The 247330-nt window shown below is 43.2% G+C and overlaps 1 protein-coding gene across 3 annotated transcripts; it reads left to right on the top strand.

Moving 5' to 3' along the window:
* Positions 1 to 12569: 12569 nt before the first annotated feature.
* jmjd1c.S (jumonji domain containing 1C S homeolog) lies at positions 12570 to 241334 on the top strand. 3 transcript variants are annotated; one of them, XM_018227327.2, is made up of 26 exons: positions 12570 to 12964; positions 97782 to 97946; positions 163483 to 163596; positions 194760 to 194865; positions 199710 to 199834; positions 200965 to 201108; positions 201630 to 201801; positions 207419 to 209070; positions 212401 to 212570; positions 213959 to 216117; positions 221026 to 221227; positions 222055 to 222269; positions 223160 to 223312; positions 226672 to 226761; positions 227924 to 228051; positions 229333 to 229546; positions 229627 to 229841; positions 230895 to 231164; positions 233659 to 233827; positions 234738 to 234828; positions 234915 to 235045; positions 235972 to 236094; positions 236219 to 236358; positions 236756 to 236932; positions 238324 to 238455; positions 240364 to 241334. In XM_018227327.2, exons 1-26 carry the CDS (start codon positions 12791 to 12793, stop codon positions 240451 to 240453), a joined length of 7521 nt encoding a protein of 2506 aa, XP_018082816.1. In that variant the 5' UTR covers positions 12570 to 12790; the 3' UTR covers positions 240454 to 241334. The 3 variants fall into 3 exon arrangements, with proteins under 3 accessions (XP_018082816.1, XP_018082815.1, XP_018082818.1); XM_018227326.2 differs by having other exon boundaries at positions 201630 to 201810; XM_018227329.2 differs by lacking the exons at positions 12570 to 12964; positions 97782 to 97946 and adding an exon at positions 156386 to 156791 and having other exon boundaries at positions 201630 to 201810.
* Positions 241335 to 247330: the final 5996 nt, after the last annotated feature.

The raw sequence follows: 247330 nt of genomic DNA, 5'->3' as shown, positions 1-247330 counted from the left end.
AAGCAAAGAGTTTTGGGGAAGATTCCCCTAAGACCCTTGGCCAGAAGTTTCTGCTCTCTACTGGGAATCTAACACCAAAACGCTATTCCCTGCCAGCTCCTCATGAATACAGTACTGCAGAATGCAGGCAGCACTGTATTCATCAGGGAAACACAGGTCACTGCACTCCATTTTGGAGATGTCATGTGATTACAGTCAAGGTCGGACTGGAGGGCTTCTGCATAGGGGGTCCAATGAGGCCCAAATAAAGAGCAATTTTAACATATATATTAGTAAAACACGGCAACCTCTGGATATGTTGGGGGCCCTAAATTTAATTTGCTGTGGGGTCCAGTAACAAAATTAGAAGGCAATAAAACCGATACCTTTCATGTCCATTGTACAAACATCAGAAACAATATTTAACCATTGCAGAAGAATTATTTGTGAGCTATTTAAATAAAAGCAAAGGGCAACAAAGACAAAGTGAAGTGATAATTAAAAAAATAAATATTAATACAATTGTAGAACCCCGAGAATTTTTTTTTCTTAACCGTAAAACGGATGAATTTGTTCTGAAATCTCAGTGTCTTACAATTGAAGATATCAGTGTGACTTCTTTTTAGCTGTTCAATAGAATAAAAAACTGTTGCCAGGCAATGAAGGAAGATTCTCCCCACAAAACTGACCTTTAAAGAGAAGCTCTGAGTTCATTGTTTTAGCTGCAAACGTGCCCATTGGGAAATTTCTACTTAGTGCCCGGATCTCCGTCATACAGTCGTCAGTTACAGAGAAGGACACGACAGCAGCCCCTAGCCTAGATTGTCCCGGCATGGCAGAGAGTTCTGAACACACCTACCCAGCACTTTAAATTGACATTAGTACTTTCCCAGCAGAGCTCACAATCTAAAGTCCCTAAATCATCCACTCACAGTAAAAAATTTTAGCCAATTAACCTGCTTGTATGTTTTTTAGAATGCAGGAGGAAACTGGAGCAGACAGAGGAACACACACAGGGAGAATATACAAATTCCTTGTAGATAATGCCCCTGGCTGGAATCAAACTCAGGACACCAGGGCTCTAAGAAAGAAGGGCTACCTACAGAGCAACCATTGTATACAATGCAAAAAATACAAAATGGAGGCCAGATTGACAACAAATTTGTCTGTCAAGAGGTCAAATTGGATCATGGCTGGCCTCTTTATGGATTAATTTCCAAAAACATTAGAATTTGTGCCAAGAGCAGAGGAGAGCCTAGAGGCTGTTGGGCTGCCCTCTGGGTCTGAAACTAATTTTCAAAACTGGACACACTGCTGAAACATCTATGGGTTTGTGCGTCTAGCTTGATACTCTCACAACATGTTCTAGGGTTCATTCATTTTTGCCAATGTGTGGAGGCCAGATTGACAATGAATTTGTCTGTCAAGAGGTCAAATTGGATCATGGCTGCCCTCTTTATGGATTCATTTCCAAAAACATTAGAATCTGTGCTAAGAGCAGAGGGGAACTTAGAGGCTGTTGGACTACCCTCTTGGTCTAAAACTCAGTCATTATCAAAACTGGACACACTGCTTGAACATCTCTGGGTTCATACATCTAGCTTGATGCTCTCACAACATGGTCTAGGGTTCATTCATTTTTGCCCATGTGTGAAGGCCAGATTGACAACTAATTTGTATGTCAAGAGGTCAAATTTTATCATGGCTGGCCTTTTTGTGGATTAATATCCAAAAACATTAGAATCTGTGCCAAAAGCAGAGGGGAACCTAGAGCCTGCTGGACTTCCCTCTGGGTCTAATACTCAGTCATTGCCAAAACTGGACACATTGTTTAAACATCACTGGGTTTGTTCATCTAGCTTTCTGCTCTCACAACATGGTCTAGGGTTCATTTATTTTTGCCTTTGTGTGAAGGCCAGATTGACAACAAATTTGTATGTCAAGGGTCAAGAGGCCAAATTAGATCTCTATGGATAATTTCCAAGAACATTAGAATCTGAGCCAAGAGCAGGAAAGAACATACATATTGGTCGGACAGTGTATGCAGGGGTGCTTCGCCAATGAGGCGAGTTGAAGCTGTCGCCTCAGGCAGCAGTGCCCCACTAGGTACCAGGGGCAGCAAAAATGCTGCTCCTGGTACTTTAAGAGTGAATTTCCAGGGGAGGGGGGGCAGCAGCAACTGCTGCTGCCTCAGGCAGCGGAGGGGCCAGGATCGCCCCTGAGTGTAAGCAGTATCTCCATTTTATTTGAGCAATCTAAGAAGAACTGGAGTCACGTACATCTGTACATGTAATACCCAGTGCTCCGGCATGTGCGCTCGGGAGAGGGGGTGGGCTCACTTGAGACGGCTTTAGGTGTTAGGACATTGGTCCTGTATTTGAGCCTTGCAGTGACCCACCCTAGGGGTATATTTATCAAAAAGTGTAGTTAGATATCACCACAGTCCACTAGAGTGAAATACCACCTCTCTCCATTCATTTCTATGGGATTTTTAAAGCCGAATTCATCAAAGGATGAACTTTCACTTTTACCCTTTGATAAATAAGCCTTTAAAAATCCCATAGAAATGAATGAAGAGAGGCGGTATTTCACTCTAGCAGAATGTCTTTATCTCTAACTTCACTCTTTGAAAAGTTTACCCCTAGAGTGAAGGGTATAACCCCAGCACAGGGTGGGGGCAAGGAGGCAATATTTAAAAAAACACAGGGCTGGTTCTCTTATATGAACATAGAAAAGCTTCTCTCAATTTATACAGAAACATAAATTCTGACAGCAGAAAGGAGCCGTTTGATACATCGTAACCCAATAAATATTTCATTTTAAATAAACCTCATTGTTTTCATACAACTTCCTATTCCACACAACACATCACTAAAGGGTATAAAAAAAAACAAAAAAACTTTCTGAAACAAAAGAAAACCACCATTATAAGCGACATTGATTCACTCGGTTGCCATAGAAACATTCTGACCCTTCATAGCAAAGATTGGAACTTAAAAAGAGATGTACTGTGTATGTAAATATAAAAGCTTTTTACATTTTTTTACAAGCTTTTTTGCATATAATGCACTGTTGCCCTGCATTAGTAAAAAAGATTTGCTGTGCAAAGCGTGGTGAATTTTTCTGGCCATGCCCATTTTATGGCCACACCCCCTAATTACCATATCCATTTTACAAGATTCAGAAGGTTATGGAAAGTTTGAACACGTTTCTGGAGGTTTTACAGTCAGGTATTATGTGTTATTACAGTTTTGCTAATGAAGGTCAATTGCCAAGTCTCGGTTTTCCCAAGAAATTGCTTATCTTAAATAGTTACAATTGTTTCTTTGCTTATCCTACATTTTTACAAATGTATTTAAGTGCAACTGCCATATATTCTGGGCTCTCTGATAAAAGCCAATTAAGTTTTAGAAACGTTGTATCTTTTTCTGTCTGTTCAGTGCAGGAGTTTAAGGGCAGAGACACACGGTCAGATTCGGGGAGAAGTCACCCGGCGACAAATCTCCTCTTCTTCGAGGCAACTAATCTCCCTGAACTGCCTTTCCCTGCCTTCCCGCAAGCTAGAATGAAAATCGCCAGCAGGATGGCAATTGGAGTGCTTCATTTTCCGAAGTTTCCTCGCCGGGCGAAAGTCAGGACATTTCAGTAACAATCCAGGACTTTTTAGTTTAGGTAGCCACTTGTTCTGGACACCTCTGGAACTATAGCGGGGATATTGTTATGACATAGCATTTCAATCACTCATTCAGTAGAGTGGGTCAGAAGGTGTTCTAGATAAAATTAGGTCATTGCTGCCTCTTTCGGGGTTCACGTACAACATTATTAGATCTAGTGATTTATACTTGACTTGGAAATCTTAGCACTAGGTTGACATAAATCAGATCTGCACCTTCTGCGTAATCTGCCTTTTTTGGAGAATTTATTTCCCATCTGAATTTCTTAGAAAATAACAAGAGAATATAGAAATGTCTATCCAATATGCGAAACCTTCTAAAGCCTCTTCAAATGCTTCATTGACAGCGTGTGAATCATCTCGTGCCTTGACTTGATATTACCCACGAGCTATTGGCAGTTTCCATAGAAACACATGTAGGAGAATGGAATATTGTATGTTGGGTGATGGAGGATTAGGCCAATTAGTGAACTTGCAGAGGTCACTCACTGACTGCAAAGAACCTGCCCGTACCCTGCCTGTCAATCCCAATTCTCTAGTGGGTTCGTATGGCACAGAATGTCAATAAGTACAGATTGAGGACAGAAAATATTTGGGTCTTATAAAAACAGATCTAGCATCAGCTGGTATACATAAAAAAATATATTATAATTCAGTTCTAGGTTCAAAGAGAAAATATTCAATATATATTCTATTATATATTCTATATGTAATTACTCTATATTTGACTGCAGTGGGATAATGTTGACTACATGTGGCGTAATTTATAGGATTGATTGAGAACTGGGCAACAAGTGGCTTATGCAGATACAGTTGATTGACCTATTCCAGAACAGAAGCCTCCAAGGAAAAACCAATATGGCTAAAAGGTGAATGTCTACCTCCAAAAAAATAACATTGTAATTATTCTTTATGTTAGCAAATGTCAATCTATGGGTCAACAACTCCCAGCGTTTGAAGGTCATTATAGACATGGGGAGTTCAACAGTATCTGGATGTCTTGATTTTTGGCAAGGATAGTTATAGGTAGGCTAGAGAGTGTATTTGCTCAAGGTTGCCACAAGTCCCAGCTGATAGCCTTGGCAAAAATACTACACTGTAATAGTGTAATTTTATTATTCAGAAGAGGAATGTATATTCAGGGCTGTAATAAAGGAAGAAGGAGCCCTAGAAAGCACAGATAATCTGAGGTCCCAAAAGAAGAAAGTCAGAAATATTGGATGCTCAATGTCCTGCCTTCAGGTTCCAGCTGCTGGCAATCCCAACTACAGGTAACTAACCACATGGAAACATTCTCCATCGTATGCCAGAAGGACTAAGGCTAAAGCAGCCTTACAATGGAGTACAATTTTAGGCTTTTCCAAACTGCGCCCTGTGTAACCGTCAAGTATTGCAAACCCACACCCAAGGGGAGTGTATGGATTCCAGTCTAAGAGAGATCTTCTGCCTATAATAGACACCTTTGGCTTTGGACATGACCCTCAGCTACTTGGGTCCTGCCAGGTGTCACGTACGGCTTCCTAAATTCAGAACAAGTGCTAAGCTCCCTGGTCACGGCTCAATCTTCTGCATGTAGCAGCCGTCTTTGGCCTTGGAAGGAGCCCTTAGCTACTCAGGTGCCGCCTGGTCTTACCTTGAGAGGAGCAAAGCAGATGTTCTTAACGAGCAAAGGGGCACATGCGTTTCCAAGGTTTTGGACGGAAGGCAACAGTTCAGGGAATAGACGAAAAGCATAGGCAGGCAGGCAAGGGTCGGTACCGTCGGAGTTCAAGCAAGATCAATTAGGCCAGGTCAGAGATCGGGTGGGTCTGGGTCCAGGCCCCATGCCACCCAACAGTCCCTGTCCAAGCCGTTATCCCCCTCTGCCCCCATCCACCACCACTCACCCCGCCAGCGTATATCTACCTGTTTCTTTGGGTCCCTCAAGTGGCCATGGGGATCGGGTCTGGGCCGTTGGGGCCAACAAGGGCCAGGGCCCACCAAGTATACATGACAGAATACAGTTCTATAGGTCTGTTTCCATCTGCTTCCAAAGCTATACTATAATGTATATGTATATATATATATTATTTTTACTGTGACAGAATATGCCTGGGTGGCCTTGGAGTTGTTAATGTCCCAGGGAGGGTAGTTTGCGAATCTGTCAGTTACCACCCAGCATAACCTTGGCTACATATGTAAAGTCAAATGTTGAAATTTCCCTTTACCCAGCAGATGTTAGAATCCAGGCAGCAGATGCACGGCTGTTCTGCTGTGCGGTCACAGTCTCCTGCTGAGCCCACAATGGTTTTCATTAAAATGTTTACCTTTTTTTTTTTTTTAAATTGTATTCTAAAATGCAGATATTAATGCAAGTGATAGGGGTTGATTTAATTTCATCAAAAATCTTAAATTAATAGTAAGAAAATGACAAGCCAGAATACTTCCAGCGGTCAAAGCCAGCCATCTGCAGCCTGCCTGTGCCTGTGATAGTCTCGTATACAGATCCAAAACTGCCAACAGCTGCCACAGGAATGTGCAAGGGGATCCAGATGCCAGTTTTGGCATTCTCTTGGCATATATGAGTTGCTGCAGCTCAGACAAAAAAAAAAGGCCAGAAAGAATTATTGGGATTTGTAGGAAATTATTTATTGTAGTGGCATTTTGCAAAGTGGACCAGAGGAACAACAAATGAGGGGGTGCAACCTGGGAAAATCAGACATCTTGGGGCCCTATGCGACTAATTAGTTGGGGCCTCCCAATTTTATATGGCTGCATGGTTCAGAGTTTGCCATTTTTGCCTGAAAGCAGATGGGCCTGAGGGTCCCCTGCTGTCTTTAGGTGGGCCCCTAGTCAGATCTAGTTGCTGCTATATGAAAATAGGTTCCTGTCTTGGACTTCCAAGTCCTAAAACTCAGCACACCCTATATCGCCTTAAATGATGATCTTGGCTGCCGCTTGCACATTTCTGATGTATATACTGGAGCTGTCTAACAATAGTTACATGCCCTTACTTTCACCTATGCTCCCTCTATGGGACCCTCTTATTCTAGGGGCCCAGGTCAAATGCACTCAGTCTCTACCCTTCCCTAAACTGTGTCCCAACAGGGCTGATCAACCTTGAATATGCTGGTTTCCTATGCAGTAGCAAAAGGGAAAACTGCATAAATATAAAGCCCAGATAGCCCAAGCTTTTCTATTCTTTTTCATTGCTAGGTCTGACTCAAACAAAGTAGCAGAAGCCAGCTGATTAACAGACCTGTAAAATAGGCACGCAAGGACTGTGTCGGACTGGGCCGGCGGAACACCGGGAAAAAACCTGGTGGGCCCAGGCTCTCATTGGTCCTGCCAGTCCAAATCCGCTCCCTGCCCTTACTGTCCCCCTGTGGGGGCAGGCTGAAGGGGAGGATTGCGGCAGGGGTCCCAAGGGGGCTTTGCAGTAGGGGCGGGAGGCAACTGAGTCAGCAGCCCTGATGGGCCCTGGGCCCCCCAGTCCACCCCTGCACAAGGAACATGGGTGGAGGGCAGCTTTTGCTAGATTTTTTTAAAAATCAGAAGGAGCAATTGCATATACAAAAAGCTTTAAAACCATAGACAATTTTTAATTGATATTAAATGATATTTATATGTATATATAAAAATATAAAGCAAAATGTGGCACTCACAGGGACTTCATGCAAAAACAAAAAATCTTTATTGGAGTCAACATTTCGATCCCCCGCAAGTATCTTCGTCAGGAGGGTACTTCTGATGAACATCCCTGTGGGGGATCGAAACGTTGAGTCTAATAAAGATTTTTTGTTTTTTGCATCAAGTCTGCTTTATATTCTATATATCTTCTGTGCTGGCACCCGGGCAGTAACATTGTCAACGGTGTGCACCTTGGAGCTAGGAATATATATATATATATATGTGTAATTATGCTTAAAATTATATTTTCTTTAGTAATGCAAAAAAAAAAAAACCCTAGGAATTAAGAAAGTATTCTAATAATGATTTAAACGAATATAATCTTTCTCTTATAGTCATATATACAGATATGTCTGTGCAGATATTTACAGAGTGCTGTTCTCCTGTATCATGTCTGGAAACACAAGAGAGTTTTCTCTATTCAGACACAATGCTGTGGTGCAAACAATGGTCTGTGTTGCTAATGCACCTGTACTATATGCTGTAACCATAGCAGTGTCATTTGTGCTGCAGAACATCAGTCTGTGAGATGCACCAGCCCTTCTCTGTCTTTGTCTCTGGAAAGAGCTGTCAGGACTATTTAGCTCTGTATGGCCATAAGAAATTGTGTGTCAGTAAGGTGAGCAAGGGTGCCCATATGTTCTGCATGGTTGTTATTGTATGTATAAAGCACCAACAGATTCTGCAACCCTGTACAATAAAAGGGTGTATGTATCAAACATACAAACACAGATCAATACAGGCGCTAAAGAGGGCCCTGTTCAATAGAGCTTACAATCATTAGCATCTTTATTGTTAAGTATGGGGGAAGGGATGCTTTAATAAACGAGTTGTAGCAGTGGGATAATAGTCTCTGGGAAGGGAGTGTGACTGTGGGATAGCAGGTATAGTAGGGAGAGATGGTGCCTATAGTAACAGTGGGATAATAGTCTCTGGGAAGGGAGTGTGACTGTGGGATAGCAGGTATAGTAGGGAGAGATGGTGTCTATAGTAACAGTGGATAATAGTCTCTGGGAAGGGAGTGTGACTGTGGGATAGCAGGTATAGTAGGGAGAGATGGTGTCTATAGTAACAGTGGATAATAGTCTCTGGGAAGGGAGTGTGACTGTGGGATAGCAGGTATAGTAGGGAGAGATGGTGCCTATAGTAACAGTGGATAATAGTCTCTGGGAAGGGAGTGTGACTGTGGGATAGCAGGTATAGTAGGGAGAGATGGTGTCTATAGTAACAGTGGATAATAGTCTCTGGGAAGGGAGTGTGACTGTGGGATAGCAGGTATAGTAGGGAGAGATGGTGCCTATAGTAACAGTGGGATAATAGTCTCTGGGAAGGGAGTGTGACTGTGGGATAGCAGGTATAGTAGGGAGAGATGGTGTCTATAGTAACAGTGGGATAATAGTCTCTGGGAAGGGAGTGTGACTGTGGGATAGCAGGTATAGTAGGGAGAGATGGTGTCTATAGTAACAGTGGATAATAGTCTCTGGGAAGGGAGTGTGACTGTGGGATAGCAGGTATAGTAGGGAGAGATGGTGTCTATAGTAACAGTGGGATAATAGTCTCTGGGAAGGGAGTGTGACTGTGGGATAGCAGGTATAGTAGGGAGAGATCGTGCCTATAGTAACAGTGGATAATAGTCTCTGGGAAGGGAGTGTGACTGTGGGATAGCAGGTATAGTAGGGAGAGATGGTGCCTATAGTAACAGTGGGATAATAGTCTCTGGGAAGGGAGTGTGACTGTGGGATAGCAGGTATAGTAGGGAGAGATGGTGCCTATATTAACAGTGGGATAATAGTCTCTGGGAAGGGAGTGTGACTGTGGGATAGCAGGTATAGTAGGGAGAGATGGTGCCTATAGTAACAGTGGGATAATAGTCTCTGGGAAGGGAGTGTGACTAAGGGATAGCAGGTATAGTAGGGAGAGATGGTGCCTATAGTAACAGTGGATAATAGTCTCTGGGAAGGGAGTGTGACTGTGGGATAGCAGGTATAGTAGGGAGAGATGGTGCCTATAGTAACAGTGGATAATAGTCTCTGGGAAGGGAGTGTGACTGTGGGATAGCAGGTATAGTAGGGAGAGATGGTGGCTATAGTAACAGTGGGGTAATAGTTTCTGGGAAGGGAGTGTGACTGTGGGATAGCAGGTATAGTAGGGAGAGATCGTGCCTATAGTAACAGTGGGATAATAGTCTCTGGGAAGGGAGTGTGACTGTGGGATAGCAGGTATAGTAGGGAGAGATGGTGCCTATAGTAACAGTGGATAATAGTCTCTGGGAAGGGAGTGTGACTGTGGGATAGCAGGTCCATCTATCTTGTTTCTATCTATCTATCTGTCTGTCTGTCTATCAAGCTGTCTATCTTAAATTAAACCAGGTTTAGAAGTACACAACCAGCTCTGCCTTTATATGTAAAGATTGATTCTAATTCTGATCAGAATATCCATGAATACAAAGGATAAGAGTGTATCCATATTTCCTAATCATACCATATGGTCCCCCTTTGGGGTTTTTAGTTCTGTTATATGATTATATTAAGCCTGACAGGTTTATCACTGTACATACACCATTCAGGCCACTCTTTCTGGTTTATAAGGGAACCGTCTGGATGAAACAGAACCATCCCTTCCATGTACACTTTGACATGTCACCTGCATGTAGAGCCCAGAGGATAATGGAATATGTGTCCCCAGTAGGGTTGCCACCTGGCTGATAAAAATGATGGTTGACCCCAATGTTATTAATGGGAAAAAAAGATAAATATATAGGAAGGCCGGTAGTTTTTACCAGAGTCCCCAGGTCCCCAGGTCTGACCCTCCAGAAAGAAGTGAAAGGCAGTTCAGAGTAAAAGGAGCACATACCATATTCATCCAGCAGGTGGCGCAGTATTGCTGTTCCATTTACTGCACTCAGTCAGCCAGTTAGGTTGAAGCTACATAAATGTTTTGGGGGGGGCATTGGTGTTGGGAGTCAGTGGTCAGTAATTGCTTTAAATACAGAGTGAATGGCCCTGACTATAGATAAAGATGTGTGCATCTTTATATATCATATTTAATATCATGTTATTTTCATACTGGTTATGGAGCCCTGAAAAGCAGTAGGACCAAGTACATATACTTTTGGGAGTCAGAAGCCTCTGGGATTTGTACTTCATGGGGGGCAGGGACTCATATGAGTGGTATAAATGAATAAAGGATAACAGCAACTGCAGCTAATTATTTAAAGGGGTATTTAAATGGTTCAACTTTAAATGAACGTTTAGTATGATGTAGAGAGTGATATTCTGAGACAATTTACAATTGGTTTTCATTTTTTATTATTTGTGGTTTTTGAGTTATTTAGCTTTTTATTCAGCAGCTCAGCAGTTTGACATTTCAGCAATCTGGTTGCTAGGGTCCAATTTACCCTAGTGACAATGCAATGATTTGGATAAGAGACTGGAATATGAATAGAAAGATGAGTAATAAAAAGTAGCAATAAGTGTAGCCTTGCAGAGCATCTGTTGTTTAGATGGGGTCAGTGACCCCCATTTGAAAACTAGAAAGATTTAGAAGAAGAAATAATTCCAAAACTACAAAAAAAGAAACAAAATAATGAAAGCCAATTGAAAAATTGCTAAAAATTAGTCTTTCTATAACATGCTAAAAGTTGACTTTAAGGCAGGTCCGGACTGGCAATCTGTGGGTTCTGGCAAATGCCAGAGGGGCTGCTATTAGGTGTCATAGAAAGTCACTATTTAGTGGGCTGCTGGGACCTGTGTGTCTTTGTACTTGAAATGCCAGGGCCTATTTTGACTCCCAGTCCAGACCTGCTTAAAGGTGAACCACCCCTTTAAATATATTTTATTCTGAAAACATTATTATATGTGCAGTAATATTAATAGCAAATAATACTAATAGTTCAGACTACTAATAGTTGTTATTAATATTATTAATACAAATAATAAATATTATTAAAAATAGTATATAATTGTAGAGAATAATAATAATAATAATATTATTAAGAACAGCATATACGTGTAGATAATAATAAATATTACAAGACTTTTTACTAAGCAAAGTTCCCAATAGTAATACCAGGCCAGAGAGTCAGGGTGTCCACCAAATCAATAGACATATATCTTCACCTGAAAAAGGGACTTAACCCCTGTTTAAACAGAGGCATGGTTGTGAATAAATATTGCCTTTTTAACAATACTTTTTGATCACTTAATTAATTCATATTACTTATGGGCCCACAGTCAGGAGTTAAGTCCCTTTTTTAGGTGAAAATAATAAATATTATTAAGAACTGCAACTGATGCCTATGATAAAGGGAAGGTGTTCCCGAAACGCGTAAGGCCTATGTATCCTTGCAGTTCTCTACAATAAAAACCTGCTTTTTACCGGAGTGCCGTCCTCCTGTTCGTAAATAACAACAACAACACTAATAATAATAATAATAAATAATATTAACAACAGTATGTAATTGTAGATAATAATAATAATAATAATAATAATAATAATAAATATTATTAACAGCAGTATATAATTATAGATAATAATAATAATAATGATAAATATTATTAACAACAGTATATAATTGTAGTTAATAATAATAATACTAATAATAATAATGATAATAATAATAATAACAACAACACCACTAATAATAATAATAAATAATATTAACAACAGTATATAAGTGTAGATAATAATAATAATAATAATAATAATAATAATAATAATAATAATAATAATAATAATAAATATTATTAACAGCAGTATATAATTGTAGATAATAATAATGATAAATATTATTAACAACAGTATATAATTGTAGATAAAAATAATAATAATGATAATAATAATAACAAAAACAACACTAATAATAATAATAAAACGACAGTATATAATTGTAGCTAATAATAATAATAATAATGATAAATATTATTAACAGTATATAATTGTATTTAATAATAATAATAATAATACTACTACTACTACTACTACTAATAATAATAATAATAATTATAATAATAATAACAAACATAGGCAACTCATCTGTTATGAGAATATTATGATATTTTTATACATTAATGTGACTCTTGCAGTAATTTACCAGCTAGAGTGAATTGCTAGTAGGAGTGAGTTGCTGCTACAGTAGCTGTTGCTAATATGAATTGTTAGCTCTACAGTCACATAATGTGTTTCCTCAGGTTCAGGGTACTCTTTTGAGCCCAGTCTGGCGGAAGGACACCGTCTGCTTCCGCCACTAGTCGGCCTCGTTGCATCTGACAGGGGCGGCGGAGCGGTTCGCTGTGCTGTGTCTCAGCTCTGAGTGTCTGAGGCTGCGAGGGGGACGCGGCGGCTGGAGGAGCCGCCACACACAGTTCTCTGGAAGGAGCCGGGGACTCTCAGCATGTGCCGCAGCCGCTTCTCATAACGGAGAGAGAGAGAGAGAAAAAGGGGCTCTGACTGGGGCTCTGTGTTATTGTCATGGCGCTGGGAGCGCGACCGGAGCTCGTAGGGAAGCGCTTCGTCTGTTCGGTCCTCGGAGGAGGAGAGGAGCCGCCGGAACTCGGGGAGATCGGACAGATCGGTCGCTGGGGCTGGAGAGCCGGAGTTATCCGAGCGGTGTCTCACAGGGACAACGACAACCCAGAACTGACGGTAAGTTCTACGGACACAGCGGCGTCTGGTCCCTCGGCTGCGCCTCACTCGTGTTTGATTGTCAGCTCTGCGGGCCAGGGACAGAGAAATGCCTTATATCAGTTCGAGTCCCTGCTGGGGAGACTCATTGTGCAGCTTGTTGTTAACGTCACACTACAACTTCCAGCTGAGGGGTCGCAGGGGGTCGCAGGTAGGATTTCTCTGCCCTACAGCTCAACTGAATCTGGGACAGAGACTCCTACAGTAGGGAATGTGGCTTCAGGCTGATCCTCTCTGTGCCTGGCTCTGCTGGGACCCACTGGGGCTGCTACATCTACTACAACTCCCACAATCCTCTAGCAGCCTCACACAGACACACAGGGATAGTCATTATTTCTCACTGTGAATCTTGTGCCCCCCATTCTCCCTGTATTATCAAGAGGGGCTAGTGACGACCCCGTGTCGGTGATTGAGGGGCTAGTGATGACCCCGTGTCGGTGATTGAGGGGCTAGTGACGACCCTTTGTCGGTGATTGAGGGGCTAGTGATGACCCTTGTCGGTGATTTGGGGGGTCGGTGATTACAACTTGTGTGCCAGATAGTGATCAGTTTGCCAATGACAGTTGGGTGTGAGTTGCACCTCTTGAGTATTTCACTGCAGGAGACTAATTATAAGCCTCCCATTGTGGCACTTAGTTGCACTACTGCTAAACTGTCAGATAGTGGGATGTACCACCTGTCTCTGTGCTGCCTACTTTCTCAACCTGTGGCACGGAGTGGTATGGACCACCGGCCCCCGTGGCCTCGTATAGGGCCGCAATTGCCAGTTCTCCCCTCTGTTACTGATTGGTGGCACTTGTACTAATTTACTACTCTTGTGTTCTGGGTGGGGGGTTGTAGTTATCACCCACCCAGTGTCATTCGTTTGAATTATTAGTACAGGCACCAGAAAACCCCCATGATCCAGAAAACTCTGAATTACGGGAAGGGCATCTCCCATCACATTATAATCAAATAATTCCTCTGTAATAATAAAAACAATAGCTTGATCCCAGCCAAAATATAATGAGGCCAAACATCTAAGGTTTTTTTATTTATTTTTAGCTGACTTAAAGGTATAGAGATCCAAATTACAGAAAGATCCCTTATCAGGAAAATCTCAACTCCTGAGCATTCTGGATAGCAGGTCCCATACCTGTAGTGGCCACTGTTGGTATCTCTGCCTTTGTCCCTGTGTGGGGTCAATTCTAGGGATCATTGTTGAGTGGGCCAATGGCCATTTTGCTTTGTGATTATAATTTTTTGGCTACAGTGACTTGTGTGTGGGCAGTGATTTTGTTGTTGGGGGCCCTGCTTCCCATGTTAGTGTGTTTGCCCAAAGGGCATGTGATAATTATTTTGGGGCGGGAGGAGGGGGTTAGTTCCGGCTGTCACTTGGCTGCACTTTGTTGGCTTCTCTCTCTCAGCGTTTCTTCCCTTTCTGTACATTTAGCGTGTGGGGAACATGTGGAATAGTCCATTGTAGAGTTAAATAGGGTAATCCATCTGATCGAGTATCTGCACATGTGGGGACTGTTACTATATTGATGTATATGTGAGACAGGACACCAGGGGGGGGGGGTACAGACAATGGTACAGACAATGGAATCTTGATGCTTGTTTTGGCTTCCATACCATATAATATTGTGGGGCAGCAGGACGGCTGGCAGTTTAGTACATAGCAGCACGCAGGAGGGTCGCTGAAAGTGGGCCTGATGACAGTCCGATACATAGCAGTGTAAGTGCTGTATATAGTAATGTGCAGTTGGACATCTAACAATAGTGAACATAGCTGAATGGCACAGGGCAGCTGTCAGTGGGCTACACATCAGCAGGCAGTAGGACAGCTGTCAGTTTGGTACATAGTAGCGTGCAAAAGAACAGCTGTCAGTGGAGTACATAGTAGCAGACAGTAGAGTACATAGTAGCATGTAGTAGGACAGCTGTCAGCGGGGTAAATAGTAACAGGCAGTAGGGCAGTTGACAGTGGGGTATATCGTAACAGCGGTAGGGTAACTGACAGTGGGGTACATAGTAGCATGTAGTAGGACAGCTGTCAGTTTGGTACATAGTAGCAGACAGTGGGATACATAGTAGCATGTAGTAGGACAGCTGTCAGTGGTGTACATAGCAGTAGGGCAGTTGACAGTTGGGTATATAGTAACAGACGGTAGGGTAACTGACAGTGGGGTGCCTAGTAGCAGACAGTGGGGTACATAGTACCATGTAGTAGGACAGCTGTCAGTGGGGTAAATAGTAACAGGCAGTAGGGCAGTTGAAAGTTGGGTACATAGTAACAGACGGTAGGGTAACTGACAGTGGGGTGCCTAGTAGCAGACAGTGGGGTACATAGTAGCATGTAGTAGGACAGCTGTCAGTGGGGTAAATAGTAACAGGCAGTAGGGCAGTTGACAGTGGGGTATAGAGTAACAGCGGTAGGGTGACTGACAGTGGTGTACATAGTAGCATGTAGTAGGACAGCTGTCAGTGGTGTACATAGCAGCAGACAGTAGGGCAGTCGACAGTTGGGTATATAGTAACAGACGGTAGGGTAGCTGACAGTGGGGTACATAGTAGTAGGCAGTAAGCAGCTGTCAGTGGGGTACCTAAGGCATTGGCAGTGGGGTACATAGAGGTGAGGTGTGGAGAACAGCTAGTGGTGTACATAAACAGGTTCAGTAGGACAGTTGACAGTGAGGTACATGGCAGTTGCAGCAGGGCATTAGACGGGGGGTACATAGTAACATACAGTAGGGAAGCTGACAGCTGTTCAGGAGAGTTGACAGTTAGATACACAGTATTGACATGTCTGTATTGCTATATTGATGGGTACAGACTATTTGTTTTGGCTTCTTTGCTGCACAGTATCTTCATCTGGAGAAAGTGTTGCCATTGGGACACACATAATAAAATTTCCAGGGTTGGAATTTGTATATTTGGGCCCAACAGCAGGAGATTGGGAGTGTGGGAGAAGCGTCTCTATTGCAGGATATTGTGGTGGGGGGTTGATGGACAATAAGGTACAGGCGCAGGGATATGGGGGTGCATTCAATGCAATGGTACATTCCGAGCCAGAGGAGCTGAGCACAAAGCCGTACGACTAGTGGCTGGCAGCCGATTGCATGCAGCGAGCACAGTCTTAAATCAAAGTACATGATTAATGCCTGCGATTATTCAACTTTCTCTGCTGTACCGAGGGAAGTTCTCTATTACACATCAGCAATAAGGACATTTCTTTAACCCCTTCCACTGCACCTTTAATTCCCCAGCCAGAGTCCTGTGTAATTCTACCCTGTCCAACACACGGCTCTCTCCCTTCCCCCCCCCCACTGTATAAGGGAGAGCTGTCAGCACCAATACCCACCCCCTTCCTCTCCATAAGGGCCACTTTATGCTCGGCCCTGTGATATATTATTCTTCCCTGCCCTCCCCCCAACTTAATAGAAACAATGTGAGTAGTTGGTGGTTGTGATGCAGATGTGCCTCTCGCTCTAATCACTTCTCCCAGTCATCATGTTGTGGTGTTGTCAGCCCCCCCATCTACTTCTCCTGTGATTTACTGTACTTTTGTGCCTGTCTCATGCCAGACCCTGTCATTTCTTATTGGGCATGTGGGGGGGCGATTAGGTCATGGAATGGTGGTGGGGGGGCAGCTGGAGGGAAAAAAAAAAAAAAAGCAATTTCGCAAAATAGGGAAAAAGAAGGCGAATTGCTCCAGGGACGGCCAGTTTGGCCATTGCTGTGTAGCTGGAGGTTTCTGTCTGTGTGCTTTTGTAAAGGGTGTAATAAAAAACTGTAAGTGGTGTAATAAAAAACTCTAAGGGGTGTAATTAAAAAAAAAACTCTAAGGGGAGTAATTAAAAAAAAAACTCTAAGGGGTGTAATAAAAAAAACTGTAAGGGGTGGAATAGAAAACTGTAAGGGGTGGAATAGAAAACTGTAAGGGGTGGAATAGAAAACTGTAAGGGGTGGAATAGAAAACTGTAAGGGGTGGAATAGAAAACTGTAAGGGGTGGAATAGAAAACTGTAAGGGGTGTAATAATAACCTGTAAGGGGTGTAATAATAACCTGCAAGGGGTGTAATAATAACCTGTAAGGGGTGTAATAATAACCTGTAAGGGGTGTAATAAAAAAAACTGTAAGGGGTGTAATAGAAAACTGTAAAGGGTGTAATAAAAAAACCTTTAAGGGGTGTAATAGAAAACGGTAAGGGGTGTAATAGAATACGGTAAGGGGTGAAATGAAAAACTGTAAGGGGTGTAATAGAAAACTGTAAGGGGTGTAATATAAAAGCTGTAAGGGTTGTTATAGAAAACTGTAAGGGGTGTAATAGAAAAACTGTAAGGGGTGTAATAGAAAACTGTAAGGGGTGTAATAGAAAACTGTAAGGGGTGTAATAGAAAACTGTAAGGGGTGTAATAGAAATCTGTAAGGGGTATAATAGAAATCTGTAAGGGGTGTAATAGAAAACTGTAAGGGGTGTAATAAAAAACTGTAAGGGGTGTAATAGAAAACTGTAAGGGGTCAAATGAAAAACTTTAAGGGTTGTAATAGAAAACTGTAAGGGGTGAAATGAAAAACGGTAAGGGGTGAAATGAAAAACTGTAAGGGGTGTAATAGAAAACGGTAAGGGGTGTAATAGAAAACGGTAAGGGGTGTAATAGAAAACGGTAAGGGGTGTAATAGAAAACGGTAAGGGGTGTAATAGAAAACGGTAAGGGGTGTAATAGAAAACGGTAAGGGGTGTAATAGAAAACGGTAAGGGGTGAAATGAAAAACTGTAAGGGGTGAAATGAAAAACTGTAAGGGGTGTAATAGAAAACTGTAAGGGGTGTAATAGAAAACTGTAAGGGGTGTAATAGAAAACTGTAAGGGGTGTAATAGAAAACTGTAAGGGGTGTAATAGAAAACTGTAAGGGGTGTAATAGAAAACTGTAAGGGGTGTAGGAATGCAGATCGGGAGCCAGAGCCGACTCTGTTTTGTTCAGACACATTCTCAATAGGGAAGCAGTGAGGGATGTGGATCATTTAGCAGCATATGGATTTTCTCTTTTCTTTCTTTGCAGCGTTTTTTTTTACTAATAATATCTTAATCTTTTTTTAACTGTTTAATAATTTTGTATGAGAGCAGAAAAAATGTAACCCAAAGGTGAAGTGGCAGCAACCAGCAAGCAATGCTGTATTCCCATCAAGTTGCTCCTATCATTTCATCTTTACGTTCTAGAAACAGCGCACGTTGGAAGCTCTTGTTTCAAACTCGGGTCCCCATTGGTTTATAAGGTTTACAAATAACGGAAAACATGGGTATACAAGTACAGGAATCCACTCTCCAGAAACCTATGACCTAGAAAGCCCCGAATTACGAGAAGGCCGTGTCCCACAGACTCTGTTCTGATCAAATAATTCACGTTTTTTCTTTTCCAGGAAAGATCGTAATTGCCACCTATAGGGATAAGACTCAGGGAACCCAAGGCTTTGAGACCACTGCAGTAACTGTCAATTCCATTCCAGACCTGGACTCACTTTGCATGCAAATGAAAAAGAATGTCTGGTGCTGCCAGATGGAGATTATTAGGAAACACCAGCAATTTTTTAAAAATAAATAAATAAACATACATCAGTTAATAGTGCTACTCCAGCAGAATTCTGCACTGAAATCCATTTCTCAAAAGAGCAAACAGATTTTTTTATATTCAATTTTGAAATCTGACATGGGGCTAGACATATTGTCAATTTCCCAGCTGCACCCAGTCATGTGAATTGTGTCTGCACTTTAGGAGAGAAATGCTTTCTGGCAGGCTGCAGTTTTTCCTTCTCAATGTAACTGAATGTGTCTCAGTGAGACATGGGTTTTTACTATTGAGTGTTGTTCTTAGATCTACCAGGCAGCTGTTATCTTGTGTTAGGGAGCTGCTATCTGGTTATCTTCCCATTGTTCTTTGGTTTGGCTGCTGGGGGGGAAAAGGGAGGGGTTGATATCACTCTAAAGGTGGCCATACACGGGCCGATAAAAGCTGCCGTCAGACCGAGTCGGCAGCTTATTGGCCCGTGTATGGGGGCCCCCGACGGGCTTCGGATGGGGTTAAAAATCCCGTCAGATTGCAGCCGCTTCTGTTCGTTGATGCGGTCCCGCGATCTGACCGCCCGCTTGTGAACGCTAGGATCCGATCGTTGGGCCCTAGGGCCCACGATCGGATCAGCCCAATATTGCCCACCTCAAGGTGGGCATATCGGAGGAAAATCCGCTCGCTTGGAGACATCGCCAAACGAGCGGATCTATCCATGTATGGCCACCTTTACTTGCAATACAGCAGTAAAGAGTGATTGAAGTTTATCAGACCACAATTCACATGACTTGGGGCAGCTGAGAAATTGACAATATGTCTAGCCCCATGTCGGATTTCAAAATTGAATGTAAAAAAATCTGTTTGCTCTTTTGAGAAATGGATTTCAGTGCAGAATTCTGCTGGAGCAGCACTATTAACTGATTCATTTTGAAATTTTTTTTTCCCATGACAGTATCCATTTAAGGCCAAATACAGGCAACAAGGGAACTTAATGTGACCATAAATGCAGTGATAATATCGTATGAAATGAAATACAATATTCGGTGCGTGTATGGCGGGAGACGAGCCGACCGATATCGGCAGAAGACTTGGATATTGGTCGACTCGTTGATCAGGTTGGCTAGAAAACTTTCATCAGGCATCATTAAAGGCACCTGAACATCGGCCATTGTTAGTGCTGAATCATCAGATACAGGTAGAGTTCTCTACACGTGTGTATTGAAACAACAATCTTTCCTGGAAAGATCTTTTCCAGGAAAGATCATAATTGAAACGTCTATGGCCTCCTTTAGTGCTGAATCATCAGATACAGGTAGAATTCTATTGTTTCTCTCTGTATATCTGACCATTCAGCTCTACGCGTGTGTATTGAAACGAATGATCTTTCTTGGGTATATCTTTTCCAGGAAAGATCGTAATTGTTACCTCGGTGGCCACTTTTAGGGTCAGGGCAGATTCGGGGAGATTAGTGACCCGGCGACCAAATCTTTACTTTTTAGCCGGCGGGGAGGCAGTTCAGGGAGATTAGTCGCCCCGAAGAAGAGGAGATTTGTCGCCGGGCGACTAATCTCCCTGAATCTGCCTGTGTGCCCTGACCCTTAATGTGTATTAGGTGTTGCCATGTAATCCAGTGTTACTGGCCCTTTAAACAGGAGCTCCCTGATGGCACCCGGCAGGCTGGGACTGTAAGGATATCCCGGCTTAATTACATCGGATTGTACAAACTGCGGCACAGAAACCTGTAAATCCCCCGCCCGGGAGAATCTGCTTGTGGCCGTTATTTATGAAGATCTTTCTTTCCCTTTGTGCAGAGCGGGGATGGGAGAATGCAGAGCATCAGGCTGTGATGGCAGCAGCAGAGCTGGGAGAGATTAATAGAACATTCCCTTTCCTACCAAGGCAACAGTCGGAGCAGGGAATCTGCTCCCCTCCCCCCCCAGCCCTTGCACAGAGGTTCATTGAGGTCAGCAGACTTCCTTCATATTGTGTAGCATTGTGTTCCTCTGAGCTCTAAATCACCCAGACCTCCTTGGCTTTTATTAGGCTCTCGGAATCATTAGCAAACCCTCCCTTACCTGGAAAGGACCGCTTAACCCCTTCACTGCCAGCACCATCGATTATTTGCCATATTCCTAATGGGAATTCCAGTGCAGTAATAATTCAATAAAAGTGTCATATCTCTTTTTGCTTTTCATAGAATGGGTCCAAGGCAGAAACACAATAGAAATGATTACCCTTACATGGAGGCACATTGCTGTCATACTGAATGTTGTTGCACTGTGATTTAAAGGGGATGCTCACCTTTATATCGGTGTGTTCTAAGCTTCTTTTCAGCTGGTCTTCATTATTTATTTAGTATGGTTTTCAATTATTAGTGTGGCTATTCTGCCTCTTTTCAGCCTGCAACTGGTTCTTCGTGTTTAGTGCCTTCGGCGCCAGCAGGGCTTACAATCTAATTTGCCTTTGGTACACAACGTGAATTTTTTTTTTTAGAATCCATCATATCTGCTTGTCGTTTTTTTAGACGATGGAGGGAAGCCCCTCAAACACACAGGATATGCAGATAGTCCCCTGGTCAGAGTTGAACTCAAGACTTTAGCTCTAAAAGTAATGGTGCAACTAGATCTTACTGGGCCCCACAAGAAATTATTTTTCAGGCCCCGAAAATGTCTAGAGATGGATCGTTTTATCAATATTTATTATAATTGTATATGAATTTGGGTCCCTACACCTGTTGGGCCCTCCTGCAGCCGCAGGGTCTGCTTCCTCTATAGTTACGCCCCTTTCTAAAAGGCAATAAAACCGTTGGGGTCATTTTCTTACTGCACTCGAGTATGCATTGTGCAATTCTGTCCGCAATCTCGCATTTTAATCCCACTATACAGCCCGATTGTCTCATAATTCCAGAGTCATTGCGGAGTTGCAGCTGACACCATTGCACCCAATGTGATTTGACGCGAATCTGATGCAATCGAGCTGGCGACTCTGGCATTCAGCACCTATTTTGCGGCAATTGACCCTCCACATCCGACCGGACCGTAGCACAAGGGTTTTCACATCAGCGTGTGAGATGGAAGATGATTAAATGTTTCTAGAGAGGAATGAAACTTCATTTTTTTTGCATTTCTGTCTGTTTCTCCCTCATCCTTGATACAGGAGAAGGCCAAACAGCTGGGAGGAATTTATGTGCAGCTGGCATCTCTTAGCTTAGTGCCCCCATTCCACTCAAGCCCCGAGGCTATTGCCAAATTTAATGTCTCGGCTTTAGATTATGTATTGCAGTTGCATGCACTGGGCTGCCTTGTTATCTCTGACATACATTTTGTCTTCTGGCATGGGAATTAGCAGGATTCCTCTGCAAGAGAAAATAAAATTCCGGTTCAGGCATTTCAGCTTTATATATTTGACTGATTGACCCATGGACATTTTCCAGGGGCGTAACTACAGAGGAAGCAGACCCTGCGGCTGCAGGGGGGCCCAGGAGGTACAGGGGGCCCCACGAGGCTCTCATTGATGAGCAATTTGAACATATATTGGTAAAACAGGACAAATACTGGATATGTTGGGGGCCCTAAAATTTATTTGCTGTGGGGCCCAGCAACATCTAGTTACGCCACTGACCTTTTCTATTCTTCCCTTCCTTTGGAAGCAACATTCAAACCTTGTTCTCTGATGTACTATGCATCCAGGGTCGGCCTGGGCTGGCGGGACACCGGGAAAAAAACCCGGTGGACCCAGGCCTGCTGCCACATAAGGATGGCCAAATGAGCGGATCTCTCCCCGATATGCCCACGTTTAGATGGGAGATATTGGACTGATCGGATCGTGGGCCCTAGGGCCCAATGATTGGATCATAACGGGCGGTTGGATCGCAGGACCGCATCCACAAACAGATGCAGTCCACGATCCGGCAAGATTTTTACCCCTGCCCGATCGACATCTGCCTTACTCTCGGCCAGATATCGTTCGGGGAAGCCCATCGGAGGGCCCCATACATGGTCCAATAAGCTGCCGACTTGGTCTGTCAGCTCGAGTCCGGCCCTGCATTTATCACAAATAAAATCTGTAAAATCAATGAACCGTCCAATATCCATAGCACAAAGATATCGGCCATTTATCTCAAATTCACTCCATAGAAATGAACAGAGTGATCATCACGCTCAGCCCGCTCGGTTTGAAGAAAACTAGATTTCTGGGTGACATCTTTAAAATCAACTCTCACCGTCATCACACTTGATTAGAAGACAGAGACAATGTGCTAGAAATGAAGTCGGTGTTCTCTGTCTTCATGGCTGCCTCCGCTACCAACCTTCTGCATTTGGCAGTTGCCATGGTGATGTTAGCGGCAGTCGCTTTGAGGCCTGTGCTTCGGCTTTTACGTGCTCAGACGCTGAATTAGTTCCTAGAAGATACGAAAAGGTAACTTTGAGCGAGTGCTTCTGTTCCTAATGTCCTTGGTAATGTAATCATGTCTAGAAGGACATCGACTTCCCCAAACATCCAATCAGTGGAGTGATTCCTCGCGGTATTGTCTGTACCGGTGCTGTTAGCTCATTAATCAGTGTTTCTTGGCTGCCGAAATAGGGCGAATCAGTCTGTGGGCGATTGAGGAAAGCTTGAACCTGATCATTTTCTTTGAAATTGAAAAATAATGTGATTTATCCTCTGTTGCCGTTTTGGCCAGTTTAAAGGGGATTTAAACCCAAAAAATAAAATTGCGCCCGATGAAAGGAATTGTTATTTTTAGCAAGTTTCCAATACACATTTGTTTGGCATTTTCAACGGTTTAAAAGTTATTTATAAATGTAACCGCTGCTGAAAGCAATATCAGCCTCTCCCTGTTTATTCGCAGTAACAGAAGCCAGCCAATCAAGAGAGCCGTGAAGAAGCTTAGCCGACTCCTGCTACATTGTTTCAGGAACCTGCAGAAGGATATTGCTTTCGACAGGGATTACAATCACAAAATAACTTTGAAGCCATTCATCTTTTTAAATAAATGTTCATTAGGACGACATGTTCTTACATTAGGCAAAATGTTATTTTCGAGTTTAAATCCCTGTTTAGGCAGCAAGAAGGGCCTGTAATATGATTTAATACCTATGAAGATAGTAATGAAAGCTCAGTCAGATCATATAATTCAGTGCTAAAAGAAAAGAACAAGAGGTCATACTCCGAGGCTGGAGAGCGGAGATCTTAGGAGCATTATAAGGAAGCATTACATTTCCAAACGGTTGCTGTTAGTTAAAAAAATACGGTAAAAAGAGTTAAATCACGTGAGGCAAGCAGGAAATTGGTGTATTTTTATTAACTTTGTAAATGGTGTATAATGACCCTTTTCCTTCTCAAACCTTAGAACAAGGCTTTTTAGCAGGGGGCCCACAGGCAGTATGTGGCTCCCCAAGAGATTTTTATAGCCCTTGGTTTGCCCAAGATTTCCATCAACCTCTTTGTGTGGCATTACTGTTTTATAATGTTCTGACCCTGGTTCCAGCTAAATATTGGGAAGGGGTTTGTTACAGTGAGAGCTGTGAAGATGTGGAATTGTCTCCCTGAATCAGTGGTACAGGCTGATACATTAGATAGGTATAAGAAGGGGTTGGATGGTGTTTAGCAAGTGAGGGAATACAGGGATATGGGAGATAACTCATAGTACAAGTTGACTTAGGGACTGGTCCCATTGCATCTTGGAGTCAGGAAGGAATTTTTCCCCCTCTGAGGCAAATTGGAGAGGCTTCAGATGGGGTTTTTGCCTTCCTCTGGATCAACTGGCAGTTAGGCAGGTTATATATAGACTTAAAAGGTTGAACTTGATGGGCGTGTGTCTTTTTTTCAACCTAACTTACTATGTGCTATGTACTATGACCCTCCCAAATATGTGGAATATAGGCTCATGGCATGGAAAATGTTGGACAGCATTGTCCCACCACTACTAAAAGGCATCAGTTAATAGTGCTGCTCCAGCAGAATTCTGCACTGAAATCCATATTATTATATGTTATATTTAATTTTGAAATCTGACATGGGGCTAGACATATTGTCAGTTTCCCAGCTGCCCCCAGTCATGTGACTTGTGCTCTGATAAACAGCTCTTTACTGCTGTACTGCAAGTTGATATCACCCCCCCCCAGCAGTCTTAACAACAATGGAAGTGTAACCAGATAGCAGCTCCCTAACACAAGAAAACAGCTGCCTGGTAGATCTAAGAACAGCACTCAATAGTAAAATCCAGGTCCCACTGAGACACATTAGGTTTTATTGAGTAGGAGAAACATCAGCCTGCCAGAAAGCAGTTCCATCCTAAAGTGCGGGCTCTTTCTGAAAGCACATGACCAGGCAAAATGACCTGAGTTTCAGACATTCCAGTCAATGAATGGACATTTTTCTTTATTTCTTTCAATATGTTTACATCCACTGGCTTAGTTAATTTTAGTTAGTTGTTGTCAGTCTCATTAAATGGTATTTAGTTTTTAATAATTTTATGCCATTGTATCGATTATAACTTGTCTTTCATCAGCATAAAATTTGCTGTCATACTGTTATTATTTGTTTATCATAAAAATCAAATAAAATATTTTCAAAATAAATAAAATGACCTGAGATGCACCTACACACCAATATTACAACTAAATACACTTGTTGGTTCAGGAATGAAATTTTTTATTGTAGAGTGAATTATTTGCAGTGTAAACAGTGTCATTTAGAAATAAAAATGTCAGCATAAAAATCATGACAGAATCCCTTTAAGTCAGTGGTTTCCAAACTGACCCCCTTTGGTTACCGTGAACCTTTGTTGAGGGGCCATGCTAAAGGCTGCAACCCAAGGACCAACACATGCTACACCTGAACACCTCAGACCAATGCTGCAACTTAATGGCCTGTTTATTGGGCTCTCCTGATGAGTCTCCCTAGGCTTCCATTGTTTATGTATAACATTACTAACTAAGGGGAGGTGGGGAGAAAATACTGGGCCTGAAAAACACTGGATTTAAATTTATTTGGGGTGTTTTGATGCCATGCTTTGAAGTTAATACTTTTGTCATTAGCCAAGCTCGAGTGAAGGATTCGAATGAAAAAAACTTCGAATGGCTACTTCGACCATCGAATTGGCTACTTCGATCTTCGACTTCAAATTGAACGATTCAAACTAAAAATTGTTCGACTATTCGATAGTCTAAGTACTGTCTCTTTAAAACAACTTCGACAAACCAAAGCCAACTAAAACCTACCGAGCACCAATGTTAGCCTATTGGGACCTATAAAATTTCTTAGCAATTTGTGATCGAAGGTATATCGTTCGATCGATGGATTAAAATCCTTTGAATCGTTCGATCGAGCGATTTTTCCTTCGATCGAACTAAATGCGGTAAATCCTTCGACGTCGATGGACGAATATCGAGGGGTTAATTAACCCTCGATATTCGACCCTTAGTAAATGTGCCCCCAAGTGTCCTCAGTTTTACTGGAGTTTACAGATATATTGTATTAGAGCTGACTGTTATATTTTATTGGCGTTTACTAATACAGGTGTAATTTATAATAAATATTATTGGAGTTGACTAATAAATATTCATGATCACTTGAAGTAGTATGGCATCTCCCTCATATAAGATATAAATTAATTTAAATTAAAAAAAAGAATACGACCCTCTGGGCAGATTAACCTCTGTCTTTATATCCATAGGGAAGCATTGCGACAATAATCCTTATTATAAAGAAAGACAAATGTCCAAAATCATTTCTCACATTCTGGACAGTGGCACCAATAGGGGCATTTTATCTGCTGAGCTATATAATTTGGTGGGTGCAGAGATACAATGGTTTTCTAATGAATTACTGAAATCCAGAGAAGGTGGTGAGTGTGATAATCCCTGGACAGCCTTCTTGTGATTGGCTATTGAGATGACAGTCTCCCAGGCAACCGCTCAGCAATTGGCTGTTGTGATGACACAATAACGATCCATCCTGAGCTGCATCAGCTTTATGATTTGTTGGGAAATGTCAACATAAAGTGAGTTGTTGGGGAGATGCACAATCCTTTCCATTTACAGACACTTTGCCTTAAGCGGTTGTAAACCCAAAAATAAAATAAAGATAGAAAATGTAATTGACTTTCCAATCTGCAGGAATTACACAGTTTCAGTTATTATGAAGTGATTTGTAAATGTTAGTTCCTTGCTATTGACTGCACTCATTAAATTATTCATTAATGTATATTTTTTTCATTAGGTAAAATTTTATTTTTGTGATTCCAACCCATTGAATGGTACAGGCTTGTAATGTTTTTCATGGCAGCAGTTAAGCCAGTGCTAATACTTTACATTGTATACTATACCTGCTATCCCACAGTCACACTCCCTTCCCAGAGACTATTATCCCACTGTTACTATAGGCACCATCTCTCCCTACTATACCTGCTATCCCACAGTCACACTCCCTTCCCAGAGACTATTATCCACTGTTACTATAGACACCATCTCTCCCTACTATACCTGCTATCCCACAGTCACACTCCCTTCCCAGAGACTATTATCCACTGTTACTATAGACACCATCTCTCCCTACTATACCTGCTATCCCACAGTCACACTCCCTTCCCAGAGACTATTATCCCACTGTTACTATAGGCACCATCTCTCCCTACTATACCTGCTATCCCACAGTCACACTCCCTTCCCAGAGACTATTATCCACTGTTACTATAGACACCATCTCTCCCTACTATACCTGCTATCCCACAGTCACACTCCCTTCCCAGAGACTATTATCCACTGTTACTATAGACACCATCTCTCCCTACTATACCTGCTATCCCACAGTCACACTCCCTTCCCAGAGACTATTATCCCACTGTTACTATAGACACCATCTCTCCCTACTATACCTGCTATCCCACAGTCACACTCCCTTCCCAGAGACTATTATCCACTGTTACTATAGACACCATCTCTCCCTACTATACCTGCTATCCCACAGTCACACTCCCTTCCCAGAGACTATTATCCCACTGTTACTATAGACACCATCTCTCCCTACTATACCTGCTATCCCACAGTCACACTCCCTTCCCAGAGACTATTATCCACTGTTACTATAGACACCATCTCTCCCTACTATACCTGCTATCCCACAGTCACACTCCCTTCCCAGAGACTATTATCCACTGTTACTATAGACACCATCTCTCCCTACTATACCTGATATCCCACAGTCACACTCCCTTCCCAGAGACTATTATCCACTGTTACTATAGGCACCATCTCTCCCTACTATACCTGCTATCCCACAGTCACACTCCCTTCCCAGAGACTATTATCCACTGTTACTATAGACACCATCTCTCCCTACTATACCTGCTATCCCACAGTCACACTCCCTTCCCAGAGACTATTATCCACTGTTACTATAGACACCATCTCTCCCTACTATACCTGCTATCCCACAGTCACACTCCCTTCCCAGAGACTATTATCCCACTGTTACCAGAGACTAGGAAGTAGAGTGGGCAACGACCGTGAGGCAACAAGGGTTGGGACTAGGGTTAATCAGTGGAAGAGGTAAGTGTCTAGTGCCCACCTTTGCTCCCTACACACATGCCTCTTCTGCCTACCCCTAGTTCTGGCCCTGACTATAAACCACTATCCCCTGCAAACAAAGCTTTCTGTCTTTGCACCCGGCCCCGCAGGTCCCCTGGGTATCTCGGAATGGGTGCTGTCTGATCGCCCTGTTTCCCCCTTCCTTGGTGGGCAGTTGCAGTGAGTGAGACAAGTTGTACCCCCCATTGATTAACAAAACCATAATTTTTCCCGTCAGTTTCACTGTCGGCTATTCAGAGAGATTGGTGTGAGTATTCTGAACATATGCCTGTATCTTTATTATCAGATTAGTTCCATTCCATAGGAGACCGATTGGCATGCAGACCATGTATTCTGTTCTTTGTGTCTTCAGCTCTTTAACTGCCGTGTTGTACGAGGATGTTCCACTAGTAACAGGGCTTCACTTCCCCACATCTGCCTCTCATTTTCTAATTCCTTGCCCTGTTTATTTTGTTCCCTGCTCACTGGAAACCCCTGTGTCTTGGGGCCGGATGTAGCTCCCCCCACCGTCCCTTCCTGCATTTCTTCTTGGCAGCCTTTGCCTCATCAAAAAAACACTAACAGTCCTGGCATGGTTTTAATGGGAGCGAACCACTAGATCACTGCTATGGGGGGGGGGGGGGACATGCAATCAATGGCCCCTGTGGAAGGATAGGATTAAGGGTTGGCATGTCTAGAAGAGAATTCCTTATCCATTTTTACCCCCATTACCAAAACTGACCTTCTTGCACTGCGTGCTGATCGAAAAAGGGAAAGCGCATGTTGCTCTCATTACGATTAGCCTGGGAGAGGAGGCGCACATTCCTCGTGTACAGTCATCACTGTTTACCTAGGAAATGTTTTCCTAGATTACCCTGGTGGCGGTTCTCATACTTTCCTTAAAGGAATTGTCAGTATAAAAACAAAAACTGGGTAAATAGTGGCTGTGCAGAATTAAAAATGTATCTAATATAGTTAGTTAGCCAAAAATGTAATGTGTAAAGACTGGAGTGACTGGATGTGTAACATAATAGCCAGAACACTACTTCCTGCTTTTCAGCTCTCTTGGTTTACACTTATTGGTTACCAGGCAGTAACCAATCAGAGACTTGAGGGGGGCACATGGGTCATAACTGTTGCTTTTGAATCTGAGCTGAATGCTGAGGATCAATTACAAACTCACTGAACAGTTATGTCCCATGTGGCCCCCCTTATAGTCATTGACTAACTCAGAGTTAGAGAGCTGAAAAGCAGGAAGTAGTGTTCTGGCTATTATGTTACACATCCAGTCACTCCAGCCTTTATACATTACATTTTTAGGCTAACTATATTAGAAACATTTTTAATTCTGCACAGCCTATCTATACTGAACTGTTCCTTTATTAACATGTGTTTGTTACCCAGAATGTTAGGGACTTGGGCTATTCCAAATAAGCAATAAGGAAAATTTCCGTAATTTGATGATTACTATTGTTTTGCCTCCAATAAGGATTAATCTGCTATACATGGGCATATTTAATCTTAACATACTGGTTCTTTAGACCTCCTCGGCAGTGTTTTCTGTGGCCTTCCAACAGGCCTTCCCACTTACCCCATACTACAAAAGAATATAATAAGTTGCCATAGAGTTTCAGTATAGATTTGGGATCCATTATCCGGAAACCCGTTCTCCAGAAAGTTCTGAATTACGTAAATGCCATCTCCAATAGACTTAAATTTATCCAAATAATCCAAATTTATAAAAATTATTTCCTTTTTTTCTATAATATTGAAACAGTACCTGTACGTGTCCCTAATCCTTACTAAGATATAATTAATCCTTATTAAAAACAAAACCAGCCTATTGGGTTTATTTAATATTTATATGATTTTCTAGTAGAATTAAGGTATTGAAATCCAAATTACAGAAACCTCTGTTATCCAGAAAAACATGGTCTCCAGATTTCTGGATTACAGGTTCCATACTTGTACAGGTATGGGATCCGTTAACCTGGAAACCCCTGCAGGGATCCCCAACCTTTTGAACCCGTGAGCAACATTCAGAAGTAAAAGGAGTTGGAGAGCAACAGTAGTATGAAAAATGTTCTTGGGGTGCCAAATAAGGGCTGTGATTGGCCATTTGGTAGCCCCTATGTGGATTGTCAACCTACATTGAGCCTCTGTTTGGCAGTTCCTCTGGGTTTTATACAACCAAAACTTGCCTCCAAGCCTGGAATTGAAAAATAACATCTACATCTAATAACATCTAAGGGGTTGGAGAGCAACATGTTACTCACGAGCTACTGGTTGGGGATCACTGATTATCCAGAAAGATCCGTATTACGGAACGGCTGTCCATAGACTCCATTTTATCCAGTAGTGTTCGTTAAGGGGGGCGGGCCCTGGTGCGTGACGCCCAGCCGGGCCCGCCCCCTCCATACGGCCGCATTTGGTCGAGTTTCCAATGGCGAACGGACTGCCGGGGGGCCCTGAGGGGGTGCGGGCCCTGGCCCGCTCGCACCCCCTGCTCCCCCGGTAGTTCCGCCACTGATTTTATCCAAATAATCCAAATTTTTAAAAAATGTTTTCTTTTTCTCTTTAATAAGAAAACAGTAGCTTGTACTTGATCCCGACTATGATATAGCAAATCCTTGTTGAAAGCAGAACCAGCCTATTGGGTTTAATTATATATATTTTATATTTATATATAGGTTGCTGTATGGCAACCTATGGCCTTGTGCCGATGGTCATGGGAGTAATATTTTTTTTAAAATCTTTAACATCTGTATATTTATTTTTTTTTATTTACAATAGGGATTTATTCCATATATCCTCAGGGATTATCGCTATGATTATAAAGAGGATGTGGGTGAGCTTGCTGCCATATGCTTTGTTTACTTTTACACCATTCATCTAAAATTAAGGCCGTGCCGTTTGAAAATTCCCCATTCGCACGTCTGACCTAGATATGACCATAATCCTGCTGTCATTGCATGAAGTTTTCAATACATGGTCTGTTACTATGGCTTTTCCTCTCTCTTGCTTGATTCCTTTTATCACTGCAAAGAATACTGAACATGGTTCATGCTATCAAGTCATGTTTCTTGCTTGGCTTCTTGAAAAATGCTCTTTAAAGGGCTTGTTCACCTTTAAATATGTATGATGTAGAGAGTAATATTCCGACAATTTGAATTTTGTTTAATTATTATTTGCGTTATTTACCTTTTTTTACAGCAGCTCTCCAGTTTGCAATTTCAGCAGTCTGGTAGCTAGGGTCCAAATGACCCTAGCAACCATGCATTGCTTTGAATAAGAGACTAGGATATGAATAGGAGAGGCCTGAATAGAAGGATCGGTAATAAAAAGTAACAACAGCAATACATTTGTAGCCTTAGGGCAGAGACACACGTTCAGATTCAGGGAGATTTAGCCGCCCATCGATAAATCGCCTCTTCTTCAGGGCGACTAATTTCCCCGAACTGCCTCCCGTTGGCTAGAATCTAAATCGCTGTTGGGATGGCACCTGGAGCAACTTTGGTAAACGAAGCGCACCGCTTTTTTTTATTTAGATGGGGTCAGTGACCCCCATTTGAAAGCTGGAAAGAGTCAGAAGAAGAAAGCAAATACTTTAAAAACTATAAAAAAAAAAATGAAGATCAATTGAAAAAATGCTTAGCATTAGCCAACATACCAAACAAAACTAAGAGTTAATGCAAAGGTGAACCACCCATTTGATTTGAAATTCTGAAACATTTTTTTTTAGCAATATGAACCAGTATACCTTATTTGCAGAGGAGCATTTCTCCCTTTTAGAGGTTTCTGCAGAACTGTGATTAGTACAGGGGAATACCTATACTGGGATAGTTTCATGCTACAAGACAACATATGGGCTGTTCCTGCTGAATTGTTCTAAGTACAGGAGAATAACTGTGTTGGCTTAGTTTAATAGTACCTCTCTGTTCAAACTACAAGACAACATAAGTGCTGTTCCTGCTGAATTGTTCATAGTACAGGAGAATATCTATGCTGCTATAGCTTCATAGTACCTCTCTGTTCAGGCTACAAGACAACATATGGGGTGTTCCTGCTGAATTGTTCTAAGTACAGGAGAATACCTATGCTGCTATAGCTTCATAGTACCTCTCTGTTCAGGCTACACAACACCATATGGGCTGTTCCTGCTGAATTGTTCTAAGTACAGGAGAATAACTGTGTTGGCTTAGTTTAATAGTACCTCTCTGTTCAAACTACAAGACAACATAAGTCCTGTTCCTGCTGAATTGTTCATAGTACAGGAGAATAACTATGCTGGTATAGTTTCATAGTACCTCTCTGTTCAGGCTACAAGACAACATATGGGCTGTTCCTGTTGAATTGTTCATAGTACAGGGGAATAACTATGCTGCTATAGTTTCATAGTACCTCTCTGTTCAGGCTATAAGATAACCTATGGGCTGTTCCTGCTGAATTGTTCTAAGTACAGGAGAATAACTATGTTGGCTTAGTTTCATAATGGGCTGTTGTTGCTGAATTATTTCAGGTTATCTTGCTTTGCTGCCAGCTTTACCCACAAGTGTCCATGGCAGAGGTTTTTATATACTGTAATATACATCTGAAGGCTGCTGCCCCAGGCATGGGCCCTCTGGTGCCTTTATATAAATTTCAACCCTGACCAGGTGTAGCCCAGCAGGATAAATTCATCTAGTATACAGTTGCCGGGCAAGCAGTTTATTTTCTCCTACAGAATACATAACCCAGAAGACCTGTAGCCTGCGGAACTTTTTAGCTGGTTCTTTCCTCATCTGAGCTCTGGCATCTTTCTTTAACAGTCTGCCGCATATCTGTTCAGAGATTGCCTAGAGATAACCAGAACCCTGTTCTTTATTCTATCCCTTGACAGGTACAAATTGATAGATTTTGACTTGCAGACCAGGAATAGAAAACAACTGAATTTCTTCTCTTGGAACATCTGTATCACTTTAAGGAAACTCTATATTCCAGTCGAACATATTTCTTGTGGGAACTCGGGTCCCGACTGTTCCCACTTCATTGCACCGCTGTAGATAAGTGCCCTGAGATATTGCTTTCCCGCGGATACCCAGTGGGACACTGTGGCTGTGATATATACGCTCGATTGTAAGCTCTCTTGTCAAGCTTTGTTAATGTTATGAATCGTTTTGTGTTATTACAAATTTTGATGCAAAAGTACTTTAATCTCTATATTAAAAAGTACTTTTAGTACTTTCTATATAATCAGTATGAGGTCATCAACATCTGGGTGACATCAGAAGACAATAAGTAACGAGTGACAGTTGCATTTTAGCGAATAGGTGACTGATCTGACAGGAACACACAAAAAGAGCTTGAGAGAACATGTGCTCCCAATCTCCAGCAAGCTTTTCTGGTGTGTTTGGGTTTTTTTTGGTTGCCTTGAGGCAGCGGCCAAAAGAGACGCCCATTTCTAAAAGTGGAGGGGGAGGGAGACTTGGCCGAACAAAAAGACTATTAAAAATGCTAAAAAGATGGAGTTTAAAAGGAATTTAAGATCAGGTTATCCACTTCTTTTGAAAAAAAAGAGCAGCATTACTTTGAGGGTTTACTGGTGTATTTATATAGACCTGATAAAGCTTACTTAATTTTAGCCTTTCCTTCTCCTTTAAATGATTCCTTAGTAAACTGAAGGTGTGGAGATCCAAATTACTGAAAGATCCCTTTTCCGGAAAACCCCATGGATAACAGGTCCCATACCTGTAGTTATAAGGCTGAGAATGCGCCACATAATCACACATGGGCCCATTGATAGCTTTTGGCCTCATCCCCCATCTCAGGGCTAAGTCACTAAACAGTGGCGTAACTATAGAGGAAGCAGACCCCGCAGGGGGGCCCGGGAAACATGGACGCCCGAACTGTGGGGTCTGCTTTCTCAATAGCTAATAAAAACAGCTGCTCTCTTACCTGGGACGCAAGTCGGGTGTGAGTGGGCGGAGTTTGGGTAAGAGTGAGCGGAGTTGGGGTAGGAATGGGTGGAGTTGGGGTAGGAATGGGTGGAGTTGGGGTAGGAGTGGGTGGAGTTGAGGTAGGAGTGGGTGGAGTTGAGGTAGGAGTGGGCAGAGTTGAGGTAGGAGTGAGCGGAGTTGGGTAGGAGTGAGTGGTGTTGGGGTATGAGGGAGCGAAGTCGGGGTAGGAGTGGGCGGAGTTGAGGTAGGAGTGAGCGAAGTAGGAGTGGGTGGAGTTGGGGTATGAGTGGGTGGAGTTGGGGTAGCAGTGGGCGGAGTTGAGGTAGGAGTGAGAGGAGTTGGGGTAGGAGTGGGATGTGGGTGGAGCTGGAGCAGGACATGGTCAGGAAGTGGGCAGGAGGATGGGGATGGGAGTGCGCCAGGCTCTTCTGAAGATTTTTTTGCAGGGGGGGCCCAGCACACTCTAGTTACACCCTGTCACTCAAATAAAAGTCCATAAATGGTTTTGCAAATCTCCAAGACGGCACATTCAGGAGGTAAATTTCCCTTCGATGCGCCACGAGCGGAACATTTTTTCTGCACATTTCAGCCCATGGTCATGTGTCACAGGTACAAAATGCCAGATAACAGCCTTGGATAAATTAGCCTTTACACTCCATTCTGTGCTGATATAACCTTGTTTTAATGTTGCACACTTTCTTTTTACATTAAATTGTGTGAGCCTGTACCGTGCAGATTATCTGTGGTGAGGGAAATGAGAATACAATAGCACAGATGAACTGGAGGGACCTCATCAGTTGGGTGTAGCAATTCTTGGCCCGAAGCATGGAAAATGCTTAAACATTCTTTCAGCCAAGTGCAAACTCCTCAGCAATCATTCGTGTGGGCTGCCAGCATACAGAAACACACAATCCCAAGCAAACAATCCATGAACTTCTCAGTTTTGTCTTGAAGCTCTAGTTTTCACTTTTTGAAGATCTCTTATTTTTATTAAAGGGGCAGCAAAGTTGCTAATACATAGAAAAGCGCACTCAAGCAGTATATCCCTCAGCCTTTGCCTGCCTTGAAGATGCTGGGAGTTTTACTGGGAGTTCTATTAGTGCTGGAATATCCAGCCCAGGGCCAACTACCTCTGAGCAAAGATCTAGGTTTTAGCACACCAGCCTGTAATGGGAAATAAATTTATGTGTATTTGTCTGAATACAGTCGTACTGCAGCATAGAGTTCTGCAGCGAGTCGGGTACCCGCGGGTTGCGGGTAGAAGTTCCAGGTGTGGGTATAGACACGGGTCGGCGGTTCTGTGGGTCGCGGGTCGGGCCATGGGTCTTCTCAATAGCGATTTTTATTCCTTTTTTCTGATCACGTCTACTTCCAATGATGTCACTTCCTGTTTACAATGACAGAATTTCCTGTTTTACTCCTTTTTTTCTGATCACACCTACTTCGGAGGCTCTTACTTCCGGTTTACAATGACAGCACTTCCTGATTCTTGATGGTCAGTGGGTCGCGGGTCTGGGTTGCGGATAAGGTACTTGCAGGTCGGGTAGCGGGTCCAATCGGGTAAGAAAGCAGGTGGCGGATTGCAGGTTGCAGCAACGGGTTCCAAAAAATGGCACTATTTTGGTTCAAGCCCCCCAGTGTTTGGTCAGAGCTCCCCTTATCTATTAACAAGGTTGTAGATGTTTGAAAACATTGTTTTATGAGCCACGAGTGACAGTTCCAGGGATTTCACCCCAAACCACATCTAAACAGACTTTCAAACTGGTTCAGAATATAGGCCTTACTTTGAAGTTGGGTGTCAATAAAAATCCAGGGTTTGGGTTCTAAAATAACATCATTGAAGACATATTAAACATTGATCCTTGTGATGTCACCTTTGATTTATCACCATATTTGTATCTACTGACAAGTGTAGTTACTCTACGGTGAGATGTAGGTCATGTTTTAAAATAAAGGGAAACGTGGCGGAATGATTTGTGTGGGCGGCTGTGAGCATGTTGGCATGGGCATAAACAATAGAGGATGTTACGGATTAAATTGAAGCAGTCATCAAAATAAACTTTTCTCATCTATGTCCATAGAAATATCAAATAATGCGGTGAAAGCATAAAATAGTTTTTGCTTTTTTGTGGTATTCAGATGGAGTGTTGAAACCTCATTGTGGTTATGAAGCTTGTGACAGTCTTCTATATACTCCATTGGGCCGTATTGTTGTGAAATGTTCTTATATATACCATGTCATTTCGTGTTGTCAAATTTTTTGTAATTTCGTTTGGCCAAATTAGTACCTCAAGTCACCTCCGGTTTCACGTGTCCCCAGGTACGGAAGGTTAGTTGGCCTATTGTGGGTCGTGTAGCAAGAACATGCGGGTCTTATTGAGGGTTCATGTTGCTGGTAGGGGCCGGGTACGGGTTTCAAAGGATGGAGCCACGCAGGACCTGGCAAAAAGTCCCCGATTCCTTGGCCGTGCAGGCAGGTTTGATCCCTCCCAAAAACCCTTGTGGTTCTTCCAGTTTTTAATTTTTTTTGGGAAGATTCGGCACCGGAGTGAAGTCACTTCCAGTTTCACGTGTCCCCCGGGTCGGAAGGTTAGTTGGCCTATTGCGGGTTATGTAGCGAGAACATGCGGGTCTAATTGCGGGTTCATGTTGCGGGTACGGGTCGGGTATGGGTTTCAAAGAATGGAGCCGTGCAGGACTCAACACTGTGGAACATGATTTTTTTACTGCATCACTTTAATGTTTGCTAAAAATGAAAAAGTGAGAAGTGATATATTTTTGTAATGGGCCCTGACCTTTTTGAGAAGATGGTTTGCTGCTTTCTTCCTCCCCCCCAAGTAACATTTTAGACTATGTAATGGTACAATAAACGGTTTCACACAACCTAAATCATCTCAATATTAGACCATGCTAACGTCGTGATAACAAACAGCTTTGGGTCATTTTCAGCAGATTTGGTTATGATATTAATTTCAGAAATCGTGGAAATCAGTAGTTGGTCGGTTTCCAACTCCGTCCAACTTCAGTCAGAATCCTCTAGATTTATTTCTTGAGCTTGAATTGTGCAGAGCGAATTCTTGGTAATTGTCTCGTAGTGTATGTTTTCTGCCAAATATTTCCCTAATAATAGGCTGTAGGAGTAGAGTCAAATAGTCTGTTGAGTTTATTGCTGGAAACCTATTTCTTTAGAAGCCTTGAAACCACTTTTCTTTGTAGGATTTTACTTTTTAGGAAGGGTGTTCTTAAGTTGGGCATGTTCAAGCCGGCAGCTATAAAAAAAAGTTATTCCCAGGAAGGCAAATGATGGAGGAAATTTGCATGCATTTAGCCTAAAGGTGGCCATACACGGGCCGATAAAAGCTGCCGACAGACCGAGTCGGCAGCTTATTGGCCCGTGTATGGGGGCCCCCGACGGGCTTCCCCAATCGAGATCTGGCCGAAAGTCGGCCAGATCTCGATCGGATGGGGTTAAAAATCTCGTCGGATCGCGGCCGCATCTGTTCGTTGATGCGGTCCCGCTATCCGACCGCCCGTTTGCGAACGCTAGGATCCAATCGTTGGGCCCTAGGGCCCACGATCGGATCTGCCCGATATTGCCCATCTCAAGGTGGGCATATCGGAGGGAGATCCGCTCGTTTGGCAACATCGCCAAACGAGCGGATCTATCCATGTATGGCCACCTTAAGAACCATGCGTCTTGTTATATCTCAACTTTAATCATTTTATTATTCCGTTTGCCCAGGCCAAGAAATTTCATTCAGTATAACTGATTAAAAAAACAAAAGAAAAGTAAGCACTAATCAGGTCCAATAGTTAATGTTTTTACCCCATAGCGCAAACTCCTAAACTGGGGGCCCAAAACAGTTGGTGAGAGTGCCCAGCCTGAAGGATCATTGGGGTAGGATTTGAGCTAATGCGTGAGGACTTAATTTTAATGTTAGATTTGATGTTCTTAAAGGATGAGATACGTAAATATATTAACAGTATATGTCTGGAACCTTGTTTAAGGCGAAGTGGACTCTGACCAAATATTTGGGCTTAATAACAAAAAAAATTGTAAAAGTTTATCTATGGAGTCTCCCAGACCCAAGCTGTCAATTGAATCTACATACCAGGTAAGTTAAGTTAGGGTTAGGGACACATTATGTCCCTATATTAAACCTGCCTAATTGCTAGTTTATCCAGAGCAGTGACCATTAACCAGTGGTTTGTGAGCAACGTGTTGCTGTCCCGCACCTTGGATGTTGCTCCCAGTGGCCTCGAACCAGGTGCTTATTTTTTAATTTCTGGTGTAGGGGCAAGTTTTGGTTGCATAAAAAAACAGGTGTACTGCCAAACAGACTGCCTGTTCACATAGGGGCTACCAAATTGACAATTACAGCACTAATTTTGCACCACCAAGACATGTTCTATGCTTGTGTTGCTCCCCAACACCTTTTTACATCTAAATGTGACTCATGGGTATAAAAGGTTGGGGACCCCTGATCAAGAGGTATGCACAAACCCCTTCTAAAGCCTGGCTAAGCTTCTCTAACCCCTTCTGAAGCCTCTCTAACCCCTTCTGAAGTCTCACTATAGGGGGGGGGAATCCTTTCTGACTCAAAGAGATGGCAATTTGACCAGTCCCTGGATCAACTTAGAGAGCTATTTTCAATAACCCTGTATTTGGTCACTCGCTTAAAGTCTTCTTGAAGCTATCTAATGAGTCTGCAGGTCTGTTAGGACTTGAACCATTGTCTAATTCTCTAAAGCAGTGGTTGTTCCCTCTCCTTAGTTCAAAGCAAGAGATTTAGAAAAACTTTGATGTAGTTCCAAGCCATGGTTCCAAGAGCATCTCAGACAGGAAATAACTGTTTCCTGCATATTTCACCGCAACTGACCTATGAACTGAGCTTTTGTGTGTATCTGGGAGGACAAATATAAATTCTCCTCAAATCTAACCATACCTGACCTTCAGGCGGGGCTTACAAGTGTATCAGGGAGAGCAAATAGACATTCTCCCCAAATCTGACCTCAGCTGACCTTCAGATAGGGCTTGCAGGTATATCTGAGAAAGTAAAGAGACGTTCTCCCTATATCCCACCCTAACTGGCCTTCAGGCAGAACTTCCAAGTGTATCTGGAACAGTAAATACACACTCTTCCTCAATCCCGCCCTAACTGGCCTTCAGGCAGAACTTCCAAGTGTATCTGGAACAGTAAAGACACACTCTCCCTCAATTCCACCCTAATTGGCCTTAGGGCAGAACTTCCAAGTGTATCTGGAATAGTAAAGACACATTGTCACTCAATTCCACCCTAATTGGCCTTCAGGCAAAACTTCTAAATGTATCTAGAACAATAAAGAAATTTTCTCCCTCAATTCCACCCTAATTGGCTTTCAGGCAGAACTTCCAAATGTATCTGGTACAGTAAAGACACATTCACCCTCAATTCCACCCATATTGTATCTGGGACAGTAAAGACGCATTCTCCCTCAATTCCACCCTAATTGGCCTTCAGGCAGAACTTCCAAATGTATCTCATACAGTAAAGACATTCTCCCTCAATTCAACGCTAATTGGCCCTCAAGCAGAACTTCCAGGTGTACTTGGGAGACTAAAGGGACATTCTCCACTAAACCCACCCTAACTGGACATCAAGCTGAGCCTTTCCTGGGGGTTCACCCCATTCCACTGCTGTAATGTGAACTCATTATGATTACATATTGACTTAAAGATGTTGTTGCCAGCTAAAAAGGCAAGAAAAATTATTTCTACTGCAGCCCTGAATACAGCTATGGTTGTCTTACACTGCTTGAGACCCTGGAATAGGTTTCTTATTGTTTTGGGGTTCAGCCTTGCTTTGATTCTTTTTAAATGCATCATCACTTCGGAGTATGTTACCCGTGTTTAGGACCAATTAGCTGGGAATTTATTAGGAATTTGGTTCACCTCTTTATCAGACATGGTTTGTCCAGTCAGTCCTAAAACATGTAATTCTTGTTCACTGGATTCACAGTGTAGCTGTATCTGATTGAGCGTCTGGGGGGGGGGTTATGTGTAGGTGCACTTTGGATTTGGCGATGGCCAGGTTCTACCCAGAACAACTTCTGCACTTCTGCTGTGGTCTAAAAACAAGATACAGAATCACTCTGTGCCATTCTAGCTGTTGCAACACCATATAAGGTTATGCTTATTTAAGGAAAAATAAATCTGCTTGTGATGATACATGAGCTGCAGGAACAGCAATTACTTTAATATATTTACATGTTTCTGCAAAGGTACGCCAGACAGTGACTGTTGGGGGCACTGCCTGATTTAAAGCTGGTTTACAGTGGTGCGTTGGCCAATTCCTTGTTTGAAAGCAAAATGTGCCGTTTTTCTCATTGGTACATTGCAGGAAGACCCTACTGTTGCTGAGCTCAGTCATTTCACACATATGGTTTTGCTTTATATAGTTCAGTGGAAACTTCCTGGCCGGGCTCCAAACTAGATGAAACGTAGGAATGAAGCGCTTACATGACAATTCCAGCTCAGCCATGGAAAATTCACCCACCTCCTCTCAGAAGCAAAACACTTTTCAAATGATTATTAGTATTCATAATTCTTTGATAGATGGAGCTGTTATGCCTTTCGGAAGTGCGTGGCTCCATATAAAAGTTATCACACACAACATATAAAGCATATGCGGGTCTACGGACGCTAAGGGGCATTAACATTGCTACTATGTGGTTCCATTCTGACAAAGGCACTAATTATGTCAAGTTTTATTTTCAACTGTTTGAGTGGTCTTACTTGGGGTGCTCTGGTGGTCTTTCTTTGGAGTGATCTGGAGTTATTTTGAGTGCTCTGGTGGTCTTACTTTGGAGTGCTCTGGTGGTCTTACTTTGGAGTGTTCTGGTGGTCTTACTTTTGGCTGCTCTGGTGGTCTTATGTTGGGGTGCTCTGCTAGTCTTACTTTGCTGTGCTCTGGTGGTCTTACTTTGGGCTGCTCTGGTGGTCTTACTTTGAGGTGCTCTGGTGGTCTTACTTTGGGGTGCTCTGCTAGTCTTACTTTGGGGTGCTCTGCTAGTCTTACTTTGGGGTGGTCTCGTGGGCAGGCCAGATGATGTTGGGGGCGAGGGCAGGACCAGTGACGTCGGGTTGGGGTCTGGACTGATGACGCGGCGATCAGCAGTTGGCTGATTGCCATGTCATTTTTTTCAATGTCCAGTCTGGATTTTCTTACAAATACTGGGTTGTCCGGGCGAAATCCTAGTCCAGGTGGCAACCCTAGTGTGGTATAGTAGAGCCATGTGCAGCAGAGGTAAGCTACTAAATGGGCAAGTATGACTGTGAGATTTCTGCATTGTGCTAAACCCATTTGATTGTGTGGTCAGTGCATTTTCCAGTAATGAATAACAACATCATGTGATATCTCCAAGGATGAAATGTTAGGGGATGTACACGTGCCGACTTTTCCATCCTAGTAGGAGATTAGAGACTGCAGCCCGTGGACACTTCTCACTTTTAATTTCATAAAACCGTGGACGGAGCGCAAGTGAGGCACATGCCGCATTGAGCCGTAGGGAGATTTAAATCCTGACCACTCAATATATTATTTTATTGAGGCAAAGTGGAAAGAATATACATGGAAGGCTTGCCTTTTGTGGTTTTTGGAACATAGAAGACTTGTGTTCCAGCCATGTTGGGAAGGGAGAGAATAGTGGTAGGTCATGGGATCAAGGTCATGGCAACCAAAGTATCATTCATTTGTGGGGCCGTCTCCAGTCTAGGTCCTTCCAGCCACTTACTCTATCTATAATGGGTTTGGTCTGGCCAAGCATCTCACACATTCTACAGTTAACCACTTGCACCCCTTAATTTGGTATAGAATGTATAGTTCAAGAAATATAAATGAGTTAAAGGTTTTAAACCTTCTTAAAGAAACAGAAGTTTCTTGAAATAAGAATTTACACGTTGATCAGAAACAGTTTTTTTTATAAAACTTTCTCTGGGAGTGGGGATTCCCATAATCCCCTCAGGCCTTGGTTTTGCCTTCAGACCTTTTACACCCAGAAGGACCATTCAATTATTTGAGGCTGATATCAGCTGTATTAGCTATTAGACTTAATTATGGGATATGCTCGATGCCATTGGTTCGTCCTCTCTTCCTCTCTCAGCATTTGTTTCTATTAATTTTGCCTTCGTGGCATGCGGCAGTTGGGTGTCAGATAGTCATTGACAGTTAGATCCAATATATCTTATAGGGGGGCTCCTTTCCTAGCAGATGAATTAGAGCTCACTTAAATAACTGACTCCAGTACAAACAAAATCTAACAAAATAACTGCCTTTTGCACAAATTCTGCATGTAGAGAGACATGATGTCTGGTGATCGAATGAAGAGAAACAGATGCTGAGAGAGGAATAGTGAAGATAAACTTGATTATTTCACAGTGATACAGAATCTGGCCACTATATTGATTGTAAATAGAAAGTTTCTTATTTCAGTATGATGAAGCTTATTATTGTGAGCATTAACCTAGCTGCTACATGTACGTTTCCCTTGGGTAGAAGCTGTGCAAGAGCTTAGGGCGGCCACACTAGTGATACACTATCCTTCAGTGCTCCATCTGAGTCACGTGATCCTCCTACAAAATATATAAGGAAGCCAAGTGACCTAGATCTTCAACCCCTGAGGCTTGAGGTTATATTTGTTTCAAAGCCCTGGGGGATGAAGGCCTTAGCACCAGTTGAAATCAGGGAATCTGTGAGTACCAAGATAGAAGATTATAGGATTAGGTGTTGAGGTGGTTTCCCTCAGTGTCTCCAGATAGTAAAGCTGGCCATACACAAAGAGATCCGCTCGTCTGAAGACATTGCCAAAAGAGCGGATCTTTCCCCGAAATGCCCACCAATGGCAGGGCTACATTGTGGTAATCCGAACATTTGGCCCTAGGGGCAATGGGCTCCGACAGGTCGGTCGTGGCCAGATATCAATGGGAAAGACATACAGAGGCAGATAAACTGCCGAATGGGTCAAAAGGACCGATATCGGCAGCTTTATCTGCTCGTGTATGGCCACCTTAAGACATCCTACCAGTAGTTCTACTAATAGTCATGAGCTGCATTGATACAAGCTTGCACTGCCTCTTTCATACATCAGTTAAGCATAGTGAATATAAACTTGACTATTGCAGAAATGACGCAGAATATTTCATTGATTGTATTTAGAAAGTTTCTTACTCCAGTATGATTTTCACGATAGTTCCCCTTTAAATAAAAAGTGTGGCATCTTTCACTTACCAATAATCAAATATATGCAGATATATAAAGCTCCATATATATCTTGTGGATCAGTTATAGAAAGTCTAAGTAGTACTTACAAATATCGTGTATTTTTCCTTTGGTTACATGAGGTGCTCCTGCCGGTTTTCCAGCCCTGGTTTAAATATGCTCAACCTAGCATTCCGATTAAACAGTGTGTTTTATATTCAGGTATGGGATCCGTTATTCCGGAAACCTGTTATACAGAAAGATCCAAATTACGAAAAGCCTGTCTCCCATAGACTCCATTTTATCCAAAAAATTTAATTTTTAAAAATGATTTCCTTTTTCTCTGTAATAATAAAACAGTAGCTTGATCCCAACATAGATAGAATTATTCTATCTATTTTGGAGGCAAAACCAGCCTATTGGGTTTATTTAATGTTTACATGATTTTCTAGTAGACGTAAGGTATGAAGATCCAAATTATTGAAAGATCCATTACCTGGAAAGGCCCATGTACCGAGCATTCTGGATAACAGGCCCCATACCTGTATAATTAAAACAATGCAATTCAGTGTTAATCCTGAGTTGAAAGTAGGGATGCACTGAATACACTATTTTGGATTCGGCCGAACCCCCGAATCCTTTGCAAAAGATTCGGCCGAATACCGAACCGAATCCAAACCCTAATTTGCATATGCTAATAAGGGGTGGAAGGGGAAAACATTTTTTACTTCCTTGTTTTCTGACAAAAAGTCACGCGATTTCCCTCCCGGCCCCTAATTTACATATGTAAATTCGGATTCGGTTCGGCCAAGCAGAAGGATTCGGCCGAATCCGAATCCTGCTGAAAAAGGCCGAATCCCGAACCGAATCCTTCGGTGCATCCCTAGTGGAACGGAACATAACATAGTTCAGTGTTAATCCTTAATGACTGAGACCTCTCACTCTTTTAAAAAATATTCTGGATTTGGGCTCGTACAGAATTGTTGAAATGAGTTTAAAACCCCCTGGATTTTCTAAACCTCCTACCCACCCCCCCCCCTTTTTAATATTTTAAGGGCGAGAGGTAGTGGGAAAAGGATGTTGTGTTGAACTTTTTTTGTCCAAATTCCTTCTTCATGTGAAACAGTGGTCTTTGTTTAAGGCTTGTCTTGGTTCTTGTAGACTTGTATAGCTCTATTGATTGGTTCCATGCAGTGGAAATCTGACCTTTAACAGATGTTTGAGAAGTTGCCAGTACGCAGCGAGATCAGCAGACCAGACAGATTTTTCCTTATTATGTTCTCATAGAGACATGTAGATTTGGTAGCTTCAGTACTTGCCTTTATAGGCACAGCCAGTGCTTTCCAAATTCATTTAAATATTTATCTTAAATAAAACGGTGCCTTTCCTATATTCATTAGCCTTGTGTTTTTTTAAGGAGCATTGAAAAACACGACTTTATATACATTGGGTGAAAACCATATTTTTATGCAATAATTGTGTGTTTTTTTATAGGAAATAATATCTCATCAAGCTGAAACATTCTGGTAGTCATTGTTTCTTGGCAGTGTTGGGGTCTTTGGCTTGGCAGACACTATCTGGGTTTATATTATTCCTGTTTCTTCATTAGCTTCTTATAAAATTGTAGTGGGCTTTCTACTTTCACTTGCAACTAAAAATGCTACCTGGTCGTTGGGGTCAGTGACTCAGAAAAAAAAAAAAAGATTGACAGGCTTCAATTTAAGCCTTGTGCCAACATTTAATTTCTTATATTTATGTTTAGGTTTTACTATATATATTACTGTCACGATCACAGTGTCGGACTGGCCCACCAGGACACCAGGAAAACTCCCGGTGGGCCCAGGTGTCAGTGGCCCTCACGCTGCTTATTTCATTTCAATTCCTTATTTCTATGAGAACAAAGAGGCTAAATAGATGGAATAATAGATTATAGTATGTAAAGAAAAGAGACTAGGAGAATAGAGGTTGAGTGAGGAGAAGAAGAAAATAGTATTCAGTGTGGGGACCTGGTCTAAAAATTTTTAGTGGGTCCCTGGTCTAAGTTTTTTGGTGGGCTCTTGGTGTCCCAGTCCGACACTGCACAATTGTTTCCCTAAATCCAGAACAGGTGCTAGGCTCCCTGGTCTCGTCTTTCACTTCGGGAGGAGCCCTCCGCTAATCGGATGCCACCAGGTCTTAATAGGAGAGGAGCCAAGCAAGAGTTCTGGATGAGCAAAGGGGCACGATTGTTTACCAAGGATTTAGGATGGAAGACAACAAAACTCAGAAGGATCAACCAGCATAGCGTAATCAGGCAGGCCGGGTCGGTACAGGCTAGGGTTGCCACCCGGCCGGTATTTTACCGGCCTAGCCGGTAAAATACCTGCCAAGGCCGGGTCCGGTATTACAAATTTGCCGGCAATGTAGCTGCCGGTAAATTTGAAATATGATCAAAAGGAGCCCTCGGCCTGCCCCCAATCCCCTGCAACTTACCTTTTCTTTTGCCTCTTCTAGCGTCCGCGGGTGTCCGTTGGGTGGCCTGTCCCTTTTGACGTCACGCCACGTCCCTTTTGCAGTCACGTCACGCCCCTTTTGAGGCCCCGCCTCGAGCAGACGGTAACAATTTTTCTAAAAGGTGGCAACCCTAGTACAGGCAGAGTTCACAGGATAGTCAGACAGGCAAGGATCAGGATTGGAGAGTTTGGAATAATCAGGCAGACAGGTAAACCAGGATTCACAAAAGAATTCACGTAGAATAAGCAAACAGGAACTAAACAAGTTAGACCTAACAACGGGCAACTAATAAAAATGCAAAGTCCCTTTAAATACGTTTGAATTTTGCGCCAAAGTATGGTGACGTCATCACGCCGGCACATAAAACCCGGAAGCCGCACACACCATAGAGAAACCGGCGCTAGAGGAGACAACAACCACGCAGCGGGTGTCCCCGCCGGCCACTAGACCACCAGCGTCCCAAGCAGGGGCGTAACTACAGAGGAAGCAGACCCTGCGGCTGCAGGGGGGCCCAGGAGGTATAGGGGCCCCATGAGGCCCTAATTAATGAGCAATTTCAATATATATTGGTAAAAAAGGGCAACATGTGGTTATGTTGGGGGCCATAAAATGAATTTGCTGTGGGGCCCAGTAACATCTATTTACGCCACTGGTACCAAGCGTACCTTACAATTACGTTCAGAACCCTAGGGTTCATTAAGGAACCATTCATGCCTGTGTTTGGGGATTTAGAGTGAAAAAACTTGGCCAAACGTGGTCCAATAACAACTGCAGATTTGGCAGTTTATTGGCCCATGGATGGAGCATTCGGGACTGCATGACTGATATATGGCTAAATATTGACCAGATAACTGTTGGCAGGTTTGAAAACCCTTTCAGGATGAGTTGGGCCCCTACTCAGAAGGCCAAATTGGGTAAAGATTTTGTCTTTCGGCACGCTTCAAATATATGGTTTTTACCTCCATTGGGGCAGGGATTAAAGGTTGTGACGCACATTGAGTTTCTCCACCAGTGGAAAAACGTTCAATACTCCCTGTACCTTTTGTCATTTCACTTGGATGGAAACTTTCTGATGATGCCCCTAAAAGACGTTCAAACTTGCGTCTACAGGCCTATACGGGTGATTCCATTCATATCGATGGCAGGAGGTATAGGGGGGCTCCGATTGAATTATGCCATCTGAGAAATGCTATTAAAATCATAATTCAGAATAATTCCGTTTCTTAATCTTATTTACTGATATAGTTGTCTACTGTTGGAAGAAGCTTCACATCAATACAGGGGATCACTGGGACCCTTTGTAGACACAAACTTTCCGGAATAATGAAACATTGGCGGAATAAAGCTGTGTATCACTGGCTCAGTATAAATGTAGACCAAACATAATGTATATCTGTATGTATATACCTCGTAGGGAAGTGCTAATTATGTGTGCGCCCTGCTTGTATTGTCCGTGTATCCTTACAACAAAGATGCCAAGCCTGTGAAATGGGGACTGGCACAAGTACGGGAAGAAAATTCTTGGCAACTTGAAAGCTTGTGTAGAGTAAATTAGCACATTAAATGCTCCTGATTATGAATATCCCCCGGCTTCTCCCTTGTGCTCTTGAGGTTGTATTGTGTTAATCGTGTGACTTGCAGCACATTCTGGCAGAGTTCTCCCCTTGGAGACGTTCTTCTTGCTGGGGAATGAGATCTCTGTAGTGGAGAGACACATTATTGCCGACTTATATTGGGGAGAGCTCCGTGTTACTGCTGGAACCTTTTGCATCTATATAATTGCTTGGGGGAAAAGTGAATTCAAGTGAAGAGAATATAGAATTTCTCATGATACATGATAGGAAAATACAGGTATGGAACCTGGTATCCAGAACGCTTGGGACCTTGGATTTTCCGGATGTAATTTGGATCTTCATACCTTAAGTCTACTAGAAAATCAATTTAACGTTAAGGGGGTTATTTATCAGAGTCCGAATTTATCTCAATATTTTCTTCTACAAACTCCGATCAAATCCGCTCGGGTTTTTAACGCTTATTTATTATTAAATTTTCCCGAAAATTTGCTTTGCGGGAAATAATCCAATTTCAAGGTTTTCGTGATTTTTTTCAGATTTTTTTCATAATTTTCCCCCGAAACTCAGAATACTTCGGGGTATTGCACATCAAAAAATTACAGCTTGGATATGACACCCAACTGCTGCATGAAGACAGAATGAAGAGAAACAGATGATGAGAGAGGAATAGTGAACATAAACTTAATTATTTCAGAATGCAGAATATTTAATTGATTGTATTTAGAAAGTTTCTCATTTCAGTATGCTGAAGCTTATATTTAATTTTAATTTACGCGATAGTTCCCCTTTAACGTAGCTCAGCGCCGCTGCACGAGTGCGTCTTAATGCACAGGGATTTGCTGGGAATAAGGAAGCAGCAGATTCCGCCGCCTGATCATTGGGGTTCGACGGGAACACTGAGAGCTCTGTTTTCCCAGGTCCGACCCGTGAGGCTGCAGGAAGGGGGCAGGGAGAGCGCTGGGAGAATTCTAGGAGCAATAAGATGACAATTCTCACAGTTTGCCAGACTGAATCTTGTTCCTGCAGGTGCTGAGTTTCCTAGGGGGATTTTTAATTGCTTTCCAGCATGTTCTGCAGCGTAGGGAAGGGAGAAAAGCAATTATGTTTGTTAATTCAGCTAAATCATAAAAAAGTACGAGAGCAGGGACAGCAGTGCCGTTTGCACGTGTGTAAGCCTTTCCTGCAGAACATGTGGAGCTCCGCAGTGCTCTGCTGGGAGACATCATCATGGCTTTCATAGCTGCACTTCATTTCCTGTGCCTCTAATGCCCGCCTTTAGTGGTCTAAGCAGAAGAGAATGGACCCCCGCACCGTAGCATTATGGGAAATGTCTTTAGTGCATGGCATTCACCTTTTCACTCCGTATCCATAGCAGCAGTAATGTGGAACAGAAACAATAGTAAACATGACCACACACATAAAGAGACAATTACTTGGTTTACTTGCTACAATAGGGTATCTTGTTACTGTAGATTGTTAGCTCCACGGGACAGGGTAGAGTCCTGCAGGGTTGCAGGTAGAAGTTTCAGGAGCGGGTATATACACGGGTAGGCGGTTCTCCAGGTTTTCGGGTCGCGGGTCTTCTCAATACCGAGTTTTACTCCTTTTCTTCTGATCAAGCCAACTTCTAATGATGTCCCTTCCTGTTTACAATGACAGCACTTCCTGTTTCTTGATGGTCAGCAGGTTGCGGATAAGGTACTTGCGGGTCTGGTCGGGTAGCGGGTCCAAGCGGATAAGTATGCGGTTTATGGGTCCGGTTCGGTTTAACAAATTGGTTCCGCGCAGGACTCTAGGACAGGGACCTCCATCCTCTTTCTCCTTGACACTTATGTTCCTTATTTTAATTGTAACTGTACTTTGCATTTATTTGCATTGTATGCTGTACAGGTATGGGACCCGTTATCTGGAAACCCGTTATCCAGAAAGCTCTGAATTACGGATTGTATCCAAATAATCCACATTTTTAAAAATGATTTCCTTTTTGTCTGTAATAATAAAACATTACATTGTTCTTGATCCCAACTGAAATACAAATAATCCTTATTGAAAACAAAACCAGCCTATTGGGTTTATTTAATGTTTACGTGATTTTCTAGTAGACTTAAGGGTAGGACTACACGGACGTTTTCGTTACAATCCGATGCGCTGCAACAAAATGCCGGCAACAAATCACATGCGACGGAAATAAGGTACGGTAAGTGAATGCATTGTCGGATGAAGTCGCAGCGCTGATCTGCACTGTCGGATGCAGACGCTGCACACTTATTTTCATCATATGTGATTTCTCACCAGCGTCGGATTGTGCCAAAAACCTCCGTGTAGTCCTACCCTTAAGGTATAAAGATCCAAATTACGGAAAGGCCCGTAATCCGGAAAACCTAAGGTCCCGAGCATTCTGGATAACAGATCCTATACCTGTACTTGGTTGTATTTATTATTGAAATGACCCCCTGTTTGTTCTATTATTTATTTTCCTGTTATACGGTGCTTCAAGAATCAAGAATCGCTATATAAATAAAATATACATACTATACGTGGCAGAACTCCCTGTATGAGGTTACCCTAATAACAGTCAGACTTTTCTCCTCCTTCATTGCAATGCTGAGGTTTAAAGGGCGTGGGCCCCTAATATGGCAGCTCCAGTGGGCCTGGACCCTCCTAGTCCGACACTGTCAATAGCAGTTACATTTACAAACAGCTTTAAAGGAAAAGGAAAGCTACCGAGGCAGTTTATTGCCAATAGATCATCCACAAAAGTGCAAGCTATAACACTATATTTACTCTGCAGAATGCTTTGCCATACCTGAGTAAACCGCTGTAGAAGCTCTATCTGTTTATTTAGGATAGCAGCTGCCATATTAGCTTGGTGTGACATCACTTCCTGCCTGAGCCTCTTCCTGCTCACTTATAGTTCTGGGCTCAGATTACAGCAGGGAGGGGAGGAGGGAGAGTGGAGCAAACTGAGCATGCTCAAGCCCTAGCCCTGGAGGTTTATGCTGAAAACAGGAAGTCTGATACAGAAGCCCATGAGTACACAATAGAAGGAAAGAAATGTGGTGTTTCTTTTGACAGAGGACTCAGAGCAGCATTACTTTGAGGGTTTACTGGTATATTTATATAGACCTTTCTGATAAAGCTTACTTACTTTTAGCCTTTCCTTCTCCTTTAAAACATTTGACTGTATATTGGAAAGTTGCTTAGAAAGACATTTCCTTTCATTATCCAAAAAGTTGTTTTGGGGTGAGTTGAGTACTGATTTTAAAGTGAGTACACAAAATAATCCTTCATTTTAATTCTCACAAGGGCACCCCCCCAGCCATCTGTTCCATGCATGGTCTGTGTATACAGTGTTTATGGCCCTGGAGGAAACGCTGGCACTTTCTGGGTGATGCAAGGGAAAGGAATGTGTTTGTTTTGCATGTGCAGCACATGAGAAAGCTGGAAGACAAAGCGGGATTGCATGAGACCGTCTCTGCCGTGTGCGTGAGTCGGATCTCCGGCTGATTATTGTGGTTTCCCTTAAACGTGGGGAATTGTTACCAACATCTGAATGAAATGTTCCATCCCTCCACCCCTTCTGCTGTTGGTATGTGCCAGATGCCCACCATGCACGGTATCTTCAGATGGGCAGAAGGTGTTGAACTATAACTATAGTCTTTTTTCCATTGCAAGGGTATAATTCATGGATAGAGTTTTATACAGTTAGAGGCCCATTTGTCAAAGGTCAGATTTCGAATTCATGTGAGTTTTTCTAAACTCCCTAAAAGGAACAGTTCAGCGTGAAAATAAAAACAGGGTAAATAGGCTGTGCAAAATAAAAATGTTTCTAATATAGTTGGTTAGCCAAATATGTAATGTATAAAAGCTGGAGTGATTGGATGTGTAACATAATAGCCAGAACACTACTTCCTGCTTTTCAGCTCTCTAACTCTGAGTTAGTCAGTGACTATAAGGGGGGCCACATGGGACATAACTGTTCAGTGAGTTTGCAATTGATCCTCAGCATTCAGCTCAGATTCAGAAGCAACAGTTATGATCCATGTGGCCCCCCCTCAAGTCACTGATTGGTTACTGCCTGGTAACCAGTCAGTGTCAACCAAGAGAGCTGAAAAACAGGAAGTAGTGTTCTGGCTATTATGTTACACACCCAGTCACTCCAGCCTTTATACATTACATTATACAATTCCTTTAAAGAAGAAAGAACGCTACAGAGGAAGTTTATTGCCAATATATTAGCCATAATAGCCATAAGCTATAACACTATATTTGATCTGAAGAATGCATCACCATACCCGAGTAAACAGCTCTAGACATTGTCTCTGTTCGTTTAGGATAGCAGTTGCCGTATTAGCTTATTGTGATATCACTTCCTGCCTGAGTCTCTCCCTGCTTGCTCATAGCTCTGAGCTCAGATTACAGCAGGCAGGGGAGGAGGGGGAGAGGAGCAAACTGAGTATGCTCAAGCCCTAGCCCTTGAGGTTTAAGCTGAAAACAGTCTGATAGCCGGGCGACTAATCTCCCCGAATCTGAGCTTGTGTCCTTCAGCAACTAATCTCACCAACCTTCGGCAACTAATCTCCCGAATCTGATTTTGTGCCCTGACCCTTATGTAGGGTTACCACCCGGCTGGTGTTTTACCAACCTGGTAAAACACCTGCCAAGGCCAGGCCAGTATTGCAAATTTACCTCCAATGTAGTTGCAGGTAATTTGTAATACCCTTAACAAAAAACCCTTGGCCCACCTCCAATTCGCTCAGAACTTTTTTTTTTTTCAGGCTTCTGGCCATTGTGTGTGTTGCTCCGCCCCTTTTGCATCACGGTGTGTGACTCCACCCCCTTTTGCATCACAGACCACCCCTTTTTGTTCCCGCCCCCCCACCGGGCTTTAAAATTTTTTAGAAAGGTGGCAACCCTACCCTTCTGGTGAATAATTCGGCCAGGCACGGTAATTATAGTGAAACTGGGCGCAATTGGGAGTGTGAAGGTATTCGCTGATGTATCAATACCATCCTTTAACGTGTGTCTGGATTTAAAGGGGATGTTAACCCAACACTTCATATTTTTGGTATGATGTAGACGTTCAGTTGGACAGATAATAATGACGTTTTCCAATTTGTAGATTCTTCTACTTTTGAACTGCTTTTATTTATGTTCAGCTTTCCTATACCACTGCCATAAGTGCAGAGCATGTTTACACTATCCAGTCACATGACCACGGGTGAATTACTTTAGCACATGTGTTAGGGTTTGGGGGCGGGTTACCCGTCCCTGTTAGTATAACTAAAATTAGTGCATCCAGCCTGCAGTATCGTGTGTCTTTATCTATCTGTGTTACAACTTGCTCTTTCATGTTTAAACAACTTTGGTTTCAGCTGTACTCAGAGTATCTTCACTTACTAAGCAGGCGTGCAAAAATAACAGAGCTGCCAGTATGAACCCCAGCGACCCATAGATAAATAAGTAATAAACTGCCACATAAAGATTTGCCCCACAGAGCGATACAGGACGCAAAGTACATCTACATTTATACACCTCGGCCAGGGACTCTTTACCTTTCAGTCCAGTGATATTTAAATTACAGACCCACAGGAAGATGTGACCTGCCAAGGAGAAGGGAATCTCATTTGGGTGACAAAATATTTTACACGGCACTTTAAGTTTCAGGGCCAGTGGTGTAACTATAGAGGAAGCAGAGTGGGCGGGGATGGAGGTTGGACATGGGTGGGGCTGAGGCAGGATGCTAAGTGGGCGGGAGGATGGGGATCAGAGTGCGCCGGGCCCCTCTTGACGTTTTTTTGCAGGGGGGCCAAACGCACTCTATGCCCCTGTCCAGGGCACCAGTATATATTGTACAGCCCATGGAACCCTAAGCCTTTAGTTGCCCTTTATACCCTATGTCATACCTGTATGCCTGTGCATGTAAGAGTTAATATGTGGAACCCATATATATTAGGGATGCACCGAATCCACTATTCTGGATTCGGCCGAACCCCCGAATCATTCGCGAACGATTCGGCCAAATACCGAACCCGAATCCTAATTTGCATATCAAAATTAGAGTTGGGAAGGTGGAAACATTTTTACTTCCTTGTTATGAGACAAAAAGTCATGCGATTTCCCTCCCCGCATATGCAAATTAGTATTCGGATTCGGTTCAGCTGTGCAGAAGGATTCAGCCGAATCCGAATTCTGCTGAAAAAGGCCGAATCCCGAACTGAATCCTGGATTTGGTGCATCCCATATATATATACATATATATTAGTGATGTGTAGGCCGGCCCGATATCCTCGGGTCGGGCGGGTTCGGGCCGATCTTGCACCCCTCTTTCCAGGACGAGGGCGGGTGCTGGTTCGAGCCTTTAGTGCGCCCGCCACTTTTGTGACGTCATTGGCGGCGCGGCACGTGTCTATAAAGGGAATTCGGGCGTGGGTGGAGGGAGGGCGGGTGCAGGTCGGAAAAATCCATATAAAAATTGTTCTTAAACGTTGTTTCCCCTTTAAGTAAACTTTTAGTATGTTATAGAAAGGCTAATTCGACTCTTCCAAATGGGGGTCACTGACCCCCACAAAAACAAATGTAAGACTACAAATGTGTTATTATTGCTACTTTTTATTACTCCTCTTTCTATTCAGGCCTCTCCTATTCATATTCCAGTCTCTTATTCAAATCAGTGCATGGTTGCTAGGGGAATTTGGACACTAGCAACCACATTGCTGAATATGTCTGGAGAACTGCTGAATAAAAAGATAAATAACTCAAAAACCACAAATAATAAAAACGAAATGCAATTTGTCTCAGAATGTCACCCTCTACATCATACCAAAAGTTTATTTAAAGGTGAAGAACCAGTTTAAGGCGGCTATCGATGGGCTTGCATTATCTGCCAGCTCGGCCACTGCAGACAGACTTATTAGCCTGTGTATGGGGCTAAAATGGAAAAACATCTGCTTATAGACTTATTGCTTGGATTATGAACATAATAAGAGCCCTGTGGGATGTAGTAAAGAAGATTGCACTTCCATTCTCCAAACCCTTGGAGAGAAATAAAAGTATGCTGACCCTTTAAAATAAAGCAAAGCGAGCTGCTTTCTCTCCGAAGCCTTTGCAGCAGTGCCATTTTTAGTGGCGTTATTGTCTGCAGTTAATTTTCACTGGCTGCTCCACCTAGTGGCAGAATATAGTATTATTAAAATGTGTCCGTTATCAGTAAAAAAATAATGATACCTCTAAATACTTAAAGAAAGAAACATCATTGGTGAGCGCATATATTTATATTTTAATTTGTTTAATTTAAAGGGCAAATATACCCTATCAATAGAGTTTACCTTCACTATATTTTGCTGTAATAAATCTGCATTATTTACATGTATATTTGTATACATTTTAAGTATATCATTGCTCCGATGAGGAGACCTGATCTCCAGGTTCCTACTATCACAGAGCCCCCTGGTGGCCGAATTCTCATGTAAAATAATTTTCTTGATTTATTGATATCCTGCACGATGATTTTTATTCGGCTTACGGGCTTGCCGAGTAATATCTTTTGAACAGCCTGAGTAGCATTCTCTGTATGAGTCAGAACCAGCAGTGCAAAGAAAACAGATACAGATGCAGCTTTCAGTTGTAATTCCTTTTACAGATCTATAAGTTCGGGAAGGTATCAGAGTCGTGTTGTTTACGTCAGTAGCTTCAGCTGCAACGCAGGGACAGTACTGGGCGCCGGTGCCCTGATTTGTACTTTCTGAACCTCGAAGTGGAGCAGCTGCCTGTAAACTGACCTGAACTCTTCAAGTACATTCTGTTTTGTGAAAAGAGAGAAAGGAACAATAGCACTTCCAGCTGACATATGATTCATCTGTTTACATTCCAGCGAAGGACAGTCCCACACCCTGAGGCCTGGGTGTTTAATTGCAATTCAGCACCCGGCTACAGGCAGCACCCGCTTGTTATACATTGACAGCAGTTGTACTCCGGTGTTAAAATTAAAAGTGGACTTGTCCTTTAAAAGAAGGAATTGGACAGGGACTGAAGTTTTGCCTGTTGTGAACCACAAGAATATTGCTAATAATAATGACATAGGGTCCAAAGAATGGTCTGTGATCTGTTGCAGTTGGTCTGCATAAAGGTGGCCATAGACGAAAAAATCCGCTCGTTTGGCGACATCGCCAAACGAGCGGATCTTTCACCGATATGCCATTAACGAGCATGGCTATATCGGGGGTAAACTAAATGTTAGGCCGAACAACATGTTAGGCGATTAAACTAAATGTTAGGCGATTACGATGTGCAATGGGCTCCGGCGGGATCGGTCAGGTCAAAATCAAACCTGTCCGATCCACCAAACGACCGATCTCCGCCGGACGAAAGATGTCGGCACTCTCCACAGACGATCCGAAAATCGTACGAATCCTCAATTCGTACAATAGGATCTGTGCGTCTATGGCCAGCTTAAAGCAGATAAAGTGGATGCATTCATACTATCAAAAGCCAAATTCTGATTTGAGGTCTGTGTGTTATAGTAAAGTGTAAGGAGACTTGGTTAGAAGTAGGGATGCACCGAATCCAGGATTCAGCCTTTTTCAGCAGGATTCTGCCAAACCGCTGCTTTTATACAGGTCATGGAACTCTAAGGTTACTTTTAATATCTTCATATTTTCTAACAAGGGGTATTTTATTTATTATAATAATCGATGCACCGAATCCACTATTTTGGATTCGGCTGAACCCCCGAATCCATCACAAAATATTTGGCCGATTACCAAACCAAATCCTAATTTGCATATGCATAAGGGAAAATTATTTTACAAAAAGCCGTGCAATTTCCCTCCCCGCCCCTTATCTGCATATGCGGGCGGGAACAAAAGGGGTGGTTGTGACATCAAAGGGGTGGGCCGTGATGTCAAAGGGGGTGGAGCCACAGCACAAGATGGACAGAAGGCGGCAAAAACAGTACATTTTGATCGGGTTGGGCCTTTTTTTTGGGGGGTTATACAAATTTACCGGCAGCTAGTCCCATTGCTGAATCTGAGCACAGGACCCAGCGCTATGGGCCACTAGTTCTAACTACTGAGTCACCGAGTCATTTAATCCCCCCTCTAATTTTTCTAAACTGCTGTCAGCAGCCGGTGCCCAAGTTGGCACAACCCACCTATTACATAGGATGCTGTAAAGAGGCGCCCGCTGGAAGTTACATAATGGTTTGGTAAGCCGGCCTTATCCCCAAAGGATTGTTTCCAAGAACCCCCTGATTGGGAATAACTGCTCTTGGGTTTCCTGAGTTCCAGAGGCCCCATGCTGCGCAATTCCAGCCATAAACAAACAAAAACGAGCTCACAGTGCCAGACAACATCATTTCAAAATCTCAACAGGCGTTACTTCAATTCTGAGAAATTTCAAGCTGGGGAAAAAAAAATAATAAAATAAGCAGAAACAGCTGTATCCTACATCATCGCAGCTTCGACCTGGCTCAGTGCAGGGTAACATGCGAGGGGGAGATATAAAGCTCTCATAAAGAACAGAGGTAAGCAGTTCCAGAATAACAAAACTTCTACCCTTCAGATGTGGCTGAACCACAACTCTAAGCATGCCATTGGCAGCCAATAGGATGCTGCTTGGAGCTGCAGTGCAGCAATAGCAGGAGGGCTACAAGTTGCAATATAAAGAGATATGTGGGTTAAGTTTACCTTTTAGTATGTTCTAAAAAGTCTTATTCTTAGCAACTTTTTTACTGATCTTCATTTTATATAACTTTTAAAAGGGGGTCACTGACCCTTGCTGCCAAAAAACCCCATCATTACGGCAAGGGATCTGTTATTTGGAAACCCGTAATCCAGAAAACTCCAAATTGTAGAATGGCCACCTCCCGTTGACTTCATATTGATAATTTAAATTTATAAAAATGATTTCCTTTTTCTCTGTAATAATAAAACAGTAGCTTGTACTTGATCCCAATTGAGATATCATTAGTCCTTATTGGAAGCAGAACCAGCCTATTGGGTTTTATGCATAAAAGATTTTTTTTTGTAGACTTAAGGCAGTGATCCCCAACCAGTAGCTTGTGAGCAACATGTTTCTCTCCAACCCCTTGGATGTTGCTCCCAGTGGCCTCAAAGCAGGAGCTTGTTTTTGAATTCCAGGCTTGGAGGCAAGTTTTGGTTGTATAATAACCAGGTGTACTGCCAACCAGAGTCTCCTGTAGGCTGCCAGTCCACATAGGGGCTACCAAAAAGGCAATTGCAGTCCTTAATTGGCACCACCCAGGAACATTTTTCATGCTTGTGTTGCTCCCCAACTCTTTTTACATCTAAATGTTGCTCACAGGTGAAAAAGGTTGGGGACCCCTGACCTAAGGTATGGAGATCCGAATTGTCCCTTATCCAGAAAACCCCAAGTCCCGAGAATGTTTGATAACAGGTCCCATACCACTATCATAAAAAATGAAAACCAGATGCAGATATTCTCAGAATAGGTCTAAGTCATACTAATATTTAATTTAAAGGAGAACCACTCCTTTAAAGTGGACCTCCAGACCACTATTTAATCCTGTGCTGACTCAGGTTATGATGACCAAAGACTACCATATCAATGAATTTGTCTAGTTCATATTAGTGGATCTGGGCCAAATCCAGCTGCTCTAATGCTTGGCTCTCTGGCCTACGAAGACCTGTTTGATGCAAGAATCGTTCAACGGGATTTTCATATCTGCCTGATATTGGGCAGTGGTTTTGGTGGACCTTTGTATGGGTAGATAACCTGTCAACTTGGTATGAAGGGGCTGACAATTTGCCCCTTCAGACCAATTCGGCAGGTTTTCTGCCTATATCGGCCCTCCCCACCAGTCTGGCTAAATATATTCCAGATATCTATTAGGCGGATTTAAAAATCAAGTTGAGTGGGTGCAAAATAGGAGCATTGATGCAATCCTCTTTATGGGCCTTCATTTAGGAGCTTATAGTTTACCCAAGGGCCAAACTGTTGGATCAGCGTGATTAAAATCAGGCAAAGATCAACTCATTTGGTGACCGTATTGTGTATGGTCGGCTTTCCTCATGCTCACTTGCTTTGCCCTATAGGGGCTAACTAATATTTGGATAGCTGTTCAGTGACGTTACCTGAAGGCTTCAGCAAACAAATGTTTGGAGACTAGCAGAACTGTAACAGACATGCAAATGTGCTTTCAGATCAAGGCAATTGCCATTGTTGACTGTCTGGAGTTTCATAGAAAAGTCCCCAGTGCAATAGGGACGTAGTCTGAAGGTCATGAGCAAGGCAAAAATCCAGTGCAAGGTGTTGGGGTAGACTCACTGAGCTGCTGTACACATGGAAATGCACACAACACCTTTAATTTGAAATCTAGTATTTACTTGCCCTTTAAAACGAATGATTTGTTTTTCTACGGGACGTGTTTTTGTTTAGGCACATTCCATGGTTATGGGTGTGACATGCGCACAAGTCCTAACAGCTGAAAGAACATACATTTATTAAAAGTCGTAGACACGTTGCTGCCCTGCTACACGTCCCTGTACTATCTCTGCAATGCTAGAATAGAAACAGGGTGCCCTTATTGGTTCTACTGTAAATAAATGCAAATTAGCGAGCGTTAGGGGCACGACCCACAGTTCCCTTGGTGTGGGAATTATAAATTCGACAGCTGCTTGCTTTGTACAGAATCCCTTTATTAAATATGCAGATAACACTTGGTTTCCAGATATGTATGTGCAACTTCTAACACCATTTAAGTTTAAAGGGTAACTAAAGCCTCAGATTGACTTACTGGGGAAGTATTTTGTGAGCTGTAAATGGGTAAATTCCGCAGCTTTAATGTGCTGAAGGTGATCATTGATGCAGAGGATTTTGATGCATGTTGACATTCCGTAAGTGCATTATGGTAGTCACAAGGTCTGGCTATCCTTCCCAAGAAGGGCCCAAACTAGAACTTTTACCATCAGTCCATCTTCCCCCCCCTTGTAGGCCATGCTTTTTGACACTATTTTAAATTGCAGTGAGCTTCTCTGGTGGGTACCCAGTTTGACACTGGACAGATGACCTAAGGATAGGCTTTTCTTTGTAACCCGTCTTTCTTCTTATTCTGTCATTCCCTGCCTATGTCTTCCTTTCCTTCTCCCTCTTTTGACCCTTTTCAGTTGACTCCTGCCCAACCTTGCCCTCCTCTACCCTACCCTGGCTCCCATTGTTTTTGGTAATTTTGGACAGCACCTCCACCCCAAAACATCTGCACAGCCCCTTTTCTTACCTGGTGGTCTTGATCCCACATAACACAACTCCTTCTGTTCCACCACCTACACAAACACCTCCAGTCCTCCTAATTCCTCCAAACACCTGTCCATCATCCTCTCGTTTCTTACACCTACAGCACTTCTTTGTATTATTGTCACATATACCATGGGTTCCCCAACCCTTTGGTCCGCATTCAAATGTAAAAAAGTGTTGGGGAGCATCACCAGCAAGAGAAACGACGTGGGTGGTGCCAAATAAGCACCTGAGGACACCTGAGTTTTATAAAACCAAACCTAGCCTCCAAGCCTGGAATATTAAAAATATTGGATGGGGCCACTGGGAGCATCATCCAAGGGGTTGGTGAGCAACATATTCCTAACAAGCTACTTCTTGGAGGTCACTGCCTTATACTCTTCACTCTCAGTAAGAGCCCTATGGGTTCCCTCTGCTTTTCCAACCACAACTGACAGCTCGGTGCCTGACCCCTAAAACATCCTGTACGGCCTTAAAATGCTAAGGAATTGGTGACATTGTTTGCCAGTTGCTGTGGATGTTTGACTCGGCCACAAGGATGGAGTCATTGTTCTCATTGTGTTCTGCCAAATGCTCAGTTTGTTCCTACTTTTCTAGTTTATCATTCTACAGAGAGTTCCATTTTTTTTTTAATTAGGCGGATGATTGTATGTCCCAGTGAGTTACTGGGAGCTGTCAGGCTTTTGGCGGATGGAAAAGCAATTCGTTAGAGATTGTTAAATTGGAAATCTAATTCCGACGACGCTCACAACTGTGAACATATTGTAGAGCAGAACCAGATGACTTTGCTGATGAGTTGGGAGAAATAAAACAAGGCCTCCTTTTAATATAACATGTAGATATATAAGGTTATTTTTTTTCCTCTTGCTGTTTGGTGGGTGTTGGGAGTTCAATTGGTGGTTTTGCATATTTCATTTGTGCATATGATGATAATGAATTTTGATATTGAGTTGATGATGCGTCGCATGCAGTTAATAGATGACAAATTGATGTTTAATAAACATTTGGGGTATCCAGCCCCATATCATGAGTTTAGAGCACAGAGCAGTGTTATAAGGGTGCTCCTTTAAGGAATTCTGTCTTGATTTTTATGATGGACTTTTTATTTCTAAATTACACTGTTTACACTGCAAATAATTCACTTTACCATATAAAATTGCATTCCTGAACCAGCAAGTATATATATTTTTTTAGTTGTAATATTGGTGTGTAGGTGCATCTCAGGTCATTTTGCCTGGTCATGTGCTTTCAGAAAGAGCCAGCACTTTAGGATGGAACTGCTTTCAGATAAGATATTGTTTCTCCTACTCAATGTAACTGAATGTGTCTCAGTGGGACCTGGATTTTACTATTGAGTGCTGTTTATAGTTCTGCCAAGCAGCTGTTATCTTGGTTTAGGGAGCTGTTATCTTGTGTTAGGGAGCTGCTATCTGGTTACCTTCCCATTGTTCTGTTGTTAGACTGCTGGGGGGGGGGGGGAAGGGAGGGGGGTGATATCACTCCAACTTGCAGTACAGCAGTAAAGAGTGACTGAAGTTTATCAGAGCACAAGTCACATGACTGGGGGCAGCTGGGAAACTGACAATATGTCTAGCCCCATGTCAGATTTCAGGGATCCTGTCATCGGAAAACATGTTTTTTTCAAAACACATCAGTTAATAGTGCTACTCCAGCAGAATTCTGCACTGAAATCCATTTCTCAAAAGAACAAACAGATTTTTTTATATTCAATTTTGAAATCTGACATGGGGCTAGACATTTTGTCAATTTCCCAGCTGCCCCAGTCATGTGACTTGTGCCTGCACTTTAGGAGAGAAATGCTTTCTGGCAGGCTGCTGTTTTTCCTTCTCAATGTAACTGAATGTGTCTCAGTGAGACATGGGTTTTTACTATTGAGTGTTGTTCTTAGATCTACCAGGCAGCTGTTATCTTGTGTTAGGGAGCTGCTATCTGGTTATCTTCCCATTGTTCTTTTGTTTGGCTGCTAGGAGGGAAAAGGGAGGGGGTTGATATCACTCTAACTTGCAGTACAGTAAAAAAGAGTGACTGAAGTTTATCAGAGCACAAGTCACATGACTGGGGCAGCTGGAAAATTGACAATATGTCTAGCCCCATGTCAGATTTCAGACTTAAATATAAAAAAATCAGTTTGCTCTTTTGAGAAACGGATTTCATTGCAGAATTCTGCTGGAGCAGCACTATTAACTAATATGTTTTGAAAAAAAAAACATTTTTCCCATGACAGTATCCCTTTAAATGATTATGGCATAGCATACAACTGTTAAACATTGTATTAAAAGTTAATTTAAATGGGAACTAATCAAGGCCTAAATACTGGATCCAAAACCCATTGCCCTTTGATATACAGTTGACAGGGAGGGTAGAAAACCTCCAGTAGAGGTGAAAATACCAAATAATCTCACTAACAAGTGAAAGTTTCTCTTTAAAGCAAGGCTTTCAGAGAGACGAAGCCAAGTCATGTATGTGAAATCGAGATGGTTCTTGTCTTCAGCCCTGACTCAAAGTGAACTGCTTTAGTCTGCCCTGGTTCAGAGCGCTCTGCTCCGGAATGTTTTAGGTTCATGGGAAAAGAGCGGTGAGAATAAGTTGGCCTCAGTAAAGGCACAATGGAGTGCACGTTACCTTTTCAGACTTGACAGCTCCGTAGGTGTGTGCTGATCGATGAGTGAAAAGCATTTACTTAGTGCCGGTGGCCATATACCCTTATTTTTCATCGGCCTTCAGCCCACCTCCTCCCACAGAATAAATAGCCGACTCCTACAGGTTTCTGTTATTCTTCAAGGTAAAACCGGCAACTTTTTTTTATTTATTCTTGCAAATACACAATCTGCTGCGTAGGATTTAATCCCCCAACTGTTGCGTTTAGTCCATTATCTAGACGTTCAAGTTGGATGCAAATCCTTAATGGCAGTTTAAATACACAGAAAGCCGCGGCGGGCAGGCATGAAGGGATAATGCTAAGAATACAGTAGTAGGATTTTGGTTTGTGTGTGACATTGTGTTTGCCATTAGCATTCTGTATTGCATTGTACTTGTCCATGGCATTGTGCACTTGGTAATTTGGTAGGCGCGGAAGGTTTCTGGGAGCTTAGTAGGTATTGTAAGGCTACTCTTCTGCCTGCACACCTCTTATTTCTGTTTTGGCCCAAGTTTTGTAGATGGTGGGGCTCGTTGTGAGCACCATAGGCTTTGAAGTAGAGATCCCCAACCTATTTTACCCCTGAACCACATTCAATTGTAAAAAGACTTACATTGGCTATTGTCGGTGATTTTGTAGCCCCTATGTGGACTGATAGCCTACAGGAGGCTCTGTTTGGCAGTACACCTTTTTTCTATGCACCCAAATCTTACCTCCAAGCCTGGAATTCAAAAATAAAACACTTGCCTTGAGGTCATTGGGAGCAACATCCAAGAGGTTGGTTAGGAACATGTTACTCATGAGCCACTGGTTGGGAATCACTACTTTCGAGCAATTGCACTCAGGTCGAAAGTCTTTCAGCTCGGTGGGTTGGTGTCATAAAGCTCAGAATTGCCCTCCATTCTCTTCTCTTCTCTTAGTGTGGTCCATATACTGTATTAAGTGGGCCATACAGGGCCAGATTTGATCTTTCCAACTCACCCCCTTCAGACAGTAAGGAGCCCTTACACTGGCTTGCCCATTGGCAGGATCAGTTGGGCAGGTTTGAAAATCATGTTGGACGAGGATCGCATCAGTGGTTCTTGTTTGGCTCTCTGTCATCCCAGATCCAATTGTTTGGCAACCTTTCCAAACTAGTGTTGGTGTATGGCCACCTTTGGTCTGGACCTTCTTCCCACAGGTTTCTCGCTACCAGAACTTGGTGGCCCTATAGCTAAACTCACCACTTATCACTACAGTCCAGCTATCTCTTTAAACACGACTTTCCAACTGGACATAGAATTCCCCAAAACATAAAGGAGCCTGTTCTCATGTAAGAGAGTCATCCCCAGGTTGCATTAGTGACCGTTTACACCTAATTCATTTATTTTCAGCAAGTGGCTAAAGATGTATATTACTATAAAAAGCCAAGAGTCCCACAGAGCTGGCACAGACCCTATTGGCCGGGTTACATGTGCTGTCCTGCTCATGGCCACCAGCCACAGACAAAAGTAAACACATATAAAAATAGCTAGATGGGAAAGTGATTTCATCCTGTGTGTTAGCTGGAAATGTTTTCCAAGGAGCAACATTTAATTCAGCTTCTTTCCCTTTTTTTTTTATCCTCTGTACAACATCACATTAATGTTGTTAGGTTTTGGTGGACTGATACACCTTTGTTGCTATATACACATTGTTTGGGCTTGTATTCACCCAGCAACTCAAAGGGCAGCTTTGTATAATGTGGTTTCAAATACCCAAAATGACCCCTTAACACGTAGCATGGAGTACATGCCGTACTGATGCACATTGCTGTTTTGGTGAGATTCTTTTGGCCAGTAATCAGATGCAGTAGGAGGTGGTTTTGGGCATTTTGGTTCCATGTTTTTTAGAGAAGACCGTTTATATCAACAAAGAGGTACCCAGCCTTAGCCCCATGCACCCATATCCTAAATCGACCTTGTGCTGAAAATATACGTTTTGCCTTGTCAAGGAATGCCTGTGTTTTTGCCCCAAATTGACATGGGAGCTTTGTGGTGATTCTGTGTTCATGATGTGATGCCGAGTCCTGAGTCAACCAATCAGGTTTTTACTTTCTATAGTCTTAAGGCGTCCATAGATGTAACAATTAAGATCTTCACTGGAAAAGATGTTTCCAAGAAAGATCGTTCATTTCAATGCACACGTGTAGAGCTGAATCGTCAGGTATACAGATAGAAACAATAGAATTCTACCTGTATCTGACGATTCAGCTCTAACAGTGGCCCGTGTTTGGGTGCCTTTAAAGGTGCTCAATCATAATTTTCTGCCTGGGCTGATGGATGAGCTGGCCGATCTCCGATATCCAATATCCAAATCTTCCGCTGATATCAATCGGCTTGTCTCCCGCCATACACACGGTGAATATTGTACGAAAATGTTTTTGTATGGCCGTGCAGTACACAGTTTCATATGAGGTGCATGTATGGCCACCTTTACTGCTATTTGTTAGTACTGAGGAGTATAAGTGCTTTTACCATTCTTGGTTTCCATCAGGGCTCTGCTACATGGGGGTTAAACACTCACCTATGTAGAATCTCTTTCTCATCATTGCTTGGTTGGTTGTCTAGCTCAGTGATCCCCAACCAGTAGCTCATGAGTAACATGTTGCTCTCCAACCCCTTTGGATGTTGCTCTCAGTGGCCTCAAACCAGGTGCTTATTTTTGAATTCCAGACTTGGAAACAAGTTTCAATTGCATAAAAACTAAGTATAGTGCCAAGCAGAACCTCTTGTAGGCTGCCAATCCTCATAGGGGCTACTAAAAAGTCAATCACAGTCCTTATTTGACACCTCAAGGGACTTTTTCATGCTTGTGTTGCTCCCCAAATCTTTTTACATTTGAATGTGGCTCGTGGGTAAAAAAAGGTTGGGGATCCCTGGTCTAGCTCAATGGATATCATTTGCTATAGCAGTGCATGGTAAGCACCACTTTTTCACCCAGCAGATTTGTAGTTTAAAAAATGTTACCCTCTTCTGCCACCTACTGAAGATATATTCAGAAGCATAGTGGATTGCTTGAAGTCTGGTTATGCCCATACAGAAGAGACCTTCTCACCCCAAGCTAATGAGAAGTAACCTCCATCCATGGTTCTTTTAATAGTGATTGTCAGATTTTTTGAGTTGAAGCCCCCTTTGAAGGTCCAACCTTCGATGCATAAACCAAACCATTCAGCCATAGCTCTAAGAATATCTAGGAGAGCCAACTCAGCCCCTTCAGACAGTTTTGGCAGCTGATCTGCCTTTGCATGGAGCCTCCAACATGTGTCTGGCTGGAAATTGGCAAAATAAGTTGGACAGGTTTGAAAATCATGTTGGACGTTGGGTCACATTAGTGGTTCTTGTCTGGGCCTCCCAGATCCAATTGTTTGGCAACCTTTAGTCTGGACCATTCTCCCACAGTTTTCTCACTACCAGAACTTGGTGGGTCTATGGCTAAACTCGCCACTTATCACTTCAGTCCGGCTTTCTCTTTTAACACAACTTTCCAACTGGACATGGAATTCCCCAAAACACAAAGGAGCCCGTTCTCATGAAAGAAGGTCATCCCCAGTTTGTATTAGTGACCGTTTACACCTAATTCATTTATTTTGAAGGTCCAGCCTTGGGTGCATAAACCAAACCATTCAGCCATAGCTCTAGAAATATCTAGAAGAACAAATGCATTGTGACCCTGAATCTCACTCTGGTTACCCTTCAATCCGGCCATTCAAGTGTATCTAGAAGAGCAAATAGAGATTCACCTTGACATTCAAGTTGAACGTCCCCTACTACTGCCCCAGGACCACCCCCCAGGATCCTGGCCACAGTTTGTTGAGCATGTTCCTTAAAGCTTTCGTATAAAAATCTGAATGTTGAGTTCTTAAATGACAAGAGGAAGACCAGTCCCATCTGCAGGAGGCAAATCTTTCACAAGAGACCACAACACAAGGTCCGCATATCCTTCTGTAAAACACTACTAATACATTACTCGGCTCTAGTAACAACTTCATTGCCTGGCCGATCCCTCCAGCTTGTGCTGTAATCGCAGTTTTTACGGCCGCGTTACAGTAAGAAGTTTTGAAAACACTGACGCTTTTGTGGCTTTAGCCGAGTATTTCGAAATGCCTATTTTGCAATGAGAACTTTGTTGGCAGGGTATGCCCCGTACAAGGATCATTTGTGAACGCTGGGAAAATAGATTACATATTTGTGTTTACTGGTTTTTTTTTATTTTTTTATATAAACACAAGTCTTGTGCAAGTTGATTGAGGTCTTTAAACTTGCATTAGCCTGGCAGGTCAAAATTGCCCATTTAAGTAACACTTTCCCTCCTCTTATAATGCATCAAGTCTCCTGGTACTATATAAATATCATTCTTTATTTATGTAGTACCAACTTATTCCAAAGCACTTTATAGAGATTATACATCATTAAAGGGGTTGCTCACACTGTTAGTATGATGTAGAGAGTGATATTTTGCAGTTAGTTTTCATTTTTTTTATTATTTGTGGTTTTTGAGTTATTTAGCTTTTTATTCAGAAGCTCTCCACCTTGCAATTTCAGTCAGGTTGCTATGGTCCAAACCCTAGCAACTATACACTGGTTTGAATAAGAGACTGGAATATGAATAGGAGAGGCCTGAATAGAAAGATGAGTGATAAAAAATAGCAATAATAAGAAATGCGTAGCCTTACATGTATCATGTGTATCCAGCCTGTGGTCCTCCAGCTGTTCAAATGGAATTCCCAGCATTCTTCTGACTACAAAAGGCTCTAGGCTAGAGTTCTGGAGATCTGCCCATTCCAGAAATCCATCTTACCTAGGTCTGTCCCTATGCTTACTGTATAAGTGTTTGTGTATTAATATTTGTTGTTAAATTGTGCTGTTGCATTTGCTTAAAATAGGCCTGAGTTGTTTCTTGGAGGTAGGCCTAGGAATGTGTTGTATCAGTCGCAGCTGCACTCCATCATCCCTCCTTGCACTCCATGTGCCGGACACCCATCCAGCATTGCTAAGAGGAATATTTATAGACTCCTAATGAAACACATTTTATCTCAGCTCTTGTCTCCAACTCCATGTGCAGCTCTGCTCCCTATTGCCAAGCTTTAGTAGGGGGATGTGAGTAGCAGCATTGGCGCATCCAAAGCTACAATACTTTTCCTTCCACTCTTATATGGGGACAACATTATTAACCGTATAATGTAAACTCCCTGCTAGCCCCGGCACCATGATAGAGATGGATACATAGATAATTTCTTGTGTGAGTTCAGGACTGGATTTCTCTTTGGAAAGTATCAAGCTACACTAGAAACACTGTGTCATTAGTAACATAATAGGGGGTTGTAAGTGGAGCTGCTGCTCCTTGGCTGCTCAGGTGCCATATAAAGGTGGCCATGCACTGGCCAACGCATCCACATATTTGACAAAAGTACATCAGCAGAGGAAAGTTTTTGTTTGGATAGACCAACGGCAAGCTGCAGGATAGTCTGTCAAAACTGATCCCATGAGCTGACATACATTCTAAATGTTTTAACAGCATGGCCAGATCTAGGCATCTATGCCCAAACTTGAAGGAGGTCATACTTGCTGGCAGTGGTTGGATGGCAGGGTATTAAGGATGAAAGTGGGTGGATGGCAGGGTATTAAGGCTGAAAGTGGTTGGGTGGCAGGGTATTAAGGCTGGTAGTGGTTGGATGGCAGGGTTTTAAGGCTGGCAGTGGTTGGGTGGCAGGGTTTTAAGGCTGGCAGTGGTTGAGTGAAAGGTAATTAAGGCTGGCAGTGGTTGGGTGGCAGGGTATTAAGGCTGGCAGTGGTTGGATGGCAGGGTTTTAAGGCTGGCAGTAGTTGGGTGGCAGGGTATTAAGGCTGGCAGTGATTGAGTGAAAGGGTATTAAGGCTGGCAGTGGATGGGTGGCAGGGTATTAAGGCTGGTAGTGGTTGGATGGCAGGGTATTAAGGCTGGCAGCGGTTGGATGGCAGGGTATTAAGGCTGGCAGTGGTTGGGTGGCAGGGTATTAAGGCTGGCAGCGGTTGGATGGCAGGGTATTAAGGCTGGGTGGCAGGGTATTAATGCTGGCAGTGGTTGAGTGAAAGGTAATTAAGGCTGGCAGGGGTTTGGTGGCAGGGTATTGAGACTGGCAGTGGTTGAGTGGAAGGGTATTAATGCTGGCAGTGGTTGGGTGGCAGGGTATTAAGGCTGGCAGTGGTTGGGTGGCAGGGTATTGAGGCTGGCAGTGGTTGGATGGCAGGGTATTATGGGTGGCAGGGTATTAAGGCTGGTAGTGGTTGGGCGACAGGGTATTAAGGCTTACAGTGTTTGAGTGGAAGGGTATTAATGCTGGCAGTGGTTGGATGGCAGGGTAGTAAGGCTGGCAGTGGTTGGGTGGCAGGGTATTGAGGCTGATGGTTGGGTGGCAGGTTATTGAGGCTGGCACTGGCTGAGTGGAAGGGTATTAATGCTGGCAATGGTTGGGGGCCTCACACCAATATGGTTTTTTATTTTCTGCAGAACATTGCTCTCTGGATGATCTGGCCTTGAAAGAGCTTTGACACTGTGACCCTTTCAACTTCAGGATTATAAATTTATTCTGTCTGGAAACCCGATCTCTTTCCAAGAATGTCCCAGCAGTGCTTCTCATGGCAGATCCACCATACTGGTTTTACATAAAGTCCAAAGAAGATGTGAAGCATAGACGGCCAAAAGTTATGGGTTTATTCAAGAGCTGTTTGTACCTTAGTGGTACTTTCTCTTTAAAAGGACCAAGTTGAATTCAGGAACACACCTGCTCTGTGTTTATTCTTCATCAATCTTTGGTGTCTGCCGGTAAATACACAAAATGGTTGCCAGGGGCAACAAGGTTCTGCCTTGCCTTCCAGCCTTGCAGCATTTTCGCCGCTCCTTTTCTCCTAATTCCTTTCTCATAGCAGAGATATAAGCTGTGAATGTGTGTCACTGTCTGATGCGTGGGTCTATAAGTGGAATGCTGGTTGTCCCCTATCTCAGGTGCTTACATAAACATTTAGGCTACTGAGAAGAGATCCATCATGGAGAGCAAACTCGCTGTTAGACCAGATCTTCCTGTTGGTCGGGAGCGTAACAAAAACATTCGGTGATATTATTAAGTAACAAGTGGCTGGGATTTAAGGTTTCGACATGCCACGTTTATAACCATTAATATTAAATTATCTTTATTCTTTTATAACACTACTAATTATATGCTGTGCCTTGTACACTGAGATACGTCATTGGCACACCAGGGAATTACCAGCATTTTGCCACCCGTGTGATTTCGACTGGCGGCAACACACTCAGAATTGCCCCCTTCTTTGACTTGGTAATTGCCCGGACCCTGCGGGGACGCTTGTGGGTCTGGGTCCATAAGCAATTCCAAGAAACAAATTCCCGAGTGCACCGGAAGCAGATCATTTTATATACAGTAATGCCTTTTATTAAAGAATACCTGTTTTTTCAATATAACTTCAATGAATGGGGTTTGTATTGTAGTGCAGAGTCACTGTTTACAGAGGAGAAGGTAGTAAAAAAAAAAAGTCCAAGTTCTCTCTATAAGAATAACAAAAGCAGCAACTTAGAGTTTGTTTATACTTTTATATAACTTCGACCTACTGCAGAAACTCTTTCTCTCTCTTAAACTACACTGCAGATGCACCCCAATATGATTCCTGCGGCCTCGTGCTTTTATATGGTCACATAACTCCGCGGTGACTTATAATATCTTTATAAATTACAGTAGGGTGTACATTATCCACTATATAAATTACAGTAGGGTGTACATTATCCACTATATAAATTACAGTAGGGTGTACATTATCCACTATATAAATTACAGTAGGGTGTACATTATCCACTATATAAATTACAGTAGGGTGTACATTATCCACTATATAAACGGCTCGTAGTGATGTCATCCATTATAAACGGAGAAAGTATACCCCCATTTCAATATAACTTCAATGAATGGGGCTTGTATTGTAGTTAGTTTTGCCACCTTTTCTTCCTTTGGAAATCCGGGCGGGGCTGATGACACAAAGGCCATTAACAAGAAGGGCAGGTCAGAGCTGTAAAGGGGCGGGTCAGTGGCGCGGAGGGGCGGGCAAGTGATGCAAAGGGGCGGGCCAGTGGCGAGAAGGGCAGGGCCAGTGACGAGAAGGGCAGGGCCAGTGATGTGAAGGGGCAGACCAGTGACATGGCAGCCTGTGATTGGCCAAAATGCTCAGGAAGCAGGGAACAGGCTTGCCCAGTTTTCAGACTTCTGAAAACTAGGTAAGTATTTTCACACCGGACAGCAGGTGTAAAAACCTGACTGTCCAGCTCAAAACCGAACAGGTGGCAACCCTAATTGTAGTGCCGAGTAACTGTTTCCAGAGGAGAAGGTAGTAAAGAAAAGGTCCAATTTCTCTCTATAATAAGCCACTCCTTAGCTCAAAGCCTGACAGCAGCTTAGGGTTTATTTATACAGGGCTCATATATGCTTATGATTAGGTGAACTTAAAGAGAGCTAAGACACAAAGTGCAGTATATCTCTTTTGTCTCTAGGATATTTTCTTCTGCATGTCATCAGCTAATTAACTGCCCAACACAAGCAAATACAAACCAATAGTATCCCTTTAATGGAACACAAAAGAGCACCCCCTCCCCAATCCCTGGTGTTGGGCACAATTGCAGCGTATCTATTTTTTACAACTGTCATGTGACGCAGGGTGTGAATCTAATGTATTACCCATGGATTATTCAGGATTCTGCTGAAACTTTCATGGCTTGAGCATCTGCACACTTTGTTGTCTCGGGTTGAATTTGCGTGCGTGCACGTGTGTGCTTTTTCGTGGAGGACAGACAAGTGGCACCAAAATATGAAGGGCTGAACTGTCATTCATGACTCTCTACACGCCTGTAGGAAGAGAACCGTTCTCATATAAAGTAGGACTGCAACTGCCGAGAAATGTATATGGACACCAAGGTGTACACCAAGGATATCTTCTCAGGTAGTTTGCCAGTATTTAAAGGAAAACAAAACCCTTTCATATAACTTTGACCTACTGCAGAAGCCCTGCCCTCTCTCGAACTACACTGCAGATGCACCCCAAATGATTCCTCTTGAGAACAGGCAGAGCAACACCAGTGGGGTTGGTGACGACCATCTATAGCTACAGAACTAGATAGCAGCCCCCAACCATATATAATACACAAAAGCCAAGAATATCCTTTAAATTATATCCTTATAAACGGCTCTTAGTGATGTCATTTTTGGCACATGACTCACTAAAACTTGTATATTATAATAAATAAAGTATCCCTTGTTAAAAAATAGGATATTAGAAGTAAAAGTAACCTCGGAGTTCCATGACCTGTATAAAAGCACTCGGCCTTTGGCCTTGTGCTTTTTTATGGTCATACAACTTTTCGGTGACTTATAATACAGGGAAGGGATCATTATCTGGAAACTCATTATCCAGAAAGTTCTTATTTTCTAGTAGACTTTAGGTATTAAAGATCCAAATTGCAGAAAGATCCATTATCCGGAAAACCCCAGGTCCCGAGCATACTGGATAACCAGTCCCATACCTGTATCCTTATTTTACAATAGGGGGTTCTTTATTCACTATATATCTACCCTTTCAATCAATATAATCATCCATCTAAAGCAAAAGGCCACCTCACACCGATATAAACATACACTTGAGATGAAGTCGATGGATAATATTTATCTTTCACAAATAGTTTTTAATGTTTTTTCTTCTTGCTGATTAGCTATAAATGGTTTATCAGTGTGCTTCCATCGCCTACCATTATTTTCCAGCTGCAAACAACCGGTGAATTGCAAACTGCTGACTCAAGCTGGAATCGGCCAGTTAGAGCTGTTGAAACCTGTCGGTGACTCACAGCATGATTGTGTTGTCTGCAGCTGGAAAAAAAATGTTAGGTTGAGAAACTCACAAATAACTTGTTTCATATATAACCAAATGTGTACATTTATAAATGTATGAAATGTTAGTGTTGCTGATATTGTATGGTTGGGTTGGGGCTGGGGCGGAATGTCCTTGTAACAACTTTTGGGAAGAAAGTTTGTACTGTACCTGTTCTGAATAAGGCCGTTAAGTAAAGGGCGGGAGAACAAGAACATCTTCTGTTTCAGGAGCTGTTGAGCATGATAGATGATATCGTCAGCTGTTTAGTTTACATCCTTTTTAGTGTAATGGCAATGAGCCACAAACAAGATCAGGTTACGCTGCTAAAATTAGCCATCTAAATAGTAGTAGGTGTATGGACAGGAGCAATGCAAGGCTTGTACAATCAACACATTCCAGCTCACAGGGTGGAATTCATTGCTGCTGTATTGCTCAGCCAAAGCATAGCCATTCCTCTGGATGTTGTTGAAATACAGCTCTATTAGGGGTACTTGGAGTTGTAGGATCGGCATAGGTTGCCCTTCACTGGGTGATCCTTCCGCCCACCTGATAAATATGATTACATAACTTCCCATCTACAGGCAGTATGTCAGCAGGGTAGGGTAGGCTGTAGATTTGTTTTCATCATTTATTTACAGAGATTATAATCAGTCCCTGCTCAGTTGGAGCAAATAGTGCCCTGCATGGAATTGAACCTAGGACCTTTGGTCCTAGGTTCGAATCCATCCAGGACACTATCTGTAATAATTTTATATATTCTCCTTGTGCCTGGTTGAGCTTCATCCGGGTACAGCATTCCATCTTTTCCATACCTGTGTTGCTCTCTTGGTTAATTAAAGTGAGATAACGCTTCTCAGGCAGGTTACATGCCTCCTAACTTTATGTGTCACTAACAATCACAGCAGTAGCTGGCTTATTCTGAGAGTATATTTATGAGCTGCCTTATCACTCCAAATAGGGCGGTTGAAGGAGGATGCCTCAACTGAAGCCATCATAGAAGCTATTACAAATATAGCATACACATAAGACATGCCCCAATATTGTACTGTCCAAATGAAAGACTATGGCCGTCCCTACTTATATATATATCCATATAGATAAGCAGGAATAGCCTATTCTGTAGTCAGAGGGCTGTGGGAGGAAATCACACCCTACACCAAAACAGTGCTATGGTCTGTACAGAACCCTAGTATATTGGGTTTTGTACAGTATTTTATACAGTATGTGGCTCTCCTATATAGATGCCTCCACCCTGTGACTGTACAGTAATGTTATTCGTTCGCATGTAAAGCTCTCTCTGTTGGACTAGATAGCAGCACATTGTTCTGCAACTTTCTGCAAGTCCCTCTGGGTCTCGGGCTGTTTATATATCTAATGATAGAGCGTGCCAAAGCAAATACATCCCCGCCCCCGCTTCTCAGCTTGACCCCTTGTCTCAGCACATGTTCCCTTTTCCTTTAGGTGCATTACTGCTATGCTCACCCGTTTGCTCTCATCATGACTAATATAGCTGACGCTCTTTTCCAGTTGCCGCATACTTTTTAGCGATGTTTAGTGAAACTGCCCTGATTTGATTTCCTCTATATTCCTGCCCATGTGATTGGCCGTGCAAGAGGTTTTCCCTGGCTTGGTTCCTATGCAAGCAACTGCGCCTGCTGTGAGAGCTGCTTAGGAAACCCGGGAGGAACCGTCAGTGCCGGGAGCTGGAGCGGCAGAGAATTAGACATTGAAGACAAATGTAAATTTAAAGGGTCATTACCAGGAATTTACATGGGATGCCCTGTTTAAAAAATTGCTACCATAGTAGTTTTTTTTTTACTGTTCAAGTCAGTTATTATTATTATTATCCATTATATAGCACTGACATATTCTTCAGCACTGTACAGTGATTATACATCATTCCAATCGGTCCGTGCCCCAGTGAAGCTTAAGGTGGCCATAGACGCACAGATAATATCGTACGAAACAAATTAACATGCTCTATTCGGTGTGTGTATGGTGGGAAAAGAGCAGAAGACTTGGATATCGGTCGGCTCGTCGATCGGGCTGGATGGAAAATTTGGATCAAACATCGGCCATTGTTAGTGCTCAATAATCAGATACAGGTCCCTATCACATTCCCATCAGCCCCTGCCCTAGTGGAGTTTTCAGTCTAAGCCCCTATTACATTCCCATCAGTCCCTGCCCCAATGAAGCTTACAATCTAATGTCCCCTTCACATTCCCATCAGCCCCTGCCCCAGAGGAGCTTACAATCTAGCGTCATCGTCACATTCCCATCAGCTCCTGCCCCAGTGGAGCTTTCAGTCTACGCTCCTATTTCATTGACATCTGCCCCTTCCAGTGTCGGAGTGGCCCGGCAGGACACCGGAAAAAACCCGGTGGGCCCCCGCCGGGCCAGATTTCCCTCTCCCGATATTCGGGATTGTACAAAAAAAATCTTCGGCTCCACACAGCGCCGTCAGCGTATGCGCACAAAACGGCACAGCTAGCGCATGCACGCTCGTTCCAGAATGCGCAATGAACGCAGTAGGGGGGCAGGTGAGCCGGAGGGGGGCCCTGGACAGCAGTCCCAGTGGGCCCCGGGCCCCCCAGTCCAACCCTGGCCCCTGCCCCAGTGAAGCTTACAGTCTAATGCCCATAATACATTCACTTTGGGTCATTTAATTAAAAACCAATTAACTTACCCTTATTTTTTTGGAATGTGAGAGGAAAGCGGAGGAAACCCACACACACAAGAGGAAGAACATACAAACGTCTTGCAGTGTCCTGTCTGGAATAGAATCCAAGGCCCAGGCAAGGCAGAAATTCCAAAGCTGACCGTACCCTGGCTGATATTGCTTGCCAACTCGGTTCTGACATTGTCATCTGCTTATTGGCTGTTGATCAGTATCATTAAAGGAGAAGGAAAGGTTAAAACTAAGTTAGTCTTATCAGAAAGGTCCATCTAAATATACCAGTAAACCCCCAAAGTAATTCTGCTCTGAGTCCCCTGTCAAAAGAAACACTGCATTTCTTTCCTTCTATTGTGTACACATGGGCTTCTGTATCAGACTTCCTGCCTTCAGCTTAAACCTCATTGCCCTGGGCAAGAACATGCTCAGTTTGCTCCTCTTCCCCACCCCCCTCCCTTCTCTACTGTAATCTGAGCCCAGAGCAGGGAGAGACTCAGGCAGGAAGTGATGTCACCCCACGTTAATACTGCAGCTCCTATACTAAACAAACAAAGAGTTTCTAGAGCTTTTTACTCAGGTATGGTAAAACATTATACAGAATAAATATAGCATTCTAGCTTGCACTATTGCAGCTAATCTATTGGCAATAAAATGCCTCCGTAGCTTTCCTTCTCCTTTAAAGGGCACCTTTGACTGGCCATGAATAGCAGGGCACTCGCTTATTATGTGTATTCATGTGCCCCCCTAATATGGCTGCCCGGAGCAAGGGTTACAGTGTTCACAAGGGGCAATGTCTTACTGAAATGATGTCCCTCAATGTGCCACAGACCCAGGGGCGCAGATAGGTTAAAGTGGACCGGCCGGCGGCTGTATCTAGCAAGGGTTTTGGGGGAAATTTTGACCAAAGCAATATGAGGTGGAACTTTTAAAGGCACAGGTGTTTTACGCAACAGCAAAGACACATTTTTGCCTCTTCCCATTTATAGAATCTCTCTGGCTGGGGCGAGAGAACGAAGGGAGCAGCCCCTGTTGAATTTCTGGCCTGTTTCTGGAACAAGTTCTGGCTTGAGCTCCGTTTCCTTTACCTGTCATGAGTCTGATTCCCTTGATAGCCCAGAGGGATTCTAGGTGTGTTTGTTTTGCCAGACTCCATGCTTCACATGCTTCAACTGCTCCTTTCCTCTGCCTTGATTGGCAACACTGTAGCTCTGCGTGTTCAGGAACTGCGTATGGGCGGATTTATTTTTCTAATGCGCATTGAAAAGAAAAAACAGGATGAAATTTAAAAAAAAATATATATATAATAATTCTGATTCTATAATGTCAAAGGGCCCTTATACCTTCATTTTCTATTTGTATTTGCTTAATAGCAAATTATGTTATAATAAGGCTAATTCTAAGCAACTTTTCAACTGGCCTTCTTTTTTTATAGTAATTCAGTTATTCACCACCTTCTAACTTCCCAGCTTCCAAATGGGGGTCACTGACCCCATCTAAAAAACGAATGCTCTGTAAGGCTAGACGTTTATTTTTATTGCTACTTTTTATTACTCAACTCAGGCCTCTCCTGTTCCAGTCTCTTATTCAAATCAATGCATGGTTGCTAGGGTAATGTGGACCCTGGCAACTAGACTGCCGCAATCGCAAACTGGAGAGCTGCTGAAGAAGTCAAAAACCACAAATAATAAAAAATGAAAACCAATTGCAAACTGCCTCAGAATATCCCTCTCTACGTCATAGTTAATTTTAAAGGGGAACAACCCTTTTAAAGGGAATGTTAAGCATTAGGGAAACTATAGGGTGATGTTTGGAGTATAATATTCTAAAGGTGGCCATACATGGGCAGACAAAAGCCCCCGACTCATTTGGACCTTCCAGGCCTTTGTATGGGGCCTGCCCGACCAAATTGTCCAGTTGTCTATATGGCAGGTTTAAATATTCCACCGTGGGAGGACCGTGTTGACTTGTTTATGTGGTACTAACCAGTTGGCCTTCATTTACTATTGTTTTGATCCTTTTGGACCAGCCCAATATCACCATACTCAGTGTGGACCTCGCCAAACAAGTAGATCTTTAGGTATATGGCCATCTTAAGGAAATCTGCAACTGATCTTGATATTTATTTCTTTGTTTCCTGTTGCTATGGCCACACTTGTCCTAGCAACCAGTCAGTGGTTGGAATAAAAGTTCAGAAGATAGAGTGAAGATTGTCAGTAGGTCAAGTTATGGAATGAAAACTACTGATATATCTGCTCCGTGGTTGCCGGGAGTTGCTGACCTGCTCAACTTGATTGAAAGGGCAGGACAGAAAGGCATTTTCCTTTTCTATTTTTGTTCAGTGCTTGGCCCAATACAGTAGTCAGGATGTAGAATAGCGGTTAATTTTGCTTCTTCCCAGTCCTGGGTGCGTGGGTTCATTTCTGACCAGATCACAGCACGCCTGGAGCTTGTATGCTCTCCTCTTGTTTTTATGGGTTTCTGCCCACTGTCCAAAAATGTTCATTGGCCAACTCTGTTTTCGTGTCAGTGGGTTTCAGTTTAAGGTTTCAAGGACCGAAAAATACAGGTAAATGGGTAAATAGGCTGTGCAAAATAAAAAATGTATCTAATATAGTTAGTTAGCCAAAAATGTAATGTATAAAGGCTGGAGTGACTGGATGTCTAACATAATTGCCAGAACACTACTTCCTGCTTTTCAGCTCTCTAACTCTGAGTTAATCAGTGACTTTAAGGAGGGCCACATGGGACATAACTGTTCAGTGAGTTTGTAATTGATCCTCAGCATTCAGCTCAGATTCAAAAGCAACAGTTATGACCCATGTGGCCCCCCCTCAAGTCACTGATTGGTTACTGCCTGGTAGCCAATCAGTGGCAACCAAGCGAGCTGCAAAGCAGGAAGTAGTGTTCTGGCTATTAGGTTACACATCCAGTCACTCAAGCCTTTATACATTACATTTTTGGCTAATTAACTATATTAGAAACATTTTTTATTTTGCACAGCCTCTTTATTTACCAAGTTTTTATTTTATGTTGAACTCAACTGTTCCTTTTAGAAAATATAATCCGTAGCATCATTCCAATATCCACAATTTCATATTGTGGTTTTATTTGTCAATGTAATTGCTGTTGAAAGCATTATCAGGCAAAATAAAAAAAAAATTCTAATATAGTTAGTTAGCCAAAAATATGTATAAAGGCTGGAGTGAGTGGATGTGTAACATAATAGCCAGAACACTACTTCCTGCTTTTCAGCTCTCTAACTCTGAGTTAGTCAGTGACTATAAGGGGGGCCACATGGGACATAACTGTTCAGTGAGTTTGCAATTGATCCTCAGCATTCAGCTCTTGATTTAAAAGCGACAGTTATGTCCCATGTGGTCCCCCCTCAAGTCACTGATTGGTTACTGCCTGGTAACTAAACAGTGTAAAGCAAGAGAGCTGAAAAGCAGGAAGTAGTGTTCTGGCTATTATGTTACACATCCAGTCACTCCAGCCTTTATACATTACATTTTTGCCTAACTAACTATATTAGAAACATGTTTTATTTTGCACATCTATTTTCCCAGTTTTTATTTTATTCTGAACAATTCCTTTAACATTATTGCTGAGGAATATGGCATAGTTATATGAATAAAGGATGCCGATGATTATTATCGTGTTCCAGTGGCCCCAGTAGGTTAAAGGCCGCAGTGGTGCTGGCGCTAGGCATAGAAATTCTCATACAAGCGGCAGTGTTATGGCTCAGTGGAAATGTAGGGCAGCTCGAGACCTGTGATTATGTAGCCGACACCAATCATTTTGCTGCAAATACGCAGAGCGGCTGATTGCTGAGTAACCGGCATGTGAAAGAAAATAACCTATTTTCCCATCACTCTGCGCCTCTGTTTGCTCTGACTGCCTCGCTCTAATGGCACCACGCTGGCAGCCGCTATTCATTGGGCATTTACTTGCGGAAGCGGCACGTACACATTAAAGCTTAACCGATGCAGTGCTTGGATTCAGAGGCCTGTTCCTATACCTGGCCATGTTGTTATTAGGGTGAGTAAAAAAGGCTACTTTCCCTTTAATAATTGCATTTATTTAACAGCGATGTTCTTCATCCCATTAAACATGCCCTTATGTTTATTAAAATGTCATTGGTTTGTTTGTTCTGCTCCGTGTGCTTATCTCTGCCATACATTACTATACAGCCAAAAATCACGTACTCCCATTAACTTGAATACGGCAGCACCAGTACTGACACTTATCAGCCTAAAAAATTATTTTTATTCCCTGCTATAGAGTTAAAAAGGGTTATTTTTATTGGCTACATACCCATTAAACCCTACATGAGGTCTTATACTAAATTTTGAGCTGAAGTTTCATACTGTTAATTTATATTGCTGAAAAATGTTGAGAACTTGTTCTCATTATTATCACTATGTACGAAACTGCCTAATGGAAACATACTTTATTATGTGATAAAAAAAATTCAATAAAAACAAGTAATAGATATGGCCTTTAGAGGAGCTGGAAACTGCCACCCAAGCAAGCATAAAGTGTTTTTTAAATAAACTACAGGTATGGGACCTGTTATCCAGAATGTTCAAGACCTGGGGCTTTCCAGATAGCAGATCTTTCCGTAATCTTCATACCTTAAGCCTACTAGAAAATCATGTAAACATGAAATAAACCCAATAGGCTGGTTTTGCCTCCAATAAGGATTAATTATATCTTAGTTGGGATCAAGTACAAGCGACTGTTTTATTATTACAGAGAAAAAGGAAATCATTTTTTAAAATTTGGATTATTTGGATAAAATGGAGTCTATGGGAGACTGCCTTTCCGTAATACGGAGTTCTTTCCGGATAACGGATCCCATACTTTAATACAAGATGTTAGTGAAAATATTTTGACCACATGATTAAAGGACAAGTGTAGCCTATAAAATATTCTGGCTGGAAAGGCTGTATTTTATATAGCGAACTTACTGTACCAACTCAGCGGCACTGCACATGCTCAGTGTGCTCTGGGCGGCTGCTGAGAAGCTAAGGGGCCATCAGAAATGATGTGCCCATGCGGTTCGGGCTGGTTGGGGCCGACCTTCGCACTCTTCTCTGCGGGTGGCAATCAGGTGCGGGTTGAGCTCTTCTCCTGCTCTCCCTGCCCGCCACCGTCAAATGGCAGCTTCTGACTTCTGGGTTCTTCTTTTATAGACGCTGCACCTGCTAACCCCGCCCCTTTTGTGACATCATCGGCCGTGCGGGTCTATAAAAGGAACTCAGAAGTTAGTCTCGGGCGGGCACGGGTGGTGGGAGGTCGGGTGGCCAGCCACATATTGGTAGCACATTATATTCATCTGACAGCTGATTAATTCTGATGCAGAATGCACTGGTTTCTATGCTGCCATGCAGTGTAAGTATGGTTTAATTACCAAATAGACTTTGCATTGTTACTTTTTATATTTTATATATACAAAATGATAGGGAGCTACTGGGGGCATCTTTGGGGCACAGGTCTTCGCTGCTAAAGGGCTGTGGTGGTCTTGGAATGATACAGAACCCTAAAGTATAATGTGCAGTATTGTTCTTTTAGCCTATCATAGTAATTGTAACTCCAAGAGCCCCGGTTGGATGGTTATAGCTATGCAGACGGTTGTATCATGCCAGTTCTGACTGTGTATAACTGGTAGCTTTGCACTGAATATCACAGATGCATTGGTTAATAACAAGTACAGCACAATGCTCACTGCATGTACATTTATTCAGGAAAGTTACAGGGAAAACGTTCCGGATACAATTACTGCTGTGTATTTTCGGCTGTTAATGGCCTTAGCCGCATTTGTTTTGTTGCCATGGTTTTTCTGTTGCATATTTGGATGAGATGGCCGCTGCAGGGACCACTCCAATACTGTTAATGCATTATAACGATTAAAAGCCTACGTCTAAAAGACTGTTGCCAAAGCGCAGAAATGCCGGCGAGATTTATGAGCTAATGGCCATTCCGTTTGGCAGCTTCATTTTCAGTGCAAACCCGGGGAAAAATAAAACATATTTACAACGACAGCGATAAATCACACAGCACTTCATGGAGCGGTTCTGCCTAAGTGCTATAGGGAGACCTCTCATCAGATAAACAGCCTTAAATTGCATTATAGGGAGGCTGGAAGCACCGTGTGTGTTTGTTGTTTATTAGGTAAAACACAGGTATGATCCAATTAGTTCCGAATTATGGAAAGGCAGTCTCTCATAGATTCCATTAAAATAAAATAATCCATATTTTTAAAAATGATTCCCTTTTTCCGTGTAATGATAAAACAGTAGCTTGTACTTGATCCCAACTAAGATATAATTAATCCTTATTGGAGGCAAAACCAGCCTATTGGGTTTATTTAATATTTACATGAATTTCTAGTAGACTTAAGGTATGAAGATCCAAATTACAGAAAGATCTGTTATCTGGAGAAGCCCCAGGTCCGGAGTTCTGGATAACTGAAAGGCTATGGATTGGGCAACTATGTTGCCTAATTATAATATAGTCATTGCCAACTAGGGATGCACCGCATCCACTATTTTGGATTCGGCCGAATCCTTCGCAAAAGATTCGACCGAATACAGAACCGAATCTGAATTTGCATATGCAAATTAGGAGTGGAAAGGGGAAAACAGTTTTTATTTCCATGTTTTGTGACAAAAAGTCATGCGATTTCCCTCCCTGCCCCTAATTTGCTTATGCAAATTAGGAATCGGTTCAGCCAAATCCTGGATTCGGTGCATCATTATTGACAACTGCCTTCTGCCCTTTGGTACCCCACTTTGAGCAGGGCCGCTACAAGCACTTCTGTCTTTGTATCAACAATTAAATAGTAGATTTATTCAGTGCAGAAACTAGATATTTGTAGGGATGCCCCGAATCCAGGATACTGCCTTTTTCTGCAGGATTCGGATTTGGCTGAACGAACCGCATCCAAATCCTAATTTGCATATGTAAATTAGGTGTGGGAAGGCTTTTTGTCTCAAACAAGGAAGTAAAGTATTCTTTTCCCACTTTTTCCTTTCCTGCCTCTAATTTGCATATGCAAATTAAGATTTGGTTCGGTATTCGGCTGAATCTTCCACAAAGGATTCGGGGATTCGGCTGAATCCCAAATAGCGGATTCGGTGCATCCCTATCGGCAGTAGCCAAGGGTGATTGGCTGTTTTATGCGCATGGCCTCACCCTCCCGCCCAATCACGTGCCACCAGAGGGTCAGGGAGGCAGATCTGTTGCCACAGGAACAAACAAGCCATTGTTGTGGGTCGGGCGTTACACAAAGGCTAGAGAATAGCGTGACTTGGCTAAAGTGCATGGACATCTCTCACTATACGTCATATACTGTACTTAACAAGTGAAAGGGCTTTTCTGAGGACGGGGGGGGGGGCATGGGTGTAGCACCCGGCGTCTGTTTAACTGCAATTGACAACAGCAGCTGAGAGGGAGATCACGGATTGTTGTCTGCCCTATTTCCACAATGCAAATGTGTCTTTCGACAAGTTCCCTTCCTGCGCCTGCTGTTCAACACTTACAGAATCAGGCCTATTATTATTATTATTCTCCTCCATTGCCGACATCTGTTGTGGGGCTACAAATGGAGAACTGACAGGGTGTCTGTTGCTTAGCAACCACATCTAAGAATTCCCCCAGTTTTAATCGCTCCCAAGCCAGAAATTCATAACGTAACTATCCCACATGTGAGGCTCCAAATGTCATCTAAAAGTCCTTTCTCTTTTTGCTTCCCTTAGAATCCTTCTACAATGGCCCCAGGAACATTTATATTTAATTCAGCTTTGATATGGAAGTCTAGTCCTGGCCATTTGCTGGGCGCCGGCTCGGTCACTTGTGGTCAGCAGCTTATTGGCTTGTGTATGGGGCCTCAAGAATGTCAATGTCTGGTAGTCATTCACCAAGATATTGACTTGGCTTGCAAGCCATCTGGAGAAATCCAACCACCTGCACAAGCCTGGAGTAGCGGTGGCCTCAAGAGGAGGTACATGGTGGGTTTGTGACTGATTAGTGGTGGAACCTTGATTGATGTCCCTTGGTGGACCCCAAACAGCCTAGTCCAGTAATGTGGAAAGATGAAGACCGCAAATGTCCATCTATGTGGTCCTCTCCATATAATGGTGCAGGATTGTGGTCAGAAAAAAAAAAAAGTCTGGTTTGGCTTTATAAGGTGGCCATAGACGTAACAATTACGATCTTTCTTGAAAAAGATATTTCCAAGGAAGATTGTTCGTTTCAATACACACGTGTAGAGCTGAATCGTCAGATATACATTCTACCTGTATCTGACGATTCAGCACTAACAATGGCCGATGTTTGGGTCCCTTCAAAGGCACCAGATCAAAATTTTCCCCCCCACCGATCAATGAGCCGACTGATATTCAAGTCTTCTGCCGATATCGATCGACAATTTTCCCACCATGCACACACTGAATATCGTACGAAAATTAGTTTCATACAATATTATCTGTGCATCTATGGCCACCTTTAGACCTGCCATTTTGCCAAATGAGTGGTCCATGTCCAACAGGGCTGCTTTCAGTGGGTTATTGGTGGTACTGCAGGAGGTCTTAAGAGGTATAAAAGTGATTTGTGGGCCCAAAGGAAGGGTGGGCATGCGTGGCCGTGCATGGGTAGATCATTAGAGAGGTTTCAGTATGATTGGGTGTGGATCGGTGACTTGGTTGTTCTAGTTGGCATGGTCCTTTGACCAGGGGACCAAGTGACCAACAGGTCAATAACTGGAGGACCTAATTAACTTAGTAGTATGGAGCCTGTGATTCCTGGTGACCAGTTTAACAAAGTCGTGAGAGAGGGTCATCCATAAATCTCTGCATAAAGCAATTGAAGTAATGGCAGATACAGAGGATGGTTTTAGGCAAGAGAGGTGCCTTCTTGTACAAGATTCCTGGCACGTGCACCCAGTAATACCTCAATTTTACATCCCCTGGTTTTAGGTTTTCCTTCATTTTACATTGTTGTTTTGTGGTCCCAAAATAATAGATTTCCCTGATTTGACATTTTCCTGGATTTTTTTTCTGGTCCCCTGAAAAACTTAAAATGGGGGTTCTACTGTATGTGAGTCTGGAGCAAATTCATGATAATGTGGCCCCGGGCCCTGAACATGTTAGTTGTTGCACACAGATTTTTGACAGATGCCTTTTTTAAAATTGGGGGACCTTGTCCAACCCCCCTCTTGTCCCTCTCTCTCTCTGACTGCCCGGAAGGAATTATTTCTGCTCTTTCCTTGTTTCTACACAACACCGTATTTCCAGCACAGTTAATCCCATCTCCCCGCTGTGCCATTTCAATACGACTGCAGCATTACGGGTCTCCAGTTGCTTAGCAACCGCAGAGCCCAGGCCCGATGTTGCAGGCTCGGGTCGGTTGCCAGGCAAAAGTGGCATCAGTGACCCGAGAGCAGGAAATGGAACTGAATGTACACGGAACATGCGTGTGTTTGTTTTTGCCGTGCAGAAGGGGGGACAGAGTTCCACAGTCACCGGAATGTTCAGCGCACTCTGTACCTCGTATTGTACAGTCTATGTGCTCATATTGTGCTGTAAAGGGAAACATGGCCGCTCCCATGTGCACTGATACATTTATAGACTGTGCTGTGTTTAAAGCATCTATATGTATGTATATATATATATATATATATATATATATATATGTGTGTCTGTTATCCATTTAAAGGAACAGTAACACCAAAAAATTAAAGTGTTTTAAAGTAATGAAAATATAATCTACTGTTGCCCTGCACTGGTAAAACTGCTGTTTGCTTTAGAAACACTACTATAGTTTATATAAACAAGCTGCTGTGTAGCCATGGGGGCAGCTATTCAAGCACAAGATACACAGTGGATAACAGATAAACTATAGTAGTACTTATCTGTTATCTACTGTGTATCCTGTGCTTGAATGGCTGCCCCCATGGCTACACAGCAGCTTGTTTATATAAACTATAGTAGTACTTATCTGTTATCTACTGTGTATCCTGTGCTTGAATGGCTGCCCCCATGGCTACACAGCAGCTTGTTTATATAAACTATAGTAGTACTTATCTGTTATCTACTGTGTATCCTGTGCTTGAATGGCTGCCCCCATGGCTACACAGCAGCTTGTTTATATAAACTATAGTAGTACTTATCTGTTATCTACTGTGTATCCTGTGCTTGAATGGCTGCCCCCATGGCTACACAGCAGCATGTTTATATAAACTATAGTAGTACTTATCTGTTATCTACTGTGTATCCTGTGCTTGAATGGCTGCCCCCATGGCTACACAGCAGCTTGTTTATATAAACTATAGTATTACTTATCTGTTATCTACTGTGTATCCTGTGCTTGAATGGCTGCCCCCATGGCTACACAGCAGCTTGTTTATATAAACTATAGTATTACTTATCTGTTATCTACTGTGTATCCTGTGCTTGAATGGCTGCCCCCACGGCTACACAGCAGCTTGTTTATATAAACTATAGTAGGGTTTCTGAAGCAAATACAGCAGTTTTACCAGTGCAGGGCAACACTGCATTATATTTATATTACTTTAAATAATTTTTTGATGTTACTGTACCTTTAAATTGATGGTATACACAAAGGCTGACCATGCTTGGGCCAAGAGTAGGATATATACAGCAAGTTATTTAGATTTTCCTATAAACATGCTTATCTTACAAATATATCTAAGTGCACCTGCCACATATTCTGTGGCTGTTCAGTGTAGAAGATCAAAGTGAAAGTCGGGACATTTCAGTATGAATCCGGGACTGCGGGTTGAGCTGTCAAATTTGGGACTGTCCCTCAAAGAACAGAACAGTTGGGAGATATGAAGTAATACATTATATAATATTATATATGTGGGCTTATGATTAGCCTTAGTTTTCTCTGTTGAGGGGGTTGCTGGGAATTATAGTTCAATACCAGACGGGAGGCTACTAACTAGGGATGCCCCAAAGGCCGAATCCCAAACTGAATCCTGGATTCCGTGCATCCCTACTAATAACTGTAACAGGGTCCTACAAAGCCCGCCCTGTGCTTGTGCAACATTTACAGTTTATTCCCATCCCCTTGTTTGGAGACAAGGCACACATGAATTTCGGCAGTATCAAAAGGGAAGTCTCAGAGGGTAAATAGGAAGTGCCAGTAGGAAACCAAGTGTTTCTCAATTTCCCGCGAAGGCTGTGCCACCGTCTAGTAGAGTATATAGTGCATAATGGTGCCCGCGGGCAGCCTGTGAATAGAGGCGCTTGTTATGTATCACCCCTGCTGCCAGGTATAGAAGGTAACGTAGTAAAGCTCAGAGCACTCCCGCTAGACAGAGCCGGCTTTGTTCATATATTATCCTAACGTGATCCTACATGATCCCAGGGAACAGATTAGCACTGTTTGCCTCGTTTCTACCACTTTATTTTGGTGTCGCTATCAGGAATTATGCTTATTAACCCCCGAGATGCCTGGATATTTCCTCTTAAAGGAGACACATAGGATAAATTAAAAAAACAACTAATTTTGTAGGCAATTATGAGTAATATACTGTATGGTGTTACATTTACATGGAGCTAAAAATTAATATTATCTTTAAAAAGAGCCCCTTTATTAGAGCTCCCTATAGATGTCACTGGTTCCTGTTTCAAATGAGGGGTGGGCGTGTCTTAACGGTCCCTGCCAGAAGCACAGTGGGAAGGGGACAGCCAATCACAGCCCTGCAGTCACACAAGCAAAGACAGGCTTCAGTTCCCTATCAGGTCCTGCTAGCTGCTGAATGGATCTACAGAGCTGAGTGCTGCCGGCTCCCCTGCACAGCCTGGGAATTCAGGGAGCAGGAAGGGAAAAGAGGGATTATTAGGGTTTTTGCAGAAATATTCAATAAATCAGACAAACACTATTCTTCTATATCTAAATGAGTATAACGCACTGGTATGTTCTTATTTTTTTTAGGGATGCACCGAATCCCCCGTCTTGTATTCGGCCGAACGGAACCCCCGAATCCTTTGCGGAAGATTCTGTTGAATACCGAAACGAATCCTAATTTGTATATGCAAATTAGGGGTGGGAAGGGTTAAATATTTTTTACTTCCTTGTTTTGTGACAAAAACTCACGCTATTTCCCTCCCCACCCCCAATTTGCTTATGCAAATTCGAATCCTGGATTCAGGGCATCCCTAATTTTTTTTACACAAAATGTCTCCTTTAAATTCACATCGTCTCCATTCTTATCTTAGCTTCATACTCCTAGTAGGAAAAACAGCACCTGGAACCTTCCGTCCGTGTATCCTGTAGATATTGTATTCCGTTGCTCATACGTTTAACAACAGGGTATATGTTCCATTGTGTGCATGGAAGAGTCCGTGGAAGCCTATTTGCTTTTATATGTATGAGTGGGTGGTGCCATATTGCTTGTCTCCATTGGGCAGCCTTCACAGACAGCTGCAGAACAGCAACAACTAATTATATGAAATGTTCTGTAGTTGTCTCTGATGCCTCTCCAGGGGGAAAAAAAATCAGACGGTTTCATGGCAAATAAAGGGAAAGGAATGCTCTGTACAAACAGCACTCTCATTAGATAATATGTAAATCTTGTGGGATTCGTGTGATGCTTATACACAGATACGGCCTTAATGAACATACCTCCATCTGCTTGTTTCGGTCCTTGGCAGTCAGATGCAAGGGGTGTAATTAGGGAGGAAGCAGACCCTGCGGTTGCAGGGAGGACCAGGAGTGTAAATATCCCATTAAAGGAAAACTTTAGTCCCAAAATAAATTTTTAAAGGGCATGTAAAGGCAAAAAAACAAAATCCCATTTTTACTTTGTTTAATGAAAAGAAACCTATCTCCAATATATTTTAATTAAAAAATGTGTACCGTTTTTATAAGAAACCTGAAATACTCCCTTTATTTACTGCTGTGGATAGGAATTGTCAGACGGTCCCTAACTGCTGAGCAGGGAAACAATCATACTTATGAACAGCAGGGGGAGCCCCCGCCTTACTTCCCAGCCATGCAGAACTCAAGCAGCTTTGTTTGTTTCCCTGCAGAGCAGTCGGCGACTGTGTAGAGATTTGTTTTGGATTTTATTTTTGCCTTTACACCCCCTACTGTTTCCAACTCCAGCGGCAGGGACAAAGATCATGGAGCCAGATTTAAACGGATAAACTGGGATTCTATTTGGAGGATTATTTTGTTTCAGCCACTGGTTCTGCAGAGTTGGAGAAAGTTTGTATTAAACAATACAAAAACTATAAAATCCACATTAGATTACATGACAACACAGGACCCAGTACAGTCTGTATATTCTGATTATTAATCAGTCTTACTGTATCTGCTTCTGGCAGATATTATTTGACTTGTGCTGTTTTGGTAATTTATGACAATCCCTAAGCAGCCCAGACCACACTGAGCATGTGCACAGTCTTGGTCTTGCAAAGATGTATAACAAAGTTACAAGATGTTGACCCCCTTTGGCCAACTTTGAAAGAATAAATCATTTGTTTGATTAGGCTTGTGGTGCAGTAAGTTCATGTTTAGTATACAAAATACAGCATTTCTAGCCTTATTCTATTTTTAGACTTTACTTCCCCTTTAAGTCAGCAGATAATTTGATATAAACTAAGTGACATATTAAAGAATCTTATCAAACTGGAATATAAATGCACCCCTGTGCACCACTGGGCACGGTAATGGGAACCACAGGTCCACAGCAGAACCTCCCACTCTGTATGAGAAGGACCGTGGGGCCCTTTCACTGATTGCAGAATGGTCTGTACCAAAATAAATATATTTTAATTAAAAAATGTGTACCGTTTTTATAAGAAACCTGAAATACTCCCTTTATTTACTGCTGTGGATAGGAATTGTCAGACGGTCCCTAACTGCTGAGCAGGGAAACAATCATACTTATGAACAGCAGGGGGAGCCCCCGCCTTACTTCCCAGCCATGCAGAACTCAAGCAGCTTTGTTTGTTTCCCTGCAGAGCAGTCGGCGACTGTGTAGAGATTTGTTTTGGATTTTATTTTTGCCTTTACACCCCCTACTGTTTCCAACTCCAGCGGCAGGGACAAAGATCATGGAGCCAGATTTAAACGGATAAACTGGGATTCTATTTGGAGGATTATTTTGTTTCAGCCACTGGTTCTGCAGAGTTGGAGAAAGTTTGTATTAAACAATTCAAAAACTATAAAATCCACATTAGATTACATGACAACACAGGACCCAGTACAGTCTGTATATTCTGATTATTAATCAGTCTTACTGTATCTGCTTCTGGCAGATATTATTTGACTTGTGCTGTTTTGGTAATTTATGACAATCCCTAAGCAGCCCAGACCACACTGAGCATGTGCACAGTCTTGGTCTTGCAAAGATGTATAACAAAGTTACAAGATGTTGACCCCCTTTGGCCAACTTTGAAAGAATAAATCATTTGTTTGATTAGGCTTGTGGTGCAGTAAGTTCATGTTTAGTATACAAAATACAGCATTTCTAGCCTTATTCTATTTTTAGACTTTACTTCCCCTTTAAGTCAGCAGATAATTTGATATAAACTAAGTGACATATTAAAGAATCTTATCAAACTGGAATATAAATGCACCCCTGTGCACCACTGGGCACGGTAATGGGAACCACAGGTCCACAGCAGAACCTCCCACTCTGTATGAGAAGGACCGTGGGGCCCTTTCACTGATTGCAGAATGGTCTGTACCATTCCAACAGCATGGGGGATCATCAATGAATTGCTAGCTCTGTGCCCCTCAACCTGTTAGGAACCCCATACCCCAGTCTGCCCCACTTGTACCCCCTACAGATAAATCTAATTCTTGATCCCTTCATTTTAACATTGGCCGTGAGAAGGCTCTTATATGTTGAAACCCGATGTATAATTTCTGAAGTCCCAAGAATCAGAAATCGCCCATCTAAGCTGAAATTGCTTCAGTATTAATATTCATGAGCGTCTCGCTGTCTGCGGCTCGGATAAGACCTGCAATAGATGGGGAGGTCACCGGGTCTCTGAATTTCCATAGTGATCAATACATGAGAATATAAATCCAGAAACAGATGTATGGAAGCCTTCCGTGCAGGCAAGTTATTAATTATGAAATAGGGCCATAATCTTTTAAATGAGATTGAAATAAGTAAGATTTATATTTTCTGTTTGATGCAGAATAGAGCGTTAGAGGCTCTTTCATTTTCCCAAGATTTTGTTTTTGATTGATTAATAGTTGACGACTATCAGAGGGGTCAGGGTGGCCCCATATTGTCAAATAAGATGTCAGCTTGGTCAAAGAGTGGGGTTGGTGGCAGATTTTCTCGGTGAAAGTTGCCAGATCGTGACTGCCGGACCAAAAGTAACCTCTCCATGGAAACAGTTCCAGTTCCGACATTGCCACACTGTCAATAACACACATAGGGGCATATTTATCAAGGGTTGAATTCCAAATTTGAAAAAGTTCGAAATTCTAATTCAAAAAGACTAGGAGGGGGTCAGGGAGGGGTCGGTGTCCAATCTGGGCACGCCGGCGTCCGATTCGGCGTTCCTCGTTAATTGTTCGGCGGCCCAGTAGAGGACTGTCGTGTTGGGGAGCTGCTATCTGGTTACCTTCCCATTAGGCTCCTGGGGGGAAAGGGAGGGGGTGATATCACTTCAACTTGCAGTACAGCAGTAAAGAGTGACTGAAGTTTATCAGAGCACAAGTCACATGACTGGGGGCAGCTGGGAAACTGACAATATGTCTAGCCCCATGTCAGATTTCAAAATTAAATAGAAAAAAATCGGTTTGCTCTTTTGAAAAATGGATTTCAGTGCAGAATTCTGCTGGACCGGCACTAATAACTGATGAATTTTGAGAAAAACACGCTTTTCCGGGACAGTATCCCTTTAACTATCCGAATTTCTCATTGAATCTATTTGCACAAGTGCTATGAGCTCTTTTTGTAGCTGCCTGAAGCTCACATCTCTGCTTAGAGGTCGAGGGGACATGAACAGTAACGCTGGGTAGTTAATTAGCAGATGGGATTGGGTTTAAAGCAGAGATGCTGAGTCATCAGTAGGGAAGTGAGTGCAGCTTCAATAACAAATTGTAAATTATATATATATATATATATATATATATATGTGTATATATATATATATATGTATATATATATGTGTGTGTATATATATATATATATATATATTTTTTTTTTTTTATTTGTGTTTATTAAGATTGTTTTCATGGATATATATGCAAAAAAGCATATACAGCTATGGGATCTGTTATCTGTAAACCTATTATCCAGAAAGCTCCAAATTACAGACGTCCATCTCCCATAGACTCCATTTTGTCCAAATAATCAAATAAATCAATACTTTTTCAAAATGATTTTCTTTTTCTGTGTAATAATAAAACAGTAGCTTGTACTTGATCCCAACTAAGATATAATTAATCCTTATTGGAAGCAAAACCGTTCTTTTGGGTTTATTTAATGTTTAATTTTCTAGTAGACTTAAGGTGGCCATAGACTCAAAGATCCGCTCGTTTGGCGACATCGCCAGACGAGCGGATCTTTCCCCGATATGCCACTAACGGCACGGCTATATCGGGGGTAATTCGATCGTTCGGCTGGCCGAACAATCGAATTACGATGCGCCAAGGGGCTCCGACGGGTCGGTTAAAAATCAAACCTTCACGATCGATATCGTGGCCAGATATCGATCGGGAAGACCCGTCGAAAGCCCCCATACACGGGCAGATAAGCTGTCAAATTGGTCCAAACGACCGATATCAGCAGCTTTATCTGCCCGTGTATGGCCACCTTTAAGGTATGAAGATTCAAATTACGGAAAGATCTGTGATCTGGAAAACCCCAGGCTCAGGAGCATTTTGGATAACAAGTCCTATACCTGTAAGTGTAATATATTGGACTAAATGGCCTTGTGTTACTTCCTGATGTTTTTTAGGTCTTGAACTATTTTTGCCTTCCGGCAGGCAGTGGGGTAACAATATTGTAGAATCAAACATCCTACCCTCTTATTGAGCTTTTAGAATCCGCATGCCTACAGTGAGTTCTAATTTAGAGCGACGGAACAGATTTATGGACAAGAGAAGAATTGAGTTCATTGGAAAGTAGTTTGAGTTGGCCAATGTCTGGCTGTAACTGGGCATGGATTGATGGCGTCTCCCACAATTTCCTAATTTTCCAGTTGCCAGTGTTGGGAAATATGCAGAAGCAATCACTCAAGAGAACTAGACTAACAGGTATTTCTACCCCGTGTCATTGTCAGGAGTTGGAAAAGAGAGTAATGTGACAGTGTAAATATCAACAAGGAAGAGTTTTCATGAAGCGCAATGTTGCCCATGTGTTAACAAGCTCAACAGACAGGTTTGTTGTCTCAAATCAGAGCTTCTAATCCAGTGTCCTTAAATAACCTCAACAATGTATGTCTGAGACTAACCCCAAGAGCAGGTGATCTAGTCTCCTTGGGTGAAACTGCCAAATAACACCTCCATGTCAGGTGTCAAGGCTCGGAAAAAGTGGTTTTGTGAAAGCGTAAACATCTCTGCAGATGGATTCCTCTGGTCTAAAGAAAATACTAGAGAACCAAAGGATCTTAGATAATTATATTAAAAGCCCATTTTTGCTGACTGAATTCTAATGGAAGGGATATGCTCAGCAAACCCTTAGAAGTGCTGAGTTGACTGTATGGCCTCAGTTGAACAGGCGTGTTCTTAACAGCTAAACTGAAGGGCAGTCTTTGAACAAGCCATCACATAACACTCACATTTGATTGATGGAGCTCGGGGTAATCTGCTGGAACAGACATTATTTAACTCCTCTGACAGCAGGTTTAAGGGACAGTGCATGAATGACCTTGAATTGTTAAGCAGGCTTCTTCTTCTTCCATATTGTGACCTGACTTGATGAGAATTGCATCATGCCTTAAAGCAGTCATTTTGTCTGGCTTCTTCTGTTAGAGCCTCTTTTGGAGGTAGAACCCCAAGGTTAGAGATAAAGAAGAACATCAGACTTTCTGATAGCAGTGATCTCCAAACCAATGGCTCGTGAGCAACATGTTGCTCCCCAACCCCTTAGATGTTGCTCCCCAACCCCTTAGATGTTGCTCCCCAACCCCTTAGATGTTGCTCCCCAAACCAACCCCATAGATGTTGCTCCCCAACTCCTTAGATGTTTCTCCCCAACCCCTTAGATGTTGCGCCCCAAACCCTTAGATGTTGCTCCCCAACCCCTTAGATGTTTCTCCCCAACCGCTTAGATGTAAGATGTTGCTCCCCAACCCTTAAAATGTTGCTCCCCAACCCTTAAGATGTTGCTCCCCAACCCTTAAGATGTTGCTCCCCAACCCTTAAGATGTTGCTCCCCAACCCTTAAGATGTTGCTCCCCAACCCTTAAGATGTTGCTCCCCAACCCTTAAGATGTTGCTCCCCAACCCTTAAGATGTTGCTCCCCAACCCTTAAGATGTTGCTCCCCAACCCTTAAGATGTTGCTCCCCAACCCCTTAGATGTTGCTCCTCAACCCCTTAGATGTTGCTCCTCAACCCCTTAGATGTTGCTCCTCAACCCCTTAGATGTTGCTCCTCAACCCCTTAGATGTTGCTCCTCAACCCCTTAGATGTTGCTCCTCAACCCCTTAGATGTTGCTCGCCAACCCTCCTTAGCTGTTGCTCCCCAACCCCTTAGCTGTTGCTCCCCAACTCGTTTTCCTCAAATGGCCAATCCCAGCTCTTATTTGCCATCACCTAGGAGCATCATCTATGCTTATGTGCTCCCCAACTCTTTTTACATCTGAATGTTGCTCATGGGGAAATAAAAAAAAAAAGTTTGGTGACCCCAAGTTATAGTTTAATGAACATCTAGGAGAGCAAATACACATAAACCCCAAATCTCACCCTAACTAGACTTCAAACTGGGCTCTCAGGTTCACCAAGGAGAACAAATAGAAATTCTCCCCAGTTTTCACCCTCACTGGCCTTCAAGATGACTCTCTATCTGCCATTAAATCAGGCTCCTCCACATCGGATATCACTACAGTGTGGGAACCACCTCCTTGGGGCAACCCATCATCAAGATTGTATAACGTAACTAGCAATTAGAGATTATGGCACGTGATCGGGTATTGCTGGAGTTTTCTTTTCATGGCATAGCTCTTCCTAAATCCCATAAATACCGCTGTGTCATCTCCATAATTTGATTGCTTTTAATTTGGTAATATTACCATAATTTGTTATAGGCGTAAATCCCACCACAAATATTTTTGAAGGTTATCCAAAAAATAACCCAATCCCCTCTGCACACTTCTCATTTAGGTGTGAGATAAATTGCCATTTGGTCCTGCTGGGGGGGGGGGGGGGCTTCTTCGGAGCACAGCTGGGCCACCGGCCAAATAGCCGAGCCGTATCTTTGTGGATTAAATGTTCACTTCCAATGCCATTTAGAGTATGCGAGTGACAGTTGTCATTTTGTTTGTTGACAGGCAGACAGATGGTCATAAAAATAGAAATTCAGACAAGGAAAAAAAAAAATAGCTGCCACACTGAAGGGAATGCGACACTAAAGTGTCTGTGTTTTTATTGCATTGTTTTGTTTAAATCAGAATAGTTTTTTGTATTTATTTTTTACCACGTCAGACTGATGTAGCAAACCAGACATGAACGTGCTCGGGCAATGATGGTGTATCGGTGCTGCTGTTAGTATTTTTAGAGCCGTTTAAATGTATTGTTAAAGGGGCTGTTCACCTTTAAAGTACAAGGAAAGCCTAACTAAAGAAGCAGCTAGAAAAGTTGTACACTATGTTTTGTGCTTCTGTACCAGCCCAAGGCAACCACAGCCCTTTAGCAGTAAAGATCTGTGTCTCCAAAGATGCCCCAGTAGCTCCCCATCTTCTTTTCTGCTGATTCACTGCACATGCTCTGTGCTGCTGTCACTTACTGAGCTTAGGGACCCACTCACAATATACAGTACACATAGAATAGAAATGTCACAATATAAGGCTGATTAGTAATTAATACAGATAATTACTACATGGCAGCACAGAAACCAGTGCAATTAGCATCAGAATTTAATAATCAGCAAACCTGTAGCATCAGCTTATATTACAGCCAGGGAAGCTCATTTTCTGCTGGATAATTAGTGACGAGCCCTAAGCTTAGCTTCTCAACAGCCAATCAGAGCCCACTGAGCATGTGAGTGTCACAGACACTTTCCAAGATGGTGACCCTCTGTGACAAGTTTGAAGTCCTGGATCATTGCTGCTATTGACAAGCTGAAACTTTAGCCTCGTCCAATAAGTTCAGTATATAAAATATGGCATTTTTAGCCCTATTAATTTTTAGGGTTTAGTTATCCTTTAAATTAACTTTTAATATGATGTAGAGAGCGATATTCTGAGACCATTTTCAATTGTTTTTTTTTTTTTAATTTATTGTGTTTTTTGAGTTATTTCTCTTTTTATTCAGCAGCTCTCCAGTTTGCAATGTTTGCCATCTGGTTGGTAGGGTCCTAATTACCCTAGCAACCATGCATTGATTTAAATAAGAGACTGTAATATGATTAGTAGAGGCCTGACTAGAAAACAAAGTATTAGAAAGTAGCAATTACAATTTCAGAACATTTGTTTTATTAGATGGGGTCAGTGGTCCCCATTTGATAGCTGGAAAGTCAGAAGAGGAGACAAATAATTCAAAAACGATGAAGAAGAAAAAAACGAAGGCCAATTGAAAAGTTGCTTAGCATTGGCCATTCTATAATATATTAAGGGCAGAGACACGCTCAGATTCAGGGAGATTAGTCGCCTGGAGACAAATCTCCTCTTCTTTCGGGGCGACTAATCTCCCTAAACTGCGTTCCCGCCGGCTAGAATGTGAGTCGCCGGCAGGATGGCAGTTGGAGCACTTAATTTTCCGAAGTTGCGTCATGAGGAAACTTCGGGCGACTTCGGAAAAGACAGGGGAAGGCAGTTCGGGGAGATTAGTCGCCCTAAACAAGAGGAGATTTGTCATATATCAGTTTTAGAATGTTTATTATATATGGGTGCAACCAATGGCTTCCTAGACACCAGTTCAGATTTTGTGGGGGGCGGTGGGGTTCACCTAGAATAAAGACGGCTCTTAATACTTATGGACCAATCAAATCCCAACACTGGCATTTGTGATAGACATTATCAGTAGTAGCTGCACCTTCCATTGCCCAAACAATTTAATGACTGTTTGTGGGTGACCAAAGTGGACGTATATAGGGGTTGTAGACAATGTAGATTGGTCTGTTGCTGTTTTTACCACCATATTTCTGTTCTTCTATAATCCTAAAGCAGTAAATCTCCTTTATACCCACTGCTGCATCTGCCCAACTTTTGGTACCTTTAGCGCTGTGCAAATGTGCTTGTTTGTCTTTGTAACACTACAGTGATAATTGAGGTTCAGTGCTTGTATTTCATTCTGCTGCAGAGCTTCACAGCTGAGATTTGCAAACACTGTATATTTAGAGCAGCTATTCTGAGTGCCAGTGCCCAGAGGGACATTTGGCCTGTCTCTTCGACTCTAGCGAATGTGTTCAGTCTCCTTGCTATAGACAAATGATACCAAAGGAAACCTACTTCTAATGCTGTAGATTTCTCTCGGCCATTCCCTGTTGTTTTTTCTTTACTACTTTAATATTATCTCATGAAATAAATGATTTACCCTTTAAATGGGTTGTTCACCTTTAAATAAATTTTTCTTATGATGTAGAGCAGTGGTCTCCAACCAGTAGCTCGTGACCATCATGTTGCTCCTAAACCCCTTGGATGTTGCTCCCAGTGGCCTCAAAGCAGGTGATTTCCGTATATATACCCGAGTATAAGCCGTCCCAAGTATAAGCCGAGGTAGAGTTTTTCAGCATATTTTGGGGGCTGAAAAACTCGGCTTATACTCAAGTATATACAGTTTTTTTGAATTCCAGGCTTGGAGGCAAGTTTTCGTTGCATAAAAACCAGGTGCATTGCCGAACAGAGCCTCAATGTAGGTTGACAATCCACATAGGGGCTACCAAACAGCCAATCAGTGCCCTTATTTGGCACCCCAAGAACATTTTTTATGCTAGCGTTGCTCCCCAACTCCTTCTGAATGTTGCTCACGGGTACAAAAGGTGGGAGATCCCTGATGTAGAGAGTGATATTCCGAAACACTTTGCAATTGGTTTTCATTTTTTATCATTTATGGTTTTTGAGTTATTTAGCAGCTCTCCATTTATTAATTTTTGCAGTCTGGTTGTTAGGGTCTAATTCCCCCTAGCAACCGTGCATTGATTTAAATAAGAGGCCGGAATATGAATAGGAGAGGCCTGAACAGAAAGACGAGTAATAAAATGTAGCGATAGCAATAAGAGGCAGATTTATTAAGGGTCGAATTGAAAATTCTAATTTGAAATTTTTTATGGTCAAAGCTATCAAATTCGACTAGGGAATCATCCAAACTCGATTCAATTTTTTTTAAAAGAAATTAGATGTTCGAGATTTATCATACTCTGGTCCTTTAAGAATTTGATTTAGACTATTTGCCACCAAAAACCTGCCGAATTGATGTATAAGTCAATGGGAGACGTCAAGTGACCAATTTGAAGATGTTTGTAGCCTTCCTGAAAATCGAGTTTTTTTCAGAGTCGATTTTCATTGCACTGTATGAGGCTACAGGGATGTAACTCAAAAGGAAGAAGGGATCTTGGGGATATGAAAACGCCCAATAGAACCCACAGAGAAAAAACTCGAATCGAGTGTTGGCCGAATTCAAATCGAATTCGAGTTTTCAGGTCGATAAAATTAGTCCAAGTTTTCTGATCATACTATGTACCTAAATCCCTTGTATTAATGCCTGTGTATTCTTCCTTTCTTTATCAGGTGTATGTGGAATTTGATGACCTGGAATGGGATAAACGAGAGTGGATGAAAGTATATGAAGATTTTACAGCCTTTTTTGTGGAGTACCAGCTGGTCTGGGCTAAGCGAAAAGACCCCGGCCAGTCTCAGGGATCAAAGGGCAAGCACATCCAGTGGCCTGCATTGGTAAGAAGCTTACAGGTTTTTTATATACAGGTATGGGATCTGTTATCTGGAAACCCGTTATCTAGAAAGCTCAGAATTATGGAAAGGCCTTCCCCCATAGACTCCATTTTATCCAAATAATCCAAATTTTTGTAATAATAAACCAGTAGCTTGTACTTGATCCCAACTAAGATATAATTAATCCTTATTGGTTGCTAATAACCATATTGGGTTTATTTAATGTTTACATGATTTTCTAGTAGACTGAAGAGCCAAATTACAGAAAGATCCGTTATCCAGAAAGCCCCTGGTCCCGAGCATTCTGAATAAGAGGTCCCATACCTGAATATTTTTTTTTATATTGAACCATTTATTTTGTTCCCTGCTTACAACATGAGTTTTAAAGGAGAAGAAAGGGCATTTTTACTTGGGGGTGCCAAAAGTTAGGCACCCCTAAGTGATTGTATCTACTTACCTGACACCCGGGCCAGTGCTCCTATCAGGAGAAAACGGCACCGGAATAACCCCGTGCTGGTGCAGTTTTTTGCTGATAGGAGCACCAGCCCTGGGTGTCGGGTCAGTAGAAATAATCACTTGGGCAATAGAAAGAGGGGCAAAAAGACTTGCCCCTCAGAGCGCGCCCATTTTTTGTGGCCACACCCCCTAATTACCATGTTCGTTACAAAATGTGGCGATTTTTGAAAGTTTGAACATATTTCTGTGGTTTTTATGTTATTACTGTTTTGCTAATGAAGGTGAATTGCCCTTTAAGTTGCAACTCACAGTTTCCCCAAGAGACCTGCTTATCTTAAATTGTTACAATTGTTTCTTTGCTGATCTTAAATTGTTTCAAAAGTATCTAAGTGCACCTGCCGTGTATTCTGGGCTCTCTGCCAAAAGCCAATTACATTTTAGAAACGTTGTATCTTTTTTCTGGCTGTTCAGTGCAGGAGATCAAAGAGAAAGTCGGGACATTTCAGTAACAATCCGGGACTGTGGGTTGAGCTGTCAAAATCAGAACTGTCCCGCAAAAAACAGGACAGTTTGGAGTATGATTGGGATAGCCTAACTTAGTAGAAAATGCCTTTCCTTCTCCTTTAATAAAGAACACTGCTCATGAAAGCTTGCGTTAAGCAGTGCCAGTCAAAATGCTGCTTATGAAATCTCGCAATCAAGAGAGCATTGCACATGAAATCTGGATTCAGTATTTGAATATCTGTATTTTTATTGTTAATTTGCACCTACCTTGCTGCATTTTTATTCCCTGCCTTAAAGAAGAAGGAAAGGCTTGGTGCACTTGGGGGTGCCAAATGTTTTTGCTTTATCGTTTGGTGTTCTACTTGGTGTGGCACTGGCGCATTCATTGTAGGAATAACCATATCTCTATACCTTTGCTTGATAGATCATCCCCTTTCTGTGCCTTGAGGGTCCTGGATGATGTAGAATATCAGCATATGGCTGTGGGATAGTTTGCCTTCCAGATATTGTTTTTGACTTTTTGTTGGTATCAGGACTAACATTGTGGGGCCTATTGGTGCAACAATTTTGACTTGAGAACTGTTCCCTATAATAGTCTGTAAATCTCTTATTGGTTATTGTTTTTCCTTTGCTAAGGATGGTGGGAATGCTGAAGCTCCCTTCTCGCCTCTTAGCAGACAGCCGGGCATTCTCTAGCTGCGAGACCCACCTACCCCTTCCCCATGTGTCATGACAAATCTACCACATTTACTGCCAAACAATAAGCCCAAAGGAGCACATTTTGCTTTTAGATCTCCTCTATTCCAGTAATGAACAGTCTACAAGTCTCCTTTCCCATCACTAATTGGGCGCAGGAAGAAAGCGATACTCTGCTAATGCTGCCAGTTATTTAACTCTGTGGGCGCTGGCAGAACATTCTGTATGCCGCCGGGCAGCTTTGGGAATAAGTTTAACTCTACGTTGATCTCTGTCACATAGCAGAGGGCAGCAGTTTTCTGTTGGATCCCTAATTATATGCTTAAAGGGATTCTGTCATGATTTTTATTATGTCGTTTTTATTCCTTAATTACACTGCAAATAATTCACTCTGCAATATAACATTTAATGCCTTACAAAACAAGTGTATTTTTTTCTTTTCTTGTAATATTGGCGCCATCTCAGGTAATTTTGCCTGGTCATGTGCTTTCAGAAAGAGCCAGCACTTTAAGATGGAACTGCTTTCTGATAGGCTGTTGTTTCTCCTACTCATTGTAACTGAATATGTCTCAGTGGGACCTGGATTTTACTATTGAGTGCTGTTCTTAGATCTACCAGGCAACTGTTATCTTGTGTTAAGCTGGCCATAGACTCAAAGATCCGCTCGTTTGGCGACCAGAATAACGGATCTTTCCATAATTTGTGTCTTCATGCCTTAAGTCTAATAGAAATTCATTTAAGAATTAAATAAACCCAATAGGCTGGTTTTGCTCCCAATAAGGATTAATTATATCTTAGTTGGGATCAAGGACAAGCTACTGTTTTATTATTACACAGAAAAAGGAAATCATTTTTAAAAATTTGGATCATTTGGATAAAATGGAGTCTATGGGAGATCCGTAATTCGGAGCTTTCTGGATATCGGGTTTCCGGATAAGGGAATCCTATACCTGTACCAAGAGCAAGGAACTGGCACGTGTGCTCCCTACATACGGTTTATATGTATATACAGTGCTACGCAATATGTTGGCGCTATATAAATACATGTTAATAAAATAATAATAATATGTAGTAGAGGGAGTAGGTGATTAGAATTGGGGAGATAAGAAGGGATAAGGGAGAGTGATAAATGTAGTTGAAGGGGAGGATTTCATCCCCTCTATTCTATATTTAACCTCCCCCTCCTGTGTTTCCATATTAGTTTTCCCCTTTTCTGACTCCCCGCAGCAAAAAAAAACATCTGCTCTTCTTACAGTCGTCTGCATCGGCCGAAGTTTGAGATCTAATTATCTTTAATTGTCAGTAATGTCTGCTATGAATGTTGTGCCACGGGCCCACTCGTTTAACTGCGCTGTGGGTTAAAACGAACTGCCGGTTGGTTGCTATGGTTACTAGACAGGCAGTTCCAGCTTTGGTTTCTGTTCAGCCCCTTTAGTGTGTATGGGTGGAAAATGTAATCAAGGAAAGCTGTCCATGCAGGTATCAGTAATGTTATATAAATCAGTTGGAGAGAGCCCGTACCCCATCAGCCTATGTACGTTTATTTTTTAAAGGGACAGGCGGGGCTGTATTTCGGTCGCTTGCCCAGGGCTGTATATAGATCCTCTAGTTACCTCCTCCCTAACCATAAGATTGAGCTCCAATTATCAGGTGGTTTGATATCCCCCTCCACAAATTGTATTTACCATACCATCCCCCTAAAGCTGCCCCCCTAAGCATGGGCCCTCGGGTGCCTGTATGATAAATAGGGCCCTGGGTACAGGAAACAATAGATAATAGGTCTATAAGGAAAATAAACTCAATACCCACCTCCTAATCTTTGTCTACACGAGTATGGGACCTATTATCCAGAATGCTTGGGACCTGGGGTTTTCTGGATGACAGATCTTTCCGTAATTTGGAGCTTCATACCTTAAAGGGATGGTTCGCCTTCGATTAAACTTTTAGTATGTAATAGAACATCCAATTCTAAGCAAAATTTCCTTTGATTTTCATTGTTTATTTTGTATGGTTTGATAATAATTAGGGATGCACAGAATGCACTATTTTGGATTCAGCCGAACCCCCAAATCCTTTGCGAAAGATTCAGCCGAATACCGAACCAAATCCGAATTTGCATATGCAAATTAGGGGTGGGAAGGGGAAAACATTTTTTACTTCATTGGTTTGTGACAAAAAGTCACAAGATATTCCTCCCGCCCCTAATTTGCATATGCAAATTAGTATTCGGTATGGCCGGGCAGAAGAATTCGGTCGAATCCGAATCCTCCTGAAAAAGGCCGAATCCTGGATTCGGTGCATCCCTAATAATAATTTGCGTTTTTTTTTCCTGAATTTTTCCAGCTTTCAAATGGGCGTCGCTGACCCCATCTAAGAAGTGAATTCTCTTTAAAGCTACATAGTTATTGTTGTTGCTAATTATTATTGCTCATCTTTCTAGTAAGTTCCTCTCCTAATCGTATTCCAGTCTCTTATTCAAAACAATGCATGGTTGCTGAGGTAACTTGGCCAGTAGCAACCAGATTGTTTATAATGCAAATTGAGGAGCTGCTGAATAAAAAGCTAAATAACTCAAATCACTCTCTGTATGTGAACAACCCCTTTAAGTCTACTAGAAAATCATGTAAACATTAAGGGGCCGATTCACTAACTTCGAGTGAAGGATTCGAAGGTAAAAAACTTCGAATTTCAAAGCTTTTTTTGGGCTACTTCGACCTTCGACTACGACTTTGAATCGAAGGATTCGTAGTAAAAATCGTTCGACCATTCGATAGTCGAAGTACTGTCTCTTTAAAAAAAACTTCGACCCCTTAGTTCGCCATCTAAAAGCTACCGAAGTCAATGTTAGCCTATGGGGAAGGTCCCCATAGGCTTGGCTAACTTTTTTTGATCGAAGGATATTCCTTCGATCGTTGAATTAAAATCCTTCGAATCGTTCGATTCGAAGGATTTTATAGTTCGATCGAAGGAATTATCCTTCGATCGTTCGATCGAACTAGCTGCGCTAAATCCTTCGACTACGATATTTTTAATTCCTAGGCGAATATCGAGGGTTAATTAACCCTCGATATTCGACCCTTAGTGAATTGGCCCCTACATAAACCCAATAGGCTGGTTTTGCTTCCAATAAAGATTAATTATATCTTAGTTGGGATTAGGGATGTAGCGAACTGCCGATTTGGTGTTCGCGAACTTCGAACACCCGCTAAAATCGTTCGATTCGAACGATCGAAGGATTTTAATCGTTCGATCGAACGATTTTCATTCGAATCGAACGATCGAAGCATTCGATCGAATGCTTTTCATTCGATCGAATGCTTACAATCGTTCGAACGAATGGAAATCGTTCGATTTTTAGCGGTCGAAGGAATTCGAATGGTCGAACGATTTGTATTCGAATCGAACGCGAACTCAAAATGCGAACGTCGCGCGACGTTCGCGAACATTCGGTGGACGCGAACGGTCGAAGTTCGCGCGAACAAGTTCGCCGGCGAACAGTTCGCTACATCCCTAGTTGGGATCAGGTACAAGCTACTGTTTTATTATTACAGAGAAAAAGGAAATTATTTAAAAAAAAAAAAATGGATTATTTGATTATAAGGGCATCCATGGGAGACAGCCTTTCCCTAATTCTGAGCTTTGTGGATAACGGGTTTCCGGATAGTGGATCCCATACCTGTATATGCAGTCTGGGTTTCTGGCATTACTCCGGGAAATGGCATTTGTGTTTTTCCCCTCTATATTCGATATGGCTAATGCTCGGTTACGTTGGGTTGGATAATATGCGCCTGTCTGCTAACGCGCAATGAAACTATGAATTTGATGAATGCAGATGGCCTTCTAGAGCGAGGTTGAGGTTAGCCCAGCTAACTCGTCTCTCTGACTCGCATTCATTTGCTAGCTGCTCAGTATTCGCCAGCAAGCGCCGCTCGCAATATAAAAATTCCCCCGAGGACCGAGTTTAATGGCTCTTTCATAAAATATCGGCTAAGAACAGGCTGTACATTTTCACCCCCACAAGAGCCCGGGATAATGGAAAAGAGCAAGATGCGGTGCGACTTGACAAGGAAGGCAAAGAGCGAATGGAAATGAGCAACGGGGACAAAATACTAATTGCCGCTTTCTTATTGAGCCCCTTAGTACATTTGTTCATTAGGAAGCAGCCGCTTGGCAGCTCAATTACCGAGATCCCTGTTTGGAGCCTGTAGATTTGTTTGCAGAGATAAGAAAGCGGCAGATGTGAATTTCTCATGAGACGCGTTTCACGCCGCCCTTCTCTATTGGGAAGCATGATATAACAAGTGCATTTTCAGCTCATAATTTCTCAAACGCAATTCTGTTCTTTTCGTGCTGCAGTTCCATTGTGTTGCGATACTTCAAGGCCTTCATATGAATGCACAGTATGGTTCCCATAGGTTCTGTATGTATTTAGAACCTTGTCCTCCAGCCGCCATCTTTGACATGCCCTTAATATTATACCCTGTTTGCATTACCCCTCCTAAGAAAATTAAAGAACAGTAGCGTTGGAGGTGTCTACTGCAGGACTAGACTGGGAGTCAAAATAGGGATTTCAAGTACACAGTAGCCCAAATAATCCTCCACCAGCCCACTAAATAGAGTCTTTTGGACCTTACAGCAGCCCCTTTGGCACTTGCCAGAACCCAAAGATTGCCAGTCGTGGTCCTGTTAATATTCCCAATCCACCTAAAACAGTTTGACCCTGCCCTGCTTTGTCAGTAGCCCCACCCACTTTCCAATACCCCCTTTATTCACTTTATTATAAGGCTTTGATCTGGACAGTGTCGGACTGTGACACCAGGGGCCCACCCAAAAACCTTTGAGCAGGGGCCCACCAATTAATTTTAGAGAAGGGGCCCACTTTCAGTATTATTATTCTTCATCTCCTCACTCAACCTCTATTCTCCTAGTCTCTTCTTTACATACTATAATCTATTATTTCATCTATTTAGCCTCTTTGTTCTTATAGAAATAGGGAATGACCATGTAATAGGCCAAATGTTTAGCAGCATGAGGTCCCACTGACACCTGGGCCCACCGGGACTTTTCCTGGTATCCCAGTAGGCCAGTCCGACACTGGATCTGGATAAAAAGGACAGTTGTCAAACACATTTAGTATATATGTCTATGTCTTATTTATGGTACCTTTTTGACCACCAGCCTTGAACTTTAGCTCTACAGTCCTGAACTTCATACACTTGCAAAGGCTTATATGTAGCACAGGCACCTGCCTGCCCTCTAGGCTTGTATGTCAACTCAGAAATTGGGTTCCACAAACTGTCCTGTAATCAGATTGTAGTGTATCTGAAAATATTGAAAATGGCATCTCTTGATGTACCTTGTAAATGCGTACATGGCATAGAGAAGCCTCAGCTGTTCTTGACCTCCTGTAGTTGTGATCATTTGGGCTGTGAATAAACAGATAAGGACTTGGCCATCCAAGTGCATGGCTGGTGATACAGTAGCCATCTGCTTTACCTGCAGGCGGAACTGTGGGATATCCTAGCCTAAAGCATTGGTCTGCCTTTGGAAGATATTCCTTTAGAATGTTGTTTAAGGTTCTTTCATGGTCTGCCTTTGGAAGACATTCCTTTAGAATGTTTAAGGTTTTTTTCGTTGGTCTGCTTTTGGAAGACATTGCTTTAGAATGTTTAAGGTTTTTTCGTTGGTCTGCTTTTGGAAGACATTGCTTTAAAATGTTTAAGGTTCTTTCACTGTTAAGAGTAGTAAGCGTTTTACTCAAAGTAGCGTACCCTGTATCCCCACAGAAGTGTCTGACCAGACCTCCTAGAGCCAAAAAGAGTAGCTGATATCCAGGTTCCCCTCTAGTAAAAATTAAAGATGTTATAGGCTTTATACCTCCTGGGAATTGTCTCCACTTGGGTTTGGGCCCACCGCGAGATCCTCTAGTACTCTTACATGCCAGTTTTATCTTTCCTCAGAATGTGTCATGGGGAAGGCCAATAGCTTTTGGAGACTGAAGTCAGTTATGAGGAGCTTCATGGGATCTCACAAAAATTTAAATGTTATAGGCCCCCTGAGAATTGTCCCCAATATGGTTTGGGCCCACCGGGAGATCCTCTAGCACTCTTGTTTGCCAGGTCAAGCCTTCCCAAAATTATATTATAGGAAAGGACAATAGCTGTTGGATACTGAAGAAGCCAGTCTTCTTGGGGTAGGTCTACTTGGAGCCATTCCCATAGCTTTCCAGTAAGTTATTAATTTGATCCCTGATGCTCTGCCTGAAAAATCAAGTCTTGGGTGTCATGACCTATCAAGGTCCCCCTTTTTCTTCAAATTATTCCAAAGTCTAATTTTCTCTTTATACCAGTGGAACCCTGGTAGTTTTAGAGTGAAATGAAAAGCCATAGATCTGAGCCACAGCATGACCTGCCACTGCTCCATCTCTGTTTAACCTTCCAAATTACCGGTTAGAGAAATTAGTCCGTCGCAATCGTGTATTTTATACACTGAACTGTAATAAAAAGTTTATGAACATGTAACGAACAGTCGGAGGGAAGGCCTGTAATTTGGAATGCTGCTGGCATGTGATTATATGAGGTAGTGCTTATTGTTTAATGGGATGTCCCAGTGTTTATACTAATGGCCGACCTGGCTATCAGTTGTGGCTAGCTGCTCTCCCTCCTCCACCCGAGCAGCAGCTGTGTTTGTGCAATTGAACTCCTCCAATAACACTCATGTAGAGTATTTGACATAAGTCAGCACAGTCTCATCATGTCAGTGCGACATACTGCTCCCACTCTCCTACAGTATATTTGGTTTTAGACCTCACAGACGTGTCCAAATAGCTAAAGGGGAGGGAATATCCAACTATAAGATAAATAAACAGAATGTACGTTTTCACTGAATTCAACGCAGAGTACAAAAAGGCTTCTATTTTATACTGTAGGCTGGTTGCATAGGTACCATTCCAGCCCTAGGGGCCGATTCAAGCCAGGACACTATCTGTATCTGAGTTGTATGTTCTCCCATTTACTAATTGTGAAATAAGTACAAAATGCTTTGCCAAGCTGGAATACTGTAATTGGAATTAACCCACAAAGGTATGAGATGTAAATGCAAACTGCTTGCAGAAAGTGCCCTGGCTGGAATCAAACCTAGGACTGAAGGTCTTAGGTTCGATTCCAGCCAGGAGGTTTCATGGATTTCTTCCAGGTACTTCTGTTTCCTCCCACACTCCAAAAACAAGTGTGTGTGTGTGTTGTTGGCTACATTATCCCATCACCATGGCTTAAACAGCTGAATTGGCCACAGGAAAGAGTAACTGTGCCATATATATACTGTATGGTACAATATTTGGAAAATGTAATAGTACATAGAACAGATATTATGAATATCTGTCACAAGTGTTATTAGTAATAAAGAACTAAATCCATCATGTCCTGGCAGGCCTAGCAAGGGTTTCCCATTGCCAGCACAAGGTGTTCTGGCACAAATCCCCTTTCTGAATCTGTAATAAGTATTTCCCTCCCTATTCTGTGCTTTTACTGGCAGCCCTTCTTATTAGAATGTGAAATGAGTCAATGCCAGTCTTGACTGTGAGCCCTTAGGAACCAGAGGCAGGGGAGGCAATGGGCAACACCAATGCAGTCCAGGTGAGACCGGGAGATTCCTATTGCTGCCAATTCCTGGCTGATGGGGGTAGAGTCCTGCAGCAGGTCGGGTACCCGCGGGTTACCCGCAAAAACCTGCGGTACCTTGGGGTTGCAGGTAGAAGTTTTGGGAGCGGGTATAGATGCGGGTCGGCAGTTCTCCGGTCGCGGGTCGGTTTGCGGGTCTTCTCAATAGCGAGTTTTACTCCTTTTTTTCTGATCACGCCTACTTCTAATGATGTCACTTCCGGTTTACAATGACAGCACTTCTGTTTCTTGATGGTCAGCGGATCGCGAATCAGGTTGCGAATAAAGTACTTGTGGTTCGGGTAGCGGGTCCAAGCGAGTTTATAGGTCAGCGTCATGTTGAAGGCTGCAGGCTAATGGGGTGGGTAAAAAAAAGAACTTTTACAATAAGCAGAGAGGGTATTAACCAGATCCCCCTGGCACTTAGGGATATATGTGGCCATGACATTACAGGTATTGTCATTATTCGGAAACCCATTATCCAAAAATCTCTGAATTACAGGAAGGCCGTCTCCCATAGACTCCATTTTATCCAAATAATCGTCGTTTTTAAAAAGGAATTTCTTTTTTTTCTCTGTAATAATAAAACAGTACCTTGTCTAAGATCTAATTAATCCTTAATGGTGGCAAAACAATCCTATTGGATTTATTTAATGTTTATATGATTTTCTAGTAGACGTAAGGCATGAAGATCCAAATCCAGAAAACCCCAGGTCCCGAGCATTCAAGATAACAGGTTGCCATACATGTATTAAATTGTGCCATAATTATTAAATGTATTCTTTAATTATAGAAAGAAAATTCTTTTTTTTTTTTTGGTACATTTTTGTGTAGACGTGTGGAATACATTATTCGGAAAACCCATTATACAGAAAAGGCTGGAAAGGCTGTCTCCCATAGACTCCATTTTATCCAAATAACCTAAATTTACAAAAATGATTTCCTTTTTCTCTATAATAATAAATCAGTAGCTTGTACTTGATCCAAACTAAGATATAATTAATCCTTATTGGAAGCAAAACCAGCCTATTGGGTTTATTTCATGTTTATATGATTTTCTAGTAGACTTAAGGTATGAAGATCCAAATTACAGAAAGATCCGTTATCCAGAAAGCCCCAGCTCTTGAGCATCCTGGATAACAGGTTCCTATACATGTATGAAATTGTGCCATGAATATTAAATATTTTCTTTCATTTTAGAAAGAAAGTAATTTTTTTTTTTGTACATTATTTTTGTACCTAGCGCAGATGTGACATCCGGTTACCATGGAAAAGGGGTCTGTTTACCATTTCAGCAAGTGAATCATTAACAGCGAGTGACATCTCCCCGGCATTGCCATTAGCATCTCACTGTATATGAGACTTCTCACCTCTTCCCCCTACATGACTGACGTATAATGCAGACCCATTACCTGGAAGCTGAGGCTGAGAAAAGGGGTTTTAACCTAATGGTAAACAATGGCGCTGCCCAATTTGCTTCAGTTTCATCTGCCCGTCACTGCCAACATGAGGGGCAGGTTTTGGCCCCTAATATCAAAGATCTGCAGGAAAAAAAAAAAAAAAAGAAACCTGAACGGCCCTTAGGCAGAGACAGACGAGAAGATTGGGGGAATTTAGTCGTCCGTGACTTTGGAAAACGAAGCGCTCCGAATGCTATCTCACCGGCAATTTACATTCTAGCCGGCAGGAGGCAATTTGGGCAGATTAGTCGCCCAAGGAAGAGGAGATTTGTAGACGGGCGATTAATCTCCCCGAATCTGAGCGTGTGCCCTGACCCTTAGTCGTCTGGTGACAAATCGCCTCTTCTTCAGAAAAATGAAGTGCTCCGAGTGCCATCCTGCCGGCGATTTAGATTATAGCCGGCAGAGAGGCAGTTCGGGGAGATTAGTTGCCCGAAGAAGAGGCGGTTTGTTGCCAGGCCACTAAGGGTCAGGGCACACACTCAGATTTGGGGAGATTAATTGCCCGGCGACAAATCTCCCTGAATTGCCTCCCACCATCTAGAATGTAACTCGCCGATGGGATGGCGCTCGGAGTGCTTAGTTTTCCGAAGTTGCCTCACGAGGAAACTTTGGTGCCATCCTGTCGGCGATTTACATTCTAGCCGGTGGAAGGCAATCCGGGCAAATTAGTCGCCCAAAGAAGAAGAGATTTGTCACCGGGCAACTAATCTCCCCGATTCTGAGTGTGTGCCCTGACCCTTAGTCGCCAGGCGACAAATCGCCTCTTCTAGCCGGCGGGGAGGCAATTCGGGGAGATTAGTCGCCCCATAGAAGAGGCGATTTGTCGCTGGGCGACTAAGTGTCAGGGCTCACGCTCAGATTCGGGGAGATTAGTCACCCGGCAATAAATCTCCTCTTCTTTGGGGCGGCTAATCTCCCCGAATTGCCTCCCGCTGGCTAGAATATAAATTGCCGGCAGGATGACACTCGGAGCGCTTCGTTTTCCGAAGTTGCCTCACGATGAAACTTTGGTGCCATCCCGCCGGCGATTTACATTCTAGCCGGCGGGAGGCAATTAGGGGAGATTAGTCGCCCACAGGAAGAGGAGATTTGTCGCCGGGCGACTAATCTCCCTGAATCTGATCGTGTGCCCTGACCCTAAATCTCCCCGAATCTTCTCGTCTGTCTCTGCCCTTAGTGGTTCTGTCCCTTTTATTCGTGTAGGTAATCAGCCTGTATTGTTTGCTTTGGCTGTTAATGATTAAAGGCACCATCTGTTACAAAGTGTATTCAGAGCAGTGATGTTCATTGGGGCTGAGCATTTAGTGATATTTAGATGACTTTGTTTGGATAGCGATTTTCTTCTGCCTGTGTTATGGCAGGATAAATACAGATTTATTGTGCGAAGGTTACAGATTATCCCAGCATGCCCAGCGCTCTGCTATTTACCCACCTTATTCCCAAATAGGGTTGTCACCTCAGCCCTTTAAAACCGAACACATATAGAATAAACAGCCATATCAACTACCCAACCAAAATCTTAGCAGCAACACCCAAACCTTCCCCACCCGTGGGATGACCCACAAGTATCCGATATACCTGCACATCACAAGTGCGTACCTCCCAACTGTCCCGTTTTCTACTGGACAGTCCCGATTTTGACAGCTCAGCCCACAGTCCCAGGTTACTTACTGAAATGTTTTGCATTTCTCTTTGATCTCCAGCACTGAAGCCATACAAAAAAATTCAAGATACTTTTTTGCAGAGTGCCCAGAACACCCTTGTACTTCGATACATTTGTAACAATTTAAGATAAGCAAAGATACAATTTAAGTCTCTCCGCAATGCCTTCCCGTCGGCTAGAATGTAGTCAGGCATTGCGCTGAGATTAGTCGCCCAAAGAAGAGGCAATTTGTTGCTGTGCGACTGATCTCCCCAAATAGCAGGGTGTGCCACCACTAGGGATGGGCGAATTTTTTCGCCTTGTTTTGCCGAAAAAATGACACCCATAGACTTGTATGGTGTTGTGCGTCAAAATAAAAGGACACGCGTCAAAAAGATTTTGACAAAACTTTTTTGACGCCCATGGGCGTCTGCGACATTTTGCTGGTGGCGAATTTTTTTCCGAAACGAAATGGGTCCAATTCGCCCATCCCTAGCCACCACCGTTAAGGTGCAAGTCACAGTTTCCCCAAGAGACTTGCTTATCTTAAATTGTTGCAATTGCTTCTTTGCTTATCTTAAGTTATTACAAAAGTATCAAAGGGCACCTGCTGAGTGTTCTGGACTCTCTGCCAAAAGCCAATTAGGTTTTAGAAACGTTGTATCTTTTTCTGGCTGTTCAGTGCAGGAGATCAAAGAGAAAGTTGGGAAATTTCAGTAAGAATCCGGGACTGCAGGTTGGGCTATCAAAATCGGGACTGTCCCGCAAAAAAACGGGACAGTTGTGAGGTATGCCATATCAGTCCTGGAAAGTCAAGAGATTTTTTTTCAAGAGGAATCCGGTCAGGTTAAACATGTCCCTTGTGCAACAGGCTGCACAGATATTCCTCCGACCGTGCTAATTATGGAAGGGCGGGAATGGGAACATTAGTGTTTCATGTTTAACAGATCAAAGGGTTTCCAGTTTTCTAGTTCAGATGCTCCGTCCCATGGAACCTGTTGCACACAAGCCCATTGCACTCTTTTACACGTCTATTTTCTGCGTTGTTTAGTTTTTCAGCCCTCTCATGCCTCGTATCTTTCCCAGTAATCTCCCCCAATCAATATTCATCTCGCCGCGCAGGTGAATGACAATTGTGCTGGTGATGGAAATGCAATAAGCGTGGCAGGCGCCATTTATCAGCAAAGATTGTTTGATTGTCAACGGCTCACCCTATTTTTTTTAAATTTTTTAAACCCCTGTTTGTGCATGAACCCATACCATTTAGGACTCTTACACACGGGCTGTTTTTCCTGCGCTCCCATGCATTGCACTTTCTTCCGTTCAGCTGCAGGGGAGCGCAGGAGTAGACGCATTCATTTATTGTGAAGGGGGCTGCACTCACACAGACGCATTTATGCGACGAACGCAGGTGAAATGCAACATGCTGCGTACCACCTGTGTTTGTCGCTTACATGCGTCTGTTTAAGTACAACCCCCCTGCGGCTGAACTTTAAGAAAGCGCAACGTAGGGGAGCGCAGGAAAAAACGCCCATGTGTAAGAGCCCTTAGGAACAGTCCATGCTTCCCACCATCGCTCCACAGATATAATTGCAACATGCTGCATCTCCTTTATGTGCCCGCTGCAGCCGCCGGATTAATATTCCTCGTGCATTTTCTAACCTTTATGTGGATAATTCATTTGAGGGATGAACCAGCCTAATGAAAATCTATGATTAGCACAATCAACATGTGATGAATGGGACGTTGCTTATGTTAATCTTCCCCTCCTGATTGATTGTGTTTTGCCCTTACGCTTGCACAGAAACCTGCGACGCTTGGGTGTCGTGTAAAATATTTGGGTGTGGGGAGGGGGGGGGGTCTTGTATTAATTGCTGATATTTAATTATTTTGCTCCCTTTATTATGTCCAAAAACCCTATTTAATTCATTGGCAGTGGTGCAACTTCATACTCCTGGGCCCCAGAGATGCCAATCTGCATCTGAATTAATCCGGGGGAATATTGGATGCACCTGTCGTGCACCTGGTCCTTCTCCCTTGTTCCCTGCTCCACTGCTTCACGCTGTATCATCAGATTTTGGGTGACGATGCTATGCATTTCAGTTGAGCAGGTAAATTAGGTTTTGGGCAGATTACATCGGCAGAGACTGCATCTGGGAGGCCAGATTGTGATTAAAAAACAGTCTTGGCAGTTCAAGTACATAGAGGCCCCACAGGCTCAATAAATAGTGTTTGTTTGTGCTTGGGGCCCCTCGGTGTGTCACATTACTGCAACCCCCTCCCTCCGGGGGAAGGATCTGACAGCAGAAGGGTGTCAGGGGTTTCTGGGAGTCACCCCCCACCCCGGTCCTTTGCGGCCTGCTGATATGCAGTAACACCACCCTTTATTGGCAATGGGGTAAAAGTGTCATCCCTGGAAATTTTAAGGCAACGATGCTGAATCAGCACCAATAGATCTTTTCTGGTGACTGTCGTGGGAAACCTGGCAATTGTACCTGATAGTGTGAAGTTCAAAACACCCAGAGGTGAGTGGCGCTATAAGTGGCACTTTTCATGCCAAGGACAATCCTAGTGTTTTCTTATTTTAGGACTAAGCCCAATTCTGCTGGGTGATATGGTGACTTGCCAGTTAGCACTGCTGCCTTTTATTATTATTATTATTATTATTATTTATTTATTTATATAGCACCACCATATTCTCTCCCTGAATCAGTGGTACAGGCTGATACATTAGATAGGTATAAGAAGGGGTTGGATGGTGTTTAGCAAGTGAGGGAATACAGGGTTATGGAAGATGGCTTTTTCCAGCTCTGAGACAAATTGGAGAGGCTTCAAATTGAGTTTTTTGCCTTCCTCTGGATCAACTGGCAGTTAGGCAGAGGAAGGCAACCCAGCCAGCCGTGGCGCCCCTTCCACCGCGCACAGGAAGTACGCATGCGCGCTGACCGACCCGTCACCTCCTTCCGGTATGCTCTCCTCCTCCCCTCCAATACGCGCACGAACAGTACGCAGGACTGAAGAGTAGAGGAGCGCACTCAGCCGGACTAGCGGTAGGAAGCAGAGAAAGGTACGTGCCTGGCGCCCTCCAAGCTTTGCGCCCTAGGCACGTGCCTACTCTGCCTACCCCTAGTTCCGGCCCTGCTGTAAGGTCATTTGACAGTCCAACCTAGGACCCCAGCATTGCAAAAGTGGCTTCCAGGGCTGGGATTAGGGGTAGACACCTGCTTAGGGCGCAATTATAGGGGCCGCCCGGCAGGTACCTGTTAAAGTGTCTTCTGCCTACCCCTAATGTGTATTTGCTCCTCTCAGTCACTCTCCTCTCCTTCATTCTCCCCTCCATCCCCTGTCCTCCCTTCTGTTGCAGCGTGCCTGTACACTGAGGGGGGCAGCGTGGTGGCTTCAAACCACCATTCTGATGAATTTGAGTCCAAGCAGGACCCTACTGGGGGAGGCACAGATATACAGTAAATGAATAACGGTATTGTGTCACATATGTGTCATATAGAAATAAAGGCTAACAGTATGCCGCAGAATGCGTTGGCCATTTAAATATCCGTTAAAAAGGATATTGGAAAGTTGGACGTTTTAGTTAACCTTTGAATGAGAAAAGCAAAAACACTACTCACTTGTGTCCGCTAGGAGCGCTGTTATATATGGAGCCTGATAATACACAAGCACTGTATCCTTCCACTTCACGGCCTGTTTCAGGGGAAATACACAGACGATGAATGAAGCTGCAAGTGAACTGCAATAAAAATGTCCTTTCAGAGAACAGCAGAAGCCCAACCTCATGTCCGTCATGTGAAGTTCAGCCGGGAGCGGTGTGAACAGGGGAAATAATTACTTGTATTTTTGTTGTGGTTAGGGATCTTTTAAATAAAAGTATAAATGTTGTTGTAAGACTGGTGATTATGGAGAAGAGCATGCATCTTAGGAATTCTCCTGCTCTATAATTGCTTAGTGATTTACGAGCAGGAATTACAAGTATATTGTTTATACTTGCCTGTCTAGGCAAAGCAACTGCCTTTAATTGCTGCAGACAGTTTTCCTTCATTAACCCTTAGTGGGAGCCTTCTTGTAGTCAAGGGGCAATTTACTTTATTCTTATTTGTGCTTGTGCCAAAATGATCATTTTTTTCCCCCTTTGTTCAGACCATAATATAAGGTTGATTCTAAGGACTCTGTGCTACTTACAATCATTTCATATACCACTGTCAACACTTGGCAGTAGATGTTTCCCTTGCTGTAAATGGGAACCCCCAAAAATGTGATGTTGGCTTTAGTCCTATGGAAGGTGCAGGGAAGGTAAAGAAAATTCATAAAATAGATGTTGGCTGTAGAACCGATTGCATTTTTTGCTTTTTTTTCACATTCTCTATAAGATCTTCTTTGGCAAGGTCCCCAAATGAACAGATTTTGGTCACCAGCATGCTGGGATGAACTTATAGTTTATCCACTGGTCCAATGATCAGGTCACAATGGGGGCCTAAGGGGATCTGCTGTATCAACACACCAGTTCAGTCCCCGTCCTACACTCTTTTCAGATCTGTCAGTTGAGCAGGTCAAGCTGTTGGCTTTTATCAGCCCTTGTATGACCAACCAAGGTCTAGGTAGACTTGACCAATAAGAATGATTTGAATGGTTGGGTTATAACCTCATATTTGATCATTGTTATAAAGAGACCAATCATAATGACTTTCATTCTCTTGACCAGAGAGAGAAGGTCCTATAGATACAAACCAGATTCTTCATCACCTTCCTTCTCAGTATCTCCTTTGGAGATTTGTGTTTCAATTATCCCATTGAACCCTGACCCTTTATAATTAATTCTCTGAGGGCTTTTCACCTACTGAAATATGTGAAAGACTAGAGAGAATGTTACCTGGAGCATATGGAATATCTTTATCTGCTTCTGCAACATATCTGCTTTATTCAAGAGACCTAGTTAAAGAACCAGGAAATTACTGTTTTTAATGCATTTATATACAATGTACTCACAAACGTATGAAGGTCTAATAAGCTTCTATCAATAAGCTGCAGTGTTCCCAGGGGGCTGCCAATCAACTTGTCATAGGGTTGTAGGGATCAACACTTGGCAGTAGATGTTTCCCTTGCTGTAAATGGGAACCCCCAAAAATGTGATGTTGGCTTTAGTCCTATGGAAGGTGCAGGGAAGATAAAGACAATTCATAAAATAGATGATTTTTTTTCACATTCGCTATAAGATCTTCTTTGGCAAGGTCCCCAAATGAACAGATTTTGGTCACCAGCATGCTGGGATGAACTTATAATTTATCCACTGGTCCAATGATCAGGTCACAATGGGGGCCTAAGGGGATCTGCTCTATCAACACACCAGTTCAGTCCCCGTCCTACACTCTTTTCAGATCTGTCAGTTGAGCAGGTCAAGCTGTTGGCTTTTATCAGCCCTTGTATGACCAACCAAGGTCTTGGTAGACTTGACCAATAAGAATGATTTGAATGGTTGGGTTATAACCTCATATTTGATCTGTTTTCCAGCAATTCAGCTCATTGTTATAAAGAGACCAATCATAATGACTTTCATTCTCTTGACCAGAGAGAGAAGGTCCTATAGATACAAACCAGATTCTTCATCACCTTCCTTCTCGGTATCTCCTTTGGAGATTTGTGTTTCAATTATCCCATTGAACCCTGACCCTTTATAATTAATTCTCTGAGGGCTTCTCACCTACTGAAATATGTGAAAGACTAGAGAGAGTTTTACCTGGAGCATATGGAATATCTTTATCTGCTTCTGCAACATTCAAGAGACCTAGTTAAAGAACCAGGAAATTACTGTTTTTAATGCATTTATATACAATGTACTCACAAACGTATGAAGGTCTAATAAGCTTCTATCAATAAGCTGCAGTGTTCCCAGGGGGCTGCCAATCAACTTGTCATAGGGTTGTAGGGATCAAATTTGCATACAAACGTTTGTGTTTTCATAAAAAAACATATTTCATTCGTAGCTGCCAACACACCTTAGAGTAATGGTGCTGGAACTGTTTCCACCTATAAAACATGACATTTAAGGCGGCAGCTGCAGTGGAGCTCTATTTTATGGACATTGTAATGTAGCGTCATGTTTTGGTTCACGTTATGCTTGTTCTGGCCCTTTAAAGATCTAACTGTCATGGTAAACCTGACCCAATATGTCTCCTGGGGGGTTTACCCTAATTTCATTCCATATTGTAATAGCCCATGGGTCATGGCTTACTAACTGTCGCATTGTTTAAAGGTTAACTGATTGTAGTTGAGGGTCTGTGCTGCAGCAAGTGTCACATGTTGCCCCCCTAACAAGACCCCACTGTATGGCAGTTACAGAATTGTCAGTAGAAGAGAATTAATAAGCGCCCGAAGGCAGCCAGTAGCCCATGTCTGTACTGCATCCAGGCATCAGCCACAGATATATTACAGGTCAGAATTAGATTAGACAATGTAATGTAATGGAAGAAATGATTGCCAGCCTTACACATAAAACAAGTTATTTCCAGAACTCTCGGTTCAAGCGCTGGTGACCCGAGGCCATGATTAATCATAGATCAATTCTGTGGAATACAATTGGCGCGTTCCCTTGCCTTGCGGGTACTGAGCAGTGATCTGATGAATATCTTCTCACTCAGGGCAGCTTTGACTTGTGAGCTTGTCTTGTTGTTCTCTTCTTCGATCTCCTCTGATATATCACTTTTGATTTATCCTGGAACAAACATGGCCACAAAACAGGCAGTTTGGGGCAACAACAGTATCCTATTCCTCTGTGTATGAACTCTTTAGCCTTCATCTTACATGGTAATCCCTGTGTAGATTGGCAGCCTACAGGAGGATCTGTTTGTCAGTACAACTAAAACTTGCCTCCAAGCCTGGAATTAAAAAATAATCACCTGCCTTGAGGCCACTGGGAGCAACATCCAAGGGGTTGGTGAGTAACATGTTGCTCATGAGCCGCTGGTTGGGGATCACTGCTGTACCCCAGCCACGCCTTCATATTCTTTTATACTATGGGGTTCTGGGACTGGGGGGACAGTGAACAGAAATGTGGGCCATAAAAGTACTGGCCAGCGGGTACAGCAAAAAATAAAACAGTCCAGCTCTTCTTGAATGATGCCATACAAGGGACAGTCCTTTACAATGTTGGCCCATGGATACATACGAGGGGCTATACATGTTATGGCCACATTTCTGTTTGACCAGACATCGGTGGTCTCCAACTTTTTTTTTTTTTCTACCCGTGAGCCTCATTCAAATATAAAAACAGTCGAGGGGGCAACCCAAGTATGAAAATCGATCATGGGGGTGCCAAATAAGGGCTGTGATTGGCTATTTAGTAGCCTCTATGTGGACTGGCAGCCAACAGAAGGCTCTGTTTGGCAGTGCGCCTGCTTTTTATGTGATTAAAACTTGCTTCCAAGCCTGGAATTCATAAATAAGCACCTGCTTTGAGGCCACTGGGAGCAACATCCAAGGGGTTGATGAGCAACATGTTACTTACGAGCCTCTGGTTGGGGAAATGCTGGTCTGCAACTCCTCTTGACTTCTTTATCTTTCAATGCTCTATGTGTTTCCCAGTGCATTAGCATTTAGTACAATCTTATTGGTACATGTATGGCCAATAAAGGCAGCCATAAACGTAACAATTATCTTTCCCAGAATCTATCCAAGAAAGATTGTTTGTTTCAATACACACGTGTAGAGTTGAATCGTCGGATAAACAGGTAGAAACTATAGAAGTAAATTTGTATCTGACATTCAGCACTAACAATGGCCGATGTTCGGGTGCCTTCAAAGGTGCCCAATCCAAATTTTCCGTCCAGCCTGATTGACCGGCTGAACCGATATCCAAATTTTCTGCCGATAGTTGGCTCATCTCCCACCATACACCACCGAATATCGTACGTAAAATTTAGTATGGTACGATATTATCGGTGTGTCTATTGTCACCTTAAATCTCATACCTTCTTGATCTATAAGTGCTGCGTCCCCCCCCCATGCATCTTTCCAGGTTCTCCAATGGAGCCATGATACCACCGTTCGATAACCACTGAATTCAATAGTAATAACAACTTTCAGCAAGAAGAAACTGGGCTGTACATGAGCAAAAATTACGAAAAACAAATATTATTCTCTTTGTGCACCCAACCCTGAAGCACTGAGCAGAGGAAAATTATTTTCGGTCAGAATGTGCCAAGGACTTTGGCCTCACAGGCTGAATGGAGAAAGCTACAGCAGCTTGTTTATTCGGAATTTAAACAGCTGCTCACACAACACTTTCATATATATATATAAAACCCTCCACTGACTTGAGATGTTGTAACTGGAGAGCCTTGGCCTCAGAGACTTGAGCTTCAACAAATCTTGGCTCAGGGAAGGGGTATGATTCAGACAAGGGCAGAGCTGTCTGGGCTGAATTTCTTCCTTCACAAGATGACCTCAGAGCTAGAGAGAAGCCACATCATCTATAATATGTCAAACGGGTTTGTTGATTCAGAACTTTTGCTGATTACTTTGCAGCATGTGCCCTGGAAAACCTTTTAAAGCAAACCTCTACTAAAATGACATATGTAAGGTTAAAAACCTGAATCCCTTATTTATCTTACATCTCATGTAGGGCTGTGCTTAGCCCTGACCTGTTGGACACAAGTGGGGAACAACAACTACATGAGAACTGGGGGTAGTTGAACCTACAGATCAGACACTATTAACTAAAGACTCCCAGCAGCGTAGTTTTCACACTTACCCTTAACATTAAAGTGATACCGACATGTTCCTGTGAATGATTCACTAGTTACAGACCAGGCAGGAGACCATCCTACTGATATCACTATAGTGGTGCATGTTAATAAAGGCATGAGGGATACGAGCCAACATGGTGAGACTTAATACAGAAAGAGAGGTGTTGGGACATACCAAGAGGACAAGTCAAAACACTGGAAGAGACATAAAGAGAATGAATGTGGGTACAGCAGATGACAGAAAGCAGGGAGTAGAGAGTAGATAAATCAGAACAGACCATAGAAGGAAGAGAAGTAAGAGAAATGAGAGAAGAATTAACGTACACGGAGGGGAATCCATACCAACCAGCTTCGGTTGTCCATTTTGGAATTAAACAGTTTTTAAAAATCCCCCTTGAGGTGCAGTATTTGTTTTTGCTCCTATTAACTTAAAGGGGTGGTTCACCGTTACAATAACTTTTAGTGTGTATAGTATAGAATGGTGATTTTTAAGCAATTTTTAAATTGATCTTCATTATTTGTTTATAGTTTTTGGATTATTTCCTCCTTCTTCTGGCTCTTTCCTGCTTTACATTTGGGGGGCGGGGTGTCAACCCTATATTAAAAATGCACATTTATTGTTATTGCAACTTTTTATTATTAATTTTTCTATTCGGGCTTCTCCTATTCATATTCCAGTCTCTTATTCACATCAAGGGTAATTTGGACCATAAAAACCAAATTGCTGAAATTGCAAACTGGAGAGCTGTGGAGTTAATAGCCACATTACTCAAAATCCACAAACAATAGAAAATGGAAACCAAATGCAAAATGTCTCAGAATATCCCTCTCTTCTACATCATACTAAAAGTTTATTTAAAGATGAACAACTCCTTTATATAACTAGTTTACAGATATATGACATCATTGTGTTGGTCACCCTTAGTCTCACCATAACTGACCTTTAGGCTTGGCCACCGCAACTACTTACACCTTAAATGTGGTGCAAGCTTCAAAATATACAGATAACATGTAAACGCAGACCAAAACAAGAGGCAAAGAAGACTCAGCTCACAGTCTAAAGACCTAGGTTGCTCTTTGTGACTGCACTTCTATCACCGAAATCTAATTTTAGAAGCAGAGGGTTACAAGGAGGAGATAGAGTCCATTCCAAGCCTCACTGAGGACAGTATGGCAGTCCATTGGCCATGAATTTTCTAGCTCTTCTGTGTTAATAATTAACGTTATTATCTTGCAATATTGATGTAGGCAATGAGTTGTAGGGTGCACTCCTAAAGTAATGTATTGTTGTTCCTGTGGGGAATGCTTTTCCAGTGCCAAGCTATATTTTATTTATGTATATGTAGCAACGTAATTCCTTTGGGTCTATAAGACCTGCCTGGTTTGCCCCTGTAAACCATTTGCTTTGGTGTAACCCCCCAGGCTGCATCTCCTGACTCCATATTGAGTGGGGAAGCCTGGGTTTGGGCATTCAGAGTAGCCGTGCAAGAGTGCACTGGTGCAGAACTCAATTACATAGAGACCGGGAGATCTTTCCTCAAAGAATAACATGGTTTATTAAACATTTACATAAGCCTGCCACCTCCCAACCAATGGCTTATATATATATAACAATTGGAATGAACTCTGGTGGCCCATACTAGAGGGTGTAGGTGCGTTCATTCTCTCCTCCAAACCCGTTCTCTTTGTATTCATATTAATGCCCTGTAATTACTGAAGAGCAAAACCGAAGCTGTGTTGATTGCTAAGCTCTTTGCTGACCTCACTAATCCTATGTGTCATTGAGTCACTGGGCTCATACACTTTAGCCCTCTCTGTAACACACTTTGGGGCATATTTAGCTTACAACAAAAATATGAGCAATAAACCCCATAAAGAACTTCTCATAGGGAGGCCCCAACTAGCTCCTAAAATAACGATGCTTGCTTAGTAAAGAGAACATGCACGTCTTTTTATAGCAATAAGGCCCTCTTTACTCAGTGCTACCAGTGCAAGTCGATATCTTGTGATGCAATACACAGCAGCGCCTGGTTTATTAATACCCAAGGCTATTCTCAGCCTCGTACTGTTTCTTTTCTTGGGAGTCTAAAATTAATTGGAAAAACAAGAAGCTGTTAAATGATTTAGAAGTCTTGTAGGGTTTTCCCCTTTTATATATAGTCCTGGGTTAAGTTAAGGGGAAAAGTAAAAATGAAGGAGGGAAAAATAAGTTCAGAATGAGTTGACCCTAAAGCTATGGAACTTGCTTTTCTTCCCACATACTCATTTTATGCATGTTGGATCATATCTACTGTATATATGGAACCAGAAACCCAAAGAGAATAACATTCAAGAACCTTGTTTGAGAATCAAGCTGGTAGTAGTTACCCAGTTAGGCAGTGATCCCCAACCAGTAGCTCATGTTGCTCACCAACCCCTTGAATGTTGCTCCCAGTGGCCTCAAAGCAGGTGCTTATTCTTGATTTGCAGGCTTGAGGCAGGTTTATAGGCACCCCCCAAGGATCATAATGACTTACCTGATATCCGGGCCAGGAGAGGGGTTCCTCTTCCTCCCTTCTTCTTTCTTCAGAATACAGCGGCCCATGCATGTGCAGTAGAGCAAAATAGTCTGGCTTTTAACTTTAATCCACATACGCACTTGTACAAAGAAAGATGGATGGAAGAGGATCCAGGGCCAGATTTGCTATCCAGGCGTTCCTAGGCCAGCTCCGCTCGCCCCCTCTCCTTCTCCTCTTCCACCCATCTCCTCTCCATCCCCTTCCCTGTTTCATTCTCCTCCACGTCCCCTTCTCCATCTCCTTTTCCTCCCCGTCCCCTCCCCTTCTCGGTTTCCTTCTCCTCCCCTTCCTGGTCTCCTTCTCCTCCCCGTCCCCTCCTCTTCCCGGTCTCTTTCTCCTCCCCGTCTCCACTCCTTCTCGTTCTCCTCCCCATCCTCTCCCCTTCCCAGTCTCCTTCTATTCCGTCCCCTCCTCTTCCCGTCTCCTTCTCCTCCCCATCCCCTCCCCTTTCCGGTCTCCTTCTCCTCCCCATCCCCTCTTATTCCTGGTCTCCTTCTCCTCCCTGTCCCCTCCCTGTCTCCTCCTCCCTGTCCCCTCCTCTTCCAGGTCTTTTTCTCCTCCCCTTCCTCTCCCCGTCTCCTCCCCTTTTAAGTCTCCTACCGCTTCCTTTATATGCGCACATGCACGGGTAGAACTGCATTGGAGAAACGCAGGATATTTTCAAATTTCAAAGTACACATGTTTAGAAGCAGCTGGGCGGCATGCCACCCCTGAAATTCTGCCCCCCTAAGCCCAGGCCTTGCCACAAATCTGAGTCTGAGAGGATCGCCCCTGCTAATGCCCCAGGCTGGTGCAGTATTATACTAATAGCAGCACTGACCTGGGGTATCATGTAAGTCATTACAATACTTGGGGGATGCCCTAACATTTGGCACCCCCTCCACCAGCAATTGAAGCTTTCCTTCTCTTTTAATTGTATTGAAACATCTATGTTTGATTTGTGGCCTTCAAAGCCAATAATCAAAAGTGAAAGGCACCTTGGGATTCAGTTTGCTCTCTGGAACGCATTTGGGCCTTCTGTAACCTCATGAATAATGGCGAGGAACCATTGAGCAGCAGTTTGCATTAAATACTGTGACACGACCTTTGGCATGCGATCAGACGAGTGCTCACCATCACCAATGTGCCCTTCTTCATCTTCATCTGAAAACCAAGGCATTCTGTTGGAGTCATTAGAGTGTGTCACACGTCTCTGGAAAGTGCTTTGGCAATAGAGCCAGAATATCACATTCTTCTATAGACTTTGCTTGGAAACAATGCCAGCTGATTGATTGATTCTTTCAATTGAAAGGCCAGGCGTTCTATTATTTACAACACAGCAGAGAATCTTTATGCTTCGCCACATGGAGAGAATTTTTCTTCCGGACTTCTCAAGAAAGTGTTTTGGGCATCCAAACCCAAAAATATAAACCGAACTTCATGAAAGAAAATGCCGTCCTAAGAAATCTTATAATTATACATTCATTTAAAAGTTTAGTGGTTTTAAAGATGTTGCTGAATGCAATTGTCATTCAAAGCCGTCGTTTTTTGAAACTGTCGGTTGTCTCTGGATCCAAGGTATCAGGTCGGCCTTGTGTGGATCTTTACTGGTCTTCTGTTACATTGTTTCAAAAGGCAGAATAGGAAACAACAGATGGTTAGATCTCCAAATCATTTTAAAACAATGGAAACTTTCTTATAAATGTATATGGGAAAGTTGCTTTAGATTAGATTTTATTTCAGTAGGCTGGAAATGTTTTTTTATTTTTTTATTGGAGGAACCCTTTAACGCTTGTGTTAGAGATGAACTGTGTAGGGCTGGGTATTGGGAGACAGTAAAGGTTAATCAAGATGCTGTTGCTCAGTCAGGGCACATAACACGGTCATTTATTGACTGTCTCTGCTGCATTCTCAGCTGTATGAGGAGAATACCAATCACAATGGGCTGCTGGAAGTGACTCACACTGACTGATTTCCATTTCAAATACTTGCGGCCTTCATAAAGATGCCTTTAAAGCTGCAGCGTCTAGCTGTGCTCTAAATCTGGGGAAAAAATAATCTAGCGTGCGAGTTCACTTGTACACTCACACGTTTCCAAATTCCTCGGCTCGTGGGCTTACATTCACAGTATTAAATACAATTTTACTGCTGTGCCTCTATGATCAGTTGATTTGTTTTCTTGATAAAATATTTGAGATTCTATGTAGTGTCACAAGTTTAATTGCATGGTGAGGGAATCCCTGCCATGGCATGTGGAAGGAAAATATTGAATGTAGTATAACCCAGGGGTCCCCAACCGTCGGGCCGCAGAACCAGGCCGCTGACAGTCCTGAAGTGGGCCGCCAAACAACACGGCGTGCCGAATTGGACGCCGGCGCGCCCAAATTGGACGCCAGTGCGCCGAATTGAACATCGACCCCTCCAACTCCCTTTCCAACCCCCTTTCCAACCCCCTTCCCGACCCCAACCGGTCCTTCAAAAAAATTTGAGTCTTCCTTGCTCCCTGGGCCAAAAAAGGTTGGGGACCCCTGCTATAACACTATTTAAATGGAAAGGACACCTTCCACTGTAGGACGGGCTTAAGGTGGTCTTAGATGTAACAATTATGATCTTTATCAAAGGAAACATTGTTTGTTTTCATCACAGACATGTTTGAGCTGAATCGTCAGAAATACAGGTCGAAACAATAGAATTCTACCTCTATCTGATGATTCAGCACCAACAATGGGCGATGTTGAGGGCACCTAATCAATGAGCCTACAGGAGCCAAGACTCATCTTCAGTTCTTGTTGATCTGATCTTTCAGGTGGTCGGGTCAATGAACGTAACATTGGATAGTGTCCTAAACTACATAATTAGTGGCTGAAATGTTCAGTTAAATAGGAATCAGGCTGGGAGGGGCCTAAAAACACCTTGGAGAGCCCTTAAGGTGGCCATAGACGTAGAGATCCGCTCCCAAACGAGCAGATCTTTCCCCGATATGCACACATTGAGGTGGGCGATATTGGGCTGATCCGATCTTCGGCCCTAGGGCAGCACAAGCATGGAAAAGTTCCTGGGGGTGCTAAATAAGTGCTGTGATTGGCTATTTGGTAGCTCCTATGTGGACTGCCAGACTACAGGAGGGTGTATATGGCATTACTTCTGGTTTATATACAACAAAAACTGCCTCCAAGCCTGGAATTCATAGATAAGCACCTGCTTTGAGGCCACTGAGATCAACATCCAAGGGGTTGGAGAGCAACATGTTGATAGTGAGCCACTGGTTGGGGATCACTGATGTAGACAGGGATATTATCATCTGCCTGTAACTGGTCTCTCTTGCAACCAAGCATTTGTTTATAGAATAAACTGAACAACCTTGCAATCTATTTGGTCTCCTAAGCCACTCATTTGCTGCCATCAATGGAGACAGACAGGAGTCATGTCAGGGTCTCAGTGAAATTGTGGGGATCAGACAGGAGGTCAAGGCCAGACTTCCCATGAAAGGGGAAACGTGTGGGCAGATCAAGGCAGGGGGTGGATGGACCAATAGGCAGTTGAAGGCGTATGAACCTAGTTTTTTTGCCTGAATAAATCCATTTTTGCCCTTGTTTGGTTTTCCAGACCCACTCCCTTGGCTTTTAGACTGTGGCTCCTTTTTGCTCTTGTAAGGAAAACAAAACAAATCATTTCACGGTCACTTACTATTTCCATTATGCAAAGGGGAAAAAAAAGGTATCATTATCCTAAAAAGTTTAGCCACCCCTGAAAAATGAATATTTGTTTCCCTTCCATAAAACAAGAATGCTCCGAGGTGTTGGGTTTCCGTAAAGAACACTTGCGATTCTGTGCCTGGAAATCTCTCCATTTCTCCTTCTTTCTGCGAGTTCCAATGAGAAGTGAAATAAAGGCCCACGGGACCTTCTCAGGGAACAAAGAATATAATCTCCTTTATGAATCACACTTGTAATTATCTGGGCTGTTGTTCAGAAGTGCAATACACTGAGCAGCACTGGAAATGCAGTGAAAATTGCCTTTTGTTTTCCCATCAATGGCCTCATTAAAATATAAATGAGTAATAGTTCTGGCTGTGCTTATTAACCTTTTAGGGCAGAGACACGCGAAGATTTGGGGAGATTTAGTCGCCCGGCGACAAACCGCCTCTTTTCCGGGTGACTAATCTCCCTGAAAAGCCTTTCCAGTGGCTAGAATCGAAATCGCCGGCAGGTTGGTACTCGGATCGCTTCGTTTTCGGAAGTCGCCTGAAATTTCCTTGTGAGGCAACTTCGGAAAACGAAGCGTTGCGTGTGCTTTAGCGCAGGCGACTTTTCATTATAGCAGACGGGAAGACATGCGAAGGCAGTTCGGGGAGATTCTCGCCCAGAAGAAGAAGCGAGTTAGTCGCCAGGCGACTAAATCTCCCCGAATCTGCTCGTGTGGACTGACCCTTAAGCCTATAGCCATGCTGCACATTTCAGTTGTTTGGAAAGGACCATAAAAGTAGGGGCTGATGGGTAAACCGGATAGCATGCTGGGTAAATAATATTTCTCCTGCTGCTTCCTCTGCAGCCCCATAGGCCAAAGCACATTATTATTGTTCAAGGAAGTTCTTTAGCATTGAGTAAAAATGATGCCACTCCAAAATTACACTCATTATGGCAGCCATTAAAAATCCCTTATAATATTAATTCTGGAGCATTTAACCCTGTAACCTCTGTAACGATTCTCAGCTTTGCTTGCATTGTCAGCATTCCATATACACGCCACGCTTACATGAAAGCAAATCCAAAGCGATTGGACTGGAAGGTTAGAACAGGGGCCCCCATAGGCCGCACTAAGAGCGACGACCTTATTACTGTTTTGTATTGTAAGCCGGGGAGGCAGGGGATAATGCAGTCTGTCTGCTCTTTTCATTCTGGCAGTGTAGTGCTCATGAATCACATTTAATGGTACAGAGAGAATACTGCAGGCTGAGCGGAATTGGAATATGTGCCGCGCACACACACAGATGCACAGAGTCAGCAGCCGGCGTACTATACTGCAGCACTCTCACAACACTCTCTCAAGGTTACTTAAGGGTGCAGGGAGTCAGGCCGAGCTGCTCTTTTTAAAGGGATACTGTCTTGGGAATTTTTTTTTTCTTTTTTCAAATCACATCAGTTAATAGCACTGCTCCAGCAGAATTCTGCACTGAAATCCGTTTCTCAAAAGAGCAAACAGATTTTTTTATATTTTAATTTTGAAATCTGACATGGGGCTATTGTTAGTTTCCCAGCTGCCCCCAGTCATGTGACTTGTGCTCTGATAAACTTCAGTCACTCTTTACTGCTGTACTGCAAGTTGGAGTGATATCACCCCCTCCCTTTCCCCCCAGCAGCCTAACAACAGAACAATGGGAAGGTAACCAGATAGCAGCTCCCTAACACAAGATAACAGCTGCCTGGTAGATCTAAGAACAGCACTCAATAGTAAAATCCAAAGCAGGGTGCAGAGCCACAGCTCTGCAAAAATCATCAGCCCTGGTTGTCTAAACAGAATGTAACAAAGCTGTTAATTATATATAAATTGGAATCCTGCACAAAACCAATTTATAAGACCCGAACCCGCAGCCCGCGACCTGAACCGCAGCCTGCATATTTTCCCACTTTGATCTGCTACCCGACCCGGACCCGCAACTGCCTTATCCGCAACCCGCGACCACTATCAAACAGGAAGTGATGGTGCTGTAAACTGGAAGTGACATCATCAAATGTGGGTGGGTACAGAAACAAGTTTTGAAAAACTTTAAAAGGAGTAAAATATAGACAATATTACATAAGATAAGAAATTTAGATGAGACCCGCAACCCGACCCGCTGCAGGACACACGTGGAGATTCTGAGAGATTAGTCGCCTGGCGACAAATCGCCTCTTCTTCGGGCGACTTATCTAAATCTAAATCGCTGGCGGGATGGCACTCGGAGAGCTTCATTTTCCGAAGTTGCGTCACGAGGAAAACTAATCGATCCGTGTGCCATCCCGCTGGTGACTTCGTTTCTAGCCGACGGCAAGGCAGTTCAGGGAGATTAGTCGTCCGAAGACTACTCGTTGTCCTCGCCCTTACTGGTTGCCTGTATCTCTCCAGCACTGACTTATGAAACCCAGTACATCCCAAACTCCTCTTGGGTCACCCCTATTCGGTATTTAATGCCAGTCTTTTACACGTGGGTATCTGCACCCCCACCTACTTCCCTCAATACTCTTTGTATTTTCTGAACTTCTGGTTCTGACTCCTGAATCAGGAATGGCCGGGAACCGGCATTGTTTTTAAGAGTCAATTGCTTATAATGAAATATTGTTTAATTAGGCAAAAACAGGTTTTGGGTAAAGGCCTCCTGTACTATCCAATCATGATGAACTGCACAATACAAATCTCAAATCATCGCCAGAGCCTTCCTCGCTGTCGCCCCCACTGTCTAGCAGAATAGCCCCCGCCACTGGGGTTTGGTTTAGTCTCATATCTCTGTATATTTCAACTTGCTCTGCTTTCTCTGCTTCCTTCCTCTTTTTGGTTACTCTAATGAGACTCTGACATTTATGTGCTTAAATAAATTGCATCAATGATCGGCGGAAGTTTAATGTGATTTTAATCCATTATATTAAGTGCCAGCATTTTCCTTAGAGCCGCTCAGTATAGGAAGGGATAAGAGAGGAGCAGTGTAGATGACCGAGATACCTGGAGATCTAACTGTCACTGGGGTGAGAAACAAGGGGAGGCAAACTGTTGGCAGTTGGAGTTAAACTGGATCACCATGATTTAGATAATGGTTAAGCATTGAACCTGGAAGAAATCAAGAGATGTTGGACTGGAAAAAAATAGAGCTAATTATTAGTTTATAGGCAGGCAGGTCATGGGCAGTTATCCCAAACTCATTGAATTGTCACAACAGGGTCGGACTGTCCTGCCGGGATACAAGACAATGTCCCCATGAGCACACCTCCCAACGGGAGGGACAAAAAGATTTGCTGCGCGGGGGGAATTTGTTTGACCATTCCCATGTTGTGGCCATGCAATTCTGCCCTCCCGAATTTCACTTTAAGCTGCAAGTCACAGTTTCCCCAAGAGACCTGCTTTAGAGTCCTGCGCGGGTCCATTTTTTGGAACCTGTACCTGCAATCCACAAACTGGACCCACAACGCACATTCTTACCCGCTTGGACTCGCTACCCGACCGCAAGTACCTTATCCGCAACCTGGACCCGCGACCCGCTGACCATCAAGAATCAGGCAGTTCTGTCATTGTAAACCGGAGGTGACGTCATCGGAAGTAGCGTGATCAGAAAAAAGGATTAAAACTCGCTATTGAGAAGACCCGCGGCCCGACCTGTGACCCACAGAACCGCGTCTATACCCGCACCCAGAACCTCTACCCGCAACCCGCAGGTTTTTGCGGGTAACCCGTAGGTACCCGACCCGTTGCAGGACTCTAACCTGCTTATCTTAAATTGCTACAATTGTTACTTTGCATATATTAAACTGTTACAAGAGTATGAAAGTGCACCTGCCACATATTCTTGGCTCTCTGCCAAAAGCCACTTAAGTTTTAGAAACTTTTTATCTTTTTCTGGCTGTTCAGTGCAGGAGATCAAAGAGAGAGTTTGGATCAAGTACAAACTACTGTTTTATTATTACAGAGAAAAATCATTAAAAATGAATGAATTATTTAATTATAAAGAAGTCTATGGGAAAAGGCCTTTCTGTAATTTGGTACTTTCTGGATAACAGATTCCATACCTGTATTACCATGGCATGTTTTTTATTCTTTGTAATTAATTAATTATAAACCCCATTCAATAAAAGATCATATGGTAGTTGAATTATAAGTCACAATTGGTATGCAAGGTTGTTATGTTATTCCTCAATTCGAAGGTCTCGGACATGGCATTGACAAAGGATTAATTATCACGGAGTCATCTGGGTAATGTTTGCTGTCAATTACTTTACAAGGCGTTACAAATCTCCCCATTATATTTCAGCTGGGCAACACGAAGAGAATGTCATGCAAATGACTCGACAAGACTCTCCAGTGAGTCACGTGCTGGAAATCTAATTAGGAACCAAAACCTCGGAATGAAATGTAATATTCCTTAAGAAGGAGGCCTGATTAAATATGGAGTAATGTTTAACCCCATCCTGCAGGTAGAACTGGAGACAAGTCTGAGCTCTCTGCACTCAAGCTGGTCACACACAGAGTGATATGGTCTGTCGGTCCAGGCAGTTGGCACCACATTGGTGGCATTTACTTTGGAATCAAATCAAATCTGTCCTGTCAATGATCACATTGATCACATGGTTAGACAGGCCCCAGTGTGACCCACAATATCTTTATCCATAACCCAACTAAGGGACCTGTTGCATTCCAGGCACTGCTCCTCCTGCCTGACCTGAAATATAATATCGTCTATGACACTGCCTCCATTTTTAGTAATCCACACCCTCTACCCAGCTGTGGCCAATTGCTAGTTTAAGGGCTATTTAATCTTGCATCCTAAACTCCTCAGTGCTGGATTATTGGCCTTGCCTTTGACTCCAAGCCTCGTGGAAATCTTGACCGTGGTCCTGTTTCTGTTCCTGATCCTGCTCCTGTTCCCAAATCTGGTAATCTTGTGCTGTTCCTGTCCGGTTCCTGTTCCTGTCTGATCCTTGTTCCCTTTAATATTGATCTCACGGTTTTGACATTGGCTTGTTTTCTGACTCCAAGCCTACTGGAAATCTTGATCCTGTTTCAGTTCCTGATCCTGCTCCTGAATCTGATAATCTTGTCCTGTTTCTGCCCTATTCCTGTTCCTGTCTGATCCTTGTTGCCTTTGATATTAATCTCCCGGTTTTACATAGTTACATAGTTACATAGTTAAATTGGGTTGAAAAAAGACAAAGTCCATCAAGTTCAACCCCTCCAAATGAAAACCCATCATCCATACACACACCCCTCCCTACTTTTAATTAAAATTCTATATACCCATACCTATACTTGACATTGTCTTGTTTTCTGACTCCAAGCCTTGTGGAAATCTTGATCCTGTTTCAGTTCCTGATCCTGTTTCTGCTCCTGTTCCTGAATCTGGTAATCTTGTTTTATTCCTGCCCCATTCCTGTCCTGTTCCTTACTGATCCGTGTTCCCTTTGATATTGATCTCCCAGTTTTGACATTGGCTTGTTTTCTGACTCTAAGCCTCTGGGAAATGTTGACCTTGATCCTGTTTCAGTTCCTAATCTGCCCCTGTTTCTGATCCTGTTCCAGAATCTGCTAATTTTGTCTCATTCCTGCCCTGTTCCTGCCTGATCCTTGTTCCCTTTGAGATTGATCTCCTGGTTTTGACATTGGCTTGTGGAAATCTTGACATTTGATCCTGTTTCAGTTCCTGTTTTGATCCTGCTCCTGTTTCTGCTCCTGTTCCTGAATCTGGTAATTTTGTTCCTGCCCTGTCACTGTCCTGTTCCTGTCTGATCCTTGTTCCCTATGATATTGATCTCCCGGTTTTGACATTGGCTTGTTTTTCAACTATGCATGTACTCTGCCTATCCTGACCTTTGACCGGTCCCTGATCTTTTTGTCTGCCGTCTGCCCTTGACCTTTGGTCTGAAGTCGGACTTGTTTTTGCTGCCTTGTTATATCCCTCTGCAGAGGTGTGTGCACATTTTTTCCATTTAAAATTCAAGTTATACAGCATATTGGCTCCTGTCCAATTAATCTTTACATCAACTTGCTGCTTGTTGGTACCATGAAATGAGAACTGAAGCCACCTGAGGGCAGATGGAGGTAGGAGAGGTGGCAAATAGTGATGAGCGAAATTTTTCATCAGCGAAAAGTAGGGATGCATCCAGGATTCGGTTTGGGATTTGGCCAGGATTCGGCCTTTTTCATCAGGATTCGAATTTGGCTGAATCCTTCTGCCTGGCCAAACCAAATCCTAATTTGCATATGCAAATTAGGGGTGGGGAGGTAAATTGCGTGACTTTTTGTCACAAAACAAGGAAGTAAAGAATGTTTTCCCCTTCCCACCCCTAATTTGCATATGCAAATTAGGATTCGTATCGTTATTCGGCTGAATCCAAAAAAGTGGATTTGGTGCATCCCTAGCGAAAAAGATGCTCATAGACTCCAAAGGGTGAAAAAATTGTTGCGTGTCAACAAAAAATTTGTCTCCCATAGACTTTAATGCATTTGGCAATTTGTTGCCGTTTTCACAAATTTTTGGTGAAGCAAAACAGGTCAGATTCGCCCATCACTAGTGGCAAAACTTTTGCTACTTTTATTCCATAGGCGAGTTGACCCATTCCCCTACCACAGTTCCTACCTAAGACAATAAGCCAACATTTTTGCCAGTACCCAACCTGCTGCTGACTCTACTAAAGACCTATGTCAATGAAGGTCTTCAACCATCAAATTGCTCTTTTATCTTCATTTGTGGTTTGGGTGGCCCACCACCAGCTCAGTGAGTATTTTGGAAGAATCTTTATGGCCATAGGCCCGGGATGACAGACCTTTGTTCTCAGCTAATGCATTGTGGGGGCTTCAGGTACTCTCTAAGGTTTTATATCTTCTAAACTTTCCATCTTCTACAGCCATGCTTCCCTAACTATAAGGCAGGCTGTGGACATAGGCCTGTTGTAGGAGGCTCAGCCTGAAGGCTAGTTAGGGTAAGAATTAGTTTGAATAACTGTTTGCTTTCCTAGATACACCAAAAGCTCAGCTTGAAGGTCAGTTAGGATGATACGGAAGTTATTCTTGGAACTATGACTGATATGCTGATATTTTCCTATATCTGCACTCATTTTATGAGCTAAGGGAACCCCTCACCAAAGGTTGGCCCTTCAAGTGGCGCATGAACTGAAATAGTCTGACAACCCTGCCCTTCAGCAATTATCTCAGACTTTCACCCAAGCTGTTGTAAATTACCATTTCCATATATAGCCTGGGAGAGCTTGAGTCTCCTCCACTGCCGCCACAAGTTCAACATCCTTGTTCTACCATTTCAACTTCTCTGGTTGGCTAAAAGCCTAGGCAGTTATAGGTCACATCTGGATTCCCAGCCGTCGCAGAGGTTCTAGGTTTTTTTTTCCAGCCTTGCAGGGGATGCTGGGAGATGATATACAGTCATATAAAGAAGTTTGGGAACCTCTCTCAGCCTGCATAATAATTTGCTCCACAACAAAAAAGATAGTAGAAGTATGTCTTTCATTTCTCAGGAACATCTGAGTACTGGGGTGTTTTCTGAACAGAGATTCAGTTGTATGAAGTTAAATCAAACTGGCTGTGCAAAAAATTTGGGTACCCTTGTAATTGTGCCCATTTAAATGCATATAACTGCTCAATACTGATTACTGGCAACACCAAATTGGTTGGATTAGCTCGTTAAGCCTTGAATTCATAGGCAGGTGTGTCCAATCATGAGAAAAGGTATTTAAAGTGGCCAATTGCAAGTTGTCCATTGTTTGACTCTCCTCTGTAGAGTGACAGCATGGGATCCTCAAAGCAACTCTCAAAAGATCTGAAAACAAAGATTGTTCAGTATCATGGTTTAGGGGAAGGCTACAAAAAGCTATCTCAGAGGTTTAAACTGTCAGTTTCAACCGTAAGGAATATAATCAGGAAATGGAAGGCCACAGGCACAGTTGCTGTAAAACCCAGGTCTGGCAGGCCAAGAAAAATACAGGAGTGGCATTTTTGGAGGAGAATGGTTACAGACAACCCAAAGATCACCTCCAAAGACCCGCAAGAATAACTTGCTGCAGATGGTGTATCTGTACATCGTTCTACAATTCAGCGCAATTTGCACAAAGAACATCTGTATGACAGGGGGATGAGAAAGAAGCCCTTTCTGCACTCACACAAACACAAACAGAGTCGCTTGTTGTATGAAAAAGCTCATTTAGACAAGTCACAATCATTTTGGAACAAAGTGCTTTGGACTGATGAGACAAAAATTGAGTTATTTGGACATTGCATGGCGGAAGAAGAACACCGCATTCCAAGAAAAACACCTGCTAACTACTGTCAAATTTGATGGAGGTTCCATCATGCTGTGGGGCTGTGTGGCTAGTTCAGGGACTGGGGCCCTTGTTAAAGTCCAGGGTCAGATGAATTCAACCCAATATCCAACTATAAAAAAGTCCTTTATGTATTCATCCGTGTGAGTGTGCTTCTCTACGCACTGCAATCCCCGTGCTGGAGTGCCAAAGGTTACACCTGATGAAGGCCTTTGTAGCCGAAACATGTTGTGCAGTAAATGTCTGCAAATAAAGAGATGACTTTTTAACTAAAGAATCAAGTTCTCTCCGGCTATCTCTTTTTCAACCCAATATCAACAAATTCTTCAGGATAATGTTCAAGCATCAGTCACAAAGTTGAAGTTACACAGGGGTCGGATATTCCAACAAGACAATGAGCCTAAACACACTTGGAAATCTACAAAGACATTTATGCAGAGGGACAAGTACAATATTCTGGAATGGGTGTCACAGTCCCCCGACTTGAATATCATGGAAAATCTATGGGATGATTTGAAGCAGACTGTCCATGCTCGGCAGCCATCAAATTTAACTGATTTGGAGAGATTTTGTATGTACGAATGGTCAAAAATAGCCACATCCAGAATCCAGACACTCATCAAAGGCTATAGGAGGCGTCTAGAGGCTGTTACATTTGCAAAAGGAGCTCAACTAAGTATTGATGTAATATCTCTGTTGGGGTGCCCACATTTATGCACCTGTCTCATTTTGTTATGATGCATATTTTCTGTTAATCCAATAAACGTTATGTCACTGCTGAAATACTACTGTTTCCATAAGGCATGTTATATATTAAAAGGAAGTTGCTACATTGAAAGCTCAGCCAATGATAAAAAGGGGTTCCCAAACTTTTTCATACGACTGTAGACGATACCAAGACTTGCCTACCTCCCAAGCTCATCTGGAGTCACAGGCTTATATAGATATTCAATTAGGAACCGGACATCTTACCCATTCTCTTCGATCCTTATTTCATTATTAATTTTGATTTTTGACAGATTTGCTTTTTTTTTTTTTTTTTTTGGGCTGCAAACTTCTAAAACCGAGTCATCGATATGTGAAATGTGGAACCTGGTGCTCGAATAAGGTGGGGGTGAACCTTAAGAGCTTTAAAAAAAACCCAAAATAAAACTCGCAGCAGCTCACTGTTACTATGGCAACGGCCTTTAGTCTCCAAAACTGCTCGCTGGGATTCTGCAGGGAAGTGCAAACAAGATGGCACTCACACAGCTCTCCATTTCTGAGAAAGCGAGGGGAAATCCATCCAGCGAGGTTTGGCCCCGCAGCCAACAAATACATTGTTTTGTGTCACGGAAAAGCCGATTATCCTGCCTCCTCCAACCGCTGATTTGTTTCTCTTTGCATGGCTGAAAGGTTGCTGCAAAAGTTCTGTCTTACTTTTCTTCTCTTCCCCAGACTAGTGGGGGGCAATAAGAGGGGGTCCCTCCTGTTCATGGAAGCTCTGCGTTGGCACCCGGGTGGCATTTGAAAGCCAGACCCACCCGACATGAGTTCTTTCTGAATGAGCCGGTGCTTTGGTGAGACGTCTGTAAATGACCCATAGGGTTTTTAGATACCACCAGATAGGGCAACTAGGGGTTGTTGCTGGATTGTCATCTTAAAGGGATACTGTCATGGGAAAACATGTTTTTTTTTTTTTTTCAAAACACATCAGTTAATAGCTCCAGCAGAATTCTGCAGTGAAATCCATTTCTCAAGAGCAAACAGATTTTTTTATATTTAATTTTGAAATCTGACATGGAGATAGACATATTGTCAGTTTCCCAGCTGCCCCCAGTCAGGTGACTTGTGCTCTGATAAACTTCAGTCACTCTTTACTGCTGTACTGCAAGTTGGAGTGATATCACCCCCCTCCCAGCGGCCTTACAACAGAACAATGGGAAAGTAACCAGATAGCAGATCTAAAAACAACACTCAATGGTAAAAGCCAAGTCCCACTGAGACTGATTCAGTTACATTAAGTAGGAGAAATAACAGCCTGCCAGAAAGTAGTTCCATCCTAAAGTGCAGGCACAGGTCACATGACCGGGGCAGCTGGGAAACTGACAATATGTCTAGCCCCATGTCAGATTTCAAAATTGAATATAAAAAAAATCTTACTTACTTACTCTTTTGAAAATTGGATTTCAGTGCTGGAGCAGCACTATTAACTGATGTGTTAGAGGGCAGACATAAGGGCTTGGAGCTATCGCTAGTGAAGCTGAAGGGAGGAAGGGGCCTTGCTTAGGAGTACTTACTTTATTATTATTATTATTATTAATACCATCAGCATATTGCCCAGCACTGATTATAGTGCTGGTTCACCTTTAAGTTAACTTTTAGTATGGCTAATTGTAAGCAACTTTTCAATCGGTCTTCATTATTTATCGTTTTTTAACTATTTCCATTTTTTTCTGACTCTTTGGAGCTTTCAAATGGGGGTCACTGAACCCATCTTAAATACAAATGCTCTGTTAGGCTACACATTTATCGTTATTGCTACTTTTTATTACTCATCTTTCTATTCAGGCCTCTCCGATTCATATTCCAGTCTCTTAATCAAATCAGTGCATGGTTGCTAGGGGAATTTGGACTCTAGCAACCAGATTGCTGAAACTGCAGACTGGAGAGCTGCTGAATAAAAAGCTCTAAATAACGCAAAAATCAATTGCAAATTGTCTCAGAATATCACTCTGCCCAGTTATGCGCCCTAGGCAGGTGCCTCTTCTGCCTACCTCTAGTTCCGGCCCTGCGCCCCACCACTGGCCAGTAAAAATTTTCTAAAAAGGTGGCAACCCTACCTCCACCTGGGAGGAGGCCCCAGAAGATTCAATTCCAGCCCAGCCCCCACTGGAGTTATGATAATGGCGGTCATAAATCGCAAAGGGCTGCTGTAAGACATTCAGAACAGGCCGACTTACAGATGCAAGCTGCAGGGTCCGTAGTTATTGTATGGGTTTACTTACCCTTTCAAGGAACCTTGTATTACTGAATATGTGGAACCCCAATGCTGTTCCCCCGGCACACACTTGAGCTCATACAATATATACACAATACATACAATATATACACAGTAAATACAATATATTCATACATACATACACTCAGGGAATTATTTCCTAACTGCACCCGGGTGTGTGTATTTAAAGAGATGTCAGCCAAAAACAACATTTTCTGAGCTGCAGCTCGTATGGTCCTGCCCAACCCTATTTATATGTCTCAATAATTCCCATGAATAATTGCAGTGAGCAGTGTATAATTATAGTGTTGTTAGTAGAGCAGTGTAAACACTAGTGATACAGTAGTCTGTCTGTCTGTCTGTGACTGTAGATCACTTTTTTTCTCACTGATTCTGGAGCCTGGAGCTGTGTGCATTGTATGCGCCCACCTTTAACCCCCAAATGTCAAGGCTACTGCACCCCACCCCGTGCATCTACATTGTACAGGTCGTAGTCTTGTATCTGATAAACGATCGTACGTCGCAATCTCCCGACCTGCCACTAACCATTCCGAGTAAATAAAGTAATAAAAGTACAAATCAGACATTGTTTTGGCCTATGGGAAGGAAAGTTATGTCTGACAGATAGTAATGACAGTTTCCCATTGATATGGTCAGACAGGCTATACCTGCAGAGATATTATCATTAGCCGACAGAAATCTTCTAACCTGTCTGATCGACTGAACGACCAATTGGCATGGTACAAAAAACGTTGGGTCGGAAAATCGTATGAACTTTCGATTTGTACAACTTTATCCAGGCCCAGGGTTGGACTCGGGGGGTCAGGGCCCACCGGGGCTGCCACATCAGGGCCCCCTCCCCAGTCGCAGGACCCCCGCCTCCCTTCCCCAGTCACAGGGCCCTCTCCCCAGTTGCCGGGCCCCTCCCCCCCCCAGTTGCAGAGCCCCATCCCTCCCTCCCAAGTCGCAGGGCCCCCTCCCCAGTTGCAGGGCCCCCACCCCCCTTTCCCAGTCACAGGCTCCTCCCCCCACTTGCAGGGTCCCATCCCTCCCTCTCCAGTCGCAGGTCCCCCTCCCAAGTTGCAGGGCCCCCTCCCCAGTTGCAGGTCCCCATCCCTCCCTCCCCAGTTGCAGGTCCCCATCCGTCCCTCCCCAGTCGCAGGTCCCCATCCCTCCCTCCCCAGTCGCAGGGCCCCATCCCTCCCTCCCCAGTCGCAGGACCCCATCCCTCCCTCCCTCCCCAGTCGCAGGGCCCCATCCCTCCCTCCCTCCCCAGTCGCAGGGCCCCATCCCCCCTCACCAGTCGCAGGACCCCCACCCCCTTCCCCAGTCGCAGGGCCCCCTTCTCAGACGGCGCCTACTGGATTTTTTCCCAGTGTCCCGCCGGCCCAGTCCGATGCTGACTTTATCTTTGCGCCTATGGCCAGCTCTACAAACACAAGTGATTAAACTGCGCTAATGCAGTTGCCCCTAGCAACCAAAAAGAGCTGTGTCTTCTATTTTCGGACTCACAGCTAATTGTTGATTGGTTGCCGCCGGTAACTGCACTGATGTCATTTAGCACGTATGTCATTAAATAGCTCGTTAAATTTCTGTGAATGAAATGAGCCCATTGATGTGACAGTGACATTCCAACCCCTGTAGGCAATGTACACAATGTGTTATTTATATATTTAACCTGCCCGTAGCTTTCCTGCAACAGGGAGTGTCCCAGGGAAATGACTGGCTAGTGATTCATAGAGGAGTTGCCTCGTGTGCCTGACCCCCCTATGGACACAGTGAGTCTCCCCTCGCTAATTACCTGCCGGCCTCACACTGGCTTATAGGGAAATAATATCTAAACAACAGTTACAACAGCTTAAAGGAAAACTATACCCCCCAAACAATGTAGGTCTCTATTAAAAGATACTGAGTAAAACAGCTCATGTGTAAAACCCTGCTTCATGTAAATGAACCATTATCATAATAATATACTTTTTTAGTAGTATGTGCCATTGGGTAATCATAAATAGAAAATTGCCATTTTAAAAAATAAGGGCCGCCCCCTGAGATCGTAAGATTCACTGTGCACACATACAAACCACATGTAAGGTCACATGAGCCAATTAACAGACAGAGTTCTGCCTTTTGCTTCCTCACTTCTTCCTGTTACAGTTAATGTTGTAGTATTTCTGGTCAGGTGATCTCTGAGGCAGCACAGATACAGTCACGAAATGGTGGTTCAAGGCAAGAGATGTAAAAGGGCAATATTTATGTAAATATATATTCCAGTTTGGTAAGATTCTTTAATATGTCATTCAATTTGATATAAACTATGTTGCTTAAGTATTCATTTTGGGAGTATAGTTTTCCTTTAAGTGCTGAGTCTTCAGAAAAACATGTTGGGCCAATTAAATGATTATATTCTGGGTGAGGTTCCATTTAAAGGGCAAGTGTTATATCTGTGTTCATTTGCAGGAATCTCACCCTTGGTCGTGGGGATATGAGGGGCTAGTGATGGGGTTCTAGCCCAGGTTGCACGGGGGCTTCATCAGTTGTCAAACTTCAATGCAACACTGTGACTTGCACAAGACAATGGAAGTGTGTTATTTACTGTATTTAATGGGCTCCAAAGAGGCAAAAGTAGAGCAGACCCAATCTGCCCCCATGGCTACACAGCAGCTTGTTTATATAAACTATAGTAGTACTTATCTGTTATCTACTGTGTATCCTGTGCTTCAATGGCTGCCCCCATGGCTACACAGCAGCTTGTATATATAAACTATAGTAGTACTTATCTGTTATCTACTGTGTATCCTGTGCTTGAATGGCTGCCCCCATGGCTACACAGCAGCTTGTTTATATAAACTATAGTAGTACTTATTTGTTATCTACTGTGTATCCTGTGCTTGAATGGCTGCCCCCATGGCTACACAGCAGCTTGTTTATATAAACTATAGTAGTACTTATCTGTTATCTACTGTGTATCCTGTGCTTGAATGGCTGCCCCTATGGCTACACAGCAGCTTGTTTATATAAACTATAGTAGTACTTATCTGTTATCTACTGTGTATCCTGTGCTTGAATGGCTGCCCCCATGGCTACACAGTAGCTTGTTTATATACGTTATAGTAGTACTTATCTGTTATCTACTGTGTATCCTGTGCTTGAATGGCTGCCCCTATGGCTACACAGCAGCTTGTTTATATAAACTATAGTAGTACTTATCTGTTATCTACTGTGTATCCTGTGCTTGAATGGCTGCCCCCATGGTTACACAGCAGCTTGTTTATATAAACTATAGTAGTACTTATCTGTTATCTACTGTGTATCCTGTGCTTGAATGGCTGCCCCCATGGCTACACAGCAGCTTGTTTATATAAACTATAGTAGTACTTATCTGTTATCTACTGTGTATCCTGTGCTTGAATGGCTGCCCCCATGGCTACACTGCAGCTTGTTTATATAAACTATAGTAGTACTTATCTGTTATCTACTGTGTATCCTGTGCTTGAATGGCTGCCCCCATGGCTACACTGCAGCTTGTTTATATAAACTATAGTAGTACTTATCTGTTATCTACTGTGTATCCTGTGCTTGAATGGCTGCCCCATGGCTACACAGTAGCTTGTTTATATACATTATAGTAGTACTTATCTGTTATCTACTGTGTATCCTGTGCTTGAATGGCTGCCCCTATGGCTACACAGCAGCTTGTTTATATAAACTATAGTAGTACTTATCTGTTATCTACTGTGTATCCTGTGCTTGAATGGCTGCCCCCATGGTTACACAGCAGCTTGTTTATATAAACTATAGTAGTACTTATCTGTTATCTACTGTATATCCTGTGCTTGAATGGCTGCCCCATGGCTACACAGCAGCTTGTTTATATAAACTATAGTAGTACTTATCTGTTATCTACTGTGTATCCTGTGCTTGAATGGCTGCCCCCATGGCTACACAGCAGCTTGTTTATATAAACTATAGTAACGTTTCTGAAGCAAATACACCGGTTTTGCCAGTGCAGGGAAACACTACATTATATTTTAATTACTTTGAAGCACAGCAGCATAGACAGAACAGTAATTCTTGTGTTGCGTGTATGGCCAGCTAATCATTTTGCCTCTTTTACAGGCAGTACCGGTGTAGTGATACTGTTTCTTAGGATTGTTTTGCAATATTAGTTCTATAATAAGAAATATCCTCTTTATTGCACGGCAGAACGTGACCTTTAGTTGGGAAAGTGCAGGAGGTGAGCAGCATAGGGATGATTGGTGCTACTGTAGGCAATGGAGTTAACATTAACCGCTATCCACGTCAATCATTATTTATACAGATCAAGGTCTGGTCTCTGTATCTGTAACCTTTGCCAGTGTAACAGTTGGTTGCGAGGGGTCAGCAATAAAGCAGCGACAGTGGCCAAGGAAAGATTGTGTTCTACTGATTCTACTGATTCATTTCGCATTAGAAAATATATGACTTAAAAGTGAACTTACTGTTGTCAATCTAATTTGCCTCTTCCAGTGAGTAGAGTAAAGGGGGCTGGAGAAACCTATGAACAGAAAAGCTCCCAGGCAGAGACACACGCTCAGATTCGGGGAGATTAGTCGCCCAGCGACAAATCTCCTCTTCTTCGGAGCGAATAATATCCTGAGGAAACTTCAGACGACTTCGGAAAACGAAGCACTCCAAGTGCCATCCCCCCGGCAATTTACATTCTAGCCAGCGGGAAGGCAGTTCGGGGAGATTAGTCGTCCTAAGAAGAGGAGATTTGTCTCTGGGCGACTAATTTCCCTAATCTGACCGCGAAAGAGACCGTCGCTAGCGTTCATCCGCACTCTAATCGCCAGCTGACTTTTCGCTCTGGCGAACGGACGTTACTCAAGTGCAGAACCTCTTTCGCCAGATTTGACTTCACCACCTCAGACCAGGTGAAGTGTTAAAAAGAAGCTCCTTCTTCCTCAATCTTCTGTCACTTACATCATATCCTGTGCGCCGAAAATGCATTAAAGTTCGAAAAACGCTGGCGACTTTTCCTTTTTTTAAGCGGGATTGGCTGCAAAAGTCCTAACAAACTTTTTTTGGGTAACCGGTTTTCTCCAGACGTTTCAAAACAATTTTTTGCTTGGCACAAATAAACGCTAGCGCATCTTCGCTTCGTTCTGCGCGCAGGATTAAACTCTGCCTATTAGTGAATTGGCGTAGTGGTATCGCATTTGCGCCTGGCGAACTGGTGCGAGCTCTGCAAAGCTGACGCTGGCGAAAAAAAAAGCTTGACCGTGGCTTACAGCCTTCAACTTTCTGATATTTGCTGCGGCAATGAAAATCACCAGCATAAAAAGTGCATATATAATATAGTGATGAGGCTGTTGAGAATACATTTACATAATGATCTCTCGCTCCTTCCATCATTTATTTAAAAGCGCTGTATGTTTGATCTGTAGAGTCTCCTCCTGCGATGGAGCCTGTAACAAACACTAATGCAATGCAAAGAGACCAAAGGAAACTAAACCCGTGTTGGCTTTTGTATCCGTCGCATTTCCTCATTTGAGAGGTCACATGGGTGCCCACAACTACAAAGCACAGGGGTGCACGGGAAACCCCATTCCGTTGCTCAGAGGGCTCTGCAATTTTTGTGGATGTGTGGCCTTTTACTTTGTTTTGTTCCACGTTCTTGAAAGGAAAGTGAGCTGAATCGAACGATGTATTCTTTCACCTTGTCGTCTATCGTTTATTATAAAGGGGAAGTTAAACCTTATATTCATTGTATTTATTGGTGGGAATCAGATTAAAATGCTTTTTTTTTGTGTTTTAATTGTTTACCTCCCTGTTCTGTTTTTCTCGAACCTGTGGTTTGTCTGGTTGCTAGGGCCTGCGATCCTGACAACCGAAAAGCATGAAGTCGATTTTTATTATCGATTACTTAGCTATTTGTCTTTAGTTTGTCATTTTTATTGCCATGTCTATCTGTCCTTTTGTTATTCTGTGTGCTGTGGGGTCATTAGGGTTGCCACCCGGCCGGTAAAAATGATGCTTGATGCCAATGTTATTAATAGGAATAAACGGCAAGAATATAGGAAGGCCGGTATTTTTTTCCAGAAAAGGTGGCAATCCTAGTCGTAACTACATGTACCTGGGGCTGGAGGACAAGGAGGAGGCAGCAGGCTTGGACTGATTTCAGTAGGGCATATGGTTTCCTTTTAGAGGTGGTGTTTGGGCAGATAAGGGGCAAGGTTTGTGTAAACATGGATGAGGGTTGGCTGGTTCAAGGGTTAAAAAAATGTAAGCTTATGGGGCCCCACTATTTCACATGGCACCCCTGCATGTACCATTAAACCAGGTACCCGGACTCTCCTGTAGCCAAGACACTTATTCCCACAATGCCTTCCATTTAGTGGAGAATAACGGAGAATGGCAGATGTGAGTGAGGCATAGAGGGAACCGGAGACATGGTACGTGTAGTCAGGATCAGCAGTGCACAGAAGACCAAGGGATGGACAAATATCATTTAAATATACAACTGCAAAACACCAGAAAATTCGATAAATGTCCTTTTATTGTGCAAAATGTTTGATTTGATGTTTACTGAAACTATTACATGTTAGATATTGCAGTAATTTGCTTTATTAGAGCAACTGACTTTGGGGATACATGGCAACTGCCTGAGTTACTGTAAGGTCAGATTCGGGCAGATTAGTTGCCCGTTGACAAACTGCCTCGAATGAAAATCGCCGGCGGGATGGCACTTGTAACACTTCATTTTCCAAAGTTGAAAAGTGGAAAAAAGCACTCTGAGTGCCATCCCGCCGGCGATTTTCATTCTAGCTGGCGGGGAGGCAGGGGAATGCAGTTTGGGGAGATTAATCGCCATGAAGAAGAGGAGATTTGTCGTTGAGCGACTAATTTCCCCGAATCTGACCTTCTGACCCTACCCTAAAACCCCACCCTGCAGCTGCTCTGATTATCTAGGAAACTGTGTCTGCCCCAATCAGCCCTTTATCTCTCCAGTTCTGCCCTCTTTCCTCCTCACACTGACAGTCTGCAAACACTCTGCTCCCAGATAATGAGCCCTTTATCTTGCCCTGTGTGCTCTGTCATAAAACAAGTGTTGCAACTGTCATATAACATGACGCCGTGCTCAGAACTGCCCCCGCCCAATGACACAGAAAAACATAATGTACATAGATGTACATAGAAAGAAAAAGGGTCCCTGAAAGCATCACAACCAAGTCCAAAACCTGAAAATGTACACATAAAAAACAAATATGTTTTTTCCAAATATTTTTTCTTAATAAAATAAAATGTAATTCTAAACAGCTCTCCAGTATAAATTGATAATACGTGGTTTAAAGAGCTTGTTCACCTTTGAGTTATGATGCAGAGAGTGATGAGACGATTTGCTATTGGTTTCAATTTTTTATTATTTGTGTTTTTTTTTTATTTTGTTTTTTTTTATTCAGCAGCTCTCCAGTTGGCAATTTCAGCAATCTGGTTGCTAGGATCCAAATGACCCTAGCAACCATACACTGATTTGATTAAGAGCAGCGGCGTAACTACAGAGGAAGCAGACCCTGTGGCTGCAGGGGGCCCAGGAGGCTCAGATAATGAGCAATTTCAACATATATTGATAAAACAGGACAACCCCTGGATATGTTGGGGGCCCTAAAATTCATTCGGTGTGGGGCCCAGTAACATCTAGTAAAGCCACTGATTAAGAGACAGCAGTATAAATCGGAGTGGCCTGAATAGAAAGATGAGTAATAAAAAGTAGCAATACCAATAGATTTACAGAGCATTCATATTTTAGATGGGGGTCAGTGACCCCTATTAGTAAATTGCAAAGAATCAGAAGAAGCCAAATAATTAAAAAAAACTATAAATGATAAAGACCAAGTGAAAAGTTGGCCAATTTATAACATACTTAAAGGTGAACCACCCCTTTCAAATTTGTAAATTAAATTGCTGTCGAAAACAGTGTCTGTCCCTTTTTTATTCTCTCCTCTAGAGTTTTGAAACAATTTTGTAGAAGCCACCAGACCTGCCTTGGTTGGAGGAAAGATGTCTGTAGCACAAACGTATCAGCCAGGAGTGTAGGACGGGACATATAGATACAAATATGGGACCTGTTATCCAGAATGCTTGGGACCTGTGGTTTTCTGGATAACAGATCTTTCTGTAATTTGGATCTTGATACCTTAAGTCTTCTAAAAAATACTGTAAACATTAAATAAACCCAATAGGCTGGTTCTGCTTCCAATAAGGATTAATTATATCTTAGTTGGGATCAAGTACAAGCGACTGTTTTATTATTACAGAGAAAAAGGAAATAAATTTAAAAAATGTGGATTATTTAGATAAAATTTAGTCTATTGGAGACAGAGAAAGAAATTGCCAGTGCTTGGTCTAACCCAAAATCTGGAGTTGACCAGCTGCTATAAACGATAAAAAGCCAATATTTGTACACAAAGAGAGAGAAGTTGCCAGTGCACGATTTGCCTTTAAAAATAATTACAAAAAATGAGGTGTTAGAACCACACTTTGGCTAAAATATGTAAGCTCACGTGCCACGTCAAGGCCCCTTGTTGTGCATGAGTCCTACACTATTTAAGAATTCTATTAGAATGCTAGTAGATAGTGTGGGACTCACGTACACTGAGGGGCCTTGATGTGGCACGTGAGCTTACATATTTTGGCCAAAGTGTGGTTCTAACACCTCATTTCAATAATTATTTTTAAAGGCAAACCGTGCGCTGGCAATTTTTCTTGCTCTATGGGAGACAGCCTTTCCGTAACTCAAAACTTTCTGTTTAACTGGTTTCTGGATAGCAGATCCCATATACCTGTAATGCTTTCAGTTGAAGTTACATTTACAAATAACTCTAAGACCGTTTAATATTTGCAAGGAATGTGTATCGGAAAGCGTCTTAGAATTATAATTTTGTTTTTATTAGGCAAATTTTTATTTTTGGGTTAATATCTCCAAGTGTCAGCCGTTGTGGTGGGCCCTGTCACAGTACCTTAGTCACCCCGTCAATTAGCCAATCAGAAATTAGAGTCTGCTGGAATGTATCATTTTGCTGCGGTGTGTAGTTCTGATCTTAAAACAAGAAAATCATAAATCCAATTTAGATCAGTAAAAATATACACAGTGGTATCATCCACAAAAAAACCAAGGGGTTATCCATTTAACAGAGTAAATGAAAAATCAAACAAATGGAAAGAGACCCACTATTAGTGAAGCAGTAGCCCAGATAATACTTTTGGGTCAGGGCATATGCTCAGATTCAGGGAGATTAGTCACCCAGCGACAAATCTCCTCTTCTTCAGGGCGACTAATCTCCCCAAACGGCCTCCCGCCGGCTAGAATGTAAATCGATGGCGGGATGGCAATCGGATCGCTTAGTTTTCCGAAGTCGCCTCACGTGGAAACATTCGGGCGACTTCGGAAAACGAAGTGCTCCGAGTGCCATCCCATTGGCGGGAAGGCAGGGGATCAGGGTCGGACTGGGGGGCCCACCGGGACTGCTGTCCAGGGCCCCCCCATCCCAACATGCGTGAACTTCTCCGCTCGGTGCGCATGTGCAGAAGGTGCTGCGCGGAGTCGAATTCTTTTTTTTTGTACAATCCTGAATATCGGGAGAGGGGGTCTGGCCCGGCAGGGGCCCATGAAGATCGGGGCCCACTGCAGGGGAGGCAGTTTGGAGAGATTTGTCGCCCCAAACAAAAGGAGATTTGTCGCCAGGCGATTAATCTCCCTGAATCTGAGCGTGTGCCCTGACCCTTAAAATTAAAAAATCTCTATTAGGACATGCATTAGCCTAATGCGTTTCATGCCAAGGTGAGCACTTACTCATAGCTGGAATATAACCTATTTTCAGGAGTCAGAATGAATACAATGTGCCCGAGTTGTCCCTGTAACCTTCCCTGTCAGTCACAATCAGTCTGCTGGAATGTCAGCGCACCATTCAGACTGTGGCCCTTCAACGCTCTTTGTTTGGGTTGTTGGCCGGGAGCCATGGCACTGAGCACGACTCGGGCGCACATAATGCAAATATCTGACACTGAAATGTTGCTGAAGTGGAATAGCAATGAGCTGGTTCCCCGGCAGCTCCGTGACCTGCTTCTCTGATGCGCCGTAATGAAATATTTATCCGTGTAGTCGTTATGAAAAGAACTCGTTACTGGAAAGAAAGTCACAAGGTCTGAGGAGAAGCAGCGAGAGGGTTTTGTGCAGTCGTCTCTCTCCCTTTCCTCCAGGCAGACACTCGCTTCCCTCCCTCTATCAATCCTTTCATCTCATACAGTCAGCACTTAATTACCCCTTTATATTATCATGGCATTTTATTTCTAACACTCTTGTTTTCTGTGCCATGAGAGGTGCAGGTTTTATATATTGATATGGTTTATAAGATCACTGCCTCCGCTTGCTTTGCATCAGATAAACCTTCCCATCTCTGTTTCAGCCTCATTATTAAGTCAGCCACAGGCATTCCCAGCAGCAGTGCAATAAATGTTAATGAGCTTTTTGGATATAGGGTGTTTGATCCTGCTTTGTCTTGTGGGTCATTGGATCCTGAGCGCTTATCTAGAATCCCTGCCTTAAAGGGGAACGATCGCAAAAATGAAAATGTAATATAAGCTTCAGCATACTGAAATAAGAAACTTTGTAAATACAATCAATTAAATATTCTGCATTGTTTCTGAAATAATTAAGTTTATGTTCACTATCCCTCTCTCAGCATCTGTTTCTCTTCATTCTCTCTTCATGCAGCAGTTGGGTGTCAGATATTCACTGACAGTTAGATCCAATATATCTTATAGGGGGGCTCCTTTCCTAGCAGATGTATTAGAGCTCGCTCAAATAACTGATTCCAGTACCAATAAAATCTAACAAAATAACTGCCTTTTGCACAAATTCTGCATGTAGAGAGACATGATGTCTGGTGATTTAATAGACTGAGCTCTAATACATCTTCTAGGCAAAAGGAGCCCCCCTATAAGATATATTGGATCTAACTGTCAGTGAATATCTGACACCCAACTGCTGCATGAAGAGAGAATGAGGAGAAACAGATGCTGAGAGAGGAATAGTGAAGATAAACTTGATTATTTCAGAAACGGTACACAGGGCCGGATTTACATAGGGGGCACCCCTAGGCCCACTGCCATCTGGCGCCCCTGTCCCTTGCCCTTTATTTGTGCAAATTTTCATTATCTGGACTGGAGCAATGGGGATTTAAAAAAATATTGTATCTCCAGCGCATCCCCAGTGTTTTTGATAAATGTGGGGGTGGTTGGGCAGCATGCCGCCCCCCCCATGCCGCCGCCTAGGTGGCCTTTCCACAAATCCAGCCCTGACGGTACAGAATCTTTAATCAATTGCATTAAGAAAGTTTCTTATTTCAGTATGCTGAAGCTTATATTACATTTTCATTTTCGCAATAGTTCCCCTTTAAAGGGCCATGAAAGACACGGGAGCGTTATCGCCTGTTGGAAATTTCATGGGTGTTAAAACAGTCGAAAATACCTCCCTCTTTGGATACGCTGGAATCACAACATTTAAAACCCTTAAAGGAAAGGCTAAAATTAAGTAAGCTTTATCAGAAAGGTCTATATAAATATACCAGTAAACCCTCAAAGTAATGCTGCTCTGAGTCCTCTGTCAAAAGAAACATCACATTTCTTTCCTTCTATTGTGTACTCATGGGCTTCTGTATCTGACTTCCTGTTTTCAGCTTAAACCTCCAGGGCTAGGGCTTGAGCATGCTCAGTTTGCCCCTCTCCCCCTCCTCTCTTCTCCCTCCTCCCATCCCTGCTGTAATTTGAGCCCAGAGCTATGAGTGAGCAGGGAGAGACTCAGGCAGGAAGTGATGTCACACCAAGCTAATATGGCAGCTGATATCTTAAACAGCGAAAGCTTCTAGAACTGTTTACTGTAAAGCATTCTACAGAATAAATATAGCCTTATAGCTTGCACTAGTACGGCTAACCTATTGGCAATAAACTGCCTCGATAGCTTTCCTTCTCCTTTAACATGCGTCTATCCCAGGTAATCGCATAAAATTCCACATTCTTCCACATTTTTTGGCAGTGGGTGCAGATGGGCAGGTATTTTCAGGCACTTTGTGGCCCATGCAATTTGGCTCAATAGTGCAAAAACCATAAATAATCGTAAAACGAAAACCAATTGCAAATCAGAATATCGCTCTCTACATTTGGTATAACTAAATATTTCCGGGCCCCACAGCAAGTTAATTTTCAGGCTCCCAAAATGTCTAGAGGTTGACTGGTATTTATTGAAATTGTATTTGAATTAGAGCCTCATGGGACCCCTATACCTCCCTACAGCCGCAGGGTCTGCTTCCTCTGTAGTTATTCCCCTGAAATTAAAATTAACAGAAAAGTGAACAACCCCTTTAAGGTTCCTAGTCAAATCAATCAGCTGTGTGTGACTACCCCCTCCCAAAAAACAAACCGAAAATATCTTTCATGAGCTCCATGGTTAGAATAGAAAAAGCACAAGTTCTATTGAAAATAACTTTCAGCCCAGCCAAGAGTGCAAACCCCATGTAACCAAATGAGTGAGCGGCGGTGGTGCAAAGAGGAAGTTTGGGGGATTTTTCTAGAGCTTCGACTGCACAAGTGTCATCTCTGTGAACACAAAAGGAAAAAGATTCTTGAGAAACGGGGCTTAAAGGAGAACTAAACACTAAAATTGAATAGGGTTTAAAATACCATGTTTTATATAGTGAATTTATTGCACGAGGCTAAAGTCTCAGCTTGTCAATAGCAGCAATGATCCAGGACTTCAAACTTGTCACAGGGGGTCACCATCTTGGAAAGTGTCTGTGACACTCACATGCTCAGTGGGCTCTGATTGGCTGTTGAGAAGCTAAGCTTAGGGGTCGTCACTAATTATCCAGCAGAAAATGAGCTTCCCTGGCTGTAATATAAGCTGATGCTACAGGTTTGCTGATTATTAAATTCTGATGCTAATTGCACTGGTTTCTGTGCTGCCATGTAGTAATTATCTGCATTAATTACTAATCAGCCTTATATTGTGACATTTCTATTCTATGTGTGCTGTATATTGTGAGTGGGTCCCTAAGCTCAGTAAGTGACAGCAGCACAGAGCATGTGCAGTGAATCAGCAGAAAAGAAGATGGGGAGCTACTGGGGCATCTTTGGAGACACAGATCTTTACTGCTAAAGGGCTGTGGTTGCCTTGGGCTGGTACAGAAGTTCAAAACAAAACACAACATTTCTAGTTTCACTGCCCTGCCCTTGTCTAGCTTGGGGCCATTCTCCTTATTGTGCCACTGCTTTCAAAGAATCCCTGCTGGGGAAGCAAAACACACTGTATCTGTCAGTGAATTCCTGCACTTAGATTCCTGCACTTAGATTCCTCCACTTAGATTCCTGCACTTAGATTCCTCCACTTAGATTCCTGCACTTAGATTCCTGCACCCCAAGGTCACGTTGGGCATCCATAGTGGTACATCATGATTACAGGCCAATACTGGCTTATAGAATTATATATTAATCAGTTGCCCATATTATACATCCACCCCAGGCCTCATTAGTGGTAACAAGTTTTATACTGAGAAATTTGCACTTTCCATTCATCGGGTCCATCTTTGGATAATATGCCTGGTGTTTTTAAAGAAGAAGTCACGTATATAACAATATCCAGTATAACAGGGGTCCCCAACTGCCGGGCAGCGGACAGTCTACAACTGGGCCACCGAGCCATGGGGACAATTAATGCGGTGCGCCGGATTTGGATGCCGGCGCTCCAGAATTGGACGCCGACCCCTCCCTCAGTCTCCGGGCCAAAAAGGTTGGGGACCCCCGCAGTATAATGTAAGTCAGGAAACCTGTGTTATTAATATATCTTGCGTTCCTGCTCTTTATTCCCTGTATTTTTTTAAATATTTTTTCTGTATTACATTTGCACCAATTTCTGAATGATGTTGTTTATACAGCGGCATATCCCTATCTGTCATCCCTTGTGCAACTGCCATATTCAAACTGTGGCCTTGAACCGTTTTAATGTAAAAGCTTCTCGTAGGTTTGGTGTATTTTCCCTTTAATATTGCTTGAGATATATATAGGGTATTGTGTGTGAATTTCCCAAATGACCCCGGGGGTATAAAGCTCCTTTCCTCTTCGCTACTTTGCAGTGTCTTTAATCAACTGTGCTAACGAAGCAGGAAGTGAGAAGTGCAAATGAAGGATTTTCCCTGCTAAAAAAAGCTCAGGCTAAATCATAGCTCATGTATTGAAATCTCTTATTCATCCCTGACTCTTGCAGCAGCCTCTCCCCCTCCCATGAGATTCAGTTAAAGGGATATCCACACACTTCCAGACATAAACCTGCAAGATGTCTTTATCTTTATTACAGTCCCTGCAGTACATTATGTCATGTGACAGTCCCTCTATGCAGTAAAACTGTGGCTCAGACCAGCGGATTCACAGCCGGGGACACAGTGTTTCTTGTGTAATGAGCAAAGGGCTGGTGGCCAAGATATCGCTGAAGGTCAGACTGTTAGTGCAGCCCAGTGGCCACTCGGAATCTGTAGCCGACTGATAGAGCCAGGAAACGAAGGCAACGCTGAGTCACTCATTATATCCTGCAACAGCTTCTTCTTCTTACATCCCATTGGAAAGTGACATGGAAATTGCTATTTTGTTTATTTGCTGTACCCCCCCCCCAACACCAACAACAAAATGGGACACCAGTCAGTTAGGCACTGCAACTCTCCTCACACTCCCTTCCCAGAGACTATTATCCACTGTTACTATAGACACCATCTCTCCCTACTATCCCTGCTATCCCACAGTCACACTCCCTTCCCAGAGACTATTATCCACTGTTACTATAGACACCATCTCTCCCTACTATACCTGCTATCCCACAGTCACACTCCCTTCCCAGAGACTATTATCCACTGTTACTATAGGCACCATCTCTCCCTACTATACCTGCTATCCCACAGTCACACTCCCTTCCCAGAGACTATTATCCACTGTTACTATAGACACCATCTCTCCCTACTATACCTGCTATCCCACAGTCACACTCCCTTCCCAGAGACTATTATCCACTGTTACTATAGACACCATCTCTCCCTACTATACCTGCTATCCCACAGTCACACTCCCTTCCCAGAGACTATTATCCACTGTTACTATAGGCACCATCTCTCCCTACTATACCTGCTATCCCACAGTCACACTCCCTTCCCAGAGACTATTATCCACTGTTACTATAGACACCATCTCTCCCTACTATACCTGCTATCCCACAGTCACACTCCCTTCCCAGAGACTATTATCCACTGTTACTATAGACACCATCTCTCCCTACTATACCTGCTATCCCACAGTCACACTCCCTTCCCAGAGACTATTATCCCACTGTTACTATAGGCACCATCTCTCCCTACTATACCTGCTATCCCACAGTCACACTCCCTTCCCAGAGACTATTATCCACTGTTACTATAGACACCATCTCTCCCTACTATACCTGCTATCCCACAGTCACACTCCCTTCCCAGAGACTATTATCCACTGTTACTATAGACACCATCTCTCCCTACTATACCTGCTGTTCCCACAGTCACACTCCCTTCCCAGAGACTATTATCCACTGTTACTATAGACACCATCTCTCCCTACTATACCTGCTATCCCACAGTCACACTCCCTTCCCAGAGACTATTATCCCACTGTTACTATAGGCACCATCTCTCCCTACTATACCTGCTATCCCACAGTCACACTCCCTTCCCAGAGACTATTATCCACTGTTACTATAGACACCATCTCTCCCTACTATACCTGCTATCCCACAGTCACACTCCCTTCCCAGAGACTATTATCCACTGTTACTATAGGCACCATCTCTCCCTACTATACCTGCTATCCCACAGTCACACTCCCTTCCCAGAGACTATTATCCCACTGTTACTATAGACACCATCTCTCCCTACTATACCTGCTATCCCACAGTCACACTCCCTTCCCAGAGACTATTATCCACTGTTACTATAGGCACCATCTCTCCCTACTATACCTGCTATCCCACAGTCACACTCCCTTCCCAGAGACTATTATCCACTGTTACTATAGACACCATCTCTCCCTACTATACCTGCTATCCCACAGTCACACTCCCTTCCCAGAGACTATTATCCCACTGTTACTATTGGCACCATCCTATCCTCCTATATCCAGAAACATATAGTAAACAATCTATACATGCCAGTGGCTCATTGTGCTGCTGATTAGAAGAGTTTGGCCCAGGACGTGAACTTTAGGCACTGGATTACAATTAACTCCTCACATGCCAGAATACTAAGGCCCTTGCAGTTGTGGGATCCTTCATTACTGAACCTGAACAATTTAGAATTATTTTGGATATCCACCATTTGTGATTTCTGGTGTTTTTTCTATTGATTAGAATACAATGGGGTGGTTCCCAGCTGCAGATATGTATCCAGGGCAGCACCAATAGTGACGTCAGCGACTCACTCCCCTTTGTACGGCTGATTGTGAGGTCGGGACTAGTGAGCTTGGATGAGTGAAAACAAAGCCCAGCAGGACCACTTGTATTACTTGCCTGAATGCCTGTTATTTCTCTGACATAAAGGCAGAATTTTTTTTGCTGTATAATTACAATTAATAATAATAATGGCTTATACAAGGCAAATGTAGGGATAGTGTGTTAGAGGGTTAAATTCTCCTGTATCATTTTTTTTCTCTGAATGGCTACTGGTCTCAGAAGGGTCGGCTACTAAGTTGAAGGTGAGGGCTAAGGACATTATTCCAATTACAATAGGGGCAGCTCATTATTCTGACTAATTAGGGGAACCCTGACCCCAGAGCGGTAGTAAATCATAGTTGTCTATTTCCTACTAAAAGTTTATTTAATGGCTAATTACACCATATTATTGCAGAACATGTCTGGAACCTTTATTTTATCTGATTATCCTGAAGGCTGACTGTTTGGGCCCCAGGCACTGAATGGGTGCTGGTGATATATATATATATATGTGTGTGTGTGTGAGTAGAACAACAGCAACTTGTAAAGAATGTTGCCAGAACTTGACTGTTTACATAACTTTTTACTATAGGAAAATGCCCCCCAGGCAGTGGTGTTGAATGGCGGTGGAACCAGATTTCAGGCTGGATCTTCCTGCAGAATTTATTGTTTGGGGAAGTGGCTAATAAGAGGGAGGGGATTTATTCTGCACCCAGGAAGTTACTCGTCAGATCTCTGTGTCTGGGGTTTTACAGCTCCGTGTTTTTTCTTATTCTTTGTGTCGCTGGGGGGGGGGGGGGGGGTGAGCAGGAATGGCATAGAGAGGTGTGGAGACTCTGTACTCTAGCCAACATATTGTGCCGCACTTGTCCATCTTTCCCTGCACCAGAGAGCTTACAATCTAAATTCCCTTTCACACTCCCCATCAATCCCTGCACCATAGAGTTTACAATCTAAAGTCCCTTTCACACTCCCATCAATCCCTGCACCATAGAGCTTACAATCTAAATTCCCTTTCACACTCCCCATCAATCCCTGCACCATAGAGTTTACAATCTAAAGTCCCTTTCACACTCCCATCAATCCCTGCACCATAGAGTTTACAATCTAAAGTCCCTTTCACACTCCCATCAATTCCTGCACCATAGAGCTTACAATCTAAAGTCCCTTTCACACTCCCATCAATCCCTACACCATAGAGTTTACAATCTAAAGTCCCTTTCACACTCCCATCAATCCCTACACCATAGAGTTTACAATCTAAAGTCCCTTTCACACTCCCATCAATCCCTGCACCATAGAGTTTACAATCTAAAGTCCCTTTCACACTCCCATCAATTCCTGCACCATAGATCTTATAATCTAAAGTCCCTTTCACACTCCCATCAATCCCTACACCATAGAGTTTACAATCTAAAGTCCCTTTCACACTCCCATCAATCCCTGCACCATAGAGTTTACAATCTAAAGTCCCTTTCACACTCCCATCAATCCCTGCACCATAGAGCTTACAATCTAAATTCCCTTTCACACTCCCCATCAATCCCTGCACCATAGAGTTTACAATCTAAAGTCCCTTTCACACTCCCATCAATCCCTGCACCATAGAGTTTACAATCTAAAGTCCCTTTCACACTCCCATCAATTCCTGCACCATAGAGCTTACAATCTAAAGTCCCTTTCACACTCCCATCAATCCCTACACCATAGAGTTTACAATCTAAAGTCCCTTTCACACTCCCATCAATCCCTACACCATAGAGTTTACAATCTAAAGTCCCTTTCACACTCCCATCAATCCCTGCACCATAGAGCTTACAATCTAAAGTCCCTTTCAAACTCCCATCAATCCCTGCACCATAGATCTTATAATCTAAAGTCCCTTTCACACTCCCATCAATCCCTACACCATAGAGTTTACAATCTAAAGTCCCTTTCACACTCCCATCAATCCCTGCACCATAGAGTTTACAATCTAAAATCCCTTTCATACTCCCATCAATCCCTGCACCATAGAGCTTACAATCTAAAGTCCCTTTCACACTCCCATCAATCCCTACACCATAGAGTTTACAATCTAAAGTCCCTTTCACACTCCCATCAATCCCTGCACCATAGAGTTTACAATCTAAGGTCCCTTTGATACTCCCTTCAATCCCTGCCCCAGTGAGTTTTACAATCTAAGGTCCATATCACACTCCCATCAGTCCCTGCCCCAATGAGCTTACAATCTACTATATACTGTATCTACTGTATATGGCTGAAATGACAAATTCCACTTGACTTGACTTGAATCTAAGGTCCCTTTTATACTCCCATCAATCCCTGCTCCAAAGATTTTACAAACTAAAGCCCCTATCACACGCCCATCAATCCCTGCCCCAGAGAGCTTAAAATCTAAGGTCCCTATCACATTCCCATCAACCCCTGCCCCAATGAGCTTACAATCTATGGTGCTTAGTATCACATTCACACTAGGGTCAGTTTTATCAGAAGTCAGTTACCCTGCCTGTGTGTTTTTGGGGTGTAGGAGTAAAGTAGCAGATAGGGTTGCACAAGAAATCCCTGTAGGTTGTCACCAGTGTGTTTGGCCTGAGGGATCAGATCACTGGAGACAATAAATGCGGAGGGTCAGGAATGATCTGAATACACTGCGGCCCAGAGCAAAATGTATTGTATCAGCTGTTGAACTACAACTCCCATCCCCGCAGACAGACTGGTGGGTTCTTTATGGTTACAGGGATATAGTGGGACAGTGTGTGAGACTGACAGTGGCATAACCAGACCCCAAACTGGGCCCCACTCCCACAGCCTCCTCAGTGTAGTGTAGTGGTGCATGCTGCAGACTGTACTGGCAGCCAGTGAGCCAATCAGCAGCAAGCCCTGGGTACATTGTAGCACAGCCTATTGAGGGAGAGGGGTTTATAAAGCAGCAGCAGGGCCTTCAGTTCTTGTTGGACTACAACTCCCAGCATCCTTTGTTTTTCCATTACCCACCCCTCCGGGACCGTCGAGCTCGACCCGTTCGGCAGCCACATGAGTAATGAGTAACGTCAGGCGCCTGGAAGTGACTCCATGTAGCACATTCGCTCCCCCTCCCCTCAGTCTCTATCCCCCTCCCCATAGTCTCTCTCTGTCTGTGTCTCTCTCTCTGTCTCTCTGCTGCTGAGCTGGAAGCGCCTGTGCGAGATCAGCTTCTCCCTCCCACTAGCCCCGCCTCCTCCTCTGGCCCCGCCCCTCCAGCCCCAGATCCGCCATCCTCACTCCACTGAAGCTCTGCGACTCCCTGGGAAGCCCGGGCAATGCCTGCGGGGAGGATCCCACCGACACCAGGAGGCCTGTGCTCGCTCCCCTCCCCGTCTTGGCTTCTCGTGTAATCCCCCGACTTCTGCCCGACCCTCATCTGACTCCCCGGCTCTCGCTCTCATTGTGATCAGAGGCAGTTTGGATATTCTCTCCGACCCCGCGCCCCTCTGACTCCCCTGACACCGGCACTGGATTGGAGGGGCCCCTGTAGCCTCCCCTTTGCGCCAGATCCAGAGAAGGAGCCCGACCCTTATATTGGCCGCCCCTTGGCCTGTTATTGGCACCGGTACAAGCCCTGGGCAAGGACACAGGTAGGAACCTTCAGCCCATCTGCTTCTCCTCTGTGTAACCCACCCCCTGCCATCAGCTTGTGTTACAGCCCTGCCCTGTGTATAATGGGTGGCATGTCTACTATTCATTGTGCTGCTGTTTATTCTGGGTGCCCAGATCCTATTCTGGAGCTCCTCTAGTGGGTGCCCAGCTCCTCTAGTGGGTGCCCAGCTCCTTTAGTGGGTGCCCAGCTCCTATTGTGGGTGCACAGCTCCTCTTGAAGGTGCCCAGCTCCTCTAGTGGCTGCCCGGCTCCTCTAGTACGTGCCCGGCTCCTATTGTAGGTGCCCGGCTCCTCTAGTGGGTGCCCGACTCCTCTAGTGGGTGCCCGGCTCCTATTGTAGGTGCCCGGCTCCTGTTGTAGGTGCCCGGCTCCTCTAGTGGCTGCCCGGCTCCTCTAGTGGCTGCCCGGCTCCTCTAGTGGCTGCCCGGCTCCTCTAGTGGGTGCCCGGCTCCTCTAGTGGGTGCCCAGCGCCTATTGTAGGTGCCCGGCTCCTGTTGTAGGTGCCCGGCTCCTCTAGTGGGTGCCCGGCTTCTCTAGTGGGTACCCGGCTCCTATTGTAGGTGCCCGGCTCCTCTAGTGGGTGCCCAGCTCCTCTAGTGGGTGCCCAGCTCCTCTAGTGGGTGCCCGGCTCCTATTGTAGGTGCCCGGCTCCTCTAGTGGCTGCCCGGCTCCTCTAGTGGCTGCCCGGCTCCTCTAGTGGGGGCCCAGCTCCTATTGTGGGTGCCCAGTTTCTCTAGTAGGTGCCCAGCTCCTAATCCTGTGCCACTGCCGCTTCCTATTCGGTGCCAGGAATGTACCCGTAGGAAGGAGTGTACAATGTTCATTAAGTTCTGTGGGTCTGCGTTGTATTCCCTGTGCCCTGTCCCGTGGCTTGTCCCGTGGCTGCTAAAGCCAAGTCTAGGCATGTGACTCCCTGTAGCCATCGTCCCATTTATAGGCTGCAAGTCAATCTGTCTTCAGTGATTCTTATTGGTCACTGTCACCCACAGGTGGGGGGGTTCTAGATGTTGCTTCCAACTCCCAGGATCCCACCGGCAGCTGAAGGTCGCTCATTGGCTGCTGGGAGTGGTAGTTCTATAACATCTGGTGTTATGAGAAATGAAGGCGTCAGAACATATTTTTACTTGACCGTGGAATGACTTTGGCTGCTGCAGAACCTCTTGGGGTTGGGGGAGGCAGAACTAACAGGAACAGGCGTGTGATTCATTCCCTTTCCCAGAAGGAGCCCCAAGTTTCACTCCAGCCCGGCCTTTTGTGTCCCGCAGACCCCCCATTGTGACCTCAATGATTAAACAGTGACTGGGGGCTCATTTAGTCCATTTAGTCCTTTCCTGCACTGGGATGTGACTGTATAAAGGTTCCTTTGCTTGGGCGGCAGTGAGAGCACATGTCAGCTCCCGCATGCACTTCCTCTTGCACTTTAAACACTCAACTGATGACATCACAGGACCTGTCGCTTTATGGCCGGGGTTCCATTTCCCTTTTAGGAAGGGCTCCTCTCTGCACACCCACCGGCTGCCTCACACCACCCACTCATTGTCCTAAAAACTTCAAGTTTCACATGGTTTCCAGAGGATGTAGAATGAGCTTCCCCATCCATAACTGCTATAGGTTTGTAATTCATGTATGGTTGCTAGGCAGAGTATGCACAGCAACCAGTTAGTTGTAAAGCAGCCAAATTGTACTGGTGAATTAATGCACAATATGACTGCAAATGGTCCTGGATTAGACAGAGCCCTGTCGACTAGGGTGGGGGTGCTGAGGGTATAAATCAACAGCTAGAGCCTGCCATGTTGCCCATGATTTAAAGTTACTACTCACTGTGCCGCTGCTTGCCGGGCATGAAGCACCATGGGCCCTAATGTGGCCCCTTTAAAGACCAACATACATATAAATGCATTTAGTGACATACAGTGAGTCAGGTTAAGAGCTAAAACTGCCATAATCTTGGATGGCAGTCGGGCGTCACTTAAGGGGTTGTTCACCTCCAAGTTAACTTTTAGTCCAATGTAGAGAGTGATATTCTGAGACAATTTGCAAATCGTTTTCACTTTTTATTATTTGCGGTTTTTCAGCTATTTTGCCTTTTATTCAGTGGCTCTCCAGTTTGCAATTTCAGCCATCTGGTTGCTAGGGTCCAAAGTACCCTAGCAACCATGCATTGCTTTTAATGAGAGACTGGAATATGAATAGGAGAGGCCTGGACATAAAGATAAGTAATAAAAAGTAGCAATAAAAACACATTGGTAGCCTTACTGAGCGTTTGTAAAAGTTAACTTAAAGGTGAACCATCCCTTTAAAGGAAAACTAAACCCTAAAATTGAATAGGGCTAAAAATGCCATATTTTATATAATGAACTTATTGCACAAGGCTAAAATTTCAGCCTAACAATAGCAGCAATGATCCAGGACTTCAAACTTGTCACAGGGGGTCACCATCTTGGAAAGTGTCTCTGACACTCACATGCTCAGTGGGCTCTGATTGGCTGTTGAGAAGCTAAGCTTAGGGCTCGTCACTAATTATCCAGCAGAAAATGAGCTTCCCTGGCTGTAATATAAGCTGATGCTACAGGTCTGCTGATTATTCAATTCTGATGCTAATTGCACTGGTTTCTGTGCTGCCATGTAGTAATTATGTGTATTAATTACTAATCAGCCTTATATTGTGACATTTCTATTCTATGTGTACTGTATATTGTGAGTGGGTCCCTAAGCTCAGTAAGTGACAGCAGCACAGAGCATGTGCAGTGAATCAGCAGAAAAGAAGATGGGGAGCTACTGGGGCATCTTTGGAGACACAGATCTGTACTGCTAAAGGGCTGTGGATGCCTTGGGCTGGTACAGAAGCTCAAAACATAATTTCTAGCTACTTCTTTAGTTTAACTTTCCTTGTCCTTTTAAATGAGCCTATTCTGCGCTGCTTTGCTGAATACTCCAGTAATGGTGGAAATAATAGAAAACCCCGGGCTGATGTCGCCCTATAGCCAAGCAGCTGTGCTCCCTGCACTTGTTACTGTACTTTTTATGTTCCTGCTCACCATTGATGCCTCATTATTCCAAACCCTGGCACCCAGTCGCCCTGCTGTTTATTTGCACACAACAGCTGACTCTCTAGATAAAGGCCTGTGTGTTGGGTGCTGCTCACTCTTGAACAATACCCTGTTGCTTTCTAGGGAATTTGCTCAGACAGGTTGTGTCATAATGTGTGACCTTTAACCCTACGGGTCAATTTAGCTATTTTCCACTTAGGCTGCTCTGCATTCCATATCCCCGGCCCTTAAAGCGACAGTCCTCAAATCAGTGTAGCCTGCGGTGCTTTGGCGGCCATTGTCTTTATGCAAAAACTTTATTTACTGTGCAGATTAAACCTCTCCCTGTGAAGAATGTTTTTATTGGGTAATAAGATTTTAGGCCCTGTGTGTTTTATTTATGGGCTAAGATTCTGCTCCCTTATTAGGGCAGAGACATACTCTCACTTTCAGGGAGATTTAGTCGGCCGGAGATAAAGCTCCTCTTCTTCGGGGCGACTAATCTCCCCAAACTGCCTCCCGCAGGCTAGAATGCTAGATGTTTAGCCCGGCAGCTAGAATGTAAATCACCGGCGGGATGGCACTCGGAGAGCTTTGTTTTCCTGAAGTTGCCCGAAGTTTCCTCACGAGGCAACTTCGGGCGACTTCAGATAACGAATCTCTCCAAGTGCAATCATTCTAGCTGGCGGGCTAAACATCTAGCATTCTAGCCTGCGGGAGGCAGTTTGGGGAGATTAGTCGCCCCGAAGAAGAGGCGATTTGTCACTGGGCGACTAATCTCCCCAAATTTGAGTGTTGAGTCTATGCGAGGAGCATGGTTCATTTTATTTACACCATTTTACATAAAAACCACATGGATATCAGGCTTTTTTGCTTGCGTTGTCACAAGATTGCTATAGATACAATTGGGGGGGGGGGCATTTTAAAGGAGAAGGAAAGGTCCAATTCATGGAGGGGTGAGGCAAATGTTAGGGCACCTCAAGGATTGTAATCACTTACCTGACACACTGGGCTGGTGCTCCTGTTAGCAGAAACGACACCAGCTTGGGGCACTTGCAAGAGAGGATTCCTCTTATCTTCTTCCTACAATATCCAGTAGCCAACGTGGGCTCAGCAGAGGAAAACAAGCTGCCTTTTAATTCTACTGGTCACCCGGGCAAAGAAAGAAGGAAGGAAGAGGATCACTCGCAAGGGCACCGGCCTGGGGTATCCGGTAAATCATCCCTATCATTTGGCACCAACCCCCCCCCCCAAGATGGCAGGTTAATTAACAAATATAGACAAGGGAGCTTTGTTTGTGCTGTGACATCACTAGTTTCTCATCATCTCGTGTGTGTTTTGCTGTGACTCACGGAACGCACTCATTCACACTTCGTGATTTGTTGTTTTTAATTACCCATCACATGTTTCTTTGCTTGTTACTCGAATTTTGGGGAAATTTTTAAGCCACTGTGTTGTTTCTGCAGTTATTTGCAAAATCTGTGTTTTACCCTAACCCCCGAGAGCAAATTCTAGCCATTTGATGTTTGGCAAGTGAAGAAGGGGCACTCCATTAGGAGCCATGTTTTATTATAGCCTAGTGCAGGGATCCCCAACCTTTTGAACCTATGAGCAACATTCAGAAGTAAAAGGAGTTGGGGAGCAACACAAGCATGAAAAATGTTCCTGGGGTGCCAAATAAGGGCTGTGATTGGCCATTTAGTAGCCCCTATGTGGATTGTCAACCTACATTGAAGACTCTGTTTGGCAGTGTAACTTGTTTTTTTACAACCAAAACTTGCCCCAAGCCTGGAATTCAAAAAAAAACCTCCTGCTTTGAGGACACTGGGAGCAACATCCAAGGGGTTGGAGAGCAACATGTTGCTCACAAGCTATTGGTTTGGGATCATTGACTAGAGCTTTACCTGGTTTGGGCTAAAATCAGGTGACTATTTGATTATTAGTATGATTATTTGCCCCAAGGCCAATGATCTGGGATATTGTTGGGTTTGGGGAGAACACTGCATGGACAACCCAATGTAGGTAGCCATCTCCAATTGGATTTTTTTTACCTTAATATCTGACTAGTCCAGTCCGATAGTCCAGTGTTTTGGCACCATACCCAGTCCAATAAAATACTTAGGTTGCCATTTAGAAGGGCAGCTGTAAACCATCTCTTACTTGAAATTGCAGTTGGGTGGCCATGGCCTTTGCAGCATCTTCTCTACTGACCTAAGGTGTAGGCCTTGTGTCTGGCACAGACCCTGTATTCACATGTGTTCCATCTTATGGGAAATACATTGCGTGATCATGGCATAAGGCAAATATTCTGGTGCCACTGTATCACCTGTTTGTCATGTTCTTTGAATTCATTTTATTGTCTATGTGCTTGGGTGAGCGGCCAGTTGTCCTACATGGTATCGCACGGCCTGGTAAATCATTAAGAATGTAACCCAGTTTCTTTTTTGTGTGTGTTATCTGAGCCCGCACAGCTTGAGAGATAGACAATATGCGGAAAGGCACTCTGGACTCTGAGATTAAATGCCTGGGCCTCGTTATCTGCCATTAAAATAAATAACGTTGAGTCAGAAATTCCTATTAATTGTTCAGCACCCGTCTGACTTATTACCTATTTAATGAGCAGCAAGGATATTTTGATTTTATTGAGTATTTATATAGAATGCCAGGAGACTAGATAGCAAGCTGCCTGCCCCGGCTTTACCTCAAGATGACAGTTTGGAGTAACTAGGAAATGTGGGATTAGGAACTCATTTATGGTTATGACGATGATACACTCAACATATTTGATCAATTTGGTTGATTTGGCCCACAAATACCTAGATTAACCTTCTCTTTAGATTGTAAGCTCTTTAAGGCAGGACCCTCTTTACCTTGGTTTACCTGTTTCAAGAATTTTTTTATTTTTTTTAACCTAAATCACCATAAACTATGGCCTGCCAGCGCAAGGAGAACATACAAACTCCTTGCAGATAGTGCCCTGCCTGGAATCGAACCTAGGACCAAAGGTCCAAAGTTCAATTCCAGCCAGGGCACTATATGCAAGGAGTTTATTATTTTTTTTCTTGCGTGACTGCATGGGTTTCCTCTTTACCTGGGTCATTGTATTGGTCATTGGTTGGCTGTAGGTTTTCTTGTATGTTTAATGTGCACAATTGTACAGCGCTGCAAAATATGTCGGTGTTTTATAAATATGCGCAAATATAAAATAACTTTATATCAGATATAAGATCATATAGTCGACTTGAGCAAGAGATAAAGGTGCAGCAACCCTGGTCTAAGTTCAAGACAGCAGCCATGCTACGTGTAGGTGGGGCAGTACTATAATCTTATCTGCCTTGGGATCCAGTGTTTCCATATTACTCATGACCTGCTTATTTTTTCCCACATTCTGTTGACACGTTCCTTAAGGCTCCTGGCACACACACTACTTATTTAGACTACAAGAGCTAAGAAACATTCTCCATTCAAGGGAGTGAGAGGGTGATTTGAGGAATTTTGTATTTGGGTTGAGAGGTATAGTTCCACAGCTACCCGTGTTGCCTCACCTCAATTGTATATATTCTTTAATATGACTGTTTCTTTTAATAGAAATCTCGTCCTCCTGTAATGCATACTGATCTTGTTCTTTCTTCTTTTGCAGGCATTTAAGCCCCTGGTTGGAAAAGGTGTATATAATTCCATTACTGCAATAGAATTCTTAGTAGAGAGACACCTGGAGTTTGTCAGTGAAGATAGTGCCTTTCAGCTCTATCAGGTAAGTCGTTCTCAAACCTTGTCCACCCGAGGTTAGGTTGTGACATTCCAAGAACAACTCAGCAGGGGTCGCTGGGAGTTGTAGTTTTGATACAGCTGATGAGCTAATTCTGAATAGCATTTTGTGTGTGTCTGTTCTGTCTGGAAAGACAATTTGCTCTTCCTGGGAACCACTATGTGTGTTTGATGCCGATGTTAAATGTGTTTTGTGGCGACTGCTTGGCCTTTATCCTGTGATTCTCATTGGTGCATAAGTACCAGGGCTGGACAACTGCCCCCAATAAGGAGTTTATTGCTATTAAAGGGATTGTTTATCTTTAAATTAACTTTTAGTATGATGTAGAGAGTGATATTCTGAGACAATTTGCAGTTGGTCTCAATTTTTTATTATTTGTGGCTTTTGAGCTATTTAGATTTTTATTCGGCGACTCTACAGTTAGGCAATCTGGTAGCTAGGGCCCAAATTACCCTAGCAACCATGCATTGATTTGAATAGGGGACTACAATATGAATAGGAGAGGGGCTGAATAGAAAGAAGAGTAATAAAAAGTAGCAGTAACAATAAATGTGTAGCATTACACAGCATTTTGGGGTCAGTGAAGGAATCAGAAGAAGAAGGCAAATAACTCAAAAAAGAAAAAAGGAAGGCCAATTGAAAAGTTGCTTAGAATTAGTCATTCTAGAACATACTAAAGTTACTGCAAAGGTTAACCACCCCTTTAACATTTATGTACTCTCTCTCCGAGGGGGAACAGCGGTTTTATCTTGTCTGGTACTTTACCCTCTCTGAGGGGCACAACCGCACCCCATTGGGGAGGCAATGTTATGTGATCTCATCAGTCAGATTCTGCATTTGTACCCCTTCCTCGTCTCCCAAAAATAATTGTGGCAGTCGTCTATGCTTGTATGTGACCGAATTCAGATTTGGAAGATTTATATCAGTGTTGATGAAACCATTACTCTAGTGCTCTCAATAGGAATACAGGAGCAGCGGGTGCTCACTTACCCTTTACGTAGCCATACACAGGGAGATCCACTCGTTTGGCAATGTCGCCAAACGAGCTGATATTTCACAAACTAGCAGATCTTTCGCCAAACAAGCGGGTCTCTCGGCATACGAGCAACGAGCGGTTCTCTCGGCAAACGAGTGGATCTCTCGCCAAAACGAGCAAATATTTTTAGCCAAAACAAGCAGATCTCTTGCCAAACGAATGAACCCATTGAGGTGGTCGATATCCGGCTGATCCAACCGTGAACCCCAGGGCCCAACGATCGGATCAGAATGAAGGCTATACGGGCGGTGAGGATCGCGGTACTGCATCAACGTACATTTTTTTTTTTTTAATCTGCCCAACTTTCGGGCAGATATCGATCGGGGATGCCCCACACACAGGCCAATAAGCAGCCGACTCTGTCTGTCGGCAGCTTTTATCGGCCCGTGTATGGGGGCCTGTAGACTTCTCATGGGGGAGAACATGTTGTCCCTTCCCTCACCTTTTAGGGCGGTTAAAGAAACGCCAACACTTCTGTTATATATAAGCGATGACGTTTCCTCCGTCTGCCTTTCCTCTATAGTTTGTCGCACACCATAAAAGCAGCAGTCCCAGGCTGCTATGAGTTGTAGCATAAGGTGCTGCTCTTTGCATTGCCCGAAATTGCGCTGGACGCTGCATTTCCATAATGAACCAGTTTATGGACATTTTTTTGCCGCTGACATTATTCACGATTTCCAGCGAACGTCCCAGTGACACCATCAGACAATTAAACCCGAGCTGCAGATTTGCACATTGTGTTCTGTTCCCGTATCCTCTCCTGATTACAGCTGTGTCCTCACTGGCACCCCGGACTCTCCGTCACATCTGATTTATTGTCCCTGCTCCGTGCCATTAATACTCGAGCACAGTCTGCAACGCTTAGCAGCCAACCTATTAATGGTATTGCCCATGTCTTACCCTCATGAGCTCCCAAAGTCATCTGCAAGGGATACTGTAGTGCTATCAACCCTATCAAAATTCCCATCTCAAAAAGAGCCAAAATGTAAAATGTATTGTATGTATTATAGAACAAAATCACTGGCTATGTTTTGGGCACACTGCTCTTGCTTAAAGGAGAAGCAGTTTATTGCCAATAGATTAGCCACAATAGTGCAAGCTATAAGACTATATTTATTCTGCAGAAGGCTGTGCCATAACTGAGTAAAAAAACTCTAGAAGTTCTCTGTGTTTGTTTAGGATAGCAGCTGCCATATTAGCTTGGTGTGACATCACTTCCTGCCTGAGTCTCTCCCTGCTCACTCATAGCTCTGGGTTTAGATTACAGCAGGGAGGAGGGAGAGAGAGGAGCAAACTGAGCATGCTCAAGTCCTAGTCCTGGAGGTTTAAGCTGAAAACAGGAAGTCTGATACAGAAGCCCATGAGTACACAATAGAAGGAAAGAAATGCTGTGTTTCTTTTGACAGAGGACTCCAAGCAGCATCACTTTGAGGGTTTACTGGTGTATTTATATTTATATCCACTATTTTGAATTCGGCCGAATCCTTCGTGAAAGATTCGGCCGAAAACCAAATCCGAATCCTAATGTGAATCTCCAAATTAGTGATGGGAAGAGGAAAACATTTTTTACTTACTTGTTTTGTGACAAAAAGTCACCCAATTTGCATATGCAAATTAGGGTTTGGATTCGGTTCAGCCAGGCAGAAGGATTCGGCTGAATCCGAATCCTGATGAAAAAGGCTGAATCCTGAACCCAATCCTGGATTCGATGCATCCCTGATTTATATAGACCTTTCTGATAAAGATTACTTCATTTTAGCCTTTCCTTCTCCTTTAAGAGCAGTTTATTACAAGACAATCACATACTTAAAACTCAACAGCTTGTTAAATAATAGGGCCCTAGAGCCTCAAGGCGGATGTTTACATGGGTGACTCACACATTGCACTGACCCCATTCTCAAAGAAGCATTCCATGGTTCAATTTGCATGTCTCCACCTGCGCTCCCTTGAGTGCGAGGTGTTGTCTAGATTCCTGTTTAGTGAGGAAACTTTATGTGTATGGAACTATGGTGTAGAAATATTTTAAGAATGGTGTTTTTTTTTTTACCTGGTTCACAATAATCTATGGCTTGCCAGCACAAGTAGAACATACAAACTCCTTGCAGATAGTGCCCTGCCTGGAATCGAACCCAGGACCAAAGGTCCAGAGTTCAATTCCAGCCAGGGCACTATCTGCAAGGAGTTTTTTTTTCCTTGCGTGACTGCATGAGTTTTCTCCGACCCTCTATGTATTATTATTTAAAATATAAAATAAACATTCAACGAGTTAAGGGGAAAATATGACCTTCTGTCTGTGTTTGATTCCCAGTTGAATTCCCTCCTTCCTTCCATATGGACCCCACCCTTGGCATGTAAACCAGTAGTATCTGTTATCCTTATTAAGCAGTGGATTTCGTCTGTTATTTATCTCTGTAAAATTGACGATTTTACGTCAAAAACCCCGGCACGACACTTGAATCTGCAGAGCGGCCGGGAGTACATCTGCCATCAAGCTGCAGCGCAGTTGCACATCCGAGGGCCAAGCAGAGCCTGCTACTTGCATGGAAATGAATGATCTTGTTCATGTGTGTTTCCTGGAATTAGGGGAAAAGTGAAGTTGATTGGATTTGACTTGGAATAACCAAAGTCATGTTTTTTTCTTAAACCTTCGGATTGGGCCCTTCAGGAATTCCGCTCGAATGCTTTGTTGACCCCTGTGACCCCCAGTCATCTGGATGGGATCCTAAAAGCAAAGGCTGGCATTTCAAAAATAGACGTGAAAAGAACTTTAAAGCTCATCTCTAGATGTTCCTCCTAGTGGGACCCTCTCCTGTGAGACCCGCAATGGATCCAGGGGGCAGTAGTGGTATTTAAAGGGGTAAACATTCATTGCTAGTAGAACAAAGGCTCACGTTACTTTAATATGTTAAAGGGGAAGTTCAGTTTAACAAATCATATCATTTTGTATTATATGTTTGTAATGAGAATGTATTTCCCCTTTAAAGGAAAAGTAAAACAAAAATATTAAAGCGTATTAAAGAAATGAAAATATAATGTACTGTTTCCCTGCACTGGTAAAACATTACTATAGTTTATATTCATAAACTGCTGTGTAGCCATGGGGGCAGCCATTCAAGCACAGGATACACAGTAGATAACAGATAAGTACTACTATAGTTTATATAAACAAGTTGCTGTGTAGCCGTGGGGGCAGCCATTCAAGCACAGGATACACAGTAGATAACAGATAAGTACTACTATAGTTTATATAAACAAGCTGCTGTGTAGCCATGTGGGCAGCCATTCAAGCACAGGATACACAGTAGATAACAGATAAGTACTACTATAGTTTATATAAACAAGCTGCTTTGTAGCCGTCGGGGCAGCCATTCAAGCACAGGATACACAGTAGATAACAGATAAGTACTACTATAGTTTATATAAACAAGCTGCTGTGTAGCCGTGGGGGCAGCCATTCAAGCACAGGATACACAGTAGATAACAGATAAGTACTACTATAGTTCATATAAACAAGCTGCTTTGTAGCCATGGGGGCAGCCATTCAAGCACAGGATACACAGTAGATAACAGATAAGTACTACTATAGTTTATATAAACAAGCTGCTGTGTAGCCGTGGGGGCAGCCATTCAAGCACAGGATACACAGTAGATAACAGATAAGTACTACTATAGTTCATATAAACAAGCTGCTTTGTAGCCATGGGGGCAGCCATTCAAGCACAGGATACACAGTAGATAACAGATAAGTACTACTATAGTTTATATAATCAAGCTGCTGTGTAGCCATGGGGGCAGCCATTCAAGCACAGGATACACAGTAGATAACAGATAAGTACTACTATAGTTTATATAAACAAGCTGCTGTGTAGCCATGGGGGCAGCCATTCAAGCACAGGATACACAGTAGATAACAGATAAGTACTACTATAGTTTATATAAACAAGCTGCTGTGTAGCCATGGGGGCAGCCATTCAAGCACAGGATACACAGTAGATAACAGATAAGTACTACTATAGTTTGTATAAACAAGCTGCTGTGTAGCCATGGGGGCAGCCATTCAAGCACAGGATACACAGTAGATAACAGATAAGTACTACTACTATAGTTTATATAAACAAGCTGCTGTGTAGCCATGGGGGCAGCCATTCAAGCACAGGATACACAGTAGATAACAGATAAGTACTACTATAGTTTATATAAACAAGCTGCTTTGTAGCCATGGGGGCAGCCATTCAAGGCTCAGGTGACAGATAACTGATGCACTCTGCAGAATCCTATTGTGTTACTTTATAGAGCTTATCTGTAACCTGATCTTTTCTCCTTTTTCACGTAAATAGCTACAAAGCAGGATAATCATATAAACTATAGTAAATTTTCTAAAGCAAACACATAACTTTTACCATGGCCGAGCAACAGTACATTATATTTTAATTGCTTTAAAACACGTTTTTTTTTTTGCTGTTACTGTTCCTTTAAATGACCTTGATGAAACTCAAGCCAGCAGATGCCTTTGTTGAAAGTAGAAGTGCCACTGGTTAGGAAAGTACCAACACTGCCCGGATGATTCATGTCAAGTGCTTAGTGCAAAGGTCATTGTGGTTCAGACATGAGGGTGACTTGCAGTACCACCTCGTACCTGCGGCTGCAGCACAGTTTCTTCCATAAGAAATAGTGAGACAGCGCCACTAAGCTCAGGGAGAGACACTGATGTTTTTGGGAAAGACTTGTGATTGATACAGTGGATCTGCCTGCAGAGGGAAGGAGAGACTTGACACAAGGGGATTTATTTAGCAGCAGCAGCAGCAGGAGAATGACGCTCCTCATATTGTAACTGGAAATAGTTTTCTCATGTTGTATTTGTTTAGAGCTTGGGAATGGCACCCTGGGCACAGAACTGGCGGAAACTTTGCCTCTGTTTTGTCAGAGACTCCTGGACTTGACCCCGTTTAAGGTGACAGTCGGCACTGGTGTGGGAACCAACATGCCGAAATTCCTCTTCTCCCCTCTGGGGCTTTAAATCCAAACAAACAGTAAATAGAACAGAATTGCATGTGAAAAGAGAAGTTCTTTGCCACTGCCATTGCCTTCATACAGGCTGGGGATGTGTAGCTTGGGGTTTGCAGTTCAACTACAACTCCCAGGATTCTTTGACGGCTGATTTAGGGCCATGTGCCTGAAAATCGTACAGGGATACTGCAGTGTTACCTCCAACACCCTGGGGAGATCACTTTCCAATTGCTGTTGTGGTGTGATACCTTTAGGGTTTAGGGAGCTAGCACACAGGCAGATTCGGGGAGATTTAGTTGCCTGGCGACCAATCGCCTCTTCTGCAGGGCGACAATCTCCCCGAACTGCCTTCCTTCCCCCTGCTATAATGCGAAAATGCCAGCACCAATGCACTCGCGGCACTTCGATTTCCGAAGTCGTGCGAAGTTTCCTCGTGAGGCAACTTCATAAATCGCCCAGAAGAGGCGATTAGTCGCAGGCGACTAAATCTCCCCGAATCTGCCTGTGTGCCCCAAATCATCTGCCTACATTTTTTTTCTTTGTTTTTGTTTATAGCCTTTGAATTATTTGCCTTTTTCTTCTGACTCTTTCCAGCTTTCAAACTGGGGTCACTGACCCCATCTAAAAGGCTACAAATGTATTGTAATTGCTACTTTTTAGGACTCATCTTTCTAGTCAGGCCTCTCCTGTTCATATTCCAGTATTATATTTAAATCAATGCATGGTTGCTAGGGTAATTTGGACCCTAGCAACCTGACGGCTTAAATTGCAAACGGGAGAGCTGCTGAATAAAAACCTAAATAACTCAAAAACCACAAATAATAAAAAATGAAACCCAAATGCAAATTGTCTCTGTACATCAAACTAACTAAGTTGATTTTAAGGGGAAAAAAGCCTTCAGCCACCCAGAAATACATGTCAGCTACCTAAGGAGGGGGTTCTAGAGGGGATTATCCGTCAATATAGCTATTCGTTGCCCGGGTAAATGTGGCCATACACGGGCAGATAAAGCTGCCGATATCGGTCGTATAGACCAATTTGACAGCTAATCTGCCCGCGTATGGGGGCTTCCGACGGGTCTTCCCGATCGATATCTGGCCATGATATAGATCGGGAAGGTTTGATTTTTAACCGATCGACCAGTCGGAGCCACATGGCGCATCGTAATACGGCCGAACGTTCGAATTACCCCCGATATAGCCATGCCGTTAGTGGCATATCGGGGAAAGATCCGCTCGTTTGGCGATGTCGCCAAACGAGCGGATCTTTGAGTCTATGGCCACCTTTAGTGCATCTGGCAACCAGATGGTTTTTTTGCAGTTGTTGACTGAGAAGGCTATTAATTAAAGATATCATACAAGGCTTACAATGAAAAGTTGTTTGGAATAGGTGCTTTTATTGTCAAGGTAAACTTTACCTTAAAGGAGAAGGAAAGGTTAAAAGTAAATAAGCTTTATCAGGTCTATATAAATACACCAGTAAACCCTCAAAGTAATGCTGCTCTGAGTCCTCTGTCAAAAGAAACACAGTATTTCTTTCCATCTATTGTGTACTCATGGGCTTCTGTATCAGACTAACTGTTTTCACCTTAAACCTCCAGGGCTTGAGCATGCTCAGTTTGCTCCTCCCCCCCTTCTCTGCTGTAATCTGAGCCCAGAGCCATTAGTGAGCAGGGAGAGAATCAGGCAGGAAGTGATTTCACACCTAGCTAATACTGCAGCTGCTATCCTAAACAAACGGAGAGCTTCTACAGCTGTTTACTCAGATTAGGTAAAGCATTTTACAGAATAAATATAACATTCTAGCTTGCACTATTGTGGCTAATCTATTGGCAATAAAATGCCTCCGTAGCTTTCCTTCTCCTTTAATGCAGAGAAATTAGGAAGGCCTATAATACGACTTCCCCTTTAAAAAGAGAGGGGGAGGGGGAAGAGTACCTTTATCTGCCATTGTCTAAATGTCTCTGTACCTGTAATATAGTGAGACGCGTTCCGTGCCGTGTTCCTATCGACTGCCTCCAGCCCCCGGGAACCTATTGTACTTGAGAACAGCCTCCATAAAGTGCGGGGTTAGACGGGGATAGTTGTTCTGTGTTATATTGTGTGTTATATTTTATGTTACACAGCAGGAATGCTGACACGAGTTTTGCAATCTGTGTAAATGAAGCGCAGCAAATAAACGAGTCTGCAGCAAGTCTGCCTTTTGCTTTTTTTCTGCACTGGCGGGGGCAGGGGATACAGTCATTCCCCCCTAAAGCACAGCAGCACCCCCAACGGGGCTTTTGTAATTATTTCATTCTTATTAAAGTCATCGTAATCCAGTGTATAAGGGCTCCCAGGTCGCATTCTCCACCACTTTCGAGTGTGTCCTGCCATTTGCTTAAATAAGAGCCATGTGCCATGGTTCAGATATGGGATCCATTATCCGGAGACCCGTTATCCAGAAAGCTCTGAATTGCCGTCGCCCATAGACTCCGTTTCATCCAAATAATCCATATTTTTAAAAGTGATTTCCTTTTTCTGTGTAATAATAAAACAGTAGCTTGTACTTGATCCCAACTAAAATATAATTAATCCTTATTGGAGGCAAAACCAGCCTATTGGGTTTATTTAATGTTTACAGGATTTTCTAGTAGACAAGGTATTAAGATCCAGATTATGGAAAGATCTGTTGTCCGGAAAACCCCAGGTCCCGAGCATTTTGGATAACAGGTTCCATACCTATATTAATATTTTGAAATCTAGTTATCCCCATAAAGTCTCTGTTTAGTCAAGCACGCCGTCTCTTCCCAAAGGGGCCTCCTTTCACTCCGTTTAGGCGCTTTCTGGCATTTAGCAATTTATAAATGCCTGTGATTGAGGGTGATAAATGAGCAGTTCTTTGTCTGACTTGGTCATCAACAAATTGGGCCAAATTAGGATGATTCCATTGTGTGGCCCCAGAGAGAACCATCAGATCAGGGATGCACCCGAATCCAGGATTCGGCCTTTTTCAGCAGGATTCGGATTCGGCTGAATCCTTGTGCCTAATCCGAATCCTAATTTGCATATGTAAATTAGGGGCGGGTAGGGAAATAACACAACTTTTCGTCACAAAAGATTTTTTCCCCATTTTTTCCTTTCCTGCCCCTAATTTGCATATGTAAATTAGGATTCGGTGCATCCCTAATTAAGATCCATCATAATAGAATCAAAGGCTTCCTATGTGGTCCTTATCTGACAGTAAGATATATGATAATTTTTCGGCCATATGTTGGCTGGGAAGGGGGTCTGGAAGGCCCCATACGTGGACCAATAAGATGACGTCTTGAGTACAGTGTTTGTAGGCCTGTATACATTTCCTTCCCTTCTCAGAGCAGCAGTTCTGGTTTGCTTTATGGCTGAGATTCATGCCATCAAATCAGCTACCTGTTTTATTATAAAAGCTGAATATATTTCGTAAACATGAGCCGCCAAGCCTCGATTAGTAGTTTGTGAAAAATTAAATAATAAGAAAAAAGGGATTTGCTGATGTTTGTATCCCATTCTTTTGTTCTGCTGCTTTCTAGGATCCATATATTTCCCCAAACCGAGCAAGCTCAATTTTGTTCATATCTGTATGTGTTCGGGCACCACAGGGCGTCATTTTATCACGTTGAAAGCCGATACAGAGCTCTCCGTGTGTGTGTGTATGTGTGTGTGCCACTGGAATGCTGATCAAGCCTTCCCTTCTCCACTGGTGAGAGCAGAAAAGGTTAAATTAATGGTGCCCACCCTGCGGCACCCAAGCATTTATCTTCAGCTGGTATTGCTGATGGTTCAAAATGAAGCAGGAGAGAGATAAATTACTCCGGGACCCAGATTGCAAGCCCTCCCCGTCTCCCTACAACGCTCTCTTCTTCCAACTCGGGTTATTATTCTTCTGTCATGACTGCTCCCTTGACTTTTCCTTTCTTGGATCAGTGCCTGGACTTTCTGGAGACCGAAATTATACTGCCATCCTCAATCACATCAGAGAGCAGCAGCTTTGCTCGGGGAGCAGAAAGGCACTTGGAACGGAGGTCGACTGAGATATACAGGTTGGGATTAGTGCCGAGTGGAGCGTTACAGAAAGAACCTTTTCTCCTTAGTGCATGGGCCCTTGGGCTTTTTCTGGGCTATTTTGGAGCAGCTATGGCACAGCGACCATGGAGATGTATCGTTCCTTGGATACCATATTTTTATTTTGTTTTGGCTCTCGGCACCTGTTTTGGCTTTGTAGCCGATGAGGGAAAGGGGTTTGTGATGATTCATTTCTGCCCAAAGCTTTAAAGGACCACCATGCCCTTTTAGTTCCATGCACAATTGTGCATTTACAGATGGATGCCCATGGGACTGCTCAAACTATGGTATTCACCATAAACCATTTATGCCTCTCTTTCCCTAGTTACATCACAGTACCTTATCTTAAGCAAAATGATTCTACTGCCTCATGCTAAGGTTGCATGGTGTCACTTGTCCATGGTCAATCAATACTAAGGGAAATCAGTCGATTTGTAACCAGTTCTGTGTGGAGTAAAGGCCATCACGCTATGTCAAGTTAAGCCCTGCATACATTGACTCTCAACTTCCTTCCATGCATTAGATAGGAACCATCGGGCCTTAAATGATCCTTTATGCAACTCATATCTGATCAAAAACGTCTTCAGATATTTGTTGGAAAGGTTGGAAAATTCGGTCAACATTGGACTTTGGCTTGATAAAGGGCCCAGCGTGACCTTTAATGTTGCCGTTACCTTTTGAGCCTAAAAATAGATGTGTGCTACAGCAATTTTGGGCTTTTTCTATGGCTTGTTCAGACCCTGAGCAAGGGGGTCTTATAGACTGTTTATCACCTGACACATAATAAGGTGCACTGATTACAGGTAGAGCACTCTAATGTTGTGTGGATCTACATTGGGCTTTGTGATACAGTCATTACCTGGGTCTCAAGGATTAAACCAAACACTTAACATAAGTGACCATGTGGACCTTATTCCCAACTTTTTTGATGACCTGGCCAACTATCTTGTTCAGTGTATGGCCTGCTGAGTGTCACTCTAGGTAACATCAACTGTGTCTTGGTCAGACTTCTGTTAGTAACAAATCTATCTTTAGCTTGAGTAAATTGCTAAAACTCTCTGATAAAGATCCACAGATAAAGCCTCTGAGATGCCACCAACACTAAAAGTGGCCATACACAATAAGATCTGCTTGTTTGGTGATGTCCTCAAACGAGCGGATCTTTCCCAGATATGCCAACCAACTGCAGGGCGATATTGGGTTAATCCGAACATTTGGCCCTAGGGCCGAGCGATTACAACGAAGAAAATGGGTGAAATGCAGTCCTTGATCACCAGAAAAATCAAATCTGCCCGATCGATATCTTGGCCTGATATTGAACGGGGGGACCTATTGGTAGTCCCCATACACTGGCTGGCAGATAAGATGCTGAATCGCTCTAAAGCAGGGGTCCCCAACCGCCAGCCGCGGACAGTCCTGAAGTGGGGCCCTGAACAATTGGACCCCCTCACTGACCCTTTTCCTGGCCCCCCTGACCCCTCCCAACCCACCCTCCCAACAAAAATTTGGCTCTTCTTTGTTCCCCCATCCAAAAAACTTTGTGGATCCCTGCTCTAAAGGACCAGCTTTAATCTGCCCGTGTATGGCCACCTTAACATTTTTTTTACTGGGGTTTGTTCACTACAAGGAAATGCATATGGAAGACACAGTGTTATGATGTCCCTCTGTACATGCTATATTCAAATTTAGCTTCATCTGACCCCAGTTATATCAGGTAGTGCCTTATTTGCTTCCAAGCCACACCCCTTTTGGTCTTCTAAGCACTAGGACCGGCCCTGATAGGAAAAGTTCTAACAATGGAGTTTTACATTGCTGAATCTGCAAACAACCTTAGAAAACTGTTAATGCTACAGGAAATCGGTTACACTTTATTGCCCTCTTTAATGTGAGAAGCAACCCTTCAGCCAAGACTCCAATTCCCACAATGCATTGCTCAGAAAATCACACTTGCATGCAAGGGCATTGAGAGAATAGTCTTAGCTGTAGGATCCCTTACTGCTTCTTTTTTGTTCTAATGGCACATGTAGGCAGGACCTGCCATTTTGGGAATATCACTATATTTCTTTTCTTCGCTTTCATTATACTAAATGTCATATTTGGGGTTATACATCAGGTCCCACATAGCATTAGAACAGCCTGACATGGAGAAAGCACAAACTGTTTCTACTGAATAAGGTTATTCGTGTCCAGAGCACAAATCCTTTTTATGTGGATGTGCTCTGCATTGGCCAAATTTGTTTTCTGCTTGCATAATATCTGGGACATCAGGAAATCGTTGTATAATTTCATTGTATAATGTGCAGGGAAGCACAGAGCCAAGATTTTCTTTCTTGCTGCAACATCTGCCCCAGATCTTTTAGATTCAGTGACCTCTGTGTCTCACATGTAGCTCACTATAAAGTTCATCAGTGCTTTTAATATGTATTAAGGGAGGGGCTCATTAGAATACATTAGGTGTATTAACTGCTGGGTACAGCATGATTTCACTTCCTGGATATGTATAATAAATTGCAAATATTAGCAGAATGTGAGATACATCACATCAAAACATCTCCTGGCATATAGTGCCCTAGCTGGAATCGAACCTAGGATCTTTGGTCCTAGGTTCGATTCCAGCCAGGGTATTATCTCAAGGAGTTTGTATATTCTTCCTGTGTCTGCATGGGTTTCTTTCCAAACTAACAATAACATTGTGTGTGTTCTGTCCCTTTAATAGACTGTAGATTTCCTGCAGCTTTTCTCTGCTGGTCTCACATTATGTTATCTTCTGTCAGTTGCCAATAAACCATTGCATTAGGGGGGCCCCAAGCATTACTGGCTTAAACACCCGCCTCCGCATGTCTGGCTGTTTGAATCGCTCAGCTTTATGAGTCACCGTGATTAATCCTTTATGGTAATAGGAGTGCCGTGCTCCAGCCCTGGGATTTGCCCGCTCTTCATTAGTGCCGAAGTTTTTTGGCTCAACGTTATTGATAACTTAAGCAGCTCTCCAGTATGTTCCGTCAGGCAGGCGGCTTCATTGTGTCCCGCCGTCCTTCTGTGGCCATTAAATTTATAGTGTCGGAAAATGTTCAGCATTAAAATGTGTTAATACAATTTCCACGGCGGAACTTTACCTTCACCGCCAGTGAACAGAACATGTTTTCATGCTTTGGCTTGCCATTTTTAAAGGGAAAGTTAAGGGAGCTGCCGTATTAAATATAACCTTATCCATAGACTTTAATGGAATATCTTCATCTGGTTGCTGCACATGTTTGTAATTATATGTATAGTTGTATAATTGTGTAAAAGTATGATTATATACAACCAGTTTACTATCCCTTTGTCTGCCCTCACCCCCAATTACTGGGGAGCTATTGATGCAGGGGTCACCACGAAATTTGTGGCTCTGGGGGCGACCAGTTCACCCATTAATTGCCACCTACCCACACGCTTGTCACCCTCTCCATAGGCCAATCATGGGTCAGGTACAGGTTGAAGAATATCCGACCCACCCGTCATTGGTCTTGCCCAGATTGTATATTTGGGTTAAATACTTAAAATATTAGCTGGCCACTGAAATTACATTTTAATGCATGTTACTTTTAATCTCTGGGCACCCTTGACAAATTCTGCTCTGCAATGAGGTCTTGAACTCAAAAGTCCCCAAACCTTCTCTTTAAAGGTTACTATGGTCCACTTTTACCCTAGCAACCAAGCCGTGGAATAGAAGATGGCCCACATAGAAAGATATTAGTAACAATAAAAGTGTAGCCTCACCGAGCAATCGTTGCTTGACTGCCGGGGTCAGTGACCCCTGGAAAATAGGAGAGGAAGGTAAATTAAACACCATTAAAAACAGAGGTCAATCGAAAACATGCAAAGAATAGGCCATTTCAGGTCGGGGCACACAGGCAGATTCGGGGAGATTAGTCGCATTAAATCTCCTCTTCTTCAGGGCGACTAATCCCCCCCGAACTGTCTTCCGTCGGCTAGAATGAAAATCAATGACCGGAAGGCAACTCCTCTTGAGGCAACTTCGGGTGACTTTGGAAAAGAAGCGATCCGAGTGCCTTCCTGCTGTCGATTTTCAGTATAGCCGGTTTGGGGAGATTAGTCGCCTGAAGCAGCTGTTGACAATGTGTCCTTAAACCCCATGGATTTAAATGGGCCCCGGCACTCTGACCCAAACGCTGTCCAGAAATTCTATAAATATATATATCTACAAGAATTTGTTCCAGCTTGCCTTGTTGCAATGCGTCATGCACGAGTACTGTCTGCCACCTCTAGAGGAACGGAGATGCACCCACTCCGGGCAGAGGAACGCAGTGATTGGATCTCTGTAACTGCCCAGTTATTATAATGGCATGGGTTATTATACCAGTAAGCCATCATTCTCTGCATATTTGGGTTTTTCTCTTTGGGCAGGATCAGTACTGGCATATATATAGTGAATAAAGTACCCCCTCTTGTAAAATATAAGGATATTATAAGTTACCGAGGAGTTTCATGACCATATAAAAACACGAGGCCGAAGGCCGAGTGTTTTTATACAGGTCATGGAACTCCGAGGTAACTTCTAATATCCTCATATTTTGCAACTGGGGGTACTTTATTAATTATAATACACATGTTTCAGTGAGTCATGTGACAGAAATGACATCAGAACTCACCGTTTATACATGATGACATCAGAACTCACCGTTTATAAGGATATAATTTACAAGATATTCATAGCTTTTGTGTATTATATGTATATAAAACACAAAAGCCATAAATATCTTGTAAATATCTTGTAAATTATATCTTTATAAACGGTGAGTTCTGATGTCATCTCTGTCACATGACTCACTGAAACTTGTGTATTATAATAAATAAAGTACCCCCAGTTGCAAAATATGAGGATATTAGAAGTTACCTCATTGCATGACCTGTATAAAAACTCAACGGTAACTTATAATATCCTTATAATTTACAAGAGTGGGTACTTTATTCACTATATAATACACAGGAGGCATGGATATCTTGTAAATTATGCAGTGAATAAAGTATCCCCTCTTGTAAATTATAAGGATATTATAAGTTACCGTTGAGTTTTTATACAGGTCATGCAACTCTGAGGTAACTTCTAATATCCTTATATTTTGCAACTGGGGGTACTTTATTTATTATAATACACCCGTTTCAGTGAGTCATGTGACAGAAATGACATCAGAACTCAGTTTATAACTGATGACATCAGAACTCACCGTTTATAAGGATATAATTTACAAGATATTCATGGATTTTGTGTATTATATCCTTATAAATGGCTCTTAGTGATGTCATCAGTTATAAACGGAGCTTAGTGATGTCATTTCTGTCACATGGCTCGCTAAAACTTGTGTATTCTAATAAATAATTTACCAGTGACTTATAATATCCTTATATTTTACAATAGGGGCTACTTTATTCACTATATCATATGCAAAAGCCATGAATATCCTGTAAATAAATTATATCCTTATAAACTGTGCTTAGTGATGTCATCAGGTGTAATCGGTGCTTAATGATGTCATTTTTGTCACATGGCTCACTAAAACTTGTGTATTATAATAAATAATTTACCCCCCTGTTGCTTTAGGATATTAGAAGTAACCTCGGTGTTCCATGACCTGTATAAAAGCAATCAGCCTTCGGCCTTCTGCTTTAATATGGTCATAGAACTCCTCAAGGACTGAAATAATATCCTTACTTTTTACAATAGGGGGTGCTTTATTCAATATATTATGACATTAATGCTTAATAATAATCCATGCACCTGTTAAGTTACGCCACCTGCTTTGAATCAGTTAGGCCCTGCCCACGCCACCTGCTTTGAATCAGTTAGGCCCCGCCCATCCTACATCTGCAGTGCCCACCCATGAGGAACTTCAAGTATTTGTTTACCTGTTTACTGAATTTCAGGCTGGGGTATTTCCCGTTAAAGGCCCCTATTAGAAAGGCCAATATTAGAATTCGGTAGGTATTTTCCACTGGTCACAGCAGATTCAGGGAAACCTTCCATTTCTGGGGGGTATTAGTGGCATGGAGTAGTTTATTGGGGGGCAGTTTATTTTTGCATAGGGGCTCATATTCAGAGCCATGATCATAATGCATTTGTTTTAGTTGGGACTCAAACCTCTCCTCCCTCTTTACTGGATGTGGTTTAAGTCTCCTGTGAGGCAGTGTGAGAAGGTCCCCCCGGCAGCTGTAATGACATGGAATAGATGTGTATGGTAGCCGCAGCCGAAATGTTCCAAGTGTGTGTGCTCGGAATGCTGATTCCCGGCCAGACATCTGCTGGGAACGTCAAAAGTAATTCCATCCAAGCCCTCGTCATGTTTCATAAAACACTGGTTGGTATTCATTTATTTATGCGCTCTCCTCACCGCTCCGTTCCTAGAACAAGCAACACAGTGATGGCTTCCACCCTGAGATGTGGCCCCGCATTCCTAGATCTTTTTAAAGGGGCCGACTCCCAGGTCGCACGCGGGTGCCCTCGGCCGAGAATACAAGATTTCAATATATTCCCTTTTATTTATGCAGCCTGTTGGGCCATTGCCAGTGCCAGCTTGTGTTTATAATCCTATTATTCAGCTGCTCAGTCCTCTCCCTGGTTTTTGTGTGTGTGTTTACTCATGTCTTGCTAAGCCAGCCTCTGCCAAGTTTAATAATATCCCTGCAAACAGCTTCTCCCTATGGGCGCATACCTTTTCCCCAGGCCTGTGAGGTTGAATGCGGTTCCGAAAAACTAAAAACACAACCTGTGACATCATTAAATTACAGTCACAGAGAAGCCAATCTCACACGACTGCCTCAATCAACTAATTAAGTATTTGTCATTGGGAAAGCAAGTACAAAATTTAAAGCAACTATCCTGAAAGGCTGTACCTTGATGAAATCCATGCAAGCGGAATGAGAAAATACAAACTCCTTGCAGAGAGGCTGGTGTTGAACCTATTACAGGAGAACATCTTGCAGATTGTGCCCTGGCTGGAATCGAACCACTGCCCTTCTTTGGACATGCAGATTCCTTGCAGAGAGTGTCCTGGCTGGATAGGAACCTAGGACAGGAGAACATCTTCTTGCAGATTGTGCCCTGGCTGGAATCGAACCATGGGCCTTTTTAGGACATGCAGATTCCTTGCAGAGAGTGTCCTGGCTGGATATGAACATAGGACAGGAGAACATCTCCTTGCAGATTGTGCTCTGGCTGGAATCGAACCACAGCCCTTCTTAAGACATGCAGATTCCTTGCAGAGAGTGTCCTGGCTGGATATGAACCCAGGACAGGAGAACATCTCCTTACTAATTGTGCCCTGGCTGGAATCGAACATAAATCCTTAGGTCCTAGGTTCGATTCTTGTCAAGGCACGTTCTGCAAGCAGATTGATTGTTCCCCTACTTGCATTCATTTATACTCTCAATAACATACAGGCAGTTTAACTGGCTCCTGATCAAACTGACCATAATGTGTGTGAATGTAAGCGTAAGCTCCATTGGGGCAGGAGCTAATCTAAATGACATATGATCTCAAATAAGTAAGCATTACCCCTTATTATTATTGTCACTTTAGCCTTATAATTGCTCTTTGTTGTAAGGGGCATGTCACTGTCTATTTGAATCTGCTCCTCAGCACGTACAGGGCGTTGCATGGCTGCACTTCACAGATCAATATCTCGCATTATCTTTCTTACTGAAACGCAACTTCTGGTGGGTCCTGTTTTTACAATATGCAATCTCTGCTGCTGGGTGGTTCAGTTGAGTTAACGTTTAATCGGTGGCCAATTGTAAGCCACTTTTCAGTTGGTCTTTATTATTTGTTTTTGAATGATTTGCCTTTTCCTTACTCTTTCCTGCTTTTAAATAGGGGGTCGCTGACCCCATCTAAAAAAAACAAATTCTCTGTAAGGCTACAAATGTATTGTTATTGTTACTTTGTATTACTCGCCTTTCTGTTCCGGCCTCTCCTATTCATATTCCAGTCTCACTGGTTGCTGGGGTCATTTTTCAAACCTTATTGACCCTGCTTGTGGTTTGAAGAGGTGCAGCTTCTCTTGTCTTTGAGGTGCTCAGACTTCCGCCCTCTCCGTTTGTCCAACAGTCGGCTGTGATAGTTGTTGTGTGGCTGCCGCATTGTTGTGCAATGTGTTCCATCTCCTCCCAGTATTGCACAAAGGTGCTTTCACTTGTGACGGTAAATGACGCCCCCTAGTGGGAGTGTTGTCTTGTGCCCTGCATGTGTAGAATGTTCATTCCTCAGGCTTGGCTGAGTGTGTATGTTAATGTGCAAAACACAACACACACAATTGTTGCATCACTGGCTGCCAGCTAAAGGGCAGGAAACACATTGTGACTCAACACAAAAAAGATATATATTGGCCTCTTTAACACAGGATGTATCATATCAGAGAAAAATGGCAGCCTCCTAGTAATTGCTGGGTTATAGGTGCTTTCCTTGCTTTATTGAATAATAAGGCCCCATTCCTGCTGTCTTGTATATTGGGAGGGGTGACCCTTACTTACCTGTAGAAATCATGTCACCCCTTTTTTTTCTCGCTTCTGGCGGTTGCCTATCATTTAAAAGGGATGCTAATGCCCCAATTGGCTGCTGGCTGTATCCTAGTGACTGTTCTGCTGCTCTGATTGGCTGTGAGTTCCAGACTCAGAAGTAGTGATATTTGGGCCGGCCCGATACTCGCAGGTGGGTAAAACTTCACCCGCACATCACTACTCAGAAGGGTATGGATTCCGTTATCCAGAAAGCTCAGAATTATGAAAAGGCCGTCTTCCGTAGACTCCATCTTAATTTAAATATTCAAAAATGTTGTTAAATGATTACCGTTTTCTCTGTTATAATAAAGCAGTACCGTGTACAGTTGTGAGACCTGTTATACAGAAGATAACTGTTTTTTTTTTTTAAATCATTTTTATCTTTATACCTCAAGTCTCCTAGAAAATCATGTAAACTCTTGAGGATTGTTTTGCCTCCAATAAGGATTAATTATATCTTAGTTGGGATCAAGTACAAGCTACTGTTTTATTATTACACAGAAAAAGGAAATCATTTTTAAAAATCTGGATTATCTGGGTAAAACTAAGTCTATGGAAGATGGCCTTTCTGGAGAACGGTTTCCAGATAACAGATATAATTATTGGAGACAAACAATCCTATTGGATTTAAACACCTGTTAAAAACTCTGTTTAGGGCAGAGACACAAGGTCAGATTCGGGAAGATTAGTCGCCCGGCTACAAATCTTCTCTTCGTCGGGGCGACTAATCTCCCCAAATTGTTTTCCTGCCGGGCTAGAATGTAAATCGCCGCCGGGATGGCCCTCGAAGCGATTTGTTTTCCAAAGTCGCCCGAAGTTGCCTCACGAGAAAACTTCGGGCAACTAAGGAAAACAAAGCACTCTGAGTGCCATCTCACCTGCCATTTTAATTATAGCCGGCGGGAGGCATTTCGGAGAGATTAGTCGCCCCGAAGAAGAGATTTGTCGACTAATCTCCACTAATCAGACCGTGTGTCTCTGCCCTTAAATGATTATTTGGGAGACTTAAGGAAGTGAGATCTAAATTATGGAAAGACCCCCTCATCCGGCGACTGGGGGGAAGACAGATTAATTCACAGCAGGAGAGCAATTAATATATGGGATCTCATGCAGCCAATCAGAGCATCAGAAGTCCATGGTAACAGCATCTAATTATAAGGAGAAGCGCCTGTGCATAGGCTTTATATAGGTTTAATATAGGCTCAATATAGGCTCAATATAGGCTCAATATAGGCTCAATATAGGCTTAATATAGGCTCAATATAGGCTCACTATAGGCTTAATATAGTCAGCGGTGAGAAGGGACAGTTTAGGACAGGGGAGAATGAATGGCTGTGATTGTACATGGAAGGAATGGCTCAGATCTGTGTTTTGCAGATGAATGCTGGGATTGATGTATTTGCTCTGACAGCAGGCGGGGGGCGCAGGTTCAGTGTAGCCTTCACAGCTGTCACAATTCATCAGTGTGTTGCACGGGGACGGGTCACGTATGAGGCACCTGGTGCGGGGGGGGGGAATATTTGGCTCGGCTCTGCAGGCGTCGTCCCATTGGCTAGCGAGGAAGTCGGCTCACAGATGGCTGGCTCTAAATCCAGATTTCAGGAGGAGGAGATTAGAATTCTTATTTTTGGGTTTATTAAATAATATAGGGTTGACATTAGATTCAGCTAGAAGGCATGCACTGCTTCCGTTTCATTTAAAAGGATTCTGTCATGATTTTTATGGTGTCGTTTTTATTTATAAATGATACTGTTTACACTGCAAATAATTCTGTTGTTTCTCGGGTTCGGGGACGACCTTGCACGCTCTTTTCCAAATGCCGGCTTTCGACTTCCGGGTTGAGTTTTTATAGACGTGCGCCTCTCGCCCTGCCCCTTCTTTGTCGCCACCGCCGGGTCGGTGCGGCTCTATAAAAAAGACCCGGAAGTCGGGCGGTCGGGTTGCAGGCAGGTGTGGGTCGGGGAAAGCCCAACCCACACATCCCTAGTGGGTCTGTCTTTTCCCGACCCACTCTTGCCCACCCGAGCCCGACCAGGTTCCTTTTATAAACCCGCTCTGCCGATGACATCACATAAGGGGGGCACGTCTATAAAAGTTCAAGTTGGAAGCCGGCATTTGGAAGGTCGCTGAAAAGGGGGTACGAGGTCGGCCTGAACCCGTCCGACCCGTGGCTCCCGTGTGTATCGGGCGCCGGCCTGCACATCACTACCGCCATGGATGAGTATAGAAAGGGCAGACAGATCTATAACTTTACAACCATCGACCATGTGTAATAAATGTATTTAGAAATATTATTTCTTTCATTGTGCAAATTTTAAGTTTTGGGTTTATATCCCCTTTAACTAGCTGGGAACCTTATTACTGAGAACTAGGGTTTTTTTCCCCTAATTTTTTATGTTATGAAAGTAGCAAGCGTCTGCTCGTTAGTCGGTTGCACTGGGTGCACTATGTGTGGGTGCTTCCTGTGCGGTTAGAGGAAACTACCTGAGACTTTTATAATTAGAGCACAGTCTCTTTAGCACACGGCACACCCAGCGCCAGCTCAAGGTGCACCCGTGACCTACAGACCACATGGTGTTGGCACATAATTTCAAGGCTCAGAATTACAGAACTTTAATTTATTCAGGGATAAGTATTTTAAAGGAGAAGGAAAGGCTTAAATTAAGTAAGATTTATCAGAAAGGTCTTTATAAATACACCAGTAAACCCTCAAATTAATGCGTCTCTGAGTCCTCTGTCAAAAGAAACATCACATTTCTTTCCTTCTATTGTGTACTCATGGGCTTCTGTATCAGACTTCCTGTTTTCAGCTTAAACCTCCAGGGCTAGGGCTTGAGCATGCTCAGTTTGCTGCTCTCTCCCTTCCCCCTACCTTCTCCACCCTCCCTCCTCCCCTCCCTGCTGTAATCTGAGCTCAGAGCTATGAGTGAGCAGGAAGTGATGTCACACCAAGCTAATATGGCAGCTGCTGTCCTAAACAAACCGAGAGCTTCTAGAAATGTTTACTCAAGTATGGTAAAGCATTCAGCAGAAAAAAATATAATGTTCTAACATGCACTATTGTGGCTAATCTGCCAAACTGCTTCAGTAGCTTTCCTTCTCCTTTAAGTGGGAGTTCACCTTTAAATTGACTTTTACTACGCTGCAGACAGTGATATTCCAAGACTGTTTGCATCAGCGTTTCTTCTTTTTTTTTGCTCAGCAGCTATGCAGTTTGGATTTTAATTAACTGACTAGTTGCTTGGGTCCAGTATACCCTAGCAACAAGGTGTGAGTCAGAGACTAAAAGATGATTAGGAGAGGGCCTAAATAGAAAGAAAGATGATTAATAAAAGGTAACGGTAAAATTGTAGCCTTACAGAGGAGGTCCGTGACCCCTTTGAAAAGATACCCTAAAAGCGCTGCGCCCCAATATTAGTTGTATTCCTTTAGACTTTCCTCATTGTTATTTTTGTAGGGTATAATACACACAAAGTGTAACTTACAATCTCCAACACATTGTGTAATGGGTACAGGCCACAATGGGGCCCTCTATACAGTATACCACTTGCCCTATGCAGCGCCCCCCGATTGGGGTGAGGGGCACAGTGAAGATCCTAACGGGTTTGTACTGTGTTTATATTGAACTGCTAATGTACCCAGTGCTTTACAAGGTATACACACAACTGGTATAAATTCAGTATACAACTGGAATAAGGTCCCTGTCCTGAAGAGCTTACAGTCTATGAACCTGTGTACAGTTTGGGCAAGGCCAGTTTTTACTGTGATCCCCATTCCTGTGTATAAAGACATTTTTGGGAGTGGAAAGATTGTGTGTCGCTATGTGTGCAGTTACCCAGCATTCTCCCCACAACAGACAAACTGCAACATCGCTGTGCTCTCCCTCCCACCATCATTTTATATGATCATTTATCTTTCCTGTTTAATCTAGGATTATGGCATAACTGTGATATGAAAGGGATTAAAATAAGATATTAGTGTTAATACCGGGTAAGCTAATTTTATTTATTAATGCTGAACTGTTTGTCACTGGACTGCTTACGACCCTATGAATAAGTGTCGCTGTGCGAGGGGTGGGGGGGGGCTATGTATGTGAGGGTAACTTTTATTACTTCTAAAAATAGCAGCCCCTCTGTTTTTCTTCTTCCAGTCTCTCATTCAAACCACTGCCTGGTTGCTAGGGTGAATGGCACCGTAGCCAGGGCCAAAACTAAGGGTAGGCAGAAGAAGCAGCTGCCTAGGGCACAATGATAGGGGGGCACTGGGCAGCTACCTTTAAAATTGTCTTCTGCCTACCCATAGTCCGCACCCCTCAGTCTCCCCTTCCTTCCCTCTGTCACCCTTGTGCGTCGCTCCCCCTCCATCGCTCACCCCTTCCTCCTCTCCCCTCCGTCGCTCACCCCGCCCTCCTCTCCCCTCCGTCGCTCATCCATCCCTCCCTCACCTCCATTGCTCTCCTCTTCCCATTGCTTTGATGTTCCCTCCGTTGCTGTCCCATCCCTCCACTCCGTCTCTGTCCCCTCCCTCCTCTCCCCTCCGTCTCTGTCCCCTCCCTCCTCTCCCCTCTGTTGCTGTCCCCTGCCTCCCCTCCGTTGCTCTCTCATCCATCCCTCCCTCCCCGACATCGCTCTCCTCTCCCTCGCTCTCCTATCCTTTCCCTCCATTGCTGTCCCCTCCTCTCCCCTCCGTCGTTGTCCCCGCCCTCCGTCACTGTCCCCTGCCTCCCCTCCATCGCTCTCCCATCCTTCCTTCCATCCTCTCCTATGCCTTCCCTTCGTTGATGTCCCCTCCATCGCTGTCCCCACCCTCCCCTCCATCGCTGTCCCCACCCTCCCCTCCTCTGCTGTCCACTCTCTCTTTCCCCCCTGTCGCTGTCCCCTCCCTCCCCTCCGTCACTGTCCCCTGCCTCCTCTACCCTCCGTCGTTGTCCCCTCGCTCCCTTCTCTCGGTCTGAAGAGGGAAGTTGTGGCCAGCCGGGTTGCTTAGGGCGCCTGGTCGGCCTGGCCCTGACCGTATCAACCAGAGATCATCTGAAATCCCAAACTGGAGAACGACTGCAGGCGAAGCTAAATAAATGCATAAACCTCAACAAAAAATAAAAGCCCAATTGGAAATTGTGTTCAACTATCACTGAAAAAGTTTGTTTAAAGGCCAACGACCCCTTTTTACAATGAAGTTTTCTCTCCTGCGTGTGCCGTTGCCTTAAGGTCAACTCTGTTCAGCTGCAGTTTTTTTACGTTACACCATCAAGTTTCTTTGCGTTGTAGGAAACCGTTAATTCTTCTGTTTCCTGTGTGACTGATACCTGGGGACCTGCATTTCTCAGTATTTTCTTAACCCCCACAGATTATTATTATTATTATTATTTTTCATTGAAATTTCTTCAGTTGAAATGCAAATGAATTCCGAGTGTTTCTCAGACAGGTGGTTTGGTGTTTTTTTTCTTCTAAAAATAGAGGCCCGTGAATTGTTTATTGGGTTTGCAGAGGAAATAACAAGCCGGAGAGTGATCACAAGTCGTGCAACTGGGCCAAAACACTTTCTAGTGGTGAAGACGCTTCTCTTCCTTCTCTCTTTGTTTTAGCCCCAAATAATAATCAAATGTATCAGTTGTTGCTGGGGAAAATTACCCTCTGTCTAGAGATTTTATACTTAAACCTATAGTTCTCCTCTAAATCATCTGCTAGGGTAATGCAAACAGTGATATGGTGAGATAATTTGCCATTGGTCTTCATTTTTATTTTATTTGTTGTGGTTTTTTAATCATTCAGCTTTTTGTTCAGTTGAAAAAATTCAGCAGCCATCCGGTTGCTACGGTCCAGTTTACCATAGCAACCAGGCAGTGCTGTGAATGAGACGATGAAAGATGGAGAAGGTCTTAATAGATCATTTGCAATTGGTCTTCATTTTTGTTTTTTTTATCGTGGGTTTTTAATCATTCAGCTTTTGAATGGGACCTGTTATCCAGAATGCTCAAGACCTGGGGATTTCCGGATAATGGATCTTTTCGGAACTTGGGTTTTCATACCTTACGTCTACTAGAAAATCATGTAAACTTTAAATAAACCCAATAGGCTGGTTTTGCTTCCAATAAGGATTAATTATATCTTAGTTGGGATCAAGTACAAGCTATTTGGATTATTTGGATAAAATGGAGTCTATCGCAGAGGGCCTTTCCGTATTTCGGAGCTTTCTGGATAACGGGTTTCCGGGTACCTGTACAAATAATTATGGCACAATTTAATACATGTATGGCAACCTGTTATCTTGAGTGCTCGGGACCTGGGGTTTTCCGGATAACGGATCTTTCCATAATTTGGATCTTCATACCTTAAGTCTACTAGAAAACTACAAATTTGGGACCTGTTATCCAGAATGCTCTGGGCCTGGAGGTTTCCGGTTAACAGATCTTTTCATACCTTAAGTCTACTAGAAAATCCTGTAAACGTTAAATAAACCCAATAGGCTGGTTTTGCTTCCAATAAGGATTAATTATATCTTATTTGGGATCAAGTACAAGCGACTGTTTTATTATTATTATTATTATTATTATTATTATTATTATTATTATTATTACAGAGAAAAAGAAAATCACTTTTGAAAACTTGGATTATTTGGATAAAATGGAGTCTATGGCAGAGGGCCTTTCCGTAATTCGGGAGAACGGGTTTCCGGATTTGGGATCCTATAACTGTATTTGCATTCCAGCAATTGGGGGCAGGCTTTTGCATGGGTATTTTGGGGTTATATTCAGGGCTTCTCCCCCTCTCTGCTGTATTTGGGAAATGTGCCCGTCAGGAATGAATCCAGCATTTAGTGGCCTTAATTCTACAAAGTTCTAAATCATCGGGCGATATCTTTGTGGCCTTTTATCAGAAGAACTGCCCCTTTAATGTTGGCACCCCCACGTGCACTCATTTGTCAGTGGAGCGGTGCCAGTGCTGGGAAGGCCCAGCTCACACAAAGCAACGACTGTTCCATCAATAGGAAGCCATTGTGGTGCCCCCTTTATGGAACTGAGCTGGGACAGTCCAAAGGCAGGTGGCAATGCAGATGCAGCCCCTTCAGCTTGGGGGGGGGGGTTATTTTCTCCAATTCAGTACAGAAAAGCAAGTTAAAGGGACAAGCTTTATGTTAGTTTTCTTATTTGTGTATATTGTTAAAGGAGAACTAAACCCTAAAAATGAACGTGGCTTAAAATGCCATATTTTATATAGTGAACTTATTGCACAAGGCTAAAGTGTCAGCTTGTCAATAGCAGCAATGATCCAGGACTTCAAACTTGTCACAGGGGGTCACCATCTTGGAAAGTGTCTGTGACACTCACATGCTCAGTGGGCTCTGATTGGCTGTTGAGAAGCTAAGCTTAGGGCTCGTCACTAATTATCCAGCAGAAAATGAGCTTCCCTGGCTGTAATATAAGCTGATGCTACAGGTTTGCTGATTATTAAATTCTGATGCTAATTGCACTGGTTTCTGTGCTGCCATGTAGTAATTATGTGTATTAATTACTAATCAGTCTTATATTGTGACATTTCTATTCTATGTGTACTGTATATTGTGAGTGGGTCCCTAAGCTCAGTAAGTGACAGCAGCACAGAGCATGTGCAGTGAATCAGCAGAAAAGAAGATGGGGAGCTACTGGGGCATCTTTGGAGACACAGATCTTTACTGCTAAAGGGCTGTGGTTGCCTTGGGCTGGTACAGAAGCCCAAAATAAAATGTACAACATTTCTAGCTACTTCTTTAGTTAGGCTTAAATTCTCCTTTAAGGGAGATTAGTCGCTCAGCGACAAAAGGCTTCTTCTTCTTCATCTCACCTAACTGCCTTTCCGCCGGCTAGAATGTAAATCGCCGGCGGGATGGCACTCAGATCGCTCCCATGAAGCAACTTCGGCGACTTCGGAAAGTGTTCTGAGTGCCATCCCTCAAGCAATTTACATTGTAGCCGGCGGGAAGGCAGTTCGGTGAGATTAGTCGCCCGAAGAAGAAGAATCGTTTTGTCGCCGGGCGACTGATCTCCGGAAATAGCAGCGTGTGTGTCTCTGCCCTAAATGGACACACAGATATTTTGATTTTCTATACCAGGGCGGAAGGCCCATAGGTTGGAGTTGAGTCAATTCAATTTCTGCACTAAGGGGGGAGAGCAGTACAGCATCAACCCGGAGACCTAAAATCACATCAATCCTATACTTTATATAATTTAAATTCCCTCTACAACAGTATTTCCCTTCTTAAGGGCGACTACACCCAAACGCTGTTTTTCTTTATTATATATTATATATTATAAGAGAAAATCATTCGAAGCAACTTTTCAATATACTTTTACTAGGCATTCTCAGTGGGGTTAATGTTAATCGCTATTTTAATTGCTGTTGAAAGCCTCGTTTATGCCTTTTTGTTCTCTTTTTCTGCTACAATGTATTAGAAGTAACATCTCTTCCAGGGCTTTTACTACATTGTATCATGAGAGAAAGACAGAATTACACATAGTATAAACAAACAGATACGGTCTTCAGTTACATTTGTATTATTTTTCATTGTGCACAAAAAAAAAGACGTTTCGGGTGAAGTTCCCCTTGAAATCCCACTATTACAGGTTATGTTAGTGTGAAATATCATTCAGTTATAATCCAGGACGATTGGCTGGAGACTACCACACGTAGATGGTCAAATTGCCAGCTTTGCTGCCCGGGTCGCCAGCCCAATGTATATGGGCCCTAATCAGTTCTGCACTAGCCACTGACACCGCATTCATTTTTGCATTAGACACTAGTCACATTGTGGCTGTTAAAGGGTTGAACCATTTATTTATGTGCCCACATACACAGTGAGGGGTCGAGCCAGAAATTGGCAGGATTGTTTGATAAATGTTTGTGTGTGGCCAACTGTGAAGGGTTAAATTCCCTCCTTGCTCCTGACAATGAACCATGAATGGATTAAATCTCTTTACTAATGGGCTGGTTATGGGTTAAATCATCAACCTGGCAATGAGCAGTACAATGATCTCATGCTCCCCAGCACTGGAAGGCTACAGCGCATTACATATAGTCCTGCAGCCTGTGAGTAATGAGCAGGCCCTGTATGAGCTCAGTTCTCTCCCGCACAGCCAGCACCCGTATGTTTTCCTTCCTCTCCCTGGCACCGGACACTGTGGGTCACTTCTCCCTCCCTGTGTCAGGCAATGGGTACGGATTTCATTATGTTGGCAAAGTCCTCTCCCAGGCAGAGTAATGTGTGAATTAATGTTTCTCTCTCCCAGGGGAGTAGTGTATGGAGTACATGCAGCAGCCTATGGGTTAGGCCCCCTTCCAGGTGGCAGCGTATGAGTTAAATCCCCTCCCAGGCAACGTAAATTAAGCTCCTTCCCAGGCAGTAGCCTATGGGTTAAGCCCCTTCCCAAGCTGCAGTGTAAGGGTTAAGCTCCTTCAGCAGCCGACAGAAATCTTTTAACCTGTCCATAATGACCAATCTCCGCCGGATGAAAAATGTCAGGACTCTCCACACACGGTCCGAAAATCGTACGAATACTCGATTCGTACGATCAGATCTTTGCGTCTATGGCCAGCTTAAGGGTTTAGCTCCTTGTCAGGCAGCAGCCTATGGGTTAAGCCCCTCCCCAGACTGCAGTGTAAGGGTTAAGCTCCTTCTCAGGCACCAACCTATGGGTTAAGCCCCTTCCCATGCTGCAGTGTAAGGGTTAAGCTCCTTCTCAGGCAGCAGCCTATGGGTTAAGCCCCTTTCCAGGCTGCAGTGTAAGGGTTAAGGTCCTTCTCAGGCAGCAGCCTATGGGTTAAACCCCTTCCCAGGTTGCAGAGTAAGGGTTAAGCTCTTTCTCAGGCAGCAGCCTAAGGGTTAAGCTCTTTCTCAGGCAGCAGCCTATGGGTTAAACCCCTTCCCAGGCTGCAGCCTAAGGATTAAGCTTCTCAGGCAGCAGCCTATGGGTTAGGACCCTTCCCAGGCAACCACCAGAAGGGTTAACCCCTCCCTTGCAGAGGACAATATAATGAGACTTGCATTGACGTCACCTGCACTTTCACCTGGTGTCTCTTTGCTGCGGCTGAGCAATGGGAGAGCTGGGGCTTTAAATAATCAGCTTTCTTGTTGTGCACAGAGTCATGGGCCTGACGGGCAGCTCAGCTTTGTATTCGGCTAATTCTGGGCACTTCCTACAAGCCGCACTTTATAATGAGACGTATTTGTGTGAAGTGGGTTCAGGGACTGTTGGATGGCGCCCAAATGAGTCATGTGTTCCCTATTTATAAACATATGATCCATCGTCCGGCCTTTTCATGTGGCTCCTCCTTGTCACCCTACAAAAAGTCCCATTGTGAGACTGAGGAAAATACCATCTCACCAGCCTAGGGGGTGGTTCTGGGTCACGCCATAACAACATGCCCTTCCAAACTTCATATGGAAATCAGAGCCCTCAAACTCCCAGTGACCCCTCTCCACAAACCTCTGGGTCATTTGTTCTGATCACATAAGCTTTCTGGTAACTGTATCTGCAGAGAGGAGGCGCACGCCTAATGCTTCTTCACCTCCAGCCCCACATCTGTATTTGCTTTATCGATGGCTGCTTGTTTCTCTCTCGCTGTGTTGCTCTCTTATTTTGTTTTCTACAAGCTGACCTCAGTGTGTGCACCCAAGTGAATATCTGCCGTCTGTTATTTGTTGCAAAATAATGTCAACATTTACCTTGGGCAATTGGATCAGCTGAACTGCTCTGCTGTAGGCCGCAGGCCCCAGTCTCGAAATAAAGAACTGATGGCCACTTGCAATGGAGGCAGAAGATTTATTACATTCAGTCAATCAGTCCAAACGCTCGATAAGCATTTATATTGGACACCGCTGATCATTGGCTGTTGGATTTGTAGCCTTAGCATAGGGTTGGATTGTGTAGTGTCAGATTTGTAGCCTTAGCATAGGGTTGGATTGTGTAGTGTCAGATTTGTAGCCTTTGCATAGGGTTGGGTTTGTAGCCTTTGCATAGGGTTGGGTTTGTAGCCTTTGCGTAGGGTTGGCTTTGTAGCCTTTGCATAAGGTTGGCTTTGTAGCCTTTGCGTAGGGTTGGCTTTGTAGCCTTTGCGTAGGGTTGGCTTTGTAGCCTTTGCGTAAGGTTGGCTTTGTAGCCTTTGCGTAGGGTTGGCTTTGTAGCCTTTGCGTAGGGTTGGCTTTGTAGCCTTTGCGTAGGGTTGGCTTTGTAGCCTTTGCGTAGGGTTGGCTTTGTAGCCTTTGCGTAGGGTTGGCTTTGTAGCCTTTGCGTAGGGTTGACTTTGTAGCCTTTGCGTAGGGTTGACTTTGTAGCCTTTGCGTAGGGTTGACTTTGTAGCCTTTGCGTAGGGTTGACTTTGTAGCCTTTGCGTAGGGTTGACTTTGTAGCCTTTGCGTAGGGTTGGATTTGTAGCTCTTGGGTAGGGTTGGATTTGTAGCTCTTTGTGTAGGGTTGGATTTGTAGCCTTTGCGTAGGGTTGGATTTGTAGCCTTTGCGTAGGGTTGGATTTGTAGCCTTTGCGTAGGGTTGGATTTGTAGCCTTTGTGTAGGGTTGGATTTGTAGCTCTTTGTGTAGGGTTGGATTTGTAGCCTTTGCGTAGGGTTGGATTTGTAGCCTTTGCGTAGGGTTGGATTTGTAGCTCTTGCGTAGGGTTGGATTTGTAGCTCTTGCGTAGGGTTGGATTTGTAGCTCTTGCGTAGGGTTGGATTTGTAGCTCTTTGTGTAGGGTTGGATTTGTAACTCTTTGTGTAGGGTTGTATTTGTAGCCTTTGCGTAGGGTTGTATTTGTAGCCTTTGCGTAGGGTTGGATTTGTAGCCTTTGCGTAGGGTTGGATTTGTAGCCTTTGTGTAGGGTTGGATTTGTAGCCTTAGGAACATGAAATTGTATTCGGGGTTTTCCCCATGGCAGCAGAGAGATTGGTGCTACAAGGCATTTTGGGGTTATGAAACAAAACATGCAAACTTTGATACTCTCCCAGCACTCACAGCAACCAATCAGATCAGGTAGCATATACTGGTCACATGTTAAAAATCGTATTGGTTGCTATGGGTTACTGCACTTGGGCAAACATAGTGCCTTTATATTACACACGTGGGTCAATATAAACAGAAAAAGTGGTTAAACAGGGTTTCTCAGTACAATAAGAACGAGGCCCAGCACCTTGTACTCACATCACCCCGACCTGTGTTGTCTCTTTAGTACATAGTGGTGCCATTTGTTATTCTTTGTGTGGCTCGTCTGCGTCTATATGTGGCCGACTGCAAAGCGAGCTCCTTCCTATAAATAAACCCGTTTCTCCCTCTTGGCAATCGCTCTGTCTACGGTCCGATTTGAAGTCCAGTAAGTCTAAACATAAGCCAGAAATCCTCGCTTGATCCCACACGCTCGGGGTGTGTGCGCTTTTGTTGGTTTGTGTACACTCCGAGGAACCGTCCCAATACTAATCCGTCTCCCCTCTTGTCTCCCTCTCTTTGTAGGATGAAGTAGATAGTCTCAACCCAGTTCTCAGGGATAACCCTCAGCTTCACGAGGAGGTGAAAGCCTGGGTAAAAGAACATAAGGTTCAGGAGATTTTTATGCAAGGTAAGATCTTCCATTCTTCTTCTGTGTGTGTTCTGCTTTATATACAGTATGTGTCTAAGGGGCGGATTTATTAAGGGTCGATTTCGATTTTTTATTTTTTGCTCAAAACTCTAAAATTCAAATTGTGAATTATCTCGATTTGAGTTTTAATTCAAATTTATCGAGATTTATCATACTCTGGCCCTTTAAGAACTCAAATTTGACTATTCGCCACCTTGAAGGGATACTGTCATGGGAAAACATGTTAATGAGCTAATAGTGCTGCTCCAGCAGACGTCTGCACTGAAATCCAATTTTTAAAAGCGCAAACTGATATTTTTATATTCAATTTTGAAATCTGACATATTGTCAGTGTCCCAGCTGCCCCAAGTCATGTGACTTGTGCCTGCACTTTAGGATTGAACTACTTTCTGGCAGGCTGTTATTTCTCCTACTAAGGGCAGGGGAACACGGGCAGATTCGGGGAGATTAAGTCGCCTGGCGAACAATCGCCTCTTCTTTGGGGCGACAATCTCCCCAATCTAATTGCCTTCCGTCTGCTATAATGAGAAAACGCCAGTGCAATGGCACTCTCGGATCTTTGATTTCAGAAGTCGCCCGAAGTTTTCTTGTGAGACAACTTCGGGCGACTTTGGAAATCTAAGCGACGTGAGTGCATTGCCGCAGACGATTTTTCATTTTAGCAGGTGGAAGGCAGTTTGTGGAGATTGTCGCCCCGAAGAAGAGGCGATGAGTCACCTGTGTGCCCCTGCCCTTAATGTAACTGAATGTGTCTCAGTGGGACCTGGATTTTACTACTGAGTGCTGTTCTTAGATCTACCAGGGAGCTGTTATCTTGTGTTAGGGAGCTGCTATCTGGTTACCTTCCCATTGTTCTGTGGTTTCGCTGCTGGGGGGAAAGGGCTGAATTGCTTTAAGTCAATGGGAGAGGTCCAAGGATCAATTTGCAGCCTTCCTGATATTCAAGGTTTTTTTTGGAGAAAAAAACTGGAATCTTTTTTTTTGATTCGAGTTTTTAGGTCGATTAAATATGTCCGAGATGAGAAAATTTGATTTTATTTATAGATTTCGGTTGAATTTCGAGTATATGGGAGATTTAAATAATTTCGCATGAATTCGAAAGTCGACCCTTGATAAATGTGCCCCTAAATGTGGCCATGGATTGCCAGACGGGTCCCCATTCCAACCCATAATCCTGATCGACTCCAGCAGTTGGTCTAAAGGAACTTCAGAGCCGCCGCTCCTCTTGCTGCTATTGACAAGCTGAAACTTTAGCCTCGTGCAATAAGTTCACTATATAAAATATGGCATTTTTAGCCACATTCATTTTTTAGGGTTTAGGCATGTTCCCTTGTTCTGACGCTCTCATTTGCACCCAGACGCTGGCACCTCCACCCGTTAGACGTGGAACAGTAATGGGAGTTATGGTTTAGCAACACCTGCAGCTTTGACAGAAACATTTATTTTTTTGCATGTATCGTTTTTCTAATAAATGAATACAACCCCCCTGCCGTCGCTGCAGATAAATTCCAATGGTGTGTGCAGCATGAGGATTCATTCGTTTTAAGCAAGCAACGTAAAAGATTTGGCTGTTTTCGTATTATGTTTTGCTGAGCTTGGTATTTATTTTGCTTACTAAGAAATTGGTCATTAATCATTATACAGGCACCTGCTTTACAGAAGCCTATTAGGATTCTCTCTTTGATTGCTCAGTCCCAAGCACTGAAATGCAGTTCTCCTATCTCTCTCTGATTGGTTGCAGGCAGTCTGCTGTATTGCTATCTCTCTCTGATTGGCTACAGGCAGTCTGCTCTATTGCTGTTTCTCTCTGATTGGTTACGGGCAGTCTGCTCTTGCTATCTCCCTTTGATTGGTTATGGGCAGTCTGCTCTATTGCTATCTCTCTCTGATTGGTTACGGGCAGTCTGCTCTATTGCTGTCCCTTTCTGATTGGTTATGGGCAGTCTGCTCTATTGCTGTCTCTCTCTGATTGGTTACGGGCAGTCTGCTCTATTGCTATCTCTCTCTGATTGGTTACGGGCAGTCTGCTCTATTGCTGTCCCTTTCTGATTGGTTATGGGCAGTCTGCTCTATTGCTATCTCTCTCTGATTGGTTACGGGCAGTCTGCTCTATTGCTGTCCCTTTCTGATTGGTTATGGGCAGTCTGCTCTATTGCTATCTCTCTCTGATTGGTTACGGGCAGTCTGCTCTATTGCTGTCCCTTTCTGATTGGTTATGGGCAGTCTGCTCTATTGCTATCTCTCTCTGATTGGTTACGGGCAGTCTGCTCTATTGCTGTCCCTTTCTGATTGGTTATGGGCAGTCTGCTCTATTGCTGTCTCTCTCTGATTGGTTACGGGCAGTCTGCTCTATTGCTATCTCTCTCTGATTGGTTACGGGCAGTCTGCGCTATTGCTATCTCTCTCTGATTGGCTACAGGCAGTCTGCTCTATTGCTGTTTCTCTCTGATTGGTTACGGGCAGTCTACTCTTGCTATCTCCTTCTGATTGGTTATGGGCAGTCTGCTCTATTGCTGTCCCTTTCTGATTGTTTATGGGCAGTCTGCTCTATTGCTATCTCTCTCTGATTGGTTACGGGCAGTCAGCTCTATTGCTATCTCTCTCTGATTGGTTGAGAGCGGCTGAATAAAAAGCTAAATAACTCAAAAACTACAGATAATAAAACAATATTCACTCTCTACATCATCCTAAAAGTTATATTTAGAGGGTAACAAGCCCTTTAAGATGGCATAGCCCTGCATTATATATATATATATATAAATATTGGGTGGACTCTACAGGGACATTATTGAGCAGTAATTGCAATTAGTGCCATTGATTTGATCAGGAATGTATAATGACATTATAATGATCTTGCCCCTGACCCCCTATATCCTTTGTGACTTCTCAAGCCAGTGCCATTAGCCTCCTGCAGTCAAACCAGCGGTACAGTTATTCTGCTTAACCTCCCAGTCGCTCTCAACTAATTCACTAATGTTGGAATAAACAGATTATCAAGGGAAATAGGATTGTTCCTTTCCGTGTGCATCGCTGCTGTAACAGACGATCTATATACCAGCCCGAGCCACTCAACTGCAGTCTCATCTGCTTCTCTTTCATCCCCATAACCATTTACAGTGAAACCTCGATTTTAAGTTTTCCCGCATTTTAAATGTTTTATTCGTGGTCCCACCAATTTATAATGCATTTTAATTAATGTTTTCCCGGATTTTACATCAAAATTTTGTCCTGATGTTCCCAAAAACGGCTTTTTTCCTCTATGAATGTTATCATTTGTGAAATAGAGGTATAACATACTAAGCTGATGTATATTTTGTTATGGTTCTGGCTGTAAATGGTCAATTCCAATTAGTCTGCCCCTTATACAGTCCTGCACCAATCACTTATTGCTTTAGGGCAGAGACACTTGCTGCTATTTCGGGAGATTAGTTGCCCAGTGACAAATCACTTCTACTTCGGGCGACTAATCACCACAAACTGCCTTCCCGCCGGCTAGAATGTAAATTGCCGGCGGTATGGCACTCGGATCGCATCGGCTTTCTGAAGGCAACTTCGGGCGACTTCAGAAAACAAATCGTTCCAAGTGCCATCCCGCCGGCAACAAATCGCTTCTTCTTCGGGCGGCAAACTTTCCCCCAACTGCCTTCCTGCCGGCTAGAATATAAATCACCGGCGGGATGGCACTCGGAATGCTTGTGTTTTCCAAAGTTGCCTCACATGGAAACTTCGGGCGACTTTGAAAAGCCAAAGCAATCGGAGTGGTATCTCGCCGGCAGGAAGGCAGTTTGGGGAGTTTAGTTTCCCAGTGACAAATCGCTTCTACTTCGGGCGACTAATCTCCCCGAACTGCCTTCCTGCCGGCTAGAATGTAAATCGCACTCCAAACACTTTGGCTTTCTGAAGTCGCCCAAAGTTTCCTTGTGAGGCAACTTCGGACGACTTAAAAAGAAAAAAAACAAAACGTTCAGAAAACCTTCCCGCTGCGACAAATCGGTTCTTCGGGTGACTATCTCCCTGAACTGCCTTCCCACCGGCTAGAATGTAAATCGCCGGCGGGATGGTACTCTAAACGCTTTGTTTTCCGAGTCGTCCGAAGTTGCCTCACAAGGAAACTTTGGGCGACTTCAGAAATCCGAAGCGATCCAAGTGCCATCACACCGGCGATTTACATTCTAGCTGGTGGTAAGGCAGTTTGGGGAGATTAGATGCCTGAAGAAGAACCGATTTGTCGCGGCGGGAAGGCTCTCGGAATGATTTTTTCACCCAAAGTTGCCTCACAAGGTAACTTTGGGCGACTTCAGAAAGCCGAAGCGATTCAAGTGCCATCCCACCGGCGATTTACATTCTAGCCGGCAGGAAGGCAGTTTGGGGAGATTAGACGCCCGAAGAAGAAGCGATTTGTCGATGGGCTACTAATCTCCCGAAATAGCAGCGTGTGTCTCTGGTCTTGGCTTGTGTACGTGACTGACAGAGAGTCTTAACCCTTGTTATTAACCAGTAAATATTGTTTCTCAAAGTAAAAGACTGTGCTTATATCCTTTCAGTACTTGAATAAAAAGTTACTTTAACACATTTCCTTGATTTTACATTTTTCTGGATTTTACATAATTTTTTCCTGGTCCCCTAAAAACCATAAAATGGGGGATCTATTATAGATACAAATCATAGTCCACTGAACCACCTATTTTTAACCAGCGTTCCCGGGGCGATCAAGATAAATTATCGATTAACTAATGCCCTTCAATAATTGTGGATATAATACACTATGCTCCATGTAATGCTAATCTTAATAGTTTTCCTCTTTCCCATTGCATCTCCCATAGGTCCATATTCCTTAAACGGCTATCGGGTGAGAGTTTACAGACAGGACTCGGCCACCCAGTGGTTCACTGGTATAATCACTCATCATGATCTCTTCACCCGCAATATGATTGTTATGAATGACCAGGTGAGTTACAGAAACCAGCGCTAATCCTGTTCCTATTTCTCCTTTAAGTCCCTGCAGCCCCTTATAGAAGTGTCCTAAGACTCAACCCCTTGTGTATATCAGTGTGTTGTGAGGCTCAGTGATTAAAGCTCTAATCTCCTTATGTCTGAGCGTTTGTCTAGGGACTCAGTCCTGGGAAGTAGCAGTTAAATTCTGTGTAAATGCTGTTTGATACTGTTAGATTTGTCATTCCACCCTGCAATACTTGATATCTCACTACTATATCCACTATCCCACACTCCCTTCCCTATATCCCACTGTTACTATAGACACCATCTCTCCCTACTATACCTGCTATCCCACAGCCACACTCCCTTCCCAGATACTATTATCCACTGTTACTATAGGCACCATCTCTCCCTACTATACCTGCTATCCCACAGTCACACTCCCTTCCCAGAGACTATTATCCACTGTTACTATAGACACCATCTCTCCCTACTATACCTGCTATCCCACAGTCACACTCCCTTCCCAGAGACTATTATCCACTGTTACTATAGGCACCATCTCTCCCTACTATACCTGCTATCCCACAGTCACACTCCCTTCCCAGAGACTATTATCCACTGTTACTATAGGCACCATCTCTCCCTACTATACCTGCTATCCCACAGTCACACTCCCTTCCCAGAGACTATTATCCACTGTTATTATAGGCACCATCTCTCCCTACTATACCTGCTATCCCACAGTCACACTCCCTTCCCTATATCCCACTGTGGGTAGTGGTAATTAGTACACTCTGTTTGACTTGGCCGTGAATGTGCTACAGATTGAACGGTGCCTGTTATGGGAGGAATTTCCGGTCCCCTGATGTTTGCACTGTATGCAAAACAAGGGCCGCTATCTCCATGGCATATTTATAATACCTGGTTCACTGATAAGAAAGTTAATGGTTACAGAAAACACCTGACGGGCAGCAACTCCTAATCACAATAGTAGATGAAAACTTTTACCTTTTTACTCCATGTTGTCTTTAACCCAAAAACTCACTCTAACTTTAGTTCATCAGTTTGCTACTAATTATTTGGGGATATACTTGTTACATCTGGGCAGCCAGAAAACTTATTTGCCACTGTTTCTTACAGGTACTAGAGCCACAGAATGTTGACCCTTCTATGGTTCAGATGACCTTTCTAGATGATGTTGTTTACTCTTTGTTGAAAGGTGAAAATATTGGTATCACATCTCGCCGGAGGTCTCGCTCCAATCAGAACAGCAACACAATCCATGTATGTATTACACTCCTTTCCAATTCACTTCTTTCTGATAAATGAAGAGTGTGGCCTTGGGTTCAAAGTAGGCAAGTTTAAAGGGGAAATGTGGCCACTGTTTAGTTTTGACTTTCTTGCAGAATGAGATCATATATAGATTATGTGGACTAGCCCCCCAGAGGACTAGCCTTAGGGCAGAGACACACGGTCAGATTTTGGAGATTAGTCGCCTGGTGACAAATCTTCTTTTCTTCAGGGCGACTAATCTCCCCAAACTGCCTTCTGTCGGCTAGAATGTAAATCGTCGGCGGGATGGCATTCGGAGTGCTTTGTTTTCCGAAGTCGCCCAAAGCTTCTTTGTGAGGTAACTTCGGGCGACTTCAGAAAACGAAGCGTTCCAAGTGCCGTCCCGCTTCATATTAACATTAATATTAATGCTGCATTTTTTACTGTAATTGTCCTTAATAGGCTCTTCCATTTTCTGTGGTTTTCCACCCCATGTTTCTAATTGTTTAATGTGGCACATTTGTCGTTGGCAGGGTCATTACACACGGGCACAAGCCAACAGTCCCAGGCCGGCGATGAACTCTCAGAGCTCCACATCCAAGCAAGGTCAGCAGCACAGAAATGCCCGTTTAAACAAAAGGAAAGGATCAGACAGCAGCATGCCCGACGAAGATCGAGTGAAAGAAGAGAGATACGACGGCACAGGTAGATCAGGTAGAGGAGTAGCGTGTTATTGAACATGTCACCTAGCTGGTCATACATGGACAAATGTCGGTATGTGTATGCTGGCCGGTATCTATGTACAATGGATATCCGTTGTTTGGGCAATTTGGAGAATTTCAGCTGCTGGGGAGCCATGTTGACCAGTGCACGGTGCATTATTAGGAAATAATACACAAACGCCACTAATATCTTGTAAATTATATCCTTATAAATGGTGAGTAGTGATGTTATCAGTTATAAACGGTGACTAGTGATGCCATCAGTTATAAACGTTGAGTAGTGATGTCATCAGTTATAAACGGTGACTAGTGATGTCATCAGTTATTAACGGTGACTAGTGATGCCATCAGTTATAAACGATGAGTAGTGATGTCATCAGTTATAAACGGTGACTATTGATGTCATCAGTTATAAACGGTGACTAGTGATGCCATCAGTTCTAAATGGTGACTAGTGATGTCATCAGTTATAAACGGTGAGTAGTGATGTCATCAGTTATAAACGGTGACTATTGATGTCATCAGTTATAAACCGTGACTAGTGATGTCATCAGTTATAAAGGGTGAGTAGTGATGTCATCAAGGGTGAGTAGTGATGTCATCAGTTATAAAGGGTGAGTAGTGATGTCATCAGTTTTAAACTGTGACTAGTGATGTCATTTTTGTCACATGACTCACTAAAACGTGTGTATAATAAATAAAGTTCCCCTTGTTGGAAAATATGTGGATATTAGAAGTAACCTCGGAGTTCCATGACCAGTTGTAAAACAACTTGGACTTCTCCCTTGTACTTTTATATGGTCATGAAACTCCTCGGTGACTTATAATATCCTTATATTTTACAATAGGGAGTATTTTATTCACTATAGAATGAAGCTATTCATCACTTTTGTTGAAAACAAGCGGTTCACGTAGGACACCTCCTGTGTTATCCATCCTTTTTTTCCCATTGCACTGATACAGGTATCCGATAAACGTATGGGACCTGTTATCCAGAATGCTGAGGCCTGGGGTTTTCCGTATTTGGCTCTTCACGCCTTAAGTCTACTAAAAACAAACATTTAAACATTAATTAAAACCCAGTAGGATTTTTTGGGGATTTTTATATCTAAGTTGGGATCAAATACAAGACACGGTTTCCTTTTTACAGAGTAAAGGCAATCTCTTCTAAAAATTAGAATTGTTTAAAAAATGAAGGCCTTCATGTAATTTGGAGCGTTCTGGGTAATGGGTTTATGGATAACAGCTCCCATACCTGTATCTACAGGATGGGCCTGTGTATGGCCACCCTTATATATCTAAGAAAATAAGAGTAGAATTGTCAGCTAATTATATTATTAATGTCACATTAGGTTTATAACATGACGAGAAATCCAGCACCTGAATGAGAGGCTGATGGCATAAGCACCGTAATGATTTGATCTCCTAATTTAAAGGGATCCTGTCATCGGAAAAAATGGTTTTTTTTTTTAAAAACGCAACAGTTAATAGTGCTACTCCAGCAGAATTCTGCACTGAAATCCATTTCTCAAAAGAGCAAACAGATTTTTTTATATTCAATTTTGAAATCTGACATGGGGCTAGACATTTTGTCAATTTCCCAGCTGCCCCTGGTCATGTGACTTGTGCCTGCACTTTAGGAGAGAAATGCTTTCTGGCAGGCTGCTGTTTTTCCTTCTCAATGTAACTGAATGTGTCTCAGTGAGACATGGGATTTTATTATTGAGTGCTGTTCTTAGATCTACCAGGCAGCTGTTATCTTGTGTTAGGGAGCTGCTATCTGGTTACCTTCCCATTGTTCTTTTGTTTGGCTGCTGGGGGGGAAAAGGGAGGGGGTGATATCACTCCAACTCGCAGTACAGCAGTAAAGAGTGATTGAAGTTTATCAGAGCACAAGTCACATGACTGGGGGCAGCTGAGAAACTGACAATATGTCTAGCCCCATGTCAGATTTCAAAATTAAATATAAAAACATCTGTTTGCTCTTTTGAGAAATGGATTTCAGTGCAGAATTCTGCTGGAGTAGCACTATTAACTGGTGTGTTTTGAAAGAACATGTTTTCCGATGACAGGATCCCTTTAAATTAGGAGATCAAATCATTACGCTGCTTATGCCATCAGCCTCTCATTTTTTTTCCCATGACAGTATCCCTTTAAGCTTTAAGAAAACTTGGGGTCGTTACTGCTGCTATAAATGCCCGTTATTCTTTAGCAACATCCATAGTTTTTAAGGTCCTCTCCCTGTCTTGATTGGCCACCTTTTTGGGTCATTGAGCTTGCACCCCTATTGGGCTTGTAACACCGCAGCAGAGTTATCAGAAAAGTTCAGAAACCCAGAGAACAATGGAGCCTCGTGCAAGACTGAAACTGCTACATAAACGAGCGTTTACACGGAGAGGAATAAAATCAAAACAAGAATAATTTTATTTTTTTTGCTCTAAATATTTCCATATCGCAGAAGTGTCGGAAGGAGCATGTGGTGTTATTCCAGTGTAAAACAGGTGCCACATAACTCAACGGCCTTCCCCGAACAGCTGAGTACAGTTGGTAATCGCTTTATAATGTTCTACCAGCTGGGACGACTCCATTTCCTTCTTATTAGTGCACTAGATTGAGCTAATTACTCTGGATTTCCCTCCCTAATTACAGTTTTGAATAGAGCAATGCTGCATTTAATAAAAAAAAAATCTGCACCAGCCAAAGGTGAAGCAATAAAACCCGTTTCTCTGACGGTGGAGTTAAGGGAAACTATCACTTAGAATTCCCTTCATTGTTCTGCATACAACTGAACAGAGCAGTGCACTTCATAGGGAAGATGTTTTTCTTAATAGAGTGTGTGCTCTGCTGTGAGTTTTCCCCTTTATCTCTGTGCTGCCTGTGTTCTCAGGTATTATAATTAATTCATTTTTATACCCAGACATTAAGCGTCAGGGCACATGCTCAGTTTCGGGGAGATTAGTCGCCCGGCTACAAATCTCCTCTTCTTCTGAGCAACTAATCTCCCGAACTGCCTCCAACCGGCTAGAATGTAACAAGGAAACTTGTGGCGACTTTGGAAAACGAATCCCTCCGAGTGTCATCCCAACGGCGATTTACATTTCTAGCCAGTGGGAGGCAGTTTGGGGAGATTAGTTGCCCTGAAGAAGAGGAGATTTTTCGCCGGGCGACTAATCTTCCCAAATCTGTCTGTGTGCCCTGACCTTTCTTCAAGGCGACTAATCTCCCCGAACTGCCTTCCCCCCGGCTAAAATGTAAATCTCCGGCTGGATAGCACTCGGCGCTATTCGTTTTCCAAAGTCGCCCGAAGTTTCCTCGTGAGGCAACTTCGAACAACAAATTGCTCCGTGTGCCTTCCCATCGGCGATTTACATTCTAGCCGAAGGAAGGCAGTTCGGGGAGATTAGTCGCACCGAAGAAGAGGAGATTTGTTGCCGGGTGACTAATCTCCCCGAATCTGCTTGTGTGCCCTGACAATAATAAATGTGGAGGGGCGGGAGAGTGTGTTGCTATTACACCGGCTCCCAGGAGCCATTTTTCAGTTTAACTTTTTTTATGACAATAAATAACTGCCTTACAAAAGGTCTAGTCTTTTCCTCTGAACTTTGCCTGAGCTTCCATAGATCAAAGCAGGTTTATTGAGTTGGCTGAGAGAGATAAACATCACAAACCAAATGCGGATCAAGTAGGAAAGCTGCTTTGGAACAAAAGGCATGCCTGTTGGCACCCGCACAGAGCAGATATATATAATACACTGTTAAATTCTGTGCTGAGAGTATGGTAGCAGTATAAAGGCGTAATGACCTTTATACTATGTGCATGTTCTCTATCACTCCCCACCAGGGCTTAAAGGGATTTTATCATGATTTTTATGGTGTAGTTTCTATTTCTAAATTCACTCTTCCATATAAAAGTCTATTCTAGAACCAACAAGTGTATTGTTTTAGTTGTAATATTGGTGAGTAGGTGCATCTCAGGTCATTTTGCCTGGTCATGTGATTTCAGAAAGAGTCGGCACTTTAGGATGGAACTGCTTTCTGGCAGGCTGTTGTTTCTCCTACTCAATGTAACTGAATGTGTCTCAGTGGGACCTGGATTTTACTATTGAGTGTTGTTCTTAGATCTACCAGGCAGTTGTTATCTTGTGTTAGGGAGCTGCTATCTGGTTACCTTCCCATTGTTCTGTTGTTAGGCTGCTGGGAGAATAGGGAGGGGAGGTGACATTACCAGTACAGCAATAAAGAGTGACGTTTTTCAGAGCAAAAGTCACATGACAGCACCTGGGAAACTAGCAACATGTCAAGCCCCATGTCAGAATTAAAAATTAAATCTAAAAACATCTGGTTGCTCTTTTGAAAAACAGATTTCAGTGCAGACGTCTGCTGGCTGGAGCAGCCCTATTAACTGATGTGTTTTGAAAAAAACATGTTTCCCATGACAGTATCCCTTTAACTTAGGGATGCACTGAATCCAGGATTCGGTTCGGGATTCGGCCAGGGTTCGGCCTTTTTCAGCAGGATTCAGATTCGACAAATCCTTCTGCCCGGCAGAACCAAATCCGAATCCTAATTTGCATGTGCATATTAGGGGCGGGAAATCCAGGAATTTTTGTCACAAAACAAGGAAGTAAAAAATGTTTTCACTTCCCACCTCTAATTTGCATATGCAAATTAAGATCCGGTTCGGTATTCAGCCAAATCTTTCAGGAAGGATTTGGGGGTTTGGCCAAATCCAAAATAGTGCATTCGGTGCATCCCTACTTTATTTAATATCAGTTTATGTAGTGAATATACATGGCTTAGTGCTGCCAGAGAGAGAGAGCGGATCTTTCTCCCAATATCTCCACCAAAGGCAGGGCAATATCAAGCCAATCCGATCATTCGGCTCCCGCATTACAATTAGTATCGGCGCCGATGCGGTCCTCGATTGTGGGGAAAACAAAACCTCCCCAATTGATATCTGGCTGATTTTTGCCGCATACACAGGCCGATAAGCTGCCAAATTGGTCTAAAGCACCCGAATCGGCATCTTAAATCTGCCCGTGCATGGCCACTAGGGTTGCCACCTTTTCTGGAAAAAAATACCGGCCTTCCTATGTATTTAACTTTTTCCCCTATTAATAACATTGGGATTAACCATCATTTTTACCGGCCGGGTCGGTAAAATACCGGCCAGGTGGCAACCCTAATGGCCACCTTTAGTGTAAAAATTCTTGGAAGAGTTGCCCCCATTTCTACCTCTACTCCTAGCGTTACGCCTATTGTTTACCTCCACTTCCGGAAAGGGATTTTAGTGCGCCAGAATTTGCAGCTGATTATCCTTTTGAATTGTACAAGTATCCAGTTTTATTTTATTTCAGTCATTTACTCATGGTAGGTGCTAATAATAGGTGCATCAATTGGCGCCCATTGCTTACCTCCTGTTCGAGAAACGTTTTTTTTGTGCATCAGAGTCCCCCCTGTTCAGCCTTTTGAATTGTATCAATGTCCAGTTTTATATGATTGTAACTACCCGAACGCCCCGATCTTTACGAAACAATAACAATACATTTCCATGGGGTCAAACATGTCACTCATTTCTCTGTTCTCCCCACCTTTTTGCAGAAAATCTGAAGAGGAACAAACATTTCCACAGCAAAAGGAGGAAACCCGAAGAGGACGAAAAGAAATTCATTTTGAAAAGGCTGCGCGCGGACAATATTTCAGACTTCTCGGAGAGCAGCGACTCCGAAAATTCAAATAAAAGGACAATAGATTCTTCGTCCGAGCAAAATTCCGAGAACGAGTTGAAAATCAAGAACACTTCAAAGATAAACGGAGACGAGGGAAAATCCCAAAGTAGCGACGGGGCTGAGGAACAGACACTAATAGATAGACATTCTCCCTGGGATGAGATACAGGACGATAAAAAGGAAATAGAGTCTCAGCTGCAGGAAGATAAACCTCACTTTCTCCTATCGGAACAGACAGCACTTTATGAGCAGAATCCCAACAACCCACATGTTCTAAATAGCGTAGCGGAGAAGAACAACACTACGGAATTGTTACAGGTCGAGCCACTCAGCGGCAAGCCTCCAACGCCAAAAAATGCCATTGTCTTAAATAACGAAAACAATGCCAACGAGGCTGCCCAAGAAAGCGGCACCAGCACGTTTGGCTCACAGCCTGTTCCCAAAATGGAATTACAAAGCACCGAATTAAAGCCTTCGTACGCAGGTATCAGTTTTTCTGATTCTAAGAAGCAGGATCCGGAGCGCGTGTGGAGCGAGGTGAACAGCAAGGGGGACTTGGCGCATCCGGGCGTGTTAAAGAATTCCCATTTGGCCAAGGAAACCCACGAGAGAGAGAAAATCCAGCACGGCTCTGTCATCGGCAGCACTTCCCTAACAGACGAGCAGAAGAGGCTTCAGAAGCAAACCCTGGACGCAATGAAGGCCAAACCTCACGTCGCAGAGGTTTCTAGTAAAATCAAGTACAACGCCTCTCCGGATGTGTTAAAGTCGCGGTCCGTCCACTCCCCAGACCCTGTGAAGCACAAAGTGAATTACCATAACAGTCCGATGGCTGGGATTGTAAGGTCCTCCAGCAAGTTGGATTGCGACCTTCACAGATCCAGTTTTCATCCGGTGGCGGCCAGAGTGAGCGCCATCGAGTCTACAAAAAGTCCTCTTATCATAGACAAAAATGAACACTTTACCGTTTACAGGGACCCAGCACTTGTTGGACCAGAGACTGCAGCTAATCACTTATCTTCTTATTTGCACCAGCATAACTTTCCTCTTCATTCTCCAGCTCATCGAACGTGTTTACCTCCAAACAGCCACCACCCAGCGTTAACAGGAAACCCTCATCTACTCACATCCTCCTCAAACCAAGCATCTATAGCTGCTATTAATACTCACTCGCTTGGCAGTGCATCCCATCATCCTGTTCATCATCCTCATTTACTACCTGCGGTGTTGCCTGGCATGAACCCCGGGTCATTACTAGGTGGCCACCCACAGCTAGAGACTGCACACGCCAGCAGCCTTAGTCACTTAGCATTGGCACATCAACAGCAGCAGCAAATGTTACAGCATCAGTCACCGCACCTTCTCAGCCAAGCTCATCCGTCGGCTTCTTACAACCAGCTGGGACTCTATCCAATCATCTGGCAGTATCCAAATGGAAGCCATGCTTATTCCGGTCTTGGCCTGCCGTCGTCGAAGTGGGTTCATACTGAGAATCATGTCAGTGCTGAGGCTTCCATGAGACGGGTAAGACAATGTTGAACTTTAGAAATGTAGGTCGTTGTAATGAATGTAATGTTCATCCTTGGTTTTGCCATGAGTTGATGGTGATTGATGGTCATTGTGTCTGTGATGTAAAAATGCCAATTCTATAGGACATAGTCTTTCAGCAGTAAATGATAGGTGATGAATGAATGAATCATGGGAAGACATTTGCAGTAATATATCAGGGTAGGGATGATCCATACAGAAGACCAGCCTGTAGTACAGGAGATCTTTTGTCAGTGAAGATCTGGGCAACCAAAGTTGACCTTTGAAGGTCCATGTCCTCCTAGATAATTAGATCCTTTTAGTGCTATTATGCTTGGTTTTATCACATTTATATTATACGTCTAATATAGGTCTCTAATTAGCTTTTTTTTAAGGCATCAATTATTTCGCATTTAAGGTCCCCATAGACGCAAAGATTTTTCTTGCCGAATGACCGATTTTAGCGAAGACCGACCAATCCTTCGAAATTATCCTGCGGTTAGTGGGATTCGAAGGATTGTACATCTTACCATTTTTCCGCCGACATCTGTCAGGAAATTGATTATCCAGGTTAAAAAATCTTTGTCGGTCCCAGTGCAATGTATCTATGTTTGCAGGGCCAAGCAGGCAGCTCCCCTTTGTTTTCCTGGCAAATTGGTCTTTTTAGTCGATGGACAATTCGTACGATCGTTTCAAGATAATCGTGGTCTTTACATCTATGGCCAGCTTTAGACGCTCGCCAAATGGAAGAAGTGGTTCGGGTGCTTTAGCCCCGAACCCTGCCGCTGGTTTAATTATTCACGCAGCTTTAAAATAGGGTCACTTACCGCTCTCCAATGGTGGTTCGGGTGCAGCGACCCGAACCCGTATTAAGGGGAGAAGTCGTTTTACCGGTATTCCAATTTTGAGCGCGCATTCCACGAACCTCTTGGTTTCCACGAACCTTTTGTGTTTGCACATGAAACGCGTCGGATGCTTTATCCTATGTGAAATAAAGCTTTTTGAATTTCAACTGTCTCCAAGAGGTTCGCGGAGTGCGCGTTCAAAATTGGAATACCGGTTGAACCATGTCCTCCTAGAGTCTGGTTACAATGTAATTCTCCTACCGCAAACCTGTAGTTCACCAATCCTGCAGTTGGTGGTGCGTTCCTTCCGTTGACCCGGCCGGGTCCCTTAGCAACCAATGTGTATAAGAAACGGATCCGCACACACACTGATTAATGCAGTCGGGGAATATCCCCTTTTATTCAGCCACCAAACATCAACGTTTCGGGGGACACCCACCCTTCATCAGGACCTGTTTGGTGGCTGAATAAAAGGGGATATTCCCCGACTGCATTAATCAGTGTGTGTGCGGATCCGTTTCTTATAAACATTGGCTCCTAGAGTCTGGTGACATCAGTGACATCAGAGGTGACATCTGGTGACATCAGAGGCGCAGTGATCAGCACTGAGCATGCTCAGTAAGCAGCTGCAAAGCTCCAGAGCCCACTACTCATATGCAGTGCCACCAACACACCAGGATATAGGCCGACCAATTGCAGAAGAATATCTCAAGGACAACAAGAGTCATGGGTTTTCACTGTCACAGAGCTCCAGTTACCCATGATCAATTATTCTCATCTGCCTTTATCCAAATGATGATATTTGTGACCTAATACCACAATCTCGGAGGTTTATTATCCAGTAAAAGTATTTCCCCCGGGCCAGGTCCGTAAATGGTCTCCTTGTTCTGCCCCGGTTCCTCCCATCTAGTTTGTGGTATTAATTATCCCTTCACTAGAGAAAAGCCATTGTCCGACTTGGCAGGACTCATAAATCCCACCAGTTGTGTTTTGAAATTGTGCAAGGTCTGTCCCAAGGAAATCCAAACAAGCCGGGGAGCTGGTGACTGAAACATTCCTTAATGCGAGCGGTTCCTCTGTGCCCTGCTCTGCGCCAGCCACGGTTTATTTTTCAGGGCCGGGATGGTGAACATGAACTGCCGTGTTAAGGAAAGTGGAAATGAATTGCGGGCAGGCTGGGATAGAATCGTATACTTCTGCTCCAGCAGTACAATGTAAACATCTGGCTTGAATCATTTAGAACAAGCATTTTTTCCATATTCAGTCATATATCATTTGCCTTTTACACAGTCCAGAGCCGACTTTAACTCTCTCGATATGGAACTCCTGGGGTTATGAACGAGGCCCCATCCATGTTTGTGTTAGAATATGTGCTGAGCACATTCCTGGCCAGTATAGAAAATACAAGCACTAACTGTCAGCTGCATGTTTCTTTCCATCGGGCAGCGGCTTCTCTAGCACAGGGCCAAAGCTGAATCTCATACCCCTGGCACAGAGCTTGTTATAGACAGCATTCTTTTTCCATTCCGTCCCTTAAAGGACAAGGAAAGTTAAACTAAAGAAGTAGGTAGAAAAGTTGTACATTAAGTTTTGTGCTTCTGTACCAGCCCAAGGCAACCACAGCCCTTAAGCAGTAAAGATCTGTGTCTCCAAAGATGCCCCAGTAGCTCCCCATCTTCTTTTCTGCTGATTCACTGCACATGCTCTGTGCTGCTGTCACTTACTGAGCTTAGGGACCCACTCACAATATACAGTACACATAGAATAGAAATGTCACAATATAAGGCTGATTAGTAATTAATACAGATAATCACTACATGGCAGCACAGAAACCAGTGCAATTAGCATCAGAATTGAATAATCTGCAAACCTGTAGCATCAGCTTATATTACAGCCAGGGAAGCTCATTTTCTGCTGGATAATTAGTGATGAGCCCTAAGCTTAGCTTCTCAACAGCCAATCAGAGCCCACTGAGCATGTGAGTGTCACAGACACTTTCCAAGATGGTGACCCCCTGTGACAAGTTTGAAGTCCTGGATCATTGCTGCTATTGACAAGCTGAAACAGCATTTCATGTTTTCTTTATTGCTTTTAAATGATTGGCCGCCTTCTGACTCTTTCCAGCTTTCAAATGGGGGTCTCTGACCCCACCTACAATAAATGCTCTGGTTGCTAGGGTTGTTTAGATCCTCGCGACCGGTTTGCTGAAACGGCAAAGCGGAGAGCGGCTGCATAAAAAGCTAAATAACGCAAAAACCATGAATAATATAAAATGAAAATCAATTGTAAATTGGCTCAGAATGTCACTCTCTACATCGGGCTAGAAGTTTGTTTTAAAGTGAATGATCCCTTTAACTGTAGTTCCAGTAGATGAGAGATTTAGAGTGGGTTTTAATTATTATCTTGCCATACATGACGCACAACACTCGTATGTCTAAATTTCGAATTCAATTTTCCGCCCTCTCTTTTTATCTTGTTCTAGAACACTGCCAGTCCCTGGCTGCACCAACCTACACCTGTGACTTCAGCCGACAGTCTCCTGATTGGTCACCTGCCGGTGCGGCCCTCCAGTGCAGACGCACACCGACCAATCAAACTTGGTGTGCACTCGAGCCCGCCTTTGTCCAAACCAGCGGCCGAGCACCACAAGGAGTAAGTGTGCCGGAGCCAGTGATAGGTGCTCTGTCTATTGACTCCCATACCTGTGCTAGCAAAGCTGGCTTTTGGGGCTAATTTTAGAAATCCATCCGCTATTTGGGCATGTATGCTTTTAAAGGGATACTGTCATGGGAAAAAAAATTTCTTTTTAAAAACACATCAGTTAATAGTCCTGCTCCAGCAGAATTCTGCACTGAAATCTGTTTCTCAAAAGAGCAAATTTATATTTAATTTTGAAATCTGACATGTGGCTAGACATATTGTCAGTTTCCCAGCTGCCCCCAGTCATGTGACTTGTGCTCTGATAAACTTCAATCACTCTTTACTGCAGTACTGCAAGTTGGAGGGATATCACCCCCTCCCTTTCCCCCCCCAGCAGCCAAACAAAAGAACAATGGGAAGGTAACCAGATAGCAGCTCCCTAACACAAGATAACAGCTGCCTGGTAGATCTAAGAACAGCACTCAATAGTAATAATCAGTGTGACCAACTTAGACTCCTTCAGTTACATTGAGGGGAGGGGCACCCAAAGCTACTGGGGAAGATTAGTCGCCCAGCGACAGGCCCGGACTAGTAATCTGTGGGTTCTGGCAAATGTCAGAGGGGCTGCTGTAAGGTGTAATAGAAAGTCTCTATTTAGTGGGCTGCTGAGTGGTTGTTTGGGTCCAGTCCAGAACTGCTCATCGACAAACCGCTTCTTCTTAGGGCGACTAATCTCCCCGAACTGCCTCCCCGCCGGCTAGAATCAAAATCGCAGACAGCATAAGTCACCCGAAGTTTCCTCGTGAGGCAACTTCAGAAAAGGAATCACTCCAAATGCCATCCCTCCAGCGATTTAGATTCTACCTGGCAGGAAGGCTTTTCAGGAAGATTAGTCAAAGCCGAAGAGGCGATTTGTCGTCGGACGACTAAATCTCCACGAATCTTAGCGTGTGCCCCTTACCCTTAGTAGGAGAAACAACAGCCTGCCAGAAAGCAGTTCCATCCTAAAGTGCTGGCTCTTTCTGAAAGCACATGACCAGGCAAAATGACTTGAGATGCACCTACACACCAATATTGCAACTAAAATAAAACATTCGCTGCTTCAGGAATTAAGTTTTATATTGTAGAGTGAATTATTTGCAGTGTAAACAATGTAATTTAGAAAAAAAAAACCTACATCGTAAAAATCATGACAGAATCCCTTTAAAAATAGACCAGCATTTAAGAAGCGCATTACTTAACACTGGGTGGTCCAATAACTGTCATGGCCCCTCCAGGGTATTTTTATGGCGCTAGGCCTGCTCATGGCATTTCATATTTAGCACAGCAGTTGTTTTATTCTTGTCTCTGTTTTGCTCAGTTTGCTCATTATTTCTTCTCCCCCTCTCCCCCCTGAACAGAGAGATCGACAAGAAACCTTTCATGGATCCCATGCGTTCAATTGCAACGGTGAAGTCTGAACATGAACACGGCCGGACTCACGCAGGCAAAGAGAGCCATTTACATAGACATTATATGGAACCTGTCCTGAGCCACTCCAAGTTGCAGAGGATCTCGCAGGATCCCGTAGAGAGGCCGATTAAATACAAGGAGGAACACAGGCGAATACTTCAGGAAAATACAGAAGCATCTCCTTTTCCGCTGAAGGCGAAAGCACACGAGAACGAACATGATGGTTACAGAGTCGCGCCCATCGTCTCTTCCGGCACTAAAATCCATGTGGTGAAACAGGAGAACAATGTTGATCGCCATATTAATGAACTGTATAAACTGAAGAACTCGGTCTCACAGAGTTTACCGCAGAGCAACTATTTTACCACCTTATCAAACAGTGTGGTCAACGATCCGCCGCGGTCGTTTGCGTCAAAGGAAGTGGTGAACTTGTACCCGGAAAAGCAGAATTCTACCCCGTGCTCTGCCAACTCGTACATGTCGTCTCTCTCCAAACCACCGCCGCTTATCAAGCACCAGCCCGAGGAAGTGACGACGGTTAAGCTTAACGAGCAGCTTTCTCAGCAAGTGGCAAGTCACACCATCACTTCCTACCGAGGAGACAGCAGAAGTCCCACCCAGTTGTCCATTTCATCCACCAACGCTCTCCGTAGCATGCCTGCTTTGCATAGAGCCCCTGTTTTTCACCCACCCATCCATCACAGCCTGGAGAGAAAGGACGCCAGCTACAGTAATCTCTCGCCGCCGACCTTAACTCCGGTGCAGCCGGTAAACACAGGCAGCAAAATACAAGAGCTTCAGAAGCCTCCAACGCTAGTTCCTGAGCCCAAAGAAGGTTCCAGCACATACAAGAAAGAGAAAAGCATCCATGATGGTTGGAAAGTGAATGAGAAGCAGAACCACAGCAAAGGAGTGTGGATGCCGGAGAAGAATAACTTCAAGACCCAGGCTGCGACTGCCTCTGTCATTGTCCGCCCATCGTCAAGCGCAAAGTACGATCCCATTCCAATAGTGCAGCCCCTCTCAAAGGAGAGAGTTGGGGATAAACCCTTATCTGGGTTGAATCAGACTGATTGCATCAAACCCCTGGAATCCCGAGAGACTGTGAGGATCACCCAACCAACTGTCAGTTTGGAGAAGAGTTCTCCGGTTCCCTCGCACACCGCCAGCTCCGTCGGCCCAGCGCCCAGTATTATGTGCAGCACGAAAACTGATGTGACCACCTCTGCTCCCACAACGACAAGTGTCTCCAGCAGCAGCGGATCGGAGGTGACCTATTCCTTGTCCAACTACTCTGTGTCAGCTTGTGCCGTGATAGAATCTAACACCTCAAAAGCTGGAAACCCAACCAGCACCCAAACTCCAGAGAGCCAGGTCATCAACCCGGCTCCGGTTACTCCAGTGAGTGGCAAGGCTACAAGTGCAATTCAACCCAACGCTGCCTATTCTACTTCCACTGACTTCATCCACCTGAAAAAGCACAAGGCGGCCTTGGCGGCAGCTCAGCAGAAGAGCACGAACGCCAGCGAGACGGAGCCCAGTGCTGTGAAAAATCCCAAATTACCTGCCTGCAGTTCTCCGGACAGCAACGTGGCCTGCAGTTCAGCCAATGCATCAAGCACTTTAGGCAACGGGCCTGTTGTCCAGCCTAACTACCACACAAAACTAAAAAAAGCTTGGCTTACGAGGCATTCAGAAGAAGATAAAAACATTAACAAGCCAGAGAGCACAGGCAGCACTGCAGTCTCAGAATTAATCAAGCCTTGCACTGTCAATCTCATTAACTCAACCTCCGAGGAGCTTCAGAATAACATCGACCTCCGAGTGCAGGATGACCAGTCTCCCAAAGAAGATAGGCTGACCAGGAGGAGAGCAAAAAGGACTTACGAATCCTGCTCCGAGAGCGAGGACTCCGACGGGAGTGAGACCAGGTCCGGGCAAAGGCTCAAGCGCCAGCCTAAGCCCACGTATAAAAAGAAGCAAAATGATATGCAGAGACGGAAAGGCGACACGGACAAAGAGGAGGAAATCAAACCCAATGGAATTCTCAGCCGGCTTGCAAAGGAGAAGAGCAAACTGAAGCTGCAGAGCAACAGCAGCAGCAATAGTGAGTATCTCTGGGAACGTGGGATCAAAGGGAGAGGGGAAGGGTTTCCGGCCTCATATGAAATTCATGTGTTTTTGTTTAGCCGAAGGGTCAGGTTCTCCTTTTGTGGATTTTTCCTGGAAGCCGTCCGTGACTCAGAGTGCAATGCCTCGCTCTTATTCTAAGGCCTCTAGGAGAAAGTGGCCTGGATCAGTCTTTAAAGGGATACTGTCATGGGGAAAAATGAATCAGTTAATAGTGCTGCTCCAGCAGAATTCTGCACTGAAATCCATTTCTCAAAAGAGCAAACCGATTTTTTTATATTCAGTTTTAAAATCTGACATGGGGCTAGATATTTTGTCAATTTCCCAGCTGCCCCCAGTCATGTGACTTGTGCCTGCACATTAGGAGAGAAATGCTTTCTGGCAGGCTGCTGTTTTTCCTTCTCAATGTAACTGAATCAGTGGGACCTGGATTTTACTATTGAGTGCTGTTCTTAGATCTACCAGGCAGCTGTTATCTTGTGTTAGGGAGCTGCTATCTGGTTACCTTCCCATTGTTCTTTTGTTTGGCTGCTGGGGGGGGAAGGGAGGGGTGATAACACTCCAACTTGCAGTACAGCAGTAAAGAGTGATTGAAGTTTATCAGAGCACAAGATTTGGGGCAGCTGGGAAATTGACAAAATGTCTAGCTGATTCATTTTGAAAATTTTTTTTTTCCCATGACAAAATAGAATGTAACACCTCAAATTCTAACTTCCCTTTAAAGGGAACTGCTCTCTTCCTCACTTAAAGGGCTACTTCTTTTTTTAGGGTGATGCCCACAGTGATATATTAACATTCTGTTGGTCTTCGTTTGGTTTTTGAATTCTGAATCCAGTTTGAAATTTAAACAGCAGAAACGGAAGGCTAATATAGAACATTTTAAAAGATACAATGAAGGCCAATTATTGTTTAGAGTAGGTCCAACTGTATAACAGGGTTGTCCAACCTGAGGCCTCTTTTATTGCCCCTGGCCTGCTTTGTATGACCTTAAATATAAACTATAGCTCTTTTATATACTGTACATCAAATTATGTTTTACCACTGCATGGAAGAAGGTCGGAAATTTCTCCTTTAATAATTATAATAATGTAGGAAATCAGGGATAATGTAGACCCATCCTCAACACCACAAGGTCTCATTTACCTATTTAAGTGCACCCTCCGCTTCCCATAATATTATATATAAATACACTGACATTTTTCAGCACTGGGCAATTTACACATGGGCAGTAACCCACGACAACCAATCCAATTGTTGTATTCCTACAGATTTTTGGCTGAAGAAAGCTGATCACTGATTGGTTGCTATGGTTTACTGCCCATGCACATAGATGCCCAGTGTTGCTAAATGAGGGGTCCCCCTCCTAGGAATGGGCACATTTTTCATTAGGGCTTTTTGTCATGATGGATATGACTAAAGTGGGTGGGGGAGGGGTGCTCAGGCAGTAATTAGGGAGCCCCGGTGGAGGTACGTGCTAATGGTGACCCACCAGGCTTGCAAACTGGCAGCTTGACATCGGGGATCATTTATAAACCCGAGGCAAATTTGCACCTGGGCAGTTACCCATGGGAACCAATCAAAATTGTTTCTTTCAGCGTTCAACTTGCAGCTGGCTGAAAAAAACTAATCGCTGATTGGTTGCTATGGGTTACTGCCCAGGTGCCAATTTGCCCGGTGTTTATAAATGACCCCCATTATGTTTGGATTTTGGGCAAAATGGTTGGTTTTGACACTTCTAACTCCAGAAACACTTTTACTAAATATCCCTCGTATTCTGCCCCCCTCCCTCCGAACTCCCACAGTGTCGGCCATACAATTCCTTCTGTCCTGGTCTGTGCTAATCCCAGTGTTCAGTTACTCCCATCTATTCATGTCGGGAATTAGCAGTGAGAAGCCAAGGGCTGTCCTGTTACTGGAGCTGCAGTCTGGAGCCGTCTCTCAGTTGCAGCACGAGCAACTGCCATATTTATCCAGACTGCCATATTTATCCAGACTGCCATATTTATCCAGCCTGCCATATTTATCCAGGCTGCCATATTGATCCAGCCTGCCATATTTATTCAGGCTGCCATATTGATCCAGCCTGCCATATTTATCCAGGCTGCCATATTTATCCAGGCTGCCATATTTATCCAGACTGCCTCCCTACAGGGCAAACTCCGCATTCTGGATTCAGCCGACAGTCTGTTTGTCTCCCCCCCCATACTATTTTTATTCCTCTCACAATGACAGAAATGTAACCGCGCTCCAAAGGTTTCAGTTCCCGGGGCCACCGGGGTTACGGAGCTCGCCATTATCGTGGTGACAAGAGGCTCGAGTAATGAATGGCTTTGCTGGCGAATAAATGGCTTGGAACAGTGGGAGGGAGACAGAGGGCTCAGAACGGCAGGCAACTGTCACCTCACTCCTGGCTTCTTAATCACAGGGCACAAATTGACTGCACTATTTAGTACGCTCCGTCGGCACTTACCCACAGTGCATTGCAAATACGCAGTCAGTCTGCACAACGCAGTGAAATTCTCCCAGCAGCCTCATGATATCTGAGCGTCAGCCTTTTCTGCTCAGATCTACAAAGCATTTTAGCCCAGACCTGCCTGTAGTTGGCAGTAGGGTTCAGCTGGCAGAGCATGGCACCACTTATACTTAGAGGTCGGTGATAGTGATATAGGAACACTATTCCCCGGGGTCTTTTTGTGCCCTTTATTACAGCTGCCTTGTACACAGCACCACGGTATAATGCAGCCCCCTACTACTCACTCGCTCCGCTGTGCTTTTAATCTGACAGTTTGTGTCTAAAGTCTCCTTGCCCCCCATGCTCTGATATAATAATATGATGATTGTATTTGATGTTATAAATGAAATTCCCAGGAAGACCGAGTCCTTTAGTCGTATATTGTTGTTAAGTTATTATTAGCCTTGCGGTGTATACACACTTACCCCTATTTCCGCAGAGGTTTGATTTGGAGCATCCGGATAGAAGAGCACCGGTTGTGCCTTAGAGCACAGTGCCCTCTAGTGGATGTTTGGGGAAGAATTATATTCTATATCTTCTATAATGACTTCTGCATTATACAATTGGTGCTGCCATTGCCCTGTGTTCAGCAATGACTTATTCTTAGGAATATAACAGAAGTGACAGACAGATAGTTGTGCCTCAAGCCAGTGTTGTTTCCTGACCAATACGAAAAAAATTCAAAGGAGGCCGGCACAAGCCTGGACCCAAGTAGTAGTAGAGCCGGGGTGAGATGGTAAAAGGTTAAAAAAAAAAGCTTACATTTTATTTTCCATAAATTAAGAACCAAGGCTGGACGCGTTTCGTGTCTACCAGGGACACTTAGTCATAGGTAGTGATAGGCGAATAAATTCGCCTGGTGTCAATTTCTGATTTTCACAATTTTTTCGAGAAAATGTTCGTATTGCTTGTTTTTTTCGTGAAAACTTTCGAATTGCTCGGTTTTTTTTTTTTTCGTGAAAATGTTCCAATTTCACGATTTTTCATGTAAATGTTCCAATTTCACGATTTTTATTGTGAAAACGCTAGAATTTCAAGTTTTTTCCATGAAAATGTTAGAATTTCAAGATCTTTTGTGAATTTTCGACGTTGCGAAATGGGAGAAATTCGCCCATCACTAATCATAGACTGAACATATTACATACAGGATATTTAAAAGAAAGATAGCCAATGGGAAGCAAGTAGGCGGTGCTACCAAATGTGTCTCTCAAGAAAAAACATTCAAATCCTAGGATTCATTAGACACACCCCCAAGGCCAAAACAATACATAGGTCAACTTAATTTAGGAAATACATAATACAGAGTATAAAGTGCAGAGTAAATATATCAAAAATAGGGAAAAAGGACGGACTATTATACATAGCAGGAGACATCAAAATCTAAATTTAAACTTAGAGGCTGCCTTGTACCTAAATAAAAAATCCATTTGGTCCCTATTTTCAATAACTCCGAGTAAATATTTCCACCACTTCTATTCAGAACTATTCTATCTATACCTGTGACTATCAAATAAGAAGTCATATATATATATATATATATATATATATATATATATATATATATATATATATATATATATACATAGAAATCTCCTCCTATAGCTGCCCCATTGCCAGAAAGCTCAGAATGTGACTTATTGAGGTTTTGTGGGTTTATTAAAGGAGAACTAAACCCTAGAAATGAATGTGGCTAAAAAACGCCATTTTTTATATAGTGAACTTATTGCACGAGGCTAAAGTTTCAGCTTGTCAATAGCAGCAATGATCCAGGACTTCACACTTGTCACAGGGGGTCACCATCTTGGAAAGTGTCTGTGACACTCACATGCTCAGTGGGCTCTGATTGGCTGTTGAGAAGCTAAGCTTAGGGCTCGTCACTAATTATCCAGCAGAAAATGAGCTTCCCTGGCTGTAATATAAGCTGATGCTACAGGTTTGCTGATTATTAAATTCTGATGCTAATTGCACTGGTTTATGTGCTGCCATGTAGTAATTATGTTTATTAATTACTAATCAGCCTTATATTGTGACATTTCTATTCTATGTGTACTGTATAGTGTGAGTGGGTCCCTAAGCTCAGTAAGTGACAGCAGCACAGAGCATGTGCAGTGAATCAGCAGAAAAGAAGATGGGGAGCTACTGGGGCATCTTTGGAGACACAGATCTTTACTGCTAAAGGGCTGTGGTTGCCTTGGGCTGGTACAGAAGCACAAAACATAATGTACAACATTTCTAGCTACTTCTTTAGTTAGGCTTTAGTTCTCCTTTAAAGGGTCTCCATTAGGCTGAAGGTAATTGTCAGTGAGCAGGAGAGGCCCTCTGATACACTGGTTGCACATAAGACAACTGAAAGTTCTTGTGATGCTTCTGCAGCTGGAATTCCTCGCTCAGTGTTAAAAGACTGGCGTAAGGTGAAGAAGCTGAAGCAGACGGGCGAATCCTTCTTACAGGACGACTCCTGCTGCGAGATCGGACCCAACCTCCAGAAGTGCAGAGAGTGCCGGCTCATTCGCACCAAAAAAGGAGAGGAATCCACCCACTCGCCCGTGTTTTGCCGATTCTATTTCTTCCGAAGGTAAGTGCTGGTGCCAGTGTGTGTGTACTTACAGTATCACTGATGTTAGGTTTGTGTATATATTATATATAGGTGTATTTAGATATATTGCCCTTGCACAGCTGTTTATTGTACATTGGGCTAAGCCTGAGGTCCCTGCACAAATAGGTATCGCCCAGTCTAGATATGGGCAAGGGGCCACCACCATCACCACCACAACTCCATCCCACATGCCCCCAATCAAAGGTGGCAGTTGGAAGTTTCCTCATTTCCCCTCAGCCTCCAGCTTTAAAGGACCAGTAACCTCAACTTTTTTTAAAAAATTCTTTAGTATACAACGGAAAAAAAAACACAAAGACAAACAAAACTTTGAAAGCGGTAAGTCTTTATTAAGAAATAACTTACCGAAACTCTGCTTGCGCTCCTCTTCAGAAAAGGCGATCCATCGGGCGGCGCTCGATTTCTCCTCCCTGTCTTCCTTATAGGAGATAGCCAGGGAGGAGAAATCGAGCGCTGCACGATGGATCGTGGCTTTTTCTGAAGAGGCGTTTCGGTAAGTTATTTCTTAATAAAGACTTAGCGATTTCAAAGTTTCGTTTGTCTTTGTGTTTTTTTTTTCCGTTGTATACTAACGATTTTTTTTTTTAAATTTGATGTTACCGGTTCTATAACTCCATAAGGTTTGGCTCTGAGACAGGAATGTACCAGCTTGTCAGGGGGGGGGGGGGGCTGGGCCACCCAGCTACACCTCTGCTAATAACCTGTTTTATTTTTGGGGGGTTGCCATTGTAAAAGCCCCTAAGCGAGCAGCCTTGGTTATGACTGATTCGTTCAATGTGCATCCGCAGGTTATCGTTCAGTAAAAACGGAGTGGTGCGGATAGATGGCTTTTCCTCCCCGGATCAGTACGATGATGAATCCCTGAGTCTGTGGTCACACGAGCATTATGAAGACGAGGAGCTGGACCTGGAAACCATCAAATATATCTTGGCTTATATAGGAGATAAGTTCTGCCAGCTGGTCACCTCTGAGAAAGCCGCCATGTCCTGGGTGAAGAAGGATGGTAAGTGAACCTAGAGAGTCATGGGATCTTCCAGGTAGCTTTTGGTCACAGCTATAGCTTGTGGGGGGGGGGCACGTTTTGGTCATTATCCAGACTAGTGCTTCTCTAGAAATGCTGCCAGATATTATGCCCGTGTTACATGAGCCCTGGGCATCAGTGGGTCAGAGCGAGTGAGCAGACTTGCCATGAAAAGCAGCGGAAACTCGTTATCCAGAAAGCTCAGAATTACGGAAAGGATGTTTCCCTTAGAGCCCATTATACTGTGAATTAAAGTACCTCCTATTGTAAAATATATGGCTATTAATAGTCACCGCAGAGTTCCGGCCGAGTGCTTTTATACAGGTCATGGAACTCCGAGGTGACTTCTTCTATCCTCATATTTTCCAACAAGGGCTACTTTATTTATTATAACAGACAAGTTTTAGTGAGTCGTGTGAGAAAAATGACATCACTACTCACCGTTTATAATTGATGAAATCACTACTCACCGTTTATAACTGGTGACATCACTACTCATCGTTTATAACCGATGACATCACTACTCACGGTTTATAACTGATGACATCACTACCCACCGTTTATAAGGATATCATTTACTTTATACTTTATATAACGTTATAATTCAGATATTCACGGCTCTTGTGTATTATATAGTGAATAAAGTACCCCCTCTTTTAAAATATAAGGATGTTATAAGTTACCGAGGAGTTTCATGACCATATAAAAACACGAGGCCGAAGGCTGAGGTCATGGAACCCCGAGGTGACTTCTAATATCGTCATCATTTACAAAAGAGGTCATGCGAGATATGCAATATCTTTTTATAGAGAGCTACACTGTACGAGGAGTATGGTTTTCCTTTAAAGATGTTACAATGTTTTGTGTTTCAGCTAAAATCGCGTGGAAGCGGGCCGTGCGCGGGGTGCGGGAAATGTGTGACGCCTGTGAGGCCACTTTGTTCAACATCCACTGGGTCTGCCAGAAATGCGGCTTTGTGGTGTGTCTGGATTGTTACAAGGCCAAGGAAAGGAAAATATCTAGAGGTTAGTAGCCCGTGTCTGCCAGAAATGCTTATCCAGCAGTCTGGCCCGTGGAAGCGACCTCTGCTCAAATGTTTGTGCACCCCCACCTTCCTGTCATTAAACTGGGACGTTTCCTCATTTCCCCTCACCCTCCAGCTTTAACTCTTTCCATAAGGTTTGGCTGTACGACAGGAATGTACCAACTTGTCTGGGGGGCCCTGGGCCACTCTGCTACACCTCTGCTAATAACCCGTTTTATATTTTGTGGGTTGTGTGTTCCTGGTGAGCCCCCTGCTATTTGTGCCCTATACCTGCTCCCCACATGGAAAGTTACTGACAAGTCGTCCCCCCTTTCCTATCCCGACACACACATAAGGACTTATATTATAAACATGGATTAACCATTTGCAGAATTTTGATTGGACAATGTAGCAGCCCTTTCCCCTTCTCATAGGGCATTTTCCTGTCCTATTAAATCATCGCGCCCCCTTGTACTTACCATAGAGAGTATAATAAAGGAGTTTACAGTGGAATAATAACACAGTAACATTACCGGCTATTTCAAATAATGTTTCACTTCCCCTTGTATCTAAGCAGCTTCATCAGCATTTAAGGTGCAATTACAGCGATGCATAAAAGCTAAATGCCACTGGTTTGTGCTGAAATTCCATTTTATTACAGAGGAAATTGGATTGTAAATTTAATGGGGAGAAAAGAAGTTTCGGGCTGAACTTTCTGGTAACGTGTAACCCCCCCCCGGCCTCCTCCACTTCCCTCCTGCAGTTTCTAGGGATGCACCTAATCCACTATTTGGGATTCGACCAAATCCCCAAATCCTTGGTGAAAGATTCAGCCGAATCCGGATTTGCATATGCAAATTAGGGGCAGGAAAGGAAAAAGTGGAAAAAATTCTTCTTTTGTGATGAAAAGTCACATAATTTTCCTACCCACCCCTAATTTACATATGCAAATTAGGATTCGGAATCGGTTTGGCCAGGCACAAGGATTGGGCCGAGAGTTGTTGGTCATGCGCCTCCTCTATATGAAATCCTTCCTTGGGTACAGGCCCACAGCCCCTAATGATATTCATGTTCTATATTTATTACAGATTGTTCTTTGTTAACTTTTAGTATGTTATAGAATAGCTAATTCTAAGCAAATTTTCAGTTGGCCTTCATTTATTTCCTTTTTATAGTTTTTGAATTATTTCTCTTCTTCTTCTGACTCTTTCCAGCTTTCAGATGGGGGTCACTGACCCCATCTAAAAGCAAATGATCTTTAAGGCTACCTATTGATTTAAGTTGCTACTTTTTACTCCTCTTTCTATTCAGGCCTCTCCTATTCATATTCCAGTCTCTTATTATTATTATTATTATTATACCCTAGCAATCAGAACTCAAAAACCACAAATAAAATAATATTACTCTGTTATATATACTAAACGTTAAGGTGAACAACCCCTTTAAACGGAGAAGGAATAGCATTTTACAAAGTGTATAGTTTTTGAATTATTTGCCTCCTTCTTCTGACTCTTTCCAGTTTTCAGATGGGGGTCACTGACCCAATCTAAAAGCAAATGATCTGTAAGGCTACAAATTAATTTGTGTTACTACTTTTTACTCGTCTTTCTATTCAGGCCTCTCCTGTTCATATTCCAGTCTCTTATTCAAATCAGTGCATGGTTGCTGGAGGAATTGAGACCCTAGAAACTAGATTGCTGAAATTCCAAACTGGAGAGCTGCTGAATAAAAAGCTTAATAACTCAAAAACCACAAATTACACATGTTAAGGTGAACAGCTCCTTCAAGGATAATAGGTGCTATATCACTATCGCTTGTGATCTGTGTTGCTCTTTAATAACCAGATTTGTACTGGGAGCAGATACCTGCCTGGGTTTATGGGGAGCATCAATAGCCCCTCTCAGATTGGGGGAAGCTGCTGTTTGTGTGAGAGTGAAGAGAAGCCAAACAGCTGTTCCCTTCCCCAGGACACACAGTGCTGCTGCTGTTGCTGGAAACAGATGGAGCCATTTACAAGGGGCTGCATTTTGCAATCTCCGGGTGCGGTCAGAGTGTGACCCCAGGCAGCCCGAGAAAACCAGCTCACTTGTTCCTCCCCATCACAGGGCCGATTGTCACCTCAAGCAACCTGACAAAACAAAACACTCCACCGAAAAAGGTGCCTCTCTTTAGCAATAATCCTTAAAGGGCCGGCAGGTTGAATGAGGTTATAATGAGTGGATCTCTCCCTGATATGCCCACCTTGAGGTGGGCAATATCGGCTGATCCGATTGTGGGCCCTAGGGCCCAACGATCGGATCCTAACGATGGCTAACGGGCGGTCGGATCGCGGGACTGCATCAACGAACAGATGCGGCTGCGATCCAACGGGATTTTTAGTCCCATCCGATCGACATCTGCCCAACTTTCGGACAGATATCGATCGGGGAAGCCCGTCGGAGGGCCCCATACACGGGCAAATAAGCTGCCGACTCTGACTGCAGCTTTTATCGGCCCGTGTATGGCCACCTTTACCGGTTCTTGCTTTCTTTGTGCTCTGGGGCTGATGAGATTACCTGTATTAAAGGGGAACTATCACAAAAATGACAATTTAATATAAGCTTCCTCATACTGAAATAAGAAACTTTCTAAATACAATCAATTAACAATTCGGTACCCTTGAAATAATCAAGTTTATGTTCACTATCCCTCTCTCAGCATCTGTTTCTCTTCATTCTGTCTTCATGCAGCAGTTGGGTCTCAGATATTCATTGACAGTTAGATCCAATATATCTTATAGGGGGGCTCCTTTTGCCTAGAATAGACTAGAATAGAGCTCATTCTATTAAACTCACCAGACATCATGTCTCTCTACATGCAGGATTTGTGCAAAGGGCAGTTATTTTGTTAGATTTTGTTTGTACTGGAATCAGTTATTTGAGTGAGCTCTAATTCATCTGCTAGGAAAGGAGCCCCCCTATAAGATATATTGGATCTAACTATCAATGAATATCTGACACCCAACTGCTGCACGAAGACAGAATGAAGAGAAACAGATGCTGAGAGAGGAATAGTGAATTCAAACTTGATTATTTCAGAAACAATACAGAATATTTAATTAATTGTATTTAGAAAGTTTCAGTATGAGGAAGCTTATATTAAATTGTCATTTTCGTGATATTTCCCCTTTAATTACCAACAGTGGATATTAATAACAGGTGGATAGCACCCTGGGTACTCGGTATCTGTATTGACATTGGCCTCCAGGATGCAAAGGAGAAATGGAATGGTTCTTTGTTTAGCCTGTGGATTTCTCTTTCTTGCCATTAGCTTTGCCTTTATTTTAGAGCCCCAGCGCTCACATGTGTCCTGTATTTGCAGATAAAGAGCTGTACACGTGGATGAAATGTGTGAAGGGGCAGCCGCATGATTACAAGCACCTCATGCCCACGCAGATTATCCCCAGCTCAGGTAGGTACATTGCTTCTGGGATTGTTTGACCACAGCTCTGGCTCATGTAAGGCTCATCCACACCCAATCCTGCTGCACATTAAGAACTTCCTGTATCCTCTTATAAAGGATCATGTGACTCCCCTAATTTGTCATACATAACAATTATGGCCAGTGAGGATAACGTAGCAAAAGGAGAGAGGACAGAATCTTAAAGGAAAACTATACCCCAAAATGTATACTTGAGCAACAGATAGTTTACATCATATTAAGTGGCATATTAAAGAATCTTATCAAACTGGAATATATATTTAAGTAAATATTGTCCTTTTACACCAACAACCATTTTGTGATGGTCTGTGTGCTGCCTCAGAGATCACCTGACCAGAAATACTGCAGCTCTAACTGTAACAGGAAGAAGTGTGGAAGCAAAAGACACAACTCTGTCTGTTAATTGGCTCATGTGACCTAACATGTATGGTTTGTTTGTGTGCACAGTGAATCATACGATCTCAGGGGGCGGCCCTTATTTTTTAAAATGGCACTTTTCTATTTATGATTACCCAATGGCACATACTACGAGAAAAGTCAATTATTATGAAAATGGTTTATTTACATGAAGCAGGGTTTTACACATGAGCTGTTTTATGCAATATCTTTTTATAGAGACCTACATTGTTTGGGGGGTATAGTTTTCCTTTAACTTTCCTCCACAACCTTATCCTCATCCAGTTCCCATTAACCTGCCACTAAGGAAGCATTACTTGTATATAGGAATGCATCAATTCCACTATTATGGATTCACCTGAACCCCGAAATCCTTTGCGAAAGATTTGGCCGAACCCTAATTTGTATATGCAAATTAGGGGTGGGAAGGAGGAAACATTTTTTACTTCCTTGTTTTGTGACAAAAAGTCATGCTATTTACCTCTCCGCCCCTAATTTGCATATGCGGTTCGGCCAATCCTGAACCAAATTCTGGATTCGGTGCATCCCTACTTGTATATGAAACTTTGAGTGTTTTCTGATATATTGTTACTTTATTAACATGCAAAAACAATAAAAAAGAAACAAGGAATGGAATTCACAGTGCCTTGACCTTTTGCATTGGGCAATCTATAGCGTAATGATTAGCAGAATATATTCTATCCATGGGCCAACCTTCCCTTCTGTTCCCTCGCAGTTCTGACGGATCTCATGGAGGCCATGCACCATCTCAGAGAAAGATTTGGGATCAAGTCCCACTGTCACTGTGTCGGCAAGCAAAGCCCACAGACACCCAAGTACCCGGCCATGAATGGAGTCTCACAGGTGAGCCCTTACCCTGCTCCTTTTTGTTGGATTTAATGGGAGACATAGAGAAAGTGTCACGGTTTCATTGGAATAATCTAAGTCAGGGGTCCCCAACCTTTTTTACTCGTGAGCCACATTTAAATGTCATTTTGCCTGGTCATGTGATTTCAGAAAGAGCCTGCACTTTAGGATAGAACTGCTTTCTGACAGGCTGTTGTTTCTCCTACTCAATGTAACTGGATGTGTCTCAGTGAGACCTGGATTTTACTATTGATTGTTGTTCTTAGATCTACCAGGCAGCTGTTATCTTGTGTTAGGGAGCTGTTATCTGGTTACCTCCCCATTGTTCTTTTGTTTGGCTGCTGGGGGAAAAGGGAGGGGGTGATATCACTCTAACTTGCAGTACAGCAGTAAAGAGTGATTGAAGTTTATCAGTAGTAGTAGTAGGTTGGCTGCAAACAGGAAAAGCCCTGAGCCTGGCCAAGGGAACAGACTTTCCTACATATTACTGTATCATGGAGTCTTGTAGCTTTTCTTCTTGCTTATATATAACTGTATCATGGAGTCTTATATATGTTCTTCTTGCTTATATATAACTGTATCATGGAGTCTTATATGTGTTGCTTACAGAACAAACTCTGTGCCGTTTCAGTATTTATATTGGCACGTAGCCTGTAATATGCGTTTCTGCTTGTGCTATGGACTCATTTGTCTCTCTGCATAATTCTATGTATTTCCAGCATAATGTGAGGCCTGGAGTTCTAAATACAGCCTTGTGTTACTTTAAGGGGCAAAACCTTCTTATATTCAACTTTTTCATTAAAGGGATGGGTCACCTTCAAGTTAACTTTTAGTATCTTATAGAACGGCTAATTCTAAACAACTTTTCAACTGGTCTTCATTATTTATTAATTATAGTTTTTGAATTATTTGCTTCTGACTCTTTCCAGCTTTCAGATGGGGGTCACTGACCCCCATCTAAAACAAATGCTCTGTAAGGCTACAAATGTATCTTTATTGCAACTTTGTATTACTGATCTTTCTATTCAGGCCTCATATTCAAATCAGTGCTTGGTTGGTAATTTGGACCCCACCAACCAGATTACTTGAATTGCAGAACGAAGAGCTGCTGAATAAAAAGCTAAATAACTCAAAAACCACAAATATTAAAAAATTAAAACCTATTGCAAATTGTCTCAGAATATCACTCTCTACATCATACTAAAAGTTTATTCAAAGGTGAACAACCTTTTTAAAAATAAATACATAAATGTAACCATGTCCTTTTCGATATGGCAGGTGTTGCAGAACGTCCTCAACCACAGCAATAAGATATCCCTGTGTTTGCCCGAGTCTCCGCACCAGAGCTCACCCCAAAAGCCCGAAACCAATGGCAACGCAAGCCCGGGGAGCGACTCCAGCTCCGACAGCAAGCTCACCTCCTCCGAGTCCCATTCCTCTCTGCACTGGCTCGCAGACTTGGCGGAACAGAAGTCCAGGGAAGAAAAGAAAGGTAAGTCCCCTGGGCGATGTCACATGCTCAGGCTTTTGCAGTGTTGCGCAGTCTCATAACAGTCGCACTCTTATTTGTAGAAAACAAGGAATGTCCCAGTGGGAAACGTATCAAAGAAGAGAGAGACCAAGACGTTTCTGAAACTGTCAAGGGCAAGTCGTCCACCCCGACGACTCAGAATAACGAGCCAGGCTCCACCTTACGCGACTTGCTCACAACCACCGCTGGGAAGCTGCTCCTCGGCTCTACGGACGCTGCCGTTGCCTTTGCACCAGTCTATTCGGCTGCAAATCCAGTAAGTGTGCGGAAATGTCGGCCAAACAATGCATTCCACATTCTGATTGGCCAAGCAAAGCCGCTGTCTCTTATGTATTCTGATTGGCGAGCAAAGTAGCTGCCTCTTCTGCATTCTGATTGGCCGAGAAAAGTAGCTGCCTCTTGTGCATTCAGATTGGCCGAGCAAAGTAGCTGCCTCTTGTGCATTCTGATTGGCCAAGCAAAGTAGCTGCCTCTTGTGCATTCTGATTGGCCAAGCAAAGTAGCTGCCTCTTGTGCATTCTGAATGGCTGAGCAAAGCAGCTGCCTCTTGTGCATTCTGATTGGCCGAGCAAAGCAGCTGCCTCTTGTGCATTCTGATTGGCTGAGCAAAGCAGCTGCCTCTTGTGCATTCTGATTGGCCGAGCAAAGCAGCTGCCTCTTGTGCATTCTGATTGGCCGAGCAAAGCAGCTGCCTCTTGTGCATTCTGAATGGCCAAGCAAAGCAGCTGCCTCTTGTTCATTCTGATTGGATGAGCAAAGCAGCTGCCTCTTGTGCATTCTGAATGGCTGAGCAAAGCAGCTGCCTCTTGTGCATTCTGATTGGCCGAGCAAAGCAGCTGCCTCTTATGCATTCTGATTGGCCAAGCAAAGCAGCTGCCTCTTGTTCATTCTGATTGGCCGGGCAAAGCATTTCTGGAGGGGCACAAATCATTTGTTTCTTTGTAGTGCCGTAACATAGTACAGTAGATCCCCCATTTTACATTTTTTCAGGAGACCTGAATAAAATGGTGTAAAATCCAGGAAAATGTAAAATTGGGGAAATGTATTATGTATAATATATAGGTGGGACCACAAAACAACAATGTAAAATGATGGGAAACTTAAAATCAGGGGATGTAAAAAAGAGGTTTCACTGTAGCTACTGAATCAGGAGATGATCAATTATTATCTGTATTATAAAAAGGTAGAAAAGTGCAATAGGGTATAAACCAGCTCAACCATAACAGGCGATGCAGTAAAATATATGGGGGGACACACCACTATTTCGGCAGTGATCAAGAATATTCTTTATACACCTGTTTCCTTACAGTGCAATAGAGGGGGCAGGTCCATGCCCAACATCTTGGATGACATCATCGCCTCGGTCGTCGAAAACAAAATTCCCGCCACTCGGACCCCCAAACCCATCGTTCAGTCTGAGCCAAAGGAAGAAATCGCGGAGGTCCCCCTGGTGGAGGCTGTGAAGGAGAACCAGGAGATCCCCCATTCCTGGATCTGTGAGAGGCACATCCTGTGGCTAAAGGACCACAAACACGTCCACAACTGGAAAATGTTCCAAGAATGCTGGAAACAGGGCAAGGTCAGTAGCAGATTTCTGCTGGGTTCAACTGAGACTTTACCGTTTGTATTATAGGGGCTCATCTACGTGTATCATAGGGGCCCATCTATGTGTATTATAGGGGCCCACCTAAGTGTATTATATGGGCCCTTCTACGTGTATCATAGGGGCCCATCTACGTGTATTATAGGGGCCCACCTAAGTGTATTATAGGGGCCCACCTAAGTGTATTATAGGGGCCCACCTAAGTGTATTATAGGGGCCCACCTAAGTGTATTATAGGGGCCCTTCTACGTGTATCATAGGGGCCCATCTACGTGTATTTTATGGGCCCATCTATGTGTATTTTAGGGGCCCACCTACGTGTATTATAGGGGCCCACCTACGTGTATTATAGGGGCCCACCTACGTGTATTATAGGGGCCCACCTACGTGTATTATAGGGGCCCACCTACGTGTATTATAGGGGCCCACCTACGTGTATTATAGGGGCCCACCTACGTGTATTATAGGGGCCCACCTATGTGTATTATAGGGGCCCACCTACGTGTATTATAGGGGCTCACCTACGTGTATTATAGGGGCCCACCTAAGTGTATTATACGGGCCCACCTACGTGTATGATAGGGGCCCACCTACGTGTATGATAGGTGCCCACCTACGTGTATTATAGGGGCCCACCTACGTGTATTATAGGGGCCCATCTATGTGTATTATAGGGGCCCACCTACGTGTATTATAGGGGCCCATCTACGTGTATTATAGGGGCCCACCTACGTGTATTATAGGGGCCCACCTACGTGTATTATAGGGGCCCACCTACGTGTATTATAGGGGCCCATCTACGTGTATTATAGGGGCCCACCAATGTGTATTATAGGGGCCCACCTATGTTTATTATAGCGGCCCACGTAATTGTATTATAGCGCCCACCTACGTTTATTATAGGGTCCCACTTATTTGTATTATAGGGGCCCATCTACGTGTATTATAAGGGCCCACCTACGTTTATTATAGGGGCCCACCTACGTTTATTATAGGGGCCCACCTACGTTTATTATAGGGGCCCACCTACGTTTATTATAGGGGCCCACCTACGTTTATTATAGGGGCCCACCTAAGTGTATTATAGCGGCCCACCTACGTTTATTATAGGGGCCCACCTACGTTTATTATAGGGGCCCACCTACGTTTATTATAGCGGCCCACCTAAGTGTATTATAGCGGCCCACCTACGTTTATTATAGGGGCCCACCTACGTTTATTATAGGGGCCCACCTAAGTGTATTATAGCGGCCCACCTACGTTTATTATAGGGGCCCAGCTACTTGTATTATAGGGGCCCAGCTACTTGTATTATAGGGGACAGGCAGTAGGGCAGGTGTCTTGTAACTTCTATTCAGGCTTTTTACCCAGTATCTGTTTTGGCCAATAAACCAGAACCCATTGTTGGTTTTTACCCAGAGTCTATGAAGGTGTTGCTGAATGATCTTAGTCTCTCAATAAGGCTCCCCTTGTCTCTCAATAAGGCTCCCCCTGTCTCACAATAAGGCTCCCACTGTCTCATAATAAGGCCCCCCCTGCCTCAGCCTGGTTGCTTTCCCTATAGCCCCCCAGATGTGTTACAGGGATTGCAGGCTGGTACCATTAAGTCTTGGCTAATCAGAAACAGATTTATGTGGAATTCCAGTCGCTTTGCCAAGGAAATGAATAATCCTGGCCTTTGTCAGAATCCTCAACCAAATCCTGGATCATTCATATGTATTTTCTTCCTCTCTGTGTGGCTGCTTTGCATGGCGTTCTGCATTCCAGTCTCAGCCCACCTTTTCCCAGAAATACCAGGAGTTTATTAGAGGTCACAAGGGCCCCGGGGATAATAAAATACATAAAATACACGGCGTGTGCAGGGAAACAGCTGGAATGTGCGTTTGTTACATACAAGCGTCTCCTGATGGCAACAGCCTGGCTCACTCGCTGGCAATGGGAGAATTTGGTAGCAAATATGGAAAACTTTCCCATGGCGGATTGATCAGCTGATTCACAACTGAAATTGTGCCGAGCGTGGATCCAGGGGTTAACCCCCAGCTGTTGTTATACTGCAACTCTCACCCCCTGTCTCTGAGCTGGTTGTGTGTAGAAGTGCTGGGAGAGCCATGGGCCCAGGAAAGCAATACATACAGCTATGCTAAAGTAGATCAAATTTGCCTAATTCAACTTGAAGAAACACAGTCGGCAGAAAATGAAAATAGTGAGCACAGGAAAGTCTTGTGAATGAACCAAAACATTATCTGATGGCTCTTCCTTGCTCATTAACTACATTTTCTGAGCAGAGCAAAATCACAGGTCTTTCCTTTCCCGAACCTGGATTTGTCTTGGATTGATCTAGGATTTGGCCGAATCCCAAATTGTGGTTCCACTTCCTTTCTCTCTCCCCAATGATTTTTTTTTTAGAGCTTGTTCACAAAGACAAAGCCCCTTCCAGTTTCATAATTCTAATTCTCTATGTCTCTTACAGACAGTCGTTGTGTCTGGGACCCACATACGGATGAATGCCAATCTATGGAAATTGGAGGCAATCAGCAGTGATTTTGGGGATCATCCAGGAGACCTCCTTAACTGCAAAGAAGGCGTTGTGCAGAGTGGCAACGTCAAGGAATTCTGGGATGGATTTGAGGATGTTTCTAGTGAGTGATTCCTTCCTGTTAATATCCGGATGATGATTGGCTCCCAGTCCACCTATTTAGCATTGGATTTTTATTCACTTCAATTGATCAGGTCTAAACTGACACAATAGCAGAGTCATTCGTACAGTTTAAAGGAATTGTACTAAAAACTGGGTAAATAGATAGTCTGTGCCAAATAAAAAAAAATATCGAATATAATTAATTAGCCAAAAATTTAAAGGCTGGAGTTGACTGGCTGTCTAACTCAACACGGTAACTGGAGCGGGGCGGGACGTGCCCCCCGCCCCCCTCCGTACCAGATTATTGGACCCGAAATCGGTGATGCTGCCAGAAATCGGCAATGCGCGAGCTGCCGGTGCCCTGAGGGGGTGTGGGCAATGGCCTAATTGCACCCTCTGCTCCCCCGGTAGTTCCGCCACTGACTCAACCAAACACTACTTTTCAGCTACCTTGGTTTCCACTGATTGGTTACCAGGCAGTAACCAATCAGTGACTTGAAAGGGGGTCACATGGGTCATATCTGTTGCTTTTGAATCTGAGCTGAATGCTGAGGATCAATTACAAACTCACTGAACAGTTATGTCCCATGTGGCCCCCCCTTATAGTCATTGACTAACTCAGAGTTAGAGAGCTGAAAAGCAGGAAGTAGTGTTCTGGCTATTATGTTACACATCCAGTCACTCCAGCCTTTATATATTACATTTTTGCCTAACTAACTATATTAGAAACATTATTTATTTTGCACAGTCTTATCTATTTACCTCGTTTTTATTTTTACACTGAACTCCTTTAAAGGGAGTGGTGGTCCCTGTTTAACCATAGGAATATATTTTATACACGTATTAAACACATATTGCGACGTCTATTTATCTCCCCGTTTGTCTCATTCTATAATCTTTGATTTGTACAGAGAGGCAAAAAGTAAAGAACGGGGAGACCGTCCTTCTGAAACTGAAAGACCAGCCTTCGGGGGAAGACTTCAAGAACATGATGCTCGCGAGGTAACGTGGTGATAACTGTAATGACAGAGACACGCTGCAGGGGGCGCCGTTTCATTCTCCATTCATGACTTGTGTTTTATTTCCAGGTATGAAGAGTTCTTTAAAATGCTCCCTGTGCCGGAATACTGCAACCCCGACGGGAAGTTGAACCTCGCCTCTCACATGCCCTCGTTTTTTGTGCGGCCGGATTTAGGCCCCCGGATGTGCAGCGCATATGGTGAGACCCTTGTCTGGTGTCATCAAACTGGTATTGCATCTGGGGAGGGGGGGAGGGGTGCGAGGCAAGATGGTGAGAATAGGCTACACTTGTGGGCAGAATTATCAAAAGTTGAATTGAAAATTGGAATTCGAAATTTTGAGGGTTTTTTTTATGACCAACACTGTCAAATTTGACTAGGGAATTGTTAAAATTCATTAACATTTTTTTAAAAAAATTAGATTTTCGAGATTATAATAATCTGACCCAATAAGAATTTAAATTTGACTATTGCCACCTAAAACCTGCAGAATTGTTGTTTAAAGGGCATGTAAAGGCAAAAAATTTTTTACTTTCTTTAATAAAAAAAGAAACCAATCTCCAATATACTTTAATCAAAACTTGTACCGTTTTTATAAGAAATCCCCCCCTTTGTTTTACTTGTTCTGACTGCTGTGGATAGGAATTGTCAGACGGTCCCTAACTGCTCTGCAGGGAAACAATCATACTTATGAACAGCAGGGGGAGCCCCCGCCTTACTTCCCAGCCATGCAGAACTCAAGCAGCTTTGTTTGTTTCCCTGTAGAGCAGTCGGCGACTGTGTAGAGATTTGTATTGGATTTTATTTTTGCCTTTACTTCCCCTTTACTGTTTCCAACTCCAGCTGCAGGGACAAAGATCATGGAGCCAGATTTAAACAGATAAACCGGGATTCTATTTGGAGGATTATTTTGCTGCAAAATAAGTTTTTTTAAAAGTTTTCGGGTCGATCGTATTCACCAGAGTTTAGAAAATTCAGTTTTTTGGTTTTTTTTAAATAAATTTCGATTGGCCGAATTTTGAGTTCCTGGGAGTTTTAAAAAAACATGGGTACATCAGTAAAGGACGATTACCCCTGGTATCAGCGTGTCTGGATTATAAGAAGTAGAATTGTTCATTTATTGCAGGTGTAATAGCAACGAAGGACCAAGACACGGGCACGACGAATCTTCACATTGAAGTGTCAGACCTGATCAATATCCTCGTCTATGTCGGTGCTGCAAAGGGTCTCGGAGTAACGTCCAAATCCGGTGGGTTCTGCTCCTGCACCTCTGGGAATTCTCTCACTTTTACAAATCGGGGAAGGTGGGGGGGGGGGAGACACCTCTATATCATCTCTGAGCCTGGGATATTCATGATAAATCTCTTTATCAGGAGTCTTGAAGAAGTTTGAGGAGGAAGAAATGGATGAACATTTAAGGAAGAGGCTGAAGGACTCCAATGAGGTCCCTGGATCACTATGGCACATATACGAGACCAGAGACGCTGACAAAATACGAGAGTTTTTGCACAAGGTAAAGCCCCTGTGTTTTGCAGCATTGCAGTGTTCTGCTCAGTGGTTGCTGCTAGATACGTGCATCCACTCTGACTTATGTACAACTGCAACTCCCTGGACTCTGATTCCTTCTAGGGATGCACTCAATCCACTATTTTGGATTCAGCCGAAATCGGTCGCCAAAGATTCGGCCGAATACCTAATTTGCATGTGCAAATAAGGGGTGGGAAAGGGAAATTTGCATATACAAATTCGGATTTGGTTCGGCCAGGCAGAAGGATTCGGTCGAATCTGAATCCTGGATTTGGTGCATCCCTAATGCCTTCATTATAGACTTGTCCGAGGGCCGGCAGCTCATGATTTTGCTGCTCAGGGATATCCTTGTGTTTTACCCGTCATCCTTCTTCCCCTTGTAGGCAGCAAAAGAGCAGTGTCTGGAGATCCTACCTGATCACGACCCAATCAGAGACCAGAACTGGTACCTTAGCAAGAAACTCCGCCAAAGCCTTCTGGAGGATTATGGGGTTAAAAGCCATTCGCTTGTCCAGTTCCTTGGGGATGCAATCATATTGCCCGCTGGAGCTATCTATCAGGTGAGACCTGGCACGGGAGCTTACAGTCTTCAGAACAAAGGGCACTGAGTAGATTTTATTTAAAGGGATTCTGTCCTGATTTTTATGGTGTAGTTTTTATATCTAAATTACACTGTAAATAATTCACTCTTCAATATAACATTTCATTCCTGAACCAACAAGTGTATTTTTTAGTTGTAATATTGGTGTGTAGGTGCATCTCAGGTCATTTTGCCTGGTCATGTGATTTCAGAAAGAGCCAGCACTTTAGGAGAGAAATGCTTTCTGGCAGGCTGTTGTTTCTCCTACTCAATGTAACTGAATGTGTCTCAGTGGGACATGGGTTTTTACTATTGAGTGTTGTTCTGAGATCTACCAGGCAGCTGTTATCTTGTGTTAGGGTCAGGGCACACGCTCAGATTCGGGGAGACCAATCTCCTCTTCTTCGGGGCGACTAATGTCCCCGAGCTGCCTCCCTGCCGGCTAGAATGTAAATTGCCGACTTCGGAAAATGAAGTGCTCCTAGTTCCAATTCGGCGATTTACATTTGAGCCGGCGGGAGGCAGTTCGGGAGATTAGTCGCCTGAAGAAGAGGAGATTTGTCGCCGGGTGACTAATCTCCCCGAATCTGAGCGTGTGCCCTGACCCGTAGGGAGCTGCTATTTGGTTAGCTTCCCATTGTACTGTTGTTAGGCTGCTGGGAGGGGGAGGGGAGGTGATATGACTCCAACTTGCAGTACAGCAATAAAGAGTCAATGAAGTTTATCAGAGCACAAGTCACATGACTGAGGCAGCTGGGAAACTGACAATATGTCTAGCCCCATGTCAGATTTCAAAATTAAATATAAAAAATTCTGTTTGCTCTTTTGAGAAACAGATTTCAGTGCAGAATTCTGCTGGAGCAGCACTATTAACTGATGTGTTTTGGAAAAAAAAATTTTTCTTTCCCATGACAGTATCCCTTTAAGGCCACCAATCGAATCAAAGTGCAGTCAGAAGGTAGAACAGATAGTGCAGGAGATAGGCTTGTGGCTGTGCAGAGCAGTGTATAAACCCTGTATAAACAATAGGAGTGAATGAGCCGTGCTGTGGCCCCTTGTTCATTAGAATGGCCCCAGGCTGGACAGATCTGATGCTTTGGAGACGGGAGTGCGGGGGAAACGTAATGTGCTTTTTCACTGCTGCTTGGGAGAAACACGACTCACTCCATTTCCACTTAATGACTGCAATCTCCTGGGATTAAAGGCAACAGTTCTATATATCTCTAGCCGCTGCCATGGCGCTCAATGCCAGGGAACAGCGGGACTTTCCTGTGCGTGCGCCACTTTAATAAAAGTCCCGGCGGGAGTTGAGACGCGGCTTATCCCTCAGACGAAGGGTTAACGTTGCGCTTTTGCTCTTTTGTGTGACAGGTGCAGAATTTTCACAGCTGCATCCAAGTGACTCAGGACTTTGTGTCTCCGGAACATCTCGTTCAGTCGTTCCATTTAACGCAGGAACTTCGGCATTCGAAGGAAGAAATCAATTACGACGATAAATTGCAGGTACGGAGGGAAATAGCGCAGTCGGGGCTTTTAGTCGCATAAAATCCACAATATCCCATTCAATAAACTCAGTTCTGTGTTCTTCTCAGAAGGTGGCGCTGTTGCACAGAGCCGAGAGGCAAACAAGGGGTTAAGTTCTGCAGTCGCCTTTGTAATACCCAACGGCAAGAGTTAATGTTAGAGGCAACCTGAAAACAATTCTAGCAGCCTCTTAAAGGGCCAGTGCACCCTGCTTGGTATAAGAGAATACAGCAACGATATTCCATTGGATCTCTTTCTCTATGTTGGGCCCATGATCATGCTACAGCTATGCCTTAAAGCAACAGTAACATCAAAAGAGAAAAATGTTTTAAAGTAATATATAAATATAAAAATTCAAACTTATGACCCTGACATTCAAAGTACTTCATAACACTCTGCCCCACTCTATATCTCTGATCTCATCTCTATATACTCACCCAACCACTTACTACTCTCCTCTACTGACCTGCTCCTCAACTCTCCTCTCATTACCTCCTCACATGCTCACATTCAAGACTTTGCCAGGGCTGCACCCCTTGTCTCCCGCGTTCTGTGCGACTTTCTCACAACTTTCTGCTTTCAAACTCACCTTGCTTATTTCTGATCTCGTCCCACTCCCACACCTTGTCTCTCAACTTCTTCACTTTTTAGATTGTAAGCTCTTTTGCACAGGGCCTTCCTCACCTTTTGTACAGGTACTGCTTGTGATGTATGTAACTCCATATGTTCTATGTATATAATTCATGTGATTTAGTTGTAGAAACACATTTACTTTACAGCGCTGTGAAATATATTGGCGCTATATAAATAAATGTTAATAATAATAATCACAGGCATGTTCTTTTAATGCTAAACATTACCATTCCCTATAGCAACTACCTCTGTGAGTCCTGCCCTGGGGGCATCACCCTTGTACCCACAGAAACAGTAAATAATATAGTGAATAAAGTACCCCCTATTGTAAAATATAAGGATATTATAAGTCACTGGGGAGTTTCATGACCATATAAAAACACGAAGGCCGAGGGCTTTTATACAGGTCATGGAACTCTGAGGTGACTTCTAATATCCTCATATTTTCTAACAAAGGTACTTTATTTATTATAATATATAAGTTTTATATAAGTTTTAGCGAGTCATGTGACAAAAATGACATCACTAGTCACCATTTATAAGAATATAATTTACAAGATATTCATGGCTTTTGTGTATTATAAGGATATTATAAGTCACCGAGGAGTTTCATGACCATATAAAAACACGAGGCCGAAGTCCAAGTTTTTTTATACAGGTCATGGAACTCTGAGGTAACTTCTAATATCCTTATATTTTCCAAGGGGTACTTTATTTATTATAATACACACGTTTTAGTGAATCATGTGACAAAAATGACATCACTACTCACCGTTTATAACTGATGACCTCACTAGTCACCGTTTAGAACTGATGACCTCACTAGTCGCCGTTTACAACTGATGACATCACTACTCACGGTTTATAACTGATGACCTCACCAGTCACCGTTTAGAACTGATGACCTCACTTGTCACCGTTTAGAACTGATGACATCACTAGTCACCGTTCATAACTGATGACATCACTTGTCACCGTTTATAACTGATGACCTCACTAGTCACCGTTCATAACTGATGACCTCACTAGTCACGATTTATAAGGATATAATATACAAGATATTCATGGCTTTTGTGTATTATAAAATCTTGGCCTTTTTTCTCCTTCACTTCTGGGTTTCTCCTGGGCGCCCCCTCCTGCTCCTCCTCACCTGCTACTGGAATATATAAATTTTTTGGGGCGCATCAGAGGAACCCAGGAGGGTTATACCCGGTTGCCATATTTACCGTTGTTTCTCTCGTTTCGTCCAATCAGGTTAAGAATATCCTATACCATTCAGTGAAGGAAATGGTAAGAGCATTGAAGATTCAGGAGGAAGACATGGAAGAGTTGGAGGATTGCTGATCCCAACCAGAGTCTAAAGACTTCTCTCGAAGGAAGGGCCCCCCCTATGCTCGCCGAGGGACACATTGCACAACCCCCCCTCCCCCCCAAAAAAAACCTGCCTGCTCCTAGTATTTCTGTGTTACTGACACCACACCAGTATCAACCAATCACAGCTGCTGGGATCCGCCCACGAGGAGCCGGAAGCCCCTTCTCTACTCCAGTCTGCCGGAGGGGGGGGGAGCGCAGGTTCCGGAGCGCGGACGCTACACTGTATCATAGTGTAAATTTAACGTTTGTGAAAAAAAAAACAAAATAATGTTGAAAAGATTTAAATGTATTTATTTTTCTGAAGACAAAGTTGGACAAAAGGTTCTACACTATATTGTGATCAAATGTAAATGTGACTTTGTATAGTTTGCTAAGAGAACGCGGATATTTTTCACTACATTGAGACAGTAACTGTGAGGGTTCAACACAAATCACCAGCTATTTGCCTGCGTATCCGGGAGCATCCATGTCACGGTCGGAGAGATTTACTGCCAAATACCCCCCCCCTACACTTTGTATATGGTTTGTTCTTTTTTTTTTAAAGAGACAGACGCTTCGATGCTCGGTTGAAGCCGACTCGGTGTGGAAATCGCCATTTTACAGGAGATGTAATTTATTTCAGAAGAGTTGTCTCATTTTTTTTTTGGTAAAAATTTATGTGAACCTTTTGAAGCTAAATATGAAAAGTGAATATGCTATGTAAATATATACATATATATGCATTCAATGAGGTATTTTTTTAAAAGACATTGGCTTGCTTTAATTTGTTATAAGTGCAAGTGTTACACATGGCTTTGTACATTCAACTTGAAAGGGGTTTTACATTTTCCATTAAAAAGACTTTCTCTTTCTTTCTTTTTCCAGTGATGTTTACGGTGTGAACGGTATAAATAGAGACGACAATACAATAACTTGTACTAATGTATGTTCCTTCTCATCATAAAAGGTATAGACTTTTACATACACACAGTAGATAACAGATAAGTACTACTATAGTTTATATAAACACGCTGCTGTGTAGCCATGGGGGCAGCCATTCAAGCACAGGATACACAGTAGATAACAGATAAGTACTACTATAGTTTATATAAACAAGCTGCTGTGTAGCCATGGGGGCAGCCATTCAAGCACAGGATACACAGTAGATAATAGATAAGTACTACTATAGTTTATATAAACAAGCTGCTGTGTAGCCATGGGGGCAGCCATTCAAGCACAGGATACACAGTAGATAACAGATAAGTACTACTATAGTTTATATCAACGAGCTGCTGTGTAGCCATGGGGGCAGCCATTCAAGCACAGGATACACAGTAGATAACAGATAAGTACTACTATAGTTTATATAAACAAGCTGCTGTGTAGCCATGGGGGCAGCCATTCAAGCACAGGATACACAGTAGATAACAGATAAGTACTACTATAGTTTATACCAACAAGCTGCTGTGTAGCCATGGGGCAGCCATTCAAGCACAGGATACACAGCAGATAACAGATAAGTACTACTATAGTTTATATAAACATGGGGCAGCCATTCAAGCTTACAAGCTGGTCGCACATTTTGATTTCCCACAACTTTTCAACCCCTTCTTCTTTTAGAAAAACCACAAATAGTAGAAAAATTTAAACCAGTTGCAAATAGTCCCAGAATATCACTCGCTACATCATACTAACAGTTAATTTAAAGGAAAACAAACTCTTTAAGAGCTGCACACACTGGCCAGTGCCCCCTATAGGCTGTTGGTGGTATAATGTTCAGGCAGGGGAGATGCGCTGGTCTGCAGTCTGGTTTCTATGGTTACAGCATTTGTGCAAGATTTGTACTTTGATTCCACTGGGTCAGGAGTGGGGCAAACGGAGCTACAGGAATATGGTCGGAGGACTGGGTATGAAACGTTCAGACACATGGGAGAAAACTATCATTATTATTAATAACATGGATTTATAAAGCTCCAACATATTCCACTCCGATGTACAATAAACATACAGAATGACATTCAAAGAAAATCGATACAAGGGGTGAAGATGGCCAAGCCCAAAGAGCTTACAGTCTAAAAGGAAAAGGGGTTGGAAAGGTGTGGGAAATAAAAATATGGAGGTGCAACCCACCTCCAGCCAATCAAAAACTCTTGGTCTGGCCTGTAGCCAATCAAGGCAGTTTTAAAGGTTCCCAAGGCAAGACCTGTAGCAAATCAGCTTTAAAAACAGAATAAACTATAGATGTGTCTGTTGGGCTGGAGTGTCTTTGCCATAATCATCTGCCTCCATGTGCCCTTAAAGAGGTTGTTCACCTTTAAATCAATTTTTAGTATGATGTAGTGATATTCTGAATTTGGTTTTTGTTTGTGGTTTTTGAGTTAGTTAGCTTTTTATTCGGCGGCTCTCCAGTTTGCAATTTCAGCAGTCTGGTTGCTAGGGTCCACATTCCCCTAGCAACCGTGCACTGATTTGAATAAGAGGCTGGAATATGAATAGGAGAGGTCTGAATAGAAAGATGAGTAATAAAAAGTAGCAATAACAATTGTGTGGCCTTGCAGAGCATTTGTTTTTAGATGGGGTGAGTGACCCCCCCCCCTCATTTGAAAGCTGGAAAGAGCCAGAAGAAAAAAATGCAGTAATTATAAAACTATAAAAAATAAATAATGAAGACCAATTGAAAAGTCGCTTTGAATTGGCTGTTCTATAAACTACTAAAGGGGTGGTTCACCTTCAGGTTAACTTTTAACGGTGCATTTCTGCTTACACTTTATTCTCACACTTTATCTTGCAGCTCTTGCCTTAGGCCTAGTATTTCTATATTCACTTATTATTCCAATACGAGGAGGTGTGGCCTAGCTGCCCAGGGGCGGGGCATAATAGGATCGGAGGTATTAGCCAGTAATAAACACAATTCTGCAGGACATGTTGATGACGGCCAACAAGAATCCCCGGCATAAAGCAGTTCTTTTCTACTTTCCCTGCTGCTCTTGGCCCGTAGAGACGTGGCCCCGGGGTCAGTGACCCTTATCAGGCATTTCCCTTTGTGCTGGGCAGTTATAAAGAACATTATAAAGGATAAATGTCAGTGCCCCCTGCAGTCGTGCTGCTCTGACCTTCTAGTGATGCACATTGGCATTTGCCAGTCCCTGTGATTTGCTCGGCTAACAATGGCCCCAGTGTGGCTTGGCCGGGCAGCCCACGTCATTGGTAGATATTGCCACAGAGCCTTTCCTTTCTCAGCACTAAGAATATTCCGGGATGTTGATTCACAGGCTCAGCACAGCCCCAGGCCACCGCTTCATTCCATACTTTGCCTTTGTAGGAAAGATTTCATCGAAGAGAAACATTTAAAGGAACAGTTCAGTGTGAAAATAAAAACAGGTAAATCGATAGACTGTGCAGAATAAAAAATGTTTCTAATATAGTTTATTAGCCAAAAATGTAATGTATAAAGGCTGGAGTGACTGGATGTGTAACATAATAGCCAGAACACTACTTCCTGCTTTTCAGCTCTCTAACTCTGAGTTAGTCAGTGACTATAAGGGGGGCCACATGGGACATAACTGTTCAATGAGTTTGTAATTGATCCTCAGCATTCAGCTCAGATTCAAAAGCAACAGTTATGTCCCATGTGGTCCCCCATTAAGTTACTGATTGATTATTGCCTGACAACCAATCAGTGGAAACCAAGAGAGCTGAAAAGCAGGAAGTAGTGTTCTGGCTATTATGTTACACATCCAGTCACTCCAGCCTTTATACATTACATTTTTGGCTAACTATATTAAATACATTTTTTATTTTGCACAGCCTATTTATTTACCCAGTTTTTATTTTTATACTGAACTGTTCCTTTAAAGGGAGACAGTTTTTTAATAAATATAGGTTGTAGCTGTACCCCAACATAACATGCTGCTTGCACAGGGAAATGTAATCATGTGATTAATTCTGCTTCCTTTCTCTTGCAAAGCAGCAGTCCTGTCCTACTTTATGGCTGAGATTCTGCCTGTCTGTATAAGAGACTATTGAAACTACAGTGGTCAGAGATCCTATCTGATCTTTATTATTAGCAGCAGCCCTGCTTCTCTTTATGGCTGAGCTTCAGCCTATCTGTATGAGTTTATTCAGACCACGTTGGTCAGAGATGTTAACTGATCCACATTGGAAGCAGCAGTCCTGTCCTGCTTTATGGCTGCCTATCTGTATAAGACTATTCAGACCCAGACCACACTGGTGAAACCCAGTAATCCTTTTAAGAGATTAAAGGATAAGTAAACCTTAAAATAAGTGAATGTAAAACTGATGAGGGAGGCTAGTCTAATTTACATTCATTATTTTTTTTTTTTTAATTCCATGTTAATACTGTTAATATGAATGAATTTTGTTACAACAGCGCCACCTGCTGGTCATTTTCCCACCAGTCTGACCAGCAAGTAGTCAAGGAAGTTGTCAGGAGAAAGAAAGAGGCTGCTCTGATGTTCTTCTGCTTAGGAAAACAATTAGAAACTTCAGATAACTTTTCTCCCTTACATACATCTGTATCCCTTAATATCTCGGAAATAAAACAAAATAAATAATGAATGTACATTGCAAAAATGCTGAGAATAGCCCCCTGGTCAGTTTTACATACACTTATTTTAAAGGTTTATTTATTCTTTAATAAGCAGCGGGACCTCTTAGCCTGGCTAGGGAAACACTAAAGTATTAACCCCTTGCTGGCCAGGTGCCATTGATCTTGCCAAGCCCTCCGTGCTGTGGATAAACGAGCAACTAGGAAATGCAGAGTTGGGAGCAGCAGAGCTTTTTTTTCTGTAGCTTGGTGGCACAATAATTAGTACTGCTGCCTTGCAAAGCTTTCATTTCCACTAGGTCACTGTCTGCAAGGTGTTTTTTTTTATGGTTTGTTGAACTACATCTCCCATAGCAGGGTCGTTGGATGTTTAGTCCTAGGGAGCAACGGTGGTGCTCATTTGTGAACACTGGGCAAATTTGCTCCTGGGCAGTAACCCATAGCAACCGATCTGTAATTGACTTTTTCAGCCAGTTAAACAATGAAAACAAGCATTCGATTGGTTATCACTAGTAACCGTTTATAATATAGTGAATAAAGTACCCCCTCTTGTCAAATATAAGGATATTATAAGTTACCGAGGAGTTTCATGACCATATAAAAGTACGAGGCCGAAGGCCGGGTGTTTTTATACAGGTCATGGAACTCCGAGGTAACTTCTAATATCCTCATATTTTCCAACTGGGGGTACTTTATTTATTATAATACACAAATTTCAGTGAGTCATGTGACAGAAATGACATCAGAACTCACCGTTTATAACTGATGACATCAGAACTCACCGTTTATAAGGATATAATTTACAAGATATTCATGGCTTTTGTGTATTATATATATATATATATATATATATATATATATATATATATATATATATATATATATAATTTTCGTGGCTTTTATGTATTACAACTAAAGCTGGCCACAGACGCAAAGAGCCGATCGTACGAATCATCGTACGATCGGACTTCCCCATCTCCCGACCTGCCACTAACCATTCCGATCAAATAAAGTAGAAAAGAACAGATCAGCAATGTTCTGCCCCTGACAGCAATCGTATGATATCTATGTCCGACCAAAGCTGGTGACAGTCTCCCACTGAAAATCGCACGATCGGGAATACACGCAGATATATTATCGGCAGCCAACAGAAATCTTTTAACCTGTCCCATCGACCAAAGCACCGATCTCCGTGGGACGAAAAATGTCGGGACTCTCCACACTGGCCGAAAATCGTACGAATCCTCGTTTCGAACGATCAGATCTTTGCGTCTATGGCCAGCTTTAGGCCCAGTATCCAGCGCAGGAGAAATGGAATTGTCTATTCTAATTCTGACCACTAGATGGCAGCGGGAACCCATAACATTTTACAGAATGTGAAAGTCTCCTAAATTTGTTTTCTATTTTTCCAATGGGGAAGGAGCGTCCTCCCATGACCTCAAAAAGCAAATTCCAGTGGAAGGAGAGGGGGGGGGTAGAGGAATAACAACAGAACATGATCTTCTGTATTCAGACTGAAGATTTATACCAAAGGGAAACATATCTGCACTTGCACTGCCCTGTTTTATAATGGTGACTCGGCCAAGCAACGCAGAAGGCTGAAAAGGTTTGGCAGCAACACAGCAGACTTTATTGGGCACCTACACAAAAATCTGGTGCCAAGTGTCTATTTACTCTACAAATGCTCCCCCATCCTAATAAACAGCCGCACCCCTTTATACTCCTTCACTGGGGGTTAGAGGGGCTCCGTGCTTTATATAGTGGCAAGGGAATATCTAACATACCTCCCAACATTTTGGAAGTTAAAAGAGGGACAAAAATTTTTTCCCGCACGTAGCGCAGCAATTTTTTGACCACACCCCTTTCTGTGGCCACACCCCCTAATTACCATGTTTGTTTTACAAAATTTGGCAGGTTATGAAAGTTTGAAAATATTTCTCCTTATCTAAACTGTGTTTTTGTGTCTCAAAATTGTTACAAAGTATCTTATTTGCGCCTGTGGCTGTTCTGGGCTCTCTGCTAAAAGCCAATTAAGTGAGAAACTTTGTTTCTTTTTCTGGCTGTTCAGTGCAGAGAAAAGAGGGACAAATCCAGTACAAATGAGGGACTGCGGGTTGAGCTGTCAAAAGAGGGACTGTCCCTCCGAAAAAGGGACAGTTGGGAGGTATGTATCTAGGGCTGTAGAAAATTCTCTGTACTGTGTATTCATTGGCACCAGCAACAGAAATGCCCAGGAGTGAACAGGACATTCCAACCTTTGGCCCGAGTACTTATCTACATCCCTGTTACTGTAAATGTTTC

The sequence above is a fragment of the Xenopus laevis genome, chromosome 7S (genome assembly GCF_017654675.1).
Source record: "Xenopus laevis strain J_2021 chromosome 7S, Xenopus_laevis_v10.1, whole genome shotgun sequence".
Taxonomy (NCBI): Eukaryota; Metazoa; Chordata; class Amphibia; order Anura; family Pipidae; genus Xenopus; species Xenopus laevis.
The sequence above is the reverse complement of the archived record's forward strand: the minus strand, read 5'-3'. Positions and strand labels throughout refer to the sequence as shown.

Excerpts from the sequence above, each read along its gene's own strand:
- jmjd1c.S (XM_018227326.2), top strand. The coding sequence starts at position 12,791 with ATGGCGCTGGGAGCGCGACCGGAGCTCGTAGGGAAGCGCTTCGTCTGT. Across the intron at positions 163,597-194,759 it reads GTGCCTTTCAGCTCTATCAG|GATGAAGTAGATAGTCTCAA; the intron begins GTAAGTCGTTCT and ends CTCTCTTTGTAG. Across the intron at positions 199,835-200,964 it reads TGATTGTTATGAATGACCAG|GTACTAGAGCCACAGAATGT; the intron begins GTGAGTTACAGA and ends TGTTTCTTACAG.